Source organism: Catharus ustulatus, chromosome 1 (genome assembly GCF_009819885.2).
Source record: "Catharus ustulatus isolate bCatUst1 chromosome 1, bCatUst1.pri.v2, whole genome shotgun sequence".
In the NCBI taxonomy this organism is placed as follows: Eukaryota; Metazoa; Chordata; class Aves; order Passeriformes; family Turdidae; genus Catharus; species Catharus ustulatus.
In genome coordinates this window covers 3,031,286-3,319,643 of record NC_046221.1, presented here as the reverse complement: position 1 = coordinate 3,319,643, position 288,358 = coordinate 3,031,286, and the positions used below count along the sequence as shown (strand labels likewise).

Sequence of the window (288,358 nt, the reverse complement as noted above, 5' to 3'; positions counted from 1 at the left end):
TTTAAAGACCACCCAGCTCCAATCCCCTGCCCTGAGCAGAGATTTCCACTACCCCAGGCTGCTGCAAGCCTCGTCCAACCTGGCCTGGATTCTCCTTCTTTCCCCTCTTTTCCAAACCTACATCTCCTAAGCACAGATGTGAGTGTCTGGTTCTTACTAAATTCAAAGTGAGCTCCCCCTCTTCCGCACCCTTAGGGACCCAGAGGAATTTTTTTTGCTATAAAGAGTTCAGGAAACATAAATCAAGTGCAAAACTGCTCCTAGTGCATCTGTGCCCGTGTGGCAAGACGACTTTTGGGTTGCCAAGAATGCTGGGTCCCACAGGTGAATTTGCTGTGATTTCTCATGAATGAAACAGGGAGACATTTATGTCCTTTATGCTGATTTCATCTCAAAAAAGGAAAGCCAAAATAACAGCAGGAATGTTATCCCTATGTGAAAACATCTTAAAAACTTCAGAGCGAGCAAGAGAAAATAAGCTGGCAGTAATCTCTATGAAAAATAAAACCAATCACAGAACAAAACAGAAATCGACCTCCTGGATAGCTAAATGATTTCCTTTGCAGGCTTTTTGGTATAATTCTGCAGTAAAAATGCAATTCACTGTGAGCTTTAATAGGAGGATTTAAAGCAAGAAAACCCAGCCAGCCAAAGCAATTTGAGAAAAGCTCTGGTCCTGTGCTCAGTGCAGGGCTCGGCACAGAGCCAGCAAACACGAGCATGATGTGTGCTCTGTTCCCTCAAAAATTAGCTTTGGACAGGAGCTGTTAAGCACTGTGGCCTGATCCATGATTGCATCCAAAAATATCCCAACATCTGGTTCTTACAACCTTGCTTTTTAGCTTTATTGATGTGTGGACATTTCTGGCTCTCCGAGCAGCAATAAAAGCCAGGCGGGAGAGTTCAGTCGCTCTCCTGCTCCTGGCGTCCAGCAAAACAAAAACTTTGGCTCCAAGTTCATGCAAGTTTTGTTGTTGAGCTCGACTGAGAGCTTTGATTTGTTTCATCACCTCTCCCTCCTGCTCTGTGCCTGTGCTGGAGCTGTGCAGTTCTTGTGGAGAGGCAGGAGGGAACGAGGAACGGCAGGTAAGGACAAGGCAGTGCAGCTTTGGCTGGAGGAGAAAAACAAGGGATGGGAGTGGGGCAGTTCCCATTCAGTGAAAATCTGCCCTCAGCTCCTGGACACAAAGAATCACAGAACCACAGAATCATTCAGGTAGGAAAAGACTACAAAGATGATTGTTTGACCATTAACCAGCACCACCACGTTCAGCTAAAATCTCTTCCCAAGTGCCACATCCACACAATTCTCTGAGCACTTCCAGGAATGGTGATTCCACCCCTTCCCTGCACAGCCTTGCCAATGCTTGATAAATCTTTCCAGGAAGAAATATTCCCGAATATCCAAACTAAACCTCCCCTGCTGCAACTTGAGGCCATTTCCTCTTGTCTTGTCCCTGTTCCCTGGGAGCAGAGCCCAAACCTGGCTGTTCCCTCCTGGCAGAGAGTTGTGCAGAGCCACAAATCCCTCCTGATCCCCCTTTTCTCCAGGCTGAGCCCCTTTCCCAGCTCCCTCAGCCTCTCCTGGGGTTCCAGAGCCTTCCCCAGCTCTGCTCCCTACTCTGGACTCACTCCAGCCCCTCAATGTCCTTCTTGTCATGGGGGGCCCAAAGAGAACACAGTGTAGTGAAAATCCCTCTGAGAAAATCCAATGTCCATAGAGGACACAGAGGAGTTCTGCACCTTTATTGGGATAAAGGGAGAGAGGCCACTGGGGCACAGCCTGTGGGGTTTTCTCTCAAGATTTTGGAGGGCTCAGCCTCCTTTTATCCCAAATCCTTTTATCCCAAAGTCTTGTTGCATGGTGCTCTCTTCTTTCCCCCACTGGCTAAGGTACCAGGAACCTCCTGCCACATATTCCTCCCCTTGAACCTGCCATTTTACCCCAAAGTTCAGAAGTTCAGGGTTGTGTGGCCCCATTTGGCTGTTTCAGGAGCCAACCTGTCCAGGCTCTGTAACAAACCCACTGCCCAAAGTTGGTACAGACATTAACCCCATCTCAAAACTGTTCACACCCATCCCCTCACCATGGAATTGTTTGTAAAGACATCAGCACACATCTTCCCTGTCAGGGGATTCAAGGTGCAGCCTCAGCAATGCTGATTTCAGGGGAACAGTCACTTCCCAAATCCTTGTTCTTGCTTACAATGCAGATGGCAAAATGCCTCATGCATTTTACATGCATGATACACAGGATGCCTGGGAGGGAAGGAAGAGAGGATTTAAAATCTGTTGGTAATACATGATATTTGCTCTGGGCTTATTTCTTTAGGTAGCTTGGTTTTATCCTCTTATGAGGAAAAAACAATATTTTCCATGCTGCTAGTATTCTGCCTCAGAACTTGAACTTTCTTCTTTTTGTCAAGCTGAAGTGCTTAATTTTGGATTTGGGTTTGTTTGGTTTTTTTTGTTTTTTGGGTTTTTTTTAATTTTCTTTTTGTTTTTGCTTCCCTTTCAAGGTGTATTCATTGCTACAGTGGGTGGAAATCAAACTATGTCTGTAATTTCTGTGTGAGTCTGTGTCCTATTCCTCCATGTTGTTCCTCATTCTCTACAATTCCCTTACAGGAGGTTGTAGCCAGGTGGGGTCAGTCTCTTCTCCCAATGATAAACCCAGAGGAAATGGAAAAAATCTTCATCAAAAGAGGGGTCAAGCCCTGGCACTGCCCAGGGAGGTGGTGGAGTCACCATCCCTGGAGGGATTTAAAAGATGTGGCACTTGGGGACATGGTTTAGTGGTGGCCTTGTCAGTTCTGGGTTAATTGTTGAACTTGATTTTCTTAATGGTCTTTTCCAACCCAAATAATTGTTTGATTCTGTGATTTTTAAGCATGTAATAAAAGCTCCTGTTTGTTAAAGGTGGGTGCTTATTAAAGAAGTGAATCTGGAAGTTGGAGGTTTCCCCTGTGGCCCTTAATCTGGAAGTGTTGGAAGAGGAGTGTAAAATGAGACCTTTGAATGAAATTAGGAAGGAAAGAGTTCTTGATTGAAGTTAGGACATGTGAAAATAATGCTTTATCATCTCATAATCTGTGCAGCCTCTGATGTGCTTAAAGAATGAATTCATCACCTGACAGGTTTACACTTCATTTTCCAGTCCTTACTTTATCAGTGTTACTGACCTCTGTAAAAAATACTGTGTGTAAATCTAGGGGTGAAGAAGGAAGGAAGGAAGGAAGGAAGGAAGGAAGGAAGGAAGGAAGGAAGGAAGGAAGGAGACAAAGAAAGAAAGAAAGAAAGAAAGAAAGAAAGAAAGAGAAAGAAGGAAAGAAAGAGAAAGAAGGAAAGAAAGAGAAAGAAGGAAAGAAAGAGAAAGAAAAAGAAGGGTGCAGGGAAGCATTTCTATCATTGTTTTGAGCTTTATGCTTCAAATTTCTTCTGCAAATCATTAATCATGGCAAAGAGTATGTATTACATATAGTAAGGTGTTTGTATGTAGTCTCTAAAAAAAGGGTTCCACCTGTGGATTTATATATTTATTCATATTACAGTATTCCTATTATTCATGTAATTAAGGTTATTACACTGGTAAATCACTTGTTGACCTTGGGCACTCTCTGCATAGCTGGGTAAAAGGGAGTAAAGTATAAAGGAGCTGGATAAAAAGGATATAAGGATAAAAAGGATGAAAAGGAGCTGTGCACTATTTACTCTGATATCTTCCCTGCTACTACCCAGGGATTTTTCTGTGAAAGGGTTAAAAGTTTTGTGCTAGGTCTCTCCTTCCCCTGGACACAAAGCAGGTGGAAATTTTCTGTGTGGAAATTTGTGTGTGTTGCATCAGATTTTCAGAGGACATACAGAGTGTGGGGAAAAGTCATCAGCTGGGTTTTGTTATAGATGAATAATATTTAGAGCAAGGAAGAAAGAACAGAGCACTGAGGCTGGTTCCTTGCACAAGCTTGCCATAAAAGATTGTTTATTCTGGCTGCAGCTCTACTGTCCAGCTCTGCTAACAAATCCCAGGCTGGGAGCTGAGATGTGATGCTCCTGTGCTTTCTGAGAGGAGGATCTGACAAACACTTGCTTGCAGTCTAAGTTGCAGACTTGTTCAAACCATGTAGTTTTCCCTTTCTCTAAAATATCTGCCCTGCATTTTTATAAATGGATCACAGCCTGTAGATGAAAAGCACCAATTGCCCAAAGAAAAAAACATCACCCAGGTGAAACCAAGTGAGGAGGTTCCTGGGATTTAAGGTCCCATCCAAATTGCTCTAAGTGCAGGATGCAGTCTCAGTCCTTCCCTGGGCCTTGCACAAACACTGTAAATACCACATTGATATTTGTGACTGACACCCTGAGAGCTGATGGAGGCTTTTTTGTTGTTGTTGTTGTTGTTGCAGCTTAGCAACAAGCAATGACTGGCAAATTTTTCTGCTCTCCAAAATCAATGCCACTTTTCTGGATCATTTCCTCATCTTCACGATCATCTGTCAGAACAGTAAATTGACAATGTGTTCCCAGGGACAGTGTGGTGTCTGCTGATAGTTAGAGGATGAATTTAACTTTTTCAAAGTCAAACGTGGCACAGGTTTGGATCCCACATAAGCATTAAGTTGTTTTTGACACTGTTAATCTGGATGTGCTTTCTGCTCCATTAAGCTTTTCCTTTATATGCAAAATATCACTGTGAGGACATGCACTGCTTGACTCATTCACCAGCAATCCGTGTTTGGTGGGGTTGTTATCGATTCTTGTAATACCTGTGAAACTTCAGCATGGATTGTGATCCAGCTGCGTGAGCCCAGAATTAAAAAAAAGGCTCTGTCCTTGGAAGTGTGTGGTGACAAAAAGCAGACAGAGAAGGGACAAAAAGCAGAGTGGGAGAGCATGGGGAAAATGAGGAAAATAAGTGGCTGTCATTGCAGGTGGGATAGGCTGGCAGAGGCCACGTGGGGTTATTGTTGAGGATTTTAGTGGGAAAAGAAAGAAACCATGTTTGTGAGCAGCTTTAGAAGAGGCAGAATTGTCAGTGCACTTGTCTGGAACTCCCCAAGGCAATGGGCACTCAGGACTCTATTGGAAGATAACTTTAAAACATCTGTTTGCTAATTATAGGTGTCAGCTGGTATTCAATCATTTAACATATTCATTAAGAATAATCAGGGAATGATGCTTGATTGGGACCTTGCTGCAGAGAGGTCAGGTGCAAGGCAAAACCAGGAGGCTGTGCCTAGAGTGCAGAGAAAAATCACCTCCAGGTTCTGTAGTGAAGTCCTTTGCTTTTGTTTGGATGACTCTGAGCTATGAGTTCAGATTTTAATGTTTTTTCAGACATCCTGTTCCTGCTTGTCTCTATACAAAGCTTCCCACTTAAACTACATTTGCATCTGCTCTGCTTTGATCCTGGAGGAGGCAAGTGATTGATATTTGATGGAATGAGAAGGATCATGCAAAAAGATGAGAAGATGGTGTCAGTTTGGATATGTAGTTGGCCAAGCAAAAATAAAAGTGATGCCTCTGATCACTGTGAGGGAAGGTTTGGCCCAGCCAGGGAAGAGATTTTTGGTGCTACTGAAATGCAAGCCTGAAAAAAAGCTTTTCCATAAAACTTTCACAGAACCCTCTTTGCTAAAAATTTTGCTGTCTAGGCTGGAGGCTCCAACATTTGGGTAATGTGACCTTCTTGTGATAGGCACAGGTGAGTTTATCCAGCACAAAACTGAACTTGTCCTCCCATTGTTGCAATGAGACATGTAAAGACACATGTAAATTTTTCTTTTTGCAGACACAGTTGAAGGCAGCTGGGAAGAAAATCTGTATTCCTAGAGTGTCTAGATTGTAAAATCACAGAATGGTTTGGGTTGGAAGGGACCTTACAGATCATCCAGTGCCACCCCTGCCATGGCAGGGACACCTTATATTATCCCAGGTTGCTCCAAGCCCTGTCCAGCCTGGCCTTGGGCACTTCCAGGGATGCAGGGGCAGCCACAGCTTCTCTGGGCACCCTGTGCCAGGCCCCAGCACTCTTACAGGGAGGAATTTCTTCATATCAATCTAAACCTGCCCTCCTTCAGAGTGGCTATTAGATTCTGACCACCTGAGCCCTGCAGCATGGGGTGTTGGCTTTCCCTGCCAGGGAATCTGTGCTCTGTGAGGTCACCCCTGGACACTCCAATATTCCATGTTACTGGGAAACTCATAACCTGGTCAGTTCTCTTGAATCTTGAGTACCTCAAGGATCTGAAGACAGATTCATCTACCCCAGGAAAAAACAGGGATATGTATAAAACTGTTGATGAGGCTGTGCTACCACTCTCAAGGTAATTCCGCAAGGAAAACTTTCAGGGACCAATTTATCTCTTGGAAGTTCAGTTGATAATCCTTAGGCTGGTCGTCCTTTTTAAAAGGTAAAGCATATTTCATAAATGCAGCTTTATTAATTAAATTGTCATTTGGTGTATACAAGCAGTCAGACTTTATACTTGTGACAGTGGAACATATTTCAGAAATTGAAATCCTTGCAGCACTGAGCTGCAGGGATAAAAAAGGACCCTACAGTTCAGTAAATGAAAAGCAGCAGCTTTGCAAAATTGCTCAAGAGAATTCCAGCCTTCCCTTGGAAGGTTTGCTGACTTCCTTGGACTGAGGTGCACAACAATAATAAAGTGGGAATTTTAATCTTATACCGTTTCCCATCAGAGAACAAAATAGTGACCAAATATTTGCCCTTTGTTTCTTTTTTTGCTTGATATAACTGAGAGTGAGGAAGACCAATGTCCTCTCTGTGTTTTCAGACTTTTTACCTTCTCTCTGTTGCTGTGAGTTGCTTTTTTGCTGCCAAGTTGATCATGATGATCTTGTATCCTGTGGATCTGAAATGTCTTGGGTTAAACAGTTACACTTTGGAAAGAAGAAGATTTCAGCTGCCTAAAATTTAAGCAGACGTTATTTACAGATCAGAAGTGCACTCTGGAAGTGACTCTCCCAATTCTCCATGGTTCCCACGCTGTCTTTTCACATCATGGAGCCACACCAGAGTAAATCAGCTGAATTTCTTAACTGGAAGATGCACTTCTGACAAACATGCAAAATGCCAGTGGACAGTAGGATGGGATATTTTAATATAAAACCTTCTGAAAAATGCATATTGTGAACACTGACTCCTCAGCACTACAGTAATTTCATGACTATAAGGCGCACCATTTTGACTAAAATTTTGCCCCGAACTCGGAAGTGCGCCTTATAGTCGTGAAATTACTGTAATTATTTTACTCAATTGAGTTTCCCTCTCCAGAGCTGCAGGACTTGTTAAAGTAGACATGGGTTGGAGAGAAAACATGCCAAGAGAAATGCTGGCAGTTAGAAACAGAGCAGTAAAGTGAAGAGCTGGGCTTATAAAATACCTGACCTAAAAACTTTCCAGCTCTTCAAAAAGTGTCTGTGTGATTGACCTTTGCTGTATAATTTTCCTCTGATTAAGAATTTTCACTGGACTTCTCATGTTGTCTTTGAAGACTCAGGCAAGATTACTCTTCTGCTGAACTGGATCCCTGTCAGCAAACCAGAGAGGGAGAAAAAAAAAAAGACAATTACTTAGGGCTTTCATTGAAGATGAAAGGATTTAGAAGTATCTCTGTTATTCTGCTTTCAAAGGGAGCATTTCAGAAGGACTGGGCTGATTTCTGGCTCTCAGTTTCACAGGGAAGTGAGCACAACTCAGCACAGAATAGGGAGTGCCTGGCTTGGAGGTCACGAGTTCCATCTGAGTAAATTAAACAAATTACACAGCTTTTTACACATTTTACATTTTACACTGTTCAAGCCTCGTGCTTATTGTGGCATGTGACAGCACAAGCCCACTGCCAATCTCCAAGGAAAAAAAAAAAAAACCCAGAAATTCCAGTTCTTTGGGCACGTGGCATTTGGGAGACACAAGGCTGAGTGCCACTTGTGGGTGATGATGCTTCAAACAGCCCAAGCACTTGCCCTTTGTGCTGAGAAGCAGGAGAAGGTTTGCTCAGCTTGTTCAGCTGCTCAAGCACCTTTCAGGAGCTCTCAGGTGCCACGGGGTTTGTGAATATGTGGGGGTGCCTTTCACAGCCTGGAAACAGCACTGAGGATAAAGGTAGGAAGCCTTGGCACACCCAAGTGTCAAAACTTCTTCCCAGGAAATTCCACGGCTCTTACCAGCCTGGAAAAGTAACCCTGTGCTCATCTCACTGAGAAAACAAGTATTGATTAAACACAGCTTATTAATTATGTTGTTTCTTAACTGAGTCGCTTAGGTGGCTTGAATGATCTTTTTCATCTTTAAAATCACTCGTAAAATTGATAAAAATCATGAGGTTGTATTTTTAATATGATTTTTTTGCTCAAATTTCTTGTATTTCTGTGAAAATTGGGAAAATCGCTCTGAGACCCAGAACTGCAGGACACAGTGTCACTAATTCATTTTGTAAGAAAGTCACTTCCAATTAAATCGTGAGTCTTCAGCAACTTTGTGTTTGCAGCTTATTTCCCTCAAGCCCTATCCATGGTGCTGTTAATCTTTTTATGGCATTACTGATGTCTGCAAGTCAAAATGTACTTTTGAACAGCAAAAATCCTGATCCAGCTGCATTTATCACTTCAGTTTCCAGCTAAGAACAAAGTAAGAGAGAAGTCTGTTAAAAAAAAAAAAAAGTGTTTTGATCATACCAGTTTGATTATTAAAATAAGTGAAAAAATATCATGAAATATTGAGATCTGGCAGAACTTAGAATTGTGATTAGAATTTGACTGCAGAATACTGCACATTTTAAAATTTGATTTTAGAATGTGCAGCTCCAAAGTCCTGATACTTCTTGGCTGCACTGCCACAGCCTCTGGTCTATGGGACACCTGATAAATCATAGTCAGTGCTGAGTAGATAACTGGGATGTGTTCCCTTCTTCACCCTGACTTAATTATTCAAATTGTGCCTTTATTTAATTTAAATTGTTAGCTTTAAAAATTGACTTAATTTGATTTTGTGAACACTACTTTATTAGAGGAGGGAGGAGAAGAATGGGAAAGGAGTAATAGAGTAATATTTGCATCTAAACCTATTCCCAAAAATCACAGAACAATCCCATCATTTTTCTGCAAATAAATGAGAGTTTGGCCCTTTTTTCCTGGTGAGGAGATGTCATTACAGTTCTAGATTTCAAGAGATCAGTCTTAGGGTACATTGGGTTTCTTGATGCAAATCTCCCTGTGAATACTTTTGTCTGCATATTCAAAGCTTTTTCTCTCCAAATTGGAGATTCAGATTGGAAATGTAGCTGGATTTTCAATTTGAGCGCCCATTTTCTATCAATCATCTCATTCTTTTATCCCCAAAATGTTGCAGTGGATTCCACAACTCCACAATTATTCCATGATTAAAACCTTACTGAGTAAATGTACAGTAAAAGTGAGGTTTTGCTGTCAGTGTTCTCCATTTTCAGTTCAAATAAGGAACCATGAGCTGAGGTGGATTTGTGTAATTATCCATAAATTGCTAATTTGTTCTTAACTGGTTACTGTATTTTCCTTTGAATTAATTTTAACTCTTTCACTGTTGGAGCTGATTTACCTGCTCAGATACTTTTTTTTTTTTTTTAAGGATTCTTTTTCTCCCCAAGCCAGGATCTTGTAAACCAACATTCTGTGCCTGGGATTTGCTGTGCTGAGATGTGCTCAGGGAGCTCCTGCTAAGGGCAGTCAGGATCTTCAAAGACAGGGTGAGATCAAAGCCTCTCCCTTGCAGGCATTCCCAAATCCTCTCTGATGAGTTTGGCTGCCCAAGAGGGACAACATCCTTCAGATGCTGTCCCTGAGCTCTGGGGAAGGGCATGGAGGACAAGAACTCTCCTCCAGAGTCACAGGAGCAATAATCCCAAAGGAATCTGCTGCTTGTGTGCTCTTCTTCCACAAAGATCCTGGTCAAACTCAAATAATATCCAACCTGAAATTTCTGGGTTTATTGTGAAGGTTTTAACATAATCTTTTGTTATTCACTGCCTTGAGTTCTGGTTTCTTTGAAAAAGATCCTAAGAGATGTTTTGATAACACCTCAAATAAATCACATTGAGCTGCAGAATGTGGGGAAGGTCTTGACAAGGAGGAGAGAGGGGGCCCTGAGCTTCAGGCAGGGCTTGCACAAGCCCCTGGTTTGGTTACATTTGACAGCTGGCTCAGAATGAGGTTTCATTCCAGCTGGGGAGAAAGGCTTCACATTTTCCTCTTTCAGTTTGCATATTTGAATGATTTCCTCATAAATGTGTGTGTGTTTAGACATAAAATTTTAAATATTTGTGAAATTATATATATTTATACATGAAAACAAACACATTGTTTTATTTAAAATAATATAGCTTATGTATTTATATCTTTTATGCATTTGTTTGCTTACATATAAGCAAAGGTGTTTTATTTACCACTAACTTTTCAGTAGATTTTCAGTAGCTTTAAGGCTTCTGTTTACAAATCAGAAGCAGATGTAGATATTTATTCTTTCCTATGCAACTCATTAAAGTATATTTAGGAACAAAAAAACCCAAACACAACACTTTTGAAACACAGTCCTCAATTATCTGAGTTTTACTGGTTTTTAACCAAACTTTATACAGATAGTGAACTCAGTGTGCTGAGTCAAAATACTGAAATATTTCACGACACATATTGTGAGACAAGTCTTAAATACATTAAAAATGCTTCAATAATTTTAATTTTCTTATTATTAATTTCAATCTGTTCTAAGGAAAGGAAGAACTTGTAGCAGTGTGTGATGTATGTGGAGCAGGCTGAAGCATTGCTCCTCTCCACCAGTAAAACATTTTGGTCTTGGGTTTCCATCCTTGAATGTATTTGTGAAAAGTAATTTCTTTGTGCTTTTTGCATTGTCTCGAGCACTCTGGAGCTGCCTGAGCATGTGGTGATCCAGATTTCCTGAGGCTGCCATGAAAGCATCCCTCAATCCAAAGGGAAAAGCTGCTCTTGCAAGGGGGGCAGAGTTCAGGGTAACATTTAATGCACAGATGAGGCCCAAGGGTTATCCTGCTGTTGGATCCCACAAAACTGGGGGTTTTGAGCTTTCTGTGCTTTCTGGCACTGAGCCCCTGGAGAACACTGCTGTGACCTGAGGCCTTGGAAAAGGCTCCAAATTTGAGTGATGGAGTTAAAATCACAGATGTGTAGTTAAATAGAAGTGTGTGATTTCACATGGTGAAGGGTTTGGAATTTGAGGGTTTTTTTAATATAGTAATAGGTATGAGAAAAAAATGGAAGATTTTGGGTGTTGTCCCCTTTTTGGTTTTCTTCCTTCATGCTTTCAGGCAGTAGTTTCTGGTTGAACAATTGGTGCTACAGTGCAAATCACAGGAGTTTGGTTATTGGGTCAAAATTATAAATAATATAGGTGTTAATTCTCTATTGGACTGTTTGGCTTTAAAAGACCTTGTCACTAGCTAGGTTTGCCTCCATTTGGCTCAGTTCTAAACCAGTAGCTAAAAGTGTTGCTGAACTCTCTGTACTTTAAATACAATTTAGTAAACAACCAAGCCCAAACACGAAAAAATTCATCTCCTTCGTGTTTTTTAATCCTGACTCTGAGTAAAAACAGAAGAAAGTTCAGACAAGCCACTGATTAAGCAGTACAACACCACCCCATTCCAGTGCTGCTGCTGCTTTGAGGCTGCACTGGGTTGATTTTGCAGCCATTCCCCAAGCCCTGAAGGGCTCTGCTGAGCTTTGTGTCTGCTGGGGATGTGTGCATGAGCAGAAGAATTGGAATCTTTCTGATTCTTTAAATGGCTGTGGCAGCAGATTTGAGGTGTAACAGCAGATGTGGCTGATGTGAGCTCTCTAATCTGCTCTGACAGCATGAGAAGGATGCTGGCAGTCTGCATAGGATCTTGAATTTCCTGTGCTGGAGCAAACCAGCAGCCAAGGTGAATAGTATCCTAGCAATCAAAAATTCTCAAATAGATATTAAAATCTTGTATTTTTGAAGAAAGTGAGTGTCAGGAGTTTGGGAGAGTTTGGTGATTGGGTTTGTGTTGTTTTGTTTGCTTGTGTTTAATTGAAATGGAGGAGGTGAAAGAGACTCAGGTTAGAGTGCCTGTACTTGCTTTTGCTATTAACTTACTCCCTGGAAAGCTGTGCAGTGAATATTCTCTTTCCACATAGCATAAGAACTGTGTTAGATAGGCACAGAAACCCTGAGAATCAGCCTGCCCTCAACATGAACCATAAACTTAGTTCAGATGGAGAAAATCTTTTTTTTTTCCAATCACATTTCTCTTGTCCTGTGATCTCTTCTTCCCTTTGTTTTCTGCCATGCTATGGAGACAAGAACCAAGTCTAACCAAATATCCAACACTGCACTGCTCTGTGTCTTCCTGAGTTTCCAGAAAAATGGGTGGAAGCAAGGTGCAGCCACTAGAGCTGAGTCTCTAAAGGAAGATTTGTGCAGGCTGTGCTCTTCATGGGAGAGGAAACATCCTTTACTTTTCAGGACTCACCTTTTGTACCCTGAAACTGGGAGAAAGGCTGCCTCTGTGTGGCATGATGGAGCCAGCAAAATCCAGGGTTGAGAGTGGGCTGGTGTCAGGATCTTGGGGATTTTCACTGCCATGCAGGAAATCTTAATTCCAGGTATATCCTGGACACAGAGCATTGGGAAGAAAAAGTAAATATGGTATGGCTTGTCTTCATTTTCTTCTTTACTCAGAGTCAGGATTAAAAACAAGAAGGAGGTGAATTTTCTCAAGTTTGGGCTTGGTTGTTTATTAAATCTTATCTAAAGTACAGAGAGTTCTGCAACACTTCCAGCTAAAAGTGAGCAAAATGAAGGCAAACCTAGTTATTTACAAGATCATTTAAAGCTGAACAGTCCAATAGAGAATTAACACCTGTATTATTTATACTTTTAACCCAATAACCAAACTGCTGTGACCCTCAGTGCAGCACTGACTGTCCAACCAGAAACTACTGCCTGAAATCATGGAGAAGAAGAAGAAAGAAGACAGAAAAGGGACAACACCCAAAATCCTCCATCCTGTCCCATACCTATCACAATATTATAAAACCCTCAAATTCAAAACCCTTCACCATGTGAAATCACACACTTCTATTTAACTACACACCTGTGATTTTAACTCCATCACCCAAATTTGGAGCCTTCTCCAATGCCTCAGGTGACAAGCACAGAAAGCTCAAAACTCCCAGGTTTGTGGGATCCAACATAAAGATTCCCTTCTGCTTAAGTTTAGGAGGATTTTTGAAGGGAGAAAAGACCCCTTATGTTTCTGAACAGGGACACAAACAAGGACCTTGGGTTCCAAAGTCCAAAACCAACATTCCACTCTCTTTTGGTTGAGGGGATATTCCAGTATTAAAACCTGACTTGTGGGCATTAGTGTGAACTTTGTCGTGGTGTGGCTGAAAGAAGTGGCCCAGATCAGGCTCAAAGTGGCTGGGAAATGAGCAGCAAATGTGAGGGATGACACACTGCTGGTGTGTGGACAAATAATTTTTCCTAATGGTGAGAATTCTTTTTTTTTACCTGCCCACCCTGCTCACCTTGTGAATGAACAGAGACAAGATAATATTGTGAAGTCAATCTGAGGAAATTTTCTCCTGAGTACTGGAAAAAAATGTCACCCAGAGCAGTTTGAGTATTTTACAATGTCTGTCTTCCTATTGTCTCTTTTTTTCCCTAAAAGACAATTGAAAAAAAATTGACTTAAAAATTGTAATGAACGTGTAGTGGCAACTTCCTTAGTCCTTGACATGGGAGGTTTGTGTTTGCTCTTCCCCCTGAATATGATTGAGATTCATCCCTGAGGAATCTTTGAGGCATCAAGAGGATGTGAAGGAAACAAAAGAGATCCTGAATTCGTTTTTGGGATCCCTTTAGAGCAGGGCTGAGGAAATCTTCAGCTGGTGTGACAAAAAGTGCACAGTGCTCAGTTCTCCTTTCCATTGCCTGTGACCTCAGCAGAGCAAGCATCACTTTCTTGACCTGCTTTTCTCACAGTGTAGTAAGGCAGTAGCAGCTGACTTGGAATTCTGGGAATTTTAGGAACAGAGCTGTAAAAATTCCAGATCATTCCTGTCATGGGGGTGCAAATCAGACAATGTCTCTTGAAACAAGTGCCCAATTTCTCTCCAGGGCATCAGAGACCATGGGTGATGCTGCTTGCTTGTCAAGGTGTGAGTATTCCACTGCCTGCAGTGGCAAACCCTCACTTCTGAATGCTTGCAGTTTCCCTTCCATGATCTTACAAGATGATTCTCATCTGCTTGCAGTGAAAGCTTCAACATTTGTTTCAAGCTTACTCTAAAATATCTCCTAATATCCCCCAATGCTCTCCAGCCCATACTGGGATGGGTATAAATTTGCTTTACATTAAAAAGCCAAGATAAAAATGATGGCCTTGTCTTCTTACTACTATTCCTTACTTTTTCATTCTGGTGGAAAAAAAGATTCTAATTCTGGGATGTGACACCTCTATGGATGAACATTCAAACCAAAATGCAATATGACAATAGAGGATGTCCAGAGATTTATTTCTGCTTACAGAAACAATATAACTCCCATCTAATTATTTATCTCTGAAGAAGATCATAAGCTTTCTGATTTAAAATACCCAAACCTGTATGCTTGTATTCAGTTTTACTAGTATTATCTTGCCAAGGTTTCATTAAAGCAAGTAAAAACCAACCAAAATTCCTCCAAATTGTGAAACACACAAGAACTGCTCGAGGTAGGTGCTACTACAGCTTTCCAAAGAGTTGCTACCCAGTGGTTGTTGTGAGCCAGTCTGTGCTCACAAAAGGGAAACACCAAGGCTGAGCTGCAGGCCTAATCAGGAGATGGAATCAGGACAGTGCAGAAGAATCTGAGATCACAGCAAGGTGAGAAAGTGGGAAATAACATCTGAAACATCAGGTCTTGTAGGGCTTGGAAATGCCATGGGCTGCCTTCACAAGCTGCTTTATTTTGAGCATCTCAAAACGTGTCACCCACTTCACGCAGCCACTGTTTATGGAAAATTTAATCCTCAATTACACTCTCCTCCAGCACCATGCAACCCACCCAAACTGCAAATACATCTAACCCTTAATTAACCCTCTCTGAATTAATAACTCTTCTTGTTCAACAATTTTTCCTGGAGATGGAACATCCCCTGGATGATTAGCAGCAATGTTTTCAGGTGGGCATCACAAAGGCAGCGCTGCCATTGGAATGAACCCTGGCTTGTGTTGATTTCCTGATTAATGCCCTTCCCTTTGTACCTGGGACTGATGGGAATGGCCAGAGGTTCATGGCTGAGATAGTCCCAAGCAGCCACAGAGGTCACTGCTGCTCATTTTGTGTTAATCTCAGGGATTTCCCTTAGGAAATCAAGGATCTTTTTGGAAAAAAAATAAAAACAAAGCAAACACATTTACATCCTGCATTTACCACTGAAGCCAATCTTCCTCCCAACATGGCATCCACAGAAATTCCCTTTCATTTCAGACAAATAAATTTTTTCTTGTGCCCAAAGGGATGTAATAAAATAAACCTAGAGCGTTTATGGATGTGAAAACATCATATTAATGTGTGTATACACATTAATAAAATAGAATTAAATCAGTCCCTACCTTCTTCCCACATTATTTTGAGTGTTCAGGAAAGAAATAACCTCACTGATCTATGGTAATAGAACTTCTGTGTTTCCACCTAACCTGCAATTGCTTTTGCTAAAACCTTTAATGTTCAAAACCAGATTCATATGCAGTAAATTGTTTGGTTTTGTAAAAGCCCCTCTTCCATGAGCTTTATTTTTGTCATCATTTTCTTTCCAGAGGAAGGAATGTGTTTACCTTCCTCAATGGAGTCAATAACTCTGAGAGTACAAAAGTTCATATTGTTTTTAACAGCTTCGTAAAATTAGATCATGAACGTTTCTGGGCTTTGTCAGAAGATTTTTAAATACAGTTCTTTTTACAAAGGGAAAATAGACAGTACAGCAATTTTCTCCTTGAGGCAAGAGTAGTTATTTATTATCTGATTAATTCCTTTTACCTTTTGCATAATTACAAATAGAAAAATCTGTTATTTGCCCCAAACCATCTTATTTCTCTTTTGAGATAACATCTATATTTCCTTATAATATTGTCCTTTTTACTTTACCCTTTTTTCCACAATTACTTTGGAAGATCTTGCCCATCCATTTTAATCTATTTTTTAACATATATTTTAACTGTGTCCTCCACTGACTTCCACATCATTTCCCAATTTTCTACTCATCCTAATAATTATAACTATAATTCTGTTGCCCTGCACGTTCTGTAAATATGGACATTTACTGCTGACAGTTAAATATTCCCATATTCACTGAGTAGTGAGCTCTGCAAAATTACAGTAATAGATCATATTCTGGATATTGATAGCAGGGGAAATGTTGGCATTTTAGGCTGCAACCTTTCAATTCCTGAATTAGAACAATAAGTTTCCATCGTAAGTCTCCATTTTCTCCTGTGCTTTTCTGCTTCTTATTTTTTACCTTTTCTTCTCCATTTTTTTCTCCATCCATTTCTCACTATTCATTTTCTTTCTGGCAGTTCTTTACCCATCCTCTCCTTTTGTGTTTATTTTCTTGCCCTACTCCTAATAGCAAATTTTAGTCCAGATTTTCTCTTCTCAAAATTGCAAATTTTAGTCCAGATTTGCTCTTCTCAAAATTGCAAATTTTAGTCCAGATTTGCTCTTCTCAAAATTTCCTTAGATAATTCTACAGCAGATAAACATCTTTCCCATCCAAAAGCAGAAGAGAGCTGATGGGAGGTTGACATCTCACATTCCTCTGGTAGTAGAGGGTTACTGATATTTCTTGTCATCTGTAATATTTATTGAGGTTACTTCCTCCAGTAACTGTTTTAAGGACTGTATGCTAATATGAACAATGATTTTTTTTTTAAAATAATTTCTCAGCTCCTGGTTGAAGTATTTTGAGCTAGAGAGGCTCTGAATCAAAATTCACATTAAAAAATAACTCCCAACCCCATATTTAATGACAGACCACCTGATAATCTTCCTAGGGATAAAGGAATTTTCTTGCCTGTTTTTCTGCTGATATTTGGAATAAAACTTTCCCTCTGTGAAATTATTCATGTGGATTCCCTAGTTATTTAATTAGTGCTTATCTGTAACTTTCAGTAAAATATTTTATTGTGGTTCTAGCTACTCTCTGCTTTAATCCCTTTTTTTCATAAAGTACCTACATAAAATATCAAAATGATCTTTTTTCATATAATGATTTTTAATGAGAAGTAAAGAAAAAGAAGCCTGTTTGAAATGTGAGAGCTCTTTGCATATTAAAAATAATTTCAAATCAAGGCTCTTTAGAAACCAGCCAGGAGTTCAAACACAAGGAAACACTGAAGAAGTCAAGGAGTCATGCTGGGAAAAAGGAATTGTAAAAAGGAAGTGACAAACATCATTATCACTGACACTCTTGAGTGTCAGCCTCTATACACCCTGGCCAAGAAGAAAAAAGTAATTTATTGCCTTTAATGCCTCTCATTTTCTTCAACATAGCAAAAATTAAACCATCAGCTTGTTATTGCCATTTGAGCCCTCACACTGAGCTCCTGGGTGTGTTTCCTGCTGCTCTCAGTGTACCCTGGGGGACATCTGCAGTCTCTGGAATCACCAGATATCACAGACTTCCTGACTCACAGTGCCATCTCGCAATTTCATCTTCACTTTGATTATTTCAGTCAAGCAGATTCTGAGCTTACCCACAGGATATTGTCTTTTTGGGGACATGGAGTTGACTTTGTTCTTTGGCACAGTATAAAGTTTAAAATCTCCCTTTTTTTCCAATAATAAACAAGTTTGTTTATTTGCTTTTCTTTTTGCTCACCAATTAAGCCTTTTCCTGCGTTTCTTGCCATATGATCACATTTTTTTCTATTCCTTTCCCCTTCCCTACCTGTGTTTTTGGAGGGCTCAGAAAGAAGAACTTTTCCACCCTGCTCCTCCCCTAGCAGAGCTGTTCCAAAAATGACCTTTGAAGTCCAGAGGCTGCTTCCTTTCATTTGCAATAAATGCTCCTCATTAAGATCCTTCCTTTTCTGTTGCTCACAGCAACATCCTCAAAAAGGGAGAACTCCCAGGAAGAGCAAGGAAAACAGGGAGGCTTTGCCTTTGCTCCCTGCATGGAGGGAATTTGTGTCACAGTGGGAGCACAGAGATGCTCCAACCTCCCCATCACGACCTGGGAGCCCAGGGCTGGACACAGGTCCAGGACAGAGCAGAGTGGCAGGGTCACCCCCCCTCCAGCTGCTGGTCACTCTTCCCAATGAATCCCAGGATCCCAATGACCTTTTTGGACACTTTCTGATTGACCTGGTGCCCACCAAGACCCCCATGCCCTTCTCTCCATCATCACCCCCCAACCTCTCCTCATGCCTGGAGTTATTTCTTCCCAGGCACTACACCTACACCTAGAATCCCATTTATCAATTTTCCTTCATTGTTGATTTTTCTTTCAATCATTCTTTCCTTATTTCTGAGTTTTATTGAGGTTATTGTTTATTTTCAAGGCATATTACATGCCTAGAGTATGATCAGCATTTTGCTTTTAATTTACATATTTTTTGCTTTTATGCCCTAGAAAATACAGCCTCATTTATTTTTCCTTCCTTTTAATATGAATTCTGATCAGTTAGAGTTACAAAAGGATTCTCAAGCTGTCTTTAGCATAACTAAATCTGTCAGAAAAATTCCTGAAAGTGAATGGTTTTTATTTTCCTCCTTCTTGAACTAGCAGAAAAGGGATTTACATTGTTCCTCCAGTTTCCAATGTTGTGAAGCCAATGAAGAGGACGTAGAATAGCCTGTGGTCTAATGAGGAGTTGCCAATATTTCAAAATAATATTAAAAAAAAAAAAAATTTAAAATGCCAGATTATCCACCTGATCTTTTTACAGCCTTAAAGGTGACAGCAGTTAACAGAATCTCTCTGGTGTGAAATGCACTCCTTGGAGCACAAAAAGCTAAAAGACAGATGCTTTTTGAAGCAACATGATCATGTACACCAAAATGCACTTCAAATTCTGAACAGCACTGAGAATAAAACTGGCAGCTTGAATCTTGATTAGGTTTTGTGCAATGCATAAATGCATCTTGTCAGCTTTTTTTGTTAGCAATGTTTGCATCTGGGTCCTGGTTTGTTTTGTTGGTTTTTTTTTCCCCTGAAGTTGCTGTTTTAAGTGCATGGAGCTGTTGTCCATCCCTTGGGTAGTTCTCTGTGTAGATCACATCCTGCTGTTTTCAATCCTGAGAGCTAAAGCCTCCTTGGAGTCATGGTTAATTAACACCAGGTAATTTCCACAGCTCCACCCATGCTGGGGGCTGTCTAGCTGCAATTTTAATCTCTGTCACCCCTGAAGAACCCTGCTCATAACCAGTCAGTCACCAGGCAGGCTTTGATCTATTCATGGCTGCCTCTCCAGTCTGCTGATGTGTTCTATTTTCCAGCCACCTGAAGATCACTGGCAAAAAACGATTTTTTTAAAATTTTATTAGATTTATTTTTTTTCAGGATCCCCACAGTTTAATTTTGGGATCCAAAGTTTAGCCACGAAAAATTCCCTGCCAGAAATTTTGGGGAGTTTCTCCCTCCAATCTGGAGTTTCCAACAACAGTGATACTGCTCCAAAGGCAAAGAATTGTCAGCAAAAAAAGTGCTCTTCCATCCAGGAGTGCAGCAATGTGGTGATAAATAGCAAACCTCCTCCCAGCTTTGTGAGAGGCTCTTCTTCGTGGATAAGGGATTTGAAAGATATTATCAAAGGTAATTTACAGAAAAACGGAGCTGACACCAGCCACACACTTTCCCCCAGTGTCTGACTTGCTGAATTCACCAGTGTGCTGGATAAAATTTTTGGATGCTGGGTTGCTGATGTTGCTAGGCTACAGCCTGATGCAGAAGTTTGCTTGTAAAATTCACATCATTGACTCGATTGCTTTCTCTCCCCCCAAAAAATCTCATAAAGATCTTACAAAACATAAAGTTCTGCAGACATTGCCAGTGCATTTCCTCTTCCTTTCCCTTGCAAAGGGAATTGTGCCATGAAAATCAGATGGCACAAACTGCAAGGTGTCAGAGCTGTTTTCCTTCACTGTAGTAGCAATGTGGGCTGCAATGTCTTGTGCCTGGAAAACATCCATAAAACTGACTCTAATCTAAGTCTCTCCTCATTTAGTTTAAAACCACTAAAGTCAGGAGTCACAAAACACAGCAGTTCTGTGTTGTCTCTGGACAGGAAAACAACCCTGGAACAGAAAGCATTTATCTATTTATTATTTGTCCTCCAAGTTTACACATGCATTACAAAATTATGACAGAATCACAGAATATTCTGAGCTGGAAGGGACACAAGAGCCATTGAGTCCAACCTTACAATGGAGCAGCAATCTTGGCATTTTTATGTCCTAGGCTCCAACCAGCTGAGCTCAGTGACTCTACTGCCCCTTCCTCATGCCTTAGGTTAGTTATAACAAACAAATTCTTCAATACAAGGGTGGTGAGGCACTGCAATGTGCTGCCTGTAAACACTGGGGATGCTCCATCCCTGGAAGTTTTCAAGGCTGGGTTTGGGGAGCCTTGAGCAACCTGTTGGGGTGGGTGGCATTCCTGATTATGGCAGAGGATGGGAACTGAATGATCTTTAAAGGTCTCTTCAAACCCATTCTGTGATTCTGGGATTGGGTACAGACTCACTCTTTATTCTGGGCAGTGAAATGAAGGAAATCTCTCTTCAGTTCTTGGACTTCTTGGAAAGGTACCTTCATTGTGTACAGATATGTGTAACATCCAACACCTCTGCAGATAATTCCTGTAGGGACACCCGACGCTGCATATGCTGTGTATTTCCACACTGGTCTTTGTCAGAAGCCTGGTGTGAGTATTAATTCTTGTATTTTTCACACCTGTGAGTGCACAACATGTGGTTCAACTACAGCTGTCACTTCAATTAGAATTTACTGTGATGTTTTTACTCTCTGTCCTGAGGGGAATGAAACTGCAGTCCACATACAAAATCTTTTCCATCCAACCCCACAGCAAAACACATTTTACATCTTTGTCATGTCTGGGTTTGTTTATCACTGTCACTGATTTTTTTTTAATGCTCTCAAGCAGCATCAGCATTTTCCCATGTGCCCCTCTCTTGGCAGGATCATTCCTTGAGGTGAGGCAAAGAGGAGCTCATGGAGAGAAGGAAACCTTCACACAGGAAACACTAAACATGGCCACTGAGACCTCACAGTTTGCTCCAGAAGTACCAAAATCATATTGCGTAAAACTTCTAGCCACCAAACAATGGATGCCCAGCTAGTCCCCTGGCAGTTATCCCAGGACAACCTTTCCCTGAGATTTATTGCTGAGCCTGATGCCACATGGCCTGGGATATCCCTTGGATCAGCTGGGGCCAGCTGTGCCAGCTGTTTCCCCTCCCAGTTCCCTGCACATCCCCGACCCCATCGCTGGGGGTGAAATAAATTGGACCAACAGAGCAGCTCCTTTGTAAGGCCTTTATTGAAAGATCAGCTTGGGCAGGGAAGCTCGAGGGGTCACACACGCCACTGCTGCTCCCAATGGACAAACCAGAGGAGGAGCAGAACAGCTTTGTCTTCTTAGGCAAAGCTGGGGCTTCCATCCTCACGAGAATCCCAAAAAAAGCAATGTCAGCTCATAGTCCAGGGGCATCATGTTGGTAGGGTGCTGTTTAGGTCATGGTGATTGTTGTGGGTTGGCGAGGTTTAGAAATTTTTTCCATTATTATGTTAAGCTAGCCGGGATGGCTCTCCTATTAGCCGTTAAGAGCTGGAGATAAAGGACTGCTGAAGCAATGATGGCCCATTAGGGAAAGGTGGAGTCCTGCTTTTGTGTTCCGCAAGTAAGAGGACACTGGGGGTAGGAGAACTACACAGCTCGCCGGCCGAACTGGAGGAGAGAGGTTCCGTTTCTCCTGTTGGGATCAGGCTTCTTGGATTTGGACTGCTAAAGCTTGCTGTTTCCTCTGAACAACTGGGAACTGGGACGCTCACGGTGAGCAGAGCTCCTTCCTCACCCTTTTCTTCCACCTGGGGTGGTGAAGCTACCTCGCCCCCTCCCCTGCCCCTGCAGCAGCCGCGACTAAGAAGCCGCCCGCCCTGGTCCATCGGAGAGCCATCGGTGACTGAAAAAGGGACTGGGACTGAATTCCGTTCTGTTCTGTCACTGTTTTTTTTCTTTCGTATAGCTGATGCTGTTTTTGTTTGTCTTATAAATATTTCAGTAAAGAACTGTTATTCCCAACCTATACCTTTTTTGTGCCTGCGAGTTCCTGAATTCCCTTTTCCTGGTAATACTGTCCCTTTAAACCGGGACAGATCTTGGTGCCCGAACGTGTGGCACGAGGTTAAGGAATAACAGTTCTTCAGTTGCCTGAGATTGTTTTTTTTTGTGTGTGTGCTAGCAACATGTGGTCCAGTTTAATCTGGTTTGGGCTGCATGTGTTCATACATGTATATCTCCCATTTGCAAACCCTTACATAAGCATGGGCCCTGTAACTAAGGCTACTGTGACTGTTATCGAACTTGCTTTGTGGGTTGATAAGGTGAGGAATTCATGGATTTTTAACTTCCTTTGGACGGCGGGTGCATGGATTCAGGGATACCACACACTAAATGCATGTTTTTGGGATTACTTTAATAATGGCACCTACTGTGAGGGAATAACACCAGGGGAAATTTTCTCCCAACCCCTCACCCAAGTTTTTGGGTCTACCCCACCAGTTTTTGAAGGGTTCAGATTTCCTCTGAATGCTAATGATATCGTACAGTGGCTGGTGTTAATGATAGGCTTGTCCTATTTAACATTAAGAGATAACGGGGGATTGAGCTGGATAACAACTCTGATACCTACTCCAGGAAATAGGGGTGCTGCCACAGAGCCTGACCCTGCCCCAGAGACTAGGGATGCTGCCACAGAGACTGACCCTGCCCCAGAGACTAGGGATGCTGCCACAGAGCCTGACCCTGCCCCAGAGACTAGGGATACTGCCACAGAACCTGACCCTGCCCCAGAGACTAGGGATGCTGCCCCAGAGCCTGACCCTGCCCCAGAGACTAGGGATGCTGCCACAGAACCTGACCCTGCCCCAAAGATTAGGGATGCTGCCCCAGAGCCTGACCCTGCCCCAGAGACTAGGGATGCTGCCCCAGAGCCTGACCCTGCCCCACAGCCCATCTCAGAAAGAAACCAACCGGAGTGGGTGGGGCTTCTAGTGAAGCAGATGAGTGAGATGGGCCAGATGATGAAGGAGTACCTCTCCCCAGCTGGTGAGAAGCCCTGCCATAAAGGGGGAGAATCCAGTGATGCTGTAGTGGAACCCATAGGTGTTACATCTGCCCAGGGTCCAGGTGAATTGCAAGGGCACTCACAGCCAGCAGCAGTCGCCCCTGTAGAAACTAGGAAGTCTAAAATGAAAGCAAGGCACCTAGACAAAGAGGACCAGAGAGGAGGGCCCTCACAACCAGCAGGGGAGCCAGAGGTTGAAATCATCACTGAGTCCCTGTCGTATGAAAATCTCCGCAATCTGCGGAAAGATATTGCACGACGGGGCCGGGAGGCTTTGACAACTTGGTTACTTCGGGTCTGGGACCTTATGGGTACAGGTGTGCACCTGGATGGTACAGAGGCAAGGAATTTGGGATCCTTGTCCCAGGACTCAGGTGTGGACCAAATATTCGTAAGGGAGCCAGGCCCACTTCCCCTCTGGGAGCGGCTTTTAATGAGTGTAAGAGAGAGGTTTGTCAACAAAGAAAGAATGCAGGAGTACCATAATAGAATGCATTGGAAAACCGTTGAGGAAGGGATTCAACAGTTGAGAGAGGTGGCGGTACTGGAGGTACTCTTTGGGAGGGATGGACAGCATGACAATGACCCTGACAAGGTCAGGTGCACAGGTCACATGCTGTGGAACCTGGCAAACCGAGGGCCATCTCAATACACCACCTTCATTGCAATGATTAATGCTGATGAGCACCGAGAAACAGTGAGCTCTGTTGCTAACAAGCTTAGGGATTTTCACAGTATGATGAATGGCGTAGTGCAGGCCCAGGTTTCTTCCGTGGTCCAAGAGATGAGGGGGATGAGGGAGGAGATCAGGGAGGTGAGGGGGATGAGAGGTGACATAAGTGAGATGAGGGAGGAGATCAGGAAGATCAAGGCAGCACCAGTGCGAGCCTCATACCCCAAGGTTACAGCCCAACGCTCCCCAGCTAGTGGAAGAGGGTACACCCCACGAGCTGACCTATGGTTTTTCCTGCGTGACCATGGGGAAGACATGGGAAAATGGGATGGGAAACCCACTTCTGTCTTGGCAGCACGGGTGCGTCAACTGAGGGAGGGAAATGCTAACCGAGGGAGCTACACTAAAGTGAAGGTAGCCTCAACCTCCCATGACCAAGGTGCTGGGCATTACAGAAGGGAGGATGATCTGTCAGACCCACTTGAAGGAACCTCCACTATGTATGTTCAGGAAAGGAGTAATAGCCAGGGCTAGAGGGGCCCTGCCTCTAGCCAGGGAGAGGCACGGGATAACAGAGTCTATTGGATGGTGTGGGTCCGATGGCCTGGCACATCAGAACCACAAGAATACAGGGTATTAGTTGATACTGGTTCACAATGCACTCTAATACCATCAGAACATGTGGGGGAAGAGCGTGTTTCCATTGTTGGGGTGACGGGGGGATCACAGGAATTGTCTTTGCTGGAAGCTGAGGTGAGCCTGACAGGGGAGGGGTGGCAGAAACATCCGATTGTAACTGGCCCAGAGGCACCGCCCATTCTAGGCATAGATTTTCTTAGGAGTGGCTACTACAAAGACCCAAAGGGATACAGATGGGCTTTTGGAATAGCTGCTGTAGAGACAGAGGGCATTAAGCAGTTGAACACCTTGCCTGGACTGTCAGAAAACCCATCTGCAGTGGGACTTCTGAAGGTGGAAGAGCAGCGAGTGCCAATTGCCACCTCAACAGTGCACCGCCGGCAGTACCGGACGAATCGAGATGCTGTGATCCCCATCCACAAGATGATCCGTGAGCTGGAGAGCCAAGGGGTGCTCAGCAAAACCCACTCACCCTTCAACAGCCCCATCTGGCCCGTGCGCAAGTCTGATGGAGAATGGAGATTGACTGTGGACTATCGTGCGTTGAACGAAGTGACTCCACCACTGAGCGCTGCCGTGCCGGACATGCTGGAACTCCAGTACGAGCTGGAGTCCAAGGCAGCAAGGTGGTATGCCACCATTGACATTGCTAACGCATTTTTCTCCATTCCTCTGGCAGCAGAGTGCAGGCCTCAGTTTGCCTTTACATGGAGGGGCGTGCAGTACACCTGGAATCGTCTGCCCCAGGGGTGGAAACATAGACCTACCATTTGCCATGGACTGATCCAGGCTGCACTGGAAAAGGGTGAGGCTCCAGAACACTTGCAATACATCGATGACATCATTGTGTGGGGGAACACGGCAGTGGAGGTATTTGAGAAAGGAGAAAAGATCATACAGATTCTGCTGGGAGCCGGCTTTGCCATTAAAAAGAGCAAAGTCAAAGGACCTGCCCGAGAGATCCAGTTCCTGGGAGTAAAGTGGCAAGACGGACGGCGCCAGATCCCCACTGAGGTCATCAATAAGATCACCGCAATGTCTCCACCAACCAGCAAGAAGGAAACACAAGCTTTCCTAGGTGCCATAGGCTTTTGGAGAATGCACATTCCTGAGTACAGCCAGATTGTGAGCCCTCTCTACCTGGTCACCCGTAAGAAGAACGATTTCCACTGGGGTGCTGAGCAACAGCAAGCCTTTGCCCAGATCAAGCAGGAGATCGCTCATGCAGTGGCCCTTGGCCCAGTCAGGACGGGACCAGAGGTAAAGAATGTGCTTTATTCTGCAGCCGGGAACCATGGCTTGTCCTGGAGCCTTTGGCAGAAGGTGCCTGGGGAGACTCGAGGGCGACCTCTGGGATTCTGGAGCCGGAGCTACAGAGGGTCTGAAGCCAACTACACTCCCACAGAGAAGGAGATCTTGGCTGCCTATGAAGGAGTCCAAGCTGCCTCAGAGGTGATTGGGACGGAAGCACAACTCCTCCTGGCACTCCGACTACCCGTGCTGGGGTGGATGTTCAAAGGAAAGGTTCCCTCTACCCACCGCGCCACCGACGCCACATGGAGCAAGTGGATTGCCCTCATCACGCAACGCGCCCGCATCGGAAACCCAAATCGCCCTGGGATTTTGGAGATAATTACGAACTGGCCAGAAGGTGAAAATTTTGGTCTCGCCGATGATGAGGAGCAAGAACAAGTGAGCCGCGCTGAGGAAGCCCCACCGTATAACCAACTGCCAGCAGATGAAACACGCTACGCTCTTTTCACCGACGGCTCCTGCCGCGTCGTGGGAATGAACCGGAAGTGGAAAGCAGCCGTATGGAGCCCCACACGACAGGTTGCACAAGCTACTGAAGGAGAAGGTGGATCAAGTCAATTTGCTGAACTCAAAGCTGTTCAGCTGGCCCTGGACATTGCTGAAAGAGAGAAGTGGCCCAAGCTCTACCTTTATACTGACTCGTGGATGGTAGCCAATGCTCTGTGGGGTTGGCTGGAAAGGTGGAAAAAGGCAAACTGGCAACGTAGGGGAAAACCAATCTGGGCTGCCGACGAGTGGAAAGACATTGCCACCCGGGTAGAGAAACTACCTGTGAAAGTTCGTCACGTGGATGCCCATGTCCCCAAGAGTCGGGCTAATGAGGAACACCAACACAACGAGCAGGTTGATCAGGCCTCAAAGATAGAGGTGTCACAAATAGACCTGGATTGGCAACACAAGGGAGAATTGTTCCTGGCTCGATGGGCCCATGACGCCTCAGGTCATCAGGGCAGAGATGCCACGTATAAGTGGGCACGAGACCGAGGGGTGGATCTAACTATGGACAGTATCTCTCAAGTCATCCATGACTGTGAGACGTGCGCTGCCATCAAACAGGCCAAGCGAGTGAAGCCCCTCTGGTATGGTGGGCGTTGGTCCAAATACAAGTATGGGGAGGCCTGGCAGATTGACTACATCACACTGCCTCAGACCCGCCAAGGCAAGCGCTACGTGCTGACCATGGTGGAAGCCACCACCGGATGGTTGGAGACCTACCCTGTGCCTCATGCCACTGCTCGGAACACCATCCTGGGCCTTGAGAAACAGGTCCTTTGGAGGCATGGCACCCCTGAGAGAATTGAGTCAGACAACGGGACTCATTTCAAGAACAGCCTCATAAACAGCTGGGCTAGGGAACACGGCATTGAGTGGGTGTACCATATCCCCTACCATGCACCAGCAGCTGGGAAGGTCGAACGGTGCAATGGCCTGCTTAAAACCACCTTGAAGGCACTGGGTGGGGGGACTTTCAAGAACTGGGAAAGTAATCTACCAAAGGCCACATGGTTAGTGAATACCCGAGGTTCCACTAACCGAGCAGGCCCTGCCCAATCTGAGCTCTTGGGAACACCAGATGGGGATAAGGTTCCAGTGGTACACATGAGAGGTATGCTAGGGAAAACTGTTTGGGTGAACTCTGCCTCCAGCAAAGACAATCCTGTCCGTGGGGTGGTTTTTGCTCAAGGACCAGGTTGTACCTGGTGGGTGATGCAAAAGGATGGAGAAACCCGATGCATACCCCAAGGAGACCTTGTCCTGGGGTGAACTACCTATGATACTGTGTATGTAACTGCATGTATGTATGTAATTTAAAGGTTCTAATTTAATGTAGTATGTTAGCATGGAAAAAATTTGGGGTGGATAATGTTGTGGGTTGGCGAGGTTTAGAAATTTTTTCCATTATTATGTTAAGCTAGCCGGGATGGCTCTCCTATTAGCCGTTAAGAGCTGGAGATAAAGGACTGCTGAAGCAATGATGGCCCATTAGGGAAAGGTGGAGTCCTGCTTTTGTGTTCCGCAAGTAAGAGGACACTGGGGGTAGGAGAACTACACAGCTCGCCGGCCGAACTCGAGGAGAGAGGTTCCGTTTCTCCTGTTGGGATCAGGCTTCTTGGATTTGGACTGCTAAAGCTTGCTGTTTCCTCTGAACAACTGGGAACTGGGACGCTCACGGTGAGCAGAGCTCCTTCCTCACCCTTTTCTTCCACCTGGGGTGGTGAAGCTACCTCGCCCCCTCCCCTGCCCCTGCAGCAGCCGCGACTAAGAAGCCGCCCGCCCTGGTCCATCGGAGAGCCATCGGTGACTGAAAAAGGGACTGGGACTGAATTCCGTTCTGTTCTGTCACTGTTTTTTTTCTTTCGTATAGCTGATGCTGTTTTTGTTTGTCTTATAAATATTTCAGTAAAGAACTGTTATTCCCAACCTATACCTTTTTTGTGCCTGCGAGTTCCTGAATTCCCTTTTCCTGGTAATACTGTCCCTTTAAACCGGGACAGTGATGAAATCAAAGCAGCTTGGGATGAAAAATTTGTGTTCTCACTGTTTTCCCAACCTGGGGCACTATTCTCAGTTCCAGATGTCATTTGGGCTCATTGTCTTAAGGGGTTTTTAACTCCAAATAGTGTCCCAGTGTCCTTTGCACCCCTTCATTTGCATACAGCTCAATGATGTCACTCTCCTCCCAGGCACCATTTCAGGGGAGCAGCAGCGTTACCAGACGGAACGGAAAGGGCACATGGGTGAGAATTGGAGACTGAAACAGAATGAGGCAAATAATTTAACATTAACAATTAACAATTAGAAATCAGAACAGGGTAAGGCTTGGAATTTAACATCAACAATTAACATGGAAACTGAACAAACTTAGGAACTTGTTCCTAACAGTGGAGTGGCACAAATGGCTCTGTCCAAGCTCTGCTCAGACACAACAAAACCATCCCAGAATGATCCACACCATTTCCAGCACAAACCCCAAACTTAGCCCCACAGGAAGGAAATAAGCCATACCGATGCTCCAGTGTTCTCCAGGCACTCATGTGCCTTCTCTAGAGAGGACATTGCTCCAGAGGTGTGCATGATTTTGGGGATAAAATCATGTCACCCCTTGTGTTTGAAGGGTCGTAAAGAAAATACGGCAGGTTTTCATTCTGCCTTATATCTAGCCTGCCACTGGCTCTGCTTGCCTGGTTGGGAGTAAAAAGCTTTTTCATTTCTTTGAGAAACTCTGGATTTAAAATTTTTCTTTGCTTCAGGAGTAGAAATACAGCCTTAGCAGACAAAGCTCTCTTCGAACATGCACTTGCCATTTGATATTAATATTTTAGGGTTCCAGAGTGACTTGATTTTATTTGATTATTTTTATTTTCATTTATTTTTTGTCTTTCAGAAACCAGCTTCCACAAACCACCTTTTTCTTCTTCCATTTTCTTCCTATGGCTCATTGAACCAGTGGATCAAAGCCATAGTCAATACATTATAAATTATATTCTTCCAGATCAGCCTTGATGGACTGGAGATTATTCCTGTGGCAGCGGTGACTGGATACTTTTGGCAAACCTGTGGCTGTGTGGGACAGCAAAGAATGAGGCAGAGCTGAAGGGTGAGGGCCAGGTGGGCATTAATCCTAATTCTGACTTTGACAATGGCCATTCCTGTGGCCTGAGGAATTTTCCACAGCTTCTTCCCTCATCTCCAAAGCGAGCACAGAAGCAAAAGCTTCATCTCCTAACCCTCCTCTTGAGCTGGCATCCTCAGCCACCAAAACGCAGCATATGCAGAGAAAAATCTGTTGGCAGTGCCTGCAACACTTGCTCTTTTCAGAAGTTTGTGTGTTGGGTATTGATCAGTCTCTCTGCCATGCTATACTCTGAGTAAAAGCTCATTTTTTCTTTTTTTGCCAAGGTACAAATGAATCTCTTTGCACTCTTCATCCCAGTTCACCTCTGCTTTGCATCCCAGTGTATGTTTTTCCCATTTTCTCCTCATGGCAATTTTTTGCTGTTCCCATCCTGACTCCCCTTGCTCAACCATTGATTGATTGTCATTCAGCTCCTGCACATCACTTTATTTTTCTTCCAATTTCCCAACTGACAGCCTCTGCTTTCCTCTGCCACAGAGAGTGACAGAGCCAGTGCTGAGCTTAACCAGTGAGTTTTTGCTTTGTCACTCTGCAGTGACAAGGTTAACTCTTCCCCAAAGCTAATTCAGCTTTTCAGAACACCCGTGGGCTGCGGAATCGATATGTGCAGTTAGATATTTTCACTTTTAAAGTGTGGCTCCCAGCAGAGTTGTGCTAACAGGGTCAGTAAACTTCAAATGTCTTGAATTCACAGGGGGAAAGAAGGATGCACAGTCTGAGCACTGAGCATGGAGTGAAAACATGCTCGTTTTACTTTTTTTTTTTTGTGATTATATTTATACTGTTGCCTAGGATTATTATTAACTAGCAATCTAAAAAAGCCATCAGACATGACAAGGAGAACAAGTAAATTTTGAAGTGTTGGGAGCTGTTATTATGGGATTCACTGTGCTGTACAACTGGATGGAATAATGAACCATGAAAGCCATTACAGCACAGCACAAATTTTCAAATGGAGCTGATGAAAAATAAAAGTACTGGAAGAATCTCTGCAGTGTCATTTTCCAGGAGATGGTTCCTGGCTGTCTGCAATGCTGTTCTCAAGGCTTTCTAACAGGTAGAGGATTCCAGGAGGGAGACAAATCTTTTCTAGTCTTGACACCAAGTCCAAGCAGTGTCTGGTGAGCAGAGAATACAAAATGCAGGCCCATGGGAGAAGCCTCCTCATGCTTGTAGGATCCCCCTGTCTTTGGTTTGCTGTCTCCTACATATCAGAGAATATCCTGAGTTGGAAGAAACCCACCAGGATCATCAAAGGCCAACTCCTGGCCCTGTACAGGTCAGCTCCAAAAATCACACCATGCATAAATTTATATATTTTTATATATACAGTACCTTGGAAATCAATAATGTTGTCTTTTGCTGGTCACTTTGCTTGGAAGAGTGGATCCAGGCAGGTGTAGTAGTTCCTGGACCTTCTCCATCACCCTCTGGAACCTCAGATTCCTTGTCCTCAAGGTGTGGATTCAGATGAGGAGCAGCACACAACCCAAACTGATTTCCTACCAGAGCTGAGAGAAGAGCAGCAGCTTTCAGATGTTTCCCTACTCTGAAGGAATGCAAGGGGTAGAAACCAACATCCTTGTCAGTGCCCTCTGTACACTGATTTTACTGAGCCCAGAGAAACACCAGTTTGTTCATGGGGAGAACAAGCACTTATAACTGAATTGTGCACAACTTTTAATTTAACTGTTCACTAATCCATATATTCCTGTTCTGAAAAAGGTTTATAGGATAGTCAAAGTGCACCTTGGAGGACAAAGCTGTTGAAAGAGAGAGAGAGAGAATTTGGGACATAAATCTCTACCAGTATTTACAGCCTTTTTGCAGGACCCATGATACTCTATCAACATGGAAATATGGAAATATAAAGCCTTTGCTAGCAGGAATTTGATGGAAAGAGCATTTATTATTCCACTATTTGAAAATTATCTTTAATAAACTGCTTGTGCGAGATCACTGATGGGGAAAATTACTTTGAAGGAGTGTTACTGCTTTCAGTTGGTGCTGAATGAAGATGAGATCAAGCTCCTTGTCACACCAGCTGTGTGAATCAGTAGCATGGAAGAACCCCTAGGTAGAGATGCACATAAGAAAATCAAAGTGCAGCAGGACTCAGCAGGGTGGTGTATTCAGAGTGGCCTTTATTTTATAGTTCTTACCTACCAAAAAATGAATATAGCTCAAACTGAAGTAGATTGTAAGAAAACTGTTTGTGTAATTTGCTCATTTTACTTCAAGACACTGGAGATGCCCCTGTTCCTCTATCTCTCAATTCTCTTAAGAGTAGACTTGATGTAAATTCAAGTTTCAATACATGAACCAGTGCCTAAAATTCAATCCTTACCCAGCTTCTGAGCTTGCTCTGAGTCTTCAATACTTTTAGAGAATTACCAGCCTCTAGTCTGTCCTGCTGTGTACAGTGGGTCACAATTTATCCAGCATTATCCTGTTTTATAAGACTTTGAAAAATTAAATTGAGATTTTAAAATTACAGGGGGAAAAATGCTTGAAAGAGCATCTGTGACATCTCTGCCTATTATTTAAAGAAAATTCAAGTCTGGAAAATAGACTGATTATAGCAGAGAGGTTGTTGAGGATGAGGGAACTGGCAGGCTTGGAAATGGAGCCCTTACTTTTGAAAGGCAAGAAAGTAGATTTGGGAGAAATTTTTGTGTCACAAACTGCTGTCTAATGGCAGTCCCAGAGGGAGGTGGAAGGTATTTTTGCAAAGGGCAGTGCTGTTACAGTGTGCACCCTACTTTCCTATGTCTTTTCTTCTTTTCTTTCTCAGTAATGTGCAAGAAATGGGTGAAGTAAGAGGTGCATTTTGCATAAAATAATCCAGAATGATTGCTAGCATTAACTGAGAGGACCTGGGTTCTCCTCTTGAAATGCAGTTGTTGATGTGATGTGCAGGCAGTGATGGATTAATAATTGAATTTGATGGTCTTAGAGGTCTTTTCCAACCTAAATTATTTTCTCATTCTGTGTTTGCCCCCTCTTTTCCCTTGCTGCTCCCAGTTCTGTTTCTCTGTGCAGCACAAAGACAGCAGAGCACAGGGAAGTGTCAGATCTCGCTTCATTACAAAAGCATGACATTGAAATATGAAAGAAACACCTTTTAGAATGGTTTTATTTTAAATAAAATTGGCTGGACTGCCTTTAGGAGAGGTTGGGCACACAGAAAGAGAGGCAGTGGGGCTCTGCAGGGGCTCAGTGTGCCCTGTGCATCTGCCCAGGCAGGAGCACCTTTGAACATCACAGCTTTTAAACTCATTCCATGCAAACTCAGAGCTCTCTCCTAATTTATCTATTCTCTCTTACCCATTGTCTCTGTTTGCACTGCTTGTCTGACCTTCACACCCCCAGTGGCTTCAGTGATAGCACCTCAGTGGTTTGCTCATGGTTTGGTTGAGTTTCTATTTTCCAGAATATTTGTTCCCACATTCAGCTGGATCCTGCTGTGATCCACAGGTTGGATCCTGCCTAAAAAGTCTGGGTTAATACAAGGGAGGTGTTTCTCAGCAATAAGACAAAATAGCATGGCATGGAAGTTGGGACAGCCCAGCATCACCGGTGCTACCTCCAGGGAAAGTTTGCTATGGCTTTTCTTCTGTTGTAAATTGGAGCTGCTGAAAATGGGATGATAGGAATTGTGAAATTCCCAATTGAAAAATGAATGCCTTTGAAGGTAAATTAAATAGTCCTGTACACACTGCTCAGTAGTGATACTGAGGTTGGTCTCCCAGTTTTGGTGATCCTGTGTGTGTGAGGGAACCAAAGTGGATCATGCCCTGCAGGCAGATAAAGCCATCCACTATCCCTGGGAGTATTCAAAAGGCATGTGGATGTGGTGCTTGGGGACCTGTTTTAGTGGTGGATGTGGGGCAGTGTTAGGTTAAATCTTAGACTTGATCTTAAGGGTCTTTTCCAACCTAAATTATTCCATGATTCACCTTCCCAAGAGCTCCTTCCATTGTTAATGCTGCATAACTCTATTTAGAGAAGGAGCACTAGCCCTTGCTAATGGGACATCTATAGCAGAAGGGAAGAGGAACCTATGGAGAACATGCAAATCCCAGTGAAAATTTGGGAAATACTCTTTCTGGCACAAATCCTAATGCAAATCTATCAAATGGATTAGAAATTAGTGAAAACCTGGAAGGGTAAATGATACAATTCTTTCCCCCATCTTCTGATTTAAAGGTTCTAGTGTCTGGATAGAGTAAGATCATAACCCTAAAAGTTAAGTTCTTCTACCTTTCCCTTTGTTCTGCAGGACTTTGGCAGAATAAAATTTTGCTCATGGCTTTGGATGTTACCTTTCATATGAACTGCTCCCTGCACGAGTTTTTCAGATGGGTGACATTCACTGGAATTGAGTTTCTGTTTTCTTTATAGTGTTATTGAGTCATTTGACAGCACAGCACCATGATCTGTAACGAGCTCAATTATTGGCATAATTAATGGACCAGCAATTCTCTCACCTCTGATTTGGTAATGGCTTTACCATCATGTCATTGAATATTCTGTACTGTACATAAGGATCTTGACTGTTTTCTCTTTGTGATCCAAAAAACCACTGGATTGTCCAGATGTGAGGCAGCACTGCTTGGCACTGTTTTTTTTCAGATGAAGCAGATTATGTTCCATTTTGTTCCAAGATATTTGCTCTTCCATGCTAATGAACTGAGTGAATGGGAATTCCCAGATTGCTGGACAGACCTGTGCATGCAGGAGATTTCCAATGGCATCAAGCCTTTTGTTAGGCTGGTAAATCTGGAGGTATATATTTTTCAGTTCTCTCTGAATCTGCCTGACTACAGAATTATGCTAACCTAATCCTGATTCACTGACACCCCTGAAATTTTTTTAGTCTTTTGAGCAAGTCTATTGCCCATTATCCTCCCGAGGATTTATGTAACAGCATGAGAAATGAGGTAGCAGTGTGGTTATCACAGTGTGAGCTGTCACCTTTCTGTTCCTGCAAGTGGATGATGTTTGCATCCTGGGATGCCTGAGCAATGATCCTGTTATCCCAGCTGACAGTAAACAACTGCACGACTTCTCTGGAAAAGCAGACGTGTTCCTCTGTGTCAGCAGGGTGCCTGTGGCTCCTGCTCCTTCACCTCTCACTCTGAGAGCTCTGTCTGGGAACCCAGGACATCCCTCTGGGTGCACTGGATGGTTTGAGACTCTGGCAGGGGGCTCAGGAACCCAAAACCCCTGTGCCTTTGATTTTTCTCTCTGGGAAAAATTACCACCCTTACATGAAGAATTATAAGTCACAAAAAATAAGTAGATTATAAGTTAGATTATCCTAAGGTGAAAAAGTAGGTTTTTAAGATTGTTTATAAAAAGGGTCTGGGGTCAGGATGGAGGAACCTGGGCATGTTCTGTCCTTCTTTCTCCTTCTTCCTGCATCCATCTTTTGGGTGATGTTGGCACTTTTAGATTGGTTTAGAGCAGAACCAGACTGTACAATATAAGTGATAGGTATTGGAAGATAATTGTAAATAATGTTGATGTAGTTTATAATACAAAAAGATAATCCCACCCCAGGGTGGGCAGTGTGCCTGGGGCTGAGCTGCTGAACGGACCTGGGCTGGGCAGGGAAAGAACTTTTAGATGAGATAAAATAAACACCTCTGGAAACAACAGAAGAGTCTCCTGACTCTTTCTCCAGTGCTCAGGCTGGGACACAGAGACTCTAAAACAACACAGGGGGTTGGCTCAGGCTCCAGAGACACCACCAGCCACACTCTGCTCTTCTGCCGCTGTGCTGCTTGCTGGCTGCTTCCCTCTGGAAAACTAGGAAGTTCCAGTCCATGCACCAGGAAGCAATATGAACCAAATAGCTTCCAAAATGCTTGCAGAAAAAGCAAGTTTGACAACTTCAGTGAAAATTAGGAAAGGCTTTAGGGATGTTTTTACAAGTTGAGGGGTGTTTAACTCATTTTTTTCATGCTCTCTTTCTTTTGTGCCATACCTGTGTTATCTGCTGAGGTGCTGACTGCAGGGCTGGGCAGGGCAGGGAGAGATGCCTGGCACTAAAACCTGCTGTAGCAGGGCAGAGTTGTCAGCCTTTGCACTGTGCTTGCCCTGGGTTCAGCTTCCCTTTCCTCGTGCAAGAACAGTGCAGAGATCCCCAGGATCCATCCACATTCCCATAACTCACCCAACATAACGAGGCTCCTGTGGGGAACTCAGCCCTGCTCCTCTGGTCACCTGGCAGCTTCTATGAGTGATGTTCCCTTTAAAGAGGAAAACCCTCAGAGGAGGAGCTCAGAACTGAGATGGAACTCAAGGAGAGCCACTCCACCTGCTCCATGTGCTTGCAGCCATACTTCACATTCAAGTGGTTTGCCAGGAAAAGCTGTTATGGATCTGGGGAATCTGCTGGAGAGCTTTTAAAAATCAAAGAGGAGATATTAATGTGTAGCTAATAGGAAATTTTTCAAATGTCCTCTCTTCCACATGGCACAAAACTTCCCTGGAAGACTTCAAAATGTGTTTGGATGTGGCACCTGGGGACAAGGTTTAGTGGTGAACACGGCAACACTGGGTTAACTCTTGGAAAATCAATGATCTTGGATGATTTTTAGATTCTATTACTTTGTAACCCATTTTGGGATTACCACCTGACCCCCTTCATGTGCTGCACCCTTCACCTTTTCATAGCATGAACAAGATTTTGTCCTGAGCATCAGTGGAGTGCCTAAGTGGAAGTCAAGGATGTTTACACTGGGTAAATACCCCTTAAAACTGACAGGACACACAGACTCCTTTGTTTTGAAAATTCTGTAGCTGGGGGATGTTGCTTGTAGGTGCTTCGTGTTTTGGGGGACCTGGCATAGAAAGATGTAAGGTATCAGCTTTTTAAAATTTTCCCAGATTTATGAGGTTATGCTTGCTTTTACACTCAGAAGAAAAAGAGCCACTTTTATCCACGACTTCTTTACACTCAGAAGAAAAAGAAACCACTTTTATCCACGACTTTATACATGGCTCTCTTGCTTGTAGAATTCCCCTGAGAGCAGATGCATCAGTGCCCAAATCCCCTTGAAAGGCGTTTGCTCAGAACAGGGGTTTTGATACAAGCAAGATGTACAAAAGGAACCTGAAATCTTCCATTTAGTTTAAAACGAATCTCACAGCCTGGGATCTTCCCCAGCTGCCTCCCTGCTGGTTCCATAGTCCCAGCAGAGAGCTGAGGAGCTCAGTGCCTGCAGGAGCAGCTTCATTCCTTGCCTTAGCCAGTTTCTCACCTAGTTCTAGCTCTGTGTGTGGAGGAGGCACCACCAGCCCCTCCACTGCCCAATAAACTCCAGCAGGATCAGGAGAGGGGGGGATTCTTTGGAGCAGCTATCGATGTTTCCTAGGCAATGCTGACAAAACCACGCTGCCTCTAATTGGCTCCACTACAAATATTTACAGCTGTGAAAAGAAGTTTGCTGATCCCAGGATGGTAGCCATGGTTGCCTATCTTTTTAGCTGCTGTTGTGCTGGTGAGAAACATGAATAGGTTGCAAGAATCCCTCACTGGCTTTGTAGCAGGAACATTTGCTGACCCAAATGTAGAAGCCAATTAAGCTCTAAAGCTTCTGTGTGTTTTTCTGGTGAGCTTTGCCATTTGTTCTGTTTGTTAGTGAAAAACCCAAACCTAAAAACAACCAACATGGTGAGTGGCTACAATAAATTCAGGGCTTGTTACCATTTTTGTTGGTTGTGGGTATATAAATGAAATATTATATTTAAACATGATATGAATGGATTACTCTGTGAATTTGAATTCCCATGCTGGCAGTGTCTGTTTGCAGACCTGTGTGCTCAATCAACCCCTTGAAGTAGAAATGTTGATGCAATATGTTCTAATATTTGTTCTGAAATTACCTTTCAGATTGAATGTGTATTTACTTCTCCTGATGGGAGGAAGGGGAGAAGGTGGAGCCAGGCTCTTCCCAGTGGTGTTCAGTGACAGGACACAAGGTCATGGGGACAAACAGAAATACTGGAAATGGTTTTTAAATGTAAGAAAAGCTTCCTTACTCTGTGGGTGGTCCAAGACTGTAACAGGCTTCCCAGAGTGGTTCTGGAGTCCCCATCCTTGGAGACATTCAAAACCCCCCTGGACACTGTCCTGGAACAGCTGCTGTAGCTGCTCCTGCTTGAGCAGAGTGGTTGGGGTAGGGGACATCAGGAAACTCTGCCCAGCTCAAATATTTTCTGAATATGGAGTGAAATCTGCATTTTTGGTTTCTGTTTTCTATTTTGTTTGATTTGTGTCTCATTTTAAATAAACAACAGATCTGAAGGCCCCCAGGAGGAACCTGCACACACAGGACAAACATTGACTCCTTCCTCTAACGGAGAAGGGCCATGGTCAGGATTTAAACTGGAGGAGGGCAGGGTTGGATTAAATATTGGGAAGAAATTCTTCCCTCTGAAGGTGGTGAGGCCCTGGCACAGGTGCCCAGAGAAGCTGTGGCTGCCCCTGCATCCCTGGAAGTGTCCAAGGCCAGGCTGGATGGGGCTTGGAGAAACCTGGGACAGTGGAAATGTCCCTGCCCATGGCAGGGGTTGGAACTGGATGAGCTTTAGGGTTCCTTCCAACCCAAACCATTCTATGACCCCATTCTGTAATTTCATAATTCTATGAAATTTCTTGTTCTGCTCTCGATATTCTGAAATAATGCCTTTTCCAACAGACATGTGTCCCTGAGGGTTGCTATTCCTTCCATGCTTCAGGCATCAGAAGAAATCCCATTTTTTTGGTGTGAAAATCCAGGCTGCAGAATTGCTTGGCAGACTGAAGAGCCTTGCTTGCTAATCAAGGACCATTAGATTGAATGTTTGTGTGAGCTTGTCACAGGCACCGGGAAAGGCAAGACTTCACACTGACACTCACTACTTAATGCATTACTTTCCAATCAGCTAAAATGTGGGCTGCTGCACTGTGCTGGTGTTTGTTCTCCCTTTCCCAGCCAGTTCTTGAAAGCAGCTCATGAATGCTCAGGGAATTATTTATACCTGTTTACTTCCAAAGGATCTCAGTTCCTCGTCAGGTTTGTTCCTCCTGCCCAACTGGTGCTTGGATGGGCTCTGCCTGTCGTGTTTTTGTGTCACTGCTGAGTCTTGAGCTGAGACTGGTGCTGCTGGAGCCTCCACACGTGGCAGGATGTGGCTGATTGGGAGAGTTTTCTGTAAATATTCGTTGTCTTCCCAGACAGCAAATTGGAAGTTAAGGCTGTGTGTTGGTTTTGTATATTAGCATTCTGTCAGGAGGGAGCTCAGGAGTGATTTAGGATTCATCTACTTGGGGAAATTGTGAATTAGGGTTTAGCTGGTGATGGATGATCCGAAAGCTGCCTGTGTGAGCAAACCTGGTTTTGGTGGTGACTCAGAGCAGGGACAAATGAGATGATAACGATGGCACCTCATTGACTAATTAACAAGATTGCACTCCATTTTTCCCTAAGCTTCTATCAATCTATGAATATGTCTAATGGCACTGGAAGACTTGGGAATTTTTCACAGAACCACAATTTTGCCTTGACTATGAGGGGTTGCATTTAGTTGCAAGAGTTCATTCTTTCCTTTGTCTCTTGGACTGTCTACTCTGGGCAGCAAGCAGAGAACTTCAGGAATCTAAAAAGCTCCATCACCTTCTTTTTTATTTAATTTCTTTTCATTTTTCTTGTGAATTTTTTTCCTAATTTGGTGCTGTCTTCCAGATTCTTTGTTCCTCTACCTTGAATTAATTCCATTCAAAATCAAGACTTAAATTATAATTTTGTCTTGAGTATCTCTAAACAACCCTTGCTGCTGGACGTACTAACTCGTCCTGTGTAATGTAAATGGAAATAGAAACCAATGTGATGGGAGGGAGAACATGTCTTGATAGCAATCTTTGCTGTTCTTAAATTGATTGTTGTACTTACAGGTGTGGGAGAATGAGAAATCATCTTTTTCAGGTGTATTTGCATGTTCTTTGTGAAGAACTTCCCATCTGTCTGCTAAAGGTGATCCCCTTTCTGTCCCATTATATTTGTTCTGGCTGAGCTATTTGCTTGCTTCTCAGTAATTCCCAATTTTGTTCAAATATCTGCCACATGCTCCATGGGCTTCTTGTTACAAATAAGTACAGAGGATGAGCTCAAAACCAAGACTTTTAAAAGGTTAAAATAATGGGGAGTGAACCCAGCTTTAGATAGACACAAAGATCTGTTAGAGCAGTGGGAGAGCCATAAATTTTGATTCAGGCAATGTATAGAGAAAGTCTTGATTATGGAAGGTATGAGAGAAGAAAAGCAGTGTAGTCATGTGGATTTTCACATGTTGAAACTCGATATTTCAGTTGTGATTTTTGTCTCGAATTTAGATGCTAGAAACCTCTCAAACCTCACTCAGGCAAGACCACATGGAGTGGTGGTGGAATTTAGTAATTCCTAGAGGAATTTCATAGCATCTGAAGGTGATTCTGAATGATTCTGAGTTTGATGAAAATCACCTCATCTCACAACACCAGAATTTCTGTCTTCATTCATAAAACAGATAATAAGTACACTTCAGTGCACACTTGGGTTTTAGCAGCTTTTCAAACAAGGTGATTTCAATGCTGGGAAATCACTTTTTTTCCTCTTCCTTTTTTTTTTTTTCCGTAAGAAAACACTGCGAGTGGGCAGTTGAAACTAAAACCTGTTGTGGGTCTTCAGAAAGCAGAAAAAAAGGCTTTTGAAAAGCCAATGCCAAGTGGAGGCATTCCATGGCCTTTGCAACAGAGCCCTGCTCCCTGCAGTGAGGCAGCCCTGGGAACCAGGAACAGGAGCAGGAATCACAAACCACAGCACAGAAATCAATACTGCGAGAGGCAGCGTGGAAAACCAACAGCAATTTTTTTTCTGACTCAGTTGTCTGAGCAAGGCCAACAACAACATTATTAGAAAGGCAGGGTGGTGTATGAGCAGCTCATGGAGAAATGGGATTTTCCAAGTGGAAGCAGGCTGCTGCCTGCAGCTGAATTTCTACAAACACACAGGAAATAAAATCAGGCTGGTAGGAAAAGGCAGGACCACATCCTGGGTTTTTCAGAAGGCAGTGTTTTTAGGATTTACTGCAACCATGCACTATGAACAGCCTCATTACAGAAACAAAGTGAAACAGGTCTTGGTCTCCTCTTGGATACATCCCCTTCTGTGCCCAGTGCTGGCATTAGGAGTTGTGTTGCAGAGCTCTGCACAGATGTGGTGCAATTATTTCATTTGTGAGTCTTTCAGACTCATCATTCAGACTAATCATCTCCCCAGATATTTATAGATTGCAGCTGCCAACTGGAAAACCAGCAAAGATGGGAATGGGAGAGAAAAAAAAAACATCTTTTCATAAGTGCCTGTGGGCTGCAGCTGAATGCTTTAACTGATCCTGAGGCAGAGGTAGCTGTTCCCTTGAAGCACAGTTTTCTTGCCAAAAAAAAAGAGTTTGTGGTAACACCACAATAATCCCCACTCCAAAATATAATTTTGAAGTTATCCTTCCCTTAGTATTATGTATTTCCTTTCTCTTTTTGTGTGAGTCTTCATTTAAGGAGAATGGGTGATCTGAAAAGAATCACGCAGAGGAGCAGTAATCAAAGAATTTTCCTCCATTATTGCAGTTGATGGGAAAATGCAAACATAAAAATATTTCTTTGATTCTGTTTCATGACTACAGATTGTGTTTGCCAGGAAGGTAATGGGATTCATGCAGAAGTGCTGCATCAAAATTCCTTTTTGCTACATGCTCCCAAAGAAATTGGAAGAGAATGTTTTGGGGTTTTTTTGTTATGGGAAATGATTTTCAGGACCTGAGCCTGAAAATTATTGGGTTTTTTTTCTTCAAATCATACTAAAATCATAGAATGACTTGGGTTGGAAGGGACTTTGAAGTTCACCTAGTTACAAACTCTGCCATGGCAGGGACACTTTCCAATATCCCAGGTTACGCCAATCCCATCCAGCCTGGCCTTGGACTCTTCCAGGGATCCAGGGACAGCCACAGCTGCTCTGGAACCCTGTGCCAGGTTCTCACCACCCTCACAAACAGGAATTCTGTCCCTGTCAGGAGTTCAGATCTTCCTTGGCAAGTCTCAGCAGCTCTGCCCTGAGCACTAAACCTTTATTTGTTATTTTGAACCTTTTCTTCCCCAAGTGGCAGGGACAATCACCATAATTTATTTTATTTATGGTCATACTTGAACAACTGGTACAGAAATCAGACAAAGAAAGACATGACCCAATCAGCTCAAACTTGCACTCAGTGTATCAGACCAAAAGTGGTTTAAGATCTTCTAGAAACTTCTTTCCCTTACTGACACAAGTGTTTGGCACTAGGAGATAAATCTGCATTTGTTTGCCAGATAAGGGGGACAAGACTGAGCCTGGGACTGGGATGGAAAATATGAAAATTTTTTTGAATGGCAGCCCAAGAGAGGAGATATATCTTCAAGAAATCAACTGGTGGTTTTTGGGGGTTTTGTTTCGTTTTTGGAGTTTTTTTGGGTGATGTCCTGCTTAAAGCAGAATTAAAGTTTCCCTATGGCAGTAGGCAGGACTTAATTATTCCCAGCCAGTGTGGGCAGCTGCAGATCTCTGGAGGCATCACCACCATTTCTATTTTTACCTTGAGACACTACCACCAGTCTGATGAGTCAAACTAATGGGAGGTGAACCAAATTCATCCAAAATCCAAACCAAATCCGTCTGTGTGAGCCAAAATCTTCAACTTGGCCTTATAACCCAGTGCTCCTGCCTGCTGCAGTTTTCATTTCTGCCTCTACAAGGTGCTGTGGATGTTGGGCTGAGTCAATCCATGGCTTTCTAGGCACTCATTTCCTCCTGCCTGGCTGTGAGGAGGGAAAAGTTAATTATTTTGTTAACTGAGAACTCAATGCTGTGTCACCACACCTACGGTGTTCCTCTTTCTCTTAGGAGAACTTCTCTAGAAGTTCTCACAACTCTTGGGCTCAGAGTCTGACTATAGGACACATAGGGTGGAATCAATTTATCCCAGGTTTAGGAACTTGAAAGTTAAATGTCAATTTTTAAGTTCACTTTAGAGACAGAAATAATTTTTTTTTAGGAGGAGGGAGTTTCTCTTACTACAAAACAGGTGAGTTTGAAGAAATCTGCCAAATTGGCTCAGGCAGTAATTATTCTAGTGACCAAAAAGTGAAGTCTGTAGTGATAATTCAATAAAAACTAACAAACCTGCTGTGCTATTATTTTTCCTTGTTGGTCATGCCTGAATCCTTCAGGAAAAAGTGTGGATTAATACCTTTTTTGCTTAAAATTACTTGTTAAGCAGTGGAGATACACTTCTGTTCATTGTGCCTTTTGTTCATTCTCTTTTCCAACAAAAGGGGTGGTGACCATAATTTTATGTAATTATCATAATTTTATCTATTCCTTCTGCAGCTCTGTCTCACAATTTATGTTGGGACGACCACAGTAGGGGATGGTAATAAATCTGACCAATTTCCTTGTGTGTATGAACACAAAATAAGACCCACAAGCCCTAATGATGCTCTCAACATTTCCTGTAGTGATGTTCAGTACTTTGTTTCTTCATTGCTTATTCATGGCAAGGAGCATGTGTTCAATATGCAAAATAAATACATCAATTATATTTATAAATTTAATAATTACATAAAATTTTAAAGCAAGCCAACAACAATAAATGTAAAAATCGTAAAAAATTAACAGTTGCAAAACGTGAATTTATTTTTAAAGATACTCAGGACCAAAAGGCTTCACATAATCCTGTTGCTGTGCCAACATATCAGGCTGCTGGAGATGCTGATTTGTCTGCTTTAAATATTATTCCTGAGCTCCTATTAATAGCTGTACTCATCAGAGAGATGAGCTGAGCCCCAGCACAGACAAGTGTGGGCTGGTTGTACGGTCAGGCTGGGGAAGGAGCAGGGCACACACTGCCTGTGGCTCTCAGTCAGTAGGGGCTGGTTTGTGACACAAGTGGGAAGGTGAAGATGCTTCCCAAATAATGAAGGATTGTCCACCTGACATTCAGCTGAGCATCTCCCTGCCCTTAAAGCTGGCAACCAAAGGATGTGCAAATCCAGGGAAAGGGGTGACAAACTTAGGGATGCAGCTACCCTTAGCAGGTTTTTGAGCCCATGGGATGTCGATTTTATTTTTCAGATTAGTGAGAACATATCCACTCTTCACTCTTCATTGCTTTTTGGGGCCATTCAGGGGTGGGATTCTGTTACTGTATGTGGTTCCAGAGTGGTGATAAACACAAAAACATGGAAACTTTCTTGCAGGAGCAGGAAAAGCAATTTTATTCAAGGAAATCATGGGTTTAAATAATATACATCGTGTAAAACCAATTAGAGACAATTCATTGGGCAGAGGAGCAGCACCCCGTTAGAAACATGCTCTGTGGAAAACAACACGTCCTCTAGCAGGGGTTTATCTGTTATTGAATTCTCTGGAACTTTTCTCCTGGGAAAGCCAGAGCTAAAGCTTGTCTGAAGAAACTTTCTCCTGGGAAAGGAGTCAGAACTGATAGCAGCCTGGGAAAAATCCTGTCTGGATTTTTCCTTGGCCTCTGACACTTGCCCACAGGATTCACCTGGCTGAAGGTAGATGTCCCTGACTCAGATATCTGCAGTGGGTTCATTCACAGGAAAGGACTGATCAGCAGCACCAGGGATTTCCAAGTGGGATTTTCTCAGCTGTGTGGAGATATAGGGAACTCATTTAAGTGCTCTTCAAGCCATAGGTTCACACACTGTAAGTGAAGAGGCTTCTTCTCCTTGTACATCTTCTTTGGGAATGTTTTATTTCATTCCAATAGCAAGGACTTAGTGGATTTGCTTTTCTCATCAATGAGAATGCTTTTCTCACTGTCAGTTAAAAATTCCTCTGGGAAAACCCCTTTTGCTTGTTGGGAAAGATAAATTTGCCTTGTAAGGAAATTAGCATTGTAAACATGTTTATAAATGTTTGATATGTGATACTGCTGGAGAAGGATTGTAATCTGAAGCAGCATTATGTCAGGGTTTTCAATCTGTTGCAGGCTCTGTGGGATGTTGTCTTGAAAAAGACCACCCAAGTTATGGCTGGCAAGTGCTGCACATGATTTGGGAATGACCACTACAAACCAGTGTTTGGAGAAAAGCATTGCAGCCAGCAAGACAAATACCAAAATGACTCCAAAAGTCACCCAATTGCTGAAGCGTGTTCAGGGAGGCCAGAAAGGGAATCTCCACCAGGGAGGCACAACCAGATCCCTGAGATCTTCCTTTTAGAGAAGCTCCAAGGATGTACTTTTTTATCTCTTTCTTTGTGGTTTCATCCTTGCCTTAACCTCTAGGGGTTTTCTTGGTTGTTTGTTTTTTTTTCATTTTGTTGTTGGTTTTTTAATTTGTGTGTTTTTATTGGCCTCTTCTCTTCTCTTCTCTTCTCTTCTCTTCTCTTCTCTTCTCTTCTCTTCTCTTCTCTTCTCTTCTCTTCTCTTCTCTTCTCTTCTCTTCTCTTCTCTTCTCTTCTCTTCTCTTCTCTTCTCTTCTCTTCTCTTCTCTTCTCTTCTCTTCTCTTCTCTTCTCTTCTCTTCTCTCTGATTTTTCCCCCAGACTTTTTCACTGTATGTGTGGAGGCTGGTTCTACTGTAGGCAACACAACACAAGATTGATTGACATCTAGTGACATATCTGACATATCTTCAGGGCATGATTAGCACATCAAGTGTTTCTTCCTCAGACTATTCCAATTTTTCATCCCCTAGCTAAATTTCCCTATAATGCCTCACAAATTGCAGCTGCAGTAGGAGGTGTCCTTTGTATTACTATTATTAAAAGTAAGAAAAACAAATTGATAAATCCATCATACCAAGGCTAAGTTGCAATGCTGGAAATGAAATTGGATCCCTTGGTCACTTTGGACATCACAAGGAATGGTTGTGAATCTGGAAATGAAAAGGAGAAGCCTTTATTTTGGGGAGTGAAGCAAAACTGAAGGGAAGAATCTGCTGAGATAATAACTGGGATGTGGTCCATAACCCAGATATCAATGTCAAAGGCTCAGTGCTTGGGTTAGATGTGTGTGAGCACAGCATGGAGATTGGGGTTTGATTTACCAGGGAGCCCCAAGTCAGTCTGTGCCTGTTTGTACCTACATTCCCTTTGCTCTCTGAATATTCTCCCTGCACAGTTTCAGCACCACAAATGCCTTGTTGGTGTTGAGCAGGGGAATGCAATCTATCCCCACGCAAGGAACAAACAGAGCAGGCTCACAGTGGAAAACAGCAGCACAGGGAAGAACAAACCTGGGCACACTGACCCCAGTTTATTCCCTCCCTGCCACTCCAAAGAATTCCTCCTTCTCTACTCATCTCAGGGATGGGCAGAATAAAAATACTGCTCCAGGAATATTGAAGTCAAGTTGTTCCCTTCTTCTGCTTCCTCCTTTGCACATTGCTTGGAAGAGGAAAGGAGCTGGAGCAGGGCCAGGTGTCACTGCAGAGAGGAGTCCTTAGCTGGCAGAAAACCTGGTGGGGTTTTTTTTTTGTGGTTTTCTCTTTTTTTTTTTTCTGATGGTATTCATCTTTCCTAACCTTCACCATCCAATAATTAGGCATCTAATCCAAGCCCTTCATTATGTCTCTCTGGAGCTGATGCAGAGAGGTTGGATGAATCTCCCTCTGGGGTTACTTGTCTCTGTGTGTTGACAACACAGTCAGCCTAAAAGGCTGGCTCAGAACAGCCAGCAAACTCCTTGGCAGCTAAAATTAAATGGGATGATCATCAGCTGCAGCCCTGTGAGTGGCAGACTGACTCAGAGCAAGTCACAGCTCACCACAGCACTGGGAATGCTCAACAGGAGCTGCACATTCCTGCTCTGGGATCACTGTGCAATCCTCAGCTCTGCTAAGGCTGCACTGCACATACACACTGCATGCACTGCAACAGTCCAGAGAAACTGTGGCTGCTCCATCCCTGGAGGTGTCCAAGGCCAGGCTGGGTGGGGCTGGGAGCATCCTGGGATAGTGGAAGGTGTTTCTGCCATGGCAGGGGGGGTGGAACTGGATGATTTTTAAGATCCTCTCTAACCCAAACCATTCTGTTGTTCTATTATTCTATGATACACAACTTTTTGGGGCAGCTGATCAGATCCAGGAGCAAATCAGGGAGCAAAGATGCATGAACTATGACCATATAAACATAGAATATAAATATAACAGTGAGGTGGACTGAAAATGGGCTGAAATACTGAGATCAAGGATGTGATCAGCAGCAGGGAGTTTGGCAGGAGGCAAGTCAGTAATGCAGCACTGCAGGTGTTGATTTTGGGATGGATGTAATATCTTTATTAGTGTTATAAAAGACTGGGACATCTGCAAGTTTGAGACAATAAAAAATCCAAGGGGTGTGGTTATTTTGCCATTCAGAGAACTCTGCTGGTCTGGGAAAATGGGCAGAGAGGATTCTCACAAAGGTGACTGAAGGGAAATGCTGATTCTTCACCTGGGGAGGAATAAACCACTGCACCAGTGGGCTGGAAAGCAGCTCTGCAGAGAAACCCTCAGGGGTCCCAGTGGACAGCAGGCTGACCATGAAAGAGCAGAGTGTCCTCAGAGCCAAATAAATTACAACCCCTTGGGCTGCACAATGAATACCACCAGCACAGAGGGAGGGGATCCTTCCCTCTGCTCATCCCCACTGGGATGTTCCTGGGCTCTGTGCCCTGTGCTGGGCCAGAGGTGAAAAAAACCTCGACTGAGTCTGCTGCAGTTCCACAAAAATGTTTAAAACCTCAGTCCCAGAAAGCTGGGCCAGCACCAAGAAGAGAAGGGGGAAATCTTGTCAGTGGGGGTAAATATCTTGTGAGGGGAAGAAAGAGGCATAGCCAGAGTAGTCTCAATAGCACCAAGAGTAAAAACAGCCTGCAAGAAGAGGAAATCCCATCTGAACTTTTTTCCAGAGTGCATTTACTGTCAGAGACTTCACTCACAGTTTGTCCAGAGAGGTTGTGCAGCCTCCATCCCTAGAGATATTCATAAGCCAACTGGAAAAACTCCTGGACAACCTTTCTCTGAAGAGATGGGGTGGTCTGGGCATCCTCCAGAAGTCCCTGACAATTTAAACCATGATGTCATTCTCTGTTAAATCTCCTTGCTGCATAAATCAAAATCCCAAAATGGTTTTGTTTGGCAGGGACCTTAAAGATCATCCAGTTCCCCTGCCAGGGACAGGGACACCTTCCACTCCCAGCCTCATCCAACCTGGCCTTGAGCACTTCCATGAAAGAAGAACCAGTTGGATCTGACAACTTTCACACTTTGTAAAAAGTCAATTAGTTTGATGCCAGTGTGACAAAAAACATGCTTACATCCACTGCTTCCTTTGGGTTCCTGCTGGATCTTCTCTAATTGTTCAAAGCTGGTGCAGCACTGGGGCATGAAAACCTGATGCAGATGACAATAAAACTAATGAATCACATCTAGAACATGATACAAATGACATCACAGATATTTTGGCAGAGTTAAAACCAGAACTCGTTCTGACAGGTCCTTGTACATATTTGAAATGTTTTTCCTTGCAGATCTGAAGTCTGTGATCCAGAAATTCCTGTCTGAATTAATTCATGCTGCTAGGATTTTTATTTTTATTTTTTTAAACTAATCCTCTCCCCAGTTGTTTGTCTCAGCTTGTCATTTATTTGCAGACAACACTTTTAAATGTTGGAATGGGGAGATCCCTAAGTTCCCTTCTATCCCAAACCATTCTGTGATTCTGTTCTTCTCTTTCTGTTGGGTGTAGAATGCACCCCAAGACATTAGAGGTGTAATATCTACAGTTCACTTCATCTTTTTAAGCCTTTAAACTCTGACCTGAAGGAGTTTTCCCCAAAACATTTCATTTTCAAGACTCAGAAATGCTTCCTTTTCTCATTCAGGGTTTAAGCATTCACTTAAAATCCATTAAAGCACTTGTAGAAATGATTATATGGAACAGGTTAATGGTGAATCATTTTTTTGCTAAGGACATCTGTGGCTCTCATGTTTGAATTCCTGTTTTAAATTGTAAGAACAGTTTTAATTCCATATTACTGCATGTATAATTTTGAGATAATTATATAGCGAGTAGATTAGGCTCTTATTTGCTTATCATGCCTGAAGATGTCATTTAACAATTATTTAATATTCACCTAATGTAGAACTGCCTTATTAGAACTGAGCAGCAAAGACCTTTCTTTAAAAGTAAACATTCACAACTTTATGAAATAATGGAATTGTCAGATGTGTGAAGCACAGTTTTTATCTATTAATTAACTATTAATTATCTATTAATTATCTATTAATTATTACTTATTAACTTGGTTTACTTAAAAAAAAGCAGATTATGTGTATTTAGTGGCACTGAGGCTGAAGAAAGGATCTCAGAGCAATCCTTTCCCATTTTTATGGGGTTCTCGTGTGTGGGGTTCCAGCCATGGCACAGAAACTCCTCTGACACTGTCCAGAGACAAGGAGTGACCAACCCTTTGCCCTTTGAACCATCCAAAAACTCTCTGAAGGGTTTTCCACTGATATGAGGAGCACAGAGACCAAGCAGCAGCTTTGCTAGAAATCACCTGAGGAGGAGAAACCATCTCAAAATGAATAAATGCCATTTTAGGTGAGGTGTGGGAAATGGATTTTAGAGGGTTCTTAGAGCCTGCCAGAAGGCTCACACTGTGTGCAAACCTGGAGATAAAAAATGCTGACTTAGAAATGCCATGGAATAGGACAGAGGTTGTTGAAAGGGAAATGGAGCTAGGAAGGGTTTCAAAGGATGTCTTTGCAAACCAGCCTGGATACTTTGGAGAAATAGAACTATGAGAGATTCATTGCAGTAGAACCCATGAGGAGTGATTTTAGATGAGTGGCTTTGAGGAATTTTACAGCATGATATGACAAAAGCTGATAGGCCAAAAAACTCTTATAATATATTGTAATTAGGAAATAGTTATTTTTTGATTGTGATGGCATGATTTATAATATTTGTATTGTATTGGTATATGAGATTGAAAATGGAATAAAAGGTGGTTTTTTTTAAATGCCTCTCAATTGCCCCATCTCTGGGTCAGAAAAGGCAAAAATGCAACAGTGAGGCAAACTCCAAACAGGAGATGCAGAGGATCAGGGCAGCAGCACCTTCCCACTGCTGATCCACAGAGCAGCATCTGATCCTCCTTCACATCATCCTGCAGGCTGTGTGTGAGAGGTGCCCCCCAGGCTGCACAGGGCTGCAGTACAGCAGGCAAATGGCATAAACTTCCAGGTGTTTATCCCTGCAGGATGCCTGCTATGAAAAAAAAAATACAACTGAAACCCTGGGCTGTTTTTGAGGCATTGAATGGTCAAGAAATGAACAGAATTTCACATCTTCTGCTTTGGGGGCTTTATGCCAGGTAGGCTATAGGTGAACAAAAGCACACTGTGAGCAACAGATTGCTCATAGCTCATATTTTATATATGTACGTGGGCTAATTCTAGTCTGAGTGTTTCAGCATTTCAGTGATGTCATCAAGCACCCAAAGATTTCTGTAAAACAGGCAGCTGGGTTCAAGTACATATATTTAAAAAAAAAAAAAAAAGTCAAATTTATTATTAATGTCAATAGGATGCAGATTTGCACTTTAACTGTGTTTTGGCTCTATCCACTCCCAGATGTGATAAACTGTCCTCAGTTATTTTTAGGGTTTATTTGCCTCTTCGGCAATTTGGATTGTTGAATGAACCCTTAAAGCAGATGACAGCTGAGAGGAAAGATCTATGTGCAGCAGGACCTTTCCTCTGATTAGACTGGAGCCTGCAGTCCCGACTTGTGTTTTACATATAACTAATCTACTAAGCCATGATTCACTGACAGTGGCTAAAGAACTTAATTAACCAATTAATTCAAGTTTTATCCTTTCAAAGAGGAATTTAAATCCTGGTGATCTATGCCCATACCTCTAAACCTTGAATAAATAGCCATGAATCAGCACAAACCAGGGCTGTCCTGTTTCTTTCCTGCAGGCACAGGACTTGTTGACTCAGTTGTTTGTGCAGGCTAAGCCTCCCAAATCATGTTTTCTAGAAACAAAGAGGGGAACCCGAGCATTCAGAGCAGGAAGCACAAGCTAATTTATAATAGGATTAACTTTGCTCCATCACCCTCCCCGTGGCACTGCTGGATTTTCTGCCTCGAGATCCCTGCTGCAGCTGCTCTGATTGCAATTCTGTCCATGTCTGCTCTCTCCTGCAAGGCAGGGGCTGGTTTTGTGTTTATTTGGGTTGTTCTGTTTACCCCAGTGACAGCACACAGCCACCCCTACAACAGATGAACGTCTCTTAGCAATGCTGAGGAAAAGGGGGGATATTCACACAGAGCTCTTTGGGAGGCTCCAGTGTTGCTCTCCTCACTTGCCAGGCACGGCTGTGGATTGAGGCAATTTCTCTGTGCAGAGAAATCCAGCCCTGGGAGCTGCTGAGGGTGCTCAGCTTGGATCTGCCTGCGTGACCCTACAGTGGGATCCAGCCAAAGACAAAAGCAGACAAATTTAATTAAAGATTCAGGTGTTAGGTGTGTGTTTCAATTCTCTCTGAGCTCAGCAGACATCACAATCTGGTTTATTTGTTTACATTTCTGGGTCTGTCTGTGATATCCTGCCTGAACTTCACTTGAATTTCAAGGGGATGGGGATCTTCCCTATCTGTGGGGTTGTCTCAGCTATCCCAGTCACAAAAGCTGGTACAAATAAATAAACCTACACCCTGATCAGGGTAGTTCAGCTGCTTAAATACCAGAGTCTTGCCATAAGTGAAATTAGAAATAATCCCTTTGGTTAAAAAAATTCTTTGGTAAAATTTCAAAGCAGTGGCAAACACATTCTTACTTCAGACCTTTGTTCATTTTGTCTGTTAGCTCATGAGAAATTATGGCAAGAGAAATATGGTTGCTACTTTTTTACTAGCCAGAGATGGATTTTTGATTCACCAAACATAAATCCCTGTGAAATATTTGAAATTATCTTATACTGTGTGTGATATTTAGCAGTTCCATACAGCATTTGTATGTAAGAGTTAACTCTTAGCAATATTGTTCTTCTCTGAAGAAGAGGAGGGTGAAAAATCTGTATCAGTAGAAAATATCCAAGTAAAGGCTTTGCCATGGTTTTTGAGCAGCCCATCTCATCCTAACTCATGTCTCATCCTGACTTCATGATTGCTATCAAATGAATAAAGGATTTCCATGTCCTTTAGTCACTGACACCAGTGGTTAAAGGATTATTTGAGGCACTGTAGGAATATTTGCTCTGCTCAGATGGAAGTTCTGTCTAACTCAGCATCATGCCTGACAAAGTTCAAAAGGAGCAGGGCAAACATGACCTTGTTCTTTGGGGTGCTCTTCAGCCATTTAGGGAAGAGAGCATGTGCTTTTATACAAGAAAAGTGATTATTTGAAGGTATTGCTTGAATCCTACAACTCAGAGGGTAAATAACCTTCCTCTGTAGTCTGAAAATGCACTTCCAGAGAAGAAAACAGAATTCTCCTTTGGTTATGTCTTGAAACTACCAGGACAGCAAAGATTCCAAGAAAATTCTACTGGCAAATGTTTACTCTTTATTTTTTTCCCTGCAAAACAAGATAACAACTATGCCTGTCAATAACTGGTTATCATAGAAACGTAGTTATTTTCATTGTACTTGTATCAGCACTATCATTGTGATTCCATTTTGTGCTTTCAGAATTTCTATTTAAAGTGTAGCATGGATGAATCTTTAGTAACCTTTTAATGTTTTTGTTCCCAATACTGTGGCTAGAAACTAAAATCAAAATTTTTTCACTGAAGGACATGAACAGAGCATGGGATCATCTGGAGATACACTCCACCAACTCTCAGTCACAATTCTGGGGTAGGACTGATATACCCCTGCACAAAATTTAAATATTTGAGTTTGTGTGATAGAATCATCTTACATTTAAATAATCACCAACAGAGAATATGTCAGGTCATGCTAACCTGAGTACCAACAGACTTTTAGGTACCCCACACATCTCCTTTTATTAATTAAAAGGGAGTCAGCACTGATCAGCTCCAAAATGGATATGCACCTTTTAGGAGCCCACCTTGCAATAGCTACATCTCATTTTTGGCAACATGACAAGGAATTAAAAAGGCACTTTGGCCACCTAATGTGGCAAGTGAGGGAGTCACCTGAGTGTAGGAGTGGAGATAATAAAAGGAAAAGTTTCTTGTCAGTCACTGTGCAGAGAGCATTAAGTAGAAAAGAGCCTTAAAGATTTTTTTTTTCTTTTCAAGGCAGGAAGAGAAAAAAAATCAAATAAAATTGACTTGAAGCAGGAAAAAAGGGAGTGAGACAATAAAAGGAAGGCTGGATCAGAGGAGAAGGGTTTAGAAATGCTTGAAGAATTGCCTATACTGATGAGGAATATAAGGCAGGAAAATGCCTGCTCCTGGAATAAATTAATTTATCTTTTATAGTACTTGAATGGAAGTAATTAGGCTTGGAATGAAGTGTGAAGTGCCTCGAATGGACATTTTTAAAGGTGTCTCCCACTGAAGTTTGGGGATGGATCTCAGAGACACCTGAAACTTCACAGGCTGGCAGAGGGGAGCACAAAAGGTTCAAGAGCCTGATTAGGTCCAAGGAATGTGGGAGGGGACAAAAAAGAACCCCAACCATCAGAAGCCAGGAGCATGGTTGAATTTGGAAAGCTCTGTTATGGCTGTGTCCTCTGTTTGGGCATCTTCAGATCAATCATCTCTCTGTGAGTTAACCCTGGCTGATGGCACTGAATGTGAAAAATTACCTTTATTATTTTGATAAAAACAGAGTTTGCCAACTGCCTCTCTCTCAGTGAGGAGAGTTTCTTCTTCAATAGTCTCTTTGGAGGGAGACTTGCACATTCCACACCTTTGGAGCCTCCAGTTTTCATTCCAAATTCCTGATCACAGCATCTGCTGCCCAGCATCTCCTCCAGCCCCATTTGTAGGGTTGGGAAGGAGCAGATGCTCCAAGGAGATGATGCCAGGAGGAGCAGCTTCCAAGACTTCTGCTCAGGGTTGGTTTTCTGCAGAATAAACACTCAGAGATTTCACCATGCCAGCCACCAGCACCTGATCTCAAAATTTGGGAACACCAAGTGTTCCTTGTGCCAAACCATGGTCTCAGTGACAGACCAGGTGTTCTCTGCAGAACTGAGCCCTGATGTGTTTGAAAATCACACACTGGAGCTTTTATAAATTTCCCAAACAGGAATGAATGGGAGATTCCTGAAATCTACAGCCAGGTCAGTGCACCACATGGAAACAGTTGATTTTTTTGAGCAGGGACCACCTTGTCAAACTTACTCTTGGCTGTGTTTCTAGGGCAACATCTCTGCTGCTGAGGCAAAGGCATGAAGCACACAGCTCCTCTTGTTCCACAGGATTTGCCATTGAAAAAGATATTCTGTTTTAGGGCCTGAGGGCATCTCAGAGTTACCTAAAATTAGTGATATGCTAAAAAAAAGGTTATTTTAGTTGTTTCTTATTCTTTTTTATTGTCCATAAAACCTAGGAAATTCTCTATGTTCAAACTACCCCCAGTGTCAGAGCTGCAGATCGGGCCAAACATGTCCTGGTGCTCATTAGTGTGAAAATGTGACAATGGGTAGCAAAGCAAGCCCAGTGCTCTGTCACCTGTGCTACCACAGCTCTCTGGGGCTATCTGAATAATCTTCACATTTACTGGGCCACTTTTTGCAGCATTGCTTCAGCTGCTCTCCTTCAGCTCTGTCTTGACTGGTATGGTCTTGTGCTCATTAGGAATAATCAAATTCATTTTAAATACCTTTTTGTAGAAACCTAGAATGGTTTGGGTTGGAAGGAACCTTAAAGCTCATCTCATTCCAACCCCCCTGCCATGGCAGGGACACCTTCCACTGTCCCAGGTTTCTCCAAGTTCTGTCCAACCTGGCCTGGATCCAGGGACAGCCACAGCTGCTCTGGACAACACACCCAACTGTGGATCTCAGGCAATTAACAAGTATAAAATATTCTGGTTTAATTCAGTGCTGTCTAATTAGCAAAATGGCTCAAGAGAGTCTTTTGATCATTGAAGGTGAGAAGGGACACCAATTTCTTTTAATTCTGAAGGAAGAAATTGCAACCCACAAAATCAGATCTTTCAAGAGCAAGACCAATATGCTGAAGCTCATTTGCCCAAGAGGGGATTTTTGTGACTTTTGTTATTCAGAAAATACTTAACAGATTCCTGAGATGGGAGACTTAGAGATAAATAACATTTTAATTTTTCTATTTCTCTTTCTGTTAATGAAATAGATATTTGAAATAACTTCTAAGAACCAAGAGATGCAAGGAGTGCAATTAAAATCTTGGTATTTGTTGTTCCTGGTAATTTCTTTTAGCTGAGTATCCAAAGCAATCCTGGTTCTAAACAGAGTGAACACAGTAAATGATTCAGGTAAATGATTCAGTAAATACTGAGGGTTTCATGTGGCAGCAAAAGGAGCACCAGAGGACAGAGGCACCAAAGAATTCATTTTACCCAGTCCATAAATAAGGGATTATTTTTCATTTTCAGCTCAGCTCTCCTTGTGCCTCTTATCAGCAGTGTGTGAGGAAAGGCAGAATTTTAATCCCAAGATTTGCTCAAAAACAGTTGTTTACCAACAGAGCTCAGGTGGAAAAAGCAGAGCAAGCAAGGAATGATGAATGGATTGACAAAACTGCAAACACCTGGACAGGTCTTGCAGTGGGATCTGCTTGACAAGAGCAGACCAGTATTTATGTTCCTAGCACTGAAGGAAGATTATCCTTTGCAATCCTATCAAAGTGTATTGATCTCTTTGCTTCACACTTCATCACCACAACAGGGCAAAGCAAAATCTAAACCTGAAAAATGGTCAGAAAAACTGTAACTGAGTCTCAAATATCTTTTTTTTTGTGATCTTTTTGAGAGAACTTTTCTGACAAATTCCAAGTTATTTGAGTCCTAAAAATTACCCATGGGCTGGGAGTTTCTGAGCTTTGAAGCAGAATGCATGCACATAATGTTTTGTGGCAGATTCTTTATCTGGAAAATGGGTTTAATGATACTTTTCTCTCTCTTTTCTTTCAGTTCTGGTAATTAAATGTTTACATGATGGTTCATGTTAAATCGATGGGACAGGATCAGGCCTCTTGAGAGGCAAATAATAAGTCTTATGTCTTTTCTAAGTGACCATGTCAGAGTGTTATCTTTCCTCCTGAATGATCTTCTAATTATTATTTTTTTTTAAACACACTTAATGGAAAGGGGGAACAAATGTTTCAGCCTTGGGACCTCATCTCAAGGTTGCACATTGCACAAAAAGTGCATTGTGAAAACCCTTTAGTACCAACTGTAATTAGAGATAATTGCCAGCAGTCTGGCTGTTCATTTTCAGGAACTAGGCACAGGTTATCTCTGCTCAAAATGCCCATTTCATTGTGCCTGCTCTTGTGTTTTCACAGCAAGGACCTCTCCAGTTTTACCTCAGGATAATTTATAACCTGGCTGAACACAGGGCACTTAGAAATGTGCAGAGTGGAGAGCCCTCTCCAGCTCTGCTGCTTGGGAGGTGAGAGTGGTGCTGCTGCATAAAATTAGATTGTGCCTGATCAAATGAATCCAGCTATTGATTGTGCTTGATGGGGTCTCAGGAAAGGAACTTTGCTCTTTGTGTAACTTGAATAAAGCTACTCAATTCTGGCAGTATTAATTTGCATGCAATGGAGAAGTCAGGTTTTACCTCCTGGACGTCTTGTGAGGAAAATTGTGATTGAGGATTTTTAGATGATGGTTATTAGGAGATAACTATCATGTATTTATACAACCTCCAGCAGAATATTAGCTTTTTTTTTCTTTTTTTTCCTGGTATGCTATGAAAATAAAACCATTAACACAACGTGAATGTGCAAATGTAAAATACATTTTTACCTGTTTTTACATCTCTGCCTGGGTATAAAATCACTGAATCCTGCAGTCATGAAAGTTGGAAAAAAACTCCAGAATCACTGTGTCCAAGCATTAACCTGCCATGTCTCCAAGTGCCACCTCTAAAACTGGGTCCATATCTATTCACAAACACAGCACTACACCTCATATTTTTGCTTTCAATGGCTCTTCAATGCAATGAAATTTCAGATCAGTCTCTGAAAATGAAAATATGAAAATGAAAAAAAAGTGGAAATGAAAAAGCAACTTTAAAGAACTTGAACAGGCGAATCATGGAGTCATTATTCTGGTTGATATTTATTTCTTTTACTTTGGAGGAGGAACTACTGTTTCCTGTGAGCTGTATTTTCAAAAAAAGAAAATTAAAATGTTATCTTGAGAAAAATCTATTACAAATGAGTGCTCAGGAAATGTAGAGCTCAGGGACTGGAATGAGAAATGGAGACAACCTGTGACTTAGGAGGAATTGGCAACAGAAAGGTGAAATTTCCCATCCCTTTGTAAGCATCCTTTTATCTTTGCCCTTAGGAAAGATCAAAGGGAGTTCATGTTATTTCTATTCATGCTCAGAGCTTTATAAATTGTAAAAATATTTTGCCTAATGCAGTGTTAGAGCCCTTTGGGAGCTGGACTGAGTCCACTCAACACATTGCTCACGATAATTTTGTCCATGCTTTTTAATCTCTTTATGAAACAGTTCTTGGTCCTCAGGACAAATTCTTTACCATATTATTCTACAGAGCCAGAAGCCAAAAAAAACCCACTAATTAAACAGAAAAATAGCACATTATTTAGAATTTCTTTACATAACACTTTTAAGAAGTAAGAGCCTAAAAATTACGCCCCAAGATTCACATCTTGAGTAGTGCAAGAGCTTTTGCCATCATGACTTTCAAGACTCAGAGTACAGCACTCCTGGAAGCTTATAAGACAGACAGGTCCTGATTCCTGTCTTTAATTAATTAAAGATCCTTAAATGAACTGCCTTCTGCTGGGAATGTCCTTGAGAGTCATGCTGGTTCAGTGCTGACAGCGGATAGCTTCAGTTTTTTGCAAGGTGTTGAACAGCAAGGGGGGAAATGCAGCCTGAAATTTATAGTCCTTGCAGTCACAGGGAATCAGTAACATTTGTGCAAGGAAGCTGAAGAATCACATTTATTCAATGTGGCAAATACTGCTAGAGAAAATGATCTGTGTCTGCCTCCCTCTCCTGTGACTTGGTGAACTTTTTGCTGCTCCACTTCTTTATTCTGCATCCCAGTCAGCCCAGCTGTTATTTGTGCTTGGGAAGGATTATTTTTGTCCATTAGCCCCCTTTATCTCCAAGTGAGAAATGCCAGATCTTGAAATCCTACCCACCTTTGGTACATGAAAATGTTGCTTAATGAAAGCCTTAGTAAGACACTAATTACCCAGCTGGATTTCTAACTTGTGCTTGAAGTTCAGCTGCAGGAAGAGGTTGAAAACTGCAGCACAGAACAGAATTTGTGGTTCAAAAGGAAAGATAATCTACTGAGCAAATGCCCAAATTCTGGTTGTGCATTTGCTGGAGGCTGCACACAGGTTGTGGTGGTCTGAGCAATCACATGTGGAAAGCAATCCCTTCATCATTTAATTTCCTCATTCAGCCAAGTGAAATGTTTGCTGCGTTCTTGTCACTGGAAAGAGCAGTTTAAAAATGTACAATCACCTTTTTTTTTCTTTTTAAATGAAGAAATCCTGTTTAACAGATGGGAATTTTTATTATGTTAAGCAATGCAGTTAATTAAATTTATGGTAATTTTTACCTGCATGACCATACTATTACCTTTCTCACTAAAATATAAATTCAGGGAAGAAATGGAGTTCATGAAATTACTGAAAATGGCTTTCTTAATGATTTTCATTCCAAACGTCTTTGGAAATAACCTTGATAGCATTTTGAATGGGCTTTAAATATTCCTTAGTAATAATAGAAGACTTAGCCCTACAGTGTAAAGAAAGGGGAGATTATAGAGCTAAAGAAATAAGGAGAAGCTTTGAGGTAATTCTGATTTCTGTGTCTATGCTGGAGGAGTGAACACTGTAAGCTTTAAGTAACTGCTTCAGTTTAATGAAACGAGGAATATAATATACTGGGAAATTAAAAGTATCTTGATGTGGTTTTAACAACTTGAGGGAACAAAGTAATTAAAAAATACCTTTATTTAGACAAAATTAAAAGCAACAACAAGTTTAACCACAGAAATGTTCACCAGATTGTGCTGCTTGCCCAAGGGATTTAAAAAGAAAATAATAAAGATCTTCATTAGCAGAATGCCTTGCAAAATCTGGTTTCTTTTCCATTCTGAAGATGGAAAAGAATGGTGTCAAATATTGTGATTAAAATCCTGAATATCCAATTCTTATAATTGCAACACCAGCTGTTGCCCATCTCCTCTTTCCTCCTAACCATCCTTAGCAGGCTTTAATATCCTTGAAGCATTTACCTCTTGTCTAATGGTGATTGAACCTGGCCAAGGTATTTGATGAATAGTGGGGACTGGCAGACATGCAGCAGGGTGGCAGAAACTTCCTTTCCCTTAGGAAATCAATTAAAAAATGATGAAGACTTTATTTGTGCCTTGCATTTTATGTGCTGGGCAGGTGAAAATGGAACTGGAGCAAAGTTTGCTGTGGCACTGAGAGAGAAGAGGTGTCCAGGGTTGCTGGTTAGGGGAAGGTCTCCTTGCCCAGGGCAGGGGGGTGGAACTGGGAGGTGTTTGAGGTCCCTTCCAACCCAAACCAGTCTGTATTTGGATGGAATGGCTCTACTTACAGGCCAATAAATGCTGTCTAGACATGTGCACCTGCAGGAATATCTCACCTGAGCAAGAGCTGCTCTCTAAAGGCCAAGTGAGGGGATGGCTGAGAAGCCAGACAGGTTTTTTAAGTCTCTGCCAAGTCCTTTCAGCCACAGGAGCCCTGAAGGAAGGGCTGCTGTTTTCAAACCCTGACATTTCAGAGCTCACACAGTCTCTGTGCTGGTCGAGCAGCTGCTCTGAGCAGGAACACCTGCAGCAGGTTTAACTGGCAAAAAAAAATAAATTAAAAAAGCAGAGTGGAGAATCAAAACCTGTCAGACTCATCTGCTGCTCCTTCCTCCTCCTCAGCTGCTCCACACTTCTGCAAAGTTTTCTCTCAGTGCAGCAAGGGTGTTGACATCAATAGGTTGTCTTAAGAGGAGGACAAAAATTGAAAGGATTATCTGATATCCAGGTGGTTCCCATCATTCCAGCATGGGAACACACATCCTGGGGTGTCTGTGGAACAACCACTGCATGAGAATTCCTGCACAGCTGTCTCAAACTTCTTACAGAGGAATGTTTGTGTTTCCCTGTTTAGTCCATTTCTCAGGTGTGGATACAGCCTCCATCCCAGTAAATAAAAAATCCCCAAAATGCAGAGTTTGGTTCATGCCATAGCCAGAGATAAAGATTTCCTGCTGTTTCAGACTCCTTTTGCCACCTGCATGTAAACAACTGTAATGATCTTGAAGGGTTGATAGCTTAATCTCCTGGGAATAGTAAAGGTGAAAGGAAAATGTCAGGCTCTGACAGTAATTGCATAAGTATGATTAAGCTAAACTGCTGCCTACAAACTTTGATTGTGGTACAGCAAAGGAAAATGAAAATTATTTCCTGCTTCAGAGCAGCATGGAGGGAAAAAATACATCCTAATTTTTAATATGTCAAATGACAGAGGAATGATACCTCAGCAGTTTATTTATACAAATCCATTTGGGGATTTAGAATCATAGCTCAAGGAGAGTATTTTCAGTGTGCATTACCCAGCGCCATCAAGGCTATAATTTAATTTGGGAGAATGGAAAGAAGAAGAAAATGTGGATTAAAATGGTGCTGTGTGTGTAAATAAAGCAGTGCATAGTGCTGAATTACAGCAGTATTAGGAGTAAACTGTGATTATTTTGGAAGCTGTGGAAAGACAGCAGAAGCATGACCTGTTTTTCTTTTTCTTCTCTATTCTGGAGGGCAATGGGAATACTTAGTTCAGCCCAGCAGTGTTTTCATCTTTGATTCAGCAGTGCTCTCATGCACTTATCCTCTTCAGTCCAGATCCACAATTTGGATTAATTTGACCCAACACCCCTGACTTTACAGGAATCTCACCAATTTACTCTGAGAATTCAGCCTGCCCTGATTTCTTCTTTTTCCTGTAGCAGTTTGTGGTCTCTTGCTGCCTTGGCTCTTTTTTTTTTTTTTTAAATTAAATATGTTCTTTCACAGCTATTAAACATTTTTTTTTTTTTCAGATATTCAAGGCAACAAAGGTTAATGTGTCAGGCTTTTCTTCCTGGTATAAGACTTTAGGCTTGACCAAGGCCACCAGGGAATGACTTTTACAAATTGCTCATTGTTTCTGTGAAAAAGCCTAATAACTTCAGAAGAGTTCAGCTAATACATATCAAATAAATCCCCAATGGTTGATAAAAAACCAGAACTCTCTACTGGAAGATGAAAATAGTTCATAGTTTTACCCAGTCTGATCAGCTTTGTGTGTGCTGGAATGCTCAGTATCAAATATTTCAGACAAAAGTGCAAGTAAATCTGAAGCTGAAAAATGTATCACAGTTTCAACTGTTCAAAGAGGTCCTGGAACTCTGTTATCCATAAGTTTTCCTCAAAATTCTCAGCTCCTTGTCCTGCAAAGGGCAGCTGGGTTGACTCTTGACAAAGAGTTGGGAACGTTCAGAAGCATTTGCTGACTAATGTATATTACACCCAAATTATTGGTTTTAATTTTGCTTTTACAAGAAAGACAAATTTTCCAGAGGAAAATGTGAATATAAATCCAAGAAAAATGAATCACAAAGCCTGATTCAAGAAGAAAAGGTCAAAATATCTTTTTTGAGGGAGAGAAGCAGGAGAGGACACAGTCCTGTTAGAGGGGAGAATAATCCTCCTTTCCTTTTCTGAGCAGCTGAGGTTTGATCTGGACTTTAGCACTCAACAGCCCAAACGTCTTGGAATGAAATAATTACTTCCTTGGGCCAACTTCTGTCTGCAGGAGCTGCACTCAAAATTAGGTAATTTTATGACAGTGTCATATTCTTCATTTTTCCAGCCACCTTTGACAGGGCTTGGAGCAGTGGAAGGTTGTGAGGTTATGAAGCTCTGGTGCTTTTGATGCACCCTTCGTCCTGGGTTATCCCCAAATGATTAAAGCAGCTAATAGTTGCTAAAAAGGTTATTTATTGTAAAAGTGCATCAGTCTCAAAAGGCACAGTCACAGACATTAAAGTCCATGTTAAATTTGGCATAAAGTCCCAAATAAAGCAGGAGCTGTCCCTGGAGGTCCCAGAGAGGCTGGTGCTGCTGCCGGAGCTCCAATCTTCTTCTGGGGTGCTGGAGATGCTGGCACAGCACAGCAAAATAGAAACAATGGCAAAACAATGACAAAGTAATGACAAAGCAATGGCAAAGAGCACTGACTCTCCCCAATATATAATCTCATATAGGATTTTTCCAACAAGCTACACATGTAAATTCAAACCACTTTCAACCTATGAGAATTCTAATTTCTTAACACGTTAGGATAAGATCTGTCTTGTTCTATCTTAAAAATGTCAGCAATATTCTCACTGAAGCTCTATTTTGTCTCAGTAGTGTCTCAAATTGAGCTTCTGGAGCCTGCACTGAAAACATCAGTGTGTTTGTTAACCTTCACTAGAACTTGTCTACTGTGGACCTTTTACTTACTAAAGCACTGCAGCTCACACTGAAGCTTACTGACTTATCCTAAAACTCAAACTTACATCTAAACTTATACTCAAACTTATGCTTATTGTTTTACCTAAACTCCCATTCTGTGTGTGGGTGGCTTAACATGTTTCAATCCACCCAAGGGCTTTAATTCAATTCCCGCACTCTGGCTCCTGCCTGAAGGATTCAGGCAGGTCCTTGTCTCACTGACTCCAACAGAATGCATCCCTGCCTGTGGCAGGGTTGGAACTGGGTTATCCTGAGGGTCCCTTCCAACCAAACCATTCTGGGATTCCATGAAACACAAGGCACGAGGAGAGGTAGCCCTGATAACCCTGTTTTATCAAGTGCTAATTGGCTGGTCCTGCTCTCTTTCCCATGGTGAGATTCTCCTCTCCTCTCCTCAGTTGCATTAATTGCAGATGTGGGTGGGAATTTCATCCCCCAGAGCTTCACTGACCATCAGTGGACAAACCCAGGCAGTTTTTCAGCATGGATTATGTCACCTGCACTGGATGTCTAATTGAGGATGAGAGGACTTGGATCTCAGTGTCCATTGACTGAATTGATCAGACCTTCTCAAGGAGCCCCACGGGAGCAGCTCAGGCAGAAAGGTCTATCCTTTTCAGGTGCTTATGAATAGTAAAAGTAAATCCTTTGTGATAGATCTTGTCTCCTTTTTTATCATACAGATACCCAGAATCAGCTTTTTAGCCCAGAACCTTCTATTTGCTTCTCCTTCTACCCCCCTCTTGCCTTTTTTTTTTTTTTTTAATTAATAATAAAAAATCGGTACACAAGATCTCTGTTACTCTGGGAATTTCTCTCTGTTGCTGTGGGAATTTTTCTTTTCCATATCCTCACCTGGAACTGCCTTTTTTTTTTTTTTTTTTTTCCAGGACTCATCATTATTTCCACAGCAACCAATGGGAATTCTCAAACAATAAGCTGTTATTTCAGCTGAAAAATAAGCAGCAGAAGCAGATCCATGAGTGCAGTAGCAGTGGTGCAGCCTGCTCTCCTTTTCAGAATTTTTGAGCATCCCTTTTCCTGTTTTATTCAAAAGCTATGACTCCAATGTCAGTCTGAATGAATAAATGTTTTCTTACATACCATAGTTACTAAAAATCTATAATTCAGTAGACTTTGGGGGGAAAAAAAAGCTCTTGGATCCTAAAATATGAACTTGAAATTTAAATGTGGGCTTCTTGTTCAAATAAGCAATAAAACTAAGACTAATCCTCCATCAGTATGGAATGGTTTTAATCCAGTTTATTTTCTGATATGGTCTGGATGGGGTAAGTTATGATGCTAGTGCCAAATATTTTCTAGACATGAAAGGGAAAAAAAAATCATTCTAACATTTCACCAGAATGACAATGAAGGAAAAAATAATGCTTGCCATGGGTGAAGGAATCAGAGTGTTCCCAGTTGTCATGTTATTTATTCTAAGTCTTAGAAAGGAGGGTGGAATTCATTTCACTGAGCTCCACAAAAGCATCCAAGCCACCTTCCTCAGCTCCCTCCATGGTCACTGAAAGAAAAAAAGGCAACTCCAGGGTGTGATTTTACCTAGACACCTTATATATAATATAAATTTATCCTGTAATACCAAGGACTAAATTTAAATGAATGCCCAAATTGCAATTTTTAATCCTTAAAGAGAAATCGTGGGCACTTAAAGAGAGATCATGGGCACTCCTTGGAGAATGGGATGTGCTCATTTCTCCCATGCTTTCCATCCATGTTATTACCAAATTCATGAGCTTGACACAGCAAGCAAAAGACCCTTGGGAATCCCACACCTGTCCTGAATTTCTGAAGGAAGTCTGGCAGAGTGGAGGCAAGGTGTGATTAATTACAAAACATTCTAAAACTTCAACAGAGCGAGGTCAATGAGGAAGAAATCAAGACCAATGAGAAACAAAACAGGTTCCCTGAGTGCTGCATTGTCCACTCTCAGACAGCATAAATCAGGTGGCCAGACTGAGTTTCTCCTCATCACAGGTAGGTTTTTGCAGTCTGTGCATATTTTAAGACAGGAGAGCTTGGAGAAAAAAGCATTTCCCAGGAGGAGAGGGGTAAATTAGAAGCTCCTGGAGCAGGACCATGAAGGGGATGAGGGGCTGGAGCATCTCTGTGATGGGCACAGGCTGAGGCAGCTGGGGCTGTTCAGCCTCGACAGGAGATGACTGAGCCCATCCCTGGGTGTCCCTGAGTGCAGGGGGTGGGTCAGAGCAGGGACAGGCTCTGCTCTGGGGAGTCCAGCAATGGCACAGAGGGATGGACAGGGACTGACCCCAGGAAGCTCCTCTGGACATGAGGCAGAACTTCTTCCCTGGGCAGTGATCATGGGAGGGTTTGCTTCATTCCTGGGGATTGTGGTTAGGCAAGTGCCACACAGCTCTCTGAACCCTCTTTGTTTTTTTATTTTATTTTATTTACATTGGGGACACCTCTTTAGCAAACTTTCACTGAGGATGAAAAGTGGCAGCATTTTGTCAGCCAGCTCCCTGCTGGGTTCATCCCATCCAGCTCCAGCACTTGTACACATCCAATTTACCAGGAGCAGGGGTTTGCTAGACTCCCAAATCCCCAACCCAGTGCTTAAATTTCCTTCTCTCTGAGAAGAGAGACATTTTTTTTTGTTCCTCTCTGAATCCATCAACCTAATTATTATGAACAGCTACAGCTGAGGCAAACAGCATCAACAACATTTCAATTAATGCTCTATTGAAAACACTCAGGACTGCATGTATCCACTCCAACCCTCCCATCCAGACCCATTTTCCCCCTCCCAGCCTTCAAACAAGCCAGATGGAACAAAAAATTGTGTGCAGCAGACTTCCAGGTCACCACCGTGGGGCATGGAAAATGGATTGACATTGCACATAGAACAACAGAAGCTAATTCTGCTCATCCCTTTAGTCCCTGCTGAGCAGCTGAGTCTGTGCCTGACACAAAACAGCTCGTGGTGACAAGTGGCTTTGTCCCTCAGTGTGGCCTGAGTTTTGGCTCACCTTGCACGGTCCAAATATTTACCCAGAACCAGCACGGGCTGTGGGTGCTGTTGTTGATGAAGACTGGAGGATTCTGAGGAATTTTATAGTTCTCAAAAGGCTGCTGGAGACCCCAAAAAAGTGATGAAGTGTAGCTCAGCCTGGAAAGGGAATTCCTCATTTTCCTGAAGGAGGTTGGAATGATGTGGAGTTGGTCTCTTCTCCCAGGTAACAAGAGACAGAATGAGAGGAAATGATTTCAAGTTGCACCAGAGCAGATTTAGATTGGATTTTAGGAAATACTTCTTCAGAGAAAGAGTGGTCAGACATTGGAACAGGCTGCCCATAAAAGTGATGGAGCCACCATCCCTGGAGGGTTTTTAAAGATGTGTGGATGTGGCACTTGGGGACATGGATTAGTGGGGGACCTGGCAGTGCTGGGTTAACTGGTTTGTGATTTTTTTATAGGTCCTTTCCAACCTAAATAATCCTTTGACTCTATGAAATCTCACCTTTTCTGGCTTGGGACACCACAGAGAAAACAATTTTTTTCCTGGTATGAAGGGAAAGAGAAGCATTGGAGCACAGCACATTTATTTCACACCAGAAAATAACTTCCCTGTGCCAAAGCTGCAGACTGAAAGGGCCAAAGCTAAAAAGGAATCTGCTCTGTCACCTTCAGCCAATGTTTTGCACCAATGGAAGTTGGGAATGAGCAGGATCCAGCTCATAGAAAATTAAACTGACAATAAAAATTAACACTGACATTAGAGACATTTAACTGGGGTGGGCACCACCCTTTATGGTCAGATCTAGGATAAATTCTCACCCCTAAATAAAATTTCTTGCCCTGTCAGCTTCACAGCTATGCTCCAGAAGGGCACAAAATTCCTCCCCATCCTGCCAGGTTTGCCAGAGTTCTGTGGATGCCTGGTACTCACAACAGGTGAGCATCCCTAATGCCAACAGGCACTTCCAAAATAAATAAATAAATAAACAAACAAACAAATAAATAAATAAATGGAATCTCTCCCCTGAAATGTGGCAGGATAAATCTTACCCACCTGGACTCATTCACTCCCAGTCCTGACTGTGTTTTTAATTGGTTCCCATATAGTTGGAATAAAATTCCTGTTTTTTCACAGGAGAAAAAATAATTAAAATTGCTCCTTGATTAAGGCATGAATTTATTCCATTCTTAAAGAGTTCTCTAAATGGAAACAAGCTTAAAAATTAACAATGACAAACGTGATTAATATGTTGTAAGAGCTGGTAGTTTTATTTTCTATTGGAAAAACTTTTTCATCGAATATTGGAATGAATTTTGAAATACATTTTTGGTGAAAAATTAGTCAGTGGTACAATTCTAACCAGCTTCCTTTTTCTTCCTAGAAACAATTTTTTCCCCATAAAATGGAGGGAGAGGAGAATTATTTGTTTCTTTGTCTTTCTAGGTCATAATTTCCTATTTTTACAGCACCCCTATCACACTGAGTAATTTGTTTGTTGTGGAAATGAGATATTACAAGGAAATACTTGCAAGTAACATCTTACAATACTGATATTATTTACTTTAGTGAACACCTTAGGAAAACCTCACAGGAGCATTAAATCAAATCTCCCTAGGAATTTCAGCAAGGTTCCCTGATAAGCACAAAAAAACCTCAGAGACAACAGTGAAATTCACTCCTACTTAAGGACCCTACAAATTTTACCAAACAACAGTTGGATTTTCATTCTTTATCCTTCAATTATTCCATGATGATGATGATCCCCAGTCCTTTGGGGATGTACATTTCAAATAACCCTAAAAAACCACTGGAATCTTGCATTAGGAACAAAGCTCTGGGAATTTAATGTGTGTTAAAGGTATTAAACTTTTAGAAAAAAATTGTTTGTTGATCTAATAAAGAGTCAGTCAGAAGGGATTAAGAAAAAAGTCACTAAAAACTCAAATCATGTAAAAGTTAAAAATTCAAAATTAAGGCAGACTGGAAAATTTTATTTAAAGAGGGTGTGGTCAAGGTCTTTGTGTATTAGACAAACCTTCTGAAAATCTTATTTTCCTTCAGAACAGTTTTGGTTTAAAAGTAAGAGGAAGTTCTTGAGGGGAAAGCAGCAACAACCTGCCAGAAGGTAGAGACAGAAATCAAGATGATGAGAATAAAAACTTCCTGTGCATGTGAAGAAGTTGGCAATATAAATGTTATTTATAGAGCACAGGGGTGTCTGGAGTGCTGACCATAACTAAGCACTGTGCTGTCAGGTTATTGGCATTTTAATGAACAAGGAAAGTATGAAACCACAAAAGCCATTTCCTCCCAACAAACTTCCAGCTCATTTGATTTGATACCTATTCTACATCTGTTTGTTCCCAATAAAAAAAAAAAATAAAAGCACTCACTTCTGCATGAGGTTTGCAACCTTCTCTGGTTGAAAATCACCTTTTTGTAAGCATAGAATCCTAAAATATTTTCAGGTAAATTTTCCTTTCAGAAGGAAATGGTGTTGACAGCCATAATCTGAACTTTTTAAGACAGAAATAAAACATTCCATAAAAGTATTATAATTTTTATTTTTTTAAGATCAGGGTAAAACAGAGAAAGAAAGGGAGAGGAGAAATAATATGAGCTCTTGTTATATGGTCATAACTATAAATCCAAACCCTAGGACAGTAAGGTCTTAAGATCTATCACCTTATTGTGCAAAGGGAGCCAAAAGTCTGGTTTTTGAAGAAAATGAGTGAACTTGGTCTCCAAAATTCACATATGGAGGCCATGACCCAGAAGTGATGAATATTCACAAAGATTTACAGTGATTTTCCCCTGTGATTTTTTGCTTGGCTCTCCCTTGGGCTTGAAAAGAAGTTCTTGTAAGGATCCAGAGTATCTCATTATCTTGCTATAAATGTTATTTTCACAGATACCTGCAAATATTTTGCTAGTTTGGTCAGCTGGGGATCATGACCCATGTTGCTGATATTTAGTATTGACTAATAACCAAATCAGAAATTAAATAATCTTCAAATAAGGTTTTCTCTGTGTTCCACTAGTTCCATCCTATGGTCCTAAACCAGCAGTGTCATGGGAATTGAGGGGACCAGGCAGAGGCAGCCAAAATCTGCATTTCTTGTTTTCATGGGAGTTTTAGGAAAGACTCAGCACTCAGCAGTGCAAAAAGCTGTAAAATATTCCTGCAGGCAAGAGACAGCTAATCTTGTTTAGGGTGATGTTAGAGTTTGCTGGATAATGGGACAGAACATGCATGTACCTCTAACCAGGTTAATGGGTCTGACAAAATGGCAAAACCAGTCCTGTCAGACACCAGGCTGTTCTCCTAATTAATAATTTATAGTCGCTTATAGGAGATTTAATAACACCAACCAGGGACAGAAGAGAAAAGAAAATGTTTAGCTGAGACTTTAAGATGTGTGGAAGTAGAATGGGCATTACCCAAACTGGGTGGTTTAATCAGTCAAAAATACTTTGTGAATCTCTGCAGCCTGAAAAATCACAGAATCACAAAGTCACAGAATCACAGAATGTTGGGGATTGGAAAGGACATTAAAGGACATCATCCCATCCCCTGCCATGGCAGGGACACCTCCCACTGTCCCAGGGTGCTCCAAAACCCAATGTCCAGCCTGGCCTTGGACAGTGCCAGGGATCCAGGGACAGCCACAAAATTCGGTGCAAACAACCAAAGGCAGGTTCATCCAAAATGTCTGTCTTCATCTCCTCTAACATGAACATAACAAAAATAAATTAGATAAATAATTAATTTATAGTCGCTTATAGGAGATTTAATAACACCAGCCAGGGACAGAAGGGAGAAGAAAATGTTTAGCTGAGACTTTGAGATGTGTGGAAGTAGAATGGGCATTACCCAAACTGGATGGTTTAATCAGTCACAAATACTTTGTGAATCTCTGCAGCCTCTGAGGATAAATAGGCAATGAAGTGAGCAGTACCAAAATTCCTTCCCTAAAGGTCAGGGAAGATGCAGAATATGAGCTTCTGCTCCAGACTCACTGAAAACACTGCTCCTAATCACAGCAACAATCCCTAAAGTTCTGCCAGATTTTTTGGCAATCACTAAATGCCCCAAACACACAGTATAGTAAGTTCCTATTTTATATTGTCCTTTTAAAATGTGTGATCTCTGAACCAAGTAGAGAATAAGAGTCTGCTGAAGTGAAGAGATTCAGTTCTTCCTACACTATAAAGTCTTTTATTTACTTTTTTTTCTTCTGAGCATTGTTACATCCCACAGCTTAATATATATATATTAAAAAAATCCCAAACAAATCAAAACAAAACCGAAATTACTATTTATTACAACTTCTCATAAATAAAGAAAAAATATTTTCTATGAATAAGCAAAATGATCTGACCCATTTCTGTTACACACCATGTAAAGAAAGAGAGAAGGATGAGAAAGAGCAAAAAATGGGAAGAAAAACTCGATCATTTTTATTTCAGGCAACAATATTTGGCAAAGTTGGAGATAAGTTAAAGAGGAAATGTAACAGTTTGGTTTTTAACCCTGACTACAGGAGAATGACACAGAAAAGAGAGCTCAGGGGGAACTTGTGGCTCTCCACAATTCCCTGACAGGAGGAAGCAGCCAGGGGAGGGTCAGGCTCTGCTCCAGGGAACAATTGATAAAACAAGCAAATGGCCCCAGGCTGCACCAGGGAGGTTTGGTTTGGATATTAGGAAAAATTTCTCCCTGGAAAGAGCTGTCATGCATTGGAAGAGGCTGCTCAGGGTGGAGTAACAATCCCTGGAGGGAACTGAAGAAGTGTGGATGTGGGGATGATAGCATAGGGTTAAAAATGTTTCTAAAATCATGGGAATTGTATGCAACAGATTCAGGAGGTGGAAAATAAAGGTTGGGTCTGGTAGGCCTGGGAAAGGGAACCAGGCCCTGGGAATGAATGTTGAGCTTTGTCTTTATTAGATCATATGAAACTGCACCTGTGTAATCATCATGTGATAAATAATGTGATTGTTAAATGTAATAGTTGTTTGGTACATTGAATATGTTATTGTTTGATCATAATAAGAATCATGAGAAGTGATGCAATGGTAATAAGAACCATGAGAAAGGATGTTTGGGGACCTGATGGAAATCACAAAAATCCATGCTTGGATAAGATCAATGTATACAATAGAACAATATGGGTTTAATAATTAATATATAGTTACATAATGAACAGGGTATAAAAACCTGTCCCTCTGGAATCCATGTGGAGTCAGATTTGGGTTTGTACCCCAACTCCCAGAGCTCTTCAGTAAAAGCACCTGCAGATAATCATCCTGTGATTGTGTGTTTCTGTGCTAACAGGGACACAGCTCAGTGATGGGCTTGGCACTGTTAAATTCATGCCCAGCCTCAACAATCTTCTCAAAACGAAATAATTCTGTAATTCTCTGACATTCAACCCACACTGAGCCTATGCTCACTGACTGGTCCTGGCTGAAGCTTCTCCTTCAGATGTTTATGTTCATTATTATTTCATTCTCTGTTTTTTTGAGGGCATCAGCAAGGAAGGATATACGACTCAGCTTGGAGTTGTTTACTGAGTACTAAAACCAGGCTTTATTTCTAATGTGAACTAGTCTGGCTTCAACATCCAGCCACTCCTCCTCTGTCTTTTACAATCAGGTTACAGAGCTTATCAGGAGTTCCTTATTTCCTTCCAAAATGTTATATTCATATATTTTCTGACCATTATCAATCTGATCTAAGTCATGTTGTGCTAACCAAAACAGACCTTTTTTTTTTTTTTTAAATTTTTATTTCAGACCATGATTTATACTGAACACCAACTTTTTTCAATAAAATAATCTCTACTAGAGTTACTCCCCCTTGAACTCTTGGCAGCCACTGAAGAGCCAGTGAAGAGTCAGTGGAAACCAGGACACGATTTATCTCAGCCTAAAATAAATACCTGAAATATGCCACGTGGCTCACACCTGAAAAGGGCCTTTTCCTTCCCACTGACTATAAAATGAGCTGGGTCTGACCTGCTCAGCAGCAAATGCCAGTTTTGCAGATAAATAGTGTCAAACATGTTCTGTATCTTTAGTAATTTCAACTTTTTTCAGCAGCAGTGCACAAGGACATGCAGTTTTCCTGGATGAATTCCACAGGAACAGTATAGAGAACAAAAATAACACATTATTCTCTTCTTCACATGCTAATAACCACTCCCACTCTTATTTTTTTGCACAGACACACAAAGAGGATCACATTGAATCCTCTCTCCCTCTGCAACCTTTTCCAAATAACTGCTTGTCAAAACACACACATACACACACACACTCTTCTTCAATTCCTAATTCTCAGTTCTCCAAATTACCAGGAGCCATTGCAGTGCTCCTCCTGGATTCAAGTGCCTCATTTGCTGTTATTTGGTTATTTGCTGGGCAAGAAACCACATTTAGAAGTAACTCTCTTTCCCTCTTTCCATGAAAGCACAGATTTAATAATGGTCAGCATCATTGTCAGTGCTGGCCATTAGAATTATCTTGTTCCATCTGTCTCTGGGCCTGCACTTCATCTTCCATCAGGTCTTATCAGGATGCTGCAGCTGTCAATTAACCTCATTATCTGCAAGGGGAAAATAGACCCAGAAGTGCTGGCTCATGAGATATCTGCAGTGGCGACTAAAAGAAGATTTGACCATGTGAAAACAATTCTGTTTACAAGTCAAGAGTCTGCATTTTGTATTAGCTCCCTAATCAATCCCTTTGTGTGAGACTGAGGATACCTCTGCACTGTTTGAAATTGTGTCCACATTTATCATCTGTGAGGAGAGAGGAGCCTTCCAACCCTCCCTCTTCAAGCACTTTTATTTGTTGGCTTATGAACCAAAATGCTTTCCACATCCTTAATCTCCTGTAATAGATTTTGAAGGCTGTCTGCTGCCAGTTAGGACAGACAGTTGCAGTATTTTAATATTTATTATATTTAAAAAAACCTCCCCGTTTTGCTTTAATGGGAATGACGTCTTTGATTCCTTCCAGACGTCACCTTTACATCACTGGACCTCTGCACCCAGCAAGTAAATGCTGCTGCTGCTCAGGAGTGATGTGAAAAAGGAAATAAAAACCCACCAGAACCAGAAACCAAACCTGTTTGGGGCTTGGGGACCTTTTGTGCCATCACTGCTCTGCCCTCCTCTCGCTGATCTGCACAGGCTCATGGTGTGCAGCTCAGGGCATGGCAAGGTGGAGATAACAAACCCAGCCTGAAACCTGCCAGGAACCAGCCAGGCAAAACCCTCAGGAACAAATCCCAGCTTCCATGTGCTGCCCATCAGAGCTGCTGGTCTAGTGGAGTTGTTATTCTCAAAAGCTGTCTCAAATGTTATGTATCCCCTCAATGACTTGGGTTCTGGAGTTTTCTCCACCCCACCGTCTTTAATTAGCTAATGTCCAAATTGTGTTGCACCTTCCCCCCAGTCTGAAGGTGATTAATTTGAAAATGCAGCTTAATTGTCCCTTGGACACACTGAACAGGGTCTGGTTGAGCCCAGAGGATTTGGTAGCACTGAGCCAGAATGGAGTGATTGCTCCTGGTGCCTTCAGGGTCACCTCTGGTCCAGGAGATTGTTGGAGCCCAGGTTTATGCATCTGGAGGAATAAAGTCTCTTGGTAAATACATTCTGTTCTCTGGAGGAGGAGAAAAAAGGAAAAAAAAAGAAAAAAAAGAAAAAAAAGAAAAAGAAGAAAAAGAAAAAACAAAAAAGAAAAAAAAAAAGGAAAAAAGAAAATAAAAGAAAAAAGAAAAAAGAAAAAAGAGAAAAGAGAAAAAAGAGAAAAAAGAAAATAAAAGAAAAAAAGAAAAAAGAGAAAAAAGAAAAAAGAAAAAAAGAAAAAAAAAGAACAAAAAAAAGAAAAAATAATAATAAAAAAAACAAACAAAAAAACCATCCCTCCTTTCCTGGCCTTCCTCTTAACTTTTTCCCTTGGACAAAAATGATAATCAACTGTTTTCAAGGGGTGTTTTCCCTGCACATGGACCTGAGAGACCCTTGAAGGACTGGCACAGGGGCTGACACCATCATTTTCTGTTCTACTCTTCATCCCTTCCAAATTTTCCACTTATGAAATTACTTCTTCTTCCACTCTCTGTGCTGCCACGTGCAGCCATGAAAATCCAGTTCCCAATTTCCACACCAAATGTGACTTTGAACAGGGTTAAATCCATCTCTGCTTTGTTGGAACCCAAAGCATCCCTGCCCTGAAGTTTTCCAGTGGCCTGGAAAGAAATAATTTTGAAGTACTGTAAAATTACTTCTCACCCATTTTCCCTGATTGTGGTAATTACACAGCTGAGATGTTTTTTAGGCTTAAATTTGCTGCATAGCACTGGAGAGGGAAAAAATACCCAGGCGTTCAGAGATGATCAGATATTGAAAATCACTGCTGAAGAAACACACTGAAGGAAACAAGAAAATTGGCAAACTACTTTCTTGGGTTTTCCAGGCTCATTCCTGATGAAAATTAAACATGGGCAGCATTACTTCTGGTTTCCAAGGCTACTTAGGAGATTCTAAGCCTCTAAATACCTTTTCCAAAGGGAAATGGGCTCTGGCTGTTCCATGGGAGGTTCAGGTGGGATGCCAGGGAGAATTTCTCCCTTGGAAAGGTGGTCAGGAGCTGGAAGGGTGGAGGTGCTGGAGTCCTCCAGACCCACTGCACCATCCCTGGAAGTGCTGAAACAACTGGGCATGGAACTCTGCTATGGCTTGGTGACAAGGGGATGTTTGGTCAAAGGTTTGATCTTGGGGTCTTTTCCAACCTTAAAAACTCGATGAATCTTTAAAATCCTTTTGTATTCATCAGCAATCTCAAATCTATAAAGCACTCCCCTCTCCTGATGTTTTCATTCTCTACCACATTGACATTTACACTCATCTGTGCAGGGAAAGCACTTTTCTATTTGGAATGAATCAAAGCACAGAGGGAAGAGGGCGTGGGGCTGTCAGAGCATCACCTTGGCCCTCCATCCCTCCTCTCACACTGAATTATCCATGTGCTGGAGTGCAGCTTCTGTGCTTCTCTTCCCAGAGCTCTGCAGAGGTGCAGAACACAAACCCTGCTCTGGCTGCCTGGGGGCACTGCAGGGCTCTGTGATGAACCATTTCCCAAGCACTGAGGGTAATTATTATTATTTCACCAACACTTTGTTTGCTATTCAGGAATCCCCAGGCTGTTTTGCTTCCCCCCATAGAGCCAATTCCGACTCAAATTTCAAATTGCAAATTTCTGCCTGGGATTTTCTAAGGAGATGCTCTGAAGTGCTTCAAATGAGAATGATCACTGGCAATTTGACTGGGAGACAATTCCATGCAATCTAAATGATTGTGTTAAGCCAGCCTGCTTGTCTGTCATGATTTGGAAAGCTCCTTGAAAAAAATAAAAAAGACCTGAAAGAGATGCCCACAGAAATTGCAGCTCTAAGGCTTGTACTCGTTATTACCAGTGCTGATATTTCTGATTGTTTTTTTCCTAGATTTCCAATCCATGTACATTCAGAGCATTTCTTTGTGGCCCTAAAGTGTAAAACAGCAGAATTGATAGAATGATGTGTTTTATTGCTCTTTAAAAAAGAACTAGAAATGAATAAAAGGAGCATTCAGAGGCTCTGTAGCTGGGTTGTGCTTGTGTAGCTCGTTGCAGAAAACTGGCTCTGTGGTTCATTGCAATATTTATCAGTAGAGCAGATCCTTCAGAATTATCTGGGATAGTTACAAATATATAGAAAACCAACTTCAGCTTTGGCCTCTCCATGCTGATGGCAAAGCCTTAATTAAATGTGGGCTGAAGTGTCCAGGGAAAACATCTGTATCCAGGGGTTGTGCAGTCATAAATCCCACGTGTGGCAGCATCATTCCAAGAGATGGAGGAAAACACTCTGGAGTTCAGAGCTGTGTTGTTGGTGTTCTCCAGGGGACAGCAGCACCATGATTGACATTTCTGAACGGGGAAACTGAGGAAGAGAAGGAGAAATGACATCACAACATCCCTGTCACAGCCTCAACACAGGTTTTATATTTATCAGAGACAGCCATCACTTCAGAAAAAGGAATAACCTCAGCTTAATTCTTAATGCATTTGCAGGATGTATATTTATTGCTTAAAAAAATCCAACAACAACAGCAACAAACACATGGAGAAGTTATTTTGAAAGATGAAATGGTGCTACAGCAATTTTGCAATATGTAAATTCCTGCTGCCTGTAGATTTAATGGTATTAAGTCTGCACGTACTTGGTGAAAAGCCAAGGATGTCATGGGAGGCATCTGAGGGATGTACTTTATCTTTGGCTGTAAAAACACTTAAAATCAGCATGAGCAATGTGTATTATTACAGGAATTATTGACCTTATTTGCACTGGGTGGATGTACATATGGAAGAGGAGGCTGTAGTGATAGTCCTTCCACATTTATAAATGTAAACATTTATACTGCAGACATCTTCACTTAGTGGAATAAACTCATATTTTTACTTTCAGCAGAGATGAGCTATTTTAAGAATCTCTTCACTGAGAGAAAATGGGTTGGATCCCAGACTTGTATCTTTGCCAATGTTTCTAAACCTTTCATTCACCACTTGTAAGGATGGAGTAAGTTTGCTGTGAGGGCTGGGAGACACTCAGTTACCATGGAATCATATTGACATGGAATGGTTTGGATTGGAAGGGACCTGAATAAACATCCAGTGCCATCCCTTGCCATGGCAGGGACACCTTCCATTATCCCAGGCTGCTCCAAACCCTGCCCAGTGTGTCCTTGGACAATTCCAGGGATCCAGGGGCAGCCACAGCTTCTCTGGGCACCCTGTGCCAGGGTCTGACCACACTCACAGGGGACAATTTCATCCTAAAATCCCATCTAAATCTCCCCTCTTTCAGTTCAAAATCCTTCCACTCCTATCACTATCTACCCATGTCAAAAAAAAAACCCAAAACAAACTGATTAAATGACAAAACCAGCAGCTTTCAAGCAGCAGCACAGGTGGAGAGAAGCCAGAGGAATGAAAAAGAGAAATGCAAACAGCTGCAATTGGATGAAGTGCAAAGATCAGAGCTGCTTTGAGAAAGGATGCTGCAGCCTTTGTGCAAGGCTTTAGACCACACTGAGTAGGAGAGGATTTAGGTTTAAGGTAGGCATTAACTGAATTCATGGTGTGCTGATGGGATAAAACACAAAGACAAAAAAGGATTTGTCTTGGGCATTGGCAGATCTGACTCTTGCTAATCTTGCTAGTGCAGGGAAAAAAAAACCCAACTCATAAAGCACCGAATTTTTAGGATGAGAATGTGTTATATCCACCTTCTGTTGTGTCAGCATCTTAGAATCAGACAATGCTTTGATTGAGCAGAGAGCAGAAACAAAGCTGGTATTTAAAATAAGCAGTGTGTGAGGAAGTATTAATTTCAAATGGAAAATATATGCAGAGTTGCAGTGAATTCTGAGACAATCTTGCTGTGACAAAAATACAAAAGAATTTATATTAAACCCATTGAATTTATTCACTGTTTATTGTAAGGCTATGTAAAACAAGTATAAATGATCAATAGAAATGGAAGTGAGACAGTTCAAAGATAAAAAAGTGCTAGAGTCATTTTGGGGAGCTTTTCCCTGAATGACACTACACCATGTCTTTCTGCCATGTGAAATGTGAGGCCTTTTGTTCTGCATGACTTTGATTTTTATAATTAACTTACTGTCTGTTTTGCTTTCTGTAACAGGTACTTCTCTGTGTAACTCTAATAATGATCTTCATTTCTGCTCAACTGCTAAAATCAGGTTATCCACCACCTGCTTAAAAAAACATAAAAAATTGAAAAAGTGAAGTGATAAATTTCAGAACAGAATAGAAATGCAGATCCAAGTAAGAAGAGAGGGTGGTGGTTTTGTTTATTTGCCTGTTTGAATATTATTAATTACCTCAAACAATAAGATGAATAGATTTTCTTTTCCATATTTGGAGAATACAGGATATTATTGAGAATATTTTGATGTCCAATAGTCATCAGATTCTTTTCTTGTCTAATCCCATCTTCTCTTTGCTCAGAAAAGGTAAATTAGATGAAAATCTCATGTCTAGGGTAATATATTTTGTTATTTTTGCCTTGACCTTTAGCAATTGCAGACTGATTAAAGCTGTCAAATTGTAACACACCCTACTAAATTTATTTCAATGTTGATAATGCTTCCTCTGGATAATCCTGACATTTTTTTTTAATTTTCCAATTTCTCTGATTTTAAATTGTACTCTGGCTCTCTGTCATTTTTTTATGGAAATGTTTCCATCACTGAAAATTCTTATGAAGTATTTCCCTCTATCAGGGTTAAGTTCCACAACTTCATCTGCCATCAGAAGCTATTACAATTTATTCACTTATCAAAGCCAGTGATTTATTTTTGGATAAAGCATCTCCTTTAAGTGGCAAAAGAATTTGTCTTGGAGTTATCCAGAGTGGGATTCACCTCACCCTCCTTCAGATGTTGACAGCACAGGTTCTCTTAAAGGCACTGGAGAAAAACAGCACTTTCAGGATATGATTTTTCTTGTTTATTTTGCATGCCTGCCTTAGGTTGATGTGATTCATGCTCTGGTTTCTGGTGACTGTAAAGGAGATTTCTGTGGCTAGGAAGAGAAACAAGGATTAGCTCTGCTACAGGAATCTCCACTGCAGATCCACCCAACCTTGGATTAGATGAATCCCTTAGATATTACAAACCTTCCACCTTCTCTGGTGCTTTATTGCAGTGGTTACTTTTCCTACTTCTTTAAGAAAGCATTTTTTATTTCTGAAATGCATTGGTTGGGTTTTGCTTTCACTCACTAACTTTTACTTTTTTTTTTTTTTCCTCTTCTGTGTTTGACAGAGCCAGAAGAGAAAAGTGCTCCCCTGTTGCAAGTATTTTTATCCAATTTATTATTTTTGTTACGTTCATCTTAGAGGAGACGGAGACAGACATTTTGGATGAACCTGACTTTGGTTGTTTGCACTGAATTTTGTGGCTGTCCCTGGATTCCTGGAAGTGTCCAGGGCTGCATGGGGTTTGGAGCACCCTGGGACAGTGGGAGGTGCCCCTGCCATGGCAGGGGATGGGATGATGTCCTTTAATGTCCTTTCCAACCCCAAACATTCTGTGATTTTCAGGCTCAGAGAAGCGAAGGGAGGCCAGAGTCTCCTGCAGGAGATCAGATTTTATATCAGTGTACACTAAAATGCAAAGGGTTTTGTGCAGCATGGAAACAGCAGAAGAGATTTCTACTAGAGAAGGAAAAGGATTTTCAGCTTTGTCATATTCCATTTAAGAAAAGTGGCTTTCAGCCAAGTGCAGGGGAAGAAAATTTGCACAGAAAACAAAAAATACAGGGAAAAAGCAGGGAAAAATAATAACATATCTGAATGCAATTAGCAGTTACACTCCAGTGACAAAGCATATTCCTTATTTCACAGTCTGGCTTAGTAAATGATGATAAACTAGCACCAGCAGCAGACACAGCTAGTCCCTTTGTGTAAGCACAAGTAGGAGATATTTTCTAATGGCTAAAGCTGCATTTTTGAACCCTGACTTATTTTGGAAGTTGCTATTTCACATTTACATTCTATATATATGCAGCACCCAGGACCCAAGACAATATATTAAGAAAAAAAAAAAATACATGTAATAAAAGGTGTAAGAAATTGAGATAATGAAGTTCTGAGAGAAATATGAAACAAAGAAAATTCTTTCACTAGATAAAAGATGATTCCCTCATTTCACATAAAGAATTGCAGCAGGTAAAAGAGCAGAGGCATCAGTTCCTCAAGAGAAAACTCCTTGAGCTGCATTTACAAAAGTGGCCACGAGCTCCTTCCATTAAATCCCCTTCATGATGGCTTGGCTAACCCAGACCTGATGCTGAGGCCAATCAGACCTTTGCACTGGAGAATCATTTGCTTCCATTTGAAGGAAAAGAGATTTTTTTGGTCTTTTACAGCTGAAAATGTTTCCACTTGTCCTCCTTCAGCAGTGTAGAATGTCCCTCCAAAGTGTTTTGTGGAAGAGGAGAGGACCAGATGTTAAACTGAAGGTGCTTTGAGAATCAAAGACCTGTTGGGTGATCCTGCAGCAAGGAATGAACTCAAGACATCCTGGCTGAGAAATTAAAGAAAAGCACTTGCCTGCAGGGTGCAGGGAGCAATCTGTCTGTGCCTGCAGATAAAGGAAGGCAGGACTGTCCCAAGTGGCAAAAGCAGTTCATAAATCAAGAGAGCGACCTTTGAATTTAGCCATGAGTTGGCCATCAGTAATTTTAGCAGGAACTGTCCAAGGAGCACATCCTGCATCTTCCAGCTGCTGAAAAAGGAGGCTGGAAGATGAGGGAAGGTGTGTGAGTCAGTTGGAGGTGGGAGCTGGGGGGAGCAGTGACCTCCTCAATCAAATCTGCTTCATTACTGTCTTTATCATGCTTTCATTAAGGAGAAATTGTCTCGGCCAGGGCTCTGACCACAGACCCTCAGAGATCAATCTGCAGCACAAAAATTCTCAGGTGCACTCCCCTTCAAGCCTCTTCAAGATTTGAAAGTGAGAATTTTATTGGGTGGCTTTTAAAGGAAGATTTAATAGATTCTGATAGGTATCCACCTTCTGTGGGTGGATTACTGCACCTGAAAGGAGCCAACCTCATCAGTCACATTCAGATAAAATGCAGGAATGCCTGAATGCTTGGTGGAAGGTTTTTTCCATGCTTGTTGGCAAGAAGGAACCACAGACAATTTTCAGCCTCCAGAGAACATTTATTTCTTCAAATATTTCTAGTTTAGGCTCCTTATCTCACTACAATCAATATCCATATCTCACTACAATCAATGCCCATCATTCTAAGATCTGGTAAGGAGTACTGCTTAGGTTTTATTTATTTATGGTGTCTTTTCTTTAGAAACAATCCCAAATTCTTATTAAACACAAAAGCTTTGTGTATATTGAGTTTCTTTATAGTTGTAGGTGGAAATTCAGAGTTATCAATCAATCCTTCTAAAGACCACTCATTATTGATATTTGGATTATCAAAAAGGCACAGGTTTATATTGCTTGTTATTTTAATGCTGTTTTTTCCAATTCTTTCTACAGAATATAAAAAGCTACGGTTGAGAAATAAATCTGTGTAGCAACACTTTTTTTACAGAATAAAATGGTTTTGAAATTCTGTTCTGAGAAATAAAAAAAAGTTGTTAAATGTGGGGCTTCTTAAATTAAATATCTTTTGGGAATTTGGAAATATCCCTGACCAAATCGCTGACTTCTGGTACTACTTAAGGACAAGTCTCTCATTGTGCTATTTCACCACTCCTGCAAGCACCAGCCCCCAACAAACAAAACAAGACAAGAAAACAAAACAAGACAAAGAAGAAGAAAAATTATTTCATTGGAAATTTCAATTTTCTCTTCCAAACCTCCTGCTGACCCTTTGGGGCACACAAGCTGAGGGTTTTTTTTACTTAGAGCTTCTCAGCAATTTGGTGCTGCTTTCCATTCCTGGCCAGTCCATCTTCTCCTCCGTGCTCCCACAGATTTGCGGCAGAGTCACCACTCCTGGGATTGTTCAGAAATCATGAATATTGACAATTGAGGACACAGTTTAGTGGAGAACATGGTGCTGAGTTGGTAATTGTGATTGGTGACTTTGAAGGTCTTTTCCAACCTTATTGATCCCACAATTTCTAGAAAGAAGAAAACTTCACTCAGTGGTGATTGTTTGTTCTGGGATGTGAATATTGCAGAATTGGACTTCAGGAACAAAGCAGAGAAATCAGTGGGCTGGCTCTCACCTCAGCTGTCTTGTGTGAAACCTGAATATCACTTCAGCTATGACCACAGGGGGTTCACAAGCTCACCATGACAAAATCCAGAGCCCCAGCCTGGGCTCAAAGTGCAGTTTGAGCAGCAGACTCCTTCCACACCCCCATGGAACTGGAAATTCTCATCGTCAGCTTTATCTTCTGTCACACATAAAGAACCTTTTTGTGCTCTTTGAGACTCTGCATGTCTTTTCCTCCTGATAAAGAGGTGCTGTCAGATAATAGTGTACAATTCCTTCAGTGACTGCCAAGTATGTAAACACAGTGTAAACATTGTTGGTCTCCCTTCCAATTCCATTTTTATCCAGGTTTTGGAAGGAGAGAAACTCCCAGATGTTTCTGAAGTCCCCTGATGGTTACAGGAGGGTTCAATCCCCAGAAAGAGAGGACATAGAACACAGAAATCCCAATAAAATTCATCCATCTAAATGTCTAAAGTGTGGTAGGATTACTCTTGGCTGTATAGCAAGAGATGAGTTACAAGAATGCTGCAGATTTCAGCTCAAATCAAAATAGAATTTATATAATAAATTGCATAACATATTTAAAGGTATATTCATAAAAGGTATTTATGTAAATTACGTATTTATACAGCAGTCAGGTGAAGTCCTTGGTGATGGGGAAATGGGAAAGGGGCAAGCATTTTTAAAAAAAGGTAGAAAGGAGGAGCCTGGGAACTCCTGACCTGTCAGCCTCACCTCTGTGCCTGGGGAAATCACAGAACAAATCCTCCTGGAAGCTGTGCTGAGGCTCCTGGAGGACAGGGAAGTGATTCAGGGCAGCTTTGGCAAAGGCACATCCCTGTCTGACCAGCCCAGTGGCCTTCCCTGTCCCATCAGTGGACAAGGGGAGGGCTGCAGATGTCATTTATCTGCAATTCTCTAAAGCCTTCAGCACATCTTCCCCCAACAGCCTTCTCTGTAAACCAGAAAGAGCTGGAATCGATGAGTGGGGAAGGAATTGTCACATCCAGAGGGGTGTGGTCAGTGGTTCAGCGTTTTAATGGACATCAAGGAGTCTGTGCTGGGGTCAGCACTGACAAAAATCTTCATTGGTGACACAGAAGTGGCACTGAGCACAGCCCCAGCTAATCTGCAGCTGGCACCAAGCTGAGGCTGCAGGGACATTCCTGAAGGATGGAGCCATCCAGGGGGAGCTGGACCAGCTCCAGGAGTGACCCAAGTGAGGTCCAGCAAGGCCAAGTGTAAGGTCCTGCATGGGTTTGAGGCACCCCCTGGTATCAATACAGGCTGGCAGAGAATGGATTGGGAGCAGCCCTGTGGAGAAGGACTTGGGGGTGCTGGTGGGTGACAAGAAGTGACAACAGAAAATGGAAGAATATCTGAACTGAGTTAGACCAGGAATCAACAAGTCCAGGAAGATCCTATAGAAAATATTAACAAGGGGTAAGGATTAACACAGAAGTGACCTAAATTATCTCCCAGAACCTACTGAAAAGTATTTCAGAAGGTTTCTGAGCCAGAAGGGGGTCTCATGATATTTAATTGCCTTTATGGACTTTTCCTCCATGGAACAGCTTTGTATCCTTGGAAGATTCTAGCATCTGTCAGGTCATGTAACATTTTTAGTTTAAGACATTTTTTGTTTTGAACCAGGTATCCCTGTTTTTTTCTTTTTTGGCATCTTTCCATCCTTGCATTAGGAAGGACAGTAGATTTGTTTTTTTCCTTATTTATCTTCTCAACACTATTTTTATATGCTCACACCATTTTTTTATGTTCATACCTTTTTTATCTCAGTAGTCTCTATTGAAGATGGAAAGCTCCTAATCCAGAACAATTCCACAAGTATAATTCCCATGATGACCTTCTGCTGTGCCTTGGCCATCACTACTTTGCCTGTTTTTACTCTCAGAGGAGCTCTCACACCTTCCCTTATGCTGGCTCCCTTCAGTGGGGATGTAACTTCCACCGGAAGGATGATTCACACAATGTAAATTCTTTAAACAGCTGATCATGAATCACAAGGGGTTGTCAAAGGGCATCTGTAGCTTATTTACCTGAGAAGAGGAAAGAACAAATTCTGTCTTCATGCCAAGTTGGAGCTCCAGAAAGAGGAGGTAGGTCAGATAGGGAAAAAAAATCTGAATTTATTGGTGACTGTACTCTGGACTTCAAGAGCAGTGGAATACTGGAGCTTTGCACCTGATCTATTCACTCTTTTACTATATTTTGTGGATCTAAAACATTCCTAGAGGAGCTGCAGGAGACACATGATTGGATACAGGAATCAACAGGTTTGTTTCAAAGAAATTCCCTTTGAGGGTTGAATTAAAGAGCCTTACATCCATTCAGCTGGGCTGGAATTTCCAGCACTCAGCTCTCTCTGGTGGCTGCTCTGACACCTTCCAACATCCTGAGGTGCACAGCTCTGGAGGATAAGCTACTTTATATTTGCTAAAAGGTAAAACTAATCACAAAACAGGGTACCTACGGCTCTTCAGGTTCAGGGTTTGAGTCACTGCCTTTAAAGACAGTGGTGCAGACCTCTGTCCACCCCCCAGGAATGTCCCAGAGGAGCACAGCAGGTCAGGGATTTAGGATCCTGCACCCCCCTGGCTGTGGACACAGTTGAAGGAGCAGAAATGTCTTTGACCAGTGCAGCTCGTTTACATGGCTAATCAGGGAACAAGTGACTGCACTCTGCACAACACTCCCAGCAGATCTTGCCCTCAGGAACCAGGAAATGTCTCCTTCTGGCTGTTGGGAAGTCTTCTAGCTGGTGGGAAGTGACTGAAGAATGTGGAGACCAGAGGGCCCATGGATGATGGATGGATGATGGATGGATGATGGATGGATGGATGGATGGATGGATGGATGGATGGATGGATGGATGGATGAATGGATGGATGATGGATGGATGGGTGGATGGATGGATGGATGATGGATGGATGATGGATGATGGATGGATGGATGGATGGATGGATGGATGGATGGATGGATGATGGATGGATGATGGATGATGGATGATGGATGGATGATGGATGGATGGATGGATGATGGATGGATGGATGGATGGATGGATGGATGGATGGATGGATGGATGATGGATGGATTATGGATGGATGGATGGATGGATGGATGATGGATGATGGATGGATGGATGGATGGATGGATGGATGGATGGATGGATGATGGATGATGGATGGATGGATGGATGGATGGATGGATGGATGAATGGATGGATGATGGATGGATGGGTGGATGGATGGATGGATGATGGATGGATGATGGATGATGGATGGATGGATGGATGGATGGATGGATGGATGGATGGATGGATGGATGGATGATGGATGATGGATGATGGATGGATGGATGGATGATGGATGGATGATGGATGATGGATGGATGGATGGATGGATGGATGGATGGATGGATGGATGGATGGATGATGGATGGATGATGGATGATGGATGATGGATGGATGATGGATGGATGGATGGATGATGGATGGATGGATGGATGGATGGATGGATGGATGATGGATGGATTATGGATGGATGGATGGATGGATGGATGATGGATGATGGATGGATGGATGGATGGATGGATGGATGGATGGATGGATGATGGATGATGGATGGATGGATGGATGGATGGATGATGGATGGATGGATGGATGGATGTCAAAGTCATCAGTAGGAGCTCTCACTGCCCTCAGGAAGCCTCCTCCTGCCGCCCTCATTCCCTCACACCAGGCAAGAATGGTTATTGTGCTTTACACACACTTAAATAATAAAGACTATTTAACAGCCTGCTCAGGAGGATAACAATAAAACACCATTTGCCTGGGAGTGGCTTAATTGTTTTTCTACTCATAAAAATGGACTTTGGGGAACAAAGTTCTTGGACAGCCTCTCCTCACTACTTTAGTAGGAAACCTGATACTAAATTCAGCTGAGATCATCTAAGGCAATCCAACTGCTGCTGGATATGGGCCACTAGATGATTCTCTTGGCCCACTGCCCTTCTCCTGGGAATGACAGGGAGCAGATGTTGGATCAGCACATAATAATTGAACACCTGGGAGTCTTCTTCCATGCTTTGCAAACTAAGGCAGCATCTCACTGCTGGGCTTTTGAGGTAGGACTGCCACAAATTCTGGAAGTTTTGAGAGAACACAGATAGAGTTTTGGGGGTTTTTTTGTTTTCTTGTGTTTTTTTAGAGTGGGGGAAGAGGCTCTTTAAGTCTGCAGAATGAACATAGGTGCCTTTTTTTGTGGGAAGAACAAACATTTTGCTGTGGATTTTTTTTTGTCCTACATCATCTAACCATTATCAAGTGCATGCTCAGGAATTTGACTGGGACACTGAGCTGGAGGTGTGGTGGACATGTAAGAGGGAAGAGATGGATCCAAAGGGGCCTGGACAGGCTGGAGAGGTGAGGCTGTGCAAACCTCATGGAGTGCAGCATGGCCAAGTGCAGGGTGCTGCACCTGGGATGGGGCAATCCCAAACATCAAAACAGGTTGGGCAGGAACAGATTGAAAGCAGCCCTGAGAGGACTCAGGTGCTGGTGGTGAGGGGCTGGACAGGACCCAGCCTTGAGCACTCCCAGCCCAGAAAGTCAAACGTGCTGTGGCTGCATCAAAAGGAGCTGGGCAGCAAATCCAGGGAGGGGATTCTGTCCCTCCACTCTGCTCTGGTGAATCCCCACCTGGAATGCTGGTTCCAGCTCTGGGATCTCCAGCAGAAGGACGACATGGACCTGTTGGAGAGAATCCAGGGGAGGCCAAAAATTTGAACAATGGGCTGGTGTTGCATCTGGTTGTTGCTTGGCGTGATAGCAAGTAAAGAAAGCAGGAAGAGCCTTTGCAGGGGTTTCACAGAGATGTTCCCTAACTGAGAATGCCTTTCAGAGTTTCCACAGGCTGGAGTTCCTCTGCTCTGGAGCCAGGCTGGGAGAACTGGGGGTGTTCAGCTGGAGAGAAGGATCCAGGGAGAGCTCAGAGCCCCTTCCAGAGGCTAAAGGGGCTCCAGGAGAGCTGGACAGGGACTTTGGAAAACAACATGGAGTGACAGAACAAAGAGAATAGCTTTAAACTGAAAGAGGGTAGGTTAGAGGGGATATTGGGAAGAAATTTTTTACTATGGGGGTGGGGAGACCCTGGCCCAGCGTGCCCAGAGCAGCTGTGGCTGCCCCTGGATCCTTGGCAGTGTCCAAGGCCAGGCTGGACAGGCTTGGAGCTGCCTGGGATAGTGGGGGTGTCCCTGCCTGTTGCAGGGGTTTGGAACTGGATGAGCTCTTAAGTCCCCAACATAAATCATTCCATTATTCCACAATCATTAATTTATTTTCTTTGTGAGATGCGACTGGGGAAGACAGCAGACCTGAAGGAAAATCCTCAAAAAAAAAGCTTTGAAAGTTCCAGTTCATTCTTTAGTGTGCTCCATGGTGCTGGAAGCAAACCAGAGCTGAGTGCATTCACAGCGTGTCTGTACAAGGTTTTCTCCAGAGGAGGCATCCATGGGGCTGTGAGTGTGCCAAGGGGCTGCAGCAGGGCTGGCTGAGCTGCTGTGGGGCTGTGCCCCAGGCTTCTGCACCTCAGAGCCACAGGGACAGTGCAGTAACTGGGACCCGTCATGGATTTAGCTAGTTTTATGACAAAATTGCCTTTTCTTTTTCTCCTGTGTTTGAAGGAAGTAGGGTGAAGGCAAGGACGATTTGAAATTAATTTATGGGAAATAGAGGATGGGAGATGCAGAAAATGAAGGGTAAGGGGTAAAAACTTGGAGAAAAGGAGGCTTGGGAGAGACCTTGCCACTCCCTACAACCCTGAAAGAAGATTGAAGGCAGGTGGAGTTGTCTCTTCTCTCTGACAACAAGCCCCTGGACAGGTGGAAAAGGCCTCAAGCTGTGCCAGGGGAGGTTTGGGTTGGATATCAGGAAGAATTTCCCCACTGAAAGGATGGTCGAGCATTGGAAGGGGCTTCCCAGGGAAGTGGTGGGCTCTCCTCCCCTGGAGGTGTCCAAGAATGACTGGATGTGGCACTCAGTGCTCTGTTAATTGACAAGGGGGTGTTTGATCAGAGATTTGGATCAGTGATCATGAGGTCTTCCAACTTTAATGATTCTGTGAAAAGATAAGCAGAGGAAAGGATTCCACAGCAGGAAGAGCAGTAGTCAGCATAGAGGTGTCATGGAATTTCAGGGTCATTAGCAGAACCTCATTAGCAGGCAGCTGCTTTTCCAGAATTTGGGTAGGGATGTGGGCATCCAGCACCTCAAATTCTTGACATTGATCTGTGGGGTCTGAGAGCAGCAAACTCAGCGTGGGGCCAAGTGTGTCCATGGGATATCCTGGCAGAGGACTCCTCTGGGCCTGCTGTGGATGCTCAGGCTCCTTCAGTCTCATTCCCCAGGTCTGGAGAACCTTCCCTGAATCCCTGAGCAGCAGGGAGCAGTGCCTGGATGCTCTTGTGCAGGGACAGCTGCCACCCTGCTCTTCTGCAGGCACTGGACATGGAACCAGCTGGGCACCCCTTCCCTCTGTCCAGCCCTCCCTCCACTGATTTTCCAGCAACAAGTTTCTCTCCTGCACTGCTGTTCCAGGGGTTCTATGGCTCTGGGCACTGCAGGACAGTGCAGATGCTGTTCCTGTGCAGTCTCTTCCCTCCCTTGGTGTGCAGATGCTGTGGGAGAGGGGAGAATCCTCTCTCCTAGCTCTGAGGGCTCAGCCTGGACACAGGCCACCTGCCCATCTGCACACACCATCTGCAAAATGGTGTTTCCAGCTGAAATTCCTGCTCTGCTCCCCCTCAGCTCCCCTCCCTGGCAACTCCAGCTACTTTATCGCTTCTCTTTGCAATCAACTCTGCAGGTCCGGCAGAAATTGGCTCCTTTCATCCTCCCCCTCTCTCTCCCAGCAGCGATGCCATCCTCCCTCCCATCGCTGTGCGCTGCTGACCCTCTCACAGCAATAAAATGAGAAATAAAAAATTGTGGGAGAGCAGAAGCGGGGCTAAGGTGACAGGGAGAATGCAGATTTGGGGTACGTGGGAAAAAGAAAGGGAAAAAAAAGCGGAATGGGTGTTCGATTCAGGAAATTTGATTTGAATAAATCCCTCCTCCCGCTCCTCCTCATTGGTTTCTTTTTCTCCTCCATATTAATGAGAGCAGCCAAGGAGAAGCTATTGGTTCCATATCGCTTTCCCTTTGCTCAGGCACTCGGGGGAGGAGGTGTTTGCATTTCTCCGCAGGACCAGCTCGCTTTGCAGAGCATTGTCTGGGTATGAGAATCACACACAGGCACAGGGGCAGGGGCGAGCGCACCGGAGCATCTCAGCCGGGCACAGCATCTCAGCCAGCCTGAGCACCCCTCTGCTCCCCGAGCACCGACAGACCCCTGAAAAAAAGAACAAATAATAGAAAGGGGGAAAAAAAAGTTTTAAAATATCCCGTCCTCCTTCTTGCTTTCATTTTTTTTTCCTTGTTGTTTTTCGGTTTGGGTTTGTTTTGTTGTTGGGTTTTGTAAAAAAATTTTTTTTTAGCGATGGCAAATTCCTTCACGGCCAGGAGCTGGCCCATCCCCTGAGCACGGGCAGCCTGGACATGACCGGCAGGCGAGGGAGGAGGAATTTGGATTCCCTCCGGAGGCACCGACCCCTCCTGCGGCCGTGGGGAAGCAGCGGGGCCGGAGCGCTCCCCGCGGCCACCGAGCCCCCGCGGGGATGCGGCATCGCCGGGACGGAGCCCTGCGGCAATGGTGAGTCCTGCCTGGCTGCTCCAGGGAATCTGCATCCCCCGAGCCCGGGGATGCACAGTGAGTCCAGGGTACCCCCATCCCCCGAGCCCGGGGATGAGCAGCGAGTCGTTCCTGGATGCTCCAGGGCCAGCCCCATCCCCCGAGCCCGGGGATGCACAGTGAGTCCAGGGTACCCCCATCCCCCGAGCCCGGGGATGAGCAGCGAGTCGTTCCTGGATGCTCCAGGGCCAGCCCCATCCCCCGAGCCCGGGGATGAGCAGCGAGTCGTTCCTGGATGCTCCAGGGCCAGCCCCATCCCCCGAGCCCGGGGATGCACAGCGAGTCCTTCCCCGGCTCCTCCAGGGTACCTCCATCCCCCGAGCCCGGGGATGCACAGTGAGTCCAGGGTACCCCCATCCCCCGAGCCCGGGGATGCACAGCGAGTCCTTCCTGGATGCTCCTGGGTACCCCCATCCCCCGACTCCGGGGATGCACAGTGAGTCCAGGGTACCCCCATCCCCCGAGCCCGGGGATGAGCAGCGAGTCGTTCCTGGATGCTCCAGGGTATTTCCATCCCCCGAGCCCGGGGATGCACAGCGAGTCCAGGGCACCCCATCCCCCGAGCCCGGGGATGCACAGCGAGTCCTTCCTGGATGCTCCAGGGTATCTGCATCCCTCGAGCCCGGGGATGTCACAGCCGGCTTGGCAGCCAGTGACATTGATTTACCTGCTCATCCCCACGTCCTGCGAACACTTCTTTAGGGGGAATTGCATGCGGCAGGCACGGAGGATGCGCCCTCCGAACAGATTTGGTTCTTTGCGAACAAATCAATCTCGCTCTGCTGGCGGTGACAGGTTGAGGCGCTCGGTATGGGAATCACGTCTGGTTTTAACACAATATGGCTGGTAAATAAAACCTGATTGCTACAGCCCCGCCGCTGCTGCCGGCGTTCCCGATGCAGCTCCGCATCCTCACCTGCAGCAGGAACTCTGATTCACCCTTCAGGCAGTGCAGCAGGACTCGCTTGTTTTTGCTGTGGGGTAGGAGGGAATAGCCGCGGTTAGTGTGCCTTTGACCTGTGCTCGAGTGCCTCTGGGCACTTGTCCTTATCAGTGTTGGAGCAGCTGGCTCTGATAAGAGCGCCTTCATGGAGCACAGCTCCATCAGGGATGTGCCAAGCAGGACAGGCTCTTTTCCACTGTGCTCGGAATTTAGGATGCGAAGCGTTCAGGTATGTGTTGGAATCTGAGAGTTTGCAACCAGGAAGAGGACGGGAATGTGATGATGCAAGCTTGCTGTGCAGAACTGGAAAATGCACGGGGTAAAAATAAAAAAAGCAGATTTGATTAGTAGCACGCCGGTGTTCATGGCTACACGATCATCCCACTTACACAGCAGCAGATCTGGAAGAACTCCCTGGAAGTCAGTGGATTTCTTCTGCATCTGATCTGCAGGTAAACACAATCTGGCCTTTAGCTTGAAGGGATGTATTGGAGTAGCACTGGAGGCAGCTATATTAAGAATAAAATCTTAACTAAAGTGAATAAGGCAGCAAAGTCAGGTGATTCTTTCTCAGGGAATTATCAATTACCATCCGTCTGGTGCATGTTAATTACAGCGCGAGTGATGGACTGGTTCAGCAGAATGTAACTGAAGCAGCTTGTTGGATTTTTTATTTCATCTGTTGGAGTCAAAAACACAACAAATGATTTGCACTTGCTGTTATTTGGGTACACAGCCCCCTCACTCCTCTGTCCAGCCTATGCAGCACTGGTGAGGTAGAGCAGGGAATCGCTTCCGTGGCTGATCCAAGGGAATGTTTGATTACTGGAGGACAGTGATAGCACAGAGGCAAACTCCTGAAAGTGCTGCTGGTGTAGCTGCAGAGAGAGAAGGTGTTATACAAGCATCTCTCCTTGGCTAATGCCAAACACCCCGGAGCTGGCTTGGAAGAAGTTGTCCCATAGGATGGGTAAGGCAACACTGGAATTTGGTGAATAATTAAGGAATGCTGCTCAGGGCAATAAGGGGACTTGGATCAAAGTTGATGTGTCTGCTGGTGTGTGGGTTGTGGTCTCCCACTTTTATTGCCACCTGTTTCCATGTGCTGCTGTGCTGTCATTCAGGACAGCTCCAATCAATCTTGTTTTGTCCGGGGCATTTATCTCGGACCTCAAATAAAGATTTTCTCTGTTTTGCTCTCTTCGACCAAAGACTTGTGAATGGCTGGGAGAATAACCATGGGTACTGCACTGCCTTCAAGGTCATGGGCAGGGGGCTTTTTTGTGACAAATATATTTATTTCTCTTTAAAGACTCTTTGTGATCACTCCTCAGCTTTAGCTTTCCATCATCCCTGGGAGTCCCTGCAGGAGACTAGAGGGGTCAATCCACCCTTGCTGTGGGTTTGAGATGTCTCCTGTTGGCACGGTGGTGCCACAGCCTCTCAGAGCTGCCCAGACTGCTGCTGCTGCTGCTGTTTGTGAGGCTCACAAACACGGGGGCAGGAGCTCTGCTGTGGGATGCTACCAGGGAGAGAAAACCTGAGATTTCTGAGCTTGTGGGCTGCGCTGCTGAGCACATTCCGACCTTTGTTCAGCACGTCTCTCCTCCTTTGGCTGACTGAGACAGCATCCTGGAGATATTTTTTTCCTGGGGTTGAGTTCCATATGTGCCTGTGCCTTTGCTAAGTTGAGCCCCGTGTCCCCGAGCTGATTCATTCCAATGTAGCAGATTTTGTTTGCCTTTCCTTCCTTCTGAGCACACTTAGTACAAACAGTCTAATTCCTAAATTAGCTCGGATTATCTTTTGATGAAACCAGAGTATCTGAGTTAAGAAGTGCTGAGAAAAAGTGAACTCAGGGCAGGATCATGCTGCAACTCATGCCTGGTGGAGAAACCTGCAGAAATATCAGGTCTTGCAGTTAGTCATGATTTAACAGAGAAATTGCTTATTTGCCACCGTTTCCAGGAGAGGAAAACTGATCTGAGGATGTGGAAGTCAGTGGAGGTGCTGAATTTTATTTCACCCCTTTCCTTGGCCCAGAGAGTGCAGCCGCAATCTTTAAGTCAATGAGGGGATTTTTTTTATTTTTTTTTTTTTTGTGGTTGGCTTGTGTTTCCTTGTTTCCATTTCCTCTGCTCCTGTCACATCCAGCCAATCCCATACCATCTGTGCTCCGGCACACACTGCAGTCAACAGGAATTTGGAGTGAATTTTCCACATCAGGACAGAAGTGGAACAGCTCTGCTGAAGGGATGTAAATGCAGCAGTGAGTAACTCTCTCTTTTTTTGCTATCCACAGCTTGAAAGTCATCTTTGCTGGCAGTGTCTCGTCAGGGTGAGCTGTGGCACTGCTCAAACAGGCTGCTCAGAGTACCCCTGAGGAGACTTTCCCAGTTCCCTTGGTGCTGAACTTGCTCTGTTCTTAGGGAATGCTTTGCATACAGAAAGGTGTTTGGTAGTTTTCCACAGCATTAACAAGTTCTAGAATTCCAGTGTCTGTTCTGGCTGCTGAAACGCTGTTTGGATCGTAATTGTGTGGGCACAAATAAAAAAGGCAGATTTTTTTTTTTTTCTTTTTGAGAAGCTTTGTAGCAGAATGTCCACCTCTCACCTCATTGCTTTGCTGGTGTTTTATCCTCTGACCACCTTTTACTCCCTCAATTTATTTTCTGTCTTAGGCTCGCACTTCTATCTGCACAAGGCAACCTAGGAATGAGTATAAAAGTGGCTGGGTTGTTCCAGCCTTGTTTATGTAACTCACTGCAGCTCAGTGATTGTGTCCCCCTGCAAGCTCTCCTCCAGAGTAGCCAGATTAATAATTTCAGGGTTGAACTGCTTAGGACAAGCTAAACCATTTAATTTCCCAAAGAAAAGGTGGAAGCATCACCACACAGAGGATTTAAAACCAGTGTGGTTGTTGTGCTGGGGAATATTTCCTAGCAAGGGGTCCTGCAGAAACATGCAGCTGCTCTGGTTCCAGGCTCCTGTTGAATACAAATTCTTCAATTTATCTGCCCTGGAGACACCCTGGCAGTCTCATCCCTGCTCATTCAGGTGTCTGTGATAGAGATTCATTCTCTATCTTTTACTCCTTGATAGAGAGCTATGATCTGAAATGACTTTGATCTATTTAACTGCCATAGTTATTTTTTTTAAGGAAAAAAAGTTTTTAAAGGTGGAAAAACCTCTGCTTAATGCCACTGTTAAAAAAACCCAAATCAAAGCAAGCACCGAAATACCCAACAAATAACTCAATAATTCTAGATTTTGTTAATGTAATTCATAATTCATTCTAAAACTGAGAGAAAAAGGGCATGAATATGTATATGTTCCAACTCTTCTTAATAATAATTATGGTAATAACAGTAATAATAATAATAATAATTTATTTTGTACCACATTGGGAGTATTGATGTCTAAGAGCTCCTCACTGAACATACATTAAGCATCTGCCAGGTCTGTTTTCAGGTTTGCCCATCCAGTTTGGGCATTTCACAGGAAATGTGCCTCAATCACAGTGGCTTTTGCACCCCATTAGAGACACTTGTGTCACGAGCTCGGGAGCTGCAAATGGAAGAATAATTATGGTCTGGTAGATATGATTTGTTGGTTTGCTAAATGGAGCTGAGGGTTAGGGCAGGAAAAGATGTTTTAATCTGTGTGGTGGGTTAATAGCCTGGATGTTTTAATTTTTATTCATTTGTTACTTAGGCAAGTTTTGGCATTTTCTGTCCCTGCAAGGGACAGTGCATTGTCCAATCTGATTCTGTGAGGATAATTATGAAAAAAAAAAAATTGTGTTGAAGGGAAATGTGACTGAATAAAGTTCTTGGTTTCTGGGGAGCAAATTTATCATTAGGTCCATCTCTGAGGAGTGGAGGATGCATAAATTCACTCATTCTCAAGAGGAACTTGTCCCCAAAGGATCCCCTGGCAGAACTATTGCTCATTTCATGCGGAGGCTTTCTCACTCGGAAGTGTTTGGCTGCCTGCATGATGCTCATCTACTCTCTGAAAGCATCTGAAAACAAAATTCTCCCATCCAAGCCAATCACCCTAATTTGCTGTATTAGGAACGAGCAGAGTGGTTCATCCCATCCTGGAGTGGGTCAGATGAATCACCCCACGGAGGTTCTTGCAGAGCTGACTCAGACTCACATCCACAATCAGCCAGATGGAGCCTTCCATGGTATCTCAGAGGCTTCCCCAGGAAGTGATGCCTCTCTTTTCCCCAGCTCTCTCGGGAGGGGAAGGCTGGGGATATTTTGCTAGCTCATAAATTTTTATAGCTGGTAAGTTTTATGAAAAGCCCAAGTTTTATAAGTTTTATGAAAAGTTCAGGACTGCTGTGGTGGACCCCACGTCTTCCTCACCCACATCTTCCCTTTATTCCATGAAGGGCACACCCAGCTGCTGGAGAATTTATGCCACATGTCCCACACAATATCCTACCTATTCACCTTTTCTATTTTTTAAATTATTCATTGATTTTTTTTTTTTATTGTTGTGATCTGATAGTTTCCTTGGTGTATCTTTGTCCAGTTACTCAGAGGGATTTTCCAGCTGAATCTCAGATGTGATTGTGTGTCACACCAGCACAGGGGCACGTCTAGGACAGTGACATGATTTCATGGCTCTGCCTGTTCTCCCAGCAGAGCTCCAGGTTCATCTGCTCTGCCCTGGGTGGGAATGGCTGCACTGGAAGCTGCACAGAGCTGGAGATGAATGCTGACCAGACCTCATTAGCTCAGGGTTGGCACCTTGTGAAATACATTTGGACCAGCTGGGAGCCCTTGTGCTCAGAACTAGGTGACCTAAAATGCAGCTTTTTGCCATATATCAATAGCTCAGTGCTTTTTTATTTTAATGCATTCACCCTCTGTCCTAAGCTAACAAAGTCCGCTGATAAATGGACTTAACTAACATCTTCCTCCTTCGCTATGGCCTTTAAAATTATTTACTGAAAACCAGATAATGCAAAACAATAACAACATGAACCTCTCAGAACACATTGATACATAGACTGGAGTTAAAGTTGTAGCAGTAAGAGGTACATTTCTACACAGCAGAAATAAATTATATATGTTTGGAAGGGGAGATTAAAATAGCTAAGATATCTTTAACTCCAAATTCCTTTTCCTGGAATGGAAAGACTTTATTAAATCACAACATTTCTGTTTCTGCTCTTACTGTCACATTTTTGAAGTAGGTTTAGAGAAGGTGCTTTTTATTTCTAGCAAAAACATAAAATGGCATGGTCACAGTCATAAACAAAAAAAAAATTCTTTTAAAACAAAATATTTGTAATAATGACATTTTACATGCATCTGCATTCTTAAATTGATGCAATTAGTACCAAAAGCCAAATATGAGCTTGGGCTTAATTTGCATCAAAGATTTTGGATGCACAACAGAACTTTCTCTCTTGGCCTAGAAACAAATTCTCTAAAGAAGCCAGCACAAGTGCATTATTTAAAGACCCAAGTTAAAGTTAGTGAAGTTACTCATTTCCTGTGTTTTAGAGAGCTGGATCTTTGGATTCCTTCCAGGAGTTTTGTGCTCTAACTTAGAATGCAGCGGAGATGAGAGAGCATCCAAAATACCGCAGATGCTCGAGCTCCTCATGACTAAGGCTGTGAATGTGTCACAGCTGTCACTGGAGCCTTGGATGGCACCAGCCACGCTCATTCACTCGGGTTTCGTGGCTTCTGACAGCCTGGATGGGGTTTTTGTGCTGCTGAATGGGTTTGTGAGCCGAGATGATTACGTATAGGGGGCGAACAGCTGGAACCAACTTCATTAGAGAAGAGCTCTTGGTGGCTGCAGAGTGGAAAGCCAATATTAGCCGTGTGGAAGTTGTTTCTCTGCATGATCCAAGCCTCTGGATGCTGCTCTGTATTCTCCAGCTTTTTGTTCTCTGCCTTGTTGCTCGTTCCACAGCTGGGTGTAGCAATGAGAGTCATGGAAAAGCGCCTTCACAGGCGACCAAAGAATGAATTTCATTCAGAAGAGGAGAGGAAAAGCACATCACAGCCTTTTTGGTGCTCCCAGCAAGTGTATCCCTGACAGATTTCCACCTCTAGTATTCAACTCATTCCCTTTTCTCTGTACGGAACTTGCAGTTCCTGTTTGCTTAGATAATTTTTATGATGCTGACCCAAAGTGGGATCCAGCTCTCAGATCAAGGCACCTAAAGAGTGTTTGAAGTGCCTGCCTGTATCTGAGTGCAGAAACCCCTGTTTAAATAAAAGGAGATTTAGGACATGATTCAGCCACTTAAACAGAGGTGTTAAGTGTTTTTTGAGATCCCCTGGGGTATCTAACATCCACCAGGGATTTGTCAGTGTGATGTTTATCTATAGCACATCATTTCCCCTCTTTGTGAGGGCAGGTTAAATACCCTGGGGTGTTGCTGCACCAAACACCAGCATTTCAGCTACTGATTCTGGCCTCTGGCCAGTGCCCAGTCAATGTGGATAAATACAGTTATCCACTACAGACTGAGCTCTGTAGCCCTTTAGCCTAAAAAGTCTTCCATAAATACCACTGAAATGGTTTCATCTGAGTCCTGGCCTGGCTTTCTGATCCCTCCTCTTATGGGTGTAGAATGTGACTGATCAAATCTTGGCCTCGGTGCTCTTACCAAACACACAAAAAATTGGTTGGTTTTCATATATTCTCATGCAGGGCTTGAAAATAACTTTTTGAATTTCTGTCTTGGATCACAGTTAAGATAGTGGGCCACAAAAAAAGCAAAAATCAAGAAAAACCCACCACCACCACCACCAAAATTGCTGCCATTGTAGGTGTATCCATTTAGCTCCAAATCATTCCTTGAGTAATTTTTTTCGTGAGACAACCTTGAGACTGCGTTTGAGTTTCTCCAGATTCAGCTACCACTGACAGCTCCTGGATTTTGTTGCCCAGATTGCTCCCTCCTTATAGGGAGAGAAAGAATTTCTGGATTCTTTGAATGTTTGTGATTCACCAGCTCAGTCTGGAATTTTTCCCTGGGGCTCCTTTTCCCAGCTTTCTTGAGATATAGATTCCATCTACAGGTAGTTTTGCATTTTTAATGTGAAAAGACCTTTCTGTCCGTGTTCCAAAGTGCTGTTGGCTTTACTAACAGGTTGTTTCAGTTTTTCCAAACTCTCCTGTTTGGAATAAATATGTCTGCACACTTTCCTTGGTGAAGGTTTGTGTGGCTTTTGTGTGCTTTCATTTTTCTGGCATGTTCTCTGTCTCCAGAAAACACAGAGGTGGGTCCAAGGTGATTAAAGCACAACATGGACTATTTAGAGCAAAACTCTCCAAAGCACCAGGCTTTAATATTCTTCTAATAGACTCAGCATCTTCCAGGTCCTCTTGGGGAGCTTTATGTGCATCAGTTTGGAAAACTTCTGATGAAATTCTCCCTGAAAGAAAAATGTTTTGTGGTTTTTTTTTTTTTTTAATCTTTCCAGGATCATTCGTCTAGAAAAGTAATTCTCACATATTCCTAGCAGAAATAAAAATGGTTTCTCCAAACTAAGAGTCTCCCTTTTGACATGGTCTTGATTTATTTTTTTTTTTTCTCCTGATGGATCATTACATCAACCTCTTGCTTTCCTTCCCATTGTCCCTACTGAATTAGAGCAAGGACATAATTTAGTTACTCTGTTATTCCCCAGAGCTTCTGAGGCAGACCTCAATAAATAGATTATGCATATTTTCATGCAGTACCATGGGTGTGACCCTTTGCCAAATCCATTCACAGCCAGAAGAAGTTTAGGGTGTGAAATGCCATGAAAAACATGGGTACAAAACCAGCAACGTGATAGCTCAAGCAGATCACTTAGGCCAGATAATTTGGAACTCACAGTTGTTTTCTGAAAGGTTGAGGAGCAAGTTCACCTGAACATTAACATGCAGCTCATTTCTTCACTGACTGCAGAAACTCTAACCTGATATTCTGCTTAATGAACTGACAGACTATTCCAAAATGAATGTCATTCACTGAAATGCTGGAGTTAAAAAATGCTTTCATTTAAACCAGGGGTTGTCTGAATTTTCTGGCAATCATATATAATTTTATGTAATTTCCTTTTTGCTTCTTTTATAACTACTTGCTCTAAAATACAACCTTTTTATGTGTGCAGATGTCTGGGTTGAACTAAATGGTGTTTATTAAATGTTGTCTTTACAACAATGTGGAATCCAGATTTCAATTCTTTTGATCTTAAATCAGATTTCTAAAATAATTCATTGGATTGGACATCCTTTTTACCTCCATCAGCTATGGGGGAATACTGGGCAGTGAGTGCTGTGGAGGAGCCAGGTAAGCCAGGTATGATGATCTGGAAAAAGAAAAGTTAGCAGATCTCCCCATTCTATGTAGACTGGCCAGACTGGGAGGATAGGCAGGCATGTCTGAGTGCATGGCCAGGATAATCCATATCACTCTCTTCAGCAGCATGTTCAGACTGGCATTTTATAAATCAGCTCTGAGAGCTTTAACCCAAAATATTACAGCTTCTGATTCACGGGCTGGTTTTAACATGCCAAATTTTTCTGTACTTGTGCCACGTCCTTGCCATTTCCAAAATGCATCCCTGTAATGTGCTATTGCTTCAGTGTGACTGAAAAATCACCACCTTTAGTGCCTTTGTGTTTGCATTTAGCCTGCAACAGGCAGAAGATCAGACCAGAAAGCAAGACCTGTATTTATGTTTTGAGTGCATTTTTATCAGGAATGGCAGAGATAAAGACAGACTTGAGCGTGGCTGAGCCTACCCTGTTCTTTCACATCTCTGCAACTGCCCTCAATCATAGAATCAGAGACTCAGTCATAGAATCAGAGAATCATGGAGTGGTTTGGTTTGGAAGGGACCTTAAAACCCCATTTAGTTCCACCCCTTGCCATAGGCAGGGACACCTCCCACTGTCCCAGGCTGCTCCAAGCCCTGTCCAACCTGGCCTTGGACACTTCCAGACAAGGGCAATCCACAACTTCTCTGGGCAACTGCTCCAATATCCCCCATCCTCTGAGTAAACAAGGCAGCAATCTCCAAGAATTTCTTAATGTCTTAAAGAAAATAATAATTTCCATCTTTCCTCAAAGCACATCTCAGGACTTTGCTTCCTTTGCAGCTGGAGCAACATAAATGTTGTCCCAACATCCTACTACTTTTATTTTCAGCCCTTCTAAACATTCTATTTATCTTTGTGGCAATTTTTTCTCCTCTAAGTTGAAGAAAGCTAAGAAAAATCACTGATGTAAGGGAACATGAGGAAGGAAAAAATTACTGATGTGCTCTAAATTGGGCAGGAAGTATTGACACCGTCTGAAGCTGGACTTAACCTTCCAAAAAGTTCTCAACTCTAAGAAAGAGACTCCTCTATATCAACAAAAGGAACCACAGTGATTTGCCAGTCCATTTAATAATCAAATGTGCAAAAGGGTAAAACAATGTACATTCCTCCAAGCACTTCCCACTCCCCTCTGTGCTATTATCATTTTCTACCCTTTTTTACTGTGTTCCCTCTTTGTCCAGTTGGGATTCAGGCTGTTCTTACCATGACTTCAGCCAACATCACCACGAGCTCCATGGCTGGAAGCTCTATTTTCAAGCCTGGATTTATAAAATGTTCCATAGGATCCCACACTTTATTCTTTATTGCCTCTCTCAGCAGACTGCTGCCTTCAGTGACCCGTGAATCACAATTCAAAACAGGAGAAACACAGCGTGACCTACACCTTTCTCCACCTTTTGTTCTGAGTTTTCCCCTCTGAGTTTCCTGTGAGCAGCTCTGGAAGAGCTCCTACTCGATGGTGTGCAATGAGCTCAGGGAAGGAACCTGTGTTGTTAATGTCAGCAGTGCTGAAATGTTTGTCAGGTATATTCATCCTGCTTGTTGCAACTTGAACTTTCAACAATGCCATGGGATAAACGAGACATGACCCCAAGTTCTTAACGTGGCTCTTAGCAAATGCTCTACTGACGTTCTTTGAATTCTTTTAGAATAAACCAAAACAAATCGGTCAAAGTACTGAAACTTGTTTGTTCATTTGGGGATTTATTCAATGTGTTGCTCCACTAGCAATGAAATTCCATTGCAAAATCACAACACTCTGCACGAGACACCTGGAGAGCTACACTTGGAGCAAATTTCCACAATATATCATTGTCATGGAATCATAGACTGCTTTGGGTTGGAAGAGACCTTGAAGATCATCTCCTTCCAAGCCCTGCCATGGACAGGGACACCTTCCACTATCCCAGACTCCTCCAAGCCCCATCCAACCTGGCCTTGGACACTTCCAGGGATGGGACATCCACAACTTCTTTGGGAAGCCTGTTCTAGCACCTCACCACCCTCAAGGGAACAATGTCTTCCTGATATCTAAACTAAACCTGCTTTCATTCCATTTAAAATCATTCTCCCTTGTCTGAGCACTATGTGCCTTTGTAAATAAACTCTCTCCACCACAGACACATAAATTTCTGCACTATATCTACAGAGCACAAGAATAATAAGTTAATTTCTTTTTTCCTGAAGCAAAAATTTTAAATAAATCAGATGTCTTGTACTGCATAATAGCTTCCCCCTCCCCACCTCCCCTCCACCACTGTCCATTACAGGAGTCTGGGATGACTTGGTTATCTATAAACATCCACAAAGTGCATGTCTGAAACTACTGGAGGAAAATCATCTTTGATTTTTAAAACACTCTCTTAACTCCCCTTACAGATTTACAAAACAAAGGCTTTCCATGTCAAGGATGGGACATAGGGTTAATGGATTTAAAGTAAAAAAAAAAGATCAAAATATTTCCTTCATAGGCTTGTAGAATTTAAAAGCAAATACTTACTCTTCTCCCAAAGGATTTCTTGAAAGTGTCACTGTCATTATCCTAAATTGGTAGTTAAGGAATTATCTGAGGAAAACTCACGTCAGAGTTCTTGTGTGCTCAGACAGGCACAGACTCGTTGTCAAACATTTTTCAATTGCTTGGCTTTTACATTTGTGCCTTTTTTATCTCCACTCTGCACAGTGACATAAATTTCTGTTGTCTTTTCGAGATGAAATGAATCTCCCTAGATGAGGAGAAACTGTTTTCATTAAGATCTCTTCAGCAGAGGTGCGTTTGCTTGACAGCCCTGGCATGAATACCAATGAGACTGGAAATGGTGAGGAAGGCAGATAATCATTTACAGGGCTCTGATGGGAGAGAAACAGCCAGAAGCTGCAGTAACCTGGGAGAATCTGATCCCCAAACTCTCCATGCAATATCTAAAGAAGGTATTTAATAAAAGAAGGCAAACAGGAGTTGGCCCAGTGTTTCCCCAGGCAGTTGGGATGAGGCTGTTCTGGTTGCTGGTGAAGCAGTTTGGCAGAGTGAATAAGAGTGATGGCACAGCCTCAAGGCCAAGGAAGGTTCCAAACCTGATGTATTTCACACATTTTGATATTTACAATATTAAAGCCATTTTCTTTCCCCTGCTATGAAACCACCACTGGTGGTTGGTGGCTACTCCTTGAACTCCCCCTTGCTCACAGAGAGGTAGCTGAGAAATCACTTCTGATCCAAAGGTGGGTGATGAGTTTAACATAAAAGCAAAGGCTCCTCCCTGGCTGCACAGAGAGATTTTCCCCCTGGGTTATTGATTTGTTGCCATGGGCAGATGGATTCACTGGGATCCAGCTGTTGGCTCGGAAAGAACAGCTTTGCTTTTAGACCTTTTAAGCACTTTTGGTTTACATAGCTCAGAAATGAGAGTTAAAGACAGCCACATCACCCTTTTACACAAGGAGAAGGGGAGTAGAAGACTAGAGACTGTGAGAAGATAAGGACACAATAACTTGTCTACAAAGACATGTCCTGGCTCTTGGATAAAAGTGCTTTAGTCCTCCAAGGAGCTTTGGGAAGTCAGATCTGACATGGGCACATTTCCATGGTAACAAGAAAATATTTTCAAATTTCAAATACTCTGAAATGATTTTATATTAGTGAAGCCTTTACACAGATTCTATTTAACCAGTTTTCTTTAAGTCTTGGCTTAGCCTCCAGTAATTAAAAAAATAATTCTGTTCCTCAGTTGCTGCTGTCTCTTTTCAATTAATTTAGCCACTATTTGCTCCTTAGTCTGCTGTGGAACTGGTGACAGGGAATATCTGTGTGCTCCTGTTGGAATGTATTTCAGCAGAACAGGTTAACAAGATTTTTGGGACATGAGGGACCCTACAACTCAGGAAAACATTGGCTGTGCTGATGCTGGGAAATTGAACAACACTCAAGAACATCCTAAAATCTGGAAATTTGGTCACTAAACTGTTATTAAATTATTATTAAATGAATGATAAATAATTTGCATGTTGAGTGGGTTGGCAGGTCAGCTGAGATTCTTCTTTTCAATGCCTGGGCTCAAATCAGAGATGATCCAATCTCTCATCATTCCCAACAGGCAGTGTGCAGATGGCCACTCTGCTTGAAGGGCTGAAGAGGTTAAACAATTTCTACAAACCCGTTTTTGCCTCAATCCAAACCCAGCACACATCTCAGTCACCGTGTGTGTGTGGGGGGAGTGTGTGAAGTGTGGCAGAAAAAAACACCACAAATGAACAGACATAAAAAAAAAATTCTGCCTTGTGCCTCCCACATTCCCCAGCTCCTGTGCTATTCTAGCTCTCCTGGCAGGGCTGTTGGATTGCAGGAGTATCTTAAGGCAAAATCCCTCCGTTTAGTCACGGCTCTGAGCTTTAATACTGCATGCTGTGGCAAGTCTGGATTGTGGCTTTTCAGAGTTCAAACCCTGCATGAAGTGAAGCCTCAGCTGAGACAGGGCAGGAGAGATCTCCCTTTGGACAGACCTGGTGTGCCAAAGAGTTGGGAAGTGTGCTGGGAGAGAGTTGGCTGAACATCAAAGAGCCTGCATCCTCAAGTTGCAGATTCCTGGGAAGTTGTTTCCTTAGTGACAATAACAACAAGAGCAATTTTAGAGCATTTTCTTCATGTCTGTTTTTTAGTGCTTTAGAGATGTTCAGAAGTCAGAGTACAACTGGCACTTCAGAGGAATTTTTTTTACTAGTTTGTCTTTGTTTTCTCCTTTTGTAGCTCACATTGACATATCAGAATTTTTGTTTATCATGTCTTAAAACTGTTGGCATTTTTAAATCCACAGACACCTTGGGAGCTGAAGGAACAGATCTTGCAGGAATTTTAGTATGTCCAGTAACTGTTAGCAAGTTGGGAGGTTTTCCCTGTGGCATCAGTGCTGGGGGCTGTGGAGGGTGGACAATCCTAAAAGCAATCCCACTGCCATGGAAGGGACTCACCCAAAACTTGGCTTGGAAAAGGAAAAATTAAGGCTGTGAAATGGAAAAAAAAAAAAAAAAAACAAACACAAACCCAGCACCAAATCATATTTAAGGGACAAATCTTGACAAAAGTCATCAACCTCCATATTTGTCAACACTCACAGCAACTTTTGAAAAAAAAATATTTGTAATGGGATATGGGGGTGGAGGGAAGAAAACATAATAGAATCCTAGAATGGTTGGGGTTGAAAGGACCTTGAAGTTCATCTCCTTCCAACCCCCTGCCATGGCCAGGGACATCTCCCATATCCCAATATCTCCAAACCCTGTCCAACTTGGCCTTGGACACTTGCAGGGATGGGAGTGTCCTTGCAAGAGAATGACGTGGAATTAGGTGAAAATGGGACTGTTGTAGCAATAAGACCAATTTTTTTATTCTTTTCTGAACAAACCCTGAAGGGTGAACACCATTCTTCATCCTGGCAATTAAAGACCCTGAGAACTCTCACAGGAATTTAGTTTGGGTTTCAGGTTGACTGAAACCCTCATGAAAATACACAATCTGCAAACTGGGAGAACCTTTGGAGGTCACAATGTGTTGTGAAACTAAGGAGGAACATGAAAAAAAAAAAGTACAAACTCTTATTATTTCTGAATTGGGAGGGCAGTCAGTCCAGGATTCATCTTTAACCAAAGAGACCAAAGAGTGACTGAAGTCAAAATATGATTCATCCCATGGAGGTGTCAGACTCTTTTTATTAACAGCACAAAGAGACTAAAATATCTCTGCTTATAATTTAAACACTAGTAATTAACTGGGAAGAACTCTTTGTCCAGGAGCAGTACAGTCAATTCACTAACACCACATGATTCTTTCTTTGTTCATCACGTAATTCTCAATAAATTTCAATGTCACGAGCAACTTTGTTTTGCCATCCTCAGTCGTGGCAGGGGGGCTTAGAACATCGTGTGTGTGCATTTCCAAATGTGCTTTTCATTTCTGTTCAGTTATTAGACAGTAATTCTTGATTAAATTATGAATTGCTAGAAACTAAATCAGAATGAATCTTATGACATGGTCCAATATGGAAAAATTGCTGAAAAAAAAAAAGAAATTAAAAATATATATTCACTTAAAATATTCCTGAAATACCTTCTTCAGTTTTTAAAAAAAATAATTCCAAACTCTGTCTCCCAACTCATTAACCTTTTTTCAGGGTGGGGAAAAAAAAAGCTAAAAATGTAAGTGACAAATAGAAATAGCATTTATGATTAAATATAGATTGTCCATTTGCTATTTTAACCCTTTAATCTGGATCATTAATTTAAATGGAGATCCCTAATAGTGAAGCAGCAAGGTTAATTAAGTTCTGCGTTCTGCTTTGGATGACTTGTGGTGTCCACATTTCACACCAGTGCTTTGGAGCCAAATTTCAGTCTCTCTTGAGAACTGTTCCTTGCTGTTATGCAACTACATCTTTTTCAGTATCTCACCATTATTGAGTGCTTCCAGCCTAGACTTGAAACTTTATCCCTTCATCAAAAACCTGATCAGGTTTGACTCAGCTCTGCAATGTGTGGATGATAAAATCTGAGATCACAAACTGTGCACTGCATGTGTATTTTACATTAAACCACTCAATAGTATGTGAGAAAATGAAAGTGATTTTTCTTAGCTCCAGCCTTCCGGGCTCTTTTCATGGGTGAATCTATTAGAGCAGAATACCAAATTAGGAATTAAAAGATTTACTAGGTTAAAGCAGAGAAATCCCATATGGGATGCAAAATGATATGTTGGTTATGTTCTGGGGAGGGGGGAAGCAGGGAGGGCTGGGAACAAGCAGCACAACAAGAGTTGAACAAATTAAACTGACAGTGCACCATTTACTGAGCAAGATGCAAACACATTGATTAAATGGCAAATTAAAAAGCAGGAGAAGTTGTTGCATATTTTATTACTGGAAAATGTTTCCAGTCAGAAAATCAGAATATATGCATTGCTAAGACCCAGCTTCACCTGCTCTGTCAAGAATGACAAAATGAATGTGCTGTTTGAGAGTCAAAATCATAAATATCAAGAGTAAGAAATAGCACATACAAGAAAAAGGGGGGAAGCCCATAGGATCATTGGAGGACCTTGGGTCTGTGAGTTTGGAAGTGTCAAGTCCATGCAGAAATTTTGGAGCCCTGCAGCTCCCTGAAGACACCAGAACCTCCACGCTCTCATCAGCACCTCTTGGATCTCCCACTGAGCCCCTGAGGAGTTCCCTGACCTGATTGTATCACACTGGCCTTGGTTGGCAAAGCTTTACGTTTTCATAGAATCACAAAATGCTTTGGGTTGGAAGGGACCTTAAAGATCATCCACTCCCCACCCCAGCCATGGGCAGGGACAATTCCCACCATCCCAGGCTGCTCCAAGCCCTGTCCAACCTGGTCTTGGACATTTCCAGGAATGGAACAGCCGCAGCTGCTCTGGGCACCCTGTGCCGGGGCATCACCACCTCTGAGTAAAGAATTTCTTCCCAATATCCCATCTCAATCAGCCTAACATTTAAGCCAATTCACCTGCAGTAGGTTGAGTGAGGCAGTGATCCTATTAGGATCTTGGAGTGGACAGAAGCAGGGCAGAACAGATTGGTGTCCCCAGGCTGACTGGGGGAATGTCCTCTCCAGCATGGCCAGAGCTGGGGACAGGCGTGTCCACAGCCTCCTTGAGGTGTTTGAAACATTCCTATGGGATTTGTACCCAATGGTGGACACCTCATTTCTACAGAGGGCCAGCAGAAGGAAAGAATTCACATCTTCTAATGAAGAAATTTCAATTTCCTCTCAGCTGATGCAAACAAATATCATTAACTTAAAAACAGTTGGAAAGAAGAACGTTGTGAAGGAGTCAAAAAGAGAATTTGGTGTTATTCCCTGTGCTGGTGATCAGAGGAGGAACAGCAGGTACTCAGAGCTAGATCAATTTTGTGTGTGTCTGTAATGTTGAGGTAACCTTGATGTGAAGCACTCAGTGTCCTCCTTTCTCACTCCAGGCACTCTGCAGAAGCTGCTGCATTTTGCTGCAGAGATGAAGATTGCCTTGAGGAGGTTTCTACATGTGGGAGCAAACCAGGGTTTGGTTTGCTTTGGGAAGCATTAAAGAGGCAGGAGAGACAGAAAAACACAATAATTTCCATTTTAGAGAGATACTAATCGTGGCCTTTTGGACTGAAGCTGGATGACTGCACTGAATAATTATTAGGTTTTATTCACCTGCTTATTTATGACCTGTAAGCCCTAATGCCCTGATTTGGGTTTAGGATTTATTAGTTTGTTTTCCTTTTTGGAAGGGTTGTTTTCATGTTATCCTACATTATTTTGATTTAAAAACTGTCATTATTTTCATTGTTGACTTGAAGATAACATAGAATATGATATTCCTTTGCAGAACATGAGCCAGAATTATTTTTATAAAACCTGTGATTATTGTTCATCAAGGAGGGTTTTGTGATCAATTAGAACCAAGCTGTGCTGGATAGAATTAAACAATCCAAAAGACATCTAAATCCATGCCACTGCATTTTGGTTTTGTCTAAGTGGGAGACATACACGCACCCCAAATGTGCAAAATATTACTGGAAAAATTATTCTCTGCCTCACACAGCGTTTTCATTTTATGGCTGTTTCTGAATAAAACATTCAATAAAATACCCAGTTCTCTGGACATGTCTAATGGCAGCCAAGCTGTGCCCTAGAGAATCCTCTGTGCTCCATCCTATCCAGACTCCAGCACAAAATTTATTCTGCTTGTCCAAAACGGGCTCCCACTGTGCTGACTCCAGGTTATCACACATTTAGTTTTATTTGCTGAGAGAAGATCATTCTCTTCCTTTCCTCTCTGTGTCCCTACCCTGCTCTCCCCAGTGAGTTACATGTTTCAGAAAAACATACAAATTCATCCCATGCCTCATTTGCTGCAGCTGGCAACAAACTCCAGGGACAGAAGTGAACTCTGGGATGTGAGGCAGGAAATACCATAAAATGCAGAATCACCTTTTCTACTGCCTGTGGAGGATTTGTTTGTGGTGGGGTGGGGTTTTTGAGTTTTTCTTTGCTTGTGGGGGTTTTTTGGTGGTTTTGTTTTCATTTGGTTGGTTGGTTGGTTGGTTGGTTGGTTGATTTTGGGGGTTTTATTCGAGTGATGCCTTCAAGGAAAAGCAGGTCTTTGGTGCAGAATACATTCCCAGGGAACAATGACAAAAAACTGAGAGTCCAGTTCACCAGACTTGCCTGAGCCAGGAAGTGTTGTGAAGATAATCCAAAGTTATTCTGTGCTTCCACTACCGAATTCCAAGGATTGCTTCCATGTTTAAACACAAGGATATTTCCAAGGTCAGGCAAATTTGCCCTGGGTTTTGCCAGCTGGCTCTCACATGACATTGATGGTTTCTCCTTTATTTTCTTGTCCTGGTCCACCTTTATTCCTCTCTTTAATCCTCTGTTTGGATGAGGAAGCCCAAGGAGGCCACTTGAATGTAGCTCTGTGCCATCTGCAGCCATCAGTGATGCAGCCTGCAGAAAGGAGGGCTTTGGGACAGCTGGATTTCTTGTCTTAATAAATTGCATCCTTTGGAGACTGCTGAAGTGAATCTCCCGATGAAGCTTTCTCTTTATTAGGTTGCTCTTCTTTAGATTGGATATTAGGAAGTGTTCTGATAATTTTCAAAAGTTTTTATCAAATGCTGAGCAGGGTGGGCAGATCCTGTGTTTCCATGAGAAACCAGCCTGGGAAATTTGTCCCTCTCTACAGCACTGTTCTTGTAGTTATTGCAAGAGCTTAAAGGAAACCCTCTCACAGAGTGCCCAAGGAAATAGGGAATAATGGAGAACTGACAAATTAAACACCATGACGAAATTGTGAAATCTTCGGCCAAAATCTCTGTCCTAAAGAGTTTCTAAAGGATCAAACCTTCATTACCCAACATGCTTGAAAGGCACCTGATGATGACCACGTTTTTTCAGTGCCATTTCAGCTGAGCTTAAATTACATATTAAGCTCAAGGTGGGTGCAAATGAAGACTTGAACAGAATTTACACTTGATCTGATGTGAGGAAAGTAAGGGGAGGAGGTTGGAGCAACAAGAAAAAAACTGTTTCTGAACACATTTTTTAACCTTAATTTGCTACCCTCTCTAAGATGCTACTCATCAGCTGAGTGTGGCTTTGGCAACTTTTAATGTTTGGACTGCATCTTTTAATGCTCTTCCTCAAATCCTTCTCTCTCCCTCCCTTCCTCCTGATAAAAAATAAAGATAAATAGGATGTAATTAACCTGTTGCTTTGAAATATATAATTTAGGATAATCTAATATAGGCTGTGAATGCTATGGGATGTGCTGATTACATCTCAGGGAGTATACAAGGAATCTGTGGAAATTATTTTGGTTTAAGGTACACATTTTAATGAGATAATTCTCACCCAGGGTTTTGAAGGACCCCCCCACGGAGAGAGAAACATTTTCACTTTGTCTTTGAGACATGAGTCAACCTATTTCAAACTGAGCAGTGGGCACGTGGGAGAAGAGGGGATTTCAGCTTGGTTGGATTTACGTGTTTGTATCCTGGGTTTTACTGGGATGCATGATGATAAGATGACAAAGCTATCCAGTGGAAAGGAACAGCACTTTGATTGTTTTCTGGGCCACCAGGGATATTCCAGTTCCACATGACACCGAAAGGAAAATGTGAATCATAGCAAGTTGGGTTGTGTCTGATCCGATGGCCATCCCATCAATTTATAAATGTCATCATCTGACAGCTGGATATCTATAATCAGGATTTCCAGCTTTCACTTCTGCAGACACATCCAAGAGAGGAAAATGATCCATTTTTTTAGTTTCCATTGTCTCCTGTTCACACACAATCTGTAGATAAGATTTTTGTTGTAGTAGCTTAAATCTGACAGAAGTATAAACAATTCTGTAATGGATACAACTGACATCTTCCAGTAGTGTTCTGATGAGTTTCTTTCAGGGTTTTTTTTGACACCTAGAATTGATAAAATAAGAGAACACATCATTTGTTGGCCAATGAGTTCTGCATGCACCTGTATGTGTGTGTGTGCTCATATAAAATTATTTTGGTCTGCATCGTTGTGACCTTCCCAGGTATTCCCTCAGGGCCATATTCTGCCACCCTACAGAGAACCACAGGGCCAGCTCATCTTCTAGAACTCTCCTATGGAGATCCATGAGCAGATAATGAAGATGAATATAGACAGTCTTAATCACTGGCTGAAAAGATGATTATTACATGGGAATGAATCACTTCCATTCATTTGTATTTGCCTTTTTTTTTTTTTTTTCTGGAAGTGGTAAAGCTACTTTATTCAGAATAATAGTGAAGTGGTAGTGTATGAATAAAGCTCAATATTTACATAATCTAGAGGGAAGGAAGGAAGGAAGGAAGGAAGGAAGGAAGGAAGGAAGGAAGGAAGGAAGGAAGGAAGGAAGGAAGGAAGGGAGGGGGGAAGGGAAAAGAAAGAAAAGAAAAGAAAAGAAAGAAAAGAAAAGAAAAGAAAAGAAAAGAAAAGAAAAGAAAAGAAAAGAAAAGAAAAGAAAAGAAAAGAAAAGAAAAGAAAAGAAAAGAAAAGAAAAGAAAAGAAAAGAGAAGAAAAGAAAAGAAAAGAAAAGAAAAGAAAAGAAAAGAAAAGAAAAGAAAAGAAAAGAAAAAGAAAAAAGAAAAGAAAAGAAAATAAAATAAAAGAAAAAAGAAAAGAAAAGAAAAGAAAAGAGAAAAGAAAAGAAAAGAAAAGAAAAGAAAAGAAAAGAAAAGAAAAGAAAAGAAAAGAAAAGAAAAGAAAAGAAAAGAGAAAAGAAAAAAAAGAAAAGAAAAGAACAAATTTTTGTCTAGACTATTTTCTCTAGCCAATATTCTCTCTGGACACATTTCTTTCTGTCAGGCTATGACTGCCTTTTGTGTCAGAGCTTTTAGAATCATAGAATCTTTTAGGCTGTAAAAGACCTCCAAGATCGAGTCCAACCATTAACTCAGCATCACCAGGTTCATCACTAAACACTGTCCTCAAGTGCCACATCCATATGCCCTTGAACACCTCCAGGGATGCATTTTTCCTCATCAAATTTCCCCCCATGGCAGAGACATGAGTTTACTCTGTGCTTTGAGGTGAAATGTGGGATCCAGCTCTGAATCAGAGCCATGTGGAATCTGTACCTATTTTTCAAAGTATTTGCAAAGTATTCGTGTTATATGGAGTCCTCTCAAAATTCCAATTTATTTTTACTTTCCTGCTCTCTCTGGAAGGCACTTTCAGGTCTTTTTTTTCTGCTGATGGTCGAAAGCTTTCTTCCTATTCCAAGCTTCACCTCTTGACCCAACACTGACTTTGATTTCAATTGATTTTCTTCCTCTTTAATTTGATACTTCTGCTGCTCTCAGGGCTATGCCTATTCTACACAGGCTCCCCTGAGCTAACCAAACTGATTTTGGGCTTTATTACCCCTCTGTTTGCCAAGATGAGCAGCACATTGTCCTGGAATAAGGCAAAGCCATGTGCTGCTGAGGGCAATTACTTGTCTTGCATTCAGTGTGGAAGCAGCTGAGAGAAGCCAGCGTGGATAGAGATGGTTCCCTCTCAGACAGGCAGATTTATGTGCCTTGGATTCCATCCTGGTGTTGCAAGAAGACGTGCTGTGGAAGGTCCTAATAATGTCCAAACATAATGAGTTTATTAAGCACAAAATGGGACACAGCTGGGAGCCCAGGCTGTCAGAAATGCTATAGGAAAGGAGGACAATAGGAAATGTGGAGGGGAAAAAAAATTACACAGCTTCCAAGTGCTCATGCAGTGTCTGAGCCTTATCTTTCAGTGTAGTAGAGAAGAGTTAAACTGTTAAAAGAAGAAAAAAATATATATTTTCAGCTCCCCAAGAATGGAAGAGACAGGATTGTAGCCCCAGGCCTGCTCTGGGATACATTGCTTGACAATATTTGCTTGAGGAATCACTATAGCAGAGGTATCTTTTTTCCTACCCAGTGAGAAGCTGGGAAACACATTCTATCTATCTATCTATCTATCTATCTATCTATCTATCTATCTATCTATCTATCTATCTATCTATCTACCTATCTATCTATCTATCTATCTATCTATCTACCTATCTATCCTTCTTTCAAGATGGGCTGGAGTTTTGCCCATGAAAGCTTTTGCTGTTGATTAGAAGTGCAGAGGGGAGTGTGGATGTTCACCTGGGCATCACCACAGACTGCCTGCTCAGAATGCTCAGGGAAGCACAAGCTCTTGTATTCAGGATGCCTCTGACTTTGCACTAAGGAAAATGACAAGTAGTTTTACACATGAAGCAAAGAAAGATCATTTGATCATCCTCTCTGAACAACTTGGAAATTTTTCCACGCTCCCAAGTACTCTTTTCTCAATACCAAGTTTGTACCAGACTCTTTTCTTCACACCATCTTGTATTAATTCCTTTGGCATCAGGAAACACAATCAGTTTCTTTTTGTATTCACCACCTTCCAAACCAACAGATTGCTCCCTTTCATTGCCTATTTTATTACTTTTGTCCTGCTCTCAGGCAGGAGGTTAATCTTGTTTCCCAGAGGTGATCAGAGTTTGTTGTGCTGTTTCTGGAGCTCCAAGACTGGAGTCTTGCCTTGGATCCATCACCAGCTACAGGAGCACTCCTATGGAGTCTGCCTGTGCTAAATAAAGAGTGGAATGTTTTGTTAAAGATACCCTTGGCATTTCCTCACAGCTGAGAGCATCTCCCATGGAGCCTGGCTCAGGTCTGGGGAGCACTGGTGGCTTTATAATGGCAGTTTGATCTTAAGATAATCACTCAGCACATCAACAGGGCTAATTGAGAGTGTTAACAGTGGTACCACACTCTGATAAATGGAATATTTTGAGTTAAGGAATTGTTTTGAAGGTTCTGGCCAGGGAAGATCCTCAGAGACAATGGGAATAAAAGGCTCTGGTCCAGAGCTGTATTTTCTGCTCTGCTCTTACACTTTCCTCTGCCTGTGAGAGATGTCTGCTCCACGTGTGCTGAGCAGGTTCAAAGCCTGATGGACAGGTTCATGGACAGGTCACAGCACTTACAACCTCCCTTGTGATCAGGGAAACAACATTTACACCTACAACCAGGGAAGGAAACACACACCACCAGCCAAGGAAAGCAAATTTACCGAGGAGCTCTTGCAAAATATTGATATACCAGGTAGAGAACGTGTTTTCCTGGTTGTGGAGTAATAATAATTCTGAAGGCCCTCGCCAAGCAGCACTTAAAGCCCTGCTGGAATGGAGCAGCACATCGTTATCTTTATGATCCCAGTATTAATTTCATATTAGCAATGAAGTATCACATACCACAGATGCTTAAAAAGGATAATTGATCTGCTGTGAAGAGGGAATCTTCTCACATGATTGTTGTTTGGGACTTTTTTGGGGTTTTTTTTGCCTGATGCTTCCTGAATGTTTGGTAGTTTTCACTGGAGTGTCTATGGCCTTTAGTTAAGAACTTTTGTCATTTCAGGCCTCTGGGGACATCAATAACAAAAGGGCACAATAAATCTGATGGATAATGCAATAGGGAAAATAATGCCAATCAAGGCAAGAATTTTATTGATGATGTTATGTGGGAGACCTGCCAAGAAAAGCAATGCTGTGCCCAGGGAGGGATGGGTTGTGCTCCACAGCCTCTGCTATCATGAGTCTACCATTGCAAAGATAAGTTAGAAAATCTTGACCTCTGGATACATGATCCACTCGTGTCCACCCGAATTTTCAGAGAACCTGAAGCAGCACCTCCATCAAACAGGCATTCCAAGTTACAATGTCAAAATACTCAGATATCCAGAACTGAGATGTCATTAACCTTCCATGTTTCATCGTATCTGTACTGGAGAAGCAGCATAAGTGAAGGAGAAGAATTGTATCATGAGAATTTATTTTATTTATAAAATTCAGGCATTTAAAATTGAGTTTGTTAAAAAAAAAAAAAAAAAAAAATCAAGTCTTGTTTAGTTTTATACATATTTCCCAGAGAAACATAAACTGTCAAAGCTCAGGGAAGGCTGGGCTTTGTGACCACATATATGCAGGGATGGGATATAGAGGATTAGGATTTTCAAAGAGTTTCTGATAATTTGCAGATAACCAAGAAATTAATCAGATCTTCATATCATGTAAATTTGGATATCTTTCTTGAATTGGCTGAGCAACACTTATTAAAATCTGTTTTAGAATAGCTTCATATGTTTTTTTTATTTGTTAGGAAAATTCTCTAAAGCTAAAGGACTGGGAAATGCAGGAGCTGTCAGGTTATACAGAAGTGATAAAGAGTGCGCTTTGTAAGGACAAATTATAATGCTCATATCTTCAGGGAATTTCAATTTAATTGAAACCACTCAAAGGAAAATAATAAAAACCCAAAAACCAGCACTCCACCAAAATTGTAATGGGGGACAGCTGAAGTAAGACATACATGGAAGTTATTAGGCTGTGCTAATAAAAGGATCTAAGATAATATAAAAGTAAGAAAAGGCTGCAGCATAGAGGGAACTCAGAGCTCAGGTTTGCTTACCATTAATGCTTTGTTGTCTTAAACTTTGGGAATGGAATTTTCTGTGTTTGCCCTCACCAGGCCTGAACAAACAGAGAAAAAGAAAATTGGTTCTTGCAAAGCAGTAATTCACTTTGTCCAAAATTAGGCACGGTGTCATAGAACCATAGCATGGTTTGAGGTGGAAGGGACCTTCAGATGTGACCCAGTCCAACCCTCTGCCATGTCAGGGGCACTTTCCACTGGACCAGGTCCCTCCAATCCCCTCCCAACCTGGCCTTAAATCAATCTTTAGGATATAGAAATTGCTCCCTGAGGTTACCTACACCTCCACTGACTGTAGAGAGAGCCTGGGCAGGCTGGGCTGAAGTGTAAAGATCTTTTTGATGTGACAGTGCTGGTTAATGTCTTCACTAATGATCAGGAGGATGGGGCAGAGGGCACCTGCAAGGAGGCTGAAGGTTACACAAATTTAAGAGGAGTGGTTGACAGACCAAGAGGTTGATTGTGCTGCTGCACAGAGGGAACCAGAGGGGTTTGAGAAACAGGCAGAAAGATGAAGAAGGAAGAGACATGAAAAGTGCTGCACTGGGAGAGGAATAAATCCATGCACAAGGGCAGGCTGGGAATCAGCTGCTGGGAAGCAGTTCCACAGAGAAGGACCTAAAGCTCTGGGTGGACACAAAGTGGATCCTGAGCCAGCAAAGTGCCCTTGCAGCAATGAAATCCAAAAGCACCACCAGCTGCAGGAGGAAGAGCCCTGGCAGCACGTCAAGGGAGGTGATAATTCCTCTCTCTCAGCCCTGGAGTGCCTGCTCCAGAGCTGGGCTGCTGAGAGCATGAGCTCAGTGAGGAGCCACAGAAATTATTCAGGAATTAAACACGAGACTCAGAGACCTATGGCTGTTTAGCCTGGAGAAGAGAAGATTTGGGGGGATCTTATCAATGTGCAGAAATGCCTGATGAGAGGCTGCAAAGGAGGTGGACCCAGGCTCTTCTCTGTGCTGACAAGAGGCAACAAGCACAGACATACAGGAATTCAGCTGTAAAATAATAACACTTGGTCATTGTTAGAATGGTCAAATACTAAAAGAGGTTGATTAGATGAATTGTTGAGTCTCAACATTTGAGATATTCAGAAACTGATTGAAAATGGGTTTTGAATAACCTGCTGTAGCTGACCCTGCTTTGAGACAATCTCCAGAGGTCCTTCCCACCCCAAAGCTGTGAATCCTCTTTAGGAGTCACTCTCCTTGCAAAAACACATTGCTTTAGTTTATTTCCTATACAAGTCCTCATGGAAGTAAATGAAAATAATAATCCTACTTCATTTAGAAATATTTGGGCACCTAAACTCTTGTTTGTACAAGGGAGTCTCAGCATCTGCAGTTTACAATTTCCTACTTTTGCAATCACACCTTCATCTTCACTTTTAGAAAGCGAGTTCTACTAAAATTCACAGCTGTTTTCTGAGGTTTATGCAAGGGAAAAAAAATTCAAAAGCCTATTCCTCCAGAAAGTAAAAGGATTATTACTGAGTATTGTTAACAGACTTGGATATTTATTAACACTGAAATGCCTAAGCCAGGCAGCAGCTGAATCTATTTATTTCAAATATATCCATGCAAAATTGTTTTAGTGCTGTATCAGCTCCCTTTTAAATTTTGTTTTCTTAAGCAGCAATTTTCCTGCACAGTGAAAAAACTGGATACCAGCAGAGTCTGCCTGAATGTATCTGTCATGAATAGATATTTTTCAGCCTATGATTCCCACATCAGCTCATGTGTTGGAGCAATGGGCAGCCTGCATCCCATCCTTGTGGGCCATTCAAAAATTCCATGTTGTTTGTTAACAGCTCTTTCAGACAAAGGTGTGGGATTTTTGCCTGAGACCCTCAAGACATTCATGTGCTGTGGAAAAGGGTTTTGTCCTTTGTAGCAGTAAATCCTTTCTGAAAATGCACCTCTCAGACCTCCTGATGTAATGACCTTTTGAATCCTGTTTTGTCATTGACAACAGGCTTGGTGAGTGGGAACAAGGACTTGAGGAACTTTCAGTAAAGGGAGAATAAAAACCTTCATGGTTTATAAAAAAAAGTAGAGTCAGACCCTTGGCTGCTGTGACCCATGAAGAAGCTTTAATTTCAGCAAATTTAGAAGTAGGTAAACAAAGCCAACTCAAAATATTTGCACTTCAAAAAATAATAACTACTCTTTTAAAGATAGTGGAAAGATCAAGATGTTCTTTGCCTTAATAAGATTGCTCTTTGTGGAGTATTTTCCATGGAAAGCTTTAGAACTCTTGCTGTCTGGTATTAAATTTTCTTTTAGCTTTTCTGTTGCTTTAAATATATCAGCATCAATTTATTGACACCCCAAACAATCAAATTCCTCCTCAATCCTTTGTGGTGGGTGCAACTTTGATGTTTAGGGTTTCATGTTGCTGATCCATGTATTTCAGACTGGAGGTGGGATTATTCTGTCCAGATTTAGATATCCACAGTGTAGATGTCAACAAACGATCTGGCTGCTCAGAATTCCTTTACACCCTGAGACAGGAGCTGGAAGTTTAAAGGAGATGGTTAAAATGGGTCAGACAAAACACTTCCTTCACATGTCTGCTTCTCTCTGTTGGTATAAATAGAGACAATGAGCTCATGTGTGAGGATGTCTCTCCTGGGTTTCTAAAATTAGGAGAAGTGTCCTAGGTCACCGAGGGGTTGAGTTCCCAACTCTGCTCATAGCTGGTGAGCAGGAACTTGAGGAAGGGGCACAGTGCCTTTTAAATAAATGATGTAGCTGGGATACCACATTTAGGAATTTACAGGAGGGAAATCATATAATGCAGTGGGTTTTGCGCCTTTTATTGAGAGCCTAAAGATATAAAAATATCAGGTGCATAGTGGAAGGTGTTCCAGCCCTCAGGAGAGCCACTGTGCTGGTCAGGGGCTGGAACAGCTGAGAGTTGGGACTGTTCATCCTGGAGAAGAGAGGGCTCCAGGGAGACCTTAGAGCACCTTCCAGTGCCTAGAGGGGGGTAAAACAAGGCTGGAGAGGGACTTTTCATGTCATGAGGAGGAGGAATGACCTTGAAGGAGGATAGATTGAGATTAGACATTAGGAAGAAATTCTTTCCAGTTACATTGGTGAGGTTCTGGAACAAGACAGACAATCCCTGGAGGTGTCCAAGGCCAGAAATCTGCCCTAGTGGAAGGTGTCCCTGTCCATAGCAGGAGGTTGGAATGATGATCCTTAAGGTTCCGTCCAACCCCAAGCCATTCCAGGATTTTATCATAATTACCTGCTCATACATTTTGCACCCAATAATTCTTCACCCATGTTTATCCTCCATAGGGAAATGTTCTTCATGTCTCTGAGAAGAATTGGAGTAACTGTGCATGGGGTGGTTGACTTTTCTGAAATGTGTTCAGTCTGCAAAACCTCAGTTTCTCCTGCATGTTTCCAGGAGCTTTCAGATTCCCCCACCTGGGCATGGGGCAGGAAGAGGATGTGGGGGGAGGCCCTGCTGGGCACTGAAGTGAGATTAATTAAATAATAAATTCCCATTCAGTCATCACTGGTCTGAACCACTGTGGGTAGCTTTGAAATGTGGTGTTTTCCTTCCAGACCACTGGCACAGGTCCCAGAGGAGCACAAGGAGCAGATCAGGGGTTTCTTTTGGGAGAGACCTCACTAAGAGCCCATAACTGCCTTGGAAAGCCACTAAAAATCCTCTTTCATTCATCAAAAAATTCCTCCATTTCACTCATCCAGTGGGTACACTCTGCCATGCTGCATAACAATTTTACCCCTATTTGATACAGGCACTTTTTATCCTTTGGAGCAGTGATTTTTCCCTTTTTTATGACTCCCTGGGAGCAGTCCCATCGTGGCTAGAAATGTCTCACTGGGTGGTTTTGTTCATTGCTGATATCAGATGGTGCACTTGACACTTGTGGGCTTCTCATGGAGGAATTGTCCTCAGCAGAGACTTTTTGAGATGGAGAAAGAAATGGGCACTTGCAGCAGAACAAGTTTTGTCAGAGTTTTTCCAACCTGCCCTTGAAGCAACTCAGATACTTTCATGAAGAATCTGCTGTGGCACTGAAAATGTTTCCAGTGGACAAAGAAATTCACCTTCAGAGGGGATGAATATATATCAGCCATGCTTCAAATAAGCCCCTGAAACCCATTCTATTTTGGCAACAATCTGATTTTCAGATTCTCAGACACTTCAACAGCCCTTCTGTTTCAGATAGACAACTGAAGATTATTTTGAGGAACTGTTTATCCATAACTGAAAGGTGCAACTCCTCTGTTATTGGCTCTCCTGACTTCACTAATTTTAATTACAGTGGCAGATGCAGATAAAACAACAACATGAAGCATCAGTAATGAAATTACAGGATTTATCAACCTGTGACATCAGAAGAAAATATAATAATTTAAGCTTCCCTTCCAAATCCAATATTGATATATTTATTTCTTTTTCTCTATACTAAATGGTAATGCTTTATCACTATTGCCTATATATTTTTTCAAGTTTATTTTTCCAGTATAACATAGCTGGTAGTGCTTATTTGGGAGGTAGCTGGGCTTTAATTGTGATATAGATAAATACCCTTTAATTGATAATAGAGATAAGTAGTCTTTAATTAGCAATAGGTGGACTCTGAATGTATGTGAAACATACATACCAGGAACAGCTCAATAATATAAAATTATTATTCTGCTGCAGGTCCAGGGCAGAAGTTCTGGAACCTGTTATTCCCTAATAAACACTCCATTCTCTGTGGATGACATGAAGGCCTCAGCCCAGTATTTGGTGCAGGTTTCCATGACTACCTTGAAGGCAAAAAATGAAGTAGATTCTTTTATTTTCCCTGCAATATGTGAAAGAAAAGCCATTAAATGGCTTGCAGATGTTCTTGTTGTCTCCTTAGAAGCTCTTTTGAAACTCAGACAAGACAGAAAACAACCACTTTTCAAACCTAGGGATTTCCAGGTGGAAGTGAAAATCTAAGGGTCAGCACTTTCCCCAGCTGGGTATGTCCATCTTTTAGTCAGGCATCTCCCACCCTTCCACTGCATTTTAATAATTTCCTGGTGCAGAAGGAAAGGACAGAACACAACCTCCACACCCCTCTCTGGCTCTTCTGGGCTGAGCTGCACACAGGAGTGCAGATGATCAGGAAACAATTTCAAATCCAGTGGCTGCTAATGCGTCTGCCTGGTTTTGTCTTGCTCCTGTTAATGGAATTCTGAGTCCTCAAGGCTGAATGTCACCAGGGATGTTTGCTGTCCTCCTCAGCTGAGATCTTATCCATTGCTCATTATTTGATAAACCATCAGAAATACAGTGAAGTAATTAAATTCAGTGCCAGAACAGAGCATGAGTGACTGATCAAGTGAGGATAGAAGCAAGCAGATCAGTTTAGAGTGAATTTCATGAATCATTGTTCTCCCAAAATTTAGAGAGAGATTAATTTTCCTGTTTTATTTTTTAATTGAAAGACTCTCTCCTTTCTAAATGCTGATGTCCTGGCATTGTGTTGCAGTCAGTATAAAACTTGAACATCTTTTGTTTCTAAAAGTTCTTTTACAAATCTTTCCTTTACAAATCAAGGTAGCATAATGAAAAATAAATCCAAATCTTAAAACACCTTTCCCCCAATCCTCAATTCTTTCTGGGCAGAGACCAAGCAATGGAAGTCACAGATATGGACAACTCTGTGCTCATATAAATCCTTCCTGATTATGTCCTGGATGAATCTTTAGCCTGAGACTGAAATTCATTCCTTTGCCCCTCTACTGCCAAGTTCTCAGGAAGGTGATTAACAAGTTTATTAACAGGTTATTAACAAGTCTGCTAATGTATTTTGTTATCTGGACAAACTGTCTTGGGAACCAGACCTCTGAGAAGCCCCCAGACAGTTTTGCTTTTAAGACACTACTGAAAATAATGAAGGGAGAGCCACAACTTCAGAGATGGGGCAGGCAGGTCTTTTATTTCTTGTTCAAAATAATCCTCCCTTCCTTCTCCCCTGGGTACAGCTGAGGTGTTTGCAGCCACAGGTCCTGTTCCAGCACTTTGACACAAGTTACTGATCCTACAAAGTCCTTTGCTTTAAATTAGATATCCAAGACACCCTTTAAAATCTGCAAAAGCCTGGTTGATCTCTAAGGAGTGCAAGTGTTGGGTTCTCTGTTTCCTGCCCATTTCTTTTTCATTCTCTCTGTTGTTTATATATTTATAATGATTTTCCTCTTTTGCTGCAGAGATCTGAGCCTTGATGTGAAGACCTCAACCAAAATATCTGCAGAGAGCCCGTGCTTCAGCCCTAATCAGTGTTAACAAACAAAACTTGTCCAAAATTAGGAGAGAAGATGGCCATCAACTGGAAGGTCTGCTTCTTCAGCCTCGTATTGCTTCCTGTGGTAAGAAAAAAATGATTTTATTTCCATTGTTCTGATATAAATACGAGTTCTCAAGGCCAGCACTTGCCAAGAGGGAAGGATCTGCTGCTGACACTGTTTCTGGATTTTTCTGGGTGGTCTCATAGTTTGGGTTAAGACTTTTCCATCCTCCTTTGTTAATGAATTGGGGCTGTGATCCTGAGAAGGCCAAGTCCATCCCTTGAGGGCATTTGTTCACTGTTTTTTAACCAAGATTCAAAATAAAATAAAGTAATAATTAGAAAAAAAAAAAAAAAAAGGGATAGTGGGTCTTCTATTTCAAATCCTTTAAGAATATTTTTTTCCAGACAGAGGGATAAAATTAGAGATTCCCTTCATCCCCCACTGTGAAACCTAAACCTTGAGATATTGCAGCTTTTGAGGTCTCCCTTTTCAGAGGAGCAATTTTAAGAAATTATAAAAATGGGCATCTAAAGGCACTGAAGGCACTTAAAGTCATCCATCATCTTTCTGAAGATATGCAACTCTTTATGACGATGACAGGGATTAATTTTCCCCACAAACCTTTACTTACAAAACAACGTGCTCTTCCATTAATAACTCCATGTTAACTCGTCTGGGAACTGCAGCTCTCCCTCTCCATTGTCCCTACACAGTGACTGCCTCTCTGCTCAAATAACAGCCACAAAACCACTGAACAAAGATTTTTTTTTCCCCCCTTGTAGCTGTGAGGAGTCGTACACAAACCTCTTGTAGCATTTCAACACAATTCTGTGTTAAACCATTGATCACAAATGTGCTTCTCAGCTCTTCTCCAGGAGCATTGCTCACAGGGATTCAGTCACAAATAGCACCAGGATTTCAATCCTCCAGCTCATTCCCATTAACAACTTCCATGCAAATGCTTCACACTTGCTGAATGCACAGATATTCTCACATTAGTGCTTTAATAGTCAGTATTTGAAACAATTCATGGCATTTAGTTAGTTTTATTTTTAAATGGCAGCTATTTAATGTGATGGTGGTGTGACCAGAGCATCTTTTAGCAGTTTTTGCAGTTTTTTTCTCTTAGCCTGTCTGCTACAATGCATAGCAGGCAGCACACAGAACTTATTTTTACTTTGGCTCACAAAAATATATTTTATTTCCTTTTGATTCTTATTTAGAGTGCATTACACTGCATATCTGAAATGTGGCATAATTCAGCTTAATTCTGTGGGATTGGGTTGGAACTGGCACCACAGCTGTGTTCATCACAATAATGAAATCCTTTACATACAAATACATGGTCTTGGAATTTTATGTGGAGCATGGCTCCTGTGACCCTTCCTTAGATTTCCTGGTCAGGTAGAAATGATTGCATATTAAAAACTGAATATGTTTAAATTTTATAATACCTCTCTAAAATTACTACTGTAAACCTCCTCTAAGTAAATGGGGAGGGGGAAACCCCCCAGATTTAACCTGATTTAGGTACTGATGTTCATGTGAGATTTCTGACTATAAAAGGAGTTTAGCTCAAATTCAGATGTTGGTTTTTGGACACAGAGGTGTTGAGACATGGATCCTGCCCTGGGAGAAACTGGAAAGCTGAATTCCTGATCATGCAAACACATTTTTCAGACTGCAACCAAAATAATTAAATTACTCAAAAGACAGAAATAATTTCTCTTAAATGACCAACAACCTTCAACATTTCAAGAATTTTTGGTGCTCAGCTCGAGACCCTCAGAAGGTGTCTTGTTATTTAGAGGTGACTAGTTTTTAATTAAGGGAAAAAAAGAACAAATCTCGAGCTCTCAGATGGGTGACCTTCCTGGCAGATGGAGGACAGCAAATTCCCAGTTGCTCACGTTTCAGGACATAACTGTGGTTGCTGAGCTGGATAATTAGTGATCAGCTCCAGCTTGTGGAAAGAACAGTTCTTAATGAAATACCAAATAACAAACCAGAGCTAATAAGAAAAAACCCTGCCTTTTATTTGCTGCTTCTGCAAAGTTTGTGATCTTATTTATGACTATTTATTTATTATTTACTGCAGTCTTTTGCAGGAATCCAGATATTAAAATTAACCATTTAACACACATGAATTTGTGTGTTTGCACACACAGAGCCCACCTCAGAGATTACACAATAATTTGTGTACAGTATTAATTTCCTATTAAATCCCTACATTTCTTTTCACAGACCAAATTTCAGGAATGATATAATGATATTTACGTTTCTTCCCTTGCTGAGATTCTTTTGCAGCTCATGTGGTAACTCATTTCTCTCCACTGGGGCACACTCTTTCCCTGAGAACCATCTCTGATGTGCTGGTGACCTCAGACTGGCACTTTCCTGTCATGCAGATTTTCCCATTTCCTACCAAGACATGTGACTTTAAAAATAAATAAAAAATAGGGCAATTGAAAGTCATCTTAGACTCCACAAAGTTCCTGGAAAAAAACTGTTTATATACTGTTTATATATAACTGTTTATATATAACTGTTTATATATAACTGTTTATATACTGAGCACATCTGCTCAGACCCGTTTTTCCCACAAAAGCCCCCAGACTGATGTCCACATCCATAAACAAATCAAGAAAAAGACAAAAAGAGAACGAAGTATGAGTGGGAAATTCCAAATGGCTTCAAGTATAGACTCTGACCAGGAAACCAGGATATAATATGCTAAGAAATAATTACAAATGAACATTTTAAGCCAGTTCTAAGTGTCAGAGTCGAGGGTGGTTCAGTTTTTCAGTTTTAACAGGCTGTTCTGCACTAATGTAACCTGTGAACCACCCAGGACTGAGGGCACCATGATGCCTGCAAGGCATTTAAAGGAATTATTTATCTACTTGAATTTTTTCTGCCATTTGAAGTTCTTTCCTAAATTTAAATTCCTATGTTGCTATTTTAGCTGGTTTTAACCCATTTCTTTCAGCTGGCTGAACTCTTCCCAGTCATTTCCATCCTTTGCTCTGGATGAAGCTCTGAACAACCTGGGACAGTGGGAGGAGTCTGTCCATCCATGGCTGGGGTTGGAACTGATGGTCTTTGAGTTTCCTTCCAACCCAAACCATCCTAGGATTCTATGATGTCTTTTTTTTAAAAATCTGGATTCACTTTCACTTGCATTTTGATTGATTCTGCATTCCATTCATCTGTGATAACATTGAGTTGGTTTTTTGTTTTTGTTTTTTTTTTTAAATTGGAAAATATTAACAAAAGTCATCGTAAAATTATGGAGGAGAAAGGATCCTAAGCCATCTTTCCTTTGTCTGGTTCCAATGTACTTGAGAAACAAGGAGTTTCATGACTCACAAAGTTGGCTTGGTGTATGAACTGAATTTTAAATGGAACTGCAATGCAGGTGCTCTAACTGTCCAGAGTAATTCAATCAGATGTATTTCTTCACCTAATACTTGGAATTTCCTGTGGGCACATATTTAATATTGCTAAGCTTAAATGTTTCCAGTGGTAGAATGTTCTGTGTGATGTTTGATTAGCTGGGAAGAATATTCCCCTTTAAAAAAAGAGAAATGGAAAGGGGAAGGTGCAAGTGATGCCTCTTGTACAACATTGAGGCATGATCTGAGTGAGAGTCAGATTTTTGAGGCAGCACCTCAGAGCAGAGAATGAAACCTGGATCTGATGAGAGTTAAGCAATTCATGAAGAGGGGAGGAGAGAAACTCCAGTGTTTGCTGGAGTGGGGAATATTTCTCAATTTTCTCAGGGTCTGTGTAGGCTACAGAGCAGAGAACTCTCTGTGTCCTCTATTATTCATCCCTGGTTGTCACTTCCAGTGCCAGGCTACCTTCAAATAGAATCATCTACATTCCAGCCTCTGTTATTTTTAAAAGATGAGGCACAGTAGTGGATTCAGACACAATATTCTGCAAGTTTCTCTCCCACAGCCCAAACGTGAGGCTCCTCAGGTAAAATATAAAAGGTTGGGTTGGTCGTTGCTTTTTAAGCAAACTATTTTTTCCATTCCAGGTTTAATGAGAGAGCTTTTAATGAGTTTACCTGCCTGGTGATTTGTAGCATCTCATAACCCTATTAGAGAAGTCAAGCTCTCTGTAGGACTGCACGTTTCTTGAACACGGTGTACAGTTGCATGCGACTTCCCTGTTATTTATGTAATGAAAATATAAATATTTTATATACAAACACAGCCAAGGGACTGCTGGGAATGTTCTCCATAGGAGATAAAGGCTCAGCTCACCAAGGCATTAATGCTGCTGCAGCTTTTCCATTTTAATAGGAGGAGCTGGTGCTGGGGGCAATCGAGAGAAAATAGCAACCTCTTAAAAACCTTGTTTAAAATAGAAAAAGCAAGTTTTTGGATGTGTTAATACTGGGTAAAACAGTTTCAAAGAGCAGAATTCTGGTAACACAAGAAATCATCTGAGGAAATCAGCACGGTAAAACCACAGAAGCCTTGATACCAACCAACTTCAAGGACGTTTCAGAGGCACAAAATGAGGATTTCCAGTCCCACATGGTTGCTATCCTGTCAATTAGGTGGGATAGGGTGTCCTAGTTTGGAGGACAGGTGTCTGCTGAGAAAGGCACTTTTGAAATGGAGAATGTAAACCCCCTCCCTCCAAATTATTATAAATTTGAAATCAAAGGGCTCTCAGGCAAAGATATGGGAATTAGGAATAACAGTTCTTTACTAGGGAAATTAAAATAGAAATACAGTACTACAAAGAACAAACCCCAAACCCTGACACAGTCAGAGTACAGCCTGACACCCGTCAGGCAGGGTGTTGGCAGCAGTCCCATTCCATGGTGGCTGCATCCTCCTGCAGTGACAGATGTGGCTCAGTTGGAGCAGTGCTCCTGTACAAGGTGCAGTTTCCCTCCGGAGCTCCAGTGGTGATGTGGAGAAATCCGGTTTTCCTCTGGAGTCCAGTGGAGAAAGGGGCTCCCTCAGTGTCCCAAAGCCTCTGTTTTTATCTTGGTAAGAAATGTTGGGCTCTTCCCCCTGGCTGGAGCAACTCCCAATGGGATGCAGTAATTTTATCAGTGCCACAGTGGGACTCAATGGCCATGAGCAGAAAATGACTGGCTGGAGGAAGGATGGGTTGTGAAAAGATAAAGAACACTGCCCTGCCTGGTTTCAATGGATGGCCCATTAGCAGAATATCTCCCACAGAGATCAGGATCACTGCCCCACCCTCAACAGATGGTGATAGAATAGATAGCTTTTATCACACTCTGCATTGTAACCCGAGACATAGGGACTTACAGAGAGTGCCAGAGGGAGAGTTCTCTCAGGGTGAGATTTCATCCTGGCATATCTTTCTGTCTCTGGGATTTTTTTTTCTGAGAAAGCTCAGTGTATTTACGCTCCTGGGAGCCCTGGACATTGTGTTGGTTCTCTGCCTGCTGCCCTGGCTCCTGGAACCTCACCTGGGCACCTCAGGTGCCAGACAGGGTTACTGAAGAAGCTAAAGAAAGACACCTGCTTCAAATGTATGTCACAGAATTATGGAATGATTTGGGTTGGAAGGGACCTTAAAGGTGAGGTAGTGTCAGGGACACCTCCCACTACACCAGGATTTTCAGAGCCCTGTCCAGCCTGTTAAAAGCTTGTTAAGCTGATTTGCACAAAAGATGAATGACAGGGGGAGGAAAAAAGTCTAAAAATCCATATATTCTACCAAAATGTGGTTCACAACACTGTGAACAGACACCTACCACAACTTTCCTTTAGACAGACAAGAGATCTCAGTCTTAGAAATGCAAAGCAGCAGGTAACAAAGCAAAAAATAGTTGCCCTATATTACATTAAAATATTCCCCTTTTTTTGCCCTCTGGAAGCAGCAACAATTTCTGTGAGAGGCAAATAAAATGATGACAACACTGATTTAAGGGTGTTAATTAATGTAATTTTTTTTCCCTGCTGTTTTGCATTCATGAGCTTGCAGGAGTGTTGGATGAGCAGTCAAATAACAAATTGGGCATTAGAAAGAGTTCTTAAAAAGCGAGGCTGTAATTAAAAAAAAAAAAAAATCAGAATCAGTGATTTTTTTGTGTTGCTCAGCTGTTAATACCCAGCTCCTGGAGGGGTAGTTTTCAAGTCTCTAGCAAGAGTGTTGCCTGCAATTCCTTGGGTTTGCTGAGTCAGCAGCTCAGGAGGATTTCCTGTGCAGGCAGCTCGAGGAGAGAGCTGTGATGCACAACCAAAGCTGCACGGAGAGCAGGGGGAAATGGAAGCAGAAGAGCAGGAAGAGAGGACAAAAATATGGAAAAAAATCACATTTACAGCACTATTCCTCTATTAGGGATTTGGTTTTTCATATTCCCTCCTGCCCCTCTCACCAGGGCTTGCAATAAAGAACTTTTTCCCAATCTGTGAAATAATCCCTGTAGCTTCTCAGAGTGAATGTGTGTCCTGTGGCAGGTGCTGGGCCATCCTGGGATCAGGGAGTGATGCTGGAATCCTCCACGGGGGAGCAGATGGGGTCAGGGCTTGTGCCAGGATCCCACTCCACAAACTCCAAACCCCACAGATGGGCTGGGCACAGCTCTGGGGTTGGGAAAGCAGAGTTTGCCAGGCTTCAGGGGGCTTCCAGGGATTTTTTATTTTTCCAGAGAAATAACAACAAGGCTGTTTAACCTCTGTGAGGTCCCTTACGGGGCACAGAGCCCAACCCCACAAACCCCCTTTGTTCCCCTGGCTGAGGGGTGGATGCTCACTCCAGGGAATCCTGCTCCTGACAAGAAATTTGTATTTCTCTCAGGTTTATTTTCCCCGTGTGGAAATCACTTGGAAGTGCAGATTTTGAAGCTGTGGATCTCATCTATACCAAAATCTGATGATCTCTGTCGTATTTTTATTCCATTTAATGGCAGTTTTGCCTGAATGGACACCATGAATGCATCAGAGCTGCCTCTGTGCTTTCCTGTGTGTGTTAGAGCTCCTAAATAAGTCAGGGAATTTATTTAGAGCAATAACTAACCCTCTAAATGCTGGATGTCTGGATTAGAATCAGAGAATCCTGGAATGGTTTGGGTTGGAAAGGACCTTAAAGATCATCCAGCGCCACCTCTGCCATGGGCAGGGACATTTCCACTGTCCCAGGTGTTCCAAGCTCTGTCCAGCCTGGCCTTGGACATTTCCAGGGATGGGACAGCCACAGCTTTTCTGAGCACCCTGTGCCAGGGTCTCAGATTAAGGTATTTATCTATATTAATATATCATGTTCATTCTCCTATAGGTAATGTTCTTCTGTGCTCAGTGATAGGCACCTCTAGGTATTGGTGTAACCCATCCTAAAATCCCTCTAATGCCCTCCTTACTGCAGCGCCCTCAAAAGTTATCTGAGACTGGACTCTGCTCTCTCTAGTTTTTAGAAATCTCATTTTTATTGGGCATTTATAAATGTTATGTGCATCAGGAATAGATGACAGTAACTCACCCTTGCCCAATTGATTGTCTTGAATTTGGAGTATCTTGTGATTCATCTTGGTAGGGTGGTTTGTAAGGTTAAAATGCTGTTTACTACTGTTGGTTCCTGGAACACATTTTTCAAATTGAATATTAAATGTATGTTCTTGTATGAGTGAGGGCAGATGCCAATGGATCTTTGTGTCTGGAGTAAAAAAATAACAAATGCATCAATTAAATACTTCAGAATCATCATAAAAAATATCCCAAACCCAAAGGAGATATATTTTAAACAAATCAGGAAAAATATTTTCCCCATGGAACAACATTTAAAAACTATTCTGTAGTACTTTCATGGAGTTATTATTTCCAATAAAGCTCAAAGAATCTAATCTCAATTTAAACCACTTCTCCCCCCCTTTTTTTTATAACCATCTAAGATTTATAAATGCTTATTTTTTTCAAACAAGAAACAATATGGAGATGGAATACTTTTCTCAGCTCTTTTAAAAAGGAACAAATGCCAGTTGTTTGCAGGTTTTTTTTTTTTTCTTTTGCTATCAATGTGGCTTAGACTGTAAATCCAATCAACGTGTTGAGGGAAAAGAGTCTCAAGGAACATCTTTCAGCCAGATTTAATTTGTGCTGGGGAGTTTGATGCTTTCCCAACCTCTGTAGGTGTTCAGTGCTGACCTCACTGTTCTGGATTTCTCTGGGGGATTTCAGAGGGATAAAGGATTTTACTGTTCCTGCCCTTCCCAGTAACACATTTCTGCTGAGCTCTTTTCTTCCTCAGTGGGCTCCTCTTGCAGAGCAAAATTCTCTAGGAGAATATTAATTCTCTAAGAGCCTTAGACAGAAGAAAATTTATCTGCTGTGTCCTCTTCCCAAATTATTTTGGCCCCATGGTCTCTCTCCAGCTCAGAATCTGTGACCAAAATGTGTTAATGAGGGGTTATTTAGGCTAAATGCAGGCTTTGCTTTGGTTTGAAGACTTCTAAAACAGTTTATCAACAATTTCACCTACTGATAGCTGCACATTTGAGAAGGGGAAGTCCAGAGATTTTTGGTTTTTTTCCTTCCTTGATAGCCACATCTGAACATTTTTGATATTTAGCATAAAATATCAGACCTTTAATTTATTCTTTCTTGTTTGCTAAAGGCTTGCAAGATAACTGATAATGCAAAATGTAGATTTGATAGGATTAGAAATATGCTAAAGCTCAAGGGTAGCAAGTTGGTCTCTCTTCCTCAGAGATATTAAAATGTTCTTTTTTAATTTTTTTTCCTGCTGCCCTCTGGCTGAGCTGGTTTTAGTTATTAGGTCTCTGTTAGCCAGTTATGATAATTTTCTCCATTATTTAAAAAACATAAATAACAGATTTGCCCTGCAATAGCAATTAAATTCTCAAGTAATTTCAATCTAAGCCAATTTTAGTGCCTCTTCCAGCAACGTGGATGTGTGAAATCTAAACCTTTTGGGCATCATTTGTTGGTAGTTGTGTCTGAACTAACACAGAATCACCAGGTGAACAAACTGCATCTCATTTCAAATAACCACTGACTCTCACTGGGTGTTTTCAGTTTCAAAGTTTGCCCCCCAAAATGATGAATTTACTGTTCATCCATAAGTGACTCTGGCTGCAGGCATTCCCAGGAACATTTCATTTGCAGAGCAGCTGTGGGAGAGGCAGGAATTTGGTACAGGCAGGAACCACCAGTGGGAATGGGTTGAATGGTGCTGAAGGGCTTCTAATCCCCTAAAAACAGCAAATTAATATAATCACATCTATGCAAATATATTTATTTTTCTGTACCTCCATGTACCATTAAAACTTGAATGCTGTGGGTCAGTTCAACTGGATTTGACAGAAGAACCACATTCACAGAAAAATTAATATTCTAGTAGTTTCATGTAAATGTCCAGGCAGAGATTTTTTCTTAATTCCTTACAGAAAGATAAATTTCACAAGAAACTCAACAACCTTGTTAGACAGAAGAGCATCCAGACTGGAGCTCCTCTTAGGACAAGGGCTGATGGCTTTGAACTGAAAGATGGGAGATTTAGCTGGGATCTGAGGAAGAAATTTGTCCCTGTTGGGGTGGTGAGACTCATTTGTCCAGGGGTAAGGAGTTCTGTCTGACTCTTGGCTTTCAGACATTCTGAGCTTCCTATCTTCATTTATCCTGAAACAAAATTTTAAAAAAATAAAATAAAAAAGGAATGTTGGGTTGTGTATTCCATCTTTTTTGTAGCTCAAACCCTCACAAATTTCACCATTTGGATCTGGTGACCTCAGGTCATTATTTCATGGCACTGATGATCAAACATCTCTATTTTTCTGCCTTTTCACCCAAATTTCTCTGTACATGGCCTGGTATCTAAACTATTCTCAGCCCCAAATCCATGTCCCTGGATGGCACCTGGCAGAGCAGCTGGGGACACCCTGGGTGTTGTTGCAAAGCAATTCCTTCACTTTTGCATTGCATTGATATACTTTCTCCTTCTCCACAGCAGCTTATTTATTCCATTTTTCCAGCTGATTCTGTTTTAATATTCAAGGGATTTTAAATTTTTTTCTGTGAGTTAAAGCTGCAGACAGGAACAAAAGAATAATAAAGTTCATTTTCCATTGGTTTTCACCTCCTGGTTATAAAAAGAATTCTGCAGCTATTTCATTTAGGGAATACCAAAATAGAAATGAAACTTCTTTTCCCTTTTGTATCCCTGGATTTTTGCTACACCTCTGTTAACAAAATCCAAAATGATGCCTTGGGAGTGACAATGAGCATTTTAGGGGAGCTCATCTTGTACTGAGGGCAGCTCCCCAGTGCACGGTGCTGCCTGCAAAGGGAACTTGGGGATGTTGAGAGATGAGCAGTGGCAATTCTCCAGCTGTGCTCACAGATCTGGGAATAAAACCAACCACCAAGCAGCTGCAGAAGCCATTGTAAAATAGCTGTTAAAACTGGGCAAGAATTAAATTCCATTTAATGTATTGCAAGGAAGAAAAAAGGGGAGTTTAACAGGGATGTGTACAAATAATATTAATTTAGAGAATATTCTCTTCTCAGTACTGATTTATGGCATTTTGGGGCATTGTTTGTATTATTCAGAGCTTTGTGATTTTTTTTTTTCCACGTGTGAAAATGTGAAATATTTATGTTATCTAAGGTGTAATGTAGAAATTCTGGACACAGTACTCTTGAGGATCAAATAAATGAGTGAACATCTTGGAATCACCCAGAATAATCCATGAGGGACAATGTAAAAGGGATTTCACCAGTTTGCTTTCAAACCTTTGTTTAGCTGAAGCATCACAGCAATTTGCTCTCCTGGCAGAGGAATCCCTGCTCTATTTCTCTCTTCAGCATGGATTACCCAGAGAGTATTTACATGTGTTAATGTTTTATTCTGAGAGCAGGGAAATCAAAGCAGCCAAAAGAGCTGCTCCCATTTCTGATCCTGTCATTCCCTGGAAAATGAAACTTTCTTCTTTCTGTTAACTTCAATCTGAATAAATTAGAACATCAACACAATTTATTGTTACCATTTCAGGGGTTTTGGAACCATATTCTTTTTTTTTTTTTGTCATGTTGAAATTCAGAAATAAGTGGCGAAGAAACGCTTTGCATGTCTGGCTCTAGGACAGACAATTATCAGAAAATCAGAGAATTATGGAATGGTTTGGGTTGGCAAGGACCTTAAAGATCATCCAGTGCCACCCCTGCCATGGCAGGGACATTTCCACTGTCCCAGGCTGCTCCAAGCCCTGTCCAGCCTTGGATATTTCCAGGGATCAGGGGCAGCCACAGCTTCTCTGGGCACCTCTTCCAGTGCCCTACAGCAGATGACCAGACAAAAAAATAATGAAACCTCTGCTCCTCATCCCAGCCTGGGCAAAATATTCAGAAATGTTTCCTACCAACAGCTGGAGCCTTCCTATACCCTGGAAAAAAAAATCTTCTCTGGTTGAAACCAACCCTGAACACTCCTGATATATATATATATATATATATATATATATATACACACACACACACACACACACACATATATATATATACACATATATATATATATATACTTATATATATACATATATTTAACATTGCTATGGGATAGGATCCCCAAAAGTTGATATTTTGGGAGGGTAACCTACTGTGTAAAAATTTGGACTATCATGGAGCAACATATTTGAGAGCAGTTCTTGCTGACGTGTTACACATCCGTCTCACTCCTTCTTTCCAATTTTTTTCCCCATTTTTTTCCCTTTTCCTAACTTTTATGTGTTAATATAACTATTTACTAATGCTGTATCAAGAATACTCTGCCATTATAAACTGTAACTCAAGGTTCTTATGAACCATGATGTAAAAATGCAACTTATAACTTAATCCTGGAAAAAGTGCGTTTTTTACCCATGTGTGATTCCATATCTGAATGCTTTACTTCACATGGCATCAGGATAGGAGCATAAAAGATGTGTAAAAATGAATTTATCACACATCCACTGCTCATGAGGCCTCCTTAGAAAATACCTTATCCATCCCTGCCCTCTGTCAGTTTGAAGCCATTCCCTGTGTCCTCTCCCTCCATCCCTTGTCCCCAGTCCCTCTCCAGCTCTCCTGGAGCCCCTTTAGGCACTGGAAAAGGCTCAAAGTTCTCCTTGAAACCTTATCTTCTCCAGATGAGCACCCCCAGCTCTCTCAGCCTGTGCATAAACTCCCTGAGAAGCAAAATTAATGTACATGCTGGGGCTGAGTTTTCCTTCTGTAACTGGAAATTCATCAGCAAAAGGAAAGTTAGCACCTGGATAAGAGCAGGGAGGTGAAGATAAAGCTGTTAAAAGTCAATAACTGAGAAATTCTGGGCACTGCAGGTCCTGGGCAGGCATTTATGTGGGGAAATCCAGGAGAAACTGAGCAAGGGTCTTTTTTAGATTTTGGCTTATTAAGAACAAGGCAAACTCATGACTGTCCTGCCAGGGAAGGTTTTCTGAGTTTTCTTGTGCTGCTCTCAGCTGCCACCACTGAGAAAGAGGCAAAATTTGTTTTGTGCTGCTGGAGTGGGTATTAATCACAACACATCATGTGGGAATTGAGGGTGGCTGAGGACCCAGAGCCAGGATCACTGAGGTTGTGATGTGGCTGGAAATCAGGAGAGGTTTCTTGCCCCCAGAGGTTGGTCAGACACTGGAACAGGTTTCTCAGGGAAGTGGCACCAAGCCCCACAGAGCTGAAGGAACATTTGGGGAATTCTCTCACCTCACCTGGTGGGATTTTTGGGGTGTCCTGAGCTGGTCCTTGTGAGTCCCAGCTGAGGATGTTCTGTAATTCCATGTCACAGATGAAGTAGGATCTGGCATTTTCAAGCTCCAATACATGAGACTGGGCTCCTTAGCCACCAGTCAGGGACCCCACTTATTATATGGCACACACAAAAACCCCAGCAGAACTCTCACCTCTTTCTCCAGGCTGCCAAGTTATTGACACTTCACCTTTAGCACATTAAATTTAGGAAGACATGCTTGACTATATCAGCCAGCACCTCTTATCTGTCATGTAAAGCTGCAACCATTTATACTTTGGCTCTAAAGCCTTTAAAAAAAAAATTGTCTCTTGTTTAAATATGCAAAAGGTTCTGATTCTCAAAGGCTGTGCATTGCAGTCAGCTGCAAACAACACAGCTGAGGCTTCTGCCACCCTGGGGAGCAGCCCCTGTGCCACCAGTTCTGCATCCTCAGTGTCCCTGAACCTGCCAACATGTCAGAAATATCTGTTTATTAACTCTTTATTAAATGCTGCACCTTGCTGGAGCTGAGAACAGAGACTTGTGCTGCCAGGTTAATAAATCCTGATTAGCAATTTATCCCTTTTGTGAGGAGATTTCTGTGTGCCACAAAAGGCAGAATCTGGGTCATGACAGGGCTCTGACAGCGAGACCTGTGGTTTATCTGCCAGGGTCTGAGAGGCAGCCAAGCCCTGCTGCTTGGTTTGGAATGAAGTCACCCTTTAAGGGGGAGATCTGCTGGAAACACGAGAGCATCTCAGTCCCTGCACATTGTCCCTCCTTAAATCCAGCCCTACCCTGCGGTGATAAAAGAGTGAAAAAGGGATTTGAGGGTGGGTGTGCAATCTGGCACTGGGTTTGGTTTGGTTTACTTTGGTTTCTAGTAATTCTGCAGTGCTGTTTTGTAAAAGGTTGCTGAGCTTTTTGAAACCTCCTAGAGGTTCAGCTCAGGAAATGTTGTGTGGTTATTGGTAGGGTTTTTAAGGAGGCCTCACGAGCAGTGCATGTGTGATAAATTCATTTTTGCACATTTTTTATGCTCCTATCCTGATGCCATGTGAAGTAAAGCGTTCAGATATGGAATCACACATGGGTAAAAAATGCACTTTTTCCAGGATTAAGTTATAAATTGCATTTTTACATCATGGCTCATAGAAACTTTGAGTTACAAGTTTATAATGGCAGAGTATTATTGATACAGCAATAGTAAATAGTTATATTAACACATAAAAATTAGGAAAAGGGGAAAAAATAGGAAAAAAATTGGAAAGAAGGAGTGAGATGGATGTGTAACACATGTCAGCAAGAACTGCTCTCAAATATGTTGTTCCATGCTAGTCCAAATTTTTACACAGTAGGTTACCCTCCCAAAATATCAATTTTTGGGGATCCCATTCCATAGCAATGTTAAATACACATATATGTATATATATATAAGGAGTGTTTAGAGTGGGCTTCAATCAGAGAAGATTTTTTTTTTCAGGGTATAGGAGGGCTCCAGCTGTTGGTAGGAAACATTTCTGGATATTTTGCCCAGGCTGTGATGAGGACCAGAGGTTTCATTGGTTTTTTTCTGGTCATTTGCTGTTCCATCTCTGCTCTCCTCCTGTATCTGCTGCTCTCAACTCCTCAGAAAGTGGATTGAGGTGCAAGTGTCTGAATTTTTCATAATGTGTAAAAAGAAAAGCCCTCTAATTGTCACACCTTGTCTGAGATGTTCTGGAGTTCAGCTCTTGTGATTGAAGGCAGGAGCTGGGTGTGATTGTGTTTCCCTGTCTCTCAAGATCCTGTGAAAATGCCAGTAATTAATTACAGCTTATTTTGGTTTTATTGTGGCTAATACACACGTCCCTGGGAGTCTGGGCCTCTCTTTTATGGCATCTCTGAAAGAATTGTGTGGTTTTATTGTTCCTTTGAAACATCAGGGATGGGGAATTGAGGTCCAAAGTTATTTTTGATCACCTGTTCACTGCATGTCCTTGAGAGGGGCACATTTGTGCTGATCCTAATTCAGAGCTGCATGTTCTCAGGCTCTGAAAGCATAATATATATAATATAAATAGTATGACTACAATATAAGTTATAGGGTTAAAGACAATGGTCAAATCTTCATTAATATGCATTAATGAAGAAATTAAAACATTTGATGAGACAAATACCATAAAACAGGTAATGTGTCTTCCTACACTCAGTGGCATCATTAAACGACATTAAATTGTTATTTTTTAGCTTACAGATGCCCAAGACAGACATGTTGCATGTGGTTAAACAACCACGAATTACAAAGATACCAAATCCCTTCTGCTGCATGCAGGGGGAATTGTGCTGGTGGAACTGATCACTCCTCTGGCAGGGATTTATCTGCCCAGAAATCCCTGAGATTGGTTGTTCACTCTCAGGATGCCTCTGTGTACCATCAGGGGTTTTGTTTCCTGAGAATTGCATTGAAATGTTTCTGTTCAAGAGCTGTTCCCAGATATTTAAATACTGGTGATCAAGCAGCCCACGACTTCTGCCTCCCTATTCAGCCTGGGGTGCTGCAGGTGAAAGAATAAGGCACAAATCAGAGTTCCCAAGGAGGATGGGGATGGGATTCACCAGTGCTGGATCTGCAGATCCCATTTTTGTTACCAGCAGGAGACAAACACTGACACTGTAACTCTCCCTCTCCCTTTTATTTTTTTCACCTGATAACTCAAGCAATAAATATTGATCAATACCAAGTGTGCAAATCATTAAGTGGCTTTGAGGGAGATGTTTCCTGATGCTCCTCAGCAGCACAGCACTGGGACAGCCCCAAATACAGAGATGAGGTGCTGTCAATAGGCAGACAATCCTAAAAGCAGGAACTCTATCACCTAATTAAAGTGGCCTTAGGAACATTCTCTGTGGTATAAACCCAGACTGAGGGATCATAGTGGATAATTTTGTTAGAGGGGAAAAATTTGGAATTCTCTATTTTGTGGAAAATTCAATTGTTTTAATATCTTTTCTCATCTTGCAGCTGTGTATTAATATATCTCAACTTCTTTTCTTCTTTATTTTTTCCTTTTTTTTCTCTCTCTCTTTTTACTTGTTTTTGTTTGGTTTTTTGCTATTATGGTTTTGTTTGTGTGATTGGCTTTTTTTCTGTTTTGTTTGGTTTGGTTTTTTGCTTAATTTTTTTTTTTTTTTCCCATGGAGGAGATTGCATCACCTTTTAAAACTCAAAGTAAAAAATTTCCTTACCCCTAAACTGGATTATTTGAATGCCACCTCATGGGGAGTCTAAGAGGGCAGGAGAAAGACTTTTCACAAGGGCAATTTGTGATAAAACAAGGTGGAATGCCTTCACACTGGCAGAGGGCAGGTTTAGATGGGATGTTGGGATGAAATTGTTCCCTGTGAGGGTGGGGAGGCCCTGGCACAGAGAAGCTGTGGCTGCCCCATCTTTTCCTTTCTGATCCCTTTAGCTGAGCTCCACGCTGCTGCTCATCCACCCCATTCATTCCACTCCCTTCTTTTCTTCAGAAATACACTTTATTCCCCTCTTTGAGTTTTTACAGCAAAATAGTGATGAAACCTTCCAGAAACAAGAAGGAGAAAGAAAGGTTTGCTGAGAAAACAGCTCTGAGCAAAGCCCTTCGTACAAAGATTTGATTCCTTTGGGATCCCAGTGGGGTTTTGTCATTTTTCATCCTCCACTTCAGCACAATACCCAACCCAATGAGCACTGAAAGGAGAAGGAGGGAAGCTGAGAATAACCTTGAGCACTCCCAAGTACCTCTGATGCAATCAGCTCTTTGCCTCCCTTCTCCAGTGGTGTCCCCATTCCTGGAGCCCCTTTGGAGAATATTGGAGTAAGAATCACAGAGTCACAGAGTCACAGAATTACAGAATTACAGAATCACAGAATCACAGAATTACAGAATCACAGAATCACAGAATTACAGAATCACAGAGTCACAGAATCAGAGAATCACAGAATCACAGAATCACAGAATCACAGAATTACAGAATCACCGAATCACAAAATCACAAAATCACAGAATCACAGAGTCATAGAATCACAGAATCACAGAATTAGAGAATCACAGAATTACAGAATTACAGAATTAATTACAGAATTACAGAATCACAGAATTAGAGAATCATAGAATTACAGAATTACAGAATTACAGAATTACAGAATTACAGAATCAGAGTCACAGAGTCACAGAATCACAAAATCACAGAATTAGAGAATCACAGAATCACAGAATTACAGAGTTGGAAGAGACCTCCAAGATCATTGAGTCCAACCCAGCCCTGACACCCCAACTAACCCCTGGCACCCAGTTCCACATCCAGGCTTTTTTTATACTCATCCAGGGATGGTGACTCCACCACCTCCCCAGGCAGACCATTCCACTACTTTATCACTCTTTCTGTCAAAAACTTCTTCCTAATACCCAACCCACACGTCCCTTGGCACAGCTTTAGACCGTGTCCTCTCATCCTGTCAGAGTTGCAGCACAAGGCATTCACTGGAGCTGCCTGCAGGGAGGAGAGAAAGGGAAGAATGTGTGTGCTAGCTGAGGGCAAATAGCTTTAATTTAATTAGCAGATTAATTAAAGCTTCCTCCCCTGGGCAGGGGGTGTGTGTGTGTGCAGAAAGTGTTTCTGCAGCCTCCCGTAGCTGTTCATCAACTCGTTCCTGTTCCAAGTGTGACTCAGATGGGGCTCCATTGAACTTGCTGGGAGCCTCTACAAAACAAATTTCCTGTCAGGGACCTTTTCTCTTCAGGGTTTTGTTTAAATGTAATGAAGTATAAATGGGCAAACAACAACAAGCAACGACAAGAGCTTGCTTTGCAAATGAACGTGGCATCCAGCAGCACTGACAGCTGCAGAGCTCCTGGAAGATTCCCTGCTTCCCAAGGTCCCTGCAGTGAGAGAGGCTGATGTCAGCACACATCCCTCAGTGAAAGCCCCCAAGAGCTCCTTGCAGAGTGAAAAACCATTCAGGAATTTTTGGGAGCACACTTTGCACTGTTCCTGAGGAAAGCAGAGAAGGCCATCAGTGTGCTGGGCTGGATTAAGGACAAACAAGGAAATGTTTATTCCTATCTGCTCAGCACTGATGGATCACTTACAGCATCCTAGAACCACAGAATGGTTTGGGGTGGAGGGGACCTTAAAGATCACCCAGTTCCACCCCCTGTCCTGGGCACAGACACCTTTCACTATTCCAAGTTTATCCAAGCCCTGTCCAACCTGGCCTTGGACATTTCCAGGGATCCAGGGGCAGCCACACCTGCTCTGGGCACCCTGTGCCAGGGCATCACCACCCTCACAGAGAGAATTTCTTCCTAATATCTCATCTAGATCTACTTCTGGAATATTGCATCCAGTTTTAGGCTCCTCAATATATAAAATATCTCAGTCCACTGTAGCAAGTTCAAAGGAGGGACACTGAGGTGGCATGTGAGGAGAGGATGAGGAATTTTTTTGTCTGGTGGATGGAGAAAAGATTAGGGAGCAACCTTCCAGCAGCCTTGTGGTATTTATGAGGAGATCATCAGGAGGAAAGAGCCAGGGCTCTCATTGTGATGTGTGGCAGGAGAACAACTGAATTTTGGTGTAATCTGAAACAAAGAAGGTTCATATTGGGGAGAATCCTTTTCACTCTGAGAATAAGTGAACGTTGAAGTTCTACAGAGGTTGTGCACTCTTCATTCTCAGAGTTTTCCATAACACAGGTCAAAAAACCTTAACCAATCCCAGTGCTGACCCTGCTGCCAGTGGAAGGTTGAGCTGGATTCTTCTGGAGCTCCCTTCCAACCTGAATTATCCTGTGCTTCCATGTCCTGGAGGACACATGTGATAGTTGGGAAAATTCAGGAAAGCCACCACAGACAGGGATGAGACAAAGAGTAGGAGAGACTGAAGATTTAAACAAAAAATCTCCAGACCAGGGAAAGAAGAGTCAAGCTCCAGGTTATCTTTTACATCCTATTGATTTTGGGCTGCTCTGGCAGCTGATACGGACTCTGCTTTAATCAGGGCACATTCCTGTATTGCCAGTGCTGCCTAAAGAGTGAAAAAGGTGCTTTTCCTGAAAATCCTCTAGAGATAATAGGAGAGGAGAAGATGCCTCTCTGTTGCTGTTGCTGACAGAAAATACAGCTGTAAAAAATGATGGTCCAGAACCCTCTTAAGGATCATCTGGAACCTCCTGCTCAGAGTTTATCAGGACATTTTAGAGTTCAGAGTAACCAGTAGTTTTTCCAAGGCAGCAGATTGATCTAACAGAGAAAAATTAACACCATTGTCATTTACAGGTTTACCCCTCTGGATCAACAGTTCCTCAGATTATATGAGCAGCTGCCCCAGGTTGCTCAGAAATTAAAGTGTTTCTATTTCAGCTCCCTTGTTTCAGGTGTTCAGCTGAATCTGAACATCTCATCCCAGATTTATGAAGATATAAATTCTCACTTCTCAGCTGGGCACAATGTGTTAAAAAACATAGATCCCACCCTCCAATTTCCACTTCAGTTGTTTTTATTAATTGATTAATCTGAACTTCTGAGCTAAATCTGAAATGGTTACCTGAGGCTGGAGTAGCAGGAGCACAGAGGAAAAACATACTCAATATTTTTCCTCCTTTGTCAATCACAAATTCCAGCAATTTACATATGCATGACTTGCCTGTAATCCCCATCCAGGAAATCTCTTGCTGTGACAGAGACTTGGCCAAACCCTGGATTCACACTGGGCTCTTCTCTTGCCAGCAGCTCTGCCATGTCACAACCTGTGTCAGGAGCTGGAAAATGTCCTTGGAAGTGATTGTCAGGGATATTTGCAAGCCCTGCACCCCTGATATCCTGCAGTGAGGCCGTGCAACCCAGTTCTGCTCCATGCTCAAAGTTCTCGAAGTGGTGAGAATCCTCCCATGAAGTTTTGTAAAGGAGTAGACCCTGACTTGAACACTTAAATTCCCTTTATTTTGAACAATTTGAAAAATAAGTGGGAATTGCAATGCTGGCAGGAGGTTATCAGCTTTTCAGGCCAACATTGGCCTCTGAGGAATGAAGGAAAGATCCAAACTCTGCTATTAGGAGCTGTATTTCAGAATTCTATCTTTGGGGAAGAAATTCTCATGAATTGCTGGAAAAAGCCATTTTATGGAATATAAAATCAACAATCAGAAGGGTGATTAAACCCTTAGTTTCATCTAAAGTTCATTATGTCTAGCAGGATTTCGATCACTTTTCCAGTGAGTGGTTCATCCTGCCAGTACAAGGCTTTGAGAAGCATCTCCTGCTATTAGAGCCAGGGTAAGGGGATATGTTGGTTTAATCCAAGATGGCATTTCCCATGGAAGTCCTCAGCTAGGAATACTTCACAATGCTCAAAGAGGGGATTTACAACTGATTTCCAAGATAAGGGAGCTTGCAAAAAGATAGAGAGGTTATTTACAGGAACATGTGGTGACAGGACAAAGGGAATGTCTTCAAACTGAAAGAGAATAGGTTTAGTTTGGATATTGGGAAGGAATTGTTCCCTGTGAGGGTGGTGAGGCCCTGGCACAGGTGCCCAGAGCAGCTGTGGTTGCCCCTGGATCCCTGGAAGTGCCCAAGGCAGATTGGACAGGGCTTGGAGCACCTGGGACAGTGGAAGGTGTCCCTGCCATGGCAGGAAAATTGGGAAAATATCTCTTAGGTCCCTCCCAGCCCAATAATTCTATGATACTACAAAAATCCAATTCAGGCAAACTCCAGAATAGTTTTACCCCATGTTGTACAACACATCTTTTGTCCAGCATTCACTCCAGAATGCATCCACTGAGAGAAGGGAATTGTGGATTGTGCTGCTGCTACTTTCAAATCTGCAGTGGGATGTGCTTCCCTCCAGGAGCCAGCAGTGTTAGAAGGTGCCCATATCTTAAATTTCCATCAGCACTTTGAAAGGGATCGATACCTTTTCCTGGCAGTAGCATGGTGTCCAAACTCTGCTGCAGATTGAACCATTGTGGCTGGACTTGAATGAGTTCCCAGTGGCTTCCCCCTTTCACTCAGGGTGAAATGTTTTGAAATCACAGAAGTTTGGGTGCCATTTCCACAGGAAGGCAAAAATGCAATCGAGTGACAAACCTCAGCCCTTTCTGGGGACAGTAACATGTTGGACTGCCAAGCCAGTTCTGTGGGGCCCAGCAGTGATGCAAATCAGTTCTGGAAAAAAATCCATATAATCAGAGCTCCTTCCCAAACCCCTCTATTTTTAACAGAGCATTTTGCAAGTCTTGGCCCTGGTGTGACCAGTTGAATCATTGCTTGGTGAGAACAGGGATCAACAGTGTTGTTTCCATGACAAAGTGAGCCTCTTTTGGCAATGCCCACAGAACAATTTATCATTTCTGAAGCTAACTTTTCAATACTGGAAGTCATAATAGAATTAGTAAAATGTGTGTAATTCAGCTTGAAGTGAGTGATCTCATCTACCTTGTGTATTAAACTTCTCTCTTGCATTATTTTAGAAACAACACTTAGGCAAAGGTTGAATCACACTCTAATTCATCTTTGTGTTGATGTAAAACCATGGCCATGAAGGATTTAATGAAGATTTGCTGGCATTGTTGTTGTTGATTCTTATGTGTCCTTCTTTATCCCTCTCATTGTCACAGTGCCTGATGTGGCATATCCTGAATGGAGTAGGAATGCTCCCATTCACTTTAAAAAAAAAATTTAAAAAATCAGGACTTTGCAGACTTAACACAAAAATGCAGAAGAGGAAAGAACAACCAGTGGTACTGGATTGCCATATTTGACCTGGTCTTTATAGAAATGCAAAGTGAATTCCCATCTCACCATCACATCATTATTAGGATTTCAAGGGAGATTTTCTGATCTGGAGGTTCTCAGGACTGCTCACTTCTGCAGATCCACCGAGTAAACTCATGTAGAGAAATCAAGTTTTTAAGCAGTTGTGAATATTCTTACTGATAATGACCAAAATGGTGTTTTTTTAATAACTGAATTTAGGCAAAATTCAGGTTTTTTTTTTCCGGACTGTTCTGCATGGTTGGTGTGTATATATAATTGTATAGACCGAATTTGTATTATATAAATATATAGGAAAAATATAATTATATCTACCAAATTTATTGTAAATAACTAAGTTGTATTATAACATAATTATTATTAATTTTACCATCATTTCAAGGGAACAGGAAAATAATTAAATACTGGAATTTGTACGAAGCACATACCAGTTTACACCTTAATAAAAACCATGTAAGTAAAATGAAAACTCTGAATTTATTGTACCTCTGTAGTGTCCTGCCAGCTTCTTGTGCTCTCTCAAAACCAAACAGTTATTGACTGTCTTTTGCTCTCTTTGTATCTAAATGAATACACACATTTCTAAACTGAAGTGAGTCAGAATCTTTCACTTCATTGAGAGTAATAAATTTTTCAAAGACCTGTGAATTTCATGCGCTATCGACTTGGATTCTTGATTTTTTCGTAGTATGTGTCAAAACACTCTTTAACTGCACAAATCACTGATCTCTTCTGGGAAACTGAAACCAGACTGTCTCTGCTGAGAGCAGGAAATTGCAAATGTCCTCGAGGCAGAAGAAATGGGATCCTGAGCCTGGAGTCCAAGCTCTCACTGCCATTGGAATCGGGCTCTGCCTTGAGCTGTTGGGGCAGACTTGGCAGATTAAAAGTTCTGCCACTCCCTGGGCCATGGAGAAACATCAAAGCCCTGGATCCTTTCAGGAAAACGTGGCATTAAAGCATCTCTGCATTCAACACACAAACACTTGTTATGAACAATTCAAGCCTTTTTGATTTTCCCAGATTCCATAATTGCCTGTTAACAGGGATGACAGGCAGCTCCTATTCTCTCCTTTGACACTGAGGTTGATGCTGCCTCCTTTTCTTTGCTTGCTGTTTCGGTTTTCATGTTCCCTAAAATTATTTTTTTAAAAAATCTGTTGATGAAAGGCAATGAAGTGGCACAAAGATGGTGATGGGAATTCACATCAGAATATTGTGTCAGCAGTGAGAGGCTGAGGAAAGCTGCAGGGACAGGTGAACACGTGGCTCTGGTGCTCTCTCTGTCCATACCTGAGCCTCCTAAGCCAGACTTACTGGGCTACAGTTGGCTAAATTTAATCAGTTTAGTCAGGGACATCTGACTAGATGTACCAGTCAGTAAAGGAGAACAGTAAAGTCTGAACTTTTAACCTTTGGCTTTCTTTGCAATTGATCAAGTCCTGGCTTTGATACACCTCTAGCAAAGAAGATAACAACAACAACAAAAAAAATGATAAATCACACTCTTGTCTTTTCACTGTACATTGAATCTAAATTTTCTTATCAAATGTCTCTGAGGACAGGGGCATGGTGGGTTTCTTAATATTCTAGAATGGAATAATAGAATAGCTTGAGTAGGGAGGGACCTTAAAGCCCATCCAGAGCCACCCCTTGCCATGTCCAGTCTGCCCAGCCTGGCCTGGGACACTTCCAGGGGCAGCCTGGAATAACCTGTTCCAGTGTCTCCATCATTTGATGGATTTTGGATAAGTGTATGCATCTATGTGTGACCTTTAGCATCCACAATGTCAAGCTGAAGAGCCCTGCAAGTGAACAGTAATTGTGTGAAGAAATAGTTCCTTTTGTTTAGTTACATCCTGCTTGCATAGACAATGCATCGCTATCATCATTAATGTTAATATTAATATACAATTATAATAAAAAGGGCAATATTATTAAATTGCAGCTTTTCTCATCTGTACCTGGTGAACTGTGTAGAAACTGCCACATTTGTGTATTGAGACAAAACCTGGACACTCCTCTCACACTTGGGCAGCTGTGGAGAGTGAACCTTTACCAACAGCAGAACTGTTTTTCTTGCTATTTCCCTTTTATCTTTTTAAAATATATTCTAAGAACTTGAATGCCAGCCAATGCAATTTTTTCTATATTTGGGGCAAAAGCCCTTATGTTCTTGGCAGATCCTGGAGATTTGTGACTTTTTGTCTTTTCCAGGCACTTGGGAGCCCTTAGAACAGAACTGTGTTTGTTTTGAAAACAAACAAATTTAATATGGTCTTGGCTGGTGTGTCCCCCAGGGGAAAATAGCTGAAATTTATTACTGGGACCTTGGAGATGATGAAACTGTGCAGCATTATGAGTTCCTACAAACGGTGAGGAAGGCTTTCCAGGAGAGTTCATCAGGAAGCCTCTCTAGAAATAGCAGTGGTGGCTTTCAACATTTACAAACAAAAGTGTGCAGATGGTTCAGAGCATCATCCCACAAAAAAAAGCACAGCACAAGCACCACCACACTGGATTGATACTCACTGAATAGTGTGGGTTAGAAAAGCTTACAGATAAATCTCATTCCATCCCCTGCCATGGCAGGGACACCTCCCACTGTCCCAGGTTGTTCCAAGCCCTGTCCAACCTGGCCTTGGACACTTCCAGGGATGCAGGGACAGCCACAGCTGCTCTGGGCACCCTGCCCTCACAGGGAACAATTCCTTCCTAAGTCTTGATCTGAATCTCCCCTCTTTTATTTTAAAACCATTCCTCCTTGTCCTTGCCTGGGTAGAAGTTTCTCTCCCTCTTTCTTATAAGCCACTTCAGCTGCTGGAAGGTTTTCACCTGCCCTGGGATTTGCTCTCAGGTTTTGTTGGTTGGTGCATCCCTGATCCAAACTCTTCACTCCATTCCCTGGGATGTGAGGGGGGAAAAGCTGAACTGTGCAGATGGGGCTCCAAAATAACCCCAAAAGAGATTAAATTGGGGTATTTCCCTGTTTGCTTGTCTGATAAGGACAGCAGGTCACACATCCCTTCCTCTGTGCTTTGCCATTGTCAAGAGTGAAGGAAATGAGGTGGGAAATAAAATAACAAAATTGTTCCAGCGAGCACCTTCAGCCAGGGCACTGATTTTCATGGGGTGGGATTTGAACCTCACTTGTGCCCCTATAAAGTGATCTCATCAAATCTGAGGTATTGTTCTCCTTGGATTGATATTTCCTGATCACTGTCTGCTATAGGAATGAAATCCTGTCTTGATATCCAGAAATGGGTCACATCCATATTTTGTTGCTGCTTTGGGATTGCCTGGATTGTGTTGGCTGCAATGTTCCTCTCATCAACTCAATTTTTTATTCCCTTCTTTTTTCCCCCCTTTACTTTTTTCTTGTAGTGGGCTGAACTAGAAAGTTAAAGATAGAAAACAGAAGAAAAAAAAAAATTTGCACCAAGTTAGCCTGGTTTATTTGACATTGTATTATTTTTGTCAAAAGAATTTGCCTTGAATTCTCCGGAAATAAATAAAGGTAACACTGAGGAATGAACAGGGTGACAATAAGAGAAACCAGCATTTAATTTGGTTTAGATTCCAGAGAGATTTTAATGAACTGTGCAAAGAATTCTCATAACAAACTGGTGGAAGATCAAACCAAGCCTAAATTTATTCCTAAATCTTCTTTAAATTATTTCTGTACTTAGAGATACTCTTGTTGAGTTTTATGTGAAGAAGGAATTCAACAAAATAAAACAAATATGTTAGAAATCACATTTTGATAGGGAGAAAAATATAAAACTCCCAAATAATTTATGAGAATTCAGCCTTAGACCTGCTAGAAGAAAAAAGAGGAGTAAAAGTAAAGAAGAAAAACAGGAAAGAGAATGAAGTTTGTTACAAATTTTTTCTCAGCTTTAAATGATTATTTTCTTTCTTCTTTATTTTATTTTATTATTTTATTTTATTTTATTTTATTTTATTTTATTTTATTTTATTTTATTTTTTCTTGTAATGAGATCTTAAAACTTACTGACACTGACACTTTCTGATCACCTCACTATTTGAATTTTCTAACTGGCTTTTTTTTTTTTTTCCCATATTTCAGGTTGCAGCAACTCATTCCAACTGCATCATCAAAAAGGAGCAAGAGACTTGTCTGGAGAAGATCCGGAGGGCCACAGCCCTGAAACCTCTCAATGACTCTTCTCCAGGTGAGTTTAAGATCCTGCACCTCCAGCTGACAATTTAAAGTGTTTTTCACCATTCCCTGCCATGCCTGGAGGGATTTTCAGCTCTGTCAAACACTTCATGGTAAGAGGAGCATCACTGCTGCTGAATGAGCTTGGGGAAATAATGATAAAATAATAAATATTCAATCCATTGGGTGCATAAGAACCATTCCTGGTTATTATCAGAGGTCAGGAATTTCTTTATTTTGGGTAATGGAGGTATGATATGTCTGCAAAACTAATAATAATAATTTTAAAAAGTAAATTAATAAGAAAGGATGCCTGGATGATTTTTGCCTTGATGACAGCTTTGGGGACAGGAAGGACACAAAGTGCTGCTCTGGAGCAGCTCGTTTTCCTTCCTGATCTCAGTAATAATTTGTGTATCTCTCACATGATCTGGAGCCTTTACAGGGATTAACGTTGTGGTGTCTGCAATCTTGATGGAGGAGACTTGTGCTGCTGCTGAGATAAGAAACTGAGGCAGCAAGGAAAGAAATTTATAGTTTAATATCCTGTCTTATTTTCTCCTGACTGCAGCAGGAGCTGCCTGTGGCCAGCACCAAGGAGAGAAGGGCAGAGAATGACAAAGAAACTAATTGGAAATCAGGGTCCATTTACTGAGTCCTGTCCAAGCTGCTTGTGCTGTGACTGGAATTGATAAAACCGCAGAGAAAAGCTGATAAAACACATTGTGTGTGATAAAAAGGGGAGGTTTTTCTTTTCTTCCCTCCTTTTTCTTGCAGTGCATTTTAGTGCTGAAGCAGGTATCTGTGTTACCAGGGTCCTCCAGAGTAACCCATTCCTGCATTTTAAATGCCAGGAGTGTTTCCATCAGAGGAGGGTTTCCATCAGGGTCCTGCTGTTCATCTCACTCAGAAATTCATTTCTGTTCTGCCAGATGAACTTGGGGTGTGGTGGAAGTGAGGAAAGCTCAGTGTGCTTCAGGGAGTTCATCTCACCCCCAGGGATGTGTTTTTGAGACCCTCTTCGTGCTTTACAGAAGAGTTTCCCAATATTCCAGAAGTGGCATGAGCAATGAAAAAAGGGGAAAAGCTTTTTCTTGTGTCCTACCCCCAGAATGGTGCCAGGAGCTGATCATGAGACCTGTTCCTTATGCAATGGCTATTGTTTGGGTTCAGGAATTCATAGAACTCCCCAGGTGAGAAGAGACCATTTCACCAGCCAGCTTTTATCTCCTTATCACCAAATCCAGAATGACCCTGGCAGCTGGGCACTGTTCACACTGAACTCCTCCCCCTGCCTGCTCCAAATGGAAAGGACAGAGAAAAACGAAGCCCAGAGCCACTGGAAAGGCTTTTTCATCTCAGTGTGCTGGGATTGCATCACCCACTCAGGCAGGAAGGGACTGGATGCTTTCAGGCTCTCAGAGCACAGCCCAGCTGCTCCCTGCTCTGCTCCCCCAGTATTTGCAGGCTGAATCACTGGGAAGATTTTCCCCAGCTCATTGAGCATCTTTTAGTTGTTCCCCACATCCTGTGGCAATGAGTTCCACAGCTGATGTGGCTTAGAGTAAAAAAAAAAAAAACATATCCCCCCTCAAGAGATTAATCTTCCAGTGAAGGATTCTGGTGTATTCCTTGTTTGAAATCCATGGATCCTGCTTGCTTCCCTCTTTTTCTCTGCATTTAAATTATTTTTTAAAATTTTTTGTAGACATTTTTAAAATTTATTTCATTTCACCTCTGAGACTACAGAATTTCACTCCAAGCCCTGACCTCAGGACTCACCTTTCATTATTTCATGATATTTATTTCAATCCAGATCCTGCCGCCCTCATTCCCAACAAAGCTTTATTTCTCTCCTTAAAGGATGGGATATCAAAAAAATTCTACCAGGTCCTTACTGGCTGAATTTTTGGGAGATGTTTCACCACAAAACTCTCTGAATTTGCAGTAACTCTCCAGAAATTAAGCAGTCGTAAGTGCAGGGTGTTGATCCCTCTTGGATTTCTCCTGCTGCACACAAACTGGTTTTTTATTTGGGAAAAGTAAAAATTGCCCCATATAATTTTTTTTTATATTCACCACCAAGACTTACTAATGATGGCAGTTAGTGAAGAAATATTATCAGCTTGCTTTTCTTCAAAGAAAGAGAAAGATGGGGAATAACTCCCTTGCTTGTCAGAAACAGCTGAAAGAAGGAAGAAATCCCTCCTGACTGCTGAATAAAAATCTGTTTATTCAGAGTAGAAGCACACAATCACCTCTTTGACTACATGAAAATTCCCATAGAAAAATTCAATATATATATTTTTATTATGTATTCAACATATATTTTTTTATATTAAATATATAATTTTTTTTTTTCTCCTCAGTGGGGCTACAAGGTCTGAAATGGGATCATGAGCTTTTAGAAAGTCTGTAGGGGCTTTGTGAACATGGTCAAGTTACTGTGACTTAAAAGAAAAATCCTCCTTTAATGGTCGGTGACACAAAGAGAGTCATGTACAGAACTTGGGTCTGGGACATGAGCAGTCTCTCTACTCTGTATTTTTACAATATTTAGAACAATATTGCAAAATATTTGGGTTCATGAATCCTTCTCCATGGTGCAGAATGTGATAATGGTAAAGCAGATTTTCTCTTGTTTTCTGCTCTGGTAATTCTCTGCATGGGAAGCCCCATCCTTGGGTGGCAAGAACAGCTGATGGGTTCCCACATTTTGCCAGAATTCAGCTCTGCTGCCGTGGCTTTACCCCCTTACGGTGTTCAGTGAGCACAAAAATCCACCCAATGGGGTTTCTGATGTTTCCTCCTTTCTCTCCCACTCATGCCCAGATGTTCTGCTCATTACTTCTTCATCCTTCTCAGCGCTGTTTTCTCTCCTTCTGCTGCTGAGCCATGCCTTTAATGCTTCAGAAGCAATGATTGCCTTGAGATTTTTCTGTTTGGTTTGTTGTTTTTTTCCCCATTCGTTTTATGATGGATCCTTCCTCTTAAATGCTTTAAATTCTTTAGGAAACTTTATATGAGAAGAAAAAGGGGGCATGTGCTGACCCTATGTGTCTGTTCCCGTTCAGTCATCACTTACAGCCTGAATGGAAAAGAGAATTTGAAGGAAATGAAATCTCAGCAGGACCCAGAATCTGACTCCCTTGCTCTGGAGAAGGAATTAAACTGATAAAGGGGAGTAATGAAAGCCAAAGGCAGACAAGAGAGGAAGGAGAGCAGTGATTACTTCATACTCAACTTCCCCAGGCAGTGGTGCCAGGCTATTTCTTACATCAGTGTTTCCAATTTCCTTTGTTTGAGTTTTTTATCCCTGTCCTACTGTGGAGCTGCCCCAGTTTGTGCTGGACCCTCTTCTAAGCTCTCCCCAGCCCAGCAGATCAGAATTGATAAATCTTGCTGCTGATCCACAAGCACCCCTTTTTTATTTTCATTTCTCCCATCCAGACTCTTCTGACCTGTTCCCAGCCCTGGGGCTAGGAAAGACTGACACAGGAGTTACTCAGATATTAATGACAGTTTCCTGGGTTCTGTGCATTTAGCAGGGGATTTATCTAATTAAGTGTTGATACCTGCAATTGCATCTGCACTACAAATGAGCAAGTCACCTTCCTCAGTTTGTAGCTCTGGATGTCTACCAAGCAGAGCCTGAGACATAATTTATTTCACCCTCAGCACAGATTAGATGATGTCTGTTTTTTCTCTCTGGACACGTGGCATAAATTGTGACCATGTCAGCTCTAAATAATCACATTTAGGTATCTAATGATCAGACAAACCCCACCTTTAGCTCCTGTCTTTGTTATATTGACTAGGCCATGCTGGAGGTCTGGATTACCCCAGAAATCTGAATTGTGATGGAAAGAACCCTGCTGATGAAATGAAGAACCGTAGATTGGCATGAAATAATTTTCCCAGCCTGTTCCCTGTCTGACTTTGCACTGTTGGAACCAGATATTCCAGACTTGTCCCTTGAATGTGGCTCTTTCTCAAATGATGGCAGAGTTCCTTGGGTGATTTGCAGATTTGTGTCTACAATTCAGTGTTCAAAGTGCTGAAAATCCACTAACCTGGAAGGAGCCAAGGTGTGACAACACTGAACTCAGCACGAGAATTTGAGTAGAATTTGAGTAGAATTTGAGTAGAATTTGGATAGAATTTGAATAGAAGAAGAAGTGATGAGGCCTCAATGTGGTTCATGGCCCACTGTCAAATCAATCTGTAACTTGCAGCCCTTGTTTTCCAGTCCCACTCCTCCTGTCCTTCCTCTGAAAAATGTTGAGAGGAAGCAACATTCCCTGGCATATTTGGAAGGAAATAAAGATTTGAAGGGATGTGATGATTCCTTCAAGGAATCACATTGAATCCTTGTTAAAAGTTACCCTGTAAATCAACAGGAAAGGAATTGGTGAGGGCACCACAAGGGTAGGAGATGGTGATTAGGAGGCAGTGTGGTGATGCAAGGAGAGATTTTGAATTATGTTTCCATCACACAAAGATGATGGAGCAGGGTGGGTTTTTTTTTCAGTTTCTCATTTTTTATGGAGTGTTTCATCAGCCTCTTGTTCTCTCAGAGCCTTTGAATTATCTGCTGTTATTTCCCCTGGCACCACTGGGAAGACATTACTTCACTGTGTCTCCCTTATTGAAGCAGCTGTGCCCAAGAACAACAGGACTAGGACTGAATCCAAGCTAATGAATTCCTAGAGTTGGAAGGGCACAGACAAGAAAATGTCTCTACACCTGAAAGTTTTCTCTGTGGCTGATTTTAAAGTACAGACCTGGATAGCTTTGATCTCTGTGGATACCTCTTCCCTTGGTCAAAGATGATTTTTTTTTTGGCACTGACTGATTTATCCATGTGACACTGCATAAAGTGTCTTCTACTTCATTCACATTAGAGCAAGGAAGGACTTCAAGGCAGAAGCCAGGGACATGTGATGGCAGACACGAGGTCTGTGCTTATTTCTCTTATTTCTTTATCCACTCTGTAGAGTTTTTGTCTGAACAAATCTCCTGTGCACCTTTTAGGACCCAAACTGTGATCAAACTTGGCTTTTTCTCAGGCAAATGCAAGGAAAAGTGCTTCACTTATCTCTGTGTTCCAAGCATTGATTCATTCTTTAGTTCTTTGAATTTCTCTGGATTTATCATGATGCTTTTTAGATGTTTTTGGGAAAGGGGGAATGGCTCTAAGTGAAGAGGGCAGATTTAGATTAAATATTGGGAAGAAATTGTTCTCTGTGAGGGTGGTGAGGCCCTGGCACAGGGTGCCCAGAGAAGCTGTGGCTGTCCCCAGATCCCTGGAAGTGTCCAAGGCCAGGCTGGATGGGAATTTGAGCAGCTGGGAACAGTGGAAAGTGTCCTGCCCATGGCAGGGCGTGGGAACTGGATGAACTTGAAGGTCTCTTCCAACCCAAACCATTCTAGGATTCTATAAGTTTGTTCACCTGATAGAGTGGATGAATTCCTGTCACCTCAAAATGGATTTATAAAGTAGAGAGATCTTTATCAGTGCTAGATACTGAAACTGTGTTAATGGTCAAGAGGTCAAAATCAGAACCTGGAACTCACTGACACTTACAAATACTTACAGAACTCACACTTGCCCTGTTTTTACATCCACCTTCTGCTGAGAAGGTTGCATGATAAATGCCCATTTTTTTTTTGTGTTGCCTATTAGCACAATCATTGTGGAGGTCTGAAGCTGGGTTGGATTAATCCTATTGGTGATAATGACCAAAATCTTCATTTTTCAAGGCATAAACCAAACTTCTGGCTCCATAAAGAATCCTTTCCTCAAATGGAGCAGCTGAAGCTAAAATGGTTGATGCTGACCTACTGTGAATTCACATATCAGTGAGGCTGAAAGCCTGGAAGTGCAGTGCCCTTGGGAAAGTTCAGGATCAGCTTTGTCAGGGGAAAGAAAGGGTGTTGTGTCACAGTCAAACTGCCCTGGAATAATCTAAGGAAAGGTTTTATGCTAGACATGGCTGCAGACAGGAGAAACCTCAAATGGATGAACCACCACATTTCTGGGAAAACCCTCTAGGATGTTTCTTTCTCACCCCTCTTCATTACACAACCAAACTATATTTACGTAGATGCTCAGCCTGGGGAGGCAAACAGTACAAGAATTTTTCTGGTGAAAAACTCCTGGAAAAGGGGATTCAAATACCATCCACATTTCACCCTGCACATAATATTAATGGCAGATGAGCAGGGATATTCCTTTAGCATTGTAAATGTCATGGTGCTGGGACCAGAAATAATGTTTGTGTGCTCCTACAGCTTTTTCTTCCAGGCCCAGCTGGATTGCCACTACACTGGGAATGTCTGAACCATTCTCCATCAGGGATCAGAGTGTGGTTGGAATTGTGTGTGTTTAATTTTCAAGAAAATAATTCCTAAATACAGTATCCCCTCGTGTTCAGGGCTGTCCATGGGATAGTGCAAAGCCATGGCAAAGGGGGTGTGCAGGGCCACAGGTGTGTCCTGCATCACCTGGCACAGCCCTGCCGTGGATTGTCCCCAGCACACAGGAGAGATGTGGTTACTTCAGTCTCTGCCATCAGGATCTTAACCTCAAACCCTACAAGTTCTTTTTCACTGCTTTGTCTCCAGGGATGGAATTTCTCTCTCTGGATTTTAGTGAAAAACACCTCAGTTCTCTGACCTAAACAAAGTTGGAAGCCTATGGAGCCACAGGTCCTTCCTTGGAGCTTTTCCTTTCCAGCTCTGATTTGGGGATAAAGTGTATTGTCCTTTTTCTCCCTCTCCTGACTCAAGAGGATGAGTTAAGCCCTATGGACTCTAGCCTGGTTAGAGCTTAGGCAAGGTGATCATCAGCCTGGGGATGCTCAGGGAAGATGACTCAGAGAAAAAGATGCAAAAATTGCTGTAATGGGGCAGAAATTTCTATTATCTCCTCAGGCAGCAGGAACACATTGGTGGTTTAAACAAGGACAGCCACCTTTGCTGATAAATCTGAGTTTAGTCATCTTCTCAGCATTTGCTGGACTTCCATTCAGGAAAAAAAAGGGAAAGAAAAGTAGTGGAATTTAAAACCTACACCTCTAAAAACACCATTAGCTGTGAAACACGTGTATGAGCTGCTGTTCCATCCCTTAGTGTATTCATTGTGGTAATTCCCACCTGGTTCTTTCTAAGCCATTACTTTTGTCATCTCCAGAATTGCCAGGAAGTCCTTGTGTAATAGGCAAGGAACATAAGTTAAAAGAAAATGAGAGGTGAATTAGAATTTGTCCAGGCAGCTGGGTAAGATAATGACTCGGATAAGATGAGTTTCTGGGAACCAGATTGAATAAAAGTATTTCTCTGCCAGCAGTTTAGTCATTGAAAAATGCAGGTTCAGGTTACATTTTAAAATAATTAAGGCTGAAAAATAGCAACCATTAACAAATTTGGAAAATGAAAATATATGGCCATTTCATATTGTTCTGTTCAACAGAACATTGTTTCAGAGGTATTGGTACTTAAATTGGATTAGGGATAAAAAGTAAAGAAATGATCAAATTCAAGATAAAAAGCTAAAAATGAAATTTCCTCTCTGCCTGTCTGACTCTCTGTTTTCATGTCAGACAAGACGAAAGAAAACCTCTCACTTAATTGAACAGAATGGGATTTTTGTGAGTGGCGTGTTCAAAAATAAAATATGCATTATTTACACAGTTCCACCTGTGAGTTCCTTGTTTCTATGGTGACATCCAGTTCATTAAATCCTCTCTTTTCTTTGGTCCAGACTTGAATATTATCAAGAAGACCACTCTGACCATCTAGTTCATGGTGTACATGATGATCTAGAGCAAAGGGAGCAGATTCTTTCCAGTTCATGCAGAGATTATTTAAGCATGAGGTTTGCCCCATCTATTATTTACTTTCAGTGATTTTTTTAATTTATGTTTTGTTTAGTTTTACTTGCTTGCTTGGTTGGTTTGGGGTTTTTAATGAAAATTTTCAAATACAGAGCAATGCAGCCTGTTCTAGTGGAAAGTGTCCCTGCCCATGGTGGGGTGGGATGAGGTGATTTTTAAGGTCCTTTCCAACTCAAACCATTCCATAATTCCTTGATTTTAGATGCCTTTGCAACTGATTTTACTTCTGGGACATGGATACTCTTCTAATTCATCTTGCCCCAAACCATTGTGAGCAGCTCATGTAATTGCAGTCATGTTTTACCAGAGCATTGCAGTTAAAAAATGAATGATGAGCAGCAGTAAAACTTCCCCAATTAAAGAGTGATGGTTTCATCTGTCATATCTGCAGAGTCATGAGCAGCTGGAAGCTGTGAGAATGTGCACTCATCGAATTTTTAATGTCTGTAGTTCCATGGCTAAAAACAAAATCTCCAAAAACTGTGAAGGAGCCATCTGAATTATGAGTGATAATTGATGAGTGATCTGTGATGGTCAGCTTCTCTTAAAGCACTGCTCTATCCCAGCAGGCAGCTGCTGCACTTTTCCCTAGGCCTGGAAAAAAAATGTTTTCTTCATGGAGATTGTGTTTTCATGAAGGTCCTGCAATCCTGTTGTGCTTCTGCAAAAATGAGTGAGTCAGGTGTCAGACAACTGGATCTTCTTTTCAAAGGGAATTCAATGAAAATCTCTTCTGTTCCTATTCCCATGGCTTGTTCTGTGTCTGGCTGCTGGGTTTTCTGACAAAGCAAGGCTCTGCTGCTGCTCCAGCCTGTTTGTGTCCCTGAGAAAACACAGCAGTGAGAGACAGAGCTCCATCCTTGCTGCAGGCAATGGCAGTTGTCTGGTTTCTAGGATCTTTATTTCCAGGGACGAGACATGGAGTCAGAACTGATGGACTTGGTGTTTCTCCTCTCTGGCAGTGATTACATTTCAGAGGAACCCTGGATAACCCTAGACTTTTGCTTTCTAGTGTCCAATAAGGGGAAGAGAAATAGGGAATTACTTTGGATATTTTAAGGACCAGATGCAGGTGCACATAAACACAAGAGTCCCTGTGGTCCTTAGGGTATCCAGACATTCTCAGATGGAGCCTTGAGAAGGTTTGTGTCTGTCCAGACTGGAAACTCAGTTCCCTGAAAAACCTAAGGTTGCAGTACAACCTTACCTTTGTTAAAATAAATTAAATCCTGAAAGTCAAAGTACCTGACAGAGCTTCCAAAAAATCCTGTGTCCAGTTTAAGCCTGTCACCCAGGCTCCTGAATAACCAGTGATGGAAAATAGAAGACTTCAAAGTGCAGATAATTGCTCAGAGACACTTTCATTTCCTTAATTTTTCTCTGGAATTACTTTCAAAACTTCAGTAAATGCATTGACTTCATGGAATGGAGTGGAAGGTGAGACACTGATGGTGTAGTTAAAGATGTCTCTGATCACTGTAGCAGATTTGGACTAGATGATCTTTCAGAGCTCCTTCCAACCCAAACCAATCCATGATTCTCTGAATCTCAGACAAAAAAAAAAAAGAAAAAAAAAAGAAAAAAAAAAGGAAAAAAGGAAAAAAACCAAAACCAAAACCAAACCAAACCAAACCAAAAATTTTTTTTTTGCTGGAGGATATTAACCAAGCTATATAAAATATGCATTGATTAGAGACACAAAGAAGAGAAAAATATTCCTAAAGTGAATAATTCTGAACTGTTTGTAACAGAGAAAACACAGGATTACTGCACAGCACATCCAGGAAATTTGGTTGCTTTAGTCAGATTACCTAAAGGCAAGGAGAGAACAGTACAGCAATAAAGGACAGTACAACAAAAATTTATGATCCCTGCTTGAGCTTATAAAGCCTAGAAGGATGTAAAAGATGCTGATATACACATTAATATATACAAAATACAGATTTTGATCCTTTCCTTAATTCTTCAGCTTTGGGCTTCTGCAGCTAATTAATTCATTAACTATGGCCAGTGAATATAACAGGATCTACCAATAGAGACTGAAATTAGGACTCTGTGTTAAGGGCATGCTTATGGCCCCAGTGTGATGGGAAATCTGTAGTATCTGCCATTCCCACTGTAACAGCTCCCCATTTGGAATGACAATCAGGATCCCTTGCTGCCCCAAAGCTGCCTTCCCAGCCCAAGGACAAAAGCTGTTTTTGGGGGAGTGTCTCATGAGATGCATTTCCAACATCTGCTTTCCAATGAGGACAGTGCTCTGCAGAGCTGCCTGCTCCTGTCTGTCCCCACAAAAACTTCAAATGCAGATGCTGGTCCATTAATTCTCATTCTGGAAAGCACTTTGGCCAGGTTCTGCTTCCTTTGTTCATGGGAATGGTTCCCTGTACTTGGACCTGTTGGGAGAGCAATAAAGGTGATAGGAGCAAAGAGGATTGGGAGAAACTCCTATGGCATTCTGTTGATAACTTCCATGGCTTTCTTTTGATAACTTTGATTGGAAGATTTTTTTGTGCCCACTTAAAATCACCTCTTCACCAGCTCTTGGGTTTCTGGAGGAACATTCTGACATGTTAGGTAAAATCACTCCTTCTTCTATTTGCCTGTACTCTAGGATCACTTGGAAAATTCTAGCTGTGAATAAAACTTTATTAGACCAAAGACTCAAGAGAGTCTTCTTAGCCTGTTCTTACCATGAAATATTTTTTCTTGTGAGATTTCACCACACACTGATATTCTCACAGAGGTGGCCAGTGCTTAAAACTGCCCAGCTGTACAATTTCATTTCTTGTTGCAGCTTCCTCTGTGCTACATGCACTACTTCTTAATATACCTCACAAACTTAAGCCAAGAACTTCATTACAGGGAACTGCCTACTCAATAATACATGCAGCTGAATAAGTGTAATCATTTGGACTCCTGACAGGCTGTGCATATTGATTTTTCCTCAGCAAAATGAAACTGAAGCACAGTAAGTTAAATCATCTTCAGATGGACGAGCAAGTTACAGTGCTGTAACACGTTTTTAACTGCTTTGTTTGCTAAGTGGCAGAAAAATCCCTGTAAATACTTATCTCAGCATGGCAAAAACGAGATAATTCAGCCCCATTTACCCTCCAAAGCAGCTGCACAAAGTCACATTCACATATTCTATGCCCATGGCAGGGGAATTGGAATTAAATGGTCCTTAAGGTTCTTTCCAACCCAAACCATTCCATAAATTTCAACTCCCTGAGCCCTTACTAAGCTTTATTTTTTTTTCCCACAAAGTTCTTGGCCTTTTCCACCGCTGGAAGAACAAGGGAGGAGGAACTGTGGGTCCAATTTCATTGTATTTTTTTTTCTAGTTTCTGTGCAAAGGAGGATGAGGGTGGGGAAGGGAGATCCTTGGCTTTGCCCATGAGCTGCTGTCCAGCACTGCTGGCTCAGAGTGGACGTGGTAATTTGCTCCTGGAAAAAGGCAGGGAATGAAAAATGTGAAATTCCTTCCCCCCAAATCCTCACAAGAAAAGGAGGAAACAGGGAAAATTCTGTCATGTGATTTTTCCAGTCCTTTGTAACAGAAATTAAGGAAGAAGAACTCATATTTTGTTTTGGGGGTCATAAAGGTTAATATGTGGCAATATTTCATTCCAGAGAGGAGAATTTTTCATACTGTGCAAGAAAAAAATTAGTTTGACCTGTGCTGTTCTGCTTCCCAGCTTGAGATTTTATTTTCTAATATGAGTTCCACCAGAGAAACAAGTTATTATGTAGTGGTAGAATTCTTTTTTGCTCTTGGGTTTAAAGGTAAAATTAATCTAATTTTAGCTGGATAAAAGCAGAATATTTGCTTAAAGTGGACATGTAGGCCCTCCTATGAAAAAAGAAAAATTAAAGTAAAAAGAGAAAAAAAGTTGATTTGACCAGCCTATGTTTGATAAATATTTTAAGAAAATATATTAATTTAAGATACCTTAGAAGTAACACAGAAGACCTTCTGCCCTACTGATGTGTCATCTGATTTTCCTGCATTTCCCATCAACAGGAATGTTGAATGTTGGAGTCCATTTTCTTCCCAGTATAACCATTATTCCTGCAAAACAGTTGGGAAATAATAGAGCTCAGAAAACTTGCTGACAAGACTTCAAATGGATCTGTTAAAATAAATGTTCTTTCCTCCTCTTTTCCTGTGTGAATTTTGCTCCTGGATGCCATGAAGGCTCACAATTTTGACAGTTCAATGAATGCATAATGTCTTATAAATTATTTACAGAGGAATCAATGTAATTACCTGTCTCTTGCACAACATTGTAAACATGGAGTTTAGAGGCATTTTTAGTTTTATCTTGAATATTTTTGAGCCTCAAGCCCTGTGGAAATACCCAAAAGCCTCACTTCCCACCTAATAAAATATTTATAGCTATGATCAGCTTGTTTTTTAAACTTTGACAAGTCACACCTTTAAAATTTTGATGATTCCTTAAGTAAACACATTTTTTACCAAAATGAGAGCAGCCAATCCCCAGCTGGCAGTGGAAGGGTTCTGCTGTCAGCACCAAGAACAGGTGGAATTCTGCTGCTCTCCATCCCATCTCAACTCCCACTGAATCCAACAGGCATTTTTGGCTTGTGTTTCAGTGAGGACAACTGTGCTGGGCTCTGTGTTTAGGGGAGAAATGCCCCCCTTGGGGAAAAATTGCATCACTGGCTGCTAGACATCTAAATTATTGGCTAAATTAGCTGGTGAGTCTCCCAAGACTCTTTGCAGAGTTGATAGATACAGAGATTTACATCAGTTTGCATATTAAAAAGCCTAAATTAAGGTGCCTCAATAAGCAAAGCTGAGTCCCACTGAAGGCCTGCCCATAATCTCAGAGCTGAGCTGCCTATTTCACTTCGCAGTCCTGGAATTCCTCTTTTTTTCAATGTTCATAGATATTCTTTTGGTTTTCTGGTCGGTGTTTTGGTTGTTGCGTTGTTTGGGGCTTTGGGATGATTTTTGTTTATTTGGTTGGGGTTTTTTTTTTTTTTTTGAGGGTGTTGTTGCTTTGGGTTTTTTTGTTTTATTGGGTTTTGTTTGGTTTTTTTGGGGGGGTGGGTTGTTACTTTGCTTTTTTTTTTGTTTTATTGGGTATTCTTTGGGTTTTTTGGGGGTTGTTGCTTTGGGGTATTTTGTTTTATTGGGTTTTCTTTGGTCTTTTGGGGGGGTTGTTGTTTTGGGTATTTTTGTTTTATTGGATTTGGTTTTTTGGGGGTGTTGTTGCTTTGGGGTTTTTTTGGTTTATTTGGTTTGGTTTGGTTTTTGGGGGTGTTGTTGCTTTGGGTTTTTTGTTTTATTGGGTATTCTTTGTTTTTTTGGGGGGTTGTTGCTTTGGTTTTTTTTGTTTTATTGGGTTTTGTTTAGTTTTTGGGGGGTGTTGTTGCTTTGAGATTTTTTTTGTTTTATTGAGTTTTGTTTGGTTTTTCGGGGAGTTTGTTGTTTTGGATTTGGCGTTTTGGTGAGTCTTGTTTGGGTTTTTTTCTTGTTTTTCTTGTTTTTTGTTGTTTTTTGGTAAACCAAGTGGGAACTTTACATAAATAGTTGGACATTGGTTAAACAGCATCATTTTCACCCTTCAAGAGCAACCAGTTGAGTCCTGAGGACAAACACCTGCAGATGTTTCTCTTATTGATCCTTTTCCTTGCCTTTCTGATTTCCCTAAAAGCCATTGCAGCCTTCCATGTCAGCTTGCACTTTTGGTAATCAAGCCATGCATTTCCTGCCCCCACAGCTGCTGGAATCGATTGGTTTGTGTCCTTTTGCAGGAAAACAAATCGAAGGGAGCACAGTGAAACAACACAAGTGCAAATCACAACCCAAACAAAAGGCAAAGCTGGAAGGATCCATCACTGACTGACCAGCCAGGACCTGGCTGAAAAAAATTCTGGACACAGAAGTCAATGCAGAAGGAAATGTTTTAGAGGAAAAAAACCAATTATTAGAGTGTGTAATGAGTATGCCAAAGCCATATGCCAAGAGCAAAGCCAAATTGAAATAATGAACACAAACAATTAATGAAATGCTCTGGAGGATTGTTGGGCATATTTTAAGAATGTGCCTCATCCTTATACCCAAGACAGGAAAGGACTTGAGTCTGCTCCAGGTTTTTGGCCATAAAAAATGATGACAAATGTAATTCCACCCCGTCTCTGCTAACCTGCAAACTGTCCCCACCAGAACCCAGTGTTATCATGACTGAATAATCCTGAATAGAATTAAACAAGGTGCTCCCAGTCAGCAAGACTATTCCATAATTGTCTTCATGCTGGGCAGACCAGAATCACTGATTTGTTTCCCTTTATTCCACTGGATTGAGGACTTATAAAGAGATTTTCCAGTGGTGTGGTTTCAGCAGCTGAGCATTCCTGCTCACATGAATAAGATTTCTCACTTGGGTTATAAACTGAGGGGATTTGTTTGCTTCCTAATTTTTCTTCTACCTGTATCTCAAATAGACTCTGGACAGAGTAATCTATCTGAAGATAAATATAAATATAAAGCTCTACTCTACACCTACATAAATACACACCTACAACTATAAAAACTTACATCTAACTGTGGTTTACATCAGGATTTAATTTTAAATCTGCTAGGTAACACAACATCTGCTCATTCATAGAATACCAGGAGGAAATTTGTTATTGTCTTTATTTATGGCACTGAAGTTATTGTCATCCCTACAAGTCAAAAATTCTCAAGTGACTGAAGGATAAAGAAATTTCTGGATCTTTGTAACTCAAGCACACAGAATTGTGCCCTGTAATACTCCCCAAATTCCTTTTGGATACTTTACTTATGGTTTATTTTGCCTAGGTGCAAGGAAGGATCTCTGTGAAGGCCACAGGTCCCTTTATTTTTTTTTTTTTTCTTATTTTCCATTTTTCCATAATGATTCCATATTCCAATTACAAAATATTGATTACATGTATGCAAATTTTCATAGTTATTTATTACTTCATATGGGAGGGTAATTACCTGCCCACACATATTTGTGAGAAAGACTACAGAAAATTTCCTTCCTACTTGATCTTTAATTCTTTTAAATAGGAAGGGGGGAAGAAGGAATAATAATAATATACTTACCTAATTTTCATACTTTTTTTAAACCCATCTCTAAATTTTCTAAATCAATTAATGTCTGATTCACAGCAGCTTTAGACATGGAGAAACAAATTAGCTCTTTTGGAATTAACTCCTTATTTACAGGAGTAAGCCATAAGAAATTGAGAATGTGCAGGCTTTTTTTTCCCACAAATATTGTTAAAGCCACATTCTTTCTAAAATATTTCTTCCTTCAATGACTCCATCAATGGCTTTTATGGAGGTAGTGAGTAACCCAGCACTGTTGAAGGTTTGATCCATATCTCTGTATGTTCTTGGTGTTTGCCATAAATTGTTGAGACCTCTTGGTAGCCGCTCCCATTTCTTTGTGTATCCCGCCAGCCTTTAGCCAAAGAAAGCCAAACCCATCACACTTCTGGTCCAAAGACAAGCAAAGAGGAATTATCTTGTCTCTATTTATTCAGGTTTTGCATTAGCACAACAGCAATTTTGGGTCTTCCTGTGGTTTTCTGGGCATTTCCACCTGTACCTAAACATCAGAAACACTTCTGACCTCTGCTACGCTCTTTATACCATCTCCAGTAACCCTAGTGAGGCTGGACCACACTGAATTTGCAGTGTTAGATTTTTCCCACTCTCTGACTACATTGTGGGCACTCAAAGAAGTTCAGCATGGAAGAGGAGACAGCTTTGTTAAACCCTGACATTGTGTTCCTGCTCAGGAGCATGAAATGCAGCGTGTGCACATCTCCCTTTGCAGGAGTTGGACTGGACTGCCTGGAGATAATGTATTTATTTCCTTTGTTTCCTCCACTAGACCATAAGGTCCCACGAGCTCTAATAAGGAATTGTTTGACTCACCACTAGAACCATTTCCAGGACATATTATGGAATTTGCACGCTGGAAGAAATTAAGTTGTTTAATTCAGTCATTTCTCACCCTCGGAAGGTTTGAAGGAGTAAACAAGGAACAAATGCCTCTCAGGAGTGTCCCCACTGGCGTCACTCTGGTTACATCAGGAGTGAATTTGGCCCAAGATTGCTATAAGTTATCTTCTCCTATATTTTCCACTGAGATAATTCTATTTATAAACACCAGAAAAGCAAGAAGGTGGGGAACAGGAGTCAGAACACGGAAGGGAAGTTTGATTTTACAGTTCTGGCTCTGGAGAGCCATTTAGATTTCAGTGTCACCATTTGTTGTGGTTTGTTTGGTTTTGTTTTCCAGCTGCAAAAAAGAGCAGAAAATCTCTTTAACACCCAGAGCTACCCTGAAACAAACAAAAAAAAGCAATAATTTTGTAAATTCCTTTTGAGATATCTTAATATATGCATACCACAATTCAATTTGTTTGCTGAAATTATCAATCATATAGACTTGAGGTCAGTTGCTCTTTCCAGTTGTTTATTGCTTGCCTGTTTCCTTTGGTCTGTTTATCCTTTTAGAAACAAAAAAATCCTGACAAATGCTATTGACTGGGCAATTATTAACCTCGGGCTTTGCCTGAATAATTCCTATTGAATTTCCTGTTCTCCTGCACTGGGATTTTTAAGAGTCGAACTCAAAGCCTGTTTCAAGGTTTGTGTCCCATTTTAGTCCCACTCCAGTGCTGTTGTGAGATTAGTTAGAAATGAACAAATCAAAGAAAGATGTTATCATTCTTTTCTTTTGAGACAGAAAAGATTGGAAGCCCTGAATTTATTATTGTGAATCCTCAAGGCTCAAGAGACCTGCTGTTAAATTTTCTCCTCACTTCCTTCCATGCCGTTAAATCCTGTCTCCATTTTCAAAGGAATGCAGACTCCAAATTACCAAAAAGACTGTCTGAAAAAATTTCTACTTTCTCTGTCTCCATGGCAACTGTTTATGCCAGAGATCTTTCCAGATGTCTTCTTCACAGGCCCATAAATCTCATAATGGGCCAAATATCACTCCAAGGGTGGCAAACTGTCAGTGGGCTGCTCAGTTCTCCAGCTTGGGAAGATTTTTTTACCTTTTTAGCGCTAGCTGAAAGCCAGGTTCACTGTGAGCCACATTGTGGGGAAAAAAAATAGATTAAATATATGTATTTTATATTTATTTATTTATTTATTTATTTATTTATTTATTTATTTATTTATTTATTTATATCCAACTCCTTCAACACCAGAAGCACTTGCATGCTTAGATAATATTAAATAAACTATTGACAAAGACAGGCCACAGCTGGCAGTGCTCCACCCTGTTGTCCTTGGTCAATCCCTTTTTATGGCCAGGTTGTGGCCATAGGATGTGACCAAGCTGTGTGGAAGAACAACACTTTTTTATGGTTATTAACCCATCTTCTCAAACTCTGTCTTGGCTTTGCAGCCTTCAGGCAGGATTTTTTACGATGCCCTTCCCAGAAATTAGTCTGAGCCCAGCCGTGTAAGGATTAAAATTCGTGGCAGTTGATGTGTGAGCAGCTCCCTCTCCCCATCTGCCTGGAGAATCCAGGAAAGAGCTGATAAAGTGCAGGATGCCATCTCCTTCCCCTCAGAAGGGAGGGAACTGAGTCAGACCTGCTGCTGGGGGAGAAGGATGATGTTCTGGCTTCCCCCAAAAACCAGGGGAGCAGGTGGTGCCAGGCAAAGCTGCCTCCTGTGAGCTCCCCCATCCCGTGTGCTGAGCGAGGCTGGATTATCTGCAGCTGCTCAGCCTGGCACTGCCTCGCTGCTGGCAGCTTGCAAGTGTCATCCTGTCCTCCAGCAGTGATGGAAAATAAAAATTAAAAAAAAAAAAAAAAAATTAAAAAAAAAAATCTCTTTTTTTTTCCAGTAATTTCACAGAGTCTCCCTGCCTCCCGAACAGCAAAGCAGTGACTTTCTCAGAGAGGAGTAGCCAATCCTTTTTATTATATTTAAAGCAGGTTTTAAAAAAACTCAACAACTCTGCTCGGTTTCCCAGCTTATTGGCTTTTTATTCTCCTGCCTAATTAGACAAAGAAATGTTCTGGAGATTTTGCCAAATTGAAGTTTCCCTTTAAAACTCTTCTGAGCTCACCTAAGGCCAATTGGTTGGCAGCACTTGAAAGATTCTGGAGATGTTCTTGGATGAGGTTTTCTTGGCAGGTATCAATGCAAGAGCAGCAATGAGTGTGACCTTAGAAATAAATATCCTGTGACTGCAAAGAACTGAACAGCTTTAAAAGCTAAAAAAGGATTTACACTTCTCTGTAAATAACAGCTCCTGTAATTTAAAAGCTGGTCTTTGCCATGTATAAAATCTTCAAGGAATAAAAAAGTTATAAAATACAGCATGTTCCATATATCAAGTATTATCTATTTTGTAAAATATTTAATAATATTTATAATACATAAATGTATTATAATAATACAAAATATTTACATCATAAAAATAGGATAATAATATACAAATAATATGTATTTATAATTAAAATATATGTTGAATTTATAAGAAAGTCATATTTTTATAATAATATAATCGTTATTTTATAAAAATAATATTCTATAAAATCTGTTATTGCAATAAAAAAACCTCAGTGTTTTGCATGCTTTCCCTTTTAGTTTTTAATATAATCTATTACTAACTTGGTACATTAGAAGCAAAATATCTCAAATATTTTTTTCTAACATTCTCTTTGATTAATTTAGTTGATATTTGTAAAAGTTCTCTGCAAACAGTGCTGCACTTGTTCCCTGAGAATGTCATCCCATAAAACAAGTCACTTAACTGATGATGCTGCACCACTAGAAATTGCTCTGATGGTTTACAAGTCTCATTACACAAAGGATGGATTCTAAATAATCACAATATAGTTCTGAGTAACTTTATACTGAGGCAGCAGCTGTCTGAGGACAGCTGATGGAAAATACTGAGGTGGGTCAAGTGCTGGGGAGTTGGATCACAGTTTATTTTTTTCATTACCACTCTGGCAGAGAAACCTGGACTATACCTGTTGAATTCCTCTGATTCCAGCTGGTTTAAAGTAAAAATTAGGATTTGTCCCATTGCCTTTTCTAACCAGGGGAAGAAAATCTGCATCTCCAGTGATAATTTATCTTAGAGCAGGTTGCCCAGAGAAGTGGTGGGTGTTCCATCCCTGGCAGTGTCCAAGGCCAGGCTGGATGGAGCAGCCTGGGATGGTGAGAGGTGTCTCTGCCCTTGGCAGGGATGGAATGAGAAGGTCTTGAAGGTCCCTCCCAACCCAAACCATTCCATGATTCTCTGGTTCTAATTACAAACTTTCTAGCAGTGCCCTCCACAGTTGTCTGAATTTTTTTTTTAATTTTTATTTTGTGCACTCTAAAAGAAATGCAAAGCTTCCCTTAGAGTTGCACATAAATCTTTTATACTGATGAGGTGAATAAAAACCAGGTTAGACAGCACAAGGTGCATCTCTGGGCAGCAACTTCATTGCTTGGATAGAAAAAAATACTTCCTGGTGTAATAACTGGGCCAAATAACCAGATGAAAAAGTAGAGTTTGTTTTCATAATTCCAAAATTTATCAGGAGCAGAACTGGGAGGGGAAAAAAGTTATTTTCTCTCTCTTATAACTTACTGTGAAATTCCAGTTGATGTTACTCTGGTATGGTCTGGATTTTCAAATGAAACTAAAGAATTCTAGAACCCCAGAATGGTTTGGGTTGGAAGGGAACTTTAAAGATCGTCTCATTCCCCTCCCTGCCATGGGCAGGGACACCTTCCACCATCCCAGGTTGTTCCAAGCGCTGTCCAGCCTGGCCTTGGACACTTCCAGGGATCCAGGGACAGCCACAGCTTCTCTGGGAACCTTTTCCAGTGTCCCACAGTAAAGAATTTCTAACACTTTATCTAACCCTGCCCTCTGGCAGTGGGAGCCATTCCCTGTGTGCTGTCCCTCCATCCCTTGTCCCCAGTCCCTGCCAGGGGCTCTGAGCTGGGTCTGACAGAGCTCCAGGGCTGCTGCCCAACTCCAGACCCCTCCAGAAACAACATTTCTGTGACAGGAGCTCCTCAAAGACACCTGCACTTTGAAATGTCAATTACTTCTGGAAATCATATCCCCATACCCAGGCCACGCTCAAGCCTGTATTTATTCTGGTATTTACCCAGATTTATGAAGGAACAGAGAGCTGCTATCTCATATTCCCCTCTGTCTGAAAGGCTTTATATGTAGTGTGCCCTTTAGAAGTTATTGTGCACCACATAATTCAGTTTAATATGCTGGTTTGTTACATTAAGTTTCCTTTGATATTACTCTCCTGAAGGCAATACGACCTTGAAGGTGATATTTTAAACCAATAAATGAGGAGAGGAACTGAAAATCAAAACAAGTGCTGTAAGCCAGAAGGGTGGATTTTCATCTACATGAAAATACAGCAGTCTAACATTTATGTAATTACATTTTTTCCTTGATTTGCCAAGGGAACAAATTTTATGCAAATTCTTGTCTATTAGCTCCTATGTATGACTTCATAAATTCCACTGCCCATCACATTGTTACTCCTTTGTTCAGCTCCCCATTTTTGAAAAAAAAGGAGGGTGTTGGATATAAGAAAAATGTCAGAATAGTAATTTTGATAGAGGAGGAGACAGGAAGGAGTTACCCACTTGGTTTAGAGAAGGGAAGGAGTAAATAGGGAATTACTGCACAGGGATTTGCCATCCAAAAACCAACTCTGTTTTGCACCTTCGCTTTCCAAAAAGTTGTCAGGGATGAGAGGAAGCATTCTGCACTAGGGCACCATGAGGACATGGGAGGATGTTGTGGACACTGAGGATTTTAATACAGAGAGTGTAAATGGAGAGGAGATTGAGATATAGGCACCGTAAGGAAACAGGACACAAATCTACAAATCTACCAAAAAGAGAAGTTTTTACACAGTCCTGGTGACACAGTGACCCTGTGTTGGTGAAAGACAACAGGCCCTGTTCTCAGTTGGTTTAAAATTAACTCCATTCCTTCAACTCTGTGAACTTTACCTCTGGGGCTGCCTAAAATCTGGTTTTATATCTATCCACTGGCAAACTGTGACTCTCAAGACAACCCCAGACAGAGGAGAAAAGGAATATAAGGACTGGTGCCTCAATAATTTTAGCTTTTTTACGTATTTGTAGCTTTGCAGATTTTTAATATCTAGCTGTAGAGTTTCTAGCATTTTCTTACACTTTAGAACAGTATTTAGTCTTTCTCACACATTCAGCTTCCTGAAATTCTGTTTGGTCTCAGGGATATCTCCCACTATCTCAGGTTGCTCCAAGCCCCATCCAACCTGACCTTGGACTCCTCCAGGGACAGGACAGCCACCACTGCTCCAGGCAACCTGTTCTAAGATAAATTATCAGCTGGAGATGCAGAAAAGGCAATGAGAGAAAGCCTAATTTTAGAATTTCTAAAGAAAATAATTTTAGAGTTTGTAGCAGAAAAGGATTTCCAACAAGAATGTCCTGTTTTTCACCAACACCTGGGAGACATAAAAAGATAAAAAGTCAAAAGATAAAGAACCCCTTGGAGGGACCCCAGTGGGACAGAGTGGGTTACCAGCACTACCAGGCTCCTATGAGATGCAATTTATAGATATCTTAATTATTAAACTTATAAAAATTATAAAAATCTGATGCCATGCCTGCTCATAGGGGTATTTTGTGCACCTGAAAACTTTCATTCAATGACTGCTCTTTATGTTACGGACCCTAATATTGCTGTGAAGGTTTTTCTTCTGATTCTGGGCAACAGGAGCATCAGCAATTTCAGAATTATCACTGCTCTCCTGCCAGCACGGCTTGCTTTGGTGATTTTTTTTTTCCTGGTGCTTGTCCAGAAATTTCAGGCAAGTGGGAGTCTTTCAGCTGCCAGGAGTAGCAGGTTAGGGAGAGTGTGAAATGGAAAATGGGAAAAAGGATTGTGAGGCAGGATGGCTAGAATGGTTTTAATGCTGGGTATAATTTTAAAAATGCATCAGAACACTCTGCAATGATAAATAATTGTTGTTTCCTTGTTAATAAATTTGGCCTTTCTCTGAAAGAGCTGTTCTTTATCAGTGGCTGCCAAGTCAGATCCACCCTAAGGTGTGTGAGGCACCTCTCCCAGCTTCAACAATGTGGAATTTAAACTTGGGTGTCATGGCCTTTGCATGAAGTTTATATAAAACCCACAATATAAAATCCACAATCTGAAATTCACATAGAAATTCCCATAAAATGTACACAAACACTGTGCTTCAGCAGAAAGGACTCTGGTTTTTGAAATAAAAGAGAAGTACAAAGTGGATCCAAGCACAGAGAGCTCACAGTCTAAACATGAATTGAATTTTATTGACATTCTCCAATAGGAGTTTGAGGCAGAGATACAAGGACTGACCAGAGGTTTTTAAAAGCAGCCATTCCAAAAGTGGCTTTGCTGTGCTTCAGATTCCTCAGGGCCATGTCCCAGCCCAGCTGGACTCCTGTTCTCAGGACTGGGAAGTGTCTAAGGGAGCTTGTGGAGGACTGGTGACCCTGTCACCAGAGATCAGAGTTGGTTCATTTCTACCCCAAAAAACACCATGCAGCCCCTGTAGGGAATACAAACATTAAAAACAAACAAAAAACCCAGCCAAACAAAAATAATTTCAAAGGCAGCTGTCTGAGCTGAACTTTTTCTTATCCTCCTTCTACTGAGTGTAGGAGATGCAAGTCTGCTTTACAGGGAGATTCCCCACCATAAAATGGGATTATTTCTGTCTGGAAAATCCTTGAGCTACAGAGGAAACTTTGCTTTGCTGAGTAGGACAAATGAGTAAGAAAGGAAAAAAAAGAAGTTATACATCTGAAGTTCAACTAATCCAGACCTATAGTTGCAGGATTTTGTGTTTCCTCAAAAGTCAGCAGCACAGAATGGGGGTTCCCAAAGGCTCATCCATCCCTCAAAGGAGAGGAATTAGTGCAATAATAAGTGGAAACACTTCTCTGCCCATCCTGTGAGAGGGACAGGAGCCCAGCCCAGGATCACATGCTGAGTTTTGCACCACTTCTGTTGTCTGGGATGAATCCCAGTGTTCCCCAAGCAGGAATTCCATCTGCAGGCTGCACTGCACACACGGGAAGGGAAGGCAGGGCAGGATTTGTGCAAGGAAACAGCCTTGGGTCCTGCCAGGGGTGGGGTTAGATTGGATACTGGAGAAAATTTGTTCACTAGAAGGATGGTCAGAAATTGGAACAGGCTGCCCAAGGAAGTGGTGGAATCCCCATCACTAAAAATGTTCAATAAACTCGTGGATGTGGCACTTGGGGACAGGGTTAGTGGTGGACTTGGTAGTGCTGGTTTGATGTTCTGAGAGGACTTTTCCAGCCTTAATGACTCTGTAAATCTCTGATTCTTTTGATTCCAAGATCATCCATTAGCAAGACCACTATCTATAATTTGTTTTTTTTTTATTCTGCCCCATGTGAAATCCTATTCTTTAAAACTATTCCTTGGTATTGCTAATTTCCTAAAATGCTAAAAATTAGGAAAATTTGTCCAGCTTGAACTGGAGTGTGTGAATCACCTCTTTCCAAGCCTTCTTGGGCATCCCTACGTCACTGGGCAGTGGGGAGACCCTGCCAGTGCCAGAGGAGCCCCTGCTGGGCAGTTTCACACTCAAGTCACTTTGATTTCCGTGGGCAGATTTCACCCAGCAGGAATTGCTGGCTGCAGCCTGGTTTACAAATGCAGGGAGATTGTGCACGCTGCCCTTCGTTCCATTTCATTTTTTTTATTTCTTCTTTTTGTTATAATCTTTTTCTTTGCTGTTCCAAATCGTTTATTTCAAATGCACTTTTCCAAGCAGCATCAGACAATGTTCCTGTTGATGGGGGATTCTTTGCAATCTCCTTCTCTCCCCTGTTTTAAGGTAAATTACTTCACTTGCTGATTGTCTCTCCCCTCTCTCCCAATGTCAGCACATCAGTGTTTTCTAACACAATGAACTTGTAATTTCTTTTTAAGTGGGGCTGGTTTTTATCTCTGCATGGAATTGCCACAAAATCAGCCACCTGCTATAACTGAATTTCATCCTCACTGCCATGGGATGTTTATACTGTGGCTGTTCCTGTTCTGCAGCCTGAGGATATCCTCGCATTTCTCTGGTTTGCATTATCCATTGCTGGATAATATCTATATCTTGGAACATATATATGTTGAAATAATAATAATAAGAAATGAAGTTTTTCCTCTTCCTATTCAACACAGTTAGCTCAAGCAAGACTGTACAAAGACCAACAGGTGTTTCTCCAAAGATCTCATTAAGCACTGATTATCTCCAGCATCTCTTGTAAGCAAATGTCTCATTAACGTGGCTGTTCACACATAATTTACTTTTGTACATAGTGCCACACTTCAGAGAGCTATAAACCTGGTGCTGCACATCCTCAGATTTACATGGAAAATGCATTTCCTGCTGCGTGGACAGACACAAGCTATCAAAGACAATAAAATCTAACAGCACTCAACGTGGTCTTGATTTCCACCTTTAGTACATAAACAATATTATGAAATTATAAAATCAGAATATCCTGAGCTGGAAGGAGCCCACAAGGATCATTGAGTCCAACTTCTGGCCTTGCACTGGACACCCCAGTGTGTACTGAGAGATTCCAAACCTTTCAAACCCCAGGTTTTGAGACTTTTAGAAATATTCTAGTGAATTACAGCATTCATGGGATGAGATCCTCATCTGACCAAGGAAGCAATCTGGGATAGGAGTGGGAAAAGAGAGGTAGAGGAGCAAATGTAAAGGATTCTTTTATTTTTTTCCATCTCTTTTGATGATTTAATGAGCATTTCTGCCACTATTTTGTATTTTGGTGGGTCTGGTGGGTCTTGTTATGGTGTTGAACATCACAAGGTTGTTTGACACTGACCTAATTCTTCAAACACCAACTGGCTCTGAACTGCTCCTCTCCCCACACGTGGTGCTCTCAGCCTTATATTTTTGTGAGAAAACATAGGACTGGATTTGCTACCACTGAAACTGATGGGGGAAAAAAAAAAAAAAAACAAAACCACCAGTTCCTGTCCTGAGAACGCTGAGAACATTCCTCCTCCGCTGATGGGGATCTGCTGCTGTCACCAGAGCTTTTACAAGTTCATCACCCACATCTCGTTAGTTGGACTCGTGCCAGGCAGAAAGTAACACTTGGAAGTATTATCTGCTTTTCCTGGAGGTTTTATTTCCCTTGGCATGCAGTCAAAGAGGGAGAATTTTGACAGAAAGCCTTGTAGAAAATCATGGAGCTGGAGGCTCTTTTTCAGTTGATAGGATTATTGCTCAATCTCAACATCAAATGCAAATAAGCAGCGGAAATATTTAGGTTTGGTTCTTCTTTTTTTCCTGAGGCAGAAGATGACTTTCATTTGAGATTCACCCAGTAAGTGATTTTTTTTTTTAAATATCAGTAGAACATTTGAGAGATTGCTCTAAGTTTCTGTGTGCACTGGAGGAGCCCTCTAGGTTTGTGAGCTGGTAAGATGGTGATGTGCAGAATTACAGAAGATTTATTCTTCTTGGGAGCCAGTTTTTCACACCTCTGCCACAGAGACCAGAGAGAAGCAGGAGATGGGTTCCTTTGCTGTATACACAATAAATTTTAAATTAATTTTTCTTGTATCCCAAGATAAGACAGATCCCACCCACAGTCCCATCACCTCCTCTTCCTGCATTCATGGAGCAGGAAATTGGGGCTTTTTACCACTCAGACCTTTGCTTCAAAGTTTGGTACCTGAAGCTTCATCTTTGAATGGATATTAAAGACCTGAATTTACTTTTAGCTTATACAAGAAATCATGAGAGGTCAGAAAAATCCTCTTTTGACACTGTGAGTTTACATTCTCTAGAGCAAAGACTGCAGTAAAAATAATGAACGATGTTAGGAGAGTTCTTTGATAAGGAAGGACATTTTTTAGAAAATAAGCAGGTGGAAGAGTGAGTTTGTCTCACATACCCACGGAAATGGCTGCAGGATGGAGTAGAAACTGCTTTTCAGTTTTCAGACAAATTCCAAAATGAGTGAGTTCCCAAACCCTCACACGAATTACAGCCAACAGAAATTCATAGAATTTAATCAAATATATGATCCATATGTTTTTAGGGGGTTTTTTTGTTTTGTTTTGTTTGTTTTTTTTTTATTAACCCAGCACTTCTGAAAGATAACAAAATGGCAGCAGGTTTCATACTCAAGGGAAAATTTTTTTCTAGCATGTTGGAGTGACTTAATTGGGACTAAGGAATGTCATCTTCTGGGAGAGAAGAGTCTGACCATTACTGTGTGTTTCCACTATGGATTTTATGGTTATTCTTATGAATGAAAAATAATTTTTCCCAGGGAAATTACACTGTTTATTATTCTAAACGAAAATACTTTTGTTTACAGAAGGAAGAACCAACCCCAAAGTTCAATAATAGTGTGAGGAAAGGGATGCATTTCCACCACTAACATTTTTTTATCCCTCCTTCTCTTCCACAGGTTGCCCAGGAATGTGGGACAACATCACCTGCTGGAAACCTGCAAGTGTGGGAGAAATTGTCTTTGTCAAGTGTCCTGCACTGTTCAGATTTATCATCTCTGAAGATGGTAAAGTATTTTCTCTTTGTTCTTCACCTTTGCCTGGTAAAACCTCGTGCCCAGCATGAGTGTAAAACCTCACAGATCCTCAGGATAAAGAGACATCAAAAACTCTACAGCTGGGCTCCAGTCATAAATAAATTGCAGAAAACCAGGATATTTGTGTGTAGATATGTGAGTGTGCATGAGGTGGGAGGGAAGGTGTGAAAAAAAAGACTTCAAAGGCTGCACAACATGAAAATACCACAAATATGAGCTGCCAAAGGGAATATTCTGCTCTTGGGTCTCACTGGGAACCCAAATCTGTGTTTGGGTCTTGGGTAACACTGCTGGAATTTATTTTAGCAAATAATTAAAAGGTAGAGCAGGTTCTGCTTGTGCTGAAGGAAAACATAGGCGTGAGATGAGCAGTGAGGAGCTCCCCTGTTGGGGTCCAGGGAGGAATTAAAGATTTCTGGAGAGAGGCACAAGTTCCATCACACTTTTTCTGTGGTCTGTGGAAATGGGGCATAAACATCCTTCTGTCCCTGGGCAGGGAAGGAACCCAGATTGGTGCACTTGCTGTCCCTTAATCAGCTCTGTCCTTTGAGGAGCAAGTTCATCACTGTCCCCCCGGATCCTTTTTCCCAAAGTTTATTTTGCCAATTAATTATTCATTTACAGCCTTGAGTCTCAAAATCTGCTTTTTTTTGTATTGCCACTCACACAGAGCACCATTTTTAGGAGACAGTTTTTCATACACAGCTCCAGGAACTCTGAAATCCTCATTTTTAACACATCCACACCAGGCATCACCAATGTCACTGAACCCATGACCCACTTTAGAAACAAGGTTCACCCAATTTGATCTGTTCCAGGTCTTAAGTAAATGGTTACCTGTTAATGGAAAAAAACCAAAACCCTTTGAAATAGATTTTTTTTTATTGAATTAAGTTATTTAAATAAAAATAATTAGATTTTTATTATATTTATTTTATACTTAAAAAAATATCGATTTGAATAAAATCAAGATTCTAATTACATTTATTCTATTTTTGGTTTCTTTTTTTAAAAAATAAAGATTTTATTTATTTGCAAAAATGATTTAAAATTGTTTGCAATAAAAATAATTCTTTTCAATGAAAATAGTTGTACCTTTAGAGGAACAATTAAATATCTATCTATATCTATATCTATATCTAATCTATATCTATATCTATATCTATCTATATCTATATCTATATCTATCTATATCATCTATATCTATATCTATATCTATCTATATATATATATCTATAATCTATATTCTATAATCTATAATCTATAATCTATATATACATGTAAGCTCTATTTATTTATTTATTTATTTTTTTATTTATTTATAGCTCTATTTATTTTAGCTATGTAAAATAAAGGGCTGAAATAACATTTTTAAATCCTTTTCCCGGGATTTACTGATTTCCTCACACACTGTCCTTCCCATTTGGCCTGTGGCAGGGTGACAGTACGACCCTAATATTCCATCCAGTGCAAACCTATGTCCCATTCCCTTATCTCCTCATGGGATCCCCAATAAAAGTGGTAGCTGTTACCTCATGTAGGGCTGGGTTTGAGGGGTTTTGGGGCATCTGTTCACCAGGAACAAACCCAAGATCCATTATTCAGCTGATAAAAAAATAAACATTTAACCTGGAGTAGCTGGAAATCCCAGCAGATGTGGCTGGGATTGCACTGTTGACCCCAAGGTGGAATTATCAACATCCCAAACCACTCTCCTGGGGGAATCAGCATCAGCTTTGCCATCCTTGCTGCTAATTTTAATTAGCCAAGTGTATTTGTTCAATGAGGATTTAATGAAAAAACTCACATTTCATGATGGTTCCCTAAATAATGGGTTATTAGAGAACTATAATATTTCTAAGACTTGGATAATCACATTTTAGGGGTTGTTATAGTGTCCTCTGGCTGCTGCTCTTTTCTAGAATATGGAGCTAGGCTGGGCATGGACACTAATATTTATTAATAGCAAAATAATTTCTAGCTCAGCAACATTTTTATATGGCCACAGATAATTTTTACAAATGCAGCAATAACTTTAAATTATCCTTTTTAAAAGTTTGTGCTCTGAAGCACCTGTAGGTACAACATAATCCCAGGGAAATCATGGTGTGTGCTAATCTTAAAGAGTGGGTAGGAAACATCACACCTGGCTTTGGCTATTTAAATTTATATGTGAATTTATGAAGGGATCAGATGGAATTCTGGCTCAGTGAATAGAATATTTGTAGAAGATGCTTTCTCTGACTCGTCTCAAATGCTTTTCTGGAGGTGAGCGAAGTCAGTGCTTATTTTATGAATTTCAGAAAGGAATCTTGCTGCCTTTACTTGGATGTCTGAGTTCCATATGGAGTAAAATGGAAAAAAATAAAAGAAAAAAAGAATTAACTACCTAAGCTGTCATCTGGAGGGATGCATTTTGGAGAAATTAGCTGTGTGTTTAGCTAAAATTGCAGCTCTTGCTGGTTTTGAAGTGCTCTGCTTTAACCTTCACTGCAATTGAACCAAGGAGTAACATTTGAGCTACTGTCAACATCATGCAGAAAGTTCAAAGTGGAATTCTGTGTGCTTGGCAGCCCTGCTTTCTAAAACTTCATTTCATCTCTCTGATCCTCCAAAATCACCAGGATTTTTCATTCCTGTCAGATGCAGACTGTGAATGAAAGTATCATTCTCAAAATCTCTCTGCTGGAGATTCCTTTCCTCCAATGGAAAAAATCTTATTAATTCCTGAGTCTTTTCTCATCTTGTAAATTAAGGATTTCAGTGACTTTCCTTCTAGATAGTTCCCAAAATTATTTTTTTTCCTTTTTCACATGGATTTCTTTGGTTGATATCCATCAATCATTATTTTCACCAGGAACTGTCACTTCCATGACCATCCTGTTATTTCTATTTCTCCAGTGCCTTCCCAGCACTGGCTCCAGAAACACCCACTCCACAGCAGGACAAATTTAAAGCATTCTAGGGCATCTTTGCAGAGGTAAAAGGAAGAAAACCAAGTCAAGCTGTGATGTCACCTTTCAGTAGGACACAGCAAGACCTGGAGGTGGCCCTTACACAGTGATCTGCACTCCCAGCTGGAGAATTTTCTCTTCTTTGGTTTTTTTTTTTGTTGTTTTTTTTTTTAATCCCTTATTATTTTTTTTTTTCTGGACAGAGATGATAGTGCTTGGCAATGGAAATCAGAAGCAAAATCTCTGGGTTTTTTCTGCTTTGCACAGTGCAGCTGAAATATTCTGAACCAGTAAACACACCCAAATGGACCATGGAATGAAACTCAATAAGCAGATCAGAAATGAACTTATGTTCAGTACTTTGATTAGCAGTGAAAGAAAATACAAACAGATAATAGTTTCTGAGCATTTCTGTATGCTGCACATTTGGAAAGAGTTTTCATTCACAAATCCAAATAATAAATATGAGCAGCTCTTAGTGAATCTTCCAACAATTCAGGCAGTTTATCTGGTGCTCAGTTTAGGACACTCCCTGCTGCATTTACCACAAAACATGGCTCACTATGTACAATAGAGAAAATTCTCATTTTTTACCAAAGCCATAAAGCCTATCCTATGTTGATACCAGGATTAAGAGTTCCTAATTAAAACCCAGTAGAATAAAGAATGTAATCAGGTATTAGAGAGTTTAAGAGGGAATTACATCCTGTGCTCACATTTCAGAACCAAACTCTTTGGCTTGTTGCTTCTCTTGGTTGAACACAATCAGTGCTAAGGCAACAAGCTCTGTTATCCCAAAAAATTGGAAATAGTCTGTCACTGATCCCATTTAAAACACAGGGAGACACTCAAGTACTTTGTTGGACTAATTAATTGATTAATTGATTCTGTAAGAACCCCAAGCCTCCTAAGTGCTGCTCTAGAGGTGCCACGGGTGGGCAGTGGGATTTATGGATGTGGGGTTAATTGGATTTTGGAAGCAGTCTGTGCCTGAGTTTGGATGTTATCCCTAATCAGTTAGAGTAAGATGACAAGAGAAGTGTTAATGAGAAGGGAAGTGATGCTCCAGCTTTGAATGTGCCTTTGGTGTCTTTTCTGGGGGCACAGTCTTGGCAAAGCCTTTAAAAGCTGGCAAAGCCTTTAAAAGCCCCCAAACTCAGTGAAAAGACAACAAAAGTCATTAACTTCCCAAAGTTAAAGCTGTAGAAAATATTTGTAGTTTGCAGTTTCTATCAGTTTTGGTTATGTATTGATAGTTTTTTGTTTAGACAGGAAGAAAAGATTGATAAAGATCAGGAACCTCCTAAACACCCAAGCATCCCTGGAAGATTGTGTGCTTATTTCCTACTGAGGTAAAAGATGCAGGGTTTTGTTGCCACTACTGAAATTAAGGTCAGCATTGTGGCAGAATGAAATTGGGAATTGCATTTGCCTGTCAAAAGGCAAAAGATCAATGCAAAGGTCCAGATTTCTCTTCAAGGATGTTTTGCCTGGATGAGTATTCCAACATCCTGCTTGGAAACTCAGGGAAGGAAAAGCCTGTAACCAAATTTTCTCTTGAAAATATGCATGACCCATGCCAGCACTCTCACCATGGGAATAATAATGAGCCATTGGAGCTTATTTATATTTATTTATTGAAGCAACCAGGACTCTGAAACCTTTGTTTCATCCTTAATTTTATATAAGATCCTACATAGTCACAATCAAGTTCAATGCAAAGGTATCTATTTTATATATAAATGATTAAAAAAGTTAAAAAGAGAAAGAAAAAAAAATACATATATAGAATGGCATTTGATAGATAACAAGTCATTTCCAGATGGTTTTCATTCCTAGGCTTTGCACAGGTAGTAAAGCCATGGGATTATTCCAATTTTTCCAGAGAGGAGGACAAGCTATAATTAAACCTCCATGGTCACAGCATCACAAAGTCCATCTGCAATGCAGAGACAATGGGAGGAAAATGCTGTCATCAAAGAACAGTAACTGGATCTACATTTCTAATCTGAGGCTGAGGCCTCTCAGATGTTTTCTAGCAGAAATAAAAGACATTTTATGGCCTTTCCCACCAAATTATGGGGACATAAGGCTCTGTGCCTCTGATATTCAATTGTGCAGCATGAGCAAGAGCAGCTCAGCTAAAGATCAGGTCCTTGGTCCTCTGCAGTGGTCAAGGGAGCTGCAACACAGCTCAAAAACTCAATGATCTGAGAGCTAATTTGGTCTTGGGGAAGAAAAAATCCTGCATCTTCAGGAAGCATGCAAGGGTGGAAGATGCTGAGAGCTGCTGAGTGGTTTGGAGAACACTGAACTGCAAAAGGTCATAGATTGAAATATCACTGTAGGGGCAACATGAGCAGATCCTCCAACCTTTCCTAACAGACTTTGCTCTGTTCATGTTTCTGCTCCTCACCCAAAAGAGTTCCAGGTGATTGCAGGAGTTGAGGTGTGGTGGGCACACATTCATTCTTTCCTTTGAGCAAGGCATTCAATTTGCTTTCTTCTCTAGGAGTTGTTTCAGAACTGACAATCTCCGCTAGGCAAAGTTTCAGATTTTTTCATGGCTCTTGTTTGAAAAACTTTTTTCTCTCAAATGTGATCCCTGCCCTCTTCTGAGCTAGGAGACCCTTCAATAGTAATTGCATTGATCCTGCACTCTGACGGATGCTCCTGTGACAGCCAGACTCAAAGGAAGGACTCAGATAACGTTTGGATGATGCTTAGTTGCTATGGTGACCTCAGTCCACTTCTAGTTTCACATCCTTTAAGAGGAAAGAGGAAGAAAAGAATAAAGCCATGTTAAATGTTATTGATCATATTTTGCATCAGTCCCACCTTAGCCAGCCCTGTGTGCTCTGACTTTTCTGTTCTCCACAACAGACCTCACTGGAATTCTCCCATGATTTCCAGGCATGATTCCCTGGATCTTGTCCGGGTGTCCTGAAGGTAAACTGGGATATAGGAAGAAAAGAATTATGTATCAGTTCTTCCTTGCCTATAATGCAATGCCTTGTACAAACCTCTGGGTAACAAAGGCTTTGCAGAAGCTTGTTCCTCTCATGGTAGGACTGATATTAAATCCAACCACTCACTGGAAATTCCAGTCTCTCTGCCCCTTATGGGAGAAGACTTAAAACCTGGTGAACTTATCTTCATGTAGATAAATTATTATGGAATGAGTTTGTCCCAAAGGAGCAGTTACTCAGATGTCCTCAGTAACACTCAGAGTCCCCGTTCTTACTCAAACACACAAATATGAACAAGGCTTCCTAATCTTACCCTTGATTATCCTCCACCCCAGTTTTCTTCTTTTCTAAATAAAATGAACCCCACTTCATTTTCTACTGTCTCTATGTGAGCGTTATGTTCACAAATCCCTTTGTCAAGGGAAATTCAGATATACAGTAAATGATGGAATAATAGAATCTCAGAAAGGTTTGGGTTGGAAGGGACCTTAAAAGTCTTCTCAGTTCCATCTCCTGCCATGGCAGGGACACCTTCCATTGTCCCAGGCTGCTCCAAGCCCATCCAGCCTGGCCTTGGACACTTCCAGGGATCCAGGGACAGCCACAGCTTTTCTGGGCACCCTGTGCCAGGGTCTGCCCACCCTCACAGGGGAGAATTTCTTCCTAAAATCTTATTTAACCCTGCCCTCCATCAGTTTGAAGCCATTATCCCGTGTCCTGTCACCTCCTGCTCTTATATAAATGACTTTTAATCTGTAGTGTAAAGTGTTGGCAATGGGTCATGAGGCTGGAGAGATCCAAATCCCTGGAAATAGTTGGACAATAATAAGTGGGAAGCACTCAACACAGGGAAAGGTGTGTGAATCTGTAGGACCATGCACTCACCTTGCCTGCCTGTTACTTCCTACAGATCCTGCTAATGAAACTGCAAAGTCCAAGCAGCTAATCCTGGATTAATCAGTCAATTATGGAATCACAGAATGGTTTCACTTGCAAATGACCTTAAAAATTATCCAGTTCCTATCCCCTGCCATGGGCAGGGACAGCTTCCACTATCCCAAGCTGCTCCAGTGCCTGTCCAGCCCAGCCTTGGACACTTCCAGGGATCCAGGGACAGCCACAGCTTCTCTGGAAAACACGAAGAGCCCCAACAAAGGAGCTGGGACTGCAGGATAATGTGTGTGTGTGACTGAGTGTGTGCAGGCACAGGATGGGCAGTGGGCTGATGTCCCTTCTAGGGAAGCAGCAGGCAGGGGATGGGATCAGAACCCGTGTGGGGAGCTCAGAGAGCTGCAGAAAAGCTGCTAAGTAGCCTGCTGCTCCCGACTGTGGCTTTGCCAGCCGGCTGAACAGATTGCTGGAGCAGGAGAGCAGCAGGCAGCCGTGGGGAAGGCAGAGGAGGCTCAGCGTGGTGGATGCTGCGGAGTCGGGCGTGAGAGCTCGCCGGCTTATTTCATATTTAGAAATCGAATGCAAAACTTCGAATCAGTGCTATATAGAACAGGAAATTGAAAATTAAACTCCTGCCCAGCCAGCTTTTTATCCATATAGCTGGACAGCAGAATAACAAGGGGTTGTAAATGTTTTCCACAGCATCTCCCTGCCCCAGCCGCTGCACCTTCTGCAGGGACACAATGTGCAGGCTTTGCATGTTGATCCTAACACTCTCAAAATCCAAAACCTTTTGGAGAATTTCCTTTGTGGAATAGCCCTCCAACCCACAAAACTGAGGTGAGAACAACAGGACTATGGGAGAAGTGTGGGCCAGCCAATTCAGGACAGAACAGCTTTGGAATCCTTTCATCCCCTCCTGCCCCGCCACTAATAAGGGACAAACGCTGGAACAAAAGGGTTAAATGCAAGTTGTGTTCAGATAAACAAAACCATGGGAGGGCAGGCAGGTGGAGAGCAGCCAGCACAGATTTGGCACCGAGGAGGAGATCTAAAAGGCTCTGAGGCTCATCGTGCACAGGCTGGTTCTTGGCTCCAGCTTCCCCATCCCTGTCCACTTTAAATCGGGAGCAATTGCTGTCGTCGAGTTTCTCGTCAGCTGTTGCATAGTGAGGAGTGAATTATGAGTTCTGGGTCTCAGTAAATAAAAATCAAAAGGAGAAAGTCTGATAAATGTGCAAGAAAAGGGCAGGAAAGGTCTGGGTCTCTGCCACCAACTCTATGGGGAGCCATTGGCAAGTCCTTGGAGTTTTTTTCCTCCCTCTTTTCCCTCTTCCAGCAGAAAACAGAAATAAGGAGTGTTTGCTGTACTTGGTCTTAAGAATTGGTAACTCAGCATTCTGATAGATCTTCACCAGGATCTCTAAGCAGTGCTGCAAATAACATCTAATTAACAAGGTCAATTAAAGCGTTAATTGTAGATTTACTTCCCAAAGAGTGACACTTACTTAAGTCTGGTCAAGCAGTGAATAACACAGCCTGTCAATACACTGGATAAACCATCCTGTGTCAGGACAGCAGCAGCTTCCTCAGGAGTCTATTGACTGATAAGAGCAATTATTGATTTATTAAGTGCTGCTCTAAGGCACTGTTTAGTATCTGCTCTCATGTCCACATTTCCAGAGTTTGGGTTTAACTGCGTGTGAGAAGCACAGATGTCATTCAGATAAGTCATAAAATTGTGATATTTGAGATGTTGTTATCATAGTATAATAGAATTATAGAATGGTTTGGGCTGGAAAAGATCTTAAAGATCATCCAGTGCCACCCCCTGTCATGGCAGGGACACCTTCCATTGTCCCCTCCTTTGAGTAAAGAATTTCTTCCTAATACCTAACCTAAACCTGCCAAATTCATTCCTCCTTGTCCTATCACTGCATGCTCATCTCAAAAGTCCCTTGTAAATGTAACCCCTGAATTAAACCCCTGAAAAATGTGTTTCCATTGAAGATGCAGATGAAAATCATATTTTATTTATTCTTCATTTCTGAGAGAGCAATGCATTTGATTAGACCATTGTGTAATCACATCAATGAGCTTTCTCTTCTTCACCAGTGAAGTCAAACACACCGATTTCTCATTGTTTGTGCCCTAAGAGTAGGAAAACAAGAAGTCTTGTGGGAAAGCTCAAGCAGTGAGGGGTGCTGCAGTCCTGCCCACTCCTTCACTGGCAGCACAGTAAATTTACTGAGGTCTCTCCAGAGTCTTAAAGGCACTAAGGTGAAAATACAATCCAGAAAAATATGTTTTGAGTTAACATTGTGAAAAATGAGTGTGTCTGGGATTCCTTACCACCCTTAAATGCAAGGTGAGGTCTTGTCCCTCTCTATGTAAAAATGTTAAATGTTGTGCACAAAGTTAATTCATTTGCACTCCATTTCATTCTCAGATGTGTGAGAGAACAGCACCAATGCCAAGGATTTCTGTCAAATAAATTTCCATATTTTGCTGCAAAACTTTCACTGTCTGAGGGCAGGGCAGAAGCAGCATGCAGGAACTCAAAGGCTTATGGTGGCTGTATGTTCCTCCATGTCCTTATATATATCTATAAATATATCTTTTAGGTACATATATTTATATAAATTTATATGTTTATATACAATATGTATGGTTTATATATTTATATATAGATGCATATTTATGTATAAATACATATATCTATATGTTTACATAAAATATATCTATATATCTATATATAAATATATAGATATATTTATATATAAATATATTAGTTTGCATATATAATATAAAAACATAAGATATAAAAATAAATACACAAATATACAAATTTATTTATATATAAATATATATAAATATAAATAAACATATAACTACAGAAATAAATATATAAATATATAAATATGGAAATGTGGAAATATGTAAGTATACAAATATATAAATGCATAAATATATAAATACATAAATATATGTTTATGTGTAGATATGTATATATGCATATATATTTTATACATGTATGCAAGCACATATATTTAAATAATTACACAGAAATACAAAAATACATCCATACACCCACAAATATAATTGTATATGAGTTCATTTTATCCCAGCACTCAATAGATGAACTTTGACTTTTCATTGTAACTCAAGGCATGATGTTCAATGTAAATCTAATTAACTTCCTGGTATCTTAACTGATTAGTGAAAATTGAGGTGATGAATCAAGCCTAAAAGGCTGTACAGACAAATGTTGTGCTGGAACTTTCTTCAGTACATTAGTTAGGGCTCAGATATAGAAATATATGGTAATAAAAGTCTTATTGACTCCTACAAATCAGAAAATTAATATTGTTGGAAAAGTGAATCCCTTCATAATGTCCAAACATAGTGAAATGTAATAATAATTTCAGTATATATATAAAAATATTTCTGTAACAAGCCTATTCATTTTTGAAAAACTGCATCAATGTGTTTTAGCTGTTATTACAGATGTCATGAAATTGAAAATGAACTAAAATTTAATATTTGAACATCAATAAGACTGACTTCTATCTATATTTAGAATGAAATAATGATAATTTTTGCTTCGTGCTTTTTAGATTGTAGGGGGAAAGTAGCTGCATTCAAAACATTTAAATTTTAGAGCAATGTGTTTTCCTGAGCCATCACTGCAATATGCAGGATGCCAGGAGCATCAGGCATCACTACTTAACACTGGCCTGCTCTCTATCCAGAAAGAATTCTGCACAGTTTTAAAGTCAAATTACTCTACAAATGATAAACTAAACCTGGATTTTTTTATGAGTGAAAGAGGTTTTGGGGAGTTTTTCTTGCAGCTTTTTCTACCCTGCTTGTGTGGGTCAGTGTGAGGCACAGGCAGCTGAGTTAGGTGACCTCAGTTAAGGAAAAAAGTTCCATCAGAGCTGCTGGTTTGAGTGGCAGATGCTGTGAAAAACACCATGAAAGAAGAGATAAAGGAGCAGTGGTTTTCTCTTTGATCCTCTGGTTGCCTGACAAACCCACAGATAAAAATTCCCTGACACACCACCTGACATCCGTGTTCTGAATTCAGATTTTAGCGACACATCCTGATTTTAGCAGCAGAATCAGAGAATTAGAGAATCACAGAATCACAGAATCGCAGAATCACAGAATCATAGAATCACAGAATCACAGAATTAGAGAATCCCAGAATCACAGAATTCACAGAATTTACAGAATCACAGAATTTACAGAATCACAGAATTTACAGAATCCCAGAATTAAAGAATTACAGAATCACAGAATCACAAAATCACAGAATCACAGCATTAGAGAATCACAGAATTTACAGAATCACAGAATCCCAGAATCCCAGAATCATAGAATCACAGAATTAGAGAATCACAGAATTTACAGAATCACAGAATTTACAGAATCACAGAATTAGAGAATCCCAGAATCCCAGAATTAAAGAATTACAGAATCACAGAATCACAAAATCACAGAATCACAGCATTAGAGAATCGCAGAATTTACAGAATCACAGAATCACAGAATCACAGAATCACAGCATTAGAGAATCACAGAATCACAGAGTCATTGGGTTGGAAGAGACCTTCAAAATCATCAAGTCCAACCCAGCCCCAACACCTTCCCCAGACCCAGTGCCACATCCAGGCTTTTTTAAAACACATCCAGGGATGGTGACTCCACTACCTCCCTTGGCAGACCATTCCACTACTTTATCACTCTTTCAGTAAAAACTTTTTCCTAATATCCAGCCTCTATCTCCCCTGGCACAGCTTGAGACTGTGTCCTCTAAATTCCCTGAAACTGAGCTGCATGGCTGCTGATAAACCTGGGGTTTGGTGGGTTTGGGAGGAAAAAAGATCTCTCCAAACGAGTCTGCAGAACCATCCCTGATATTCTACCAGGAATGTGGAGCCACAGCATCTGCCAGTGCAGCAGCTGAACCAGCTTGGCTGGGAAATGTTTGCTCAGAGACCTCCCCAACACCTGCAAATAGAGAATTAGAGCCACAGAATACCCTGAGCTGGGAGGGACCCACAAGCTCATCCAGCCCAGCTCCTGTCCCTGCACAAATCCCACCCTGGGTATCCCTGGGAGTGTTTATCCAAACTCTCCTGGAGCTCTGGCAACCTTGGGAATGTGACTGCTCCCTGGAGAGCCTGGCCAGTGCCCAGCACCCTCAGGGGGATTAACCTCTCCCTAAAATCCAGGCTAAATCCATCCTGTGGAATGCTGGAAGCAGCTGGAGCTGGGCAGAGAAGGATAGAGCCTGCAGGTGTTCTCACTGTGCCTGCCAGGATCAGCCCTCCAAAGCCCCCAGGGGGTTGGAGGGGTAGGATTGATGTTCAATAATCCATCCAAAGTCACAGTGCAGCCTGCCTGATGCTCCAGACGAGTTTTCTGTACTGCCACCATCATTTTCACATTAAACCCTCTCTTTTTTATTCTCTCTCTTAAAAAGTATAAAAGCACATTTGATTGGCTTAAGAGGAGACACAGAAATAAAGGAATTTGAAATTATTACGTGAATTATTAAAAAAAAAATCAAAAAAAAAAAAAAAAAAAAAAAACCAAACAACCATATGCTGTGCTGAAATGACTCCTGTTGTTATTTTACTTCTTTAGATTCTTTCTCCTTTCCCATAAGACCAAAATCAGTGTTTGTTGGATTTTACTTTTAATAAAACTCTTCTCACACAATTTGGTGAAGGATTTTCCATTCCCTGATAAACATTTGACTACCAAGGTTAAAAGGGGAACATGCTGAAGCCCTGTGGGCTGCTCCAGAGGGTGCAGAACTAACCTGGTGAGGACATTTCCCCTGCTGCAGTGGTCAGTGGAGTGCAGGGAATGTTTTTTTTCCCTGGATTTTGGGCGATTTGCAGCAGCCCCTGAGGCTGCACAGTGCAGCAGCTCCACTCCCTGGCTCAAGGCAGCTCCTCCTCCTGCAGCCACCAGGATTCTGCAAACTCTGATTTCAGCCCAGTTCGGGTTAAACATCGAGCACAGGGGGTTGGGAGCTTGGTTTGGAATCATTCCAAGAATTCATTTTGGAAGAACAGAAGGGAAAGGGAGATTTCTAATGTAAACCCAAATTTTTGTAATTTCCCACTGTCGTGGTTGTGTTTTTAGGATGTTAGGCAGCGTGGGTTTGGGCACAGTGTTTTGGAAATGTGTGAGCCTTTCTTACTTCAGAATATTCCCCCAAAAAATTTAAAAAAAAAAAAAAAATCCACAAAAAAAGCTCCTACATTCATTTTTCTTGTTCTTCCTAGAGTCTGATGAAACTTCATGATAACCAGATATTTAACAATATCAATCATCTTCTGAAAACCCTTTTTTTTTCAGAAAAATTGCTAATTTGATATTGTTAAATATCAAATAAAATGTTATTTTTATAATTGTGAAATACAAAATATTGATATTGTTAAATAAAATATAAAAATAAAAAATATTGCATCATATTTTTGTCATAAATACACAGGACTAATACAGAAATAAAGATTTAAACTTGCAGTTCTGTGGGCTCTGTTACATCCATTCCTCTTATGGGAGTCAAACTTTTATCAAAAATAAATTGCAACCTATTATCACTATAAATTAATTATTTTCATTCTTATACTTTCAGGTTGGGAAGTGGATAATCTGGGACAAACCCATGCAGGTAAGAACCAGTTTTGCTACCTAAGTCCTTGGTACTTCTGTTCCCAAAAATTGTGTGCACATGATAATTTCAGATTATTAAAAAGTTGTCTGCATATCAGCCTTTATGTTAATGATTCATGTACTTAACTCTAGTACATGCACAAAAAGTGAGATAAAAAAACTCATAAGTCTCTATAAATCAATGTGATTTTACCTAAAGCCACAACATTAAACTATCTTATTTAAACCCATTAGTTACTGCGCTTTGCCATTGATGGATGGAAATAAGTTTTCATTAATCCTCTGAAAACTGCTTGTATTTCAATACCTGTGGATTATAAATGTAAATTCCTATAGAAATAATATTTGACTTCTATATTTTTGCAATAAACTTTGGCCCTGTTTATTGCATGTGGTTTTAGTTCTAAATTTAGAGGTTCAGCTTTGATTTAACTCTCAAGTAAAGCTGTGTTTACTTCCTGGGAAGACAGCACCAAGTATTTATTGCTTTTGGGCCTGATCTAAACAAATAAAAATCAATTGCACTCCATTCACTGATTTCCACAGAGACCAGTTTGGGCTCTAATAGAAAACACAATCAAAACAATTTCATACCCAATTTCCACTTTTCTAGGTGATTATGACCTGCTGGAAAGCACAGCCCAGTCTCTCCTAGGTAAGAAACAGAACCATGGAAATTTTTGTCTCTCTTTTTTCTTTACCTCTGTTAAAAAGGAAGCTCTCAGCTCTTTTTTTTTTTTTTTTTTCCTTTTTCCCTGCAATTTTGGTATTTTTTCCTAATCAGTTCTAATTGTTATGACATTTTCTGCTCTGTTACTTTTAGCAATATTATGAAAATTTATTCCTCCTCTATTAAGCCTCGCAATCTAAGAAGTCTGCTGTTATAAATTATATCTACCTGCTTAACAGTAATTACTAAATGGTGTTAAAGAAATTCAGCACCGTGATTCAGTGCTTTTTGCTCCATAGAAAATTAGGGATGAATGTGCAAAAGTAATTTAATAAAATTTGCTGAGTAATGCAATGTTCTTAAATGAATGCTGTGATTGCTGCATGGATGGCAAACAGATTCTCTAAAATAAGGTTAGAAATGAGGTTATGAGGTACTAAACTGCTCTAAGAATGCAAAGCAGCAAAAAAACAAACCCAAAACTTGGAAATTTCCATCAGCTTTGGTCTAGGTGCACCTGAAACTCCAAAATCGTGATAATTTCATAAATATTGGCTGTTCCTTTGTGCTGGAGAGGAGGAAGTGCAGCAACAACCCATCCCTAATTTTTTAGGAAAACCACTGAGTTTTGGGAAGAATAATGGTGCTTCAAAAGAGCCCCACAGGGCTGTCCCACCTCAGCAGGTAAATGGGTGTCAGGAGATTCTTCCTCTCCTGCCCCAGCTCTTCATTCCCAGTAAGGTTCTAAAGCCTAAGTGTGGCAGCGAAACCACCTAGGAGCTTTGTCTTAGATGAGATCAGCCAAAAAATTGTGATATTTAAACCAAGATTTGCTTAAAATTAAGGTTATAAACCAGGATTAGAATAGTTAATAGACAGAGGAATGTGAGAAGTTCTGAATTCACCAGCTGAGGCCACCCTGGACATCTGGAGGTGGAAGTGAACATATTGCCATGAAGACAGGCATGGGAGAGAAATTCCCAATCCATGTTCCTTTGTTTTCTGCAGACCCTTCCCCCAAAGTCACTCTGAGATCAGAGCCTGGGCTTGGAGATAAATGAGTGGGATGTGTTCTCTGCCTGCAGGAGAGCAATCCAACTGCCTCTCCATGGATGTACAACCCCTGATTATCTGAGATATCCCACAGCCTCCAGGGCTTCCAGCACCTGGACCAAAACAACCATGTTAGTCTGGTGTTTTCTCACCAGTCCCATGCATGTGTCTCAGATATAAACCATTAAAAACAGCACAAAGGGCCTGTTTATAAACACTGGATTTCCCTTTGGCCACGTGGAGTGGAGATATCTTCATCAAAGCTGTACACCCAAAATAACTTTTTGAAAGAAAACCCCTGGTTTAGGAACCTACTTGGGAATGAGATTTTTGGTGACCTGGAAACAATGAATGTACTGATTAGATATTTTTTCTCTCTGGTGACCACCTGTAGTAATAGCCATCCCTAGGTGCCTGCTGCAGAACAGAATCATTAAAGACATCATTAAATTTCCAGAATTAAATCACAGTAGAACCGTGGGGGATATTTTTTTTGCACCAAGGGGAGGAAGGGCATGTCTTGGGGTTTTTCCTTGGGATTTCACATTCCCACCTGCCCTTGGCACAGGGGACATCAGCAGGAATTGCACTGAAGATGGCTGGTCTGAACCTTTCCCTCATTATTATGATGCCTGCGGCTTCGATGAGAACGAAACTGAGTCGGACAACCAGGTGGGAATCATCTCATAATTAAAAACTAATGAAGGGGGGAGGGGGGAAGCAGCAGACTACTTTCTGTCCAGCCTCTGGTCATGTTCTCATTTAATAATGATTAGAACAAACAATCAGACGTACATGGGTATAAAACTGTGAGAAGTGAGATCTGAATATTGAATATTTACAGAAGATGAGCTGTTAGTGTTGATGTAGTTTGGAATTTCAAGAATCACAGGCAAACCCTCAATTCTAACTGTGTTGATAAAGAATCTCTTAGCCAAATGTTATTTTTTTTTTCTATTTAAAAAAAATACAGATAGCCTTTGGCAGCTCACTGATAAATAAGCTCATGGTGTGCAGACCCAGCCATAGAGCAGAGCTTGATGTGCAGTGAGATTTTAGAGGAGATGAGGAGAAACCAGGCTGTCCAGGACACAAATCCTGCCTCAGGCTCCCCCTGCACGTTGGCAGGTGTGTGGCTGGGGATGAACCCTTTAACCCTGTGATTTTTCCCCCCAAGGATTACTACTATCTCTCGGTGAAGGCTCTGTACACAGTGGGATACAGCACTTCCCTGGTGTCCCTCACCACGGCCATGGTCATCCTGTGTCGCTTCAGGTGAGTGGGGACACGAGCAGGGAGCTGCTCAGTCCATGGGGGAAGGAATCTGGAAACAGAGAGAAATGTCACAGCCCAAGCTGGCTTGTAGCTGGGCAATTAATTCAGTCATAAATAAGAGATTCAGTTCAAGTAGCCCTGTTTGATAAACAAACCCCTAGGTGAGCAATAATAGGATAGATTCAAACCCAAACAGGGATTTCACCCAGATCTGATTACTGGGAGAGGATTTTCACTCCCCATTTTGGGAAGGGCTCTTGCCTTTTTCCTGGCAATGCTGTCCCCTAAACCAGAACACACCCAGTGAGTTCCATCCTAAACTGAGAGCTGAGCAATCCAAACTCCCAATCAATCACATGTACTTGCCTGGGGACTCCAAACTCTCTATTGAGGAGAATTCACAAAAATAAAATGCTTTTGTCCCATGGACCACGGCGTGCCCTGTTTGTCTCTGATCTGGCACCAGCCAACGTTGCAGTTAAAGGTTTTATCTCATCAGAGGTAGAATAAGAAGGGGAAAATCCTTTAGCTGAGTTGTTTCCCCAGTTTGGATGCACTCCAAAAGTCACATTTCAGCAGAGGGTAAATGCAGCAGGAGAAGCTGTGGGTCTGGTTTATGAAACTTCACGAGCTGCACTGGGCTCCTTCTGTTATCTATTTTATGCTTCCCTGCATTCTTTCTACAAGAAAATCCCCACATCCTCCTCTCTCTCAGGTTTAGAGTCAGTATTAACTGTCTTGGCTTAGGTGTTGCTGTTCTTAGCACCAAGGTGCCCTGGCCAGTGAGACATTTCCACTAAATAAAACTATTTTCTTCTTTATTTCTCTCTTCCCCCCCCTCCCTTCCTCTTTCCTCTCCAGGAAGCTTCACTGCACTCGGAATTTCATCCACATGAACCTCTTTGTTTCATTCATCCTCCGTGCAATATCTGTGTTCATTAAGGATGGGGTTCTTTATGCTGAGCAGGATGGGAACCACTGCTTTATCTCCACGGTGAGTCAAACTCAAACCAAATCCTTTTCCTTTATTATTTTTTTTTTTTCCAGCACAAGATAAGAAAAAGCAGTGGGGCAGGCAGCAATCTGTGGAGTATCATCAGCTGAGAATTTATTAGGGAAAGGGTAGTTGGTGTTTAACTTCCCTCCCAGTTCACAGCCAGGCTGCATGTTTCATCTCTTGATGTCACCAGTGTCCTTCAGAACAAACCTGCAGGTTTTGTTTTCTGAGTCTGCTCTGATTGTTCCTCCCCTTCCCAGATCTGCTCAGTGGTGGATGGGATGAAAGCAGGCATGAGCAATTTCCTTCACTTGAAGGTCTGGTTTTTCTCCATTTGTTCTGGGTGTCAGGCAGAGCCATGTAAACAGGGTGACCATTCAGGCACAGACAATACACCTGCTGGTCACATTCTCAAAAAATCACCAGCATTTCCCACATCTTTGTCTCTTAAATACATAGTTTCATGCAGAGCATCCTTTCACTGATGCATTGAGCATTTATCATGTGTAAATCCCAATTCCTTTCACATTCAGGGCTAGTATTTGATATGATAAATCAGCTCACTGGGTGTAATTATGATAGAATTACCAACTGAGCTCTCCTTTATCCATCCAGTTATGAGCTAAATTCCCTGTGAGTCACTTCCACAAGGCAAGTGCAGCTGTGTAGTTTCTTAGTCAGCCTTTTCTTTGTCATTGAAACTGGTTTTTGCTCTCAATTCTTCTCCATGAGAAAGCTGAAGCCTTGTGAGGTCTGAAGTTTGTTCCTGCCACTCCTCCAATGGTGGCATCTGCCTCTTTGGAAACACTTAAAGCATAAAACACATTAAAATCAGCCATTTTATGACCAGATCTTCTGCCAAGTTTCCATGAAGAAACTTGAGATCTGATGGTTTACACACCTTGATGGTAGATTTGGCCCAGAGGATGAAGTCAAAGTGGGAACTAATCACTGCCTCCAGCAGGAGCTTCCATTTTATACGGATTCTACACAGATTTTGTACAGATTTTACACAGATTCTGCTCAGATTTTTTGGAAAATCCTGCTTTGCTAGGACTAATGGCATCTCTCTGGGGTGCAGCACTGGAAAGACCAGTGTGTCCCACTCTCACAGGTCAGAGCTTGGTTGCCACCTTAGGCCTTTGCCACAGAATCATTTAGGTTCAAAAAGCTTTCTAAAATTGAGTCCAACCATTCCCAAGCACCACCAAATTCACCAATAAAACACATCCCCAAGTGCCACATTCCCAGATCTTTTAAACACCTCCGTGCATGGTGACTCCAGCACTGACCTGGACACTGTTCCAGGGATTGGCAACCCTCTCAGGAAAGAAATTTTCCTTTATATTCAAACTAAACCTCCCCTGATGCAATTTAAGACAATTTCCTCTTGTCCTAGTGTTTGTTACCTGGGAGAAGAGACTGACCTTGTTACCACCTCCTGTCAGGGAGTTGTAGAGAGCAATAATGTCCTCCCTGAGCCTCCTTTTCCCAAGCCTAAACAAACTCAGACCCTTTTAAAATATTTTTATATTTTATTTAATTTTATTTCCAGTTTTCACTTTCCTTTTGTTTGCTCCTTCACCCTCCTGTCCATCAATGAAACCTTGCATATTTTTTTATTTTTTTTTACAGCTGATCACTCACCCTTCTTCTCCTCACACTTAGTTCCATTTTCTGTCTTTGAGTGACAGCACTGCTGATGGATGGCAAAGAAGTGCAATTTCCCTGCTGCACACAGGAGGGTTCATCCTTTCAGATCCCACTCTCAGGGCTTTCCACAGTCCTCCTGAAATTTCACATCCTTCTCTGGGTTTCTCAGCACACAACTGGATTCTTTTCTTCCCTGCATTTAATCCTGGAAGGGAGCTTAAATCCAGCAATTGGTGCTTGCTGGGGCTGTGAGCCCTCAGCAATACAGGACATGCTCAAGCTGCTCTCAAATGCTCCTTGACCACTTCCCACTGGTAAAATTGGCTTCTTCCCCTTCCAGGCTCTGCTGTCTGAGTGATACCTGACATTATTCACATTCTTTAAAAGCTTTACCATTAAAAGTGTGTAATACCAGCTCCAACCCTTTCCACTGAGAGATTTGGAGAGTTGGGAGTGTGTGGGAACCCAGGACATCCCTCTGGCTGCCCTGGATGGTTTGAGACCCTGGCAGGGGGCTCAGGAGCCTGGGCACAGAGCCCGAACCCCTGTGCCTTTGATTTCTATCCCTGGGAAAAATTACCCCCTTACATGAAGAATTACAAGTCACAAAAAATAAGTAGAGTGTAAGTTAGATTATTACAAGGTGAAAAAGTAGGTTTTCAAGATTGTTTATAATAAGGGTCTGGGGTCAGGATGGAGGAACCTGGGCGTGTTCTGTCCTTCTTTCTCCTTCTTCCTGCATCCATCTTCTGGGTGATGTTGGCACTTTTAGATTGGTTTAGAGCAGAACCAGACTGTACAATAGAAGTGATAGGTGTTGGAAGATAATTGTAAATAATGTTTCTGTAGTTTATAGTATAAAAAGATAATCCCAGCCCAGGGTGGGCAGTGTGCCTGGGGCTGAGCTGCTGAACGGACCTGGGCTGGGCAGGGAAAGAACTTTTAGATGAGATAAAATAAACAACAGAAGAGTCTCCTGACTCTTTCTCCAGTGCTCGGGCTGGGACACAGAGACTCTAAAACAGCACAGGTGGTTGGCTCAGGCTCCAGAGACACCCCTGACCACAGGAGTGTTTTTGCTGTGAGGCCAGAGCAATGCAGAAATAACTTTGTTCCTCTCCATCCTCTGCAGGTGGAATGCAAAGCAGTGATGGTGTTCTTTCACTACTGTGTCATGTCCAACTACTTCTGGCTGTTCATCGAGGGGCTGTACCTCTTCACTTTGCTGGTGGAAACCTTCTTCCCAGAGAGGAGATATTTCTACTGGTACACCATCATTGGCTGGGGTACGTGGCTCTTCTTGTCTCGGTGTGCAGGATGACTCCTCAAGCCAGGCATGGTGTTCCCACATCAGGTTTAAATTAGAATTTTAGTCTTTGTGTAGAAGCACCACTGCAGCCCAGACTCTGTTGGGATTTTTTATGTGGATAGAGTTGCACTGAAATCTGGAGGACACCACATCTCTGTCAGGGGGTAATCTTCAGCAGAAAATTGCCTCTTACAAGATATGATCTTAACATCAACCTCTTCAGCTTAATCAAATCTGCAAGGCTAAGTCCAGTCCATTTTCTAAGGATTAATTTGTGCCTTTCTGCCAGATAGTAACTAAATTGAAAATGTATCCAAAGGGTATTCACATCTGCTTATCCTACCTGGATGGGAAATAAAAACTTGCACTGGGAAGGAACAAGATTTGTTTCAGAAAAGCCAGTTAAATGATGATAACCATGGTGATTATTTTTCATGCTGGCCTTCTGGATAGAAATTAATTCCTGTGATGTGTTGATGCAAGCAATTCTTTGCAGAAGTCAGATGGTGAATGCAGAAGAATACATTCATTTAAAATGTTCCCTGAGAAGGTTAAACTCAATTTTTATACTTATAGACACTTCTGAAATAGAAATAATCCTGTATATTCATGTGCAAGGTCTACACACAAAGCCCATGCCTTAAACTACTCTCCTTTGAAAAGAATTCCTTATGTAGCCTGAACCTTCAAGAAATCAACTGATAGTCTTGTTTTTTCCCTCCTGAAGCAGCTGCACACAACCCAAAATTTTCATCTCCTGGCAAAGACTCCCTACAGGAGAGAGAAAAAATGTTGCTAGAAGGTATAGAGGTAGAGAAGGTATAGAGAGAAAGAAGTGAACAAATTATCATAAATAATCTGTGCCTTAAAAAGGCTGTTGGAAATGGAAAATGTTTTTGGAAAATAAACTGTTGGAAAGAGTGTCCAGGGTTCCTTTTGTACCATCCACAGCTGTATAATCACATCACAGCTGAGATAAAAGTGTGTTCCCAATGAGAATTTGGGGGTTATGTACATGAAAATCTGACAACTAGAAAAGAAAGCAATGCAAAATTGCAAATTCTAAAATCTCTTTAATCTGGACATAAATCAGAGGCTGTGTTCCTTTAATTAAATTTGCACAATTTTCATATCTGTAAATTTTTCTGAATGTGGGAATACTGAAACCCAGCATACACTAACTGACTTCAATATTTTTTAATCAGTCCTTGTAATGAATGAACTACCCAGATGGATTCATTCTGTAATGCAACCTTGAAATACTTAACTTTTAGTTCAGTGCCATAAATAATAACTGGCTGTTCAATTTATAGACTTCAGAGAATCCAGAGTGCTTTGGGTTTGAAGGGACAATAAAATCATCTATTCCACCCCTCCCATGGCAGGGACACCTCCCACTATCCCAGAGTTCTCCAAATCCTGTCCAGCCTGGCCTGGGACACTGCCAGGGATCCAGGGGCAGCCACAGCTGATCTGGGAATTCCATCCCAGCCAGGAATTCCATCCCAAAATCCAATCTAACCAATGGGAAGCCATTCCCTGTGTCCTGTCCCTCCATCCCTTGTCCCCAGTCCCTCTCCAGCTCTCCTGGATCCCTTCAGGAGCTCTGAGCTCTCCCTGGAGCCTTCTCCTCTCCCAGCTTTTCTCCACAGTAAAGGGGCTCCAGCCTTTGCAGCATCTCTGTGGCCTCCTCTGGATTCATTCCAGCAAGTCCATGTCCAGCTTGTGCTGGAGGGCACAACACTCAAATCACTTCAGATCTAAACAGCATCAATAATATCCATCAATAACTGTCCAGATTTAGATGGCTTAGGTTGTGTTGGTTTTGTTTTTTTTAAACACAAGTCTTTTCTCATCTCCCACGTTTTTTGGGTGGACTGGCAGCTCCCCTGACCTGGTGGGAGCAATTGGCAATTTGCAAAGCCCACAGAGGCACTTCCAGCCTCTGGATTCAGTCCCTGGAGGGCAAGAGCAGCCCCTCAGCTCAGGGCTGCTGGGGAGGGAGCTGCTCTGAAGCACCAAGAGCTCAGCATTTCAGCATCTGGGTTTTGATTTGTTTCTTAAAATGTGCTGAGACATCAGTGTCCTCATCCTAAGGGATTAATGAGAGCTGCATGTGAGAGAACTGTAGGGAGCTGTAGGTGATGGTGGGATGGATGGTTGGGACAGATGGAGAGATCTCTAAAGCCAGGTCTGGAACTTTGGGATTATTGCAAAGGGCATGAGTGGAAGGGCCCTGCCTGGAGCTGACACAGCTTGGAGCAGGGCAGGGAGAGATGGGGGGTGAGAGAAAGGGGTAAGAGGGTGGTGAAAGAGAGAGCTAAAAGAGCTAAGAGTTAAGAGTTCTAAGCACATGAGGTTCCTGTTACAACACAATAAATCTTCTTCTGTGCTGAATATTCTAATTTCCACTGACCAATCTAACACAGGATACAAATCCTACAGCATTTACACACAGCCTGTAAGAATCATTGCATTGCCATACTGTGTTACACTTTAAACCCTAAAAATGACTCTTTGGGCCCCTCCTGCCAAGCTAGCAGGGTCTTCTCTGACCCTTGGGCTGTCTGCAAGCAGGGGGAATTGTTCAGTCCACAGGGGATTACTTTTAGCTTTTATTACTTTTATTACTTTTATTCTATTGTTTTCTAGTTATTTAGTAACTAAGGTTTGGTTTCTCAGAGATGGCTTTCATTGCAATCTCACTTATATTTCCATATTCTCAGAATCTTTTACTAGGCAATCATATTGATAAGGTTTTCCTGATTCATCTTTCCCAACAGCTGCACATGGCTCTGTTGGTCCAGGCAGCTCTTCCTTCCTAAACCTGCAAAGTGCTGGGGAATTCTCTGCTGCCTTCCTGAGCTCTCTGCTAATGCCTACTCCTAACAAAGTCAGCAGGAATAAATCTCAGCCAGCAGGGCTTGTCTGTTTTCTAACATTCCTCAGAAGCTGAAAAGGAGGGATGGAAGATATAAATCTTTAGATGTAATAAAAGCAGTGTGAGTGTGTGGATATTCAGGCAGCCGATGGTTCAAAACTCCAGGCTGGTCTGAACTGGGGTTTTTAAATGTGTTTTTATGGCACCTTTAGTTTTAATTCTGCATTCCTGCACATTTTACAGATTTGGAATGCTGTTCATGGCATCAAAATTTATAGAGGAAATTAAATAAAACATGAGACCTGTGTTTTATAGAATAATAGAAAAGTTTAGCTTGGAAGAGACCTTAAAACTCATCTCATTCCCACTCCCCTTCTCTGGACACTTTCCACCATCCCAGGTTGCTCCAAGCCTCATCCACCCCAGCCTTGGACACTTCCTAGGATGGGACACCCACAGCTCCTCTGGGCAAATATTTGATATTTCAAGGTTAATTGGATAAAATTGAAATTAAAGTCTGATATTTAAAATTTAATTTGAACTCCTTTAAGGGCTAAAAGATGTTTTTTATCTCAGTGTTCTCTAGGTATTCACCTGGGAGAAAAGCAGACCAACTGAAATTAAATATACATTATTTCTTCTCCCCAAAGCCTGTCATTTTATTTCCTTATATAATTTTCCTTTCAAATTCTTCTCTGTGTGGTTGTTTGAAGGAGGAAGCTCCATCAGTCTCCCAGGTCTAACAGGGATATTTTTATTTCTGATAGAGGGAATGTGATTAGACAGAGACTTGTCTAAGTGGGTTCAAATGACTGACTAATTAGTGTGACATCAACACAGCCTTGCAAAATATATTAAATATAATTGTTCCTGTCAACTCACCACAGTCTTGTTCACTGCTGGGACCTGGGGTTATCAAGGTCCTTGTTTTGTTTGCTTTTTAGCACTTTATTTTTTCCAGCGGTGCTTGAACAGATGCCAGCACTTTCTTAGTCAAAGATTTTATTTACCATACAGGGGAGATCCAATTTACTCAGGGATGTCTTGCATAAATGCATTATTTTGTAGAAATATTTCCACTGGAAAAAAAAAATCATACTTCTAGGATTTTCAGAAAGGAAAATAAATCCAGGTTTTTCAGTGGGTTTTTACTGTTCTAATTAAATTTGCATTTTACATGCATTTTTTGACAGTGAAGAAATGTCTGGAATACAAATTAAATCCTTACTCCAATATACTGTTTTAAAGTCTGTTGTTTTGTCTTGGTATGTTTTTAATGATGAAAACCTAAATATTCCTGTGAGCAGAGGAAACTGCTCGTCTGTGGATTTGCTTTGGTTAAATAAGTAAAGAAAAACTGATTATTTAAACAGCAGCAGAGAAAATGCAACATATGCAAATCATTTACCACAAAACCACAGAAGAATACACAGAATCCAAAATGCCATTCCAGCTCAACATCTGGCACTGCAATTCCTGCAGGATTCCAGTAGCTCTAGACACGGATGTGGTGGATTCTGTCCTGCCCAGATTTGATTTATTCTTCATTCAACAAGATGCAGTAAAACCCTGAGCAATAACGACCTGGCACAGCATCATTCTTTCCTGTTCCCAGTTTTGCTGCTGTAATCCCACCCCTGATTGAGAGGGACGTTTCTGGAGCTCTGAAAGAACTCAATAAATTGCATTATCCCATGCACAAGGGCAGTTAGGAAACAAAATCTCAGTGGAGAGGTGTCTTAGTTTGGAGGACAGGTGTCTGCTGAGAAAAGCAGGAGCCTCTCTTTGAAATGGAGAATGTAAACCCCCTCCTTCCAAATTATTATAACTTTGAAATCAAGGGGCTCTCAGGCAAAGATATGGGAATTAGAAATAACAGTTCTTTACTAGGGAAATTAAAATAGAAATACAGCACTACAAAGAAACAAACTCCAAACCCTGACACAGTCAGAGTACAGCCTGACACCCGTCAGGCAGGGTGTTGGCAGCAGTCCCATCCCATGGTGGCTGCATCCTCCTGCAGTGACAGATGTGGCTCAGTTGGAGCAGTGCTCCTGTACAAGGTGCAGTTTCCCTCCGGAGCTCCAGTGGGGATGTGGAGAAATCCGGTTTTCCTCTGGAGTCCAGTGGAGAAAGGGGCTCCCTTAGTGTCCCAAAACCTCTGTTTTTATCTTGGTAAGAAATGTTGGGCTCTTCCCCCTGGCTGGAGCAGCTCCCAATGGGATGCAGTAATTTTATCAGTGCCACAGTGGGACTCAATGGCCATGAGCAGAAAATGACTGGCTGGAGGAAGGATGGGTTGTGAAAAGATAAAGAACAATGCCCTGCCTGGTTTCAATGGATGGCCCATTAGCAGAATATCTCCCATGGAGATCAGGATCACTGCCCCCACCCTCAACAGATGGTGATAGAACAGATACCTTTTATCACACTCTGTATTGTAACACAAAACAAGAGGTTGAATAAGTGCTCCTTCCTGAATATCAAGTGTGTCTGGACTGTTCATGTGTCGCTGTCTTGTCCCCTGCAGGTACCCCAACAATTTGTGTCACTGTGTGGGCAGTGCTGAGGCTTCACTTCGATGACACTGGGTAGGTGTTGCTGGGTGGGAAATGACCCCAGGGCTGCCACAGGAGTGATGGGAGAGCACAGAGTCACAGAGTGAAAGAATCACTCAGGTTGGGAAAGCCCTCCAAGGTCACAGAGTCCAAGCTGTGCCTGATCCCCACCTTGTCCCCAGCCCAGAGCTCTGAGTGCCACCTCCAGCCCTTCCTGGGACACCTCCAAGGATGGGGGCTCCAAACCTCCCTGGGCAGCCCCATCCTGTGAGGTTTGTCCTCTGTGCTCTCAGTGCACCCTTCATGTCAGCTTATCTCCAAATGATTAAAGCAGCTAAGAGTTGCTAAAAGGCAGTTTATTACAAAGCACATCAGTCTTCAAAGGCACAGTTATAGACATTAAGCAAAGCAATCGCAAAAGCAAAATGGAAAAGCAATGGCAAAAACAGTAGCAAAGAGCAATGGCAAAAAGCACTGACTCTCCCCAATACATAATCTTATATAGGATTTTTCCAACAACCTAACACGTAAACTCTGACCATTACCTCTTAACCTATGAGAATTCTAATTTCTTAACACACCAGGATATGTATAAACTAAGTATACAGTCTATCTTGTTCTATCCAAAAAATGTAACCAATATTCTCACTGAAGCTCTATTTTGTCTAAGTACTGTCTTAAGCTGAGCTTCTGGAGCCTGCACTGGAAACATCAGTGTGTTTGTTAACCTTCACCAGAACTTGTTCTTCTATTCTGGTATCTGGACCTTTCACTTACTAAAAGCACTGCAGCTCATACTACATCTTACTGACTGACTGACTTATGCTAAAACTCAAACTTACACCTCTATGTGTGAATAACTTAACACACTTCAATCCATCTAAACTTTAATTCAATCCCTGCACTCTGATTTCTCTTTGAAGAATTCAGAGGGGGACCTGGCTCACTGGCTCCAACACCATCCAATGTACAAAAACCCTTTTAGTGAAAAAATTCTTCCTAATGTCCAGCCTGAACCTCCCCTGGCACAGCTCGAGGCCATTTCCTCTTGCTCTATTTTCTCCTTTCATTTCTGACATCCATTTGTGTGCAAACATAATTTAGGTCCAGAGTTCAAGTAATTTTCTGTTCATAGAGTTTAGTGTCTGTGCCATCACTGCACTGGGGAATTCCTAAAAGAAGATTCAGGCATCAAACATGAAAAACCTGCAGCTGACCCCATTCCCTGCTCCATTAAATTAAAGTCCAGGGTATGGTTTGTCTCATCTTAAAAGAGAATCCCACAAAATTCTCTGCTTCTTTCCCACTGATTGTGGAGGAAGATGAAGGTGATGAAGTCAGCTGTACAAATTATTTGAGAAAAATCTGGGACAATGGAGGAAATCTGCACAAAGCATTGCTGAGTTTTTGGTTGATCAAGGCAATTAGGAGTTTAGCTTCCCACCAAGGAGAGTTTTCCATGAATTTTGCAGGGGAGATGAAAAGGGATGAGACAGAAATCAGCATTCTGTCTTCTCTGTGAGAGAAAAAAAAAATATTTCATAAAGAATTCCAAAGGGTAGGTCCTTCCCAAATTGTCTCTTTTGGTAGAGAAAAAAAAAGCTGCAAATATTCTGTTCTAAAAGACCAGAAGGAAAAGTGCTCCCAGAGCTGGACCTGCAGATTTTAGTGGTCAGTGTCTGCTCTGAGACAACAGCAGCTGTGGCAGGCAGGAATGGATGTGGAGTTCCACCCTGAAAAGACAAACTTGGCAATGCTTTTTCATGGGAGCTGTGTTTGAACCTGGTGAAATGTTAGAAAAAATGAGGCAGACTGAGTAAATTTTCAAAAATCAGTCAGGGGTTCTGTGAAAACACAGAACTGAGGGAAAGGCACTTTGTACCCAAATCCCATTTCCAATTCATTGAGGGTTATGCTTTAATTTTGCCTTAATACTGGAGGTACCTGGATGCAAAATTTCCACAAAACTCATTGTTCTGACAGATTTTCTTCATCCTTGTCCTTTCAGACTCTCTCTGGAAAGCAAATAAAGCCTTTCCTCCACTGGGGATGCCAGTGCTGTGACCCAATGTTCTATTTTGACATTAAGACAAATTAAATCATTTATTTCCGTGCAAAACAAGCCAGAAACCCCTGTTGTGTCATTATTGGGATTACAGCACTGGCCCTGAAAGCACTAATTTCTCTTACAAGTCCAAATATCCCTTGCATTTTGCAGGTAGGGAGAATTCCTCACAGAAAGAAAAAGAAGAAATTAAACAAAACAAAAACCAACCAAAAAATGTCTTTTATTTAAAGAAGCTATTTAGCATGCAAGGCATTTAGACAGGTTCTAGCTGAGAGTTTCAGTGGTAACTTTTTAGAAGTTCAGCCAGCATTGTTCTGGGAGTGGGGGAGAAGCCAGCATGAGCCTGAAAACGCTGTGGAAATTACTGAACTGGAAAACCACAGTGGCAAAGGCATGGGCTGAAATTCAGGCTCAGAGCCTGAGCCCCCTCCTGCCTGTTCCCTGCAAACCTGGCAGAGTTCAGCTCCTGGCTCTCATCACTGGAAGTGACAGCACTGAGGAGATAAATGCAGCTGGTCTAGAGCTCTGCTCCTGGTTTAAGCGGAGTTTTTCCAGACCTGCACCAGAGATCAGCCTCTGGCCTTTGCAAATGGAAATAACATCCCTTCCCCACTCCCTGCCTCCCTTCCCTTCATCCATCCTGGAAAAGAATACAGTAATTTCACGACCATAAGGTGCACCGGACTATAAGGCGCACTTCCAGGTTCGAGAGACAATTTTAGTCAAAAGGGTGCGCCTTATAGTCGTGAAATTACTGTAATTTCTTTTCACCCTGCCTGTCTGACCTGCACTGTAGGGAAGCACTTGACAGAAATTAGGGAGCTTGTTTGCCTAGAACAGAAAATTCCAAATGTTCTGTCGTGCATTCCCACTTTTTATCTGAGGAGGAGAAGGTGATTCCTTCCCCCACATTTATCCTGTAGGTGTCACAGGGACTGGACATCCTTGAAGGTCCTTGGAAAAAATCCTCTGTGTGAGCTTGATCTGGTTCATTGTTGACATCTACAAGGTGGAAATTGTGAACTGAGCTCACTGGGGACTTGTCTGTAAAAACAGAGGAGTGGTCTGAGTAGAAGAAAAAAGGAGAAGAAAAAAGCAGAGAGGTCTAAGAATAGGAATTTGTAGGGGATGATGTGTCACTCCAGAGTACACATTTAAAATATTTAAAATACCCCAATGTGGGAAAAAGAAACCATAAACAACCTCCAAGGTTCTCTTTGTCCCAATCAGATTCTGGGGTAATTAACTCTTGGTTTCTACAATCATAATTGGAATTGGAGGAGGTGGGTTCCTACCCCTGTAATTCCTCATTCCTACCCAGACAAACTGCCATAGATCAATATCCATTTGTACTAAATTAATTAATTTAGCCAAATTAATGTGAGAATTTGCTCAGATCCTTCCAACATTGGTCAATTCACCAAAGACTTCCAGAGCAGATTTAATGTTCATCATAAAGAGGTTGAGCTCTGCAAATAATGGGTGATTTTCAGTAGACAACTCCTAATTTATAAATGCATACAAAGAATTTAAAAGAAAATTGGTGATTTTAGATCCATACCATTGTTGATCACTGACAAAAACCTGATTTCCTGACTGTGGGTGAGGAGATCCCTCTGAGCATTTATCCCCTCTCAAATATTTTAAATTGGGCATCCAAAGTGAGATAACTTGGAAATATTAATTTGCACTTGGAAATCTCAGTCATCAGCCTTTTAGATTTAGATTTAGATTTTAGGTTTAGATTTTAAATTTTAGATTTAGATAGGTTTTCATGCTGTGCAAACAGAAGCAAAAATACATAATTCTTTGTAAATTTGACACCCCACCTCTAAATTTACTCAGTTCTCACCAGTTGCACCACACACATCCTTATTGTTGGTTTTATGAGAATCCAGTAAAATAATTGCCCATCTGGATGAATAAATATTGTTCAACTGAAAATAATGAATGTTGTTCAACTGAAAATTTAACTGAAATTTCTAAACCAGACATCACTCAGCCATTTGGGATTTCTCAGGCATATTTTTGATGCTGGGATTTTAGCTCTGCCTCCTCACTTTTACACATGTACATAGTTTTGTTTAAAGGTTTTCACTTTTCCCCAGATGCTACCACACAGCCATTTAAATGACACACAAGTTTCATTAAGCTCTCAGGAGACCAGCAGTGTTTTATTCCTGTGTGTTCTTCCCAATTGTTTTTTTGGCATTTGATAAATGCACCATGACAGCCTCTGCTGGGACTTTGGATCTTTTCCCAGTGGGAAGGAAAAACTCCTCAGAACCGCAGGTACAAAGTAGACAGATTTCTGTGATTTTATATTTTCTAGGGAGAAAATCAGGGGAAGAAAGTGGAGACAAATGAAAGAAAAAATTTAGCTGACAAATTCTTGATGATTTAAAATAGTCATGAAGACATCTCTCAGTAATAAATAGTAGTCACTATAATAGAGTAGCAGGGCCTGGAAAATAAGATTATTTTCATTATTATTGGTTTTCTAGCTCTAAAAGTGTATATTAACATTAAAAGCCTCTATGAATATAAACCATACATTTGAATGTCCAAGTGCACCTCTATGAAATAAACTTCTGCAGAATCCTTTGGTGATTTCAGAGGAAGATTTTAAACTCTGGGGTAGAAATGTGATTTTATTTATGATTACTCACTAGTAACAACTTAACAAAGGAGCTGACCCCAACTGTTGCTCAGTATTTGATCCTTCTCAGATGAATCCTGGGTAGGATTTGCAACCCAATGACTGGAAAATCATTCCAATATGTGAATGCAACCAGGATCCTGGTGTACTGGAAATGTGTGAAAATCCTTGTGTCAGGGTCAGAAACCAACATTCACATCTGTTAATCCTGGAAAAGGAAGCGAGACACCAAACTTTTGAATAACCATCAAAAAACCTCATCCACTGACATAAATATATTTGATTTTTTAAAGGGAGAGCTTCATGGTTGTATTAAAGATACAGAAACACACTGAAAGGGTTTTTCCAAAATATCTAATCTGTTTAATAGAAAGTACCATTGAAACTGCCACAGAAATACTTATTTCACTTTCAAATGATTGTGGAGAGACTGGAAAAAAAAAAAAGCTGCAATAAGACAAAGTGAAGAACTATCACTTTGAACTTAAATAAAATAATTTAGCTGCAAAATAAATCTCCCACATTCTGCCCCCTTAAAAACAGTTGTAAGCTCATTAATTTAACTTAATTGTTATGTCTTTTTTCTTTCCTTCTCTTTCCCCATCCCATTCTTCATTTAACGACTGCAGCTGCTGGGACATGAATGACAACACTGCCTTGTGGTGGGTGATCAAGGGTCCTGTGGTTGGGTCCATCATGGTGAGTAGCAGCTGGAGAAGGCATTTCCTCAGCTCTCCTGAGGACAAATAACCAATTCAAACATCTTCCAGTACTTCACAAACTGTGCTGCATCCCTGTGCTGGATTATTACTTCATTATTAAGAAGGATTAAATGATGGAGCACTGCCTGCAAGCAAAGGAATTGTTCAGTTGCTTAAACACAGACACAAATGTCATAACCAGGACCCCAGAGCATGTGGAACATTTGTCTGGGGCTGGCAGATGTGATGTATGGAAATTCTGGGCCAATTGGGGTGGCATCTGAAAGCCAAGTGGGACAACCCAGAGCATCACTGTAAATGTCAGTGACCAGGAAAACAGACTCTGTCTGCTGAATGGGATTAACTTTAAAATAGCACTTGGTCATAGTGCAGGATTCTAAATCATCAGCAAGGTGTCTGAGCTCTCTTTAATTGGTGGAGGTCTTGGATTTGGCTCAAATTTTGTCAGATACCTGGACATGGAGGACTGGGAGGTTCTAAAGTGCACTGTTTGGGCTTCACAGAGTGGCTAAAACTGGAAAGGATCACTGGAAGTCATTTGGTCCAACCTCCCTGTTTAATCAGGATTGCCTAGAACACATAATTCAGGACTGTGTCCAGATGGATTTTGAATATCTGAAGAGAAGGAGATATTTTGGTGCTCCAAATAATATGGGGATTTTAAAATACTGTAGGGTTCCTCCATATAGGAAAATAAATTGAACCCAATTGAGGACAACATGGGCAGTGGCACCTGAAAATCTTTCAGGTTTGCCACATGGGTCTCCTTCTGGGCACCCTAAGATGTTCTCCACCCTCCATAGACAGAATTAAGCAGATTTTCGGTAACTTTTGTGGGAATTCAGACATCCAACTCACAGGTAACCAATAAAACAAGAGGTTTTTTTCAGGTTTGGTGTTTCTCCTTTGAAATCTTTGGACAGCTCTATAAAGTCCAGCAACCATCAGATAAATGAAAGGAAATTCAGCCCAAAACACAGACAGTTCTGTCCATGTGTGCATTTCCCAGTTTTGCAGGCATGTTCTGTGAAGGATCATGTTCTGCTTGGGGAATCAGCTAAATCTGGTTTCTATTGAAGGGATTAAAGAAAGGGACAGCTGGGCTTCTCCATCCCTTTGTAGTCCTCAGATCAGACACTGGAAAAGTTGCTCATGTTCAGTTCCTGGTCTCCCTATAGGAGGATAAGATTTTATAATGGACCAACATAAATTTCCACTGTTCTGCCTTGAAGAATCTGTGGAGTTGGTAGCCAAATCTCAAGCCAAAGCATTGAAACAAATTAATTTTATAATTCTCCAGGTTTTTAAAACCAATGAAAACTGTTAAACTGAGAAGTCCATTGGTCAAAAAATGGGAATTAAAAATGCCTTTACTCTTGAAGTCTTTATGATTTTTTTTTTGTGCAGGGATCTTTCTTTTTACTTTGCACAGGTTGATAATGAAAAATGGAAAAGTTACTTCCATTTATACTTCTCTTGTCTTGAAACTGCAGAAATTCTGCCTCAGTTTAGCTGCAGCAATGGAGATAACACTCTTGTGATCTTTCCCCATTAATCCTGACTTTATAAAATTTTTACACTGTGGTTTGGAGAAGAAAAAGAGAATGTAACCAGCAAGTCACTGGAAATTTCTCATTCTCATATTTTGTAAAAGTATGTCATTGTCACAATTTTTTTCCTTTTTTTCTTTCCCCTAGATAAACTTTGTGCTTTTTATTGGCATAATTGTGATACTTGTGCAGAAACTCCAGTCACCCGATATCGGGGGCAATGAATCCAGCATCTACTTGTAAGTACAAAGAAAGCAGTAATCAATTTAAATTACTGATATACACATAGGAAAAACCCACAAAGTAAAAAAAAAAAAAAAAGAAAAGAAACATTTGTTGAATTAGGTTAATTTTTGGAAAGAGTTGCAAGGTTTATTCAATTATTTTTGTTGATTTTTACTTTAATTTTTCAATCCATCAGCTGTGGAAGTGCATTTTAATGCCAGCTTTCACCTTTCTTTAAGAGGCCTATAAAATAAGCATAAATACAAGATTAAAAATTAACTCAAAATCTAATGTTTTTACACATCAGTAATCTGAAAATAAACATATTGACCAGGTATGAAAATTGCTGTTATACTCATGGGATGGTTTGCTGTGCTTCATAAGTTCCAGGACATGGTTAAAGTTCACTGAAATCAGTGAGATTTGGTGAAAAGCTTTAATTAACTTTAGGCTGAATTATAGTGTAGGAAGATCCCCTAGACAGGTTTATGTCTATGATTCTTGTAAACTTAAATGCATTCCAGTTTAGCCAAACATTTCTCACACAAACCCTTTAAAATTGTTTTAAAATACACATCAATCCTAAAATTTTCCTCTAGATCTGTGTAGCATTGTGGTTTTTTAAACTGGAATCATTTTTATTAGATTTCACCTCATAAGAGGGCAGAGGTTGGCCTGTTGAGGTGGACATCATTATAATTTTGAGTGCATGCAGTCATTCTCCATATAAAATTTATATATTCCTCTGGAATAACTAGGATATGGAGCAGCACATCTGGTGTTGGCCTAAACACCACACACTTTTGGTTTTGGGATATTTTTTTTTTGAGCTTGAGTGTTTTCTTGCCCTCATAGACATAGGTAGGACTATTTAATTTAGTAATAAATTCCTGATGAAAATAAGCAAGCTAATGAAACTAAAAGATGTTAGGGTAAAGTAGGAGATGCTTATTTTGTAACAAATACGATTATCCAGTGATTAGTTTCAGCCTGAGTAACCACAATCATAGTATAATAATGTCATCCATCTAAATGACACTTTTTGGGGAAAAATATGTCCTCCAGCTGCCTATTTTTAATTTTTTTCCCTGTTATCTAGTTTAGATTTGCATTAAATAATATTTTCTACATCAATTTTCATGTGTGTAGGCAGACAACCACTTACTGAAAACACTGCCAAAAATAATGCTTTAAACTGATTCTGTGAGTGGATTTACCTCAGAAATAAAACTGAGGATGAGAGTCAGTCCCTAGCTAACTTGTGCATGGTCTGCCTAGGGCTTGCATGAAGGCTTCCCATGGATGTGCTGCTGGGAAGTCACCCCTGAGCCTTAGATTGCGATGAACACCTGAGATGTGCAGAGCTCGTTCTGAATCTGGATTTTTAGGTGCATGTTTGGTGTCTGCTGCACATCTCACGTATGAAGCAAAGCATGCCAAGGGCTCCAGAGATTTAATTGGGTTATCAAACCCCCCTTGCCATCTTGGATCAATATGGTGACTGGCTTTTGCTGGTGTTTTTCCTATGTGTATAGTTAGCCACCAAAACCAAGAGAAAACATCATATTTTCTGTTCCATTCGCTGCCATTATTTTTTTTCCTCATATTTTTTTGCAACTTTTTATAACCGGGCGCGCGTAAAGCGATCTCGCATTGATGTATGTGTGATGGAGTGTTGTTTATCCAAACAGATTTGACAGCAGAAAAGTTCACACAGGGACGACAAAAAGGGATGAAATTAATAATTCTGTGCAGATATCCACCAGGCAGAGTCGATATTTGTGCACACACACCCTGAAAAAAGAGAGCTGGCAAGGAAGGAAGAGCACAGATCATAATCTGGTTCTGTCACCATATTGAAATATCTCACATTTAGACTGTGCCTCATATCAAGCATTTTCCATGTTCTATTTTGCTCTTTCCACCTATTATAGCATCATTCCATCAGACCAAGTTCCTCATCCAGATCTTTACTGCAGAACATCTTTAAGCACTGTCCCTTTACTAGGTGAGGAATGAGGAGGTTGAGGAAGGATTTTCAGCCTGGATTTGAAGGTAATACCACATGGATCTGCAGCAGGGATTGAGATTTATTCTAATATCAGTCTTCCATTTAGACAGTTGGCACTTCCATGATCAATAAAAGAAAATGAAAGACACCAAAAGTTGGCTACTGACTTTGAGCAGGATTTCTTTCTTTATAAGTTTTTGTGCATGTTTAGTTTCAGGTCCTTTTAATCACTATTTTTGTTAGAAAAATCTACCTCTGGTTCTACTTCATAGACACCCTGGTGATGGTTCTGCAAAGCACTTAAGCCTGTATTTGATTTTTAAAACCCTGAGGATGGGCTTAAATTCAGAGATTAATCATATATTGCTACCACTGTGCATTCATTATTAAAATCTCCCACTGGAGAAGTTAGCTGGGAGCTATGACAGGACCGTGGCAGAAGAGAGCACTGCAGGGGAACTGAGGCTTAATTAATGCAGGGTAGCCACTGGGGAATGGAAGATTTGCCTTAAAATAAATCAAACAGTGCTGAGCATTATCAGGGCTTTAACCCCATTAAAAAAAAAAAAAAAAATAGACATTCTCTCCAAAAAACCTGATCACTGTGTGCAACAGCCTTTGCCTTTAGGCTGACAAAACCTAGGAGACATTTTGCTAATTCCTAACAAATTTCCTGGAGTGGCCAAGTGCTTCTGTGGTTATAAACTTCCATTTTATCCACTCGTGTGCTCAGTCATTCATCACCAGCCTCATCCCTCCCCAGCCTTTCCTCATGCCTTTGGTTCCCCTGGGAGCTGCCTGCATGCTGCTGATCCCATCTCAGCCCCAGACCCCAAATCCCACCAGGTTCTGCCAGAGCAACCACTCCATCTTTCTTTTGCTGATGTTTTCAACGAAACAGCTGAAAATGTTGGGGGTATCTAAAATATAAATTCATCAAAATGTCTAAGCAGCTGAGGTAGGAATTAAAAAAAGAAATAAAAGACATCCCTTTAATGAGGATTTTAATTCTTTTTTGGGGTTATTTTTCTAAAAAACTTTCATACTTCCTCCCAGTATTCATCATAACCATTAGTTACTTTTAGAGTGAGGAGTGACAGAGATGTAAGATTTTTTTCTTGAAACATATCAGGTTTCATTTAATCTTGTGTCACTCCTGAATAATTCTGCCAAATTAAGCATTGAACTGAAGCAAGATCAGTGATGTAGATGGAATAGATTTTTATCTGAGGGAGAAGTTCTGAGATCCCCGGGTGGTGGGGAAGCATAAAGAGCTATTGATTATATTCTTAGAGTAATTAAGACAGCTATTAACGTAGTTCAGGCTGGTTTTTCACCCCAGCTGGTGAAATAAATAGCAGTAATGTGCCATGATTACAAATATTAAATGGTTGGAAAGGACCTTAAAATCATCCAGTTCCACCCTTGCTATGGTTAGGGCACCTTCCACTGTCCCAGGCTGCTCCAAGCCCCATCCAACCTGGCCTTGGACACTTCCATGGATCCAGGGGCAGACACAGCTGCTCTGGACACCTGTGCCAGGGTCTCAGCGCCTCCCTCACAATAAATAAATTCTTCCTAATATCCAATCTAAACCTGCTGTCTTTCCATTTAAAGCCATTCCCTTTGTGACATGTCCTATTCAACCTCACAAAACAAATGACCTGTATTTCCCATCCTGTTATAAATTAACATGCTTCCAAACAGGAGGAACCTCCTGATTTTTAGCAATCTCTAATTGCAGTCTGTAAGTTTTTGAAGGAGATTATTTTGGGATAGTTGCCCCATATGCTGAGAGCCAAGGAGCAGCACATCAGGATCCATGAATTAAAGGGATCTCACAGCTCTGGGGACTGCAAGCAAATATTCACAGCCCTGGGATGGTTCAGCACACAGAGCAGCACATCAGGCCCACACCATTTGCATGGATTTATCATCCATCAGTTTCTTCCCTGGAATTTTAGGAAATGGATCATAAACTGATCTGGCAAGACTTCACTGGTTTTACAGTGAAAAATCCACCCAAAGGTGTGTAACCTGGCATGTCAGAATCTGTTTTCAGACATCCTGGTTTTGGTCAAGTTGCTGTAGGGAGAGTACATCACCCCCCAAGGAAAAAAAACCAAACATATTTCTACAGAAATGCCTACACAAACCTTAAATCCACGCTGTTATTTTCACAAGCATTGTTGCATTGCTGAAATATTCACTCTAGAGAGAAAATCATCAGCATCACTGCCATAAAACACCACAATATTTAGCAGGTGCATGATGTAGGTGCATGCTGGAATAAACCTCAGGATTAAAAAGACCCACACATTTCCATCAAATCTTTGTTTCTTCATTCATTTGCAAGGATCAAACACATATAACTGAAAAAAAAATCTTTTTATTTTATCATGATTTCCAGTTTATCATAACTGGTATAATTTGGGAGGGGGGGAGCCTGTTTCTGCTTTTGCTTTGACAGATTCTTCATAAATTTTGTATCACATGTTGAAAGCTCAATGAAAAGAAAATAAACCCCACATATATATCTAGCTAATTCAGGTCTACGTCATTCCTCCAATCAGCATCTTGCTGGAAAGAAAGGAGAATCATGGCATATATCATAGGTAGGTATGATTTTACCTACGGTGCAACCTAGAGGGCTAGGGCAGCAAAAGCAATGTTGTGACCCAGATGTTTTGGTAAACAACACTCCTCTAAAATTCACCTCCAAAGTCACTGCACACGCAGTGATTCATTCTGCTACTGCTTTGTCTTGCTGCAAGTGCTCAGACTGCCAGAGCTGATCATTATTGACAGGGTCTTGGTGCCAAAAGGCTCATTTTTGGATGAGCAAATGGCAGATGTTGGAAGGACAGTGTGTTCTCTAGGAGGGCACTGCAATTTGTGAGCCCCAGGTCCTGCCAGCTGGGTGCTGGGATGCCCAAGGACCCAGCAACAAAAGGAACTCGTGTCCTTGGGTTAATCCTTTTCTATCAGAGGAAAACTCAGATGATGGTCATTTGATGTCAGCAAGGACCTGGTGCTCATTTCTGAGGAAAGCCATACTTACTGCTTTGATTGACACTGATTCTTGATGGATTTATTCAAAGTTCTAGAAAAAATGTGCTCATTCACTTCTATACTTTTCATGTGCATTGCCCAAGGCAAATTATTACTTTGGGTGCTGATTTGATTTTTTTGTTGTTACTGTTTTTTACTTTGGAAGTTTTGGGTGGAAAGGATGGGGGTTGTTCATTTGTGCCAATCTTTTCAGGTAGAGATTAGAAAAAAATGAGTGTACTAATTAGGAATGTAAGCTCACACAGGCTGTGTACCATAATTAGCAGGACTGTAATTAGCAGGGATTTATTTTCAGATAAAATAATCAACCCCCCTATTCTGCTTTGATTGCCTGTCTGTGGTTTCAGTTGCTGTACAATCAGACAGCACAGAATATTTAGTGTGTTTATAATGCTCCTGGGAGCTGCTATTGCTACTGAACAGCTGAGAGAAAAATGCACCTAAATCCCTCAGGGCCTGTGGCAAGGACAGGAAGATGAATTTTTGGTTGTCAAATCTACTTTCCCAACCTAAACACCATCCTGTCATCCTGTGCCTCCTTTATATTCTTAGATAAAGGATGAGATTAGACATAAAATTGTTTCTATGCTGAAAGGGGTTTTGTTATTTCATGGGGCACCTGCCAGATGAATATTCCAGAAGAGCAAATCAGTATTTAAAAAGGAAATTCCATTCCATTTCCAATGATATACAAACACCTGACCAGAGCTTTGGCGGGATCTAGTTTTGAAATCATGGATCACAAATCTTATTTCTTGCTGTGACAACATCACCTGTGATGAATGCAACATCAAAAAGGGTTCTGCTTCTGTTATTTGGAAATCTTTAGAAGGTAGAATTTAGAGTGCAAGGCCTTGGCTTGCACAGGTGGTGGCTGTGTGGTGGAGGCTGACTCCTGTTCTTTTTTCTTTTGCAGTAGCATTGAATAACAGGCTGACTTTGTCTTTAAACATGATTTCTGGGGCTGTAAGGCATTTTTATGGGAAATTTTATGGTTTAAATGGATATACAGGCAGAGAAATGATACAATGGTGATTTTTGTTCTTGATGAGCTGATGAGATTTTGAAATCTGCCTAGGTTTCATGTGCAAGAATTCTCTAATGATGACTTAAAATTTCCCCTTAGCTCTATGATCTGTGGCAACCTTAGAGAAAAAAGTTCTCTGCCCACAAGTTGCATCCTAAAAGAGCAAAGCACAGACCTTTTCCCCCAAATCTGCCAATAAAAGCGAGCATAAACTGAAAAAGAACAATTTTGCATTAGAAGAGAAGCCACTAAAAGATTCTCCTTCTCTTGAAAGATCAAGGAGGGTTGCAGGTTAGTGAGGGAGAGAATAATGCCAGGTTTTATCCAACACTGCAATTCTCTTTATAGAAATGATTTTTATATTTTTTTTTAAGAAAACCCAATAAAGCTTGCTGCACTCTCCACAGTTTTATCAAGGGTTGGATTAGCCCTAACAGCCCTGTTACCACAGAGTTTGAGGCACCCAAAAAAAGGCTAAACAGTGCTTTATGAGATCCCATGGAAATGTTAGTGGCATGCATCTGGAAATTTCAGATCTAAACACCCTTCAAGGACAGTCCCAAAGCCATCATGGCTTGATTGCCATAACTGGCATGAAACAGAGCTCAGAAAACCCAGAGGGATTTATACATAAATGATTACATCTGTAGGGTGCCTGTGTAAATACAAAATTTTGCCCACACCTGTGCTGTCTGAAACCCTTTAGATATCTACAGTTGTTCCAACCTTGCTGCTTAAAAGGCCACAAGTACTTTAGCAATGTGCACAGTATAAAGCTTTGCATTGTAAAGGGAGAGTGGCTGCACTGCACTACATTTGCTGTAAACTTGTAAATGTTGCCACACACTGGAGCTTCCTGATTAGCAAAAATAAGGCACAAAATGTAGAGCAGATCTCAAATGTGCTTCTGAAGGCACTGCACTTGGCCAGAGTGAATAACCTAATTTTGATGTGTATTGATATGCTCCAGTTTTCATGGAGATAGCAGGATAGGGAATGTGCAGTGCCCAGGGCCACTCATCTTTTTGAATTAGCCAAGGATTTGGGTAGAATGTCTTCTGTCAGAACAGCTTGCTTAGATCCTGGGAAAGATAATGGGTTTGGAGAATCAGAAAAAAAAAAAAATCAGATGTTTCAAATTGAGCGTTAACTTGGGAATATCCAAATTAGACATTTCTGGCTGTTGGTTCTTTTCCTCATGCATTGGTCATGTCTAAATTTGTTGGTTTAGACTGAAAGGGATAGATCTGAATTTTCTCTGTCCCAAATCAATTTGCACTGATTCTTTAAATCAGTTACTTAATGTAAAGATGAAGGTGGAGCTGGAGCAACTGGTCATGCAGCAGTTGATGTGAGACTGCAGGAAATGGGGAATAATTCTGACATCTCTGATCCTGAATGTGCTTCCAATTTATACCAAGGCTCGATGCCCACCAGCATCCCTGGACTTCCACTTTGTTTTTCCCACCATCCACACTTTTGCCTCTATCATATGAGGACAACAGGAGTTTACTTTCCCCTCAGTGTCTCTGTTTCTCCTTGCCATTGATTTACTGTGTCTCACTTCAGCAGCTGGCATTGTTTCACATCCAGTGGAGTTAGTTTTACATCTGGAGAATTTTTAGGATGTACTCCAGCCTGAGGTAGGGAGGGGACAAGGAAGATGATGCTGTCCCAGTGCAGAAGGCTTTTTGATAAATTTCTTGTGAGGCTCTTGTGACCAGCACTGTGTGGTGCAAAGCAGGTGATCAGTTCTGTAAGAACAAACTCTACCTGCCTGGAGAGTAAAGGAACAGCCTCAAAGGCCACCAGGCTACAGAGGCTTAATACAGAATTAAATCTCAATGAAGGTTGATGCAAACTACCTCAAGATAGAACAAATCCAAATCCATGTGTAAGGTTCACATCACAGTCTTAGTCCCACCTGCACCATTACTGATTTCCAAACTGTAATTCCTCTTTATATTTCCAATGAAAACACCGGAGTTGTTCAGCTGATTAAATGTCTGCAAGCCCAGGTTTTTTAAACAAAGGCAGGGCTCTCTTTTTGCATTAAGGAGAATTGTAGAGACGGGTTGTACTGTGAATCTGCAGGGATATTTATAACATATAAGGCAGATGAGTCAAAACACTGTAACTGAAGCTTCAGAGCTGCAAATTATATAAACCCAGTGTAGTTATACTGATGCTGAGCTCTGCCAGCTGACAGGAACCAAAACCTGCCTGTAATTCTTGAAAATCCACTTCTTATGTCAGGCTGGGACATTAAACACTCTGTGGGCTTTGCTCATTTGCTTTCTTTCAAGGACAATGAGCTAAATCCCATTCTCAGATATTTATGCCTGGATTTGGATATGCACATTCTTCATTTGAAACAGTAAAGCATTGAAAATCTTAATTTATTTAAGAATCTCATTTGGCATGGCACATTTTTCTCATTGAACATTCTATTGAATGCTGCACCTCCATCAGAATAATTCCACAGTGCACGACTTGGATCTCTGCTCTGGAGTCAGAGAGAATAACCCAGCTTGTAAAACAGGAGCTCCAGAATTAATACAGGGGAAGAATCAGGACACAGAACATTGAAGCTACAGTTCATTTAAAGACTGTTTTTTTGGAAGAATTCTACCCTCTGCTACCAGCTTTATTCTCTAGGCAAATATTAGGCTTAATCTCTTAATTATTTAATTCCAAGTATAGCAATGGCATTCTCCTTTTTATGTTCTGTTTTTAACTCTCTAGAAGTTAGAAAAGCCAAGATGAGCTCTGTAAATAGGATTTTTGGCTCTCTTTGACCATTCAGTTTCATCTTCAAGCTTCAGACCTACTCAAGGTTCAGATTTACTGGACAAAACATTCGAGTCCAAATTCATCTTTGTTAAACATTTGTTTTTAACTATGACATCAATCTGCAAGTACCCATTCAGCTTCAGCTTCTTATTTTGGTGGAATTAGCAAGAAAAAGTAGAACGCTAAGTAACAAGACTAAGAATTTGGGGTTTGTTTTCCATTAAAGGCTAGAGACACGGTTTCCTTTTTTTTTTATCTTTTTTTTTTTAATTGTCTTGGGATGGGTTTTGGGATTTTTTTTTGTTTGCTTGTTTATTTGTTTTTCCATGAAGAGCCCAATATTTGTTGTACTTTTATCAGGACAGCAGGGGGTCTACCTGGTTTGGTAAAATAATCCTGCTGGGCTCCTGCCACAGTCGCTAGAGACCTACTCAGTCCAGAGGGTAAAATCCTTTAGGACAGCTTATTTCACTTTAAACAAGTTTGATAGGTCAGGTAAATCTCACTTTGTGACCTGATTCTCACCAGTGACTGCCAGGCTGGCATGGGGGGACAAGGAGAAAGGCAAAAATTAGAGGAGATACAACTAAAAGACAATTTTTCTGAGAAGCACCTGTGCTTCCTCTGTGTCTGGATGAGAGGGTGAAGGATTCTGCCTGCACACAGTAGGGCAGAGCTGCAGCCTCTGCAGGGGGATAGAATTGTAGAATCTGTTTGCTGCTCACAGAACAAGTTCTGTTTTCCAAACTTTTCCATCTGATCTGTAAGGGCGTGGGGCTTGTGAATGGAGTTTTGAAGGGAAAATAGTGCAGCTTCAGGGAATCCTGAGCAGCAAGGAAAGGATGTCTCCCAGCCTAGAGAAGCAGGTGTGTGACAGAAATAATATATTACATGGTTCCACTTTTCAAATTTCTCCTCTCTCTCCCATACAATCTCTCTACTTCCACTTTGGTTAACTTCCTACTGTATTTCAATGCTTTATTTCATTGATTTGTTTCTGCATCCCTTCTCCTGCTGCTGCACAGCCGCCAGTCCTAGTCATGGTGAGGTTACACAGAATTAGTCGAGCAGGGTGCACAAAAATCCCTCATGAGGAGCAGTTTTAATTTGCATGAATCAAGCTCTACCTTTACTGCATTTCCCAAGGATTCCCTTCAGCACATTCAGAGACAAGGCACAATCCTCATCATCCCCTAAACTCAGAACCCTGACCATTTTCATTATGGATGTACTTGGATAACGCAGCATAACCTCCTTCCCCCGGATCAGCATGCTCATTTAACTCCTCTTAAGCACCTCTGAGACATCTGGAATTGAATTGCAGCCCCTTTTGCCTCAGACTCGTGCTCTCTCATTTGCATTGAGACGTCCAGGTGTTCGGAATGACGCGGTGGCCTTCAGCCACATCACCCATGGCTCGTTTCATCCCGGGAGTGTTTAACTTTTTCTTTCCCCTTCCACCCTAGCACCCTCCCTCTTCCTCCCAGATGCAGCTGCAGTCCCTGCCCAGGACACTTGCGGTGAGACTCAGCTTGTTTGCCTTTAGCTGTCTAAAGTCTCGTGCTCGATCTGAGCAGTCCGGTCGTCGTCTGTGGTCACTCGGGGAGAGCAGGGCGCCTCGGTCACACAGAGCATCCCCTGTGCCTTAGATGTCTCTGTCACACAGGCCAGCTCAGCCTGGGAGTCCCTGTCCTTTCCCTGAGTGAGTCCAAGGTGGTAGTTCAGTTTGGAGCCTGTCTTTGGCACGTAGAGTTAGATGTGACAATTCCGTTCTCTGTGTGCCTACAGAGCTCTGAGGATCCTGCCCTGATTCGTGCACTGTTTTCATACCCATGATCTCATCTCTGTCCATTTTCTTATATTTGTCTATTTTTTCCCTCCTTCATATTTTTTTTTCTGGTTCTTACCTCCTCTGTCTCTTCTCTCTTTCTCCCTGTCCTTCCACTGACGTTCTCTACTTTGATAATAAATAAATCTTGCAAAATAAAAGGGGAGGGAGAAAGGAAAAAAAAGTCTATAAATTCTGTACTCTAAAGATCTGAGACACTTTACACCATCTAAGATCAGAGAGATGACTCTACTAAAATTAGAAATGACAGAAAATAAGTGCTAACAGCACTAAAATATTAAGGTTTTCCTAAGAAGTGTTAACATTGTTTTCCATCCCAAACCTGTGTGTAAATGTCCCCTCACTGGGTGGGGAGCAGCAGTTAATCCTTAGATATTATCCTTATTGTATATTATCCTTATTGTGTATTATCCTTATTGTATCCTTAGATAATATTTCCAAATCAGATCTGGTTTTTTCAATAATTCTAGCAAACACCAAGTGCTGTCACGATAGGTTTGTTCCCCAGGAAAGCCAATAAAAAAATCAATCCCTGTCAAATAAAACAAGGCATAAGCAGTAAGGGGAACTTGGATGGGAATTTATATCTAGATTGCCATGGCAACATTAAGTATCTCATTGAAGACCATAAACCTCTACAAAAAGCCATGGCTACGACTTTTCAAAGTGATTATTGATTTTTAGTCGTTTCCTTTTCAGATTCTGTACCTTAATATGCCTCCTAAGCGCTTCTTTTCAACACAGACTGAGCAGCCCTCTTGTGGTAAAAATTGGTCTGAGAAATGTGTTTCAGATCAAGTGATCAAAAAAAAAAAAAGAGTGGCACTCAAAATCCAGTCACTTCTGAAAGCCTCAGTCACAATAAAATGGAACTATCCCTAAAACCACCTTGCTCGTTTTCGATCAGTCTAAGTGGACAATTAATGCCCAACTCAGCTCTGTGAAAAGCAGGTGGTGCAGAAATCTAGCACAGAGAGTATAAGAGCAGTCATTTTCATGTTTAGTTCCTCAGCAACATCCAAAAAATGAAATTAATTTTATGAGTTGAAATATGGTTACTGTACCAATTTGCTGGATGTGTGCATGCCACAAAACTGTGTTCTTTCCAGCTCTTATACTGTAATATTTAATAACAACACAGTTATCAGGATTTAATTATCAAAAAAGAGCCATAACACAACATAAGTAATGGGGATTGACTTAAAGGAGGCAAAAGTAGGGACAAATTCAGTACTTTCAATTAATCTTGGTTTACTCTTCAGATTATAAATTCTATGAGTTGTGAACAAAGGTCTTAGACTGTGTGAGAGAAATGGAGTTGGGTTTGTTTGAACAAACTTAAATGTTTGCCTTGAAGGCAATTGTTTTAAAAATCAACATATTGTCCTTTATGTTAATGGAGACTTAATCAGGGTACTCAGTGGTGTTTGGTGTTCATCCCATCCTAGACTGGACATCTAAAACAGGACGGATGTACCTGGCCAAAAAATTTTATTTCTCAACTTTATTGGAAGTTTATTCTGATGATTCTCAGGGTCCTAAGCATGTCCATTTTACTTGGACATCTCTGCTGTAAACATCCAAGCTCTCCCGAGATGAATCCCACCAAAACAACTGCGTGTTGAAAACAAAACAAATTTTTTTCCCCTTGAAAGTCGACAAGAAATCACTATTTTCAATTTTCACATTTTTCAGCCCAGATATAAAATCTCTTGTAGGATCCCTCCAAATGCCTTTCCATGTTTCAGATTACCCTTCTTGTGCTTGGTTTTAAACGAGCTGGTTGGAAAGGAACTATTTTGTTCTCTGTGGCATCGGTTCCTAGAATCCAACATGCAGGGATCCTGTCCCACTGTGTATGAGCCTGCTGCTTTGATGAGCACACTTAGTGTGTGTGATGAAAAATAAGTGGTACCTCCAAAATCACCAGCCAGACATGCACACTCCATTCTGAGCTCCCTCCCCATCACCAAGAAAAATGGAAAAAAGTGCTTAGGTGTCCTTACTAGAAACTCTGTGTTAAAAAGAAGGGATCCGCACTACAATGAAAATGAGGAACACCTGATCCAATTCACCTTGGATTAATCCCCATCCTACGAGTTTATGTTACTCTCTGATTGTCCTCCATGAGCATGCAGTCAACTTTCATTTGAAGTATTGTTCTGTGACCCCTGTACAAAACCAGCCCAACAGGCCGTGTGTATTTTGGATGCGTTAGCGCTGCCCGCCTGCCTTCAGGGTGTTTGAGTTTGGGTTTGTCCGTGGATCAGCACATCACAACGGCCAGCAACAGCCAGTGCACCTTAATTTGATTTGATTTTTTTTAATTTCTGCTTCAGTCAAGCAGCTGGTTCGTGCTGTGACTCCATTCTGTCGTGTCCGCTTTCCATCTTTGTGACGTGTCTCATGAAATGTGTTGAAAGTGACCTACCTTGGCCTGTTCACGATATGCTGAAAAAAATGCTAATCTTGTCATATTTAGCAGCTGCGTTCAGAAATGCTACTGTAAGCCTAAGAGGGCTAACCAGCACTCTTGCAAGATGTCAGAACTATCAACCATTACCCTGTAAGTGTACGCACTCCTGTGACATTACTGTGTGTGTGTGACGCATGTTGCAGTTAAATGAATGGATGAGAGCAGAGGGGAAGTAGCCAGAGAGAGCAAAGCATTCATTTAGTTCTTGTTGCATGTAGAATTCTTTTTGTTCTTGTTCTGTGCTTTTGCTGATGCGCCACGATCGAGGATTTTAAGGTTGTTTTAAATTTTCTCTCTTTTTGGTTTTTTTTTGTAATTACGGCTGATGCTATTTATGGTTTTGGGTAGTGTCTGTACAGAATTAATAGCTGCTCTTAATTGTACAGCAAAGAGGTGAGCACCTTGATACTGAGAGAAAATGTTTCACCTGAAAATTTCCTAGAAAAACTGGGTGAGATTGAGTCAATCAGCCCCTCAGTGGGTATAAAACATCTTTTGTCCATTGAACTGAGAAAAGTTAATTTAGTAAACACCGAGGGGTGAAAAAGTTGACCTAATATCAAAATGAATTGTGTCCATCAGAAGTTATAGAATCGTACAGTCACTGAGTTGGAAAAGACCTCCAAGATCATCAAGTTAGTTCAACATTGTCAAATATTGTGAAGTATAGAGTGAAGCATCCAGAAGGGTGAATGAAAGCCAGTCAGCCAAGAGCTGTGGGAATTTATCACTGTCCCACAGTCCTCCTGACTCCTTGCTCCTTGCACAAGGAGCCCACAGGTTTTCACAGATTCATGGAATCATTAAGGTTGGAAAAGAGCTCCAAGGTCATCCTCTCATTTTGTTTAGAGGAGGTGCAATTTCAAACACCTTTTATATGTTTTCTGATGATCTGTCTCCTGAATTTCTCTGCAGTTTTATAAGTGTGAATCAACATTCTCTGAGGTGTCCTGACACAAAGACCCAAAACTCCAGGATTTTGGTAGAGAATACTTAGTAGTTATCTTCAACACCATTAAGGAAAAAAGATTGGTTTGTAACTTTACTGCATATATGGTTATCTTTTTTAGTTAGAAGCAAAACTAAAGTGAATTTTCTGTGTGATTTCATATATCTTTGAGGTATTTAAGAAATAGAACAATGAAGATGCTGACAAATATTCAGTCAACAGACTGGAGCCGTGCAAAAGCAGATAGAAATAGAGAAGACAAGAAAGGAGCAGCTCCATCTTCTACACAGAAAGCTGCTGAAGACTAAGGACAGTTAGGTAAAACTGGAGTTAGGTTTAGGAGGAGATAGTTTGAAATATAAAATTCACTGCCTAATGGACATCCTGGTGCTGCACAGTCACCATGGTGGGCCTTTGCAGAGAACCAAATTTTACGATAAATGCAGTGTTTCTAAAAGATGGGAGACCGATAATGCTGTAAGGTGAAATCCTCTCACCTAGTCAAGGGCAAGAAGAGTTCAGCCTAAACAGGAGGAATTTAAACCTATGTTTTTGTGTCTGTTGAGATATGAAAGTCTTGGTAAAGTTCCCTGTTTTTCAAGTCCTTGGTCTGAAGATGTGGTTTATGCATGGGAAAATCAAAAACCTGGAATCATTCAGGTGTTTGTTATCTCAGGTATTTTGGAAGCGATGCTACAGGTGTCATTAAATTTTTGGGAAAGGCTGGAAAAGATCTGTCAGAGAGATTACTGAAATTTCTGAAAATCACATTAATGTGTTCAGCATTTTGTGATAAAATAGATGCTCAGTTTATTAAACATGAGCTGTGTTGAGCATTTCATTACTAATGACATCCTGTGCCTTCCTGGTTTGCTCTTTATCCTTCAATTTGAAATATTGTCACAATTCTTTTTTGCACAGATTATCATGGAGATGATGAATATGTACCTTTGACCAGAGAAATTGGGTTCTTCTAATCTAAACCTCACAAATCTACAGGGCAGAAATTTGTGTGACAAACTCAGTCCAGGTTCCCTTTGAGGTCAATGGATGGATTTAGGATGTGATGAGAATTTCCTTAGGGGCAGAGGATTTGTCCTTGTGTGTCAGTGATTCTTGTTCTTCATAGACAATAAAGGGAATTTAAGTGTGGATTAATTTATCTGAAAATAGATGTCATCATTGCAGATATGTCACAGCATTAGGTTAATCAATATATACATAAATAGATGTACTCAGTACCCATGGGGTTTGCATCAGGAGTCACCTTTTAAAAGACATCTGTAGCACACAAGAACTATGCTTTAAAAGTGCATTTTTCTCTGCACTGATTTTAGAGAAATATTTTAAATAATTTCATTATCAATATTTGTCCAAACCTCAGTGAGATGAATGTTGTTTTTCAGGGCTACAGACCTTGACGTCTCCATTGCAAAAGTTCATATTTCATCAAAGCTTTTCACTTAGAACAGCTTTTAAACTGGGCAATTCTCTTACTTTAGAGAGTCAGGACTAAATGGAAAAGCAATGATATAATCTTACTTCAAAATCTATGGTTTGGAGATTTTGCTTATTTTTAATTTATTTTTTTTTTCTCAAAAAGATTGAGTGGTTGAGACTTTAGCAGTCTCCTTAATAAATGTGGACGTGCAATGGAAAAAACAAAAGCATGATTCCTTCAAATACTGGTCAAATTAGACAATCTTCCTAGCTAGTGTTTCTTCTAGAATAAAATTCTAATTTCATTATTCAATAGAGGAGCGAGGGAGAACAGAGGACACCATCATTTGTTTGTACTAGCAGTTTCTGGAAAGTCCACTTTCATACCATGCCACTAGAGAAAGTCTTCTGTCTAAAGTGATTTTAAGGAAGATAACAGCTGGAAAGCAGAGTGTTAGCCTCAAAAAAAGTTGATACTCAAATGGGTTTTTGGGTTTTTTTTTTTAATTTTAAAGTAGCCTTAAGACCTTCCCTGTGGGAATGTGAACAAAGCTTTTGCTGGACTTTTTGGACAACATTCTCTTCCAAACAATTATTGTCCTCAGAACTTCTAGATCCACCCCCTCCAAGTTTCTTCCCTGTCTGAAAGAGTGGGGGAGGAAGAGAGGATTAATACCTTTGGCTGTTACACACCCCAGAATTCCACTGTATCCTTTAAGATTTTCATTCCCTGTTGCACACAAACTTACACATCTCACAGGACCTGCTTGAAGTCTTCTCTCTTCCCAATGTTCTTTGAAAAAAGGCAATTTATCATCATCCATACAGGCATTAATGCTTCTCAAGTTTTTTCTTATAACTGAAATCTTCTTTTCCTGATTATTGATCTTAATAATCTATAAACTTCAGAATGTGTTATTTAATGCATTTTCTTCCTCACTTTTATGACAATATTGAAGACAATACCTCGAATAAATTGATGATGGTATTACATTTCCAGATCCTACAAACTAATTGTGTGATTAATCAGGTATGATTAATGCCAGAAAACTGACAGTAAAAAAAGACTTCTTCTGCATCTTCCCCTAAATTAATCTCCCAAGAGTTCAGTGAGACAGAACATATTAATATATAATTCTGTTCTGACTTTTAGATCAAAACAACATTTATCCTTTTGTTGTTGTTGTCATTAAGTCTGAATATAAATGAGAAAAAGATATGGAGAGGTTATACTTTTTTGTCCAGTTTATTACATTCAATTTGATTTTTTAAAAGATTCCATGACTAGTTTAAGACACTTATGTTCTCTACATCCCTTTTAAACAGAGATAACACTATTCTATAATATCTTCCTCAATGTTTCTGTTCCTTTTTATTAATCTGCTTGCATGTCCATAGAGAAAAAGGACTGGAAGGTACTCCAGAAGCTCTTTTACACTGGCTCACTCCTGTACAGGTTACATTTTTAGAGACCATCAAAGATGGACACTCTGAATGCTCTTCATCACCCTGTCCTGAGGTTGTTCCTCTCTTTTTAAAAGATTTTGGCCAATGTCTAATTTTATAACCCACAAGAACAAGGCCTGAGGTTTAGTGTCCATCAGATTTATGGCTCAGGTGTGTTTGGTGAAGTCTCCAGGATTAATTTATCCCCATTGTGCCCCAAATACTGACTGAGAGACACCAACACTGCACTCATGTCCCATTCCCAGACCACTACTGGAGATAATTGAGCTCACAACATTCTTGAAAGTGTGTTAATTAAACCTTCAGTGCTGCTAAAACAAACAAATAATTTTGGGCTATCCTTGAGCACACATTAGCAAATTCAAATCTGTCTGCAATGCACCAAACTGATAAAAGCAGAGGGGACATTTGAGTTTTAACAAAATGCAGCTCTTGGAAAAATCTCTACAGCTTTTTATTTTCTTTCGTCTTTCATCTACCTTCTTCACTTACCTGAATGTAATCAATGATATTCTTCCCCCATTAAAATGTCCTGGAGGTTTTTTAGGTCACTTTGTTCATAATACAGCACTTGCCTTATTTGCAGAACATTTGTTGTTTTCTCTTTGCTCTTTTTTTTGCTGCTCAATCAGACAGTGACACTCACCAAAACATGCACAAGTCCTTCCTGGGCCCTTCTTTGGGGGAATTTCACCAGTTAAGTGCTCACATGTAATACATTAATTTCCAGCCCTTTTGTTTATATCTGCTGAGCTTATTTCCCTCTGAAACCTCTTTATTCTGAAGCAGTGAAGTAGTTAAACAGTGGAATTGTACTTAGGTTTCCAACAGTATAAATTGAGACCAAAATCAGACCTTGAGGCATAGTTTGGAGTACAAGAACATGCAGGGGGTTAACTTTTATTTGTATGGCTGTTGGGTTTTTAGCTTTATTTGTGCATTTGTTCTGGATCTTTTTTTTTTGCTGTGGAGGAATATAGTCACACACACACACAAATCAATAAAAAAGAAGTGATTTCAAACACTCCACTGGGATTCAGCAATGGGGTGAGAGGATTATGATTATACCATGGCAGCAGTCTGAATCCCTTAGCAAGATTCCCCTCATTTCTTGACTGGTGGGAGAAAATTCCTGGTTATAATAGTGCCAATTAAAATAGCAGCAGAGAGCATTAAGCATAATTAACGTGCCCTTGCTGTAGCAGTGTGAAGAAGGGGGAGCAAACTGCAGTGTGTGTGCAAACAGTCTTTGGGAACAGATAGGGATGTTGCATATTTGTTTGTTTAATTATGCAGTGTACGTATTTCCCAGAAGTCTGTCAGCAAAATATTTTCTGTGCTTTCTTCTTTAATTAAAGTGCAGGTTGCTAATTGCAAGGCTGCATTAAAGTTCTTTCCCTCTGTTGTGACAGGAGGCTGGCTCGCTCCACCCTGCTGCTGATCCCCCTGTTTGGAATTCACTACACGGTGTTTGCCTTTTCTCCTGAGAATGTCAGTAAGAGGGAGAGGCTGGTGTTTGAACTGGGACTGGGATCCTTCCAGGTGATTGTACACTGAATTCAGCTCTCCTCAGAACCAATTCTCTATTCTTTACAGCTACTTTGCATGCACAGCTCTCAGAGTGTGTCTCTGCTCATTTATGTGTGTGTTTTGTGTACCAGGATTTTGGGTTTGTTTGCTTGTTTTTGTTTTATTTTTAACTCTACTTATTTTCTGTCATCCTTTCAGGATTTTAATTATTTTTTTCTTTTTCTCTCCCATTTCCCTAGGGTTTCGTTGTTGCTGTTCTCTACTGCTTCTTGAATGGGGAGGTAAGACTTTTAATATTTAATGTCCCTCACCTGTCATCCACATCCCATTTTCTTGTGGGAGTAACTGCTGTTCCAGCTGTCCATTCTAACTCCTCATCTACCATAATCCTGATACTTTAGTCTGAATCTCACAATTCTCAGAAGAAAAAAAAAAAAAAAAAAAGACAAAAAAGGGGGAAAAAAAAGAAAAAAGAATTTGTGATTTTTTTATCAAACCAAAACCTTGGCCTTACCAGAGATGATGGCTCAAATTAAGGCTTCCTGACAGGGGTAGGATATGGACAAGTCTCTGAAATGTCATCCCAGGTGCAGAATTTTGCACTGGTTTTGTTGAACTTTTCTTGCCAGCCCACTCTCCCAGCCTGTTCTCAGACAAACCACAACAATCTCCAAGCTAAAAAAATTTATGGGTTATTTTTGCTCATGGGCATAGTCAGGATCTCCTGGAACTCCTTGGAAGCAGTGAGGGGTGATTCTTAGCCAAACCAACACAACCAGGTTGCTTAAAGCCATTTTCCCTCTCAAGATATCAGAAAATAGTAATTGGAGAAGTCTTGTGCCTCCACTAAATTTCTGACAGCAGGAAAATGTTTGGAATATCACACTCTTCCAGTTGCAAACACTGTTCCCTTTTTACAGAGATAATACAACTCCATGCTCTATCTAATATATATAATATATAAATATCTATGCTTTAACCTAAATAGGATTTGGAGGTCCTAGAAGGAGAATGTAAGTTTTCCAGATGAATTTTTCCTCCCTGTTTATTTTTTATCCATACAGTTGAAGCCCTTGTTTAGCATTTTGAAAATACTAATCCAGGAAAATCCAATAATGACTGTTACAGGCAAGACAAATGTCTGACACAGGAGCTCATTGGAGATTGGAAAATATATTGGGAAAACATCTCATATTTCCTTCTTCTTACACTATTTCATTCAGAAATATGATACAGGAATGAGTAATCAAGTAAATGTTGGTCTGAGCTCCTCGATGTCTCTTATATTAAATTTTTAATACTTTATATGTTTATACACTTGTGCCTATCCCAGCAATGTTGCCAGGCAGCTGGTAATGAGTGAAAAGTAGAAAAACTGTGGGATTATTTTACTTATTGCCTAATTGAACTTCTGACCCTGGATTGTTTTCCTCTTGGTAATTTACTGTGAGTGCCCATAAAAAACAAAACCTCTCAAGAAAAGGAGGGTGGCACTGATGTACATTAACCCCAGAGCTGGTCTGCTTGGAGAGGATCTGAAAGCAGGAGACAAAGTTTTGAATAAACATCCATCCATTAATGGCAGGTGAGAGAAGCTGCCTCTGTGGACAGGGTGTTTCAACATTATTTAGTACTTTTTGATTGCTCTTTGTTATATCTTTGGTACTGGCCATTGATGAAAACAAGCTATTTTTTCCTCCAGGTGGTGTTGATCAGGTCTTCCATGCACCTCTGGGCTGATCCTAAATTATCTGAAGTCAGACACAGAACCTGGGCTGGGTGTAGTTCCCCACTACATGCCCAGACCTCTTCCAGCCATGGAGAAGTAACTTCAGATTTTGCTGAAATGAGGAGTTTAATAATTACCTTAAAAATAGTTCTGTCGAATTGTGGGGTTTTTTCTAATCTTGATAATTTGTCAGCATGTCCTCGAGCGGCTAAGTACATAAAAAATGACCTTTTGAAGTTTCTCCCTAAAGGTGCAATCAGAAATAAAGAGAAAATGGAGGAGCTGGAAAGTCAACCGGTATTTTGCTGTGGATTTCAAACATCGTCATCCTTCTCTAGCGAGCAGCGGAGTGAACGGGGGGACACAACTCTCCATTCTGAGCAAGAGCAGCTCTCAGATTCGGATGTCCAGCATAAATGCAGAGAACCTGGCGACATGAGCAGCTGAGGACAGCAAAGCAACCAACGAGCAAACCAAAAACCATCCTTGAAAAAGAAAAAAATGAAATGATAGTTTTGGTGGTGGTGCAGGTCTCTCTTCTCTCCTTCTCCTTCTCCTTCTCCTTCTCCTTCTCCTTCTCCTTCTCCTTCTCCTTCTCCTTCTCCTTCTCCTTCTCCTTCTCCTTCTCCTTCTCCTTCTCCTTCTCCTTCTCCTTCTCCTTCTCCTTCTCCTTCCTTTCCTTCCTTTTCTTCTCCTTCCTTTCCTTCTCCTTTCCGTCTCCATTCCTTCTCCTTCCTTTTCCATTCCTTCTCCATTCCTTTTCCTCTCCATTCCTTCTCCTCTCCTCTCCATTCCTTCTCCTCTCCTCTCCTCTCCTCTCCTCTCCTCTCCTCTCCTCTCCTCTCCTCTCCTCTCCTCTCCTCTCCTCTCCTCTCCTCTCCTCTCCTCTCCTCTCCTCTCCTCTCCTCTCCTCTCCTCTCCTCTCCTCTCCTCTCCTCTCCTCTCCTCTCCTCTCCTCTCCTCTCCTCTCCTCTCCTCTCCTCTCCTCTCCTCTCCTCTCCTCTCCTCTCCTCTCCTCTCCTCTCCTCTCCTCTCCTCTCAAAAAGCAGAGGAAATGTGTAAATATCTCTTTTTAACAGTCACTGTAAATACCCAGCTGTACTCAAGGCCATAATTGGAGAATGTTTAAAAGACAAACAAGAGGCCAAACCCACCCACTCAACTATTCCCATTTCAGAGCATCTGCGAGTAATCCGTGTCCGTCCAAAGTAACAAGTGATTGCTGTGCAGTTGTGACCCTTGGTTGCCAAACTGATCCTAGTCTGTGAATGGACATGACCGTTGTCATTTTTCCACTTGGTTTCCATTTTGGGTTGGATCTGCCTATTTTTATTTTTGTTTTCCCCTTTGTCCAACATGTCTTAGCCTGTCCCTGTCCTTTGGCACGTGAATTTCCGCAGTGTTTCTCTTTGGATGGAGCTAACGTGCTTGGGTTGATCCATCCACCTGATTCAGGAGGATCTCCAGAAAATTTCATGGCTGGATTCAGTCAGACATTCCCTATGGATTTAAAGGAACAGCTGTGCCAACATAAAACTGCACATCAGTGCAGGACCTTCAGGCAAGAGCAGTGGGATCTGCTGAGCTTTCCCGTCCCCAGGGACACTCCCAGGAATGCTTTCTGTTCCAGCTAAGCTGTGAATTTTCTAAAAGGGCCACACAGTTGAGATAGAGCTCTATTTTTGGCATCGATTGATAGATTGATCATTTGGACTCTTTGAATAACGCAAATAACTGTCCCTTCCCTCCCACCTTAAGAGCAAGAGTCAGTTCCAGGGTGGCCTTTCCCTCCAGATGACCTTGAACCCTCTGCTCCAGTGGCCACACGTGGCCTTGGTGGCTTCTTGGTGGCTTGGGGCAGTGCTGTCACACAGAGAGCCGTGCCTTTGCAGCCTGGTTGGCTTCTGAGTGCTGACTCTTCCAGAGCAAAGAGGCACGAGAAGGACCTGGCAGGATCACCCTGGAAGGGAGAAAATCACCTGCTTTTGGTGAGAAAAACACAACTAAAGTGAACAGTGAGATGGCACGGAAAGATAAAGACTTTGGATGACTTCCCACGCCTGGCAGTTCTCTCTCTCTTGGAATATTCTGTTTGTTTCACTACCAGTGATCTTACTGCTTTTCTTGGAGAGGAACTCGAATGTTCTTTCGACCTTTGCCTTGTAGTTAAAGCCACGACTGCTACAGATCTACTTCAACCCAATGTCAATGATGTCAATTCTTAGGAGTCTTTATACAGCGCAAAAAAGGCTTAGAGAGCCGTCCTGGCGCTCCCTTCACCTTGGATTTATGAATTTATGAACTGAGAAATATATATATATATCTCAAATATATATATATGTGCGTGTATGTGTATGCATATATTACAAACAAAGATGAAAATGGCATTTTAAATGTGAAGTTTGGAACTGAAACTAATAGCAACCAGGAAATTCAAAATTCAGGCTTGTTCTTCGGTGTTAGTTGACATGATCATAAACTAAAAACAGAAAAAAAAAGTGAAATACTTGGAATTTTAGTGTCAGCTGAGTGTGAGCTTTTAATTTCACTGGTTTTTGTTAGTTCAAGTAAAAAAGAAAAAAGAGTTTTGATGTAATTTTAAGCAAAGATTTTTAAAGATAATCATAGTTTACTTATTTTTTAAAGGAGAAAAAAGAAAGGTCTCCGGAAGCCGTGAAAGAAATATTAATTATAATAATACTTAACACTTATATAATCCTTTATGGAAATAATCTGCTCTTGGCTGGAGCCATCTAAATGAATGTAAATTTAATTTCAAACAGACAGAAATGTTGTTTGAGGTCATATTGGTACAGGATCATGCTCTTAAGAGATGGGGACAGTCCTGTCAAGTGAAATCTGCCATGGCACAGAGGACCAGCAAAACAGTTGGAACCACTTCCATTTTACTCCAGGTTCATAAATGGGATTTATATGATCCAAACACCTTTTTTTTTTTGCCGTCTACAGCACCAATTTGCTTCTCTGATAGCAGAATTTGTTTCCCTCTTCCCAACTCTCTGCAAAATTGAAAGTGTTTTTAACTGATGGATTTTCCCTTCATCTCTCTTCAGATGCTTTTAAAATTTAGAAAGTTTCCCCAGAAACCAGGTGCTTTGCTGTCCAGAAAGAGCTGGGGAAAGGCAGATTTATCAAGTAAATGCACACTTGGCAATTTTCTGTAGGATGGGCTTTCATGAGGATTATATTGCCAACACTGTAAATGTATTATTTTTTAAAAATCAAAAGCTACTTTTTTGCATGAATGGCTAATAGTCAGTTTTCAATCATTAATAAATTAGAATTGTGGAGAAAAAGATGTCAAATAACTGCCTCTAGCTGGAGACTTTTTCTTGTTTCAGTCCAGAGCATGGAGGTGTTTGGATCTTTTAAATTAATTTTTTGGCTGTTGTTGAAATTTTTTCTGAGCTTACTTCTGGGTTTTGTTGTTTTCCTGGGAATTCTACAGTGCTCTGCAGTTTGAGTTGGTGGATCTCAGTCCAGTGCCTTGTGGACAAATGTCCACATCACCAAAACCACCCTCTGACCCTGCACACTGGAGACCAGGTCCTCAGTTAAATTAAAATCAGGACAGAAAACTGCTGGTAGAGTTAGAACAAACCCACTTCACCTGCAGCTGGGATTTGGCCTCAGCACATTGTTGTCACCATTAATTTTTGGTGGTGCCAGCTAGAGAGCCCAAGGATGGAAATGTTGTGAAAAGTTGGATTTTGCTCCTTAATTCTTGAGCCAGTGCTCAGGAGTTTGGAGAGCAGTGGAGGGGAAATTTCTACTGCTGCAGACATTGTGTTTCTTGTTCAGTAGAAAAAATTGAATCTGTTCACCAGCACTGAATTTACCAGAAGAAATGGGATCTTCAATATATTAAATATGAAATATATTATTAAAAAAAAAAAAAGAATAAGAAAGAAAAACAAAACCTTCTATTACGATTTCATTTCTCTGAATAAAAGTGTCGATGCACTGGCAGATTTGGCATTTCTTGAGTCACTGGACCTTTCCCAGTGTCCCTGGAAATGTCCCACTTGAGGTGGACACAGCAATGGGATCCAGACTCTGATGCCATGGCACAAATGAGCTCTCCACAAATTTCTCTGTTGAATGTAAGCTGTGGGTGCTGGCCAGGCCTGGCCACCCCTGGCTGTTTTTCCATTTGTTTCAGGAGGAAAGAATCCAACAGGCAGTTTGCTTCTCTGTGTGTGTAAATATCAACTGAGTGTAACAGTGCTTTGTTTGATTTTTCACTGTGAAATATATTTTGGAGCTAGAAAGGCTGTGTTATTAAAAACAGTACACAATTAAAAAACAAACAAGTGTGCAGTGCTCCTTGAGCCATTTTTTCTACCATGTCCATAATGTATTTCCTGTCTAATTTTCTTATTTTGCTTTTATAAATGTACAAAAACTGTCTGTGCTGCAGGTTTTGTGACTATTTACTGTATCTAACCACTGTTTGGATTATTGACTTGTCAGTGTGGAGTGCTGGTACTGCAGGACAGTTCACATCCCAAAAAATGAAAACTACAACCTAGACTGTAAAGGACCAGGCTGTTTCATTGCTGCATGGTGATGTCACCTCCTTTTACTTTCACTTTTCGTATTTCTGGAAGTCAGAGCCCAGGGAAAGAACCTTAAATGCTTAGATGTGGGAAGTTTTGAATCATAGAGGAAAAACAGCCAAGTTCCTCTGCATCATTTAGGTATTTGCATTTGTAAATGTTGTTAAAATGGACTGGTGGGAGAAGGGATGAAAGTAGGTGAGTCCAGAGGAAAATGCAGTTTGGGAATTAAATCCAGACACTTTATGGGGTGTTTGGCTCCTCCCTTTCAGCATCTGTCTCTCATTGAACCTTGAAGAAGTGCCCTACAATGAAAACAACCAGAAGTGGGCATGAACTGATAATTTGAGTTTACCTTTAAAGATGACTCTCCCTGGACTCCCCCCATCATCACTGCAAGTGTGAAACACCTTCCAGAATCTCACAGAATCAAGAACCTTGAGGTGACCTTGAATGACAAATTTTGTCCAAACTTTCATGAGAAAGGGAGCCCAGATGAGTTTATCCAACACCCTGTCCTGTCACCTCTTGGAAACCTCCTCTGGTAGGGACCACACCACACCTCTGGGGAGTTCTCACTCTAAAAAAATTTATTTCTTGTGTCAAAATGATCCCTCTCCTGGTGCACCTTGTCTCCCTGGTACTCTCCATGTGGATCCTTATGAAAAAAGAGAACCTTCATCCTCTTTCTGAGCACTCTTTAGTACCTGAATAGTTTGGTGAGGTCACCATTGATGATTTTTTTTCTTCACTGCCCATTGTCCATCCCTTTGATGACCTTCATGGTGCTCCTTTTGACCTTCTCCAGTCTGGCCACTCCTTTCTTCATTCTGAGGACCAGAATGGGACACAAGATAGAGTTTTTTGGACTCCTCCTAAAAGCCTGACCATGATACTGCAATCCTCCTCAGCAGGGACAGAAGGATTAGTTGCCATAATTTGCCTTGCCCATGTATTATAAAATTGTGGCTTTTCATAATAGTTTCATATCAAAGGTGGATGAAATTCTACTTCTGAATAGCAGGACAGATCCAGTGCTTGCACATCAAGGGAACTCTGTTCAGTTCAAAAATTCAGTTTTTTTTCAAAAGTCCCATGGACAAATGAAACCAGTAACTAAAATCAGGCAAAGCCAAAATGATCAAGAACCAAAACATATTCAGTATGAAGGAAGCTCTTCAATTGCCATTATTTTAATATTATTTTACTCCCATTCCTAAACTGATTACTTCTTTTAAAATTCAGCACCGTTTTTCTCAACACCTTCTCTTCCCACTGTATTGCTACTGTAAGACTTTTTTTGGTAATTAAAACCCAAAAGCCTTTATCTGAACCTGGAGGTGAAATAACTCCTGTCTCACTTGGATTCCTTGTCATACTGATTTGCCTGCAGTTTCCTTCTCTTGTCCTGAGATAGAAACAGCTTTATTTATTTCAGATGAAGCCTGCAGTTTGTGTTTGATCATAGAGCTGCAAGATAAGACTAAAAATAATCATACTATTAAGCTGCATTTCTCTCAGCTCTAATCCAAATTTGAGCAGCAAAACCAATGCAAAGAAGCAAATACAAACAGCCATGGATCCATTAAGAATATCAGGAAAATTACCTGGAAGCAGCAGGCCAAACATCCTGGGGGGAAAGGATATGAAAAAGGAAAAATAAAAATTGAGAGAAAGATTTCCGGTTCTTGAAAGTGCATAAATGAGATTTGGGGGTTGAACAATTTTTGTTCAGTCACACCTTAAGGGAAAATAACTCCAATATTCTGCTTTTCTGTTTTCAGTTATAATCTTGCAATGGAAGCTTTTCCAATCAAATGAAAGGGACACACATTCAGTCAAAACATTGCTGGAAATCATCATTAAAATAGGTTCAAATACACTGATGGTGTCAGTTTGGGAGGTTTCAGTGCTTTTGTGCTTTTGTCTGACACTGCTACTAAATCTCTCTTAAATCTGGCCTGTGAACCATACAAGTATCCAACTTTTCACTATTTTTGCAGCCCAGTCCTGACAGAAATTAGATATTAAAATTTCAGAGTTATAGAAAAAAAAAGAAAAAAAATTGTTCACAGTGACTTTAGCAAACAGTAGCATCAAAATAAATGCAAACTGCATTTATTTAATTGGTTTTGCCTTGGTATTTGAAATTGGTTTTCAATAATGTTTCAGAAACAATTGCCCGTGGCAGAAGTATCCAGGTTGTGGCTTGTGGAGGCTCCAGAGCCCAGAAATGGTTTCTGAAGTGTCCATGGATGATTATTAAGGAAAATAAGTTCATTCTTCATATAACAATAGTTTCTTTATGGCTACTGAAGAGCTTTAGTCCTTTTTGTATTTATGCAAAGGCTGTCACAGATCAAAAACCTTGAAAATACAATAAATTAATATTTTCCCCATACAATTATGTAATTCCATGATAGCAGACTTTCTCTTTTGTTCTGAGACCTTTCTTCTGTGGGCAAGGCTTCCAGAGCAAGGTGTGCTCACATTATGAATATTGTGCTTGTGCTCTGTGACTCTGCAGGGCTGTCACAGCATGGAAATCTCCAGGGCTGGTAAGAGCAGGGTTTGTGGACACCCCGTGGGATCTGCTCAGCATCCAGACAGGATTGGTGTCTGCTGTGGTTCCCAAATCATACCTGTGGATATCTGGGGAACAGATGAACTCACAGTGGGGTTCAGTCCAAAGCCAGACTTTATCATCTCAGTAAGGCAGAGTTCCTCAGGCTCCCATTTCTGCAGCTGTAGAAATGCACATAATGCAAAAGTACAACCAAATATCTGCTCTTAAGTTAAATAGGAGTTAAATATTAAAGGCTATATTAGACATGTGTCCCTTTCAACATCTGGCACTACTGGCATTAGTTGTTCTGGCTCACAGATAAACCTCTGGAAGAGATCTTGTGTTCCTGAGCTGAAGGCTAAGGACACAGCCACATCATTTAGACACCAAAAGTGAAGATTCCTTCCTTTAATCTGGTCGCTCCATTTTGCGTTTTTGGCTCAAGAGAGAAATAAGCAATTTCAGAGGACAAGCATCAAACATTTTTGATGTGTGCTCCAGGGTGAGATGATTCACACTTTGCAAGTGGCTCTTTCTGTCCACCAGGACATCTCCTGACCAGATTAGAGACAGATGCTGACCCTGGGGAAGCCGAGATAGAAATTAATTTTCCCTGGCAACTTTGCCCAGTCACTATTGTTCTGTCTCATGCATGCTGAGAAATTATGGTCTTGAAAAGCTTTGGGCTGGCTCCTGTTGGGTAATACCCACCAGATTTGGGGGAGGTGGATGCCTGGTAAAGCGTTAGGAGCTCTCATGGAGAGTTTTCAGGGTGCTTTGTTCTCCCTTCAGATTGTGTCCACACAACCAGCATTTCTGTGTCCAGGAGCAAACCACAGTATATCATGTACATGCAGTAAAAAAAAAAGGAAAAAGAAAGGATTTTACCCTCTCATTTTAGCAGTCAGGCACATACAACCAGTTCAGAATTGCATTTAAGAACAAGTTGGGAAGAGATGGAGGATGCAGTAGCAGCTGAGGATGCTCTGATGTCAATGATGCTCCGTGTATATCTGTACTAAAGAGCTAAGTTCAGCTAAATACACATTGTACTTTGTGTATGAAACCACACCAGCAGAGCTTGAACAATGTTTTGAACCTCATGGTCTTTCACCTTCTTATGATTCAAGTTGCAATTTCCCATTGGCTTTCTTTTGGGGAATTCATCCATGTGAAGAATTACTGTGTGATATGACACTGTGTGATATGACACTCTTCAGTGTCTGAAATTACTTAGGCTTCTGCATATGCCTTTCCCAATGGACTTTGTGCTTGCAGAGAAGTCTCAAGAGGCCTTTGTGTATCAGTATATTCTGTAAAAAAAACAAATATTTGGTGTGTTCATTCTCTTTCCCTTCTACTTGTCAATTTAGTGGCAATGCAACCTGCTATAGCTCTGAGAAGAACCAAGTTGCTGGATGGAAAGCTGTATTTTGGCTTTTGACTGTGTCAAGGTACAAAGTTATGGCCTGTTGGGTCTAATACTGACCTTTTTTGGTCAAAATTGGTTTAATTGGTAATGGGATCTGGGGTTATTCAGCTTTGTTATGAGGTGGAAACACAGATATCAACTGCTGCTTTCTAACCTTTTTTGTGTTTTGAGAAATTGTTTTTAACATGTATACTGCTGTAGATGACACAATAAATGTATTATCATTTTGTAAAAGTCTGTTCTGATATAAAATTGCACCAAAGAGAACTTTTTGTCTGTGAACTTACAGGGTAGTGTATTCTTTTCCTGAAGTAGAAGCTCTTTGGGCTAAAAGGGCTTGCTGGCTTCTTCATGGGAAGGAAACCCTGAAATCTGCTGGGCAGAGTCAGTCCTTGTGGTCAGTGGTGTCTCTGGACCCTGAGCTGACCACCTGTGTTGTTTTAGAGTCTCTGTGTCCCAGCCCCAGCACCAGAGAAAGAGTCAGGAGACTCTTCTGTTGTTTCCAGAGGTGTTTATTTTATCTCATCTAAAAGTTCTTTCCCTGCCCAGCCCAGGTCCGTTCAGCAGCTCAGCCCCAGGCACACTGCCCACCCTGGGGTGGGATTATCTTTTTATACTATAAACTACATAAACATTATTTACAGTTATCTTCCAACACCTATCACTTATATTGTACAGTCTGGTTCTGCTCTAAACCAATCTAAAAGTGCCAACATCACCCAAAAGATGGAAGCAGGAAGAAGGAGAAAGAAGGACAGAACACGCCCAGGTTCCTCCATCCTGACCCCAGACCCTTATTATAAACAATCTTAAAAACCTACTTTTTCACCTTGTAATAATCTAATTTATAATCTACTTATTTTTTGTGACTTGCAATTCTTCATGTAAGGGTGGTAATTTTTCCCAGGGGCTAAAATCCAAGGCACAGGGGTTCTGGGCACTGTGCCAAGGCTCCTGAGCATCCTTCCAGGGTCTCAAACCATCCAGGGAAGCCAGAGGGATGTCCTGGGTTCCCACAAGTCCTGGAGCAGGGATGGAGTCTCTGCCATGCAGTGTTTCTTCTCATAAACCACTGGTGTTTATCTCCCTTTATCAATATCAGACAAGAATGTAGATTAATATCACCAAACCAAATGTAACACCCACTCTAAAAGCCTCTGTGGCTCTGGGTTTGAGGCACAGGTCCTCTGGGCACTAAATATTATTCCTACAGGGTACAACAGGAGCACAAATTCTGCTGTCCTCAAACAAAGACATTGCCAGTTAGAAAAGGTGGAAATAGATTGGTCTCTGTAACACCTGGTGTGCTTCAAGGCTTCCTTTCTTTTATAGTCAGAGCAAACCTGAAATGTTTTATCAGCAGGGTAATTTTTAAAGCATCAAGTGCATTCAAACTCCTGAAACAGGATGCCACAGAAGATAAGCCATTTCTGATATTTTCCCATGTTTTTCCCTAAGCCTTTGCCTGTCCCTCCTGAAGCCACAAATCCCCACACAGGCTGCATCTTTTAACTCATTGTTTAGCCAAAGCCCAGGTGTTGGAGCCCTGTGCTTTGATGGAGAAATTGAGTCACTTTTGGTGAAATTGAGGTCAGAGATGGGTCAGGGGCATCAGGGCTGGAGAGCAGGACCTGGGACAAAGAGAGCCATGGCTGGGGGGAATTGGGGAGGGCACAGCTATATATTTTCATTTTTGCTACATTTCAAATCACTGTAAATTCCTTTCACATTGATTTCCACCATGACTTGAGGCAGCTTTTTTTTTCTTTTTTCTTTTTTTTTTTTCTTTTTTTTTTTTTTTATGTTTGGATAATGGGGCACAGGTCTCTCCTTCCCCACACCTGCAGAATGACTGCAGTGTCTCCCTAATCATAGAAATCAAATCAAAAAGCAAATGTAGAACAGAGAATCTGAAAAAAACCCTCTAATTTCTAAATATTTCATGTAGCCTGATTTTTTTTTTCTTAGGCAGAGAAAGAAAAGGCACCTGTAAAAGTATTTCAGCCACTCTACGAGCTCTATGTAAATATCCACTATTTTAAAGACAAAATAGCACATTTGCTCCAAATCCCAGACACCTGATTTCAATGAGGAAAACTTCATTTAGTAGGTGTGTCACACCAAGGAGCAACTACCTTGAATTCAGTTGTATTTTCTCCAACTGAACAAATCCTCCTCAGATGCTGAAATAATTCTTGCTCTGGGTGCATTAGACAGCCTCAGGGAAGCTCTCAATGTGCACATCAGGTAAAGCTGCCTGCTGGAAGGATTTCTTTTAATTTGGAGCCAAATCAGTCAAACTTTCTGAAGGAAAAAAAAATAAAACTGCTGACATTATCAGAAATAGAAATCTACTCTCAGTTAAAAATTTCAGTTACCTTAACAAACTGTCTTTGCTGCAACACCATAAAAAGCTGCTGAAAAAGCAGATTTTGATCTTTTCAGGGCATCATGTAGTTTGTAAAGGGATTTTAAAAGAATTATTGAAGAGTTAAATTCTGCAAAAGACATCAGGGGATTAGAGGAGGAGAAAGCAGCTGATGGAATTGGATGATCTCTTGCAGCTGCCCTTTGGGAATGGTTTAAACTCATCCAGGAGGGTTTGGGAGCCCTACCTGGCTGCACACATCCAGCTCCAGGAGGTGGCAGTGGCTGCCCACAGAACACACAGCACAGCTAAACACAGCTTGGGACATTTCTGCTTCCTTCCCAGCCCTTCTGAGAATCAAAACATCCCTGCCTGAAGAGTTCCCTCCTCATAAACACACCCACACGAACTCAGGTGTGCCACCAAAAAGGGATCAGGGTTATTATCACAGCCCAAATCAAATATTCATCCAAGAAATTTTAGCACTCTCCAGGATTATTAAACTTTTATTTTATGAAATATCCAAACTGACACAAATTAAATGTACAAACTCAAATGAAATATCCAAACTGACATAAACTGAATGTACAAACTCACAACAGCTGTGATTGCCACTTAAATTTTATACATGTACATCACACATTTTGTTTAGAAATTCTCTTTACTGTGCTCTGCAACAAAACACAAGAACAGAGGTTACTTTTACAAATAAAGCTGATAAGAATGAACAAAATTGCTTCTTGCAACAAACATGACATTGTGACAGATGGGTTAAATGCCTAATTAATAAAGAACTTATTTGAATCATGTTTATAGAAGCCTGGACAATTCATCTCTGCTCTAACAGAACTAGAGATGAAGCACCTAAAATCAGCAAAGAGATTTCCAGGAATCAAATGTCTGCTGAACAAAATAATTAATCAAGAGCAGAGCAAACTAAGGGACTGGAATACTGTTTGTTTTTTAAGCTGAATTGATGCTGGAATTCAGAGTGAGTGAATGGCTGTGGTCTCCAAGCCTGATGCAGGTTTTCCTGGGAATGCCCAGGAGAACCTGACCCATCTTCTGTCCCTCCTGTGCCTTTTCTTTGCTTTTGGAGAGGCTGAGGTGGAGTCCAGCTCAGTCCTGAAAAAGGGGAAAGTCACCCAAAGAATGGTTCCAGCACAGCTCTGGCTTCACCAGCCCTCACAGCTGGGTTTGCATCCTAATCCCTGGAACTTCCCTGGGTGATAACGAGCTGAGAAACGCTGGGTAGGACTCAAAAAACACAAAAATACACAAATACACTTCAACTGAGTGTTTCACTGATTGATCTTCAAGGTTTTGAATGGCTGTCCCACAACATCTGGGCACTAAGATTAGGTCTGTGAGTGATTCTGGGCTCAAAGTACCCAGCTGACACCTGGCATTGGGTTTGCTCTCATTTATTCCTTCACTCATCATCTGCCTAATATTCCCCTGCTCCATATTTTCCTTTGGAACTAGAAAGGGTTGAGGATTCTCTGGTCTAATTTAATCTCACTTCAGCAGGCTTAAAAGCAAAAAAAAAAAAAAAAAAAAGAAAAAATCAAGCAGGTGTTTTATGTAACTTGTTTGTGCCACTGAAGAGAGTTTGAGTTTCATTTTAAAGCAGATTATTCTTCTATAGGTAAGGGCTTGTCTGGTTTCTGTGCTTAATTTCCATCAGAACGTCTCAAGACATCTCAAAACAAGCAGTAAAACATCAGGAATCATTATGGCAAAGCTTGGCCAGCAAATAACCCTTTCAAATGATGGTTAGGAATCGTGGTCTTGGAAAGTGAAAATTTTGGGAAATGCTAACAGAGATATGACAAACATGCTGGGCCTGGGAACAGTTAATGTAGGGGGGTTTTTTGTTTGGTTGGTTCTTGTTTGCTAATTTGCTGATTCACTCTAGCTCAAAATCTGGCTTTTCACAACAAAACAAAGTTGTTTTCTGCTTCAGGAGAGAGAGAACCAGGGTTGTGACACAGATCTGTACCAGGAGAGAAAAGCAGCTCCTGCTCAGGACAAGGAATTTACAGAAAGCTCCTGGCACTATGGAAAGGACAAAGGGTCCAGCTGGTCACTCTGGGGTGGGACATTGCAGTGTGACAGCAGCTGGAGCCCCTCAGACAGTGGTGGCCCCATCCTGGAGCACAGAGGTTCTCCTTTTGGGGCTGATCCTGTCCAGCAGGGACAGCTGGGTGACGTAGTTGACTGGGCTGGTTTCCCTGGACAAAGCCCCGTGCCTGTGGGTGAAGGTCAGGTATTCCTGGTGCTGCCACCTGCACAGCTGTTTCTTCAGCTCAGTTTGTACCTACAGGAAGTTACAAAGAGGAAATTCAGATTTAATGAGCACTGGAGGTAAAAGATGACTAAAAGTTTGCTTGAGTACTTAGCCCAGAAAAATCAGGATTAAGGTTTAACACATTTCTAAAAGAACTTAAACTCTGAATTCCTTATGAAAAGAAACAGATTTAATTTCATGGCATGCAGAAGTACATTTGGACATCAGGGAAAGTCACTGGAAATATTTATCATTTTGCTGGCCCCTATTCTACCTTAATTTTAACCACACAGACAAACCCTGAGTACAACTTCAGCGATGGGTCTCTGGATCTTCCTGGAGTCAAATAAATAAAAGAGACATTTCCTCCACCAATCCAGCATTCCAGCACCCCTCAGTTTCATCCACACTCCTAACACCTTGCCTGGCAGCAGCACAGTCTCTCACATTGTCACAGACACTCAAAACTGCACAAACACACAGAGCAGATAATAATTAGTTTATAGGATTGCAGGGAAGCACTGCCAAGTGGTAATGAGTGGCCAAGCTGCTCCAGGAGCAGTTATCCCTAAGAAACATGGACAAAAGCCAACCCAGCTTCATCCTGGGGCAGAGATCAGGCTCTGCCTGCCCTGTTTTTAACACCTGCTGGATTTCTGTGCTGTGGGGTACAATATGCAAGCTATTAAAAGGCTGTTGAAGCAATGAAAAGGCTGCTGGCAGGGAGTCTGTGATGCAGAAGGAAGGTTGGAAATACAGCTTTCTGTATTCACAGCTAAGTCTTGAAGGTACTCTCTCAGAATGGCCATTAGAAATTGTTTTCCTAAGTAACAAACATATTTTAGGAATTATTCATCCATGGATTGGATGAATAATTGCACCTCCATTTAGCTGTGAGGCGCTGGAGTGTGTCCAAAGGGTCTGGAGAGTAAATTGTGTTTAAGAGGAGGAGTAGCTGAGGGATCTGGGGGGGTTAAGAAGGAGAAAAGGAGGGGACAGCCAGGGGGGATTTGGGATCTGCTCCAGGAACAGGGACAGGAGGAGAGGGAACAGCCTCAATTAGCACCAGGGGATGCTCAGGTTGGACACCTGAATTTCCCCATGGAAAGGGAGGTCAGGGGTTGGCAGGGGCTGCTCAGGGTGGTTTGGAGCCCCCATCCCTGGAGGTGTCCCAGGAAGGGCTGGAGGTGGCACTCAGAGCTCTGGGCTGGGGACAAAGTTGGGATCAGGCACAGCTTGGACTTGATGATCTTGGGGGGCTCTTCCACCATTGATAATTCCATGCTCCATGAGAATTGTCCACGTTTAGGCCACTGCAGAGTCTGGGGCACCATTAGTGTGTCATTCTCAATTAACCTGCTCACTTTTCTCATCAGTTTTGATTTGTTCTGCTCTTTTTGGGGAAAAGTGCCCAATTTAGTGAGGTTTATAAATGATGGGTTCACTACATTCTACTGCAGGGAGTTTACCCAAATTATACCAATGTCATAAAAACAGGAAAGTGTTTGGACAAAATTCCTGATTGCATAAGCAGACCTGGAAAGGGGGAAGGGGGAAGGGAAGGGGAAAGTAGAAAGAGAAAAGGAGAAAGAGGAAAGGGGAAAGGAGAAAAAAGGAAAGGGAAAGGGAAAGGGAAAGGGAAATTGAAAGGGAAAGGGGGAAAAGAAAGAGGAAAGGGAAAAGGAGAAAAGGGAAAAGGAGAAAGAGGAAAGGGGAAAGGAGAAAAAGGGAAAAGGAGAGAAAAAAAGAGGGAAGGGGAAAGGGAAAAAGGGAAAAGGGGAAAAAGTAAGAGGAAAGGGAAATGGAGAAAAGAGAAAAGGAGAAAGAGGAAAGGGGAAAGGAGAAAAGGGAAAAGGAGAAAGAGGAAAGGGGAAAGGAGAAAAAAGGAAACGGGGAGAAAAAAAAGAGGAAAGGGAAAAGGGGGGAAAGAAAGAGGAAAGAGGAAAGGGAAAAAGAAAAGGAAGGGGAAAATGAAGAAAGTCACCAAGAGAAAATAAACCTAGAGAAAGTGAGGAGCTCTACAAGTTTTCCATTGAGCCATCATCATGATAGCTATCAAACATAAATCAGGAGAAAAGTCCCCTGACAGAAAACTCAGCAACCATTTTCTAAGGGTCATTGCTTCAAAGTTTATTGTGTGTCCTCCTGTCAGAACTGTATGAATACAAATAAAGTCAACAAAGCTACCAAGGGATAAAAAAGATGTGGGGATGTCATGGTTTCAGGAGCAGATCAAAGACAGATCTGTTCTGAAAATAGGAAAAGAAATTAAAAAAGGAGAGGGGACTGTGAGTTTTAAAGGTTTTGATAATCTCATGGACTTGCTACTCACCTCTGCATTTGAGAAGCAATATAGGAGAGCAACAACAAAACCCTAGGACAGGGAGGGTAGGGAGAGAAAAAACACGGATTTAAAATCTAGAATCAATAACAGACATCAAGTTTCGTTCACAGTTTGTGTGAGACAGCAAAGAATGCATATTTTCCATTTTTTTTTCCATTGGAATTCAGTATTTATTGAGTTTTCGTAATAGAATTAAATTCCTCAATAGACTGGTGACATTTTATGTTTATTACTGCTCTTGTTCAGAGACAACAAGGATTAACTTGCTGTTCACTGTATCCTACAAACAAATTCTCCCTCAGATAAGGCAAGCATGGAAGATGAATCATTTGCAACACAGATCAATGTGGGCAATTTGTGGAGGGGTACAAGGGAAAGGGGAAGGGCAATGATCTCAGCTGTTCAGTCCAAAATGTACCAAACACAGGCCATGACCCTCTCAAATCCACGCTGCTGTTCTGAGTAGTGGAACAACAAAATAAACAACGAGGAATTACCATGATTCACTGCTCCTAAAGGGCAAGGCCAGAGCAGGTGGTTATGTACTCACATTTACCACCCCTCTTATCCTTTTTACATTTAAAATCATTTTCAATCAGTTCACCTTATTCCACTTTTCATGGTGTTCTGTCATTGTTATTCAATAAACGTAGATATTTTATTTATCTGGTGATTATTCATGTAAAGTCTGACCCAGAGATTACAAATAATAAGGGAGCAAGCAGCAGAGGAGCTCGTGAAAGAGTGAGATGGGATGTGTGCATTGAATTTGGATGCATCAATAAATCCTGCTCTAATAACCAGCCTGAAGTGTGGTGTTAGAGACCAAACATCTCAGGGCTGTTAAACATTTTGTCCATCTTACCTGAAACGAGCCCAGGCCCAGCTCAATGTAAAGCCGAGCCTCCAGACCTGTGCTCTCTGGGAAAAATGCAAATACAATGTAGTGCACCCCAAAGAGGGGGATCAAGAGCAATGTGGATTTTGCAAGTCTCCTGGAAAAGCAAGAATTAAAGAACAATGCACTGTTAGAGATAGGGAATGAGTGACAGCAATTATATATTGGAACATTTTAAAATTCAGAGAACAACTCCAAATGGAGGCAGGTGAATGCAGAGAAGTTGTGCACTGATGGGATCTCCAGTGATTTGTAGGGGTTTGTAAATAGCCAGGACTAGGCTTGGTTATAGAATCACAGAATGACTGGGTTGGAAGAGACTTTCAAGATCATCAAGTCCAACCCAGCCCTGACATCTCCACTAGACCCAGTGCCACATCCAGGCTTTTTTAAACTCATCCAGGGATGGTGACTCCCCCACCTCCCTGGGCAGACCATTCCAGTGCTTTATCACTCTTTCAGTAAAAACTTTTTCCTAATATCCAACCTGTATCTCCCCTGGCACAGCTTGAGACTGTGTCCTCTCATTATTCCTCTCCTGTTACTGCAAAGAATTCACAGGAAATCATCTGCATCTTTCTCTATGTGGCCATTTGTGTGGAAAGGACTGGGAGTGAGATGGATTCATCACCTGGCATTTAGTGTTTGCACTTTCAAGCTTTTGAAGTTTCACACTTTATATTTTACTTTTTGTGCACAACATTTGCACCCCCCCCCCTTTTTGTCCTGAAATAAAAAAGAGATGTGATATTTGGGATGAAAAATAAAGTTCACATTGTCATTTCTTCTCTTTCTATTAGGAGTAGAACATTCTGTTCTCCTACCCATAAAAAATTTCTTGCAGCAGAACAGGTCAGTCCTAAGAGACCCAGAAATACTCACACAAAGTGGCTTGAATGTTTCCCTCCTCCCTCTTGGGATTTCAATTTATGGACTAGAATCCTGATCACATTAATGAATATAATAAAGTTAATCTGTAAAGACAAGACAAAATCTGTAAATTTACTGCAAACCAAGACATGCCTTCAGTTGATACAAAGAACTACAAATCCCCACTTTTAGGAATTGCACTGCTATAAACCAATGCTCATCTTCTTTCAGCTCAGATCAATGGCTTTAGAAACAATAATTATCTTTCCCACCAATATATAGTTGTACATAAAATGTGATGAAATTTATGTTGAATTAATGTAGACCTACATATCTTAATATCATTTTATGTCTGTTATTTATGCTTTGTACTTCTGATCAGAACTTTACATTTAGATTTTCTATGGTCTTAAAAAGTCCCCCCTGTTCTCAACATTGTTTATGGCAGGGATTATACCAGATACAGACCTAGAAAACATATTGATCCCTCCCTAAATTCAGGAGGTAGCAATTTGTGGATAACAAAGATTTTTTTTTTTGCTTAAGTTACAATCATAAGAACTCATTTGAAAGCACACTAAATAAAATTATCTATATGCAGAAACTTGAGGGAAAATGAAAATACTCACTAATACAGTCAGCAGGATGGGGCCTTTGATGATCCATAACACCACTCCATTTTCATCATCATCCCAACATCTGAAACAACAAACAAACCCCTTTTTAATATTTTTATCTATCCCATGGGAACTTCCCACAACCCATAAAAAGCACTTCTGCCACAGGAAAGAGAAGTGGTGGATGCTAAGTTTTAAATCTCTGTCTAAATGTCCCTGGATTCTGTGTAATCTAATCTAAAGAAAATTTATTCAGCAATAATCAAAGTTTGAAGAACCAAAGCAAAGTGAAAAAAAACCATATTTGTATGTTCAGGCTTCTTTCCTGCTCTTCTTACCACCCTCAGCTCAACTTATTCAAGTCTCCTGAGTTCTGAGCAGGTGAGTATAAAATAATATCGTTTCCAGCTGATGTGAAATGATCTGAAAGCCTTCAGGATGGTTTACAGCAAACAATCTTTCTGTCTGGAGCTCATGTTAAAAGATACAGACAAAAATAAAATAATTGAATGGAAACAAAACAAGAAACTGCTTAAGACAATGTTGGTTGGTTGGGAAGTTCTTATTTGAAGAGATTAGGGTTAGTAATTTCTGGTTGACTTTAACAGAAGCAGCAAGTTTCTTGTAATTAAATGATTTCAATGACTGAGTATTAGGGAACTTAAATAAAGTTCACTAGTTAATATGATATTTCCAGGTTTTGTTATCCATGCATGGACATAAAAATCACAAGACTTAAAGTATTTTCTCACTTATGTACAAGCTGTTAAAATTAGAGGCACAACTTTGAATGATGAGAGTTTTTTTCCTTTACCTTTTCCTGTACACGTATTTTTTCCCCACCAGAAAAAACAGACCAGCACAAAAACCTTGTGCTCCTTATCCCAGCCCTGACTTACCCAGTGTTCTGCTGATGGATTCGTGTGAGGACCCAAGCGAACATCACAGCAGTGGGAGCTCCTGAGCAAATCAACAGGAACACAACCATGGGTTTGAGTATCATGTCCCATGGAATCTTTCTTCCAATAGGTTCACAGTGCAGCAGGTTGGATTAAAGGTCAAATTATGGGTCAGACAATTTTCAATAACTTAATGGAAGAATTTGATTTGCAGTTCAGGGAAAGGAAAAAAAGAAAGGAATAAAAGGGCAGGAGAATGAAATCATAACAAAGGAGAATAGGGGCTGCTGTGAAAATATATTTTCAGAAATAAATGTAAAGAATTACTTGAAGGTTTGGATAGGAATTACAAGCACTTGTAAAGCTAGAGTAAGCATTTATTTAGCTGGGGCTCTTTTCCTTTGTAAATTGTGGCCAGCAAATATTCCTAAAGCAGCTGGAAGAGTTCACATTTTTGTCCCAAAGACCCTCTACTGATCACTCTAGACCAATCAGTTGATAAGAATTCCATGAAAATTTTGTTAAATCCAGAATTCAGTTATTTCTAGTCTCACTTCATCAGTGCCTATCCTTCTGTCCTTCTTCATTTTTGACTGGGTTTTTAAAAGAATTTTTTTAAGAATTTTTGCTGTAAAGCAAATTTTGGTCTCCTTCTGTGGAATTGAAATTCCAAAGACTAAGTGACTTTCAAAGCTACCACGACAGGGACTTTAATGTGAAGCAGGTGACATTTTCACTGATTATTCCATAGAAATGGAGGTAATTTATTTCTAAGTATAATTTGAGATCTGTAGGAAGGGCCCAGAACTTTTCCTTCCAAATTGCAGCCCTTTGCTCAAGTTCTTTAAGCTGGGACCCTGTTAAGTTCAAGTTGGCTTTTCAATTAATGAAAAGAAATATTTCCTTCCACATCACCTAAGATGTGAGTTACCCCTGAGGTTTCTCTCACTTTCCATTGATTGCAGAAGGAGATGAGGATTATCACATTATTAATTGAGTTGTTTGCTTTCTTATCTCAAGTTTGCCATGATTAATCAAGGGCTGAGAGTCTACTTTCAGACAGTCCTATTTGGAATAGCTCCAAAAAAAATTTAATTACATTAAATAAAGTCTAAAAATCTGAAGGTGAAGGATAAATTAATATTTATTCAGGATAATTAGGATTTCACTTCTAAGTCAAAAAATGTCATTGGAACTACTCAGTTTGGGTGCCTGCATTTTAGATCAGCCAAGGTGAGACATGGGAATATCTGAGAGTCACAATAAACAATTCTGAGCAGTGAAAGGAATTTATTTCACATTCCTTTTCTGAATATCAGAGATAATTTCAATTCCTGTATAACCTCCAAGTCAGGAGACCTCTGAAAAAAAATAAAAGAGAAATAGAATTGTTTGATTCCTAGACCTGGACCCACATGATTTAAGATCAATCTGCCAAATTCTGCTCGCTAAAAACAAAAGACAACTTAGTCACCCAAACTTCTTTAGTCATTGGAGGAATTCAGCATATTTCTGGGATATTATCCAGCCATATCACTCATCCTCTTGAGGCTGGATTATTCACCACAAACTAAATAACTAAGCTATAAAACGCAATACAGTGATATGGTTTTGATGTAGCAGCACTGGATGAATGAGCACCTTCCCCTTAAAAAGTGCCACTTTTGACAGGCTCCTTTTACCTCAAAACACAGATTTTATCCAGTTCTGCAAGCAGCCAGAAATACTGAAGGGCATGAGGAGGAAGGGAGTACTAACCCCAGCCAGTAAATATGAACCACCACACAAACTTCTTGTTGGAAACAAAGGTCAGCAGCAGCAGGGTTTGCAGGTAGATGCCCTCGATGAGAAGCCAGAAGAAGTTGGCTAAAATGCTGAATTGGAAGAAGGCCACAGCAGCCTTACAAGCAACCTGGAAGTGCAGAGGAAGAAAAACCTTTCAGGTTTACTCTCATTATGTCTGGTTTCTATAGAAATGTGGGCAAAATTCAATGAGAATGAAGAAACAATAAAATTTCTGTAGGTTTGCGGTTTCATATTTTGACTTTATTTTAGATTTTTGAAAGGGAAATGCTGTTTTTTTTTTTCTCTTTGTCACAGATTACATTTTTTACTGGTAGAAATTATTAGAGCTTCATTAGAGTCAACAGACCTAAATATCAAAGCTGAGTGCAGCCTTAGCACTCGGTCTTTGGGTTTGCATAATATTGTTTGTTTAACAATTTCAGTTTCAGCAATAGGAGAAAAGATCTCCCTGTTGCCTTCAGGAAAAGAATTAAATGTTCAGTGAAGGGTGAGAGGGAGGGGAAGCTCAGTACCGTGGACATGAGGCAGTGGTCCATGGTTTCATCTGCAAACAAAACTGCATCTTTGGTGAAAACAGCGACTGCTCTCAGGATGAAGGAGACAAACAGGTGCATGTGGATGTAATTCCTTGTGCAGTGGAATTTTCTGGCATGGAAAAAGAAAATAAAAATTATTCTTTGAGAGAAGTTTCTTGTGGTGTCATTGAAAGTCAAACAGGAACATGTGAGACTGCAGCCACCTTTCAAGCAATAAATGATCTGTCACTGTTTGAGAGGCAGAGACAGGAGGGAGCAGAGGAGGTGTTGCCTTTGTCAGCTGAAAAATATTCCAGGATAATAGTCCTTGGATCACCACACATTTAAAGGAGATGCCAGAAGCACAAAGTAACTATAGGACTCTTGGGCTGGATTATTATAATACCTCTTAATTATTTTTAATAATTTATTTTGTTGTTGAATCAGGCATCAGGCTTTTCAGCCCCTTTTGGGTCAAAGAAAGGAGTGAGTTGGTGTCAGTCAGATGTTATGGGATGGCTGCCAGAGCAGTTGTCCTAAACTGCATTAATCTGGTGAGGAGAGGCTGAGGGAGCTGGAAAGGGGCTCAGCCTGGAGAAAAGGGGGATCAGGGGGGATTTGTGGCTCTGCACAACTCCCTGCCAGGAGGGGACAGCCAGATGGAGCTGGGCTCTTCCCCCAGGTCACAAGGACAGGATAAGAGGGAAAGGTCCCAGGCTGTGCCACAGGAGGTTTACATTGGATATTAGGAAACATTTCTTTATGGAAAGGGTTATCAAACACACACTGCCCAGGATGGTCGAGTCCCATCTCTGCATTTAAAACACGCAGAGCTGTGGTGCTTGGGCTTGTGGGTTAGTGATGGACTTGGCAGGGATGAATTAATGGTTGGACTTGATCCTAAACATCTTTTCAAGCCCAATATTTCCATGATTCCTTTTCCCCAGACTGCCCTGGGCACAGTTTACCTTGAGCTGAAGGAATCTCCCACATCAGCCTCGTGCTTCTGGGTGCCTCTGTAAGGGCCAGGACCTTTGGGACTGCCAACCCACCCCAGTTAGGGAGCTGCTCTGTGCTCTGCCCCAACCAAACCCCAAATCCACTTCCTCAGAACCAGCATCATCAAATGAGGCATTTACATTTAATTTAATCTGTCTTTATAGCTCTCAGTTATGGAAGGAATAGCCTTTCATAGAGGGAATGGACAATTCAGGAAACTCTGGTTCTGGGGCATGGGGCACTGTATCTGCAGAGCCTGTCCTGCCATGCACTGTAGGAACGATCAAAAATGTTAAAAATTATCTAAAGTTAGAGGATCTCCACTGTATGGTGTCATTAAGGAGACAAGAGACTGCCCAGCTTGATTGTTTCAACATCTACAGGAAAACACCACAGCATGAGTGGAGAAAGACCCATCACCATCAAGGTGTTATGTTAGAATGATTAGAAAGCAACCATAAAAAAATCCCACAAAACAAAACCACAGAGCATCTGAGAGAAATTGTCTTAGGGCACCCTGAGAAGAAGCCCATTTATATTTACCTGAAGGCAGCAAAGACAATTAGAGCTGTAATGAGTGAAGTCACAGATGCTGCATAGCCAGCGGTGTAGACACGCCAAAATGCAGAATAATAGGATTTCTGTGGGGGAAAATAGACACAGCACAATGCAGAAAATTAGGATTTCTGTGGGGGGAAATAGGCACAGAACAATGCAGAAAAATAGGATTTCTGTGGGGAAGGGACACACAGCCCAATGCTTGAGGTCTGCTTCAGGATTTTCCCTCCACCACTAACAAGTTTTATTTTGAGTCCTACTTAACCCTACACAGGAGAGAAGCTCATCTGACCCCTCTGAGCATGTTCAACAGGAAAATATTAACTGTGATATGTATTTTCTCCTGTCAGTACATAAAATCTCTGCAGCACTGAAACATTCTGATGGGAGATTTGTGAATCTCTTCCTTTAGACCTGGGCCAGATTCAATAAATATTGATTTTCATAAGCAGCTACAGCTGAAAGAGAAATAAACCTCTCAATTTTCAGGTGAGGAAACTGAAACATTGATAAAGAGTTACATCAGGTTCTGGAGGTAACTTAAACCCAAGAAAATCCCCTCACAGTCCTTAATTCTCTGAACAAACAGATCATTCCTTGCTGTATATTATAGCACTGGAAATTCTTTATAATTCACTTGTTTTCAATTAAGATCTATATCTTAAAAAATCCTAATCCAATGTCCTAAGAAAAATAAAGCTTGTTTACTTAGCTTTAAATATGCAAATTTTATTCACCTAATTATTTAAAATCCCAAGATACTAAATTTTCTGAAACCAGACAAATTTCCTCCTTATAAACCCAGTGGACACTTTGTTCTCTACTTGATCCTGAATCTGTTTATCCAAAAGGCTGCAATTCTAGGTTGAGGCAACAGATTAGCAAATTTAAGTAAATTCATAAAGAGATCTTGTAACCCTGACATGAGAGGAATCATCCTGGTGTTTCTGAAATACTCCTGATCTTTTATCCAGTATTTTCAAAACACAGAAGAAAATTAGAAAAGAGATTATTTAATGGAATAATGAAGTGTTTAAATTCATTTTATCTGGTTTTGTAGGAGAGAGGGAAAACCAACACTAAATACAAAAGACATCAGAAGTGCTCACTGCAAATACAAAATACAAAGCAAGTGGCTCTCTTAGGATATAATTGGGATTTTTCCTCACTTCCCTGTGTGCAGTGCAGCAGAGATTGCTGATTTTATCTTCCTTTTGTAGTCAAACCTTGTGGATTTGACTGGAATAACAAGCTAAACACAGGCAGAGCACAGACAGCAGCTCTGTGCAGAAATCTGCTAACATGTTGAAATATAAACACAGCTCCTTGCTTGATTTTAGACTAGACCAGCCAGAAATTATGCCTGGCTTAGCATAATCCAGAGAAAGACACCTGGAGAGTGAGTTTAGCCCTGTGGGAGAATCTTACATCCCTTCTGAACTGTTCAGATCATTTCCAGCATCTTTCTGGAAGACTTTAAAAAGTTATTTAATTTTTTTAAGCATTTATTTAAGCTTTTAAAGCATTTTTCTTTCCTCAAAGTAGAAATATTCTTATTTATAGAAGGTCATCAAGCTCCAGATATGAACTCCAGTACAATGAAGAGAAATGTGGAAATTGAAATCATATCAAAATGTGGATATGAAAGAAATTCTGAAGCTTAATTGAGCATGAATGATGATTTTCAGATAGGAAAAGTATTCACTTCCTGCTTCACTGAATACCTGAGATAAAGTGTGGAAATACTCAGTGGCATCCACGTGTTCCCTCCTAAGGATGTGTGTTGACCACCAAGCTATAAAATTAAAAAATATTTTTCTGTGACTCAGAGAAAATCTGGAAAACAATATAAATGGGAGGGATCCAAAGGAATTTTCCCTGAAAAAATCCCTGAGGACTGGTGGGGAGAGCTTCCCTGGGAGATGGGTGCAAGATGAGCATTTACATCATCTACATCAGAGACCCAGTCTTTGTTAGTCTGGACAGGTGAACTAAGCACAGGTTTAACACCATGAGGAGACATTTGGATGAAGAGGAAAGTGCTGACTGCTGCTCACCTGCTTTATGTTAATGTGCTCATTCACTAAACAAGTTCTAAATACACCTAAAAGTTTTGTGCTAGCACTGAGGATGGGCAATCCCTGGGTCCTGACTCAGGGGAGTGAAGCACACTCAGCAGAGGGGCTCTGGGGATGTTCAGGAGCAGGAAACCAAACCCCACCTGATCCTCAGGTCCTTTGCTGGAACCTTCATCAAACCCACAGGCAATGGTGTATGGTGGGAACGGCTCTGACCAATATTCCTCCTGAGTGCAGTTCCTCTGAAGGAAACCTTCAACGGGGAAAGAGCAGAAAATTAATTAGGGGTGCTGGTGCTGATGTTCTGTAAGTTGTGATGAGTAGCAACAATTTCCTATCACCCCTTTGATTCCTAAGTTAGAGATTTAGAGGTTTAGTCATGTTCAGCAAGATTGGCTGTAAGAATGACAATATTCTATATATCTATCCTTAAAAAAAAAAAAAATAAAAAAGGGAGGGACGTGTTCCCAGTCATTTCAAGATGCAGTGGGACTTGGGCATTTCATATGGGAAATCAACTCTGCAAATTCATTCCTTCCACGGAGGAGATCAAATTATACATTTACGACATATTTGGGGATTTTGGGCAAAGCCCTGAGCTGTCTTTTCCAGACTGGAAGCTCCATACAAGTTTTGATCTTGGTCCTGCTCTGACTGGAGGATTGGACTGGATGACCTCAGGAGGTTCTTTCTAATATTAATTAATGTACAGTTTTATAAATCAGTGATTCTATGACGTGTTGCTTTATAAATTTAGCAGCATGGTGCATTTGTCCATCGTATTTACATCACCAAAGGGATTCAACAAATCAGTAAAGCACAACACAAAACAGGAGTGTCAATATTGACCCCAAGCTGAGATGTGTATCTGGATAATTAATGCTGACTGACACAGGAGCATTGCAAATCTGGAAAATATGAAGGAAACCTCAACTACTAGAATTCATTTAAAATAAATTTTAAAAAACAAAAATCAAAAAAAAGGGATAAGAAAAATAGGAAAAAATCTTGCCATGGGTACTGGTGAATTCTTCAAAAAATTGTGGGCAGGGAATTTTAACCACTTCCCCAAAAGTGGCTCTGGGCCAGCAGGTTAAACCATCCCAATCTCTGGCACATCCTGTAAAAAAAAAAGAAAAATAAAAAAAAATGCTTCTAAATAAAGAAAATCACAGAGAACATCACACATTTGATCCTCCACAATGAGATTGTCTGTGGTTTTCCCACTCATTCACATGCAAGAAGAGCCACAGCAGAATGTGCAGCTCTGCAAATGAAGGAGTGGAGTGTTTTCCTTTTCTCCTTGAATGCATCCTTGCTCACACTTGGTATTCCAGCTGGACCTTCCCCCTCCTCATCTCATGAGAGAATGTACCTGAAATTCAAGCAGACACCATCCACAAGTCAAATCAATTGGAGCTCTTTTCTGTTGTCAAAACAAAAGACACCAAAGTAAAAGTATTGAATAATGATTAGCACTTGAGATTTCTCATTACTCCTTTCTCATTACTTGAAATTCCTCCTTACAGAGTCCAACTGAAATGCATCAGACTTAAAACTCAGCCTTAACCTCTTTATTTCATGTTTAAAAATCTACCAATTTGACCTGGCTTAGAGGAAATAAAAGCTGAAGTCCCAGTCTTAGGCAATCAATGGCATCTTTGTGATGGATTTCCAAAGGGATTAAATTAATCCCAAGCTAGGAGAACACCTCAGCATTATAAAAAATGATCATCACTGGGAGTAGATGGAATTCATGAGGTTCCCTAAAGCACAGACTGCTGGCTGATGACACAGGGTGTGCTGTGAGTCCCCTTAAAAAAGGATTTTCAGAAGTTTCAGTGAATCACAGCTTCGTCACAGCTGCATCACAGAGACTGCAAGCTGCTGGCAAGTGGGTGGAGGGGCAGCACAGAAAAATTGCCAGCATGTAAATGTGCCTGAAACAATAAAAAAAACCACATCATGCTCTAACCAAAAATCTCTAGGTAGTCATAAGGGGGATATAAAGCAGGGGTTGGGTTGGGAAGTGTTATTTTCTTCCATGATTCTTTTCTGTTGCTTCTGCAATGGATGACGAGGCAAATCTAAAGTTGTCAAGTTGAAATGTGGAAGAAATACTTGCCTGTAGCTGAGCAAAGTTTCTCTGTGGCTTTCAGAAGGATAGTCCTGAGAATCTCTCACAGCATTATCCTCACCTCACCCTCGGGAGGATGAAATTCCTGGTACAACCAATTTTCCAGGGAAAATAGAGGCCCTCATTCATTAGCTGTAAATTTAATTGCCTCAAACATGCCAGCTAATCTCAGCTACATCTCCTTTGTGATCCACAGAAAGAGACAGAGGCTTCCAGCGCTGATTCATCCCAAATATTGGTGCCTTCTTCCTGAGGACAGGATGAATCACAGCCTGCAAATACCTGGCTCCCACTGATGATCACAGCCTAAACTCTGCTAATTGTCAAATTAATGAAGCCAGGCAATATCAGTGCCACTTGGACTGCACTGGCCCCCACATTTACCCTCAGCAGCTGAAAGCCCTTCTTAGAAAAGCTTGGCAGATTTGAGCAGCTGGGTCTAAAAATCTATTTTATTTGGCAATGTGGAGTTAAAAGTGGTATTTGTGTGACCCTGTGTAGGAACAGAACCTGTATGTCTTAAGGCTTAGAATTTATTTGTCTTAGATTTATTTCTACAGTTTACATCAAAGAAACTGTGAGTGCAGGGGCTGAAAGGGGATTTTTCATGCCAAGGTTTTCAAGAGATTGGTGGTGTCCAAGTCACCCAAGACTCCATGAAGACAACTGCAGTAGGAGTTGTACCTATTAATGTAATTCCAGTAATCCAGGAATTTTTAGACAGTGAAGGAAAAAGTGGAATTAGGACTTAGGATTCCCAATGTGATACAACCTCAGTAGGGTCTTCAGTACCTTTAGTGGGAGTTTCTTTGGAGTTTTGGATGTACTGATTGTAAGGCACACTTAAAATTTGATCAAAACCCAGAAGTGCGCCTTATAATCCGGTGCACCTTATATATGAAAATATTTTGAAAGTTTACCATTAACTGATACTGTGCCGCACCTTTCCCAAGCAAAAATGGGTTGAAGTGGATTCGCCTATGTTGTTTAGGGGATTGTTTGTGTGTGGCGATTTAGATGACTCAAGTGTTTTTGACCACGATAAACCAATCAGAGGAAAGCTCTTGCCTACCCTGGGATGAAGGCATTATTGAGGGGGGTGTGAACGAGGAGATGGACACATTTCCTTCATTCTACGCGCTTGTTGACCTCGACCCCAACTTAACGCGGTAAAGTATGCTGTGAAATCAGAAGTTCTGTAAGTCCAAAGGAACTTCGAAATGGCTCCACAAAGGAGACTTGCTTACGAGGCAGATTTTAAATTGAAAGCAATCAACCATGCAAAAGAACATGGAAATCTAAATTGATGACTCTGAGGATGAAGATATGGACAATATCGGGTTTGCTGGATGCTACCATCGCCCAATTGATGATTTCAATACGGAGGACAAAGTGTTCGAAGGTTTCATGGAAGATAAATAGAGTCGATTGTAAAATAAAGCTGTTTAAAAGCTTAATAAAAGTGAGTGATTTTTCTCTGTATTTTTTTTTAGTGTTTTGAGTCTTTTTAGGCTGCATTTAAAGGCTATGCCGATCCGTGAAAAATGTTTGCAAATTGAGCACCTGCCAGTAAACCCCACGATTGCACGATTCCGTTAGTAATTTGTTTGCTTGTGAAAGTTGCACGCGGATCAATGTTGCAAAAAAAAGTGCGTCTTATAATCCAGTGCACCTTATGTATGGAAATAGTTTGAAAATTTACCGTTAATTGATACTGTGCCTTATAATCCGGTGTGCCTTATGGTTGTGAAAACACAATAAATAAAGAGCACAGCAAACACTTCAGCAGTGTGAGGCATTCCAGGGCAAGGCACGCCCAGCAGGACCCTTACCTTTAACATCAGCTGAGGCAGACTCGTTGTGCTCTGAGCAGAGAGCCTCCTCTTTGACCACCTGCTGGAATATTTTGCATTCTGGATGGATTCCCGTAACCTCAGGGAGAGAAAGAAAAAGAAAATGCAAAAACAAAAAACAAAATTAACAACAACAACAACAAAACAACAACCAAAAAAAAAAGAAAAAAAGAAAGAAAAAAAAGAAAAAAAAAGACAAAACAAAACAAACCAAACAAAAAAAAAGACAAATAAAAAAACAAACAACAAAACCAAAACCAAAGAACTTCTGTGATTATCAGAATGAGAAAAGCCAGTTTGTATCTCATGGTTTATATCTTGAAAAATCCAGCTGAAGTTGGTGGGATTTTATACAAATGGAATGTATAAATGGCAGGAGAAACCTGTGATCCCAAATAATTATTAATTTGTGGGCATTTCTGGGTGTACATTCCATATGGATTCTTCAGCGTTCCATAATAATCAACTATAATAAACAACACCTCCAATCTGGACATTTTTATCCCCTTCCTTTGCAGTTATGTTTTCCACAAAACTTAAATGATCACAGTTTTTGGATGTTCACATATTTGCCAACTGGCCAAAAGTGGATGAATCCACCAGCTGTGGGATTATTCACATCAAGTTCTTCGAACTTAAATACAGCCTGACCACAGAAATATTTCTTCTCCATAAACCAACTAAAATGAAATTAATTAATTTAAAGAACAGTAGTCTTGGCCATAGTTTAATCTGAATGATTGAAACATTCTAGAATGTGTTATCTGAGGATGTTGCACACACCTTAGACTGAAGAGCTGCTTCCATTTAACAGATGAAGAAATGAAAAAAAATAATAACTTGACTGGGAATCTTAAGGAATCTTATAGTTTCACAGATAAGGGTAGATTTCAACAGTTAAATGGATTTCTAGACAGCAGTTGTTAAATAGGGTCTAAACTCACCCTCTTAGTCACAGATATTTAGTCCCATTTATTGCCTTGTATTTTACTTGACCTCCATCTCCTACTCCAGAAAGTTTCATGTCCACTGTAGTCCTGGATCCTAACTCCTGTGATGGATTAAAAACCAACATAACCCCAGAGTACCTTCCTCTGCAAAGGCAAATAAACTCTAAGAAAGAAACTTAATGTCAGTGTCTACACTTGATTTGTTATCTCAGCTTCTTTCACAGTCCTTGGGAATTTCAAGGATGTTTCAATCCCCCAGAAGTGGTTGGTGCTGTTTGGGATGTTAAAAGGTATCTCAGCCCTCTTGTGTAGATGCTGCATTAATTTTCTCAGCCCCACGTAGAGGTCTCAAAGGCATTATCTGAAGTCTCAAATGCTTCTACACCCATCGTTAGGACACTAAAGAAAGCCACTGAGCTGTACTCAGAGAGTTGGATACTGGACCAAAGCTTCTTTTGGGATATTCAAGACACAGGGAGCCTTTTATGGATTAGAAATTGTCTCTCCTTGTTTCATTGCTTGCCTCTTTCAACCTATGATATTCAAGACAAAGCCAAGGGCTCAGTTAGGAGGGATCTGAATGGAAAATGATGGACTGAAGATTTTCCAGTATGTTTTTGAGGAAGACTGTAGGCTGCTTTATCCTCTAATGCCTTTGAAAAGCCAGTGCAGATGAAAACATCATTTCTATATTGCTGTTTAAATCTCACAAAAATGATTTATTGCTCTTCAAAATGTTCTCAGTGAGCAGAGCAGCCAGGATTTCTTTTAGCCTTCACAGAAACATTACTGGAAGTTATGCAGACTATTCCATCTTAGAAATAATATCTGCCGAGGGGCAAAAATTAGAGCACAACTTTATTTTAAAAACCTTTAAAACTTTGCCTACATTTGGGTTTTAAAGTAGCATAGACAGACTTGTCTTAATTATGAGGTCCCAGAGATGGCTCATCCATGCTAATATTAGAACAGAAAGAGGATTAGGGGCACTGTTTGAAAAGAAAGTTAAGACATGGTGCTTTTTCATGCATTATATTACTCCAGTGGGTAATTCAAAATACATTTTATAAATCAGCATGAGTGACTCTTAAAATAGTACTTTTTGCTCTTCAACTATAGTCACTCAATTCTGAAATGAAATTTTTCAGGTATTAATAGGGTCCCTGCTCATCACTTTACATTTAAAGAGACATTTCACTTTGCAGTTTGCCCACATAACAAATGAATTCTCTGAGTAGAAGTAACAAAATAATTGTTCCATAAATCTCTCACTATTTCAGTACATAAAGGTGGATTCAGCTGGACAGGAAAAGTGTCATTCCTCTACTTTTTGGATTTCTTGGATTCTGTTACAGTGACAATTTTGTATTTGGAATATTCTTAGGCTTGGTGTTTAAAAGTCATGGCAATCTGAGGTGATGCTCTGGGTCCTCTGCTGAGAGTTATGCTAAAAGGCATAACCCAAAATGCAAACAAACCACAACATTTGAAATATCTTAGAAAAAAAAGCACTGAGGAGTGATGGGTTAAATGAACCTGGAAACACAGAGAATCAGTTCTGAAAAAATTTCAGAGGAGGAAGAGTTATCTTTTCTCCAAAAGTCAGTCTGAGGGACACCTGTAGCTGATACAGGTGGAATGAGGGACACTGAGTGAGTGTGACAGACTCCTGCTGCTCCAAGTTGGCATCTCCTCCTCCTTCTGCCTCTCCTGTCTTCTCTCCTTTGGTAAATCCACCCCTGCTAAACCAGAGCCTCACTCCCCATCACTCATCAGAGCTGTTGGAAAAATGCAGGAGCTCTTCATTTGCTCATGCCCCAGCCAAGGTACTGCCTTGGTTTTACACACAACAGAGGAATTGCCAAAACAGGTCCAGGTAGCCCTGCCTCTGAAAACAGTGATAAATCACCAGAAAAAAGGATTTGATGGTTTCTTTTGGAAATCCCAATCCATTGGTAGTGATACCCAGAGGGTGGTGATGCCCTGGCACAGGGTGCCCAGAGAAGCTGTGGCTGCCCCTGGATCCCTGGAAGTGTCCAAGGCCAGGCTGGACATTGGGGATTGGAGTAACCTGGGATGGTGGAAGGTATTGGGGTTGGAACTGGATGATCTTTAAGGTCTCTTCCAATCCAACCCATTCTGGATTCTTTGATGCCCTTGGTTGATCCCACTGACACTCACAGGTAAAGCAATTTACCATTGGCTCCAAGTTCATTTCCCTCTGGGTTACTGGATTTGGGGTAGGCAGGGCTACAACCACAGGAGCTCAGACTTTTCATTATAGACCAGAGATTAAATATCACTGACACTCCAAGGTTTGAAAATCAACATCAAGCCCTATTTCAGATGTAACCCACAGACTGTCCCCTAAGAAACAAAAATGAGGCTGGTGTTATTAATTTATAATCATGCAGCATTACTGAAAGTAATGCCACTGTTGGACAGAAAAAATAAAGACAAAATGACACATATACAAGAAATCAAGAGCAGTGATGATGCTTCAATTCATTGGTTTTCCTCAGGCATTAAGGAAAAGAAAGACATTATACCAATGCATAGTTAAAGAAAAGCCTTGTGGCAGAGCATTACTTGTCATTTGTTGTCTATGGTTTCTTTTCTGCTATTAGTCTCACAGTGCCTTGAGGGAAAAGTTTTTGCTCTAATCTGCCTGCAAGGGTTGGGTGATGGGGCTTTCTAGAAAGCAGGAGCTCTGCATTTGGGGCAGGGACAGATTATGGCAATTTGGGAGGCACCTGTTAAAAAGGTGGCTTTTGTAGGAAAAGAGTAGCTCCTGCTCACCATAAAAAAGGAAAATTTAGGAACCAAAGCAGAGCAGACAATCTGGCACAGTGTTCCCTGCCACAGCAAGAAGTGTAAAGGCTGATTTAAAATGTTATTCCTTGAATCAATATTTCCCAGTATCTCAGCAGTAAACTGGCCTGACTCTCACTGGAAATCACAGTGGGGTGATTTCATTCCAAGATTTCCACATAAAATATAGAGATTTCAGGAAATGTTGTGGTCAGTCCTCAAGGAATTGAGCTTTGTATTCCTGAGCATCATAACACATAACACTGGATTGAATGTTATTGACCCATTTGAGTCAAAACTCACAGGGATGTTTTGACTAGTCCTTTACCATGAAAACAATTTGCCTGGAACACAAAGAACACTAAAAAATTACCTATGACAACCATAGGTAATTAGAGAGACAGATATTGGGTTTGCATTTGCTTTTGGATTTTATTTTCTTCATTTCTTGTAAGGTTCTTGCACCAAAACCTTAAGTGACTTATTCACTGAGAGTATTATAACATAGTTTTCTATTTCCTCTGTTCCATGAGTTTATTATTTCCCAAAATCTGCACAGGAAAATCAAAGCAATGGCACTTTGGGCTGAGATATACTTATGTTGGACAACAGGAGATTTAGCAAGAGCTGGGAGGAGTATTTCTATCAACATCCTGATGACACACTTAGTGCAATTTAATTAAAAGCAATCTTTCCTGAGAGTCCATTCAAAAATGGTGCCCCTAAGCTGCTGAGAGGGTAGAAAAACTGTAATTTAGGTGTCACACGATAGACAGATCTTCACTCATTAAGAAGTCCATTAGCACACTTGGGGAAAAGTAGGGACATTTTCTCTGCTCTCTGAAAATGAGTGAAGTGCTTCAAAGCTGGGTGCTGAATATATTATTCACCTTTGAAAAAGCAATTCCAGGGGATCAAAGAGCCAGCAGTAACACTCACTCTTTTTGAAAATTAATCAAAGCTCGAAGAATTGGCTGAATTCATTGACAAGGCTTCAAGAACTTGAAGGCTCTTTCCAGTGATCTGTTTCAGTTTCTGATGCCCTGCAATCCTGAAGCCCCATAAACAGGTTTTGCATCAAGTACAGAAATCATTGCCTGAGAAGATTCATCTCTGGCCCTTCTGCCATCTCAGATATGCTCTGGAATTAATCCTGTACTCCCAGTTCCTGCTGCCTGTGCTTCCCCAGTTTTTCTGATAGCACTCTGATGTCTGAATATTTTAGCTCTCCCTCACACAGAGTTGTCTGCTGTTCCTGTCACACACAGACTCCCACCCTGGAGGATTAAAACCCTCCTGGTATTTTAGGATACAGAAAAGCACAGCAAAGACAACTCCTGCATCCCCATTTTTAAGTGTGGAATGAAGTGTTCAGTTAATCCTGAAAGTTGGTCAGGACTGCCAAAGACACCAGGCAGAGAATCAGGACATGCTTTGACACACACACATTTTTTTTAGTGAGATTTTGATGGGCAGGGGAGGCTTTTAGCAGGGAGGAAGTCTTGTGAAAAAAAAAAAAAAAGAAAAAGTTGAAGACACGTGAATAACAGACAAAGAAAACTTGAACCTTTTTCATAAACTTCCCAGTCTGTTGAATGTCTCTCATCTAAACCTTCCATCTGCTTAACTCCTTCTCAAAAAGCCAAGTGCTAATTAAAAATCTCTGAGATGGGGAGCACAGGACACTGAAGCCAATTTTCACACGTGCTTTGGAGGGACCTGGGGCCCACCCTGAGCTCCTGTCCATCTCATAGATACATTCCCAGACACTGCAGAAACAATCTTCCTGTCCAAGCCCTGGTCTGTAAGTAATTCTGGGATATTTATAACACCATTTGTGTAGTGCTGTGTTCTGTCAGAAAACAAGAAACTATAAAAAAAATAAAGATTTCTTATGCAGTAAAAAAAAGTCAGCTCAATTCTTACAAGCTCAGTTGCACCCATCCAGGTTTTTTCCACCATCCCCAAACCCCTGTGGACTCTGAAAAGCACCAGGACACCCCAGCAGTGACACAAGTGCAGTCCCCAGCTGTGAATTCAGCTCTCACACCAAGTCCTGCCCTTGGCTTCCATCCTGATCCCAGAACCTTCCAACCCCAAAGCCAAACCCCCATTTCCAGTCTTTCTCTTCAGTCAGTTAAATAGATTATTTCAGGAGTCTTTCTGGCTGAAAATGACTACCTGGAGGATATTTTCTGTGTTTGTTTTCTCTCTCTAACTCGATTACCTATGGAAGAAGGGAAGCTGAGATGCTGATTGCCTCACAGTCATTTAGAGGAATATATTTTCAATATTGTTTTCAAGACATTGAAGCAATGCTTGAATGCTCCTCTGTGGATTGGACTGTATTTATATGACTGTGTTTAACTGCATGACCTTACAGAGAACAGCACTTGCTATACATATTTATCCGTGTATATCATTATATTTATTCACTCATAGGTATTCTTGATGAGACAACACAGCCATACTAATTTACTTCGTTTATGAATGCTGTGTAATTAGTATTACCTTGAGAAAAATTAATTTATCAGCGCTCTGCTAAATTGGGTAGAGCATTTAATTATTACTAATGCTTGAAGAACAACAGAACACTAATAACTGAGGATCCCCATTTTCTGCCATTGCAAGTATTCCTGTCAATTAAAGAGAAATTTCCCCCTTTCTGTATATTTTTTTTTTTTTTGCCTGCAGGTGAGATTGATGTCATCGAATCCTGAAACCAGGAAGTCAAAGTCCTAAGCAAGCTCATTTAATTGATCTGTATTCTTGGAGTGTTTCCATCTCTTCCCAGTAATACTGAAGGAGGCTCAATGAGTAGCTTTAGACCAGATTCCTAATTTTAGACAGTTAATTGTAGATGATTAATCTAAATTCTCCCATCAAGCCTCCCTTAATGATCAGGGAAAGCAGACAAGCAGTTCCAGGGAAGAATTCCTCCTACTTTGCTCAGACACCTGTTTGAGGACAGTGACTGCACAGGAGCCTGTCTCCCTCCATCAGCTCCCTCCAGGCTAAAAAAAACACCTAAAACCAGATTATTCCACACATCCAGCTCCCCATGGAGAGGAATTGAAGGTCTGCAGGGACCAGGCTGGCAGAAGAAGCACAAATTAAACATGGAAATTCAGACACCCAGCTCTGTTTTACTGGGAGCTCAGCATCATGCTACAGGTTTGGATCCATCCACAAGAAATATTTTGCTGAAGGGAATGTGCAGCTTAGTGGTGACCCACCTGTGTTTCCATTCTCACCTCCAGTCATTAGATCAGACTAAAGCCCTTCCCAGAAGTGGGAAATGTAGGTGTTTGGAGAGGAAAGCAGTTTGGCACAGCAGGGAGAGCAGTGCAGGCACAGTCTTTTCTGCTCCTTGTCCTCTGCTTCCCGACACTCTGAACTCTTTAAGACAGGAAAAGTCATTTTTATGCATTTCAGCCTCCACTGCTCTCTGTTCCTTGTCACTTACCAGTGAGTGGTAATTTTTTTAGTGTCAAGGACTGTGTTCTGCAAGGCACAAAGTATATCCTGCAACATCCCCGTGGAGCTGCCAGGAGGCAAGAGTACCCAGCTCCAGAGAGGAAGTTTTCAGGATTAGCCCTCTGGTTTATTTTCATATCTGATTAATGACTTATTTGCAGAATCCAGACAGGAATTATTTCTCTGCTCAGGCATGGTCCTTGAAATAGGAAAGGATTATTTCCTCAGGGGTCTCAGTCCTTCCCTGACTCTAACTGAGCATGCAAAGAGCCCTAGATTGAGACACAAACCCCACTGATATTCAGAGCTCTGCCTCTCACCAGGCATGGAGTTCATGTTCACATTTTGAGGCCAAAAGCTGTGTAGATCATGCAGTTTATAGAATTTCTCTTATTATGGGCACAGCCTGCTGCAATATGCTGCAGCATTAAAATGATGTATGGCAGCCCCAGATGTGCACGATCCATCACTTCAGATCAGCTCCACTCTGCTGACAGCTGCAAGAATGAGTTGTGCTTCCATTAGGTGTAAAAAGGCTGGCCCAGATGCCAAAATTACTTTACCTGCAGCAGTCTAAACCCTTTAGGGTGATTGGTTTTGCATGAAAGAGCAGAATTACACATGATAATAACTACACTTGCATAACAAGGACCCACCAGCTATCCCTTGCACATAAATCTGTGTAAATACAGAGGAAACTACAAGATCCAGAGGTTGTGCAGGTGTGAAAATTCACATCCCATCTCTCACTATTTCAAAATGAAAGATCAGGATCAGTCTGTAATTTAGGCTCTCCCAGTTATCCACAGAGGAAAGCAGGCCCTGGAGAAGCACCCAGTCCATCTGGCTTTCTCAGGACAAGATGGAATGTTTCCTGGGAAGGTGACTCTTCCCCTCCTGACTCCAACAGGAGCCTGAATCCCAGTCCATGCTGAACATTTCACTGTGAAATGAGTAAAGTTTGAATTAACGAGTCTCTGGTAATCACACCCAGAGGAAAGGCTCCAAACACTTCCCTGAGGCTGAGGGCAAAGAGGAGAAATGACTGTGCCTGGATTTGCACAGATTTTTGTTAAACATCCCAGGCAATGCCAGGGGTGGGGATCAGGGAGGCATGGCTGTGCCTGGGCTGTGTCCCTGTGCTCATCAATCTTCCCTGGAGTGCAGTGGCACAGCCTCACCTGCTGCCCTCAGTGCACACAGACACCACACAGTTCATGCTCCTGCTGGGTGATGGAAACCTCCAGCACTGCCCTCTCACAGAGGCAAATGTCCCCCATCCATCAGGAGGAACTATTCCTTTCTAGTTATCCTCCTTGTCCTGCAAAGTTGCCTTTCTTAGGACAGCTGGGACAGCGACCTGTCCCCTCCTGTCCATCTAAAGCTACAGCCATTCTGATTGAGGGATGCTCTTCTGTCCCCTGCAAACTGCAGTTCTAATAGAAATGAAAATGCATTTATTAACAGCATCTTGATGTTGGAAAATTGTAATCAAAGGAGCTAGGTCAACACATTAACTCAGGGATATTTTTTCTTTCCTTCCCTCTAACACCCCTGTCTCATTTTATGTAATTCTTCTTAATCCTTGTTTTCCTTTCTTTCTGCCTGCTCCCTGTTAGGAGAAAAGTTGCCCAGATTCTGCGGGCTTTGCCCCGTCCCGGCAATCCAGCTGTGCCAGATGTGCGGGCCCCCCCCGCGCCAGCGGTTCGCGCTCACTCACCAGCGGCAGCAGCAGCCAGCGCAAAGTTCGCATCCTCCGCACTCCGCCGGTCCTGCCGCTGCCTCTGCGTGCTGTGATGCTGCCAAAAGCCGAGGATCTGCCCGCCCCCACCTGCCCAAGGACCGCCCCGAGAGCCCCGAGGCTCCCCGAGCCCCCCGGCATCCCCTGCAGGATAGGGCGCAGGGAGAAGGATGCTCGGGATCCCAGCACAGGGAGAAGGATGCTCAGGGATCCCAGCACAGGGAGAAGGATGCTCAGGGATCCCAGCACAAAGAGAAGGATGCTCAGGGATCTCAGCACAGGGAGAAGGATGCTCGGGATCCCCACACAGGGAGAAGGATGCTCAGGGATCCCAGCACAGGGAGAAGGATGCTCGGGGATCCCGGCACAGGGAGAAGGATGCTCGGGGATCCCGGCACAGGGAGAAGGATGCTCGGGGATCCCGGCACAGGGAGAAGGATGCTCAGGGATCCCAGCACAGGGAGAAGAATGCTCAGGGATCCCAACACAGAGAGAAGGATGCTCAGGGATCCCAGCACAGGGAGAAGGATGCTCAGGGATCCCCACACAGGGAGAAGGATGCTGAGGGATCCCCGCACAGGGAGAAGGATGCTCGGGATCCCCCGGGGACCTGCACGCACCTGCCGGGCCACCCACCGGGACACCGGGTGTGTTTTAGGGGCGGTTTTGGAAGCAGAAATTCTCTGTGCTGCTGGTTTTCCAAGGGTCTGACAGCCTGGGATTCCCTTTGGGACTCCTTTGGGATTTTCTGGGTTCTGGCATCCCCCTCCTCTCAGATGGAAAATTTTGCGCAATGACAGAATTTGCTCCACAACTCGAACAAGATCATTTTGGCCCTTGTGTCACAAAAAATGTCTTGAGCTCAGGTTTATTTCTTGGGGCTAAGAAAGTTAAATCTTTTCTTGACTACAGATTAGATTCTTTTGGAGGAAAAAAAATTAAAAAAAAAAAAAAAAAAAAAGAGGAAAAAACATTTAAGTGTCAGGGTTCATAGGCCCAGGCACCAGGTCTGGCTTTTGCCCCACTTAATATTGCACTGAGCTGTTTTCAGGGCCTGGGAGAACCAAAATTATGAACATTGCAAAAGCAATTTTCCTTGATAAGACTGAAGTGCTGCTTCATATCCTGTTTATCCTTCATTATCTCCCAGTGGTGTTAAGCACACAAGTTCTGTGCAGTCAGAGGAGATTTGGGGATTGCTTAAGTTACCCCCAAAAAGGCATTCAATGCCATTGGAAGAAATATTCATTTCTGCAGCTTTGTCCATAGGTGCACAGCTCTCCTACAAGTCCAGCGTCTTGTTTTCCAGCTCCACTTAAATATTACAGATATACAATATAAAACATTTGTAACCAAATTCTCATTTTCTATATGTTTGTCCTTCATTATTGAAAAATGGCACCTGATCCCAGGCCTGCACAGCCTCAGATGTTACTCCAAAAATCAGATTTGTGTGAAAATAAAGAGACTGAAATAAAAAAAATAAAAAAATTTTAAAAATGTCTGATTTTGACTTTTCCCCTATCTGTAATGGATAAATTAAAACTGTGACCACTTTCCCTAGTCAGCAAGGGGATTCCTGTCACACTGCAGTAATTTTTAGGATCCCACCACAAAGCAGGCAACACATGGTGTCAGGCAGTTTCTACTTCTAATGCAAAGAAAAATGCCAAGTGCAGACCTATCAAACATCCCCAGGACAGGAATGGCTCGTAATCCCTGCTGAACTTCATTCAACCAACTCAAACTTACAAGATCAGACAGTAACAAAATAATTTGGGTCAGAGAATGGAGTTCTGGCCCCAACCCTCTCCCCTCACTGCTCAAATTTCACAATCCTGTTGCTCAGGAATTTTTGTTTCAAAGGGAATTGCAAAGGAAGCACACTGTGAACACAAAAATGCCACTGAAGGAACTTGTGTGGCATTCCAACCTCTAACATTTCACCTGGATTCTATTATTTAATGCCTTGAAGGTCACTTAAATCAGGTTTTTTAAGTCATCACAACCAGCTTGGAGCAAACCCAAGTGTGAGCCTTTTTTTTTTTTTTTTTTTTTTTTTTTTTTTTTTTTCAGTTTTTTAATGTATTTTTTTGTCATGAGTATTTGCAAGTAGTTTTTAGGAGAACTTGTTGCTTGATGGAGCAGACCTGGTATCTCAATATTTGCTTTCTCACACATTTTCTCTCCTCCATCTGCTTTTCTTATGTCATTTGCAGCTGATCAAAGCAGCAGTCCACATTCCCATCCTTGTGTTTTAAATTAATTAGCTGGAAATTCCTCTTGTAAGAATATTTTTCCATCCTAATGAGGAAATCAAGCCTGTTTTTATTGGGTTTTTGTAACATCTTGCTGTAATTAATGCTATAAACCTCACCTATATTAAAATCTCTGATTTCCTCAGTCTTCTCACGTCCTTTCATCACTTTAAACAGATCCTTAAAACTTTATTTAGCTTAAAAACTAATTTCTGTTCAGTATATTAATTTGCTTTATTCATTCTACTCTTTGCTGGTTTTTCATGTACCCAAAGATCCAATAATGAAATAATGCAGGATAAAAAAATCATACTTACTTCTCATAATATTTCTGTATGCTCATTTTGCTACTTTTTGTCACAAAATAGATCCTTGCCTGATGAGCTGCCTCTAAGTAAGCATTATTATTTGTTTTTTTTCTCCAAGAATTACATGATAACTAATCAAAGATAAAAAACTTTGTTTTCTTGCTGCTCCACAACATCAACCTGGGCTCAGAATACAACAGATGTGCATCAAAACCTCCTCTTGTTAACAACAGCAAGCCATTGTGTTGGTATGAAACTCAATCAATGAGGCAGCAGACCTGAGATTCCCCCTAATCCCCCTCCTGGATATTCTGAATCAATTGGTGCCATTTAATGAAAATTACTTGACATTTGCTGAACTGCTGAGCACCTTTGTGGAAGCTGGAGAATGGAGTTTCAATGCCATATGTTACCTGAAAATGGGTTTTGCATAATAAAAACTTCCTGAAATGCACCTGTGTTTCCTCAGGTTGGAAAAAAGGTGGATCAGCCCCACACTGCAGCAGGAGCCATCAGCCAGAGCATGAAGGTGAATTTATTGACATTTCTCAGCAATCTTTTGATAAATCTGACTAAAGATGCAAAACCAAAAGCCCTGGGATTATGAGAAGGAGGCTGCAATTACAGAGAGTGCATAATTCAGTGCTCAGGCAGAACGTGGTGTTACTGAGAAACATATTGGGACTGTAATTAACAGCAAAACTTCAGAGTCTTTAAAAAAAGGAGGGCATAAAAAAAGACTGGAGGTTTTATTCCTGAGAGTGATCTCTGGGGTATTTGAGACAGAGGAGTGAGAGCAGGAAAATGAAACAAGTGAAGGCAATAGGTTGGGTTTGATATACTAAATATCAGGCAAGTGCTTGGAGCTGCATGAGGATAATTTGTGCAGTTGGTGTTCTCTGTAAACCCTCCCTGTGTTATCTCCTTGCTGTTTTTCTGGGATAAAATTGAGTCCTGCCATGTCCTGGGGCTCTGACTCCATATGTGCCCATATTCTGTTACTGCTCCTTGGCCTGACCCTGAGGACACAACCAAAATAAAGGCAGAAATCACAGACCCCTGGATTATGTGGATTCTGTCCTACCCCAGTATCTAAGGCACTTTGTGAATTTGAAAAATATCTGATTTGTACTTGTCTTCCACAAACATATTATTTAACTCATTTTAAAATAAACTCCTTTAATCATTTCAGCATTTCTACTTGAAAAAAACAAACCTGTCAGTGATCTCTTCTCTACTTCCATTGTTTTTTATTCAAGAATAAGCAAGTTATTCTTTCCAACCTGAGGGAAGTTACTTTTCCAGTGACACACAATGAAATCTTCATTCCTATTAATAGTCTCTAAAGAGTTGACAGACCAGCTGTTCCTTCCTCAGAAATTGTTTTATGCAGTGTATTATTCATTGGTTTTCTTGCTTTCCTCCGGCCACTTAACTTGATTTCAATTCTCTTTCTTTTTCAAGAAGAGGAGAACAACCCTGATTTTTATTCACTAAAATGAAGGTTTAAGACTAAGCTTGCTTCCATTCTAAGGGCCAAGAAAATATTAATGTTTTTCCTATAAAATCAAACCTGGGTAAACAGGAATAACTTTTTTTTTAGCAACATAGAAGTCTTCCACTGTCCCAACCTGGCCTTGGACACTTCAGGGATCCAGGGGCAGTCACAGCTTCTTTGGGCACCAAAAAATATCTTTTTTCCAGATTTTTCCCTTTGGTTATCCCAATTTCTCCAGTGACTGCAGAGGGGACTCACCTCACCAGCAGCAGCACTTGTCTCACCCAATTTCAGGCATCAGGAATGTAAATGGGAACTGATGATTCCTGGTGATTTTCACAGTCACACTCACCACTGAATGCAATCTGCCTGACATGATTGGGATGTCTATGGAGGACAAGATAATCATTTCCTCAGGGTGTGCTCCACCACCATCTCTGAAAGGAGGGAAGGATGAGAGCTCAGCTCTGGATGTTTGCTTCCACACTTCCCACTCTGGGTTATGAATACCTAATGGGATAGGCTGGAGAAGTGAACTCTCACTGTGGTTAATTAGTAATTAGTCAGTTTACAGCTCCAGCTCCTGCTAGAACCTCCTTTGTGCTGTGCTGTGGTAGGAGACCCTCAGTCCCAAGCCATCCTGTCTCTTTTAGTGACTTCACAGGTGTGAGGTGGGGTTTGTTAAAGACATTGGGAAATTTAGTCATCAACATGTCAATGTCCAGGTGCAAAGTGGATGTTTCAGCTTCCTTTGGGGTCAATAATCACCTGAAATGGAGCCTTTTAGCCTGTTTAGTCCACTGAGAGGTTCTTTAGAATCCATTGAGTGTGCTGGCCAAGATCCTGCATAAATTCACCCACTTCAAGGCTCAGTTGTGTTTCCCAGTAAGAGGAGACCATAACCAATTAAGATGCTTTATAATATTATATAAACACCTGTGGTTTTTAAGTGTTTGCAGTGAGGGGTCAGAAGTTTGATCAGGCTCTGCCCTGTGAGCCCCAGCAGTGCCACAGGAGGAATGGCAGGAGCTGATGCCCAAGAAATTCCACCTGAACATGAGGAAGAATTTCTTCCCTGTGCAGTGGCCAAGCACTGGATTTTCAGAGAGGATGTGGAGTGTCCCTCACTGGAGATGTTCAAAAACAACCTGGACACAATCCTGAGCAACCTGCAGGAGGCTGGACCAGACACCTCCAGCCTCCCTTCCAACCTTCCCCAGTTTGTGATTCCTTGATTTAACATTCCCAGGAGCTGCCAGCTGTGACACAGGGACACTGAAGGCAAAGGGAACCAGATTCCTTTGTGTGGAGAAAATGAATCAAGCCCTGAAATCAAATAAGATAAACCCCAGCCAGACCAGATATCTGATTTTGGCTGACTTCTCACATTCATCTTCAGTAAGAGGAACCCCTTGCCATGTGTTTCTCAAAGATTAATTGAATTGCAAAGCCTGACTTCCTTTATCAAAACAAATTTTCCTTTTAGCCTAAACTCCTTACCTAAACCTACTGTCCACACCATCCCAGACTGTTTTTCCTCAAGACACAGAGCTTCTTGAGTATTATCTGGCAGAAGATTTCACTTTGTCTATTTAAAGTAAATTCTTTAATTCCACCTAGAGAGAAAAAAAAAAAGTCTTTTGCTGAGGGAAGATTATAATGGGATTTTTGTTTCTTGTTTGTTATATTTCTGGATATTATAATGAACCCCACAACTAAATCTTCCATTATTTATGGTTGGATTCACAATAAGAAAGGATTTATGTCTGACTCAACAAGCACATTGTGACTCCCTTATTGAAGAGCTCAGAACACATAAAGAATCACAAAGTTTATCCTTGAGTTTTCTGGGTGTGGTAAAATACCCACTACTGAGAGAATGCAGCTTCTGTGGTGATTTTAAAGATGGATTTCAATACAAAAGCAATTTGAAACAACTCTGGGAGGGAAGGTGGTAAAAAAGATTTGTGACAAAAGCTGACTCAGGAGATCTGTGGGATCTCCAGAACTTTTCCTGTTGGTGGGAAACCAGCCAAAAATTATGGGAGATCAGTTGTTTCTGTGCCTTCCTGAGTTACTCTTCACCTTAACCATGAGGAAATGTGCTCAGCTCTGGTATTGACAAGACAAACCAATTCTTTGCACCCTTGTTTTCTCTGAAAAAACAACAATAAAGTTCTTGGTGTGTTCCAGTTCCTCCTTTCATTCAACACAACCTTTTTAGCATTTCTCCCCTAGAGTCTCAGCTTTGTGGAAATGCCACATTGTTCTCAGTTTAACCCAAACCCCAAGCTGTAGGGAAGGGCCAGTTTCTTAACTCATGGGACAGGGTAAATAGAGCCATCTAAAAGGACAATTAGCTAAGGATTGATTGCCTTTTGATTAGCCAAAGATTGCACACAGAGCAACACTGCAAGATGTAAGTACTCCAATTTTTGAAAAATACCTGTTATTTTAAAAATAATGTAAAATATCTAAATAGAAGTAAATACAGACACAAGTCGATATACTGTCAACTTCATTCCTCATTGATTCATTCATCCATCCATTCATCTCTGATCCTAAAAAGAATGAGGTTCTCTCCTTCAAGTTTTATGTTGTATAAATGTACACCTGAAATTCTCAAGCCATACTTTTATCTATGATGAAAGGAGAAAAGAGGACATGCTTAAGCATTTCATTTCACAAAAATTTCTGATTTTTATTTTACAATTTACCAACTTTCATTTTACCACTAGGCCAAGCAGATCCTTTATGCAACTGCCTTTACTTACGAAAGGAATCCAAGACATAAATCCTTTATGTGATCTCACTGGAGACTCATTATTCTGAGTGTTGGCACTTTGTAAAAGGAGAATGAAAGAAAAAAGAAACCATAACAGGAACCAAAATCCTTCCCATGGGGGAAACTTTGTGAGCTCAAGGCCAAGCACTGCAAGTTATACAGAGGGGAAAAGAATTGATTCAATTTCTGAGAGGGCAAAATGTTGTAACTAAAGATTTCTGAGTCAGAACCCTCAAATGAGGCAGAATCTGGTTTTACAGGGATGAAACTTTCTTCTTCCAACTCAAGCTGTGGTCATCAGAGCACTGCTATTTGCCCAGAAATGTAATTTCCTTAAGGAAACAGGAGGGCCATCAGTCTCTGGCATTAAAATGAAAAACAAAACCAGAGAATTCAACCACAAAATATTTTGGTTTTGTTTTGGTTTTTGTTTTTTTTCAGACAACAGTGCAATAGCCAGTGTATCACACAATTACAATCAGAGAATGAACCTACTTCTACATTGTAATACAATATTGTGTTGCATAAAGTGAGAAAATTCTTGTTGCCCAACTCCAATAAAAATAGCTGGATGAAAACCACATCAGCCTTAGGACTGAATAACTCACAAACAGAATGTATATAAAAACTAACTCAGTGTTACAACTGATTTACACCCAGGAGAGCAGGAATAAATAAATAAATGCTTCATGAAGCACAGACAGGGGAAACTTGGAGATTTAGAGCCTTTGCCAAATCAAAGATTCTGTTGTGTTAAATTCCTTTATTTGTCAAAAATTCCTTTTATTTTAAAGACAGTTTTGTTTGCCTTCCTCTCCTTTCCCCACCAGTGTGTCAAAAACTGTAAGAAAAACTCTGGAATTATAGTAGACGGGCCAGAAAACATAAACCCATAAATTCCCTCTTGAAAGCAGATAATTCCATTTATATTTTTAACAGAGAGTGTTCCATGCTGAGCAATTCATCATTTCTACACATTCACTGATCTCCTTTTCCTGGTAGTTAATTTTGTATAAAGAGATTTTAATTCTCCCAGATGAAATATTTGAAAAATTGGTGAATAATTCACCTGGTACTTTTACATGCTCTGATCACACTGACTTTGCTTATGCTTTTGATTTCCTGGTGCAAAGAATTATAATGATTATTTCAATATTTGGTCATTTCTTTGTGTGTGACATCATGAGAGTGGTCCTGAATTTTTCCCCGGATTTTTTTTTCTTTCCCAGAGAAAATAATTGTGCAAAATGAAATTAGAGAACAAGATCACAAAATCCTTGCAGTAGTGATGGTGAAAAAAAATCCTCTAATCTGTGAGGAGAGTCAAGATTTACACACAGGGCAGCTGAAATATCAGAAATTCAGGATGCTGACGGTGCAAACAGATTTAAAAAAAGGAAATCAGACACCATCCTTTATAAATACCTCCTTTTAGCAGCAGTCAATATCAATTTCTGGGGCCAAATGGATCAACAGGCAACAAAATGTGACCAACTGAGCCTAAAGCATCATGCTGAAAGTGACTGACCAGTGGAAAAATCATTAAAACAGTCACAGATTTGACCCAGAATATTTTTCAGGAGCTGCAGATTTGCTGGAAGCCAGCCAGGAATTCTTGGAAGGATCCCTGCATGTTTGAGCTGCTCTTTTACCTTTTTGCTACAGCCACTCTTTCCATGTTCTAAAGCTCTAAAAAGCAGAGAACAAACAAAAAACCCCTCACCCAACAGCCAACAAACCAATGTTTTTTCTCATTTTAAACATTTCAGGACCTGAAGGTTGATTCTGCTATTTAAATAAAAACTCCTGGAGCAATAATGTTTTATTGTGATGGTTGCCATTAAGAGACCCTGACTTTTTCTCCGAGATGTTATTAAGGGAATAACAACATAACAACACTCCTATTTACACTTGCTGCTAGATCTAATTCCAGCTGGAAATATGAGCAGCAAATCAAATTACCCAGAGGTAGAAGGTGGGCAGGATGGATGAGGAAAGCAACGTGGAGCTTTCCACATTGGTTCTTTATTCCTGGAATTGCTTTTGGGCAGGGAGATGAATCCTGAAAAGACCCATGATTACATCCTTGGCCTGAGCACACATCCCCAGAGCTCTTCCTGGAAGCTCCAGCACCTCAATTCAGGTTGGAACGAGGTGATTAGTGGGTTATTTCTGCAGCTCCTATTCAAAGAGCTATAAACTATCAGCTGCAAATGTAATTCTCTTCCAAGAGGGACAAAAACAGCTCTGTGGCCTCTGCTAATTAATAGATGGCAGTGAGCTGGACATGGAGGGTTTAAATGTTTCCTCCTAATGCAGGGCTTGTTGTTATCATTGTTTCTCCTCCTGACAGGGAAGGGTTTATTACAGAGGAAAAGCTACCAAGGTAGAATCACTATAATTAAAAAGACATTTCATGGAACACGAGGCAGCAAGAGCGAGATTGGCTTTTTTTTTCTGCTGGCTAAATGTGAAAATACTTCGTGGACTGAGGTTCTTTCATACAGGAGGTGAGATGGTGATGTTGGTTGGGAAGAAAAAGAAAGGAGTTTTGAAGTCCAGGCACCACAGAATGGAGATTTTTGAAGTGGAGGAGCAGGAATTATTTGTTTTATTATAAATGGAAAAGATATTCAGGCTGGTCTGGTTGGGTTTCTTCCCTTTCAACACATCACTGAACCAAAAAAAACCCCCCTGAACCTCAGATAAGTAGGAATAGTGTGCTTAGGTTTTCTGAAATCTCCATTTTTAAGTGAAGTTCATGGGAAATCCCAAATTGCTGGAGGCAACATGGTAAATATCAACACTGAAAAAAAAAAAACCCATCCCCAAAACCCTCTGTGGTGTTCTTGTCACCTTAATTTATCTCCTTATTTTTCTTGTCACCTTAATTTATCTCCTTATTTCTCTGCAAAGCCAGAACAGGTAAGGATATTGGAATACTGAAAGGTGTTAGAACATAAATGTTACTTTTGTGTGAAAACAGAGGCAAGTCAAGCCCTTGGAAAGGTGTTCTGAGCTATGGAAAGTGCCAGAAAATCAATGGTTTATTAGCATTCAGACCTTAATAGAAACCACATGGGCAGATTTTGAGATTTCATTAAAATCTTCACCTTGGTTATGGAGCCCATACAGAAATGTGGGTACACAAATGTGTGTATAATAAATTTATAAACTTGGTAAATGCTTGCACAAAGCCAACTCTTTAAAGTCTTTATGTTGCTGCATAAATTTTAGTGAGAATCTTGTGACAAATGAAAAAAGAAGAAATAAAAGGAAGTCAGAAATAAAAGAATTCAAAATAATGTTTGGGTTTTGTTCTTGGTTTGTTTGGTTGGTTTTTTTTAGTTGGTTGGTTGGGTCTTTTTTTTTTCTTTGGGGTTTTTTTGTTTTGTTTTGTTTTTTTGTTTTTTTTCTTTTGTTTTGGGTTGGAGTTTTCTTTGAGCAGAACCAATTATCTTATAACAAAAAATTATAATCAGGTTTTATGGTGGTCTGGGTGTCTGAGAAAGGGTAGAACATCCACAAAAAGTGTTTGCTCACACTTTGAATACAACATTTACAACCAGACCAACAAGGAGGGGAGACACTGTGATCTCTGCATTGCTCATACCTGTGCCTCAAAGAATTAATGCCCTTCCATTAAATACCCCAAGCTAGACCTGAAGGCAGTGGAAATTGTTTTTTCCCTCATGGAATCCCAAATTCTTGAAGCAGAATTCCACCATGAAGGCAGTCTGTAATTATAAATTGTGTCCTTTCATTCTGACCCTACTTCCAAAACAATCTAATCTGTTTTTTTAAATTAGTTCCGAAATTTTCCAAATAAATATAATTTTTATTTCCCCCCAAAATACAATTTTTTGATGTGTGTGATTTTTATGACTTTTTTTTCATGCAAAAAATTAAAATGTTTTACTGAAACTCTCCAAGTTAAAACACAAAAGGAATTATTCCTTAAGTGAATTTGATTTTTTTTTCTCCCAGACAGCTACTTAAAGAATAATTCAAGTGCCTGAGGATGGACATCTGGCCTCATTTGAGATTTCTGGGGACATTCTGCCTGGTCTCCAGCTGCTGCTCCAGGAGGACAAAATCTGTGAGCAAAATAAAGAGCTGCAAAAAGTGCTGTGGAGCATCTGAGAATGAAATCCTTCTGTGAGCACTTCAGTGGCTCCATGGAGGATGAAATGTGGGATTTCTCTGTATCTCTGTGCTCTCAATGGTTTTCCCCTTCAAAAAAATTGAAATCCAATGTCCCACTTCAGTCACTCTTGAGAAAGTGACAGTCTGGGCAAAAGAACAAAAACAAGGTTTTGTAGAGTGGAGCATGAACTCTTCATCACTTCTTTTTGTGCATGAAATGTGCATGAGGCCAACACTTAGAAAACACAGAAATCACATGGTAGTTCAAATATTCTGGCTCATTTTCATTAAAAAAGAAATTTACTGTTTCCACTAATCACAGATCTACCTTCATTATTCAGGACCTAAGGGATCTGAGCACTGAGTAAAGTGATTTTTTATCCCTCCTGGCACAGAAAAAGATCACATAGCACTGTTGTATATGTCAGTAAATAAAGCTTGGCCTGCCAAGAGTAATTTAGAGTTTGCTCCTTACATTTTTATAGTTTTGCTTTGAAATGCAACTATCTGGAATATATTAATATTCCTATGAGTATCTCTAGTCCTTGGAGACATCAGTTGTCCCTTTCAGAACTCAGAGGGAAAAAATATAATAATAAAAAAGTACCTGTAGCTGCAATGTGCCAACAACACAACCCTTCCCAAAAGACCAAACCCTTTTCTACCCTTGCTGGCATCACTTCCCAAAGATTTTCCTGGCAGCATTTCCAGCTCTTTCCCCTCTCTCCCTGGCTGTGTGGCACTAGATGGAGCTGCAGACCTGCTGGAGGCTCCTGCTCCATCCCTCTCCTCCTGCCCGCAGAGGGACCCCGAGCTCTTCACATCTCCCACCAGCCAAAACTCAGAGATTTGGGATTTGGAGGCTTTGATTCAGTCCCTCTGATTTTCTGATTTATGGTTGTCTCAAAAGGGAATTTTTATTCTTCTTCTACTTCTTTTTTTTTTTTTTTTTTTTAAATTGTGTCTTGAGAAACGCGAATTTTTTGGAAGTAGGTAGAGATGGGTTGGTTAAAGGTGCACAGCAAAGAGTTTGGGAATGATTTTTGTGCTGTGGTTTAACCAAGCTGGCAAATAAAGACCTGAGATGGGGGAGAAGAATCAGGAGAGTACAAGTGAGAAAACTCAGGGGTGGAGAGAAAAGATGGTTAAATGCCAGGAAAAGCAAAAGTCCCACACACAACCAAAGCCAAACAAGGAATTCATTCCCTGCTCCCCAAGAGCAGGCAGGGGCTCAGCCAGCCTGGAAAGCAGGAATTCATCAGGTCTAACAGTGACTTGAAGGCACACACCATCACTCCAAATTCCCTTTTTCCTTCTCCCCCAGGTCTGCATGCTGAACATGTTGTAAGGTGTGGGATAACACTCTAGTCAGTTTGGATCACAAAAAAAAACAAACAAAAAAAACTTGTTGTGCACCCCCATCCTCCTCTCTGGAAACGGCTCTGATGCTTTTCAAGCCCAACTCAACCCCAACACAGCAGAGAGAAAAGGAAATCAGTCTGAGCCAGACCCGGCAGCCTGCACTGAGCCTGGCTTAGGGAGCCTTCCCCAGGTGGGAGTGCAAACACAACACTGCTGAATTGGGGGTTTGAGACAGATGGATCCCTCCTCAACGTTTCCCATGGCCAGGGTGGTGTGGGGACAGCCCTGAGGTGCCATCCCAACACCTCTGATATTCCATCCTCTCCTTTCCCTCATTTTTCAGCAAATTGCAGACCCAGCTCAACCCTCAGCTCCTTCACCTGTGCACAAGGTCTGAAACTCCAGATGCTGAACCATCCCAGAACTGTCCCATCCCAAACAAAATTAATTGATCATGGCTGCTCAGCATTTCTGGATTTCCTGGCCTGTGGTTAAGGGAACTTGACAGGAGATGGAGCAGCTTCAACAAGGGACACTCAAGGTGATCAATGCTGCCAGGTAACCCCTGCACAATGATAAAAGTATCCAAAATGGTGATTCTACAGCAATTTCAAAAGTATCTTTCCCATTTCCAAGGTAAATTAGGCAGATGCACTTTCTCCTTATCAGATGACAAAAGCATGGGATTAAATTTAATTCTCCCAGCAAGCCATTTACTTGTATAAATATATATCTAGAAAATAAGTTATGTAAAATATCTCTGTGCATTTTATCCAATTTTAGACAACATTTGTTCATTTTTGCCTTCCCTTGAAGATGAACTCTGCCACATTTACTGCCTATTCAGTCACTAATTAGTTAAGAAATTTATTGACTCTACTGCTCTGTCTATCACTCTCAGAAAGTCATACAAACATGACAGCTCTTGGGGGGAAAACTGGTTATTCTTTTGATCTTTATTTAGATTGATTTAGGTTTAATTTCTGGATTAATGTGTAGGAATCCTCCTTTTGTGGTGCTCAGGCCATTTTTTCCCACTGAGTTCACCTGTCCCAGGTGCCTTGCTGGGGTGCAGGTCTGGCTTTGCTTGTGTCCACTCTCTGCTTTGTGGTTGTTGGCAACATCAAACCTTGTCCAGCAGCAGGATTGCTGCTGGGGTTAGTCAAGAAAAGCCTGGAAAGGGAGGTGAGATCTTTCTTTAGAGTGGCAGCTACCAGGGGAAAAAGCAAAGCACAATCTTCTCTTCATGTGTGAGAAAGCAGGAGCCACAATGTTCCACCTAAACTGAGCTTGGGGAGCTGTTCTGTGTTTAATTTTGTGCTGATCAGCCAGAACATGAGTAAAAGGAGACCTTGGGAAAAGGGAAAAATCATTATTTGATGTGTAAATATTTCTTTATTCACTTGCTGATTAATTAAATGTCTGGAATTTTATTTCCCCATTTCCCTCTTAAAAAAAAAAAAAAAAGTTTATTTTTGTTATCTATTTTGAACAGATGATGTCATTAATCTATTTAAATCAGCCCCACTGTGGTTTCCAGGCTGGGCCACCAGGGCTGGTTTGTACCAATCCAAGTGGTATTTACATTCCTGGGATGGAATTCCTTTGGACAAGGAAATAATGAGTCCTAGAAAGAAAGTTGGTGAAGGAAAAGGAAAAAGGAAAAGGAAAAGGAAAAGGAAAAGGAAAAGGAAAAGGAAAAGGAAAAGGAAAAGGAAAAAAGGAAAAGGAAAAAAGGAAAAGGAAAAGGAAAAGGAAAAGGAAAAGGAAAAGGAAAAGGAAAAGGAAAAGGAAAAGGAAAAGGAAAAGGAAAAGGAAAAGGAAAAGGAAAAGGAAAAGGAAAAGGAAAAGGAAAGGAAAATAACTCTTTATGTGTGGGGGTTTTGTGGTTTTCTTCCTGTTTGTGTGTGGATGGGGATCTTGTCTGTCTTTGGGACCCTTCACCAAAACCTTTAACCTAATAATCTTGGCTAATATTTGGAGGCTCTTTGATCTCCCTTACACATCAGGGAACTTTATTTCCTTGTGGGCAGTTTTTCTCTTGGAGCTGTCTGAACATTAAACAGCAAACCCAACTCTGAGCAGCCAGTCCAGCAGCGAGTTCATTTTAGCAGGCTAATTAAAGGAACAATTTAACAATCTCACACAGGACACACTCAGAATGCAAGGATGCTGCAGCCTGTGGGGAGAAGAGCCCATCAAAGGAGTTCTGCATCAGGGAATATGGCTTGGTTTGTTATAACTCTGAAGGCACATTTCTGCCCTGAGTGCTGGGTGAGCTGACTCCTTTAAACCCCCCTTCAGAATGCTCTGGATATCTTTCATTTAGCTGCTTGCTGCTGAAGTAGGAATATATTCTATGTAAGGAGCCTTTCTTCACATTAAAAAGTGATTTTTGCTTTAATGCAGGGTGACCACGGACGGCAGAGGGAGAGGAATTCAGGCCCTAATTAGAGGAATCCCATGCTGTGACAAGCAGTGGTTTTGCTTGCAAGCAGTCCCTGGGAAAGCAGGGATGTTTCAGTCCTGGGGGGAGGATGGTGCTGAGACACAGCTCAGGCTGATGAGCTGAATCCATAAACCAGCGCCGCTGATTAAAAGCAGACTGAAAACCTCGATTTTTAATTTTCTTCTGATTTTGTAGAACTTGCTATGAGATGTTTCTGTTCAGCCATTATCATTTTGATGCTTCTTTTTCTTAAGTGAAAGCAATTTTGAAATTTTGTTATTTTTTCTTCTTTGTTTCCACATCTCCCTCATGTTTTCAGAAAGTTGATTTTTTTTTTTTTAATGGAAATGTAATACTTTATCATAGAATCACAGAATGGTTTGGGTTGAAGGGACCTTAAGTCTCATCTTGTTCCACCCCAGTAGCAGGGACACCTTCTACTACCCCAGGCTGCTCATATTGAGGGATTATTTATATTTTTTTTTCCAGAATAATCCTAAACACACGTTGATTTTGAGAAGTAGAATGGAAAAGCAGAATTGATGTCAGCCTTACTGACAGGGAAGGGGTTGATCTCGTCAGCCCCAGGCACTCTATTTGTCCTTCTCAGTGCTTTGATGCTTCTTTCACAGGAGATGACAATTATTTTATCTCCAGACATTGACAGACCTCGAGTCCATCATGTGAAGTGGCCACCAAGCAGCTTTTTGTTACAAAACAAGATATGAATTTCTTCAATGCTGCAGAATAAATCTCAACGAAAGACACCAAACAACATCAGATATGTGTTTAGAACAGCACAGATGTGCCCTACACATCAAAACTGGGCAGTTCAAAATTGCTCCCCTTTGTCCTGTGATTATCAGCCTATATAAAAAGTCATTCTTCTTGTTTGTAAGCCATTTTTTATTTACTGGAAGGCCAAAATGAGATCCCCCTGGATTTTTCTCTTCTCAGGCTGAGCAGTGGCAGCTCTGTCTCTATAGCAGAGGTTCTCATTACTATTGCCCTGACAATAAACAGCCCACACTGTTTCTGTTTTGCACAGCGCTGTTCTCCTAAACATCTGTTGCTTAAAAACCAACAGAAGTCAACTGCAGATTTTTCTCTGCCATCCCCACTCGTTAAGAAATATTAGAGCTGCTGCTAATGGCTCTGCCCTTTTGTTTTGCTCTCCTTCAGAGAATTCGGGCTCCTGTGCCTTTTGCTGTGCAGCATCCCATCTGGTGGCCCAGATTAGCTGGCTTTGTCCCAGCCTTATCTCATTTCCACTGCTCTGGGATAAAGCACCCACTTCTGTTAAGGGCATTGCATCTATCCTGCACCACCAGCAGGCTTTTGCTGGCAGCTGCAGGAACTTCCCAGGCTTAGCCACAATTTTTTTTCCTGAAATGAAATCCTGGGGAATTTTCAGGATAATCATTTTCATCCCTGGAAGTTTCCAAGGCAGGGCTTGGAGCACCCTGGGATAGTGGAAGGTGCTGCCCATGGGAGGAGGTGGAACAAAATGATCCTTAAGGTCCTTTTCAACCCAAAGCATTCTATAATTCTGTGATATCAAGGAATTATTAGGCCTGGTAATTTGTGCCTGTCTCCCAGTGTCCTAGTTTGGAGGTTTGGAGGACAGGTGTCTGCTGAGAAAGGCAGGAGTTTCTCTTTGAAATGGAGAATGTAAACCCCCTCCCTCCAAATTATTATCATTTTGAAATCAAGCAACTATCAGGCAAAGATATGGGAATTAGGAATAACAGTTCTTTACTAGGGAAATTAAAATAGAAATACAGCACTACAAAGAACAAACCCCAAACCCTGACACAGTCAGAGTACAACCTGACACCCGTCAGGCAGGGTGTTGGCAGCAGTCCCATCCCATGGTGGCTGCATCCTCCTGCAGTGACAGATGTGGCTCAGTTGGAGCAGTGCTCTTGTACAAGGTGCAGTTTCCCTCCGGAGCTCCAGTGGGGATGTGGAGAAATCCGGTTTTCCTCTGGAGTCCAGTGGAGAAAGGGGCTCCCTTAGTGTCCCAAAACCTCTGGTTTTATCTTGGTAAGAAATGTTGGGCTCTTCCCCCTGGTTGGAGCAACTCCCAATGGGATGCAGTAATTTTATCAGTGCCACAGTGGGACTCAATGGCCATGAGCAGAAAATGACTGGCTGGAGGAAGGATGGGCTGTGAAAAGATAAAGAACAATGCCCTGCCTGGTTTCAATGGATGGCCCATTAGCAGAATATCTCCCACAGAGATAAGGATCACTGCCCCACCTGGTCTCAACAGATGCTGATGGAATAGATACTTTTGGTCACAATCCTGTATTGCAACCCAAGACACCCAGTGAGGCTGAGGGAGGGACAGCAATGATTTACATCCTATAACTGCAGCATGGACTCTCTGTTTAATTCAGTAGCCTCCAACCAAGCAGCCTTCAGCAGACATCCACCACTTCATTGCTGAGCCCCCACATCAGCTTTGGTATTTAGATCCCTAAGCCTGCTCATTAGTCCAAGGAAGTCATCTTTGCTCTCCAGAGGCCTCTAAATCTGTTTATTTCTTTTATTTTCTTTTCTTTCTTATTTTTTTTAATTAACTTGCTCCATTTCCATCTCTTCATGAGGTTTTTTTCCTGTCAAGTTGCACTTATATCTCTGTCCCAGGGATCTCCCACTTGCAGCACTCCTCAAACCTTTATATTCTGCCCTAGCCAGAGGTTGTGCTTGCTCCCTTCCAGGTTTGAATAATGGGCATGGGTGATCAGATTCCCAAAAATGGAATAATTCTTTTATTTTCCCCTTTACCTCCTGAACAATAATACAAAGATACTTCTTACAGGCAAACCTTGGCTTTGATCAGGTTTTTGAGTAGTTGCTTAGTTTTCTTTGCCTTTCCACCCCACAGAGCATCTGCTATAATAAATACTGGATATGAGAGCAAAACCCTGCATGAATGTCAGGAAGATTCCTAAGGATACACAGGGCTCTGACCTTGGACAGGTAAATTTTACAGGAACCAGTCTGGAGCTTGGATTTGACTTTGACATCTCTCTTAAAGGACTTTTTTCAGCCCAGGCCCCTGCTAAGATCACAGCACATTATTAACTTAATTTTTGCCGATATTTTGTGTCCTCTTGGAGAAAAACACTTTTTTTTCTGGGAAAAAAGAAAAAAAATATTTAAAATGTTGATGATGAAAACTCCTGCAACTGAGTTGTTCCAGCCACAGGTCACAGGGCACATGGAAGAAAGACTGAGCAATGTGCTATTTTCCTCAAATGGTGTTTTAACTTCTGTAGAGAAAACCAAGCCTGAAGGAAGCTTTTCTGAGGCTGAGAACAATTAATAAGGGATATAAAGCTGGCATGAAGTTCTCTGGAGTGATGGACACTTTTCCTGTTAAACTGGCACGTTAAATCTCCTTCCTTACACTCTAAATTGGGCCTCACTGGGCCTGCAAGTCCTTGTGGCTCACCTCTGAAGCAATCCTCTGCATTTTATTTAATTTTTCCTTTATATTTCTGCCATTTCTTATTTATCTGTATAAATAAATGCTTGGGGCAACCTGGGATAGTGGAAGGGGCAGCAGGGTGTGGAATGAGATAATCTTTAAAATTCCTTCCAACCCAAACCCTCAAGCCTGGTTTTTTTTTTAAACCTAGCTATTTTTTTCCCCTTTAGTTTTAACTTTTTAATGCTCCAAATCAGAAGCTGCATGTCCTTTCCTATTTTATTTTGTCTTTCTTTTTAATATTGCTGCTGATTTTGGCATTCATTCAATTAACCCAAACTCAATTTGATCTTACTGGATTGATTTTTCTGTTAACTGAATGTAACACTGGGAAAATATTTGTAGAGCTAAAATAGATCTCTGGGGACTTGCTGGAATATCCATACAATCTTCATGTAGTTTATCAGAACTGCCAGTTCCTCTTATCTAATCCTGACACTTACATGACCTCATTATTGAGAGACCTGAGCATTTCAGGCTTTTTTTTTTTTTATTTATCTTGACAGCTTCTTCAAGAGACAGGGACTCTTTTAGAGTTGGCTGAAACCCATGAGATCAAGCCTGGATTTATTAATTTCTTTTAAGGAATATTGAAGTTCTGTCTTTCTCTGACTCAGCTCTTTAGGGACCACAGGGCAATTAAGAAGCAGATTCTCAAAGGTGACTGGATTTTTAAAAGATACAATAGTGAAACACATGGAATTTGTTGGAAATAAGTTTATTTTCCTGAGGGGTTTCAAAAAGGGGTATTTTGGAAATAGGGTTTAATCATTTTGGCTACTCAGATCTTATAAAACTGAGAAAATACTGCTTATTCTTTTAGGAATCTGGTCCTAACTGATTTGCACAGAATAATGTCTGCAATTACTTTAAAACTTCAACTTCTGCTCCATAAAAATTAAACAAAATTATGAGAATATCTGAAACAGTTATTAGGGGTTTTAGGGATATTAGACTACTTCCAAAAAATGAAAAAAAAACCCGCAGCTGTCTTGACTTGCTCTCCTAAAATGTAATTTTGTGGGAAACACCAATGAGGTGACACGAGGATGAGAAGGAAGCTTTCATTATTATTTCTATTTTGAGTGGACATCAAACCCTTCTCTCAGTGCCTGTTTCACCCACGTGCTCAGTCCTTGATAAAACAAAACCAGGACTTGCAGCACTGCTGTCTCCCAAAAACTGATTTTTCAACTTTTTAAAGCTGTTTATTGCTGACCCTATAATGCTCAGCACACTTTTTTTCTAATATCTCACCTCAATTAAGCTTTTTTAGCCTGAAAATTCCTCTCTCTTGCTGTGTGTTTGCAGTAATGAAGTTTAAATGCCTCCTGCAAATCGTTGGCATTTTGGGGTTAATGGTGGGGGTTTAATCAGCTCTTCTATTCCTAATAAGAAACTTTTCTACACATGACTCTTTTTCTACTCTGTTACAAAAATTGCTTAGGGGGAACCTTATAATTTTGAGAAAATTGAGCCTCTGCAGCTGCTGGAGCTGACAAATCCTGTTCCTCTGGGGTTGTGTCAATTATGTTGTTACAGAACATGCTGAGCCTGGATCCATCCTGGGTTTTTTGCCTTTTTTTTGACATGTCTCCAGGAATTGTCATTTTCAATGATGGATGGAACAGCTGCATTCAGGCAGCACTTTCTTTAGAAAGTTGTGCTTTTTGGGGAAAAATCAGTGTTTAATTGCAGGTTGGAACCCTTGTATTTTTTTTTTTTTTTTTATGAAGTGACCCAATAATGGGATAAAAAGGCCTCTTTTTTTCTCTAACATCTAAACATCTCTGACTCTTGGGGTTGCTGCATGAAATAAAGTTTCAGAGAGCTACAATGTTTTTTTCCACTCTGAACACACTTAACTCTTCTGGTTTTGTCTCTCTTTTATTTTTTTTTTATTTTATTTTTCTCATTTTTTTTCTGTCATACTTTTGTGTTTTGCCATTTGGATTTCTGTAGCTGATAGTTTTCTGATTAAATGCATTCTGTGTAATATTCTGAGTATTCTGTGTAAGTGCAGAGGGCTTGATCCCATCAATACCTTTAATTTCATTGGGCTTCCTCTGGTTTTTGGGGGGAGTTGGAGGCTGGGATCAATAATATCCATCAGTTTTTAAATCAAATGTCACATTTTCAGCCCAGCCAACTCTTCAGCACCAGGACAGATTTGATTACCCATGCAGCTGAATTATTACATTTTTAACATGGTTTTGGCCATGCATTTGAATCAATTCCTGGATTTGTTCACATCAATTAGCAAAAGCCATCAGTGATGTTCAAGAAGGAGTTTGGCCAATTTCCTGATGGAGGGAATGGATTTATCCCCATTTAGGCACTGCACAGATGGGGCCACAGAGTCTGACATGCAGCAGCTCAGCAAAGACTCCAGGGACCTCCAGAGAAGAGAAGAAATTTTAGGATTGATGATTTCAGACTGTCACAGGTGTCTCCACCAAGGCTGCTCATGTTCACTTCACAGTCAAAGGGGAGAAAATGACATTTCTGCCACCCTTTGCTGGCTTATTTTGAATTTCTACAGCAGGGTGAGTGAAAAACAAACATGTCAGAAGTTCTGTAGCTCAGAAAAGAGCTGGAAGGGACCCATCAGAAGTGCTGCAGTGGAGTTCACACTTTCCACCTGGAGTTGCTTGTGTGACCCTTTCTTGGGTTGCAATATAGGATGTGACCAAAAGTATCTGTTCTATCACCATCTGCTGAGGGTGGGGCAGTGATCCTGATCTCCATGGGAGATATTCTGCTAATGGGCCATCCATTGAAACCAGGCAGGGCATTGTTCTTTATCTTTTCACAACCCATCCTTCCTCCAGCCAGTCATTTTCTGCTCATGGCCATTGAGTCCCACTGTGGCACTGATAAAATTACTGCATCCCATTGGGAGTTGCTCCAGCCAGGGGGAAGAGCCCAACATTTCTTACCAGGATAAAAACAGAGGTTTTGGGACACTAAGGGAGCCCCTTTCTCCACTGGACTCCAGAGGAAAACCGGATTTCTCCACATCCCCACTGGAGCTCCGGAGGGAAACTGCACCTTGTACAGGAGCACTGCTCCAACTGAGCCACATCTGTCACTGCAGGAGGATGCAGCCACCATGGAATGGGACTGCTGCCAACACCCTGCCTGACGGGTGTCAGGTTGTACTCTGACTGTGTCAGGGTTTGGGGTTTGTTCTTTGTAGTACTGTATTTCTATTTTAATTTCCCTAGTAAAGAACTGTAATTCCTAATTCCCATATCTTTGCCTGAAAGCCCCTTGATTTCAAAATTATAATAATTTGTAGGGAGGGGGTTTACATTCTCCATTTCAAAGAGAAGCTCCTGCCTTTCTCAGCAGACATCTGCCCTCCAAACCAGAACAAACACAAATTACAGCTAAAAAGTTTCTTTCTCGACACCATTTGGGAAGTAAGGGGAGCTTTGAGAATTGTGACTGTTCCTGGTGCTACCTTCTGCTTGGAATTGAAACTGTTGTGGTTTAGAAAGATATTTCCTCAAAAGCTGCTCCACTCAAAACATAATTTGTATTTGGAAGAAGCAAGGACACCCACCTTTGTTAAAGGGATTTTCTGAGTCTCTGCTGGAAGTTTAGAAACAGGCTGAGGTATTTTATTCCTTCTGCAGCTCTGTTATAAAACATCCACAACACTGGACCCCAGACACCAGAGTGCAGACAATTCTTTAAGAAAGCCTCAGGAAGCAAATAAAAATTCTTGCAAAATGTGCTGTTGTTGGATATTTACACTGCAGTTATTTGTCATCTCTGCGTGCAATTGCATTTTTTACTGTGTCCTTTTCTATTCACTAAGAACTAAAATTTCCTTGGTTTGCTCCCTTTGAAATTCCTGTGAAGTGCAGGAATATTAAATCCAAAATTCAATTTCTTGGTATCTTTTCTAACCTCTACTGTGGGAGCTCTGCAGCTCCTCCTGATGTTTCCAATTTTACTATTTCTTGTCTCTATCAGGGCTCTCCTCTTTGCTTTCTCACTTGCTTTGTGACTCCATGACAACATTGAAACCCCCTCAAAACATTAAAGGTGTTAAAGAAGAACACCTCCACTTTGATTTTGCTTTGGAAATGTTACAGTGGTTCCTGAGGTAAAAAAAACCAAACAAAAAACCCCCAAAACCAAAACAACAACAACAACAAACCCCCCAAAAATAAAAAAAAAACCACCAAAACACCAAACAAAAATCTCCAGTGATTTTTATAAACAGAAGAAAAAAAAACGCAAAAATTCAATGTTCCTACTCACAGTTAATATTTAGAATGTTTAAGCATGACAAATCAGTGAGAAAAATGAATATCACATTCATCTAAAATTCTGTCTATCAAACAAAAAGCAAGGTACTTCTAAAAAGGAACATTTTATGGTCTGGTTTCTGTGGATAAAGAAACTTCTATCCTAAAAGTAACACTCCAGGACTCTTGAGAAATTTCATATTAATTTTTCTTGACTTACAGCAGTTTTTCCTGTGACATTTGCCATGTTACCAACCTTGGTGAACCAGACTCAATTTTTCCTTCTGGTTTTAAACCTTCTGCATCAGGAAAGGCTTTTAACACAAAGATCACTTGAGTTCCTCTCTTACCTTACCAAGGACACAACGAATGACCTGCACCACAAATTATCCCAGGAATAAGTTTAATTAAGGCAGAAGAAGATGTGCCTTTAACACACACCCTCCTGATGTCTGGGGACTCCCTTAGAGGGAGGATATTTGGGCTGGACTGTTCACTAAATCCCATAATTAGTGCTGCACATCCCCTCTCCTGATGGTCTCGCCCAGCCAACTGTTGAAGTTCTGCAACACAAGACGTTGTAAAAAAATTATAAGAAACAATCTTTTTATTTCTCACAGTCATGTATTTTACAGAGTAGGTAAACAGATATAGGTTGTCCAATAATTTCCATAATCTTGCATCCACTGAAAATGGAACACTGCAGGGAAATAATTTCATTTTACCAATTTTTCTGGCAATATTTGCAGATAATAAATGCAAGAGTCAATCAACATAGTCACTGACATGAGCCAGGAAACTGCAGATGACTTGAATGGGCCAAAAAGGTTTATTCCAAGTAAAACTGGATCATTTATAGTCCACCTCTCTGGTGGAGGCAGTTTATAAATCTGTGTTGGGAACTGGCTCATGGTGACTCTGTTTTCCTCCTAGGATCCATCAATGCAAGATAATTTGGGGTGTGGGTGAGGAAAGCTCTGATTTTCTCTAGGTTTAGTCCAAGCAGAGTTAGAATCAAGGTTATCCATTCCCCTTGAGAAATTTGTCCGCAGTGAATCCCAGTAAATGTTCATTAACTCCTTAATTCCTGCTGACAACCTTTGTCTTGATGCTCTGGGCATTTTAGGATGTGGAGATTTTAACGTGGTTTATAAATGCCCATCATTTATAGATTTAGTGAGGGAAGCTCTTTGCTGAAGTCAATTGGATTTAAATGCTGCTGGAGAGATTCCTCTAGGGATCCTTTAGGGATCTGCAGTTGTAGCTCAGCTGTTCCCCCTGGGAAACTCAGGGAAAGAAAGGAGAACTCCCAGGGTGGTTCATCGTGGCCTTTGGATGCCCTGGTCAAGAGAATTGTGCCAGAGACTTCACTGATGGGGCTGAGCTGATCTCTGATGGGGGGAGCATTAAAAAAATTAAAGCAGTGGAAGAATTAAATTTATTTGCATTTACTGAAATGCTTTTACTTTTCTATTCTTCATATCCATGAAAAAATGAAGGGAAAGATGATGCTGCTGTATCCATGTTCATGGACCTTGGAATTCAGGGAACAAAATTTCAGCCCTTTCACTCGGAATTGGATTTCAGTTTTGCTTCCCGAGTGAATGCTGTGATTATTTGGCTGGAAGTAATTCTCTAGCATGAGATTTGGAAAAGAAAATTCAGTCTGCATCTTGAAAACTATTTTTATTTTTTTTTTGGGGTGTGTGGAAATAGTTTTATATAATTCTGCCTTTACCAAAAGAGATGTCTGAGAAGGGCATGGGGACCCTGGTTATCTTACTCAGTAATTGTTTTTATAAAGCTCCAACAGAGATATTCTGAGTATTTATCTGTATATTAGCTTTGGACACCATAGGGAACAGAGTTGATCCACTCAAGATTTTTATTTTGCTTCAGTGCTGGAAGTGTTTCAGACTCTGAGGTGTCAGGGAGCTGATGTTGA

At 41.3% G+C, this 288,358-nt stretch overlaps 2 protein-coding genes across 14 annotated transcripts; one reads left to right on the top strand and one right to left on the bottom strand.

Moving 5' to 3' along the window:
• Positions 1 to 88,480: 88,480 nt before the first annotated feature.
• ADCYAP1R1 (ADCYAP receptor type I) lies at positions 88,481 to 226,668 on the top strand. Of its 12 annotated transcripts, XM_033054782.2 has the most exons (19): positions 88,481 to 88,583; positions 88,845 to 89,059; positions 120,211 to 120,369; positions 145,924 to 146,029; positions 172,447 to 172,554; positions 186,057 to 186,092; positions 186,708 to 186,749; positions 188,386 to 188,489; positions 188,995 to 189,092; positions 189,954 to 190,086; positions 192,875 to 193,028; positions 198,463 to 198,523; positions 203,847 to 203,916; positions 205,637 to 205,728; positions 216,084 to 216,137; positions 218,949 to 219,032; positions 224,211 to 224,340; positions 224,568 to 224,609; positions 226,295 to 226,668. In XM_033054782.2, exons 3-19 carry the CDS (start codon positions 120,319 to 120,321, stop codon positions 226,502 to 226,504), a joined length of 1,575 nt encoding a protein of 524 aa, XP_032910673.1. In that variant the 5' UTR covers positions 88,481 to 88,583; positions 88,845 to 89,059; positions 120,211 to 120,318; the 3' UTR covers positions 226,505 to 226,668. The 12 variants fall into 12 exon arrangements, with proteins under 12 accessions (XP_032910673.1, XP_032910698.1, XP_032910709.1 ...); XM_033054807.1 differs by lacking the exon at positions 88,481 to 88,583 and having other exon boundaries at positions 88,769 to 89,059; positions 218,952 to 219,032; XM_033054818.1 differs by lacking the exon at positions 88,481 to 88,583 and having other exon boundaries at positions 88,769 to 89,059; positions 226,308 to 226,668.
• An 11,004-nt stretch (positions 226,669 to 237,672) lies between these two features.
• On the bottom strand, positions 237,673 to 263,901 carry LOC117007487 (vasoactive intestinal polypeptide receptor-like). Of its 2 annotated transcripts, XM_033080716.1 has the most exons (13): positions 263,826 to 263,901; positions 254,847 to 254,927; positions 251,890 to 251,997; positions 251,021 to 251,130; positions 248,785 to 248,882; positions 247,240 to 247,372; positions 246,680 to 246,833; positions 244,922 to 244,982; positions 244,035 to 244,104; positions 243,418 to 243,509; positions 242,503 to 242,632; positions 241,626 to 241,667; positions 237,673 to 239,323 (listed from the first exon to the last, which is right to left on the bottom strand). In XM_033080716.1, the coding sequence occupies exons 6-13, from the start codon at positions 247,339 to 247,341 to the stop codon at positions 239,135 to 239,137; spliced, it is 840 nt and encodes a 279-aa protein (XP_032936607.1). In that variant the 5' UTR covers positions 247,342 to 247,372; positions 248,785 to 248,882; positions 251,021 to 251,130; positions 251,890 to 251,997; positions 254,847 to 254,927; positions 263,826 to 263,901; the 3' UTR covers positions 237,673 to 239,134. The 2 variants fall into 2 exon arrangements, with proteins under 2 accessions (XP_032936607.1, XP_032936615.1); XM_033080724.1 differs by lacking the exon at positions 254,847 to 254,927 and having other exon boundaries at positions 263,826 to 263,888.
• Positions 263,902 to 288,358: the final 24,457 nt, after the last annotated feature.

Bases quoted from the DNA above. Each gene is read 5' to 3' on its own strand.
- ADCYAP1R1 (XM_033054782.2), top strand. From the start codon at position 120,319: ATGGCCATCAACTGGAAGGTCTGCTTCTTCAGCCTCGTATTGCTTCCT. The intron at 188,490-188,994 runs GTGGGAATCATC...TTTCCCCCCAAG, and splicing joins AAACTGAGTCGGACAACCAG to GATTACTACTATCTCTCGGT. The intron at 189,093-189,953 runs GTGAGTGGGGAC...TTTCCTCTCCAG, and splicing joins GTCATCCTGTGTCGCTTCAG to GAAGCTTCACTGCACTCGGA.
- LOC117007487 (XM_033080716.1), bottom strand. From the start codon at position 247,341: ATGCACCTGTTTGTCTCCTTCATCCTGAGAGCAGTCGCTGTTTTCACC. The intron at 244,983-246,679 runs GTTAGTACTCCC...TGATTTGCTCAG, and splicing joins GTTCATATTTACTGGCTGGG to GAGCTCCCACTGCTGTGATG. The intron at 244,105-244,921 runs GTAAGTCAGGGC...TTGTTGTTTCAG, and splicing joins ATCCATCAGCAGAACACTGG to ATGTTGGGATGATGATGAAA.